We start from the raw sequence: 244,778 nt of genomic DNA, 5'->3' as shown, positions 1-244,778 counted from the left end.
CCAGAAAGCACAATTACTGGGAGCTGGCACAGGACCTCTGATCTTTATCAGGTTGTGCTGTAATCTTGAACTGCTCATGGAGCAACCAGTCACGGAATCAGATGACACAGTAGGATTGATAAGAAAAGGATGGAGACGGGGGATGGAGTCGGTTTGTTTTCAGCCGGAGCTGGCCTTAAGCAGCTGTCGCTGGTGCGAGTGTCACCAGTCTGGCCCCATTAGCGGAGCCTTCCGCAGCTGCTGTGGCAGCACAGCGCGATTCCTCCTCACGGTGGGGTGGCACAGCCGATGCCCCATTTCAGCCCAGAGTTGTCTCAGTGTCCAATGCCTCATCCACGGGTCCCAACTTTGTTCACAGACATTAAAGCCTCAGCCTGGTCTAGCAGTAGCAAAAGAGAGGGGAGACAGCCGCAGCCCCAGCAGCCATAGTCAGTGCTACGATGCAGTACAAACACTACTCTTCTGCCCCGCCCCAAACCCAGTTTGTGTGTTCACTGTGGGTAAGCTGTGACGGCTGTAGCACCATTCCAGCTCTGAGGCCAAGACAGAGGTGAGCTGCCTGGTTGGCAGTGAATCTCCTCTTTCCACCACCTTTACCTCTACCAGTCTTCCTGGCTCTTGGCACTTGCCCTCCCTGCCTCAGTGCAGAAACCATGCATTCCCAAACACAGGAGCAGCCTGAAAAATCTGCTTGGCCATTGCTGTGTTATGCTACTGTGAAACAGATAACGCTCAATACATTGATACTGACTTTTTTCCTCCCCGCTTTAGTGAATCTAAATCTCCAGTTCAGGAAGCCTTTGATAATGAGTTTTAACTTTATGTGTGCACTTAACTGAACTAAGCAGACAGAAAATCAAGTATATGCTGAAGGCCTCAGGTGAGTAGGGAGTAGACTGTTGATACCAACATGAATTCATGAAAGCTGTTTATAATAGGTAGGTGCTTTCACATCCACTCATTCAGCTCAGTGAACTGAATAATTTTTAAATTTCTCCTGTTGCAAGGCTCTTCCATCTTTCCCATCTCATTCCTGTGCAGCTGCAATCATCCACTGCTGGCCTTATGGCACATCTTTCCAGACCCTCTTCCCCTTCGTATAGCACCAGCAGCTCTACCACCTCTGCTTCCCAGGAAGCCTCCACACTCCCACTCCCCTGAGCCTCCTCATTCCATCCACCAGCTCTGGTCTTTCCAGTGGCAACCTAAGCTTGATTTCCTGGCCAAATGTCATAGGCTATGAAAGTCAGGATGAACAGGACTGCTAATGGAAAGTGTTCAGATAACAATCAAGTTAAGTATAATTAAGTAGAGAATTTTAGTTTTCAGCTCTTTCACTTTTTGTAATCCCCTTTGTTTTATATTTACATTTATAGTTGTTTGAATGTCTTCCTCTCCTTGCCATCTGTCTATTTAGTTTCTGAAATTATCTAGCAAAATACATAAGCATTACAATGTGAGCATGAAAATACTACTCTGTCATATGGGAATTCTTCTATTTGGCTAAATTATGCAGCTAAATCAGTGGTGATTACCTCCTTTAAGCACATTATGATTTAAATTTGTCATTATATAACTTACTTAGAACAACATTTTCTGATATAATTTTGAACAATTTAAATTTTTTAAAAATTGAAATAGCCTCCATTAATGGGAATTTGTTATGTCATCTTACTGTGGTTGTAACTGCTGATTAAATTAATTTAACCTATACCAGAGAAACAGTGTACTAATCTATAAATTTGAGGAAGAAGGCATGCATCCAGTAGTGGTAGAATATAGCTGGAATGAAGACCTACAGATTCATATACCAATCAATTTAAAAAAGAAATCCTTTAAATATTCAGAAAGACAGACACAAAATTTAAGCAAATACAAAGTTTTCAATTCTGAGGAATATATGGTAAGTACTGCAAGGAAACAGTTACATCTAGAAAATCTGGATATTTTTCTGTAAATTCTTGAAGCAAACTTAGCAGTTCTGAGACATGTAGATATGTCACTTTTTGAGAACTTACCTATAGTGTAACACCTGTTGACACTGGAATTAAATAATTGGCTGCATAACTCTGTGGTAATTACAAAACATACAGCAAGTGTATGAACACATTAGGCCTTTTGAAAGTTATTACACTGTAATTTCTTTCAGAATGACCAAAAAAGCTACTTTTTCAACCTGTTTGAAACTTAGCTCTGCATTTCTCAGTGCCTTTTTTCAAATGTTTCTTTTTCTTCATGAGCTGTTCATATCCCAGAATTTAGTGGGGAATAAAATAGATTAACTTATGGCTGCCCTGATTCCTTGAAGTTGCCTACATGAGCAGGTTCGAATATCCTTTGTAGACAGTGAAACATAATATCTAAATGTAATTTCACTCTTTCTCAGTACATCCTAGCTTTGAAGACGTTCTGCAGTCATAAAAGTCAGAGGCTATGCCATTTTCTCAGGGAAAAAGGGCTTGTGTTTCTATTTGCTTTAACTTGAGTTGTACCCTTTCCATTCTGATTGATTCTGGGCAATAATTATGGAGCAGTGTGGGATCAGACTATACTAGTCACTGTCATTTCTTCTAAAATATTTTACTCAATTCTGTTCAAGAAGTGTCATTATCTAACGTCTTTTGTTTCCTGACATAAGCACTGTTTTCAATTTTCAGATGACAGCAGTACTAATTAATCATGTATCTTCCGTCTCCCACTGCTAAGCATGTTGTTTTCTGATTGTTCAATGTTGTCCCAATTTAAAGTGCAATTTTTATTGACACCATCCTGTGCCTTCCAGGTCAAATATATTTATAGGTGATTTTCTTCAGTAATTGCTACTTATTTTCCAGTCTGTAAAATGTTCTGGTAGTTTTAATCTAAACTACAAAATGAACAGGAATTAGAAAAGTTAGATAATTCATATAAAGTGTAAAATTCCCTTGCAAGTAGAAGATACGATTTTACAAAATGCCTGATGCTGACTAACCTGAAGCTTTTATTGAATACTTTTGTCCAATGGCAAGTAAGGCACTGGTAATTAGGAAGGAACAGGTGGGTGATTTCACAGAAGAGTGGAAGAGTGACTGAGCTAAAGATAATATTCCCTAGAGAGGTTTGGGATATGTAAAACTCAGCTGGACAAAGGTCCTTTGCAACCTACTCAAACTAGACCTAGTTTGAGCAGGTGGTCCCTTCCCACCACATAATCCTGGGATTCAAAGTAGAACATCCTCTTCCAGAAGAGTCAGCAGACCATGAGCTTCCAGCTCTGCCCATTTTCAGATCATGAATTATTTTATGAAACTGAAGGGGGCTTTATCTGAAAAATGTAAATTTTGTAGGATCTGCCAAGCATATTGCTTCCTTAAATATAATACATTTTTTAAAATTATGACTACTTTTTTGCTTCTCCTTGTAGCCACTTTCCTACTAAGTAATGAGGGATTTCTACCTGCTAACCTAAAATATATATTTAGGCAAATATTACATGAATGTCAAGTTGATTCACTCAGAAATATATAATTTTGGATGTCATAGAAATGGTGGGAACAATAACCCAGTCTTCACTGTCCAGTAGATTTTCATGCAATTCACAGTGTTTGCTTGAAGCACTTCATACTTGGTCACAGTCAGGAACTAGTTAAGGTGCATGCTGTTCAAATTACAGCATTTCTGGCAAGCAGTTTAAGCTGTTTTGTTATGTTTGCATATGAAGTCTCTCATGAGTATTTTACACTTAGGTAGACAAAATGAAGTGTCTGTGTAAGGTACGACAGGATTCCCCTGGGATCAGCAGAACTCAATAGTGTGTGATTCACTTATTCTCATCTTTGCATAATTTTTTGGAAATAACATGTTTTTATGGCATTGTGTGTGGCTGGGAAGCAGGAAGCATCACCAGGGAAGCAATTCCACTGTCAGATTAATGCTAGGTCAGACCTTGTCAATGCAGATGAAAATTGGCAATTAGTATTCTGTACCTTGCTGCTAATGAACCATCTAATCAGGATGTTTCTGTCTGTACCAATAAGCTTTCTGAGAGTGTCAAGGTTATAGGAGTGCTTGAAAAAATGAGACAAATAGTGTTTTTAGAAAAGCACTGATATATTAAAATCTAAATGGGTTGTACACTTATTTTCCTCTATGCTTTTCACTTCAAAAGAGTAGACACGTTAACAGTCTTACAAATGCTCTTCTAATGCTCTTTTTAAAATTTCCTTCAGAGTGAGATGACTCATACCACAAACCAGAAAGACTTAAACATGAATTAAATTCAAACACCCATCTGTTGCAGAGAAGATAGTTGTATAGGTAAGCAATGGTTCCAAAGGTATTTGGAAAAGATTTACACTGGTATGTAGCATCATTTCACCTGATCAGTACTAAGTGGTTTCAGAAGGAATTCAGAAACATTCCAGCAGGCAACAGTGTAAAGGAGGAGAAAGAGCAGGAGTCAGGAAGGCAGGATTGGTAATCAAATATGCTTGAATTTAACACACACTTTATATGTAAATATTTTACTTCTGGTAAATTGTGTATTTGTCCTAGGGATAGGACAGGATGCTAATTACACTCATATGGAGAGGCTGGAAAGGAGGAGATACTTCTAAAACTGTTGTTTGAATTTAGGTCTTCACAAATAAAGAAAGCTGACAACCCACTCAGTTTCACAGGCCAAACACTGGGCTGAGGGTCAGGAAACCACTTATTTCCCTAGTTGTGCTTCACTGTGCTTGCCAATATTGATCAATCGTTTTGAGGTAGTGAAATTTGCATTGGAAATGCAAAACACAGTAATCCTCAAAAAGTAATAATCGTAACAGGCTAATATAGAAGCTTCTTAATTTTTCATGATCTTCAATATCCCTTATATTTTTTTCCTTTTCTGTATTCAGTCATTGTATATTGACTGTTTGTGACATGACAAGGTTTTGAAAAGCATCTGACAATGTGGAGCTCTTTGATTCGCAGGTTTTGTGTTGCAGGATGTGACTTCTAGAAAGTGCAAAGCAAAATTTCCATGTAGGCATCTCTGAAGTGTCTCAGTGTGGGTCCTGGCAAGCACTAAACTCCTCTTGGAAATCTTGGCCTCTGTATTAAAGTATTAGATGATACCATGGGAACAACAAGTAACAGTAAGTACCCCAAAGGGATTTCAAGTTTCTGCTAAGTATTAGTTAAGACAGCATTCATCTTAATGCCAATGCATTTCTCAAAGGCTGCAGTTTTGTACCAAACTAAATCCTGAAAGTTTGTCAGTTTGAATTATATTGTTCACAAGTTAAAATGAAATATTCTGGCTTCCACACTTGTGTTGATTCAGATTCTCTAACACCTATTTTAATTGCTGGTGGTGATACTGACCTCAGTGATGATGACGTATGTGATGTCCCCGTGTTCCCCTGGCAGTGAAAGGAAAACATCACCTGGATGGAGGTGGCAGGGTTTGATCTCTAAGCATCATGTTGGATGTGAGAGGGGGGAAAGAGCAGACTTTAATGCTGTAACTGACTTAGAATCTGCCACAATCCAGAGAGCCCCTTAAACCGCCAGGTGGTTTATCGCTGAACTGCATCTTAATTTTTGTGTGTGGTCAAGCTGAGATCTTTGCATATGCTGAATATCCCACAGTTCTTTCCGTTTACCTGGGTATCACGACTTTTTAACTTTTTTTAAATATATTTTAAATAAAATATGGCATTTTTATAGTAACTTTTTCCAATACAGTGAAAGCCTGGGTGAATATGATTTTTGTAAGAGGCAGCTGCTGAGAGGTCTTGTCTCAGCACCCAGATATGACTTCAGCACCAACATTCACCAAACATAGTTTTGTGGGACTGAGACTTCTAAATTTGAGACCCTGAGTTTCTGGAGTACAGGTATTTCTAAGCCACCACTTCTAATGTAATTACCATTATCAGAGAAATACCAATTTACTGTCAGAAACTACCTCTTCAGTACCTTGACTATAAGCAAGTTGTTTATAAGAGATGCGTTCACAGCAGCAAACAAGGAGTTCTCACAGCAGTGTGACCTGTACATGTTGCAGGCGCTCCTCATGCTGGCAGGGTAGGATTTCCTCTTAGCTTTCAACTGCTGCAGAACAGAGGATGTTACCCACTGGTGTGACAGAGGGAGGAGAAACTCCCCACCCCACAGGACTTTTGAAAAACTTCTAGTCCTCAGCTAAACCTACAGGGACATGCATGAGGAAGAGCAAATGCTGAGCTCTCTCAAAAATGTAGCCCTGCAAGTTGCCAAATGAACTGTAGTCTGAAGACACAGTTTATACAACTCACTCTTTTTAAATAAATAAGATTAATCGGAGTGAATTAAGTAGTCTCTGGCAGCATCTGACTACTGAAGAATGGAGAAATATGAGCCACATTAACCCTGACCCCCTCTACTCCTGCAGCATCAAAGTCAGACTTCAGTATTAATTGGATGAAGTAAATTAATATAAAATGTCCTTGTAAAATACTTTATTTAAATAAGATAGGAAACCAATAAAGCACAAAAATTATACCAAATTTCATTATGACATGGCAATCACAATTGGCTAATTGTTGAATTAATGAAAATTGTTGAATGAAATTAACTCTCCAAAGGCTGGGCATGCAGAACATACTGTATTTGCTCTTCCCTACATTAGAAGCTGTGGAAATAACTAGTCTCGTAGACTTCACTACATGTAGTCACTCATTGTGACTCTCTAAGAGTTTGGCATTTATTTAGGACCATATTCCTCTATGTGTCAGAAGCCACACTGATTCTGAAAATATGTATCATACTTTTAATTCAAGACAGGAAGAAAAAATTTCGTATGTGGCCAAACTGATGCACATTTGACATGTTCTCTATCACTAATATGAGACAAGTTTGTCCTTTGACATTTATCATGAGCAAAAGTAGGTACAATTGTTTTGTACTGTATGCCACTGTAAATGTGAGAGATCTTTTTGAAAAACTGAGCAGAAATTCAAGTTTAAAGAGTGGTCTCTCTTAACCATGTAGTCTTTGAAGTGGAAATGGCCAGAAATTTTTGGAGCTTTTCAAAAGGAAGAGGGTGGAGGTTTTGTAATTTGTGTGTGTGTGTGTGTGTGTGTGTCTTTTGTTGTAGGGGGTTTTTAAGTATCTTTTACTTGAAAATTGTTGAAGAAAAAGTTCTGACAATTTAAAAAAGTGTAACCTTCTTGCTATATTTTTTTCTATTGAACAGATAAAATAATTTTCAAGTGCTTTCAAAAATTTGAAACTTAAGTTAGGATTCCTCCAACCAAAGCTTTCAGCTAATCCAAGTCACTTCTGATATCACATATTTTCAAGGTAATAAACAAATATTAAAGATTCTGATCTGTGGTCTAGTTCAGGAAAAGAAAAATATTTTCAGAGGAGAGAAAAGCATTCTCACTCCGACTTACTTTGAAGTCTCTTCTGCATATCTTGATTCAAATAAAATGCACTAGTGTAAGCAGAATTTAAAAAACACTCAGAAGAGGAAAAACAATAGCAGATCTTTAGCATGTAAAGGCACCCAAGTTTCTGTCAGCCCTTTTGCCTCTGAACCAAACAGGTCTCAAAGAACCCGTGGTTGTTCTGGCTGAGGTCAGCAAAGCTGCTCCACTGTTAGCAAACAGATGGTGGCATAAAATTCAACTATACGAAAGGATATGAGCCATCATATCTCCTCCAGAAGGAAAGCAAATATCCTTTTGAAGGGTTACAGTGCTCTATCACTTTTGCCTGATAAAGGAAAATTACTTTAAGAACTAGTTTTCCCCCTCAGCTGTTTTTATTGGAAATGCATTCTTTCTAAATGAAATAACATTAATCTTGGAGTAACAACCAGGTACACCAAAGGAGACGTAGAACCAATCACAATGTACTGAAATTCACTGAAATGGGTTTAGCTCCAGTGACAGCCCAGACAGCAAGTTGGTTTGGTTCATTTTTCTATTTGGGAAGGTCATTGTTACCAGACGGTTGTTGCAGGGTTATTTCATGGTGTTATGCATAGCTTGGAATGACTACAAGAAGTTCTTATCCTGCTATTGCATTTATACAGATGTTTTACTAACTCAGTTGTCATTTAATTTGATTTTTTTTATCTTGGTCAGTATCATTTTTAAAAAATAACTTTTCTGGAGCAATTTCTTGTACAAGCTTCTTGTATGAGCTGGCTGTTTATGTGTATTGGATTGTTAGCAAAGCAGAATTAATTCTGTATTTCCTTTTTTTTTTTTTTAGTTAAAACATTTTTATTTGTGTTGTGCACTTGCACAGTGCATATTCTAACTCCTGCTTTTTTGACTGGAAGCAAGTTTGTCTTGCTCCAGGTTTTTAATAGTGGCCTCAAGGCCTAATTAATTTACTTATAGGCTGCTTCTTGATATCAGAATCTAATTATATTTTCTTGGGAAAATATTGCAATTAAGTAATTCAAATGTAATTAAGAAAATAGATAATGAATGTCACCTAGAATAGAGTCCTGAAATTCTCATTTACACTATAGTGATGCTTCAGAAACAGATATAATGCTTTCATTATGTAATGTTTCTTACAGTGAGCAGAGTTACACAAGACATAAGCTTTGTAATTGCAGCCTTTCATCCTGAACGTGAGTAAATAGACAATGCATCACAGAATATGTAAATTTAGCTCAGACAAATGAACAGTGACAGTTAAAATGAATCACCTAAGCCTAAAACATCCTTAAATTTCTCCAGTTGTGTGTCTTTGAGGAAAAAATGTATTGCACATTATACATACCTTTAACTTTATAATTCAAAAGAAATAGCATCTACAAATTACATGGAGAGTGATTCAGGGGAGTGCAGAATAGCATCTTAATATCCTCCTACACCTTGAAGCACCCTGTCTCTCTAGCAGGGAGATCGATTTTGATTGCCTGACAACTGTAACCATGTCCAGGTTCATCACAAAAGGAAGGAGAAGAGCTCTGGGAAGTCTTGAGAAGCTGATAGGCCTACACAACTGCTTCTAGCTGTCCTTATAATTACCTAGCAGATATTATCCAAAGACACAAAGGCTTAAAAGCTGCTGGTAATTTGTCAGGTCCATGCACTAGCCTTCCAAGAAATTACTTTATGAGCCTCTAATTTTTTACTCCATTCAGAAACTTCTATGGCTTATACTCTATTTCTGAGAAGTATTCAATAGCAAATGGGTTTTTTTCTCTTGAATAAAGATTACTGAGCACATTGTACATCCATGTTTCCACATGCATATAGTTGTATCTTAACCTATCTGCTTTCTACTGGGCAATGTAAGTGTTCTGCAAGTGCATGACCATATGGCTCAAATGCAACAGCGTCCACCACATCCAGAGCAGGCAGATGTAAGTTGGCTCTGGTAGCATGAACAGAGATGATGCAAGTGCAGCAGAGGTCTCTTCGGACTGGGCAAAGGAATTGCAGGTCAATAGGGTGGACAGGCATGTGACAGAACTGCATTGTGGAAAGACACAGGAGATGGCTCTTGTTGGGAACATAGTTCTGTTTCATATGGATTTCAAGAAGGTGTTTATGTCCAGGTGTAAATAATCTGGTTGCATTGTGCTGTACCCTAAATGAGCCAGGTTGGATAACAGATACAGGGCATTTAGCTCATCTGAAACTTGGTGTTAGCATAGTTACACTGCTTATAGTATGAAAGAAGCTTTTAAACTTTGTAATTTAAATAAACTTGTCAGGTCAGTACCTCTTCCTTATGCCATTGCAAGCAATGCATTTCTTAAGATTTTAGAGGGCCACAACTAAGGTGGTGCTAACCTGAACAAGAATGGACTTTGACATCTTAGAGCCTCATCTCTTCAGCTCCAAACAATCCATGCAGTGAACTAGGCAATCCCTCAGTACATTTGCCTAATACTATGTAAAACATGCTCTTAAGTTTCAAAGTAGAATGAGCTGAAAACTGCCTATATCCTTGCAAGAGTACTAGATAAAAAATATGGAATCTTAAATATAAATCAGTACTGAGCTGTCACCTGAGGCCTTCTCTGGCAGAATTCCCAACTTCATGTTCTCTATAAACTTGAACAGATAGAAGGACCTTCACATTCATACTATGACAGAGAATATATATTAAAAGATTAGCATTGTTTATGGAAAATGCTACTACTTTTCTTAGGGATTAAAAATACATTAATGCTTCTGAGAAGGATGGAGAGTGAGAGAGAGACAGACAGACCAGAATGGCTCTTTCATGTATTCTGTGGCCAACAAACAGCACTAGGTCTGACTGTAATAAAGCCCCAATTACCTAACTCTAGGAGAGGATAGCTGGCATTTCCCTCTACCCAATGATTTAATTGGGCCTGTCATGCAGGGATAATTGCTTTCTGGTTGACTGAAAAAAGTGACAGTGACATCAGCTCTCTGCTCCCCTCCATTACTGGAATTCTTGTTGTCTCCTAATAGGGCCCCAGCACACAGGATGATCCAGCAGCTTTTACAAGTCTCTCATCATGCAGTGCAATGGAAATGCAGTAATATAAGACACAGAGAAACCCTTTCAAGGTGTTTACCCTATACATTTTCATAATATATTTTTGCTAACCAGTATTATTTATGTACAGGAAAGTCTGGGTTTGCTTGCTTTACTGAAAGTTTGATAATATTGTTGCAGTCACAATGGTCTCAGGCTATAAACAAGACAGGATTTATTGGGAGAGGCAATAGAAAGTGCCATTTACTAACCAGCTGATGTAGCTAGAAAAATAAAGATGATTTTGAGCTCGTGAAGCCTTCTCAAGGTCATGTGCCCAAAACTGAGACACTTTTTGGTTCCCGTGGTGACATACACCATCTGACCTAATAAAAGATATTACATTTCTCCCTGGTTCTTGCCTTGCTTAAAGGAAAACACCTCTTTGATGCTAGTGGTATGTATGGCTCGGCTTTGCAAACAAAGATTTGGGAAGGGCTCTCCCCATGTGGGTGCGTCATTCAAGCCTGCACAGTGGATTTTTTAGGCGAGGCTCAGCGTGCGCAGAACTGGCCCCACCCTTTAACTCCTAAGGTTCATCTGCCACGGCCAAGCAAGCTTGGACTGTTGACAGTGAAGTTCTCAGGACTAGAACCTACAGCCCCCAGTATTCCCAGGAGGTCTACCATCCAAGTACTAACCCTGCTGAGCTTCCAAGATCTGACGGTTTTGGGATCAGGCAATGTGCTCTGTTGCTCTGTTGAAAGCATTGCCCAAAACAACAACGACAAAATGTGTTAAGTCCTTGTTTATTCTTTACACAGCTTCAGGAAGTGAGTACAGCTTTAATTTACAATAATTTTGTTATACTGCTTAAGACTTACATCAGTAGAGGGCAGAGAGAATTTCTTCCAATGTTCTCTTTGGTTCAGCTTTCCCCTTGATCTCCCTCCTTTCCCCTGGGCTGCCAAGCACTAGTGGTTTGGGTGGAACAGGCACGGATGGCAGGAAGTAGATGGGCAACTTCTCTGTACCCAAGCATTTCCCCTATGGCTTTAGTTTTTAAAGTGTTAAAGCAACACAGAGCACCCATGAATCTACATGCAGAGCTAGCCTAGTACTGGAGACACTTAACAGACTTGGCACCTCTGCAGTATTATGACAGCAGTGAATGTTTTGTTCCCGTCTCCTGCTAATTTCACCTCAGGACTGCCCGGGATTAGCATTCCAGGAGGAAATTTGCTCTGTGTATTCTCTGGCCATACAGCTCTCTACAACTTCCACACAGCATTAATCCCCCAGAAAATGACGGAAGTGGCCAATATCATTGTTATTCAACCCATGTGCGCCTACAGAATGCTCCAGAGAACAAAACCCAAGCAGAGGCAGAGTGTCCACCCTTCCCTGCACTAAACTTCCCAGATGGAGCGAGGCAGGCTGATACAGTCAGAGTGGATCTGACCTCCTTCTCTCCACATTACTCTTGCTGTACGTTAGAGAGGAGACAAGAGGAGAAGCCTGATCAACATGATTCACATGTCAAACATCCAAAATAATACAACAAGCCTCCAGCTGATTAGTGCCCCAGAGAGTCCTGAATTGAGAGACCGGGGTGGTCTTTTCATGGCCTATGTGAAAGAATTTCTTGGCAATGGTTCCCGCAATGGACTTTATTCAGCACTGTTGGCTAGAAAACTTGTTGGAATCTCTAGACAATCTTATAACTCTTTCAATTCACAGTGTAATTTAAAACATTTGTGTGCCTGTGGTGATTGGCAATAAAATACAGAAAAAACTCAGACTAGAGGAAGTATAGGCTTTGTGGGTTCCTCCCTAGGTCCCACCCATCACTGACACATCTGGGATACAAAAAGGAAGAGTGACAGCATGGGTCAGGTTTCAACAGTGTGAACTCATGGCAAATTAGCTGTAAAATTCCTAGAGAGACATTTACCTTAGCAAAAATGTCATGGCCAAAGTAAAGGTGGCTGGAATAGGATGTGATTGTTTGTGCTACTAGATTTACAGCTGGATACTTACAGTGATCAGCTGTTAAAGAATATTTTGGGAATAAACTGAAATTAGTCAGCCAAGTCTTAAAACTTGCATGCTATTTTTATGTAATTTTATTTCTGTTTAATTGGTAGCTAAGTGCTTAACTTCAAAGTTGATTCTTTATCTGTTGTTTGTTTAAATGGCATTTGATTCAAATATCTGCCTTTTCTAGTTTCACTGTATCTCAGAAGTGAAGATTTTGAGCTGGAGAACAAGTATTTTGAAATGAAACTGCCTCCTTCAACACCAAACCCTCTTGCACAAAGGTACTTCTTAATTTCCAACAATTCTAGACTGTTTCTTTGATAAATATGCTGTTTTCTTGGACAGATATAAGCAACTGCATTTGCAAATTTTGTACAGCCTCCCAGAGGTGAGCAAGTGCTTATTTTTTGATTTTGTCTCTAGTTAACAAAAAAGTCAGCTTTTAAATCTATGTGGGATATTCTGTTAACTGGAAAAGAAAATTTAGTAAGAAGCATCAGAACAAAAAGTATTAATATAATTACATTTTGCCTGTACCACTTTAAGTGTAAAAGACTTAATGCTGAAAGAACCATAATGACCTGAGAGTTCAAGGACATTTTGTTTCCAGGGCGTAATTATTGCGGCAATGCCAGGCATGGTAATGGATCACTTTGCACTGCACAACTTTTCTTTGAACTAAGTCCTTCATGTATTATAAAATAGAAAAAGAAAATAGTGTTACCTAGGCTTGTGCTAAGTCAAAATGCCTGCTGAATTTGTACAATTGGCAATTAGACATAGATGCTTGGTGGACTGCTAAAAAAACACATTGAACTTAATACAGAGTAAATAATATCAGCAACAAGAAAACAATCAGGTTGTTATCTAGATGAGGAAAAAACACCAAGCAAAACTCCTGCCCCAAGCCCCCCAACAACACAGAGTCTCAGGCCTGTTCCATGGAACACCTTCCTAGCTTGGTTACACTTGCTGGCAAAATGGTTCTCATCCAGGCTTCATTTTCCTTATCTATTTCACTCATGAAAACTGATGAAGCACATAGTTACATACCTTCCAAATGATGCTACTTGCTATGGAAACAGTAAGACCTAAGAAGCCAATATCCACTAACGATGTCTGTATGAACTGCTACTCAGATTAGTGTGAAATGTAAAGCTCAAGCTTAAAATTTACAGTGCCTTGCTCTCAGAACTTCCTTTTTCCAAGCAAAGTTGAAATAGAGAAACTTATCAAATCGAGAAACATATTTTTACAGTTCATGCACAGTTCAACTTGAGCTCAACAAAATTAAAGCTGGGCAAGCACAAGCAACATCCTAAAAGAGCAGATGCCTCAGAGATAAGTAGATTTTTGTCTTGAGTACAAGAAAGCCATAGTAATATTGATTGCTCTATTTATATTGATGACATTGTTTCACTTCAGAAGTAATAACTAAATGAAAGAACGGATGCCACTTAAAATATTTGAAATAGTTTATTTATATTAAAGTATAATTTGATTGTAATATTCTATTACAAATGAAAAAAGCAAGATAATTGTAGGCTTTAATGAAAATGCAGGGCTGAGAGTACAGGCAGTACAGCAACATTCGGGTCAATAACAAATGCTTTGAGAATTTTCTTTTTTTTTTTTTTAAATGCAACACCTGCGAGTCATGCTGTGTTTGTTGTGCTGGGTGAAAGCCAGTGTCAATTTACAGGTCATAAATACAGAATACATGCAGTGGAATAAAGTTTAATCCTTCTTCAAAGCTGTCAGGGAAATAACTCCATTTTCGGTGTCACCTTGTCACTAGCAATTGGTTATCCTGGGAAGGATGGGGATGGAATGCACCAGAGGCCGAGAGCCTTCCCTGTGCTGCTGAACTGCACACTGTGTGATCGGCCTGGGCACACAGTGGAAGTCCTTTTCTCTTTGCACTTTCCTAACACAGAATTCTAGTTCTGTGCTCCAAAATTACATGACAAACATGCATTAAAACAAGTGATAGAGTAGTTCTTTACAAGTGTGCATTAGACAATTGCCTTGTATGTTAAGTTCACGAGCTACAGGAAGCATGAGAACTGGGAACTTCACAAGTCCTTATGCAAAGTGCTGCGAAGTCCTCGAGCAAGAAGGCAAACAGGGCCGTACTGCGAGCAGCTAGGCCGGCCCGAGGCACTGGCATTGGCGCTGCCGCTGTTCCAGCGGGCGCTGCCGCTGTTCCAGCGGGCACTGCCGCCTTCTACACGCGAATTGCGCCCGCCGGGCCGCAGCCTGCCGTGTGCCGTGTGCCCCGAGCCGGCCCCGTCCGCCGCCCGACCCCGCTGCGGAGGCGGTGGCGGCGGTGGCGGGAATGGCGGTGGCGGGAATGGTGGTGCTGGTGGCGGGAATGGCGGTGGCGGTGGCTCGGCCCGCGCAGCCGCGCTGCGGTTCCCGCTCGGGGCTCGGAAGCGCCGCCGTGACCCGCTGACGCGCGCGGCGGGGCCCGGAAGCGGCGGGCGCGGAGCCGGGCTGGGGGCAGCGGCCTTGTGCGGCCGAGCGGGGCCGGGGAGCGGTCGGGGAGCGCCCGGCGGCGCAGGTGCGTGAGGCGACACCTCGGGAGCAGCGCGAGGGCAGCGAGCCGGGCCGGGCTGGGGCGGCGGGCGCGGCCATTTTAAGTGCGGCGGGTCCGGCGCGCACTCTGCGCCCCGCGCTCGGTCCCGCGGGTGCCCCTCGGCGCGGCCCGGCCCTGGGCGCCGGGACAAAGGCGGCGGCCCCGAGCCGGCAGCGCGGCCCCGGGCGCACACAAGGCGGGGACAGAGGGCCCCATCGCCTTGCAGGCGCCGGGCGGGTCCGGGCCGGCCCGAGGAGGAGCTGGGGCGGCTCTGCCCCGTCAGGGTTAAACAGAAGACGAACGCGGCCGCGGTGTAATAATAACAACAGTGCACGCCCGTCCCGTAGCGCCGCGCAGGCTAAATACGTCCGGGAGCCGAAGGCAGCCACCCCCGGCCGCCGCCTTAGAGCTAAGAATAGGTAGTGTCAACTCACTGGCTCCGAAGAGGTTATGCCATGGTCTGGAACGCAGAGAGAATAGAGCTTAGTGATGTAATAAAAAAACGAGTTATGCAGGATAGATCAGAGTGAAATACAGAAAGCATCACTAAAAAAAGGATGTAGTGCTCAAGCGCTAAGAGTAATTTTTATCATGGTTCTTTTGCAGAGTATGAAATTACTGTTGCATGTTTTGTTAAGGTTCAGAGCAGAACCAAGTCTTCACAGGAATTCTTTGCTGATCACCTATGAAACTCCTGATCTTGAAGTTCCGCTTTTGCAATGAGGAAAAGGAGGCGGCTCGCTGCAAGTCTAAATGAAAAGGTTCATTTTGGCCATGACAAAGATACTTCAGAGCAGATTCTTCTAGTGGATCGTGCGCAAGAAATTGCCTCAAAATCTGAAGAAATAGCTCCTGCAGATCGGTGTGAATCTTCCCAAGAGCTTTTACCGTCACCAGAACAAAGGAAGCTCCTAAGCTCATTGCAGTATAACAGAAATCTACTTAAATACTTGAATGACGATAGACAGAAACATCCATCATTTTGTGATCTACTCATAATCGTAGAAGGAAAAGAATTTTGTGCTCACAAAGTTGTTGTGGCTGTGGGGAGTAGTTATTTTCATGCCTGTTTGAGCAAAAATCCAAGCACTGATGTGGTCATATTAGATCATGTAACTCATTCTGTGTTTCAGCATTTGCTTGAGTTTCTCTACACCTCGGAGTTTTTTGTGTATAAAAATGAAATTCCATTAGTGCTGGAAGCAGCAAAGTTTTTAGATATCATAGATGCAGTGAAGTTACTAAATAATGAATGTGTTTCTAATGTACAGACTGATGTGGTAACTGATGCACCTACACCAGTAGAAACACTCAGTGAACTGAAAGGTAAACTATTAAATAGTCATCAGTGCACTTTTTGTGGTCGAAGTTTCTGTTACCAGAAGTCCTTAGCAAATCATTTGACTAAAGCCCACCCATCCTTTTCAGTGGAAAAAAAACATGGGTTAAAAATGCTTGAGAAGGCCAGCTTTTCCACTAGACACTCTACGAGAAGCCGTAAGTGTCCAGCCAAGTTTGATATCAGTGACAATGAAAGTGGTGATGCCTCTGACAGCCATTTGGAAAAAGTCAATTCTGGCAAGGAGACATTGGATAGAAGTGAATTTGAAGACAGTGAAAGTGAATGCAATGTGGATGAAGAGGGACAGAAAGAGGAAATGTCAGGTGAAGATTCAGAATTTGAAGAACAAAGCGAAAAAGAACAGAATGATACTGAAGAGGGTTCTGAGGCTGTTGATTCACTGGGGAATATTCCTGAAGGCTTAGCTCCAGTCATCATTCAAAGCGGTAGCAAAAAACTACTGCAGTGTCCCAAGTGTGACAAAAAATTTGATCGAATAGGTAAGAGTGAATTAGGTTGATTTTGTTTCTGTTTACCATGTGGTGGTGCTCTTTGTGTGGGAAACAAACCAAGCTTTTTCGGTCTTGGAGAGTGAATTTCTGAATTCATATTGATCCAGTGTGGTGCTAATTTTCTTACACGTATTCTGTTACTGTGTTTGTGGTGCTAAACAGTTTCAGTAAATTATCTGAGTGTATTATTTGAAAGATCTGCAATTCTAAATTTGTTTCTCTTTCACTGCTCTGGATTCTGATTGTTAGCAAGGTGCATAAAAGCAGAGCTACTGTGCAGAAATGAATAGCTTGTGAGTATTTAGGGTTGTAATGGTACACCTTGGTTTTGCACACAGTGGAAATTCGTTTCTCTTTGCATTTTCCTAACTTAGAATTCGAGTTCTGTTCTCAAAAATAGATGAAAAATGTGCATTAAAACAAGTGATACATATTTTTATAAGCTTGTATTATAATAGACAATTGACTTGTAGGTTAAATTTACGAGCTACAGAAGCTCATAAATTTATAGTAATACACATGCATATTCTACCAAGACCAAATAAAATCCAATACAAAGCAGAAAGCCTGCTATTGACTTGAAGTGGGTGGATCTGTAGTGTAGGATGGAATTCTCTCCTCAGGAAAAGACTGGCAAACAGAAGAGGGAATACAAGCAGTATGAAAGAAATGAGAGAGTAGTATTTTTTTATGGTAATATGTTGGGTCCCAAATACAGACAACACGCAAGGGGCTCTATCATTGATTCAGTGTTTGGTATTCTGCAAAGGTACTTGACAGTCAGTGTAATGAAGGAGTGGTAGTATAACTTGCGGTACTTCGGACTGTGCTGTGGGTTTGAACAAGCGTGACTCGTAACCCTGGCACAGATCTAACACTGAGATGGAAGTGTATGGAAGAACCTTGGATCAAACACACAGGTGAGCACTGTGCAGCTGTCAGTGGTGAAAACCTGTAGGAATCTTTAGATGCCTGTGGGGGTTACTTCAAGTTTGACTGCATTTCAGAGAGAGATTATTGAACCAGCTCCAAACCTGTGTATTGTAGGTGATACCTGTATCACTTCATGCTAACAGATTTTTTTTGTTATACAGGCAAGTATGAGAGCCATACACGTGTGCACACGGGTGAGAAGCCTTTTGAATGTGATATATGTCACCAGCGCTACTCAACAAAGTCCAACCTGACGGTGCACAGGAAGAAACACTCTAGTGACACTGACTTTCACAAAAAGGAACACAAATGTCCCTACTGCAATAAGCTGCATGCAAGCAAAAAAACTTTAGCAAAGCATGTGAGGAGGCAAGTATGAGCAAGTGTCTCTGACATTTCATTTTAAAAGTGGCATATTCTGCCTTATTTTTATAACTGTTTTTTCAAATAAGTATCTTTTCAGGGGGCATGGGCATTTAGCAGTATCACCTAACCTGCCCTAAGTTTCTGTGGGAGTTCTGCCATAGGTTTTCTTTAAAAGTTTTACAATCTTTTAGATTAGCTAGCACAGTCAGAACACATCAGTCTTAATAATTGCCTGTGCTGCTTTTTATTTGGAGGCAGAATAAAATACCTTCTCTGGTTTTAGATGTGAATGCTTTACTTTCAATGATAATAAGTAGCCAAAACATTTCCATGCACATTTTTTAGGTTTGTTTATGACATGCTTAATTTAAGGTATTTACATACTGCTTTTTTATTTCCTTTGTAAATATCCATAAGGCATTATAATTGCAACTGTCCTCTGTCTTATCAAGGGTCTTGCAAGCTTCTACAGGAGTCCATAGTCAACACTGCTTTTCAGTTAATTGTGCCATTAGAATTGTTTCAGTGTCAGTATTCTGTTCTGAGGGTGTGGTAATCAACTCTCATGACATAGAGAGTTTAGAAATAGATATTTAGTACTTGTATGATCTTCATCTTGGAAAGCTATGACTACTTTCAGCTTCTGTCTTTTTCCTAGGTTTCACCCAGAGAATGTACAAGAATTTCTTTCTATCAAGAAGATAAAGAGTGAAGGTTGGAAATGTGATGTAAGTAATCCTTCAGTACTTTTTGTTTATATATAGAGTCTGTGTTTTGTGAACTTGAGTGAAAATACGATAAATATGTTAAATCTCAGAAGGCTTTGTGAGTGATGGTATACATTTCTGCTGTGTGCTGATTTAAGGACTGAACGTTGTCTGCATGTACAGCCTCTGGTCAGGTAGATAATACCAATCTCAATTCCAAAATAGAGGCTGTATTTTTTAATGTGATCAGTTATAACTTACTCAAATACATCAGTTTGCAGATGATTAGACTTGAATGTTATGAATACTTTTAAAACAGTAGTTGCTGTCCTGTTAATTATGCACATCAAGCACTGATTATAAAGTATACTGTTCTAGGAAGGCTCTCTCAATAGTGAGGAAAAAATATGTTAAATATGAAACACTTTTACATTTAGCCACATATGCACGTCTACAGAGTTGTAAATTTGTACTAAATTTATCGCTAGTTGTAAAATCATAGAATACTTCCCTTGATTTTCCCCAGAATAGGTTTATATGTGTGAAACTACATCTACTCTAAGAAGGAGTGTGTAGAATTTCCCTTCTCTGTCTGTGTGCTGCTAAGTAATGTTTTAAAGTTTCAAATGTGGGCTTTTGTTGTTTATGTTTTTTTTAAGGGAATTGGTTTACTTTCTGTCTTTCAGGACAGCTGTTTTTTAATATAAGCTGCTGTATGCCCCTGTATGTCTGTAATATTAGGTGCCCTAACATAATTAATAACCTAGCTTTGTCTGGGAACTTTCACCTGTAAACATGTAGGAGGAGGCTGGGAGATAGCAACTGTAGGAATTTGTCATGTTCATTCCCTTGGTGGTGGGACCATGATTGGAGGTACTACATGGTTGACTAAGATGAAATTCGATTGTGTGAACATCACAGATTCTGTTTGTTACTAGATAAGAAACATTAACATTTGAGTAATCAATCATGCAACATTGTTTATGTTCAGTCTGGGGAAAATATGCTTACCAGATGAGTGATTTGATAAACTTCACTTTCTGTTTGTTTTTTTTTCCCTTGAAAACTGTAAGTAAAATTTTTTTAAAATGTGAGCTGCTGCTCTTTTACAGCTCCTGTGCATTGAAAATGTGCTTGAATTAAAAGGAGGGTTAGAATTTTAGCTTTTATAGCAGCCAGAGATTTAACAGAACCCTTGGGTGTGGTGCTCTTACTTTGTTTTCAGGTTGTGTGGTATGTTCTGAGAGCTGAGGTGCCACAGATAGAAACGGCAGGATTCACTCAGGTCTGTTGGTTTATGCTGTAGTTGGTGTGAACACCAGGATTTAGTGGCCATACTTTAATCCTTGAGGAATATGAGCAAATTAACAGAAGCAATAGAATATTAATAGTAAAGAAAAGCGAGAAAGCTATTATACTTTCTCCAGGTATAGGATTTTCTTACACCTATATTTAACATGACTGAGTTTTTAAACAAATAAAGCTGTTGCTTTTGCTTTCCTTGTTCAGGTGTCCTCTGAGAAACTGGTTGCAGGATTTAATGTATGGGAATTAGGTAGTACTAAATTCAGCCATTACAAACAATGGGAAGAGTTTCACAGTGAAATCAGTGAGCACTGTGTTGATTTATGTTGAAGCATAGGACCCTGATGGTAAATTGTAATACCTGGTTTGAACTGTGTCTTCAGTTCCATAATTGTTTTGCATACTTACTTTAATCACTGCGACTAATTCTTGTACATTTAAGCTTTGGTTAATCTGAAAACAGTACTGAAAAGCTCACATAATTGTAGCCTTGTGAAGGTTCTCTAGTCCTAAAATAATATTTGAGTTATATATTTTTGTTGGTATTGGCACTTTCTCTTTAATACTCACTGTCAGAGGAAATAAAGGAACAGGTTATACATGACTCTGGTTCTACAGTGACTTATACTACAGCATTTTTTACCATAGTCCTACTGAGCTATTTCAACATCCAAACCCAAGCCAAAGCTATTTGCTTATTTTTCCATTGGGTTATTTTCTGCTGAGTTAGTGTATTGGAACACCCTAGGAAAAGAGTCTGGTAAGTGCTGGAGTCAGTAGAAAGAAGAAGCGGGAAGGAACTTGTAACTCCATGCAGGAGTTGGAAGTGCTCTGATTTAGGCTGCCGTGGATCTGCATTCTAATTTATGTAGTACAATCCACGGTGGTTTATATAGAACACAGGTCAGTTTGGATGTTGACTGCAAGGCTTTACAGATAGGGATAGAGTAGGCTTTTGAAGAATATGTACTTAATCTTACAGTGGTGCAGAGAACAGATGAAATTAACTGTAAAGAGTTTATGAATAGGAAAAACGTCTGGTTATAATTGATGTATCTTTGACAAAGTGTGTTATCATTTTAGATTTGTAAGAAATCTTTCACTCGAAGACCTCATTTAGAAGAGCATATGATCCTTCACACTCAGGATAAACCCTTCAAGTGTACCTATTGTGAAGAGCATTTTAAATCACGGTTTGCGAGACTGAAACATCAAGAAAAATTCCATCTCGGTATAGAAACCTCCTTCTGACATGTAAACAATAGATTAAAAGTAAAACCTTACTCCACCACTGTATGTTCTGATCAGTCTAGTTTCCACCTCACCTCCTTTTCCAGTTCTCTCTTCCAGATTTACGGGAGAGTTGTTTGAGGTTCTTTTGTTGGTTGGGCTTTACTTTTCTGTTCAGCTGTCTTTTGAGGCATTCTGTTGTGCCTAATAAGGTAAAAAATTTTGAGGAGGAAGAAGAATTAAGGTTAGTTTGATTTTAAATCTGTTTTTGCATGAAAATAATTTTCAGCTATGGAGTGAGATCCTTCCTGAAGTTTTCAAAAGACCTTTTCCTTTCATCCTGAAGTATTCTGAAGACTTTTTTATTCCTACTAATTATTTCTGCCAGGTAGGAACTAGATTGCTGATCGTAATAGGAATTTGGTATTTCAAGCTGTTCAAGTGGGCTTAATTACTTTTGACTATCAATTCTAAATTTTTGCTTTACAGTAATGAAATCTGCCAAAATACCAAGTATTAGGAATAGCTTACCTGAGCAAAATGTGCACAAACTCTAGTTAAAGTATGCTGACTGTATTAAACATAATTAGTTAGACAAATTTTTTGTTTGTAAATGGATGAGAGTTTTCACAAGTAACCAGTCTGTGCATCTTGTTTAGTTTAACTGACAGTTAATACTGCTGTTTGTATCTGTCTGCTTGTAGGGCCTTTTCCTTGTGATATTTGTGGCCGTCAGTTTAATGATACAGGAAATCTGAAGCGCCATATAGAATGTACTCATGGGGGAAAGAGGAAATGGACATGTTTCGTCTGTGGAAAATCCGTCAGGGAACGGTGAGAAGTGGAGTGACTACTTGAACTTCGGCCGAACAAAGAAATATTTAGCATACTTTGATATTGAATATGTTTTGGCTTTGAGTTTTTCACATAAATGGGACCCTTTCAGAGGGGTAGTGTAGTAAAAGGTGGTGTCAGCGCCAAAGGTAACCTGTGACATTCTGATCACCTCTAAAATTAAGGGTGACAGCTGTAGGTGATTAGTTATAAGGTGCAACCATACTAAGCAAGTCTTCACTAAAGGTTCCTGTGTTTTGCAAAATCATCTTGCTTTGTTTGGGAAAGGTGCGAGCCGGACATTGCTTAAAATTAAATTTTACTGCCTTTGTTACACAGAACAACTTTGAAAGAACATCTGAGAATTCACAGTGGAGAGAAGCCTCATCTTTGCAGTATTTGTGGGCAGAGTTTTCGTCATGGAAGCTCTTACAGGTATAGATGTTTATTAAACAAGCTGCTAAGCTGTTTTGTTTATTTGGTGATATATACACATTAATGTTATCAATATAACTCTTTGTAATGAATGTGTTTTGATGCAACTCTGAGAGCATTAGTAAATGCTCTAACCATGATTAAATATTGAAAATACATTAATAATCTGTAAGAAATAATTTTTAACACGCTACTGGCCTAAACACAGTGTCCTCTACAAATCTTGTGTCAAACCTGACCTTGCACATCTTAAACTTTTGCATCTTTGTTATTCAGAGAGAAAATAATCAGAGGACTAAAATATTCTACTAAATTAATGACACATATGAGAGTTCAGCTCTGTTCTCTCTTGCTTTCAAGAGTTTTAAGTGTACCTCAACTGAAAGTTAATTCCTGATACTTATGTGAAGCACTAAAGACTGGGTTTTGTGATATTTTGCACTGAATTAGCAGTACAGATTATGTTAACAAAACTGCATTTTATGATTATGACTATAAATATGCAGACTTCATCTAAGAGTCCACCATGATGACAAGAGATATGAATGTGAAGAATGTGGCAAAACATTTATTCGTCATGACCATCTGACAAAACACAAAAAAATACATTCAGGTAAGTATTTTCTTTGAAAATTGTCTTCAAAATTATTATTTTGAAATAAAACCAAGTAAAAAATTAATTATGGATTTTGTTTTCAGTACATGCATTGGTTTAGGCCTTATAAAAGTTCCTCTCACTGTTCTTAAGGGCTGTTATATAGGGTTAATCATCCATGTTTTTAAGGTTTAAAAGTCAAGTGTCTCCTCCATGTTAACACAAAAAGCTGAGGGACAGTCAAAAACATGTAACACTGAATTGCTTTAAAATTAATAAATAAAAAAAGCAAAAGTGAAAAAAGGAGGATTTTTTAATGAGCTCAGATTTCTTTTTTTTAATAGCAATTGTGTGAAACATTATTACCACAACACAGAAGAAGCTGTCACAGTCTCTGTCACAAAGTTTGTACACTGATCACTTTAATGGAAGAATCAAAGAGGTGGTTCTAAAGGCTCTGTTGTGGGAAAGAGGGAAGGAAGGAAGATTAAGGAGGTCAGTCCTGAGAACAGCCAGATGGGGATGATCAGGAGAAAGGAAAAAATCTGTTGCACTGAGAGCAGAAAGGCTGTCAAATGTATAGGAAGAGCAAAGATTCAGCAGTGACTTTTTCAGAACTGGATCCATGGAGAATATGGCCTTCTAGGAGGCAAAATACTTTCTAAGTGGCATGGAAATATGAAAGTGATCAGAGTCTAAACTTCCTGAGCCTTTATTTTGAAGGACAGCTTCTTTTTTGGTGTTTGAAATCATTTCTGCTATCAAATAAAGAAATCTTTGAAAACTCAAAGTAAAAAAAAAAAATCCTCTTTTCTGCTCTATTTGCTTTTCCCCCTCTAGAAAGTTACATTCTTTGACTGTCAATACTCCTCCTACTTATATGAGAAGAAATATTCTGCCACTTTGTGGAAGAACTCAAGATGACTCAAAAGAATCAGGATACTTTTAAGCAGCAGCATGAAAGAAAAAGGTAACTATGTAAGTCAGGATAATTAAAAAGATAAGTACTGTGGTGTAATTTTAAGTTCTAAAAATTAGTAGCTGAGAATCATTTCTGTTTCAGTGAGCTTTTCTTTTAAAATAGCTGAATTATTGAAGATACCACATTTCAGGGCACAATAAAGGGAGTGCATTCCTAGTCATTCACTTCTACTTCTCATGTAGTGGCTGTCTGAGGAGCTGCCTCTTGACTTAGACATGAATTTCTTTGTAGGAATGGCAAATGGTCATATGTGATATGTGATGGTCATATATAACAAGTGGTAAAAATCCTGATAGAACCAACATACTTCCTGAATTTTGTTTTAGGATAACAGAGAATCTTTCTGCAAATAAGGCATGGAAGAGCTTGATTGACTGAACTTTGGAAACATAAGTCTACTGTATATGGTATAATTACAGCTCTTGGACATTTAATAAGTTCCAAAAAGATTTAACCAAAATTCATTGAATTTTTCCTTTGCAGGTGAAAAAGCACATCAGTGTGAGGAATGTGGAAAATGTTTTGGCCGTAGAGATCACCTTACTGTTCATCATAAAAGTGTACATCTAGGAGAAAAGGTCTGGCAGAAGTAAGTGTGGGTTTTCTACACCTGCATAAGTACTTCTCTACTGTAAGTGATTTTATTAGGATGTTTGAGCAGAATTCTAGTAGTCTGTGTGTTTATCATGCCTGTTACCATAGTCTTGATAGACATATTACAGTTTGAAATGCATGGTAAAAAACTGCCTTCACAATTTAAGCAAGATGTTGTCTTTGTAGCATAATTAAGTAAATAAAAGTATTAAAAGGATCAAGTTTTAATCTGTCAATTATCTGTCTCAATGTTGCTCTAAATTGATGGTTTGCTGTAATACTGTCATTGCAGACTAGTTAAGACTGAATTATTAGTCCTTATGTAAAGCACTCTGAGAATTATCCCACACTTAAGGTATTTTAGAAGCTGGCAGCAGATTAGTGACTGAAAGTAGGTGAAAAACTTGGAAACCAGAGTTATGACTGTAAATTGAAAATGCAATAGGGTTTTAAAATTCTTGAGCTCTAAATATAAGCCTTTCAGAGATTTGAAATAAACAGACCTAATTGTTTTTCAAATTATGTGTTTTAACTGTTAGTATTCATTAGTGTTGTGTAGAAGCTATTGTAGATGTGTCTGTGTTAAAAGGACAGCACATTGTCTACTTTTTCTCTTGTTTTGTTCTCCTTGGTAGGCAGAAGCCTTCTTAGAAATTCTGCCATTTTTAGAACCTTATTGGTGACCTAATTCTATGAAAGTGAAAGCTCCTTGTGGATGTTGGGCAAAAAATGTTACTCAAGGATATTTTGGGGGTCAGAAAAGAAATTTTAGTGGCTTGTGCTCTTTGAATACTCAAGTGCCATCCCAACAGAGAATAAGACTGAATATCAAAAAAAATCTATTTGACATTATTGGTATGTAGATGCTAAGAAATAGGAACATAAGTGAGGAAATTTCGAAACTTTGATATCTAGTTATTTTGCAGTTAAAGATTTCAAAAAGGGCTGTGCACAAGCTTTATTGTTAGTTGGTTACAAAAAAAAGCATCTAACATGAAATGTCTTTTCTTCTTTAAAGATATAAAGCAACATTTCACCAGTGTGAAGTCTGTAAGAAAGTTTTTAAAGGGAAATCGAGTTTGGAAATGCATTTTAGGACACATTCAGGTAAAAATAAAGTAAACTCCAACAAACCCACAAAACATGTAGGAATGTATTTTTATGCAGCAGTGTTGATACAGTTATTTAATTCATTGTGGTTGTTGAGCACTCAGGGCAAGAGTAGGAGAAAGCAGCAAGACTTTATTCATTCTCATATATTGGTCATTTCTGAATTCTGCTCTCTGAATGTATCAGCCAAAATACTGATAATCCTCAGCACAGGTTTGTGATACACTCTCTACTCTTTTAGTTTACTGCTGTGTGTTCTTGCACAATTTACCCAGATCCTCTAAATACTTCTGTGGTCCAGAGATTATTACATTTCAAGTGGTAATCTAAACAAGGATTTGAACTGCCTTTGGAAAGGGCTATGTCCTTTCTGTTTGACTTTGTCTTTCCTTCCTAATGTTTAGGAAAATCATTGTAATTTTGAAATACATAGAAGTACAAACTGAGCTCACTTAATACCAGTATCACAACAGTTTAAACACTGTTATTTTTTATTTCATTTATAGTCTTACATAAATCCAAAGTTTTGAGATAATTTTGTGTAAGGAGAAGATGCAATATAACTTCAGTATGTCAATATAACTTCTAAACAAACTTCTGATGGCTGTCTTGATTCCAAAATCGATGCTAAACATGCATTCCTTGTTTTCACTAAAATTGTTTTATTCTAGGTTTCTGTGCCATGAGCCATGTAGATATTTGCATATTTATGTGTGATTGGGTGTTACTCAGAATAATTAATTTTTACTTCTCTGTCTTTTCAGGTGAGAAACCCTACAAATGTCAAATCTGTAATCAGTCTTTTAGAATTAAGAAGACATTAACGAAACACATGGTCATTCATTCAGATGCTCGACCTTTTAATTGCCAACACTGCAATGCAACATTTAAACGAAAAGACAAGCTGAAATATCATATTGATCATGTTCATGGATCAAAGGCTGCAGAAGAGGCATTAGCATCTTGTCCAGAGGAAAAGCTGGTCTCCTTACCAGTGCAGTACACCTCTGATGACAAAGTGTACCAAGCTGAGGCTAAAGAGTATGTGGAACAGTCCAAAGCATATCAGTCAGAAGCCAAAACTTTGCTCCAGAATGTATCCACAGAAGTGTGTGTGCCTGTGACTCTGGTACCAGTTCCGATGTCTGAGCCGCAGGCAGAGCTGGTGCCGCATCCTGCTCAGTCCCACAGCATTCTTTCCCCACAGCCTGGGCAGGCAGAGTATCAGCGAGCCACAGATCTGACATTTCTAGAGAAATACACTCTTACTCCACAACCTGCAAATATTGTTCATCCTGTAAGGCCTGAGCAAATGTTGGATCCCAGAGACCAGTCGTATCTTGGAACTTTACTGGGGCTCGATTCAACTCCTGCCGTACAGAATATTGTAAAAAATGAACATTCATGATCAGACCATAACATTCCACCTAATTTACTAAGCCATTAGCCACCTGAAGGCCCATATGGCAAATAAGATTTATATTTTATATTTTATTTGGACTCATAAGTCTGCATAGTTTTGGAAAAACAATTTGTTTACATAGTATTTGAACATTAGGCACATTTTGATGCATACTGAAAGAAAGAGTGTTTCTTGTGAGTTTAAGAGTTTTTAAAAATCTTACAGATGTCTTTAAAATAAGATATCTTTTAAGGATAGTGGCTGAAAAATGTCATTACATATCTGGCTATTAATTTAAAAAAATTGCCTTTCTGCATCTCACTTTAAGTTGTTTTCAGTGTAATAGAAAGCATTCTGAAGGAATAAGGACTATATCAATTTCACTAGAATTTATAAGCGTGGGTAGGGCTATAAAACCCAAACATTGAATTATGTTTCACACAGAAATTAATATATGATTTTACTTGAACCCTCAGGCATTTTTGCAGGGTTTTAAAGTTGGCTGGACTCTGGAGCCTAGCCAGTGAATACAGGCACTAGGTTCTTCTGAAAAGGGATTCTGTGATACTTAAGACACTAAACAGGGTGTTCAATCATCCCCCTGACCATAGTTAAGCCTCTTAGTTCTTCATTGATCTCTAATATTGAATAATATGGGAAGACTAGACAATGATATTGTCTTTCTGCACTTAGTTCTATATGGTTTCAATATGCATTTTTTTCTTCCTTTTTCAATCTTGTTTGTCTTCTAAAGTGTACCCCACACTTTGACTTTGAAAGAAAAGGAAGTATTTGCAAGGTCATTTTAATCTATGAACTGTCACAAAGGATAGGCATCGTTCATCCTTATTAGAACATAAGTTATATCAGCGTCCCACATTAACCTGCTCATTTTCAGGTTATCTGATAGAGGAGAACTTTAAACACTGTTCCAGAACAGTGCTTGATTTCTATTTAAAAAAAGAAATAATCAGTAGTTATAAATCTCTTGTGAGTTGCTAATTAAATTGTTTCTTTCTCACTTTCTTGTACTGTGTTTATAAAACCAAAGTCAAACTCTTGCGAGTATTTTATATCTAATTATTTTTAGCTTTTTCTTTACTAAATATAAGAGTTTTTTTCCAAAAGAACTACAAGTCTGGCATCACTATGAAATCTAGTATAATTTAACCTCATCAAGTTTTCTGTTTTATGCCTACTTTAAAAATAATTGTGCTGTGTTTTTCTGGTGAATATGATGCCAAAGAATGTATCTGAATTTTATAATCTTCATAATTTCTCACAAGAATTACATAAAATGAGAACTAAGAGTCAAATTTTCTCTCAGTTTTCCCTATTCATAAATTATTAATTAATCTTTAAAGTGGGAAACTGGACTTGTATGTATAATTGTAACTGTTAAATTTATTCAATGACCTGAGCACAAATGAGCTGTGATGAAAGGCTCTCCTTATCATCACATTTCTACAAACTTATGACTGATGTGTATCATTTTAAACCGTATTCAGATACTTTGGTGTTAGATTCTGTTAATCCTCATCTACTTCATTGTTGAGCAGTTTGCAGGAGAGGGGCCAGAACTGCCTGAATGTTCTTATTTTGAAGCTTGTAACTAATGGATTCTTAACCTAAACACACCAAAGATTTCTGTTAGTTGTTAAATAGTGGCAGAGTTACAGTTTTAAGTGTTACCAATATTTAAATAGGATTGAGCCAAAGAAGCACAATAGAAGTCCTAAACTTTAAAAGTTCAGTTTCTAAAACAGGACTGCATATGTTTAACTGTTTGTATCTCTAAAGTAAAATTTAGAGCTGTGCTCTGGGAATGTTTAGACTGACATGCTGTAAATATATCTGTTAAGAAGCTGAAGAGTAGCAAATACACAGCAATAACAAGGCCATTGAATGCCACCATCTGAAAGGACACTATCAAGTACTACCCTTCCTGCTTTCGAACTCCACCTTCATCTACTTTCAAAATAAAACTGTTTCTGTCATCTTTACACTCCATGGCTTGAAAATGGCTAGTTTATGTGTAGTTTTCAAGTCGACATGTGTGTATCATATTCATATTATTGCGTGTGCATATGAAACATGATTTCTAATGTATTCGTAATTGTGCTGTTAAAGGTAACCCTCCCATCAATGCAGTCAGTGCAGTGCTCAGGCTCAAAAACCTAATTTTTTGTTATTTCTTGTCTTTTCTGTCCTATGTAGAAAAAGTTATTGTAGGATTCTGATGAAACAGTGGCTTAAAAGTAGTCGGTAACTAATTGTTTCTTTTAAAGTCCAGTCTGTTCAGAAGGCACTCTAGGAAAATACTAAAAGGGAATTTGGAGCATATTTACTTGATAATGTCCTTTTTAAAATTCTCACATATTTGTGCCTTTTATATATATTCTGAATAATGGCTTTTTCCCTAGTTCAGTTGTTTATTCATAAAACATTAAGGTCAATAACTTCCAAAGGGCTTCATGTTTTTGGGTGTCCAACAAGAACCGGACTATAAAAGGACTTGTTTTTCAGAAAAACAAGCACCCTATTTGCTGTTTGGGTGACCAGAATTACTAGTCATTCCTGGAAAAAATGACCTATTAGTTCTTTGGTGTTATTTTGTTTGCAGATAACCTTGCTAGTTGGTGTTTTTACCTGCTGGTCAGGCTGGATCATTGCCAGTTGACAGTGAAAGAAAATAGGAAAGCTTATGTGTTAGATACATAGTTTTTATTTTTATTTAATATCATGAGCTGTAATTCATATGGCTTTACATCTGTTTAAAATTCCTATATGAGCAAAGTAAAATTTTTGTGGACTGGTACTTTATCTGATCAGTGGAAGTACCTCCTTTCTGCTTGATGGAGGATAGTCCTTCCTAGGAGGACTGGAGTGGAAGGGCAGAGCTCTGCACCTTTGCAGCTGAATGGGTCGAAACTCCTTGGTGTCTGACACCTCCATTTTAATATGTATATGTACTCACCGGAGAGTCTGTCCTGTTGATCTGGAGGGTGCATTTAAAATAAAGGCTATGTTTTATCTGGCAGTCGTTGGCTCAGTTGAGCATTTATTGCCAAAGAAGGAAGAAGCAGGTGTCTCTTGAAAATATCTCTGGCACATCGCAAAAAATTGGTCTTTTCCACATGCTGCCCTTTGGAAAAAAGAATGGAGTTCGTGTTGGTACTCCAAACTGCGTGTGGTTCTGAGAACTTAACTGCACTTACTCGTTTCAAAATTGAATTCTGTAATTTTTACTATACAAATTTCTGGTTGTTAACTGGGTTACTGCCTTTAATTCTTTTAGTGGATTTTATGTTCAGTTTATTTATTTGTATTGGAATTTCCTCTTTGAGCACTGACACTTTTCTTACAAAGGTATGTCTCTGATGGGTTCTTTTCATGCTGAGTATCAGTCATTGTAATGGTGATATATCTTCTGTAAGGCTGTGGTTTCCTTAAATTTATAGTGCTACTTTAGTCTGGATTATAATTCAGGTTGTTATTTTTAAAGATGGGTCATGCCAGATCACGACAAAAGATTTATTTGCTCATCCAAGAGCAAAGCTCATTTCCCTAAAATGAATGTCAAAGAACATCCAGAACTGATGAACGCTTCGAAGCAATTGCCTCGCAATGTGCTTGATTGAACATGAAATGTGTTACAGACTGCTAAGGAATAAATGACCCTCAGGTTTTTCAGTTTAAAATATTTTGTCTGTAGTTCATGACTGTAGAATTACGAATTAATTCTGAGAAGTCTGTTTTAGATGAGTAGGTTTTTCCCCCTGAGAACAATAAGAAAGAAGTGAAATATTGAACATAACATGCCTACCTGGTCCAGAGCACCTGTTCCCATATGCCTGAGGCTTGAGGGGAGTGGAGTGCATTAATCTGTAGGTCCTTGTGACTCCTGTCACTGGCCCTTTCTCTGCAGTGCAGGCTCACAGTGGTTTGGGTGTGTCACCCTGTGCGTGTTGGGGAATGTCATTGACAGAATGTAATTAATGCAGGGCAGTCGCTTTGCTTAAGCCCGTATCTTGGTTTTAAAGGATTTGGTGGATTAAAGGTAAAAATACCAAAATTTTTTTTCAACCCCCATAACCATTTTGATCATGTTTAAATGTTGGTCCTTTTATATGAAAGAATAAAGTGAAAAGAACTCAGTATTTTGTCACTGGTAAATGAGATACTGTGTTTTAAATGTGATCTGTGCAGGTTGGTATTTTAGATGGAAGTCTTTTGAAGTTGTCTTTTTAGGGGAAATCCTTTCCTGTAAGGAGAAGTTAGGAAGCATACTGTAAACGTAGAAGTACTCAATCCTATGTGTAATTTTGTTTGCTATGGAAAGGTAAAGTTCTTTTGTCTTAACATTGTGTGCTTCACAGGATTTACTGCAAGGCTGCTTGTGTATGTTTTGATTTCTGCGCCCCCCCCCCCTTTTTTTTTTCCAAACAGCATAGAAACACAGTACTCTGTATGTCTTTCAATTTTAAAGCTCATGAAAGAGAAACAGACGGAGCGGATGTTTTCATCAAATTTGTGCGTGTCTCATTCTGCTCTTGATTTAAAAATATTTTGTAAATTAAATTTATTTAGGAAAAAAAAATCTTGGTTGTGCTTGATGTGTTATTTGGGGAGCTCTGGGGCACGGAGGTTTTACCGGGCGCCGTTATTTTTTTACTTAATGGCATGGCATGGCATGGCATGGCATGGCATGGCATGGCATGGCATGGCATGGCATGGCATGGCATGGCCCGGCCCTGACGGACCAGTCTAAGACCGCTCGTTCTGTCCCGCGAGGTCGGGCGTTTAAATGAAGCGCCGGGCGCTGATTGGCGGAGGGGCAGGGGGCGGGGCGCAGTGGGCGCGGCCCGCGCGGTGATTGGCGGAGGCGCGGGTTTGAAGCGGCGCGTGGCGGACGCGGCGGTTGGCGCGGCACTGCCTGTGCGGGAGGCGCTGCCCGGCCATGGCCGCGTCCTCTGTCCCCGCCGCGGTGCGCTGGGAGTGCAGCCCCGCCGCCAACTCCGGGCGCCGGCGATGGGCCGAGCGGGGCGCAGAGGAGGACGAGGGCGAGAGCCCCGCCGTGTTGGTCCTGAGCCACTTCTCCCGGCCGCCCTTCCTAAGCTTCGGCCGCCTGCGAGTGGGTGCCTCCCGCACGCTGCTGCTGGGCGTCGACAACCCCAACGAGGAGCACGCCGAGGTGGTGATCGACCGCTTCCCGGCCGCGGCCAGGGGCTTCAGCATCGAGCTCCGCCGCTTCGCTGTGCAGGTACCGGCAGGGAGCGGGGTCAGGGCCGTGCGGGGGCACCGCGAGCCGAGCGCGGCGGGGCGGGGGACGAGGGAGAAGCGGGGCAGGGACCGGTTGCGATGGAGTCCTGCCCGTGGACAGCCACTCGTGTTCTCCTGGGGTTTTAGGCGGCCGATACCCGAAAGCTGTGCCCTGCCCCCTGCAAAGGGGTCCGGCCCCTGGGCCCGGGGCGCTATCAAGCTGGGGGCGCGTCCCGGCTTATCAGGGGGAGTGCACAACAAGGGGCAAAGAACAAAGTGAAATTAATTGATCTCCGGGAACGTGGTTTTAAAGAGTGAAATGGAAGAGTAAGAGGCACTTACACAGCGACCTGTCAAAAAGCTGGAGGCTGTGTTTAGGAAAAAGGGAGCTTGTGAAGAGGATGCTAACTCACTGTTCTGCGCGTTAGTTAAATGACAAAACAGAGAGCGAAACAGGCTTAATGTAGGAATAAATATTTGCGATTCTCAAGGAAATATAAACGGTAGTTAGTCCAAAAGATGCCAGTTTTTAAAAGGGCTGTTTAGACATATATCTGGAGTCATCTAGACTGTCCAGAGTCTGTGAGAGAAGAAGAAACACTTTGGAGATGTTTTGCAGGAATGGGTTTATCAAACCAGACTGGAGTAGTCTTGGTGTGAAGTACTTGAGTACCAGGTTTCCGTAGTAATTCATGAATAGTAAGCTCCATCACTTCCTTGATCATTTGAAGTGCCTTTATTTATTTGTTTTTATTCAAAGAACTTGTATGTCAAATTTCATCTTTGCATGTCATTTGACTGAAAAATTTGATACTTGTATTTAGGGTCAGGTAAAGTCATGAAAGTTAACCTCTGATTATTAGTCCCACTATAACTCTCAAAATTACTCTGGAGGACTTATTTGGTTAATATGTGCAAAAAATTCTTCCCCTTACCTTTACTAAAATCTTGTCCTTTCTACTGTGTGTTATATTTGTACATACTGTAGTTTCATTAAGAGGCCCTTTTACTTACACAACATTTTTGATAGTGGTTGCTTAAGTTTACATGTCAGAGGGGAGAAATTGATATTTAAGCATATAACAATTGTGTACCATTTCATGTTGTTGGAATACGTGTTATTTCTGTATACTGCTCCTCGTTTAATTTGATTACTTGATCTTTAATGTACATAAGTGTACCTAAATGCTAGATATTAAACATTTCTTTTTCTCTAATAGTCAGGACAAAGAATCTTTGTTTCTGTGACATGGACGCCATTAGAAGAAGGAAAAGTCAGAGAACTGGTAACTTTTGTTGTTAATCGTGTTGTAAAGCATCAAGCTGTGCTCCTTGGTGCTGCTGAGCAGCCCCCGAAGAAAAAGGTGAGTGTGTGTTTATTGTGGCTTAACTCTGTTACTTTGGCATAGCTGACACAGATATTATTTTTATTACTAGAAAATTCAATGAAGGAGAATTCAAAATTGATAAATGATGCTGTCTGTGGAAATGCCCATTGTCCTCAGTTTTTTTCAGCTGATTTGGAAAGTAGGTGCTGATGCATTACAGCTTAGAGAATAAAACTAAAATGTGACCAAATAAACTGCTTTCAAAGCCTGGAAAAAACGTATTGTGAATTTTGTATTAGGTGTTCCTTTTATAGTATTGTTAAATTTAAATATACTATATTAAATATGCTATATATAAATATGCTAATACTGTTCACTTTTACACACAGAAGTATTTAGAAAATCAGCACACTAACTTTTATTTATGGTTCTTTTTCAGAGAAGTCTTTGGGATAAATTAAAAATGAAAAACTCTTCAGAAATCTCTGCTTCACAGAAGGTTAAAAAGAGCACTTCAGAAATTAAAACTATTAATAAAACATTTCAAGTTTCTCGAAAGGTGGATAGACCTAGAAGTCCACTTCGGGCATGTGAAAATCAGAACACAGTGCAAAGTAATATATCCCCAGGAAATAATACTCTTATTGGCTCAGAAAATCAGTTGCCTCTATCTCCTATTGCACCAGTGCCAGAGGAACAGCGTAACACTGTTTGCACACCACTTGCAATGAGAAGATCTACTACCTTTGCAGATATTGCTGCCTCTGTAAATGAGGAGTTATTGCCTCAGATAGACAGCCAGAATGTCAAGAAATATGCTAGTGAGCACAATGAATTGCAATCTGAAAGTGCCTACAGTTCTGCTGGATTAGCACAACTGCCGATTTCAAACAATGAAGGAGTTTTTAATTGGACAGTCTCACCAGTTTGTACTCCAGAACGCTCAGGATCTCTGCCTGCTTTAAGTACAAGGAGAATTTTAAGTCCAGATGCTTTTGTAAATGGCAACTATCAGGTGGATATAGACACAATAGAGCAGCCCTTTCAAATTCTGTCACCTGACCAATTTGTGAAAGACAATTTGTCAGATAAACAATCAAAGACTCCTAAACCTGAGGCAGCATTATTATCATCTACCACAGAGACTTATGTTATAAAGAGATACCTACCCCCAAAGCAGAGAAAGGATGGAGATGTAGAGACAGAAACACATCTTTGTGTAGAACACAGCCTAAATGAAGTCTTTGAGATGCATAATGTAACATCACAGGTACTTCATTATGATAAACCCTCAAAAAATCACTGCAGTTTTTGTTTTGCTGAAGAACCTCAGACTGATAATTCTTCTCAAAGAGAAAAAACAACAAAGCGTCCAATTCTTTCTGCCACTGTCATAAAAAGTAAGCCTGGTGCTACTGAGGAAAAAAGGGTGGAAACCTGCCAGCCAAAATCTAAAAAATGCCTTAATAAAGCAATAATAGAATGTGCTAATGTGCCTGTACATACAGAAGCAGAAATATCTGAACACCTGCCAATTGCAGGTTCCATTTCGGCTGAACATCAGTTTCACAATGACAAAGTAAATTCATCTCCTACTGGATCAACTTCTTTGTGTCGTAAGAGGAAAAGCGAAACATACGTAGAAAATAGTCGAGTTACAGCTCCAGTGTATATGGAAGAAGTGGAAAGAAAAAGAGCTCTTACATCTAACACAGGCAGTCAAACGCAGGTGACTGTGAGACCATCAGCCTTCAAACTCACACACCGAGAGAAAATAGGGCAGAGAAAGAAAGCTGGTGAGCAATGTTTCCTTAATTTACCATTTTTTGAAGGATGCCTTTGATTATGAAATGTGTATAGCAGACTAAACTGTCTGGCAACAGTCAGAAATGTATTTTATGTCTCTGAAATGGGGGTCCTTGCAGTTTGTTAGACTGCATTTTAAAAATCTGAAAACTAGGTTAGAGTTTTGGTTGTCATTGGCTTCAAATTTACTTTATTCCTGTATAAATTTGTTAATGACAATAACAGAAAAAGCATCTTGACAGTTTTTCAGCAGAGCCCTTGTTGTGTAATTCTAATTTGTTAGAAACTTACTGCACAAGATTTGTGTTATGTACATTTATTTTTGTGAATATTTGAGTCCATTGCTCTTGTTGCATGTTTTCAAATATATATATATATATATATATATATATATATATATATATATATATATAAGGTTGGAAAAGACCGCTAAGACTATCAAGTCCAACCATTAGCTTGGAACTGCCACGTTTACCCGTAAACCATAACCCAGGTGCCACATCCACATACCCTTTGAATGCTTTCAGGGATGGCAATTCCACTACTTGCGTGGGCATCCTGTCTCAATGCCTGAACACCCACCCTTTCAGTGAAGAAGTTTTGAAGTCTTGTTTGCTCTGCCTGCTTTTTACTGTCTGAAATTAGTTTGTTGTCAGCCTTGTGTAGATATTTCTAGATATGGTAATGAAATTCTAGCAGTACATTTCCTTAGTAAGTGGAAGAACGGGGACATAGAAGAGCACTTGTTTACTCATAACTGTTTTTCTCTTTTATTTGTAGCCAAACTGGTTTGTGTAACTTTCTATCAACAGGAAGTTACGAATATTTGGAATGGGTTCATAGGGAATTACTCGTTCTGTGCTTTAGAAGTGATACAAACTTTAATACTGTAATTTCCACTGACATTTGCTGTTGATATTTGTGCATTATTTCTTGTAGGTTCTTCACTTCAGAAAACATCTAAAACTATGAAGAGAATTAGTAAACCTGTACCTGGATTGGCCCAGTCTCACCTGACATTTGTGAAACCACTGAAAACAGGTAGGCAGACTCCTTGTATTTAATAAAACCATATATGCTGAACTTAATGTCACAGTTGTACTGCTAATGTCTGGTAAGACCTAACTGGTTAGGGTTGAGGTGAAATAGAAGATTGTACCTAAAATGAATCAATATCTAATAGAAAAATGTATGTAATGTTTTGTGATGTATTTTGACTACTCATAAGAAAATTGATTGCAGTATACAGCCAGCTGAAGATAAATGTTACTTTCTTCCAGTTTTGCCTGTAAGTATAAAAGCTACATTAAAGTTATGCACCCAGCTTATCTCATAACATTTTAAGACCACAACAGAATACCAAAGAAGCAAAAAACTATACCAGCAAGATAATTCCTTTGCAGAGTTAAGAATACTAAAGTGATCTGATCAGAAAAATGCTTCTATACAATGGTTTTTTCTGGATGTAATTCAGCTCCACTTGTATTTGCCCTATTGCAAATGGCCTGGGTTCTAGATACCTTGCTTAGTTCTAGTGCTGTAATAACTCAGTCTCATAGTGACTGACATGCAAGTCACTGAAGATTCTAACAATCCGCTTTCTTTCTGCTGTAGTGCTAAAAGGAGTGTCATATGTTAATCCTTTCCACAAGGAAATGTATATTGCTTATTAAACACTTCCAGAACTGCAAGGACTTACAGGTTTGTTTGTTTATTTTAAAGCAATCCCGAGGCACCCAATGCCTTTTGCTGCTAAAAACATGTTTTATGATGAGCGTTGGAAGGAGAAGCAGCAACGAGGTTTCACTTGGTGGTTAAATTTTGTACTTACTCCGGATGACTTCAGTGTAAAAACAAATACCTCACAAGGTAAGAGTAGCAAAATTTCTTTGTCTTTTAATGTTCTTAAATATTATGTAATATACTTTACTAATATTAATGAATAGTAGTAGTACATGCTTAGCACTAAACCTTTTCAGAGTCCTACTTTTCCCATTCTGATAAGTGTGGATGGCACAGTTGCTCATGGTAAACACAGCACACCACACACACTTGCATGGGCAGTGTGCTCTGCAACGAGAATGCACTGGCTGCAGCACTCCTCAGTGGGTGTTGGATGGGTAATCCCCACCTGCTGGAAAATATTATGGCTTGACTAAAATAATGGGAACTATCATTAGCTTCGGTTGAGAAAACTGAATATTGTACCATTGATCTTAAAATGAAATTCCTAGCACTGCTCACTTATGAAATAAGCATTGTTAGATTGAGTACTTGAGTGATGTACTTTACAATATATACCTAGTGCAAGAGCTGATAAGCTTCCTGAGAGATAAATCAGTAGTCAGAGGCAAAATAGCAAAACGTCAGCTTGGAAAGGGGCTAAGAATGAGGTGGGCAAAGCTACATAAACACCTACTCTTTGTGTGCATTTAAACAGTAAATGCAGCTGCTCTTATCTTGGGAGAGGAGAACCATCATAAAATGAGCCTTCCTAAAGCACCAACGAAAGACGAAGCATCTCTAAAGGCTTATACAGCTCACCGTAAGCTGAATAAGCTACGCCGTGAAGCTTGTCGTTTGTTTACCTCTGAAACAATGGTCAAAGCCATTAAGAAACTAGAGGTTGAGGTCGAAACCAGACGCTTGCTAGTTCGTAGAGACAGACACCCCTGGAAAGATATAGGTAAGAATACTAAGATTTGGCATTCTCTCTTTTCTTGTATGTAGAAAAAGGATTATTTGCACATTAATTTGATTAATCTAAAACTGATTAATATAAATTTTTGCATTAATATGAAACATTTGCTGGATCTAATATTACAAGATGCTCTCTTGCAGGAGAGAGGCAGAAAGTCCTCAACTGGCTTTTATCTTACAACCCTTTATGGCTGCGTATTGGTCTGGAGGTCAGTGCACTGTATATAGTCTATAAACTAAGTTTAAAGGACATCTAACAATTGGGGTTGGTTTGGGTTTATTTGTATTTTCTCTCTTACTAATTCAGGTAGGTTTAATTCAATTATAGCATGTTTACATATCTTTTAAATTGTTGCAACACGCTTTCTTCAATATAGTGCTTACCTTATTAAGAAGGAAAACATTTAATCGAGGAAATTAGAAGTTAATTCCCTGACCAATACCACAAAAGCATTTCCCTGTCAGTTTCACTCTACTAAACTGAAGAAGAATGTGGTTGTCTTAAAGAAGTTCCTAACTGATTCCTCGGATGTAAACGATCATACGTACTTTGAAATGATTTTAGATCTTCTGAGGTTTACTTCAGCTTTACCCCTCAGTGATTCATTTGAACAATTTGATTTTTAGAGGCATTAGACCATTTACTATTTCTGAATTTCAATAACGTATATTATTAAAAAAAATCAGTGTTTAAGATAATTTTCAACATTTCTGATTTTTTCCCCTCCTCTCATGTTAGACTGTTTATGGAGAACTGATACCTTTGGAGAATAATAGTGATGTTACGGGTTTAGCAATATTTATCCTTAATCGCCTGCTTTGGAACCCTGACATTGCAGCTGAGTACAGGCATCCCACTGTGCCTCACCTTTACCGAGAAGGTAACTACTCCTTTCAAAATAAGTTATTTATAGCATTTAATTTTTAAGCTATCACTTAACGGGTTCTATCTTTTTAGGTCATGAAGAAGCTTTGTCAAAATTCACCCTGAAAAAATTGCTGTTGTTAATTTGCTTTCTGGATTGTGCCAAACGGTCCAGGATGATTGCCCATGACCCTTGCCTCTTTTGTAAGGATGCAGAGTTCAAGGTAAGAGAGCTGAGATTTGGTGTCTCTCTCTAGTATTGTCCTAAGACTCAATGTAGAATTTTTATTTATTTTTTGATCTGACTGTGCACTTTAACAAGTCCTGACTGTTCAGCATTTGCATGAACATTCTCAACATACCATCTCATGGTCATGTACTGGAATTCCCAAGAAAATTTTGAGGTGTTGGTTCTGTAGGAGGGGCTCCATTGCCCTGCTTTATTTGACTTCCCTTCCATAAAGGTGAGTTTCTGCATTATTTTTAAACATTACTCTAGGATGCTGCCACTGACCTTAAAATACAGGTCAGTTTGATGGACTCTTTTCTGTTTTTATTTTTGTTTTGCTGTGATAAGAAAGGCTATGGAACATCTGACATACAAAGACTTTGATTAACAAATATGTTCAAATAAAATCACTTGCTTTGAGTTTGTACTATGTAGACAGATAAACAGGCTAAGAAAAAGGTATTCCTGATATGTCAGGCCAGGTATGACGAAAATTAAAGCTGTTTGAACTGGCTAAAATTAATGTTTTTTTAAAAATATCATTGTAAGTATTAGACAAGGAAACATAGAATGTAATTTGGGGGACAAGGGATAAAAATTGTATTCTGCTTGACAAATATATAGTGTTAAGTTTATCTTATTTTTTGCTTTTCTTTTCTTTTTTTTTTTTTAAGGCTAGCAAAGACCTTTTGCTTGCGTTTTCGCGGGACTTCCTGAGTGGTGAAGGTGACCTTTCTCGTCATCTCGGATTCCTGGGACTACCTGTCTCTCATATTCAAACTCCACTTGATGAATTTGATTTTGCTGTAACAAATCTGGCTGTGGACTTACAATGTGGCATTCGTCTTGTGTGAGTTCATACAGAAATATTTTGAAATGTTCTTCTATATAATACTTAATCTGAGCTCAGCAAAGGCATTTAACTGTGAAATTACCTTTGTTAGGAGAGCAGTGGAGCTTCTGACCAAAAACTGGAATCTTTCAAAACAACTGAGAGTTCCTGCAATAAGTCGTCTACAAAAGATGCATAATGTTGACATTGTTCTTAATGTCCTTAAAGAGCGAGGAATACACTTGAAAGATGAAAGTGGTAAGGCCTAGAAATCAGGGTTGTTCTAAGTGCATCAGATAACTAGTGCACACTTTAATTCCCTGCTTTGTTTGATAGGTGCTTCTCTTGAATCCAGGGATATTGTGGATAGACACAGAGAGCGAACATTAGCACTCCTGTGGAAAATTGTCTTTGCCTTCCAGGTACTATTCAATTACTTATTTTGTTTGTTTGTTACCATATTACAAGCAATAATGAAAACACCAGTTTTTCCAGGAGTATTGATTGTCTGTGAAAGACTTTACTAATAAAATTTTAGACTGATTTACTTTCCACTGTCAAAATTCCATGCAAACTTCACCTGAACTGCTAACTGCTCCCTTACAATACAGTTTGAATAACATTTTAACTGTGCTTTGTCTTATATACATTCATACAATTTTTGGAAAAAAATTGACTTCTGAGTTTATGCTGTATACTAGCAGAATTGATACTTGAAAGTAAAATAACATTGATCTCAAACTGCTGGTAAAACTCCTACTAACTGAAAAGGACATTTTGAGGTTACACTGATAGGCAATTATAGAGTAAGCTCTGAAGCTATAGCTTTTTCACCTTTTCTCCATTTTTCTGAAACAGTCAATTTGATGAAGCATTCTTGAAATAAGAACAAAGATGTCTTGGGCATTACTGCAATGGTATTCCAAAGCCACTGGAAAATAGTAAAGGAAGCAACAGTAGTTTTTTAAGACTTTTCTAAGAATTAACTGAAGTTGGATAGTAGTTACCTTCCTTGAGTTAGTTCTCCTGATGCTTGAGTTACAGTTGCATTGCTTTTGAATAAAGAAATATTTTCAGTGAGTAGTGGCTTTACCTAAGCCCTGTGGATATGCTGCTTGTTCTGCAAATCTTTTCGCACCATCACACCACCAGCTCAATTCCTCTCAGAATCCCTTAAATGAGGAGTGTTGCATGGACTCAGTAGAAATGCTGACAAGACTGAAATTGTTTCCTCTGGGAGTACATTGAAATTACACAGGCCTGTTTCTCCCTACGATTAATGAAGTAACTGTTATACACAGAACAGTGGGAGGGTAGAGTTAGGGGCTTCTGTATCTGCTATCTGTGCTGGCAAGTCTAGGTTATCCACTACTGATTCAGTGGTAGGTACTGCTAAGCAGTGAGTGTAGTTTCTCTAAAATGCCATGTTTGAAGCCTCTGCATCCAGTGGCTGCAATGCATGACATGTCAGATGACATGTCAATATTCTTTTTTCTTCCTAATAGGTGGATGTTTCTCTGAATGTGGAACAATTAAAAGAAGAAATTGAGTTTTTGAATAACTCATACAAGAGAAAAGCACAACTGGGTGCTCTCAAGAGTTTTCCAAATTGTTTTGGAGTACAAGACAAGGATAAGTCCTCACTTCAGAGTTACAGTGAAAATGTGAAACTGCTGATGGCATGGGTTAATGCTGTTTGTATGTTTTACAATATCAGAGTAAGTAGTTTTGTATATACTTGAACAAATACATCCTGTGCTGTCATAATTCTTTATAGAGCAGAGTTCTTCAAATTATCAAATACATAGTAGCAGCCAGTGATAATTGGTTTGCAGTATCCTTCTGGACTTTTTTTAATTTGATTTGAAAGAACCATCCTTCTGTGAATTTAGCTGCAGCTCTTTTTAAACAAATTTGAGCAAAAGTATTTCCCCTTCCAGCAGTTAGTCTTGTGCATAGAAATGCCTTTTAAAAATAGAACAGTTTTTGCTGGAATGCGAGTTATTTATGTATTTTTAATAAGCATTCATTGTGCAAATACTTGTGCATAGAATTTTCACTGTTTATAGGAACTATGAGAATTATACTAATGTTTGGGATATGGTCAATTCCTCTCTGCAGAGATGTTTGTTTAGAAAAAGGGCACATTTACCCACTCCAAGAAGGGAAGCCCCAGTCAGACACATATAGCCACAGCTGCTGATTTTTCTAAAGGGCGAAATAGCACTTAGGACTGATGCAAGTTCAGAACTTGTTTCTGCATTAAAAACCTAGTGTAAAGGTATCTATAGAAGTTTATTTAGAATCCTTCTGTAGAAAGACTGGTTTCTCTTTGGTTTCTTAAGTGTTTCCCTTGTAGATTCACTGCATAATGATTCACATCTCTTTTGTTTGTGGTTTCTCACTGCTATATGTCACTGTACAGCGATGTTCAAAGAAAGCACTAGTTACCAAATTTTTTTTTGTTCAAAAATAATTTACCCTTGGTCACATTCCAAGGTACAAAAAACAGTCTATATCCAGTTACTGGTAACAAAATTTCAAGGAATTTGTATTGTATTGTATTTTATTTAACAGGTGGAAAATTTCACAGTATGTTTCTCAGATGGTAGAGTATTATGTCACTTGATTCATCATTATCATCCATGTTACATGCCTTTGGAAGCTGTGTGCCAACGAACAACTCAAACAGTAGAATGCTCAAGAACTGTTACAGTGGGACTGAACTCTTCCTCCTCATCAGAGTCTGATACTTCTCTAAATGTTATGGAAGAAATGTTTGACCAAAGTGAGTTATTTGTTGCACAGAAGTTCGTGTTAAATTTGTTTTATGCACAGTTGGATTTAACTAATATTTTCTCTTTATAAAGCTGTAACTCCCTCAGTCCTATACAAGGAACTCTTGGACAATGAAAAGAAAAACTTCCAACTGATCAATGCTGCAGTTTCTAACCTAGGTGGAATACCAGCAATGATTCATCACTCAGACATGTCAAATACAATTCCTGATGAGAAGGTAAAATGCCTTTAGAGTTGTTAAAGGTGTTCATCCCTCCTGTGAATGTGTCCTACTCTTCTGTAGTTCTTAACTTGCCATGTTCTGTGTCTCTGTAGGTTGTTATTACCTACCTGTCATTCCTGTGTTCGCGGCTTCTTGATCTGCGGCACGAAACTCGAGCTGCACGATTAATTCAGTCTGCTTGGAGGAATTATAGGCTGAAAAGGGAACTGCAACTTTCTCAGGTACTCTTTGCTTATGCAATATTCATACCTTCCACTTTGAGAAATAATAAATAAAGAGTATAAATTCACAGGAGTACACAGGTTTATTGAAATAATATTAGCATTTAAATGAATGAGGTACCATTTTATCATCAAAATATGTGGCCTTCTTTGTGATGTAATATACTAAAAGCCACTTTTGTTTAAGACTGTTCTGAAGTTGTTTAAAGGCTACTGTTCTTTTTTTTATGTCCTCATTAAAGCATGTCACGCTTTAAGCCCTTTTCCTAATATTTCAAATATAAAACAGTTGCACTGCTTCCTTAAAACAAAACTGGAGTAGTTAATTTTTAATTCCTATTAATGTCTACAAAATGAGAAGAGTAATTAAATTTCTGCGTGGATTTATTTGTTTAGGAGCTAAACTTCACCAGTCTTTTGAGTTGAATTTCATGAGTTCTGGTATTTTGTTTCTTACTTTTCTGGTAGTTATAAAGAATTGTGAGGGTTTTAAAACTATGACAACATTAAGATTGATAAATGCCACTACTGTGTCTTACTGAGATATGTATTTTTTGATTTTGGGACAGTGTTCAAGTAAAATACTTTTAAGAATCTGTAGTGTAGAGGGGGACAGAAGTTATGTTTACGTAGGCTATTTCATCTCCAGTTTCTTTATTTTTTAAAGTCTACACAACCTTAATAACAATGACAAAACATTCCCTTTACAACTCTTTTGAAATAACTAATAGTAAAGATGCTGGTAGGGAGAGAAGGAATCAAAACCAAAACCACTTGGACATTGCAGGCATTATTTTTTTAATTAATCTTACAATGTGTGTAAGTGCTTTGCCCTGTGGTAGGATAGAATAGGGTAGTTAGTACCATGATCTAAATATTGATGTGTTACTTTTGTTAGTTACTTTTTCCTTTGATGTACACCCGTTTGTTATTACAATCTCTGGGTTACAGCAAAAACACTGGTTAGTATGTGGAAAACTCTGGGGTAGATGGACATGAGCTGGTATGACTACCTTTATACTCTTTTATGCTATTTACATATAGCTAGAGAGCATTCCAGTGTGCTCCATTAGTGAAAGTATCTTAATCTGTTAGGAATGACATCTAAAATCAAGGTTTAAAAGTGGGTTGCTTTGGAATGCTGAAAAATTGAGTTTTAAAGAAGGATTAGGAAGACAGGAAGATGCAAATTTAAGTGATGCCGTTTTACAAATAATTCAGTGCTGAAATAAAATGTTGTCTCTCAGAAAAGTTCTTTTATCATAGTAAAGAAAAGCTGTGATATCAACAAGCCTAATTTTTAAGATATTGCTCTAGATAGTTAGTCACATCAAAAATTTGAGTGAAAATTCCATTCCTAACTGTTCAGTGGAAATTACTCTTTGTAGGAAAAAGACAGAGCTGCTCGGATAATTCAAAAATCTGCAATGAACTTCTTGTCTCGTCGACGCATCCTGAGGAGAGTGAATGCAGCCATTTCCATCCAGAAGCACTGGAGAGGATACTTGGCCAGGATGACTCTTTTCAGACTGAAAAAGGCAAAACTAGAGGAAACCAGAAGTAAATCTGCCACAGTCATACAGGTAATACAATCAGAAGTAGGTTACACAGCAAGGAAACCCTTACAAATCTCTAAGAAATAGCCTTGCTGAGGACCATTTGTTCTTCTTACAGCAACTAATGCCTTCATGAAATGTAATCTTTTTATTTTTTACTTTTTCTTCTTGCTGTCTACTTCTGAGAAATGTTAATAAGTCTCTTCAGGGAGAGATAGTAATGTGCTATTAAATTAAAAATTGCTCCTTCTTAGTGAATATATTGGAGTACCATAAACATTAAAACACTGGGCCATAAACTTGTCATGGTAAGGGGACTAATCAGATTTTATTGGCTTTCCTCTTTGCAGCTGTTGAACATTACTTAAAGAGGCTTTTACAAAAAATTAAAAATGGCTGCCCTAGTGTTATGTCACCTGCAGTGGGCACATTTAGACTGGCAGAATTCATTTACCAATGGTTAGCTGGACAGTTAATTCAGTTTTTCAGGCTACTTTTGCCACTATTACCCAAAGTTAAATATTACACTCTTTAAACTTTTTAGAGTGGATGTTAAAGAACCACTGATTTATCAAATAGTTTAAAAGGGAATCTGTTGTTGCCAGGGCAAATTTAGCATTTTCCCATAATTTAAATTTTTAAAAAAGCAATGATTCAAGCATTTGGTTTTGCTTTTTTGTTCTGGAGTGGGTTTTTTGTGTTTTTTTTTTGTTTCTTTGTGTGTGCGTTTTTGTTTTGTTTTGGGGTCTTGTTTGTTTAATGTAGATTTCTGGGCTTACCTTCCTAGGGAATTACGTAGGAATAAAGAAATATTGAAAAGTCTGAAGATGACAGTTTTCACATTTGAGTTTAACTAAAGATACTATAAAGAAAACAATAAATTTTCTCTTTTTTTAACCTGCAGGCTTATTGGAGGAGATACTCTGCTAGGAAAAGTTATTTACAGCTAAGATACTATGCTATTTTTGTCCAAGCAAGGATAAGGATGGCAAAGTCTGTTGCTGCATATAAACGAATTGTTTGGGCTACTGTTACAATTCAGAGGCATCTGCGTGCATCTAAGTTGGCAAAAAAAGATCGGCAAAGATACAAAATCTTAAAGTCTTCTGCAGTTACTATTCAGTCTGCATTCAGAAGATGGAGAAATTACAAAATTCAACAGAAAATTAAAGCAACTTTAGTGCTTCAGGCTTATTTCCGAAAATGGCAATCTTCAAAACTGGCTAAGAGAAGGAGGTCTGCCCTTGTCATACAGTCTTGGTACAGGATGCACAGAGACCGGAAGCACTATCTACATATTAAGCAAAATATTATCAAGATTCAGGCTTGGTACAGGTGTCAGCTGGCCAGATGTGTTTACCAGGAATACAGGGCAAAGATAGTGACAATTCAGCAGTATTACAGAGCTTATAAACTAGGGAAAAGAGAGAGAGAGCACTATCTGCAAAAGCGTGCAGCAGTGATAGTTCTCCAAGCTGCTTTTAGAGGCATGAAGGCACACAAGCTGTACAGGCAAACAAAAGCAGTTTGTGTTGTTCAGTCACTCTGGAGAATGAAACAGGAGAAACAAAGATTTCTACAGTTAAAAAAATCTGTTATTACATTACAGTCACATGTGAGAAAATACCAACAAGTAAAGAGATACAAAGAGATTAAAAATGCAGCTTCTGTAATTCAAACTCGGTATAGGGCGCATGTCGCCTCTAAAAAAGCAGCTGCTTCTTTCCAGAGGATGCGCCTGGCTGCCATTGTTCTGCAGTCTGCCTACCGAGGGATGGAGGCAAGGAAAGAGGCTCGCAGGTTGAGAGCTGTGATCAAAATTCAGTCAAGTTACCGTGCTTACGTTGTCCAGAAGAGATTTAAAAACTTGAAAAATGCGGCAGTAAAGATTCAAGCTTTTGTAAAGATGTGGCAAGCACGTAAGCATTACTGTGCTTTAAGGGAGGCAACACTTTATGTCCAGCAAAGGTATCGGTCTGGCAGACATACTCTTCAACTTAAAGAAGATTATAGGAAATTAAGGGAAGCTTGCATAAGAATTCAGGCTGCAGTTCGGGGCTATCTTGTCAGGAAACAAATAAAAAGGTGGAGGGAGACTGCAGTATTTCTTCAGGCCTGCTACAGAATGAAAAGGGACAGACAACAGTACTTAAGCATCTACAGTGCTGCAATTGTCATTCAACAACATTATCGTGCCTACAAAAACCAACGGTGTCAGAGGCAGGAATTCCTGCAAGTTAAGAAAGCAGCTGTGAGCCTACAGGCAGCCTACAGGGGTTATAAAACACGCAAAAAGCTTAAACTTGAACATAGAGCTGCTGTTAAAATTCAAACTGCTTTTAGAGCTCATGCTGCACGAGTGAAACACAAGGCAGTGGTAGAGGCCTCCATTGTGATTCAGAGGTGGTACAGGAATTGTAAGACTGGTAGCAGGCAAAGACTGAACTTCTTAATGACAAGAGCAGCAGTGCTTTCTTTACAAGCAGCTTTTCATGGATGGAAGGTCCGAAAGCAGATTAGAAGACAGCATGTTGCTGCTACTGTGATACAGTCTGCCTTCAGGAAATTCACGGCTCTGAAAAGATTCAGGCTTATGAGCCATGCTGTGTTAACTATCCAAAGGCATTACAGGGCCAGTGTTATAGGCCAGAAACAACGTCGAGAATATGTTCAGCTGCGTAACTCTGTAGTGCGTCTTCAGGCAATATGGAGGGGGAAAGCTCTGAGAAAAACAATTCAGAAGAAACATAACCTTGCAACAATTATTCAGTCCTATTACAGAATGCATGTAAATCAACTAAAATACAAGAAACTAAGGGAAGCCACTCTAGTGATTCAGAAATACTTCAGAGCTTACTGTATGAAAAAAACCCAACGTGCAATTTATTTAAAAACAAAGGCAGCTGTGTTAGTCTTGCAGTCTGCTTACCGTGGGATGACTGTGAGGAAACAACTGAACATACTAAACAAAGCTGCTACAACTATACAAGCTGCCTTCAGGTCTTACCTGGTCAAAAAGGAATATGAAAGACTTAGATCTGCAGCTGTAGCTATTCAAAGGCGTTATCGTGCTATTATTCAGGCTAAATGTCAAAGGCAGAGATACTTGTCTTTAAGAAGAGCCATAGTCAAAATGCAGGCCATTTACAGAGGTGTGAGAGTGAGACGACAAGTTCACTGTATGCATAATGCAGCTATCTGCATCCAAGCCACGTTTAAGATGCATTGCATGAACATAAAATATCAGTCAATGAGAATGGCAGCAATTAGAATTCAAAGACAGTATAGAGCTTTTTGTTTAGGCAAAGTACAGCGCAAAAAGTACTTGGAACTAAAGAAGTCTATCATTATCCTTCAGGCTGCTTGCAGAGGCATGAAAGTCCGACAAGACTTAAAAACTATGCATCAGTCAGCAACAATAATACAGTCTTATTATCGAATGCACAGACTACAGAGGGATTTCAGAAAATTGTTGCTGGCAACTAGGGAGATTCAGCAGTGGTTCTGTGCTTGTAAGGAGCGAAATGCACAAGTTCACAACTATATGATGATGAAAAATGCTGTACTTCGCATCCATGGTATGCAAACAAGAAGGCTTATCAAAACTACGAGTGAATCAGCTGTGATTATTCAAAGAGCAATTAGAACTTTTCTTGAAAGTAAACACTCTCTTTTCATTGAGGCAGCTGCTGTTGTAATTCAGAGAAGATACAGAGCAACAAAACTAGCTAGAATTCAACGTCAAAAATACCTCTCTTTACTTAATGCCTCTGTCATCATTCAGTCTGCTTATAGAGGATTTGTGGTAAGGAAAAAATTGCAGCAAATGCATAAAGCTGCTACAGTTATTCAAGCAATGTTAAGAATGCATAAAATTTACACTTCTTATCAAGAAGTCAAACTTGCTGCAGCAATCATACAACAATGTTATCGAGCTTACAGGGAAGGGAAGCGCATGAGAGAAAGATACTTAAAACTGTACAATTCTGTTTTAGTTCTTCAAGCTGCCTATAGAGGAATGAGAACAAGACGCTTCTTGAAGAAAAGACATGAGGCAGCCCTTACAATACAGAAAAACTACCGAATGTATAGGCAGTACTGTCATTACAGACAACTTCAGTGGGCAACCCAGCTAATACAGAATAGGTATAGAGCCAATAAGCTGAGGAAAATTGCAGTACAGCATTACTCTTCATTAAAGAAAGCAGCAACTTGTATCCAGAAGGCGTTTCGAGACATGCAAGCGAAAAGACAACAGCAAAAAATGCATCGTGCTGCTACTGTTGTTCAGAAAAATTTTAAAGGTTTTAGGGAACGGCAGAGATACCTCTCTCTTAAAGCAGCTACTCTCGTCTTTCAGAAAAGATACAGAGCTTTGATTCTGTCAAGACAGCATACTTTGGAATATCGTTCTCTTCGCAGAGCAGCAATTCATATACAGGCTGTGTACAGAGGTGTCAGGGTGCGCAAGAGCATTGAGCACATGCATTCAGCTGCCAGTACAATACAGTCAGCCTACAGGATGCACAGGGATAGAAGGTCCTATCAAAATATGAGAACTGCAGCTATTGCTGTACAGAGCTCCTATCGATCTTATGTGAAAGGAAGGAACCAACGGGAGAAGTATCTGACAATGAAGAATTCTGTTCTTGTTATTCAAGCAGCATACAGAGGCATGAAGGCACGGCAGAAACTGAAAGTCATGCATGTTTCAGCAACCATAATACAGTCTAGTTATCGCATGTATGTACAGCATAGGTATTACAAACAGCTGTGCTGGGCTGTCAGAGTCATACAGCAGAGGTTCAGAGCCAAAATGGCAAAAGAATCTGACATGAAAAATTATGCGAAAATAAAAAAGGCTGTCATCTGCCTTCAAGCTGCTTTTCGTGCTAAAAAAGCCAGGCAGTTGTATAAAGCCAGTGTTGCTGCGCGGTGCATTCAATCATTCTTACGGATGCGCATAGAGAGGAGACGTTTTCTTGAAAAGAAAGCAGCAGCAATAATGATCCAGTCAATGTTCCGATGCCAAAGAACAAGGACTCACTACAAATTGATCCAGAGTTCAGCAATTGCCATTCAGAGGTGGTACAGATCATGTCACAGGGCTCATTTACAGAGAGTGGAGTACTTGGCTCAAAGACAAGCAGCAGTCATTATTCAGTCTGCCTTCCGTGGTATGAAAGCAAGAAAAATAGCAAGGCAAATACGAGCTGCAAGAAAGATTCAGTCTTTTCTTAGGATGGCTGTGCAACGCAGAAAATATGTTCAACTTAGAACAGCAGCTGTTACATTACAAGCTTATTACTTAATGCATAAAGCTCAATCACAGTATACAAGCTATAAAAAAGCAGCAGTTGTCCTACAGCGGTGTTACCGATCCCACTTGACTGTGAAACACCAAAGAATGACTTACTTACAGACCCGGAGGAACATTGTCATTGTGCAGGCTAGAGTCAGAGGATTCATTGAAAGGAAGAGGTTTCACAAAATTAAAGAAAGCACAATAAAAATTCAGGTACTTTTGAATGGTTGTGGGGTTTGGGTGTGGTTTTCTTAAATTGTAGGTGTTTTTAAGATGTACTGTTCTTGCAACCCACAGTTTAAAGCTAAAGGAGAATCAATTTCTGAAGTGTATTACATAGCAGATGTATAAAGCTTACTCCCACAGTGCACAGAAATAAGGTTCTTCTTTAAGACAGAACTGATTTTCGCTTGTATAAATATTGGTAGCTTAAGGAATGTTTTATTTGATTGAAATATGAATGAAATTAAATGTATTAAAATGAGAGGGTACTGGTAGTGAGCATAAAGTGAAGTAAATGGCAAAAACTTCTTTAAGATAGTCTTTGCGATTCATATTTAGGAAGATGTGAATCAATCATGTTAGGCCTTCTAGGTTTGTTAAATTTTCCTAGACTAATTTGAGTGCCAACGTAACACTCTGAAGAGGAATTTAAGAAGGGAAGTTGCCACAAATCAGGAAGAAAAAGAAAATAATGATGGTGATAACAGTAATAATTTGGATGCCTGAGCAGCTTGATCTAATGGCATGCCTGCCTGTGGTATGTGGGATGGAACTAGATGATCTTTAAAGGTCCCTTCCAACCCAAATCATTCTTTGATAATTTCTTAGATTGCTATTATTATCTTGTTGGAAAGCACTTAGCAGATAAGGAAACAGGTGTGCCTTGCCCACTTCCATGTTTTGGGAGGAACTGGCAGCTTGTTAGTTATTTTCTGAATGTTTAACTTGCATATCCTGAACAATGTAAGTATGATTACTTTGCTTAAAATGTAAAAAACCCAAAAAATTAATTGAGAAATCAGAAATACATTTATTAGTATTGTTGCTTTTCTAAGAAAGAAGCCAGTGAGTACAGTTACACTTGAAAATATGGAAACATTCCCAATCAGTACCATGCAAGTGGTTAAATATTCCAAAAGTTATGTCTTTGTTTTAAGGCATTTTTCCGTGGATTTATTGAGAGACAGAAATATCTTCAGTACAAGTTTTTTGCTGTATTAATACAGCAGCACTACAGAGCCCACCGGATGCGAAATATTGAGCGACACAGATACCGTCAAATGAAAAGAGCTGCCATTAGAATTCAGGTAATCATAAAAGTGAGGTTCGTTGTGGGTTTGTTTCTTTTGTTTGTTTGTTTTCTTTTTTTAATCTCTGGCATTTCTTTTTCTTCACAATAGAATCATTTTTGCAGACATTAAAGAGAGTGGCATTTGTGGTATTTCCCTGAATGCATTTCTCTTGCTTTTGAAGACATCTAGTTGAGAAATTAGATATTTGTAACGCTGTAGAGATAAGAATCCTAAACACCATTCATGTTAACCTGACCTTTTTCCTTCTACTTTTGCTTGTTCCCTTAAATAAACTGCTCAAGTTTTGAACTTTTTTTCTTTTTATATGTTTAATAGGCAGCATATAGAGGACATAAAGCCAGACAGTGGGTTAAGAAAATGAGAGCAGCACAAGTAATCCAAGCCTGGTTCCGAGGTTACAGAGCACGAAAGGAATATGCAGCTGTGGTAAAAGCTACACTTGTTATTCAGAGTCACTTCAGAATGAAGCAGCTGCGGACCTGGTAATACTGAATTTGATATAAATTTCTCTACTTTTCAAAGCTTTTATTAGATAATTATTTAATGTTGCTTTGCACTCCGGCAAATGCCTATAGATTCTCAGGCTCTGACCCTGCACTGTGCTTAAAATGTGCATGAATATAATCCTTTTGTTGCAGGCAGGGTTATTCTTTTGCCCAAAATTTTCATTATGTGTAATTATTTTTCTGGAATGGAAGCTCCCTCACAAACTTAAATTTTGTTTATTGCAGATCTAGAAAAGAGTAGGCCTTGATCTTTTTTTCCCTTCCCTCATTTTAACAAGGATGATCTGGATGTTCTTAAAATTCCAGCATAAAACTTAATAGGTTGAAAAGCTATTTCATTATAATCCATAATGGAATAGTTAAAATAATTTATGTTTATTATTTGGTGAGATGGTTTTATAACAAATGGTCTACTAGATCAGCCTGATAGCTCATGTCATTCTGAACTGTGTCCCATGCTAGTAGAAGTAGAGGATGCTGTTCAGGGATATGTTAACCTGACCATTTTCTAGTTTCCTAGGTCCTCCCTCAGCATCCCTGCTTGTTAAATAACCTTCCCTATTATCCTTTTATGGACATGTTGTACGTCAGTCTGCCCATTGCCTTTCAAAATGCTGTCTCTCCCCCCAAGCCTCCTTTAACAGCAAGTTACTGAAGTACCTACTGTGGTAAAACAGAAAGTATCTTCTATTTAAAATCAGTATTTCTCCCAACGTTGCTGTCTTTTTCTTGTGTTCCAAGATTTGATTGTTAATAGCTCTGGTTTCACAGTATCTATCTTGATAATTTTGTGAACCATCACTCTTTTCTTATTTAAAAATGCCTTTTCATGTTAGGTTTTTGGAAGTGAAGTTCTGTGCTCTTACAATCCAAAGAAGATGGAGAGCGACCCTTAGTGCACGAATGCTTCGACATCACTTTCTGGCAACTAAGAATGCTGCAGTTAAAATTCAGTTGGCATACAGACAGTACAGGGCTAGAAAACTTTTAAGAAAGGTATGTTTTCACTTGCACTCCAGTATGTCATGGTTGCTTTAAAAGTTTTCAATATATTTGAGTGATTTTTGTTAACAGTGTGCAGAAGCATAGAAAAGGTGGGATCAGAACAATCTTCAAAATATTAAATATTCTCTCTGCATTAAGTAACAGGGTAGATTCCTGTGTTTGAGCAGTTCCAGTTGTTAAATTGCCCCCATCTATACTGATAACTAAAATAAAATGCCAGACTTTCTGTTGGCTTTAGTGCCTAGAAAGGATTAAGTTCAATTGCTCGTGCTTTGACCCTGTTTAGGTAAAGACCTTCCAAACTTTGAAAGTGCATTTTTATATAAACCAGTACTTTGAGTTTGCTGATATTTTTTATTACATTTTTGTTCTTATGATAAAAAATAAAACCCAGAACTAAAAATAAATATTTATTGATCATGACAGGAATTAATAGAACTTTAATTATCAATGCATTCTTTGAAATCTTTTTCAGAAGGTTCAGGCTGCATGTTTGATCCAAAAAGCATATAGAGGTTTCAAGGCAAGAAGAAAATTTGATCAACAAAAAGCTGCTGCTGTAATTATCCAAAAACATCTGCGGGCTTGGCAGAAAGGCAGACTTCAATTTATGAAATACAGTAAGACTAGAAGAGCTATCGTTAAACTGCAAGCATTTATACGGGGTTATTTAGTCAGAAAAAAGGTTGGTATCCTTCAAATTAAAACTATGATTTTGGTGTAAAATATCGTGAGCTGTTTTAGCATTAATTCTGAATGGCAAGAAGAGGAAAACCTGATTTCTTGTTGAAGTCAAGTTCTTACTGGCTGCTTTGAGTATTGGGCAGATCAAAAGAGATCAAAACACAGCTTGACCTTTTTCTCACAATCCTAAACTAGGATGTTATGTCTGGATGTTATTTGAGCTTCTGAGGTCCTTGTGTCTCACCTATTACTGATATTTCTGTGCACGTACATAGTTGCAATGATATTTTCTCTGCTATGTATTAATGTTATTGCTTACAATCACTTCTGTGTTAGTACTGAAGAGAGGCAGCTTTAGCTCTGATATAATGACCTCCAAGGCGATTTTCCAGCACCCAACAGTATATTTCTGTGTACTGTGTTCTTTGCATAGGCAATCAGCTACCTTGGAGTATGAAAATCAGTTATGTTCCTTGTTTTGTTTTCCTTCTACAGATTTCAGAACAGAAACAAAAAAGGAAATTACTTCATTTTGCAGCAGCTGTGTATCATCATCTCTCTGCAATTAAAATTCAAAGGATGTACAGGATTCATCTCACCTTAAAACTTGCACAAAACCAGATCTTATCTGTTCTTATAATACAGGTTAGTCTAAGGCTAAATGATTTTATGTAATGTAGTCTAATTGCTTTTCTGTGGGCTAAGCTGTGGCACTAAGTCTCTAGTTCCTTCACATGTGAAAATAAAGCTAAATTATGGAGACTGTGATATATTAAATAATGCTGCTTATACTGAGCTAAACCTAATAGAGTGTATCTCAGCAAGCTTTGGAACAGTTTAAAGCTGAGAATGGATGGAGAAAATTTGGTTTCTTCAGACCCTCAAGGTTGCTAAAGGAATCTGAGTGTTGTCTTAGGCTATTTCTTTACATCCTACTGGAAGTAGGAAAGATCAGACACAACCACCTCTAATGTTTTTGAAATGTAGAGCATCTCCTTGCATAACCAATCCCCTAGGACGCAGTGATTTATTTGGTTGGATGTTTCTAATCTTCTAGGGGTGCCAAAGCCTATTGCAGCACTTCAATATAATCATGTTTTACTTATCTAAAAACAAGATCAAAAATCAGGCTTGTATTGCAGCTCTACCTAATTGTAAACATTGTCTTCAGGTCTCTAAACTGATCATTAGCTTAGTTCCACTAGTGGAAGGTTAGCGTTGATTAAATGGAGGTGCTGAAATGGGAACCCTGAAATAGTTGTTCTCTGGTCTAGGGTGTTATGGCAAACTGCCCCACCTCTCCTCCATAAATACAAATCTGTTACCTCTTCCTATAAGTTAGATTTTCCCTTTAAGGCAAGAGAGAATGGGTGGAAGAGGATTTTTTTTTTTGCTCTGATTTGGCACAGAATATCCTGTCTGTCTTTTTCATATAGAAGGTAAAAAACAGAGATGGAAAATTAGAAACGCGGAGTGGTGGTTCTTAAAAGGCAGCCAAGAGAAAGCAAACTCCTAGGACAGTCATGCTGGACAGAAGTATAAACTGGGAGAGGAGTGGCTGGAGAGCAGCTCTTCAGAGAGGGATCTGGGGGAGCTGGTTGTCAGCAGCTCAGTGTGGTGTGCCCTGGCAGCCCAGAGGACAAACCACATCAGGCACAGCATGACAGCCCTGAGAGGAGTTTACTGTCCTGCTGTGTGCAGTGATGCTGTGGCCTCACCTGGGGTATTCCATGCAGCTCTTCGGTAAAGAGGCATGTGAAGGTACTCAAATGCATCCAGAGGAGGGCAGTGAAATTGGGGAAAGGGCTGGAAGGTATCTTCTCTGAGGAGCAGCTCAGGACTTTGAGTTTATCTGGTCTGGATAAAAGGAGGCTGACCTTGCTCTCTTCAGCTTCCTGAGGAGGGGAAGTGGAGAGGCGAGCTCGTGCTTTCTCCTGCCTGTAATCCAGTGCTAGGACACATGGGAATGGTTCACTGCTGCACTAGGGGAAGCTTAGATTGCACATGAGGAAGTGTTTCTAAACTGAGAGGATGATCAAGCACTGAAACTGGAGCAAGCACTCCAGTCTTCCTTGCGAGGTGGCTGATGCCCCAGGTGTGTCAGTGTTTGAGGCATTTGGACAATGCCCTTAACATAATTTATCTTTTGGTCAGCCCTGTGGTGGTCAGGCAGTTGGACTAGATGATTATTGTAGGTCCCTTCCAGCTGAAAACGATTCTATCTATTCCCTTCTCTACCCTTGTTCTCTACCCTTCTGTCCTCAGAATGGCTCCCTAACAGCTCCTAGTTGAGATTTCATTCTGCAGTCTTGTATTTCAGCTACCCCACAGGCAGTAAGAATCATGGAGTGGGCTAATGATGTTTATAGTGCCTGCAATCTGTCAAAGTTCATGTTAAAACACTTCTTCAATTTTTATCAATGCTCATTTAGGATGGGAAAAGGGAATTTAGGGGAAAGGTAATAAATAAAATAAAAGGTACTTTAATTTTAAACAGAGATGGTTCCGAGCAAAAATGCAACGCAAGAGATTTCTAAAAGATTATCAGAGAGTCATTTGCTTACAACGTGCAATTCGAGGCTGGCTAAGGCACAGAAATGATGCAGCAACCATAATCCAGAGAAACGTGAAAAGATTCCTTGCCTGCAGACGTAAAAGAAAATTTGCAGTTGGAATAATTAAATTCCAGGTAAATACCTCTTGTAAGAAAATGAAACATTTAAAATTGTATTTTTATTTTCCAATTTTTCTCTCATGGGTTTTTGGGGAGGGGAAAAAAGTTTACTTTGGTTGACAAATTTATCAGTGAAATTACAAGCCAAGTCACCTTCAGTTTAGACATGAAAGCTAAAGGCAAGTGGATTATGAAGTAGTATTAAGCAGATACTGGTTGCTGTGACATAGGTGGGAGTGTGTGTGGAGTGTGTATACATGAGGTTTTTTGCCTTTTGTCTCGAAAGAATAGTGTTTGAAAGATTGAACACTGAGTGGTGATTTCTTAAATTTTAATACCCAGGGTTGTTCAATACTTTGTCAGACTTGTGTGTAACTCATTTGAAATGGTAATGGAAGTTCTATTGTATTGACTCTTGTTTACAACTTTTTTTTTTTTTGAAATTCCTTTTCTATAGGCGTTGTGGAGAGGATATTCGTGGAGAAAGATTAATGACACAGCAAAAACTAAAGCTTTAAGGCGCAGTTTAGAAAAGGCTAATGAAAAGAGCAGAGAAGAAAACAAATTGTGCAACAGAACTGCAACTGCAATTGAATACCTTCTAAAATACAAACATCTCTCTTACATTCTTGCAGCATTAAATCATCTTGGTCAGTATCTTGTTTTATTATAACTGATAGATTTACGGGATGATAGGCATTAGATCTTTTCAGCTGAGAACAGTTCATAATGATGTTTAGGCTTTCTCCATGATTGTAAAATGGGGACATGTTCAAGAGTATAATGGGCCTTTTTCCAGACTGAAATTAGATTATTGCTTTAAGAATAATATTTAAATGGCCATGTAGAAAAGGAAGTCCTGTATGCTTGCTCTAATTTCCTCTCAGTCCTAGTAATGCTATACCTTACATGAGTTTCTTACTATGTTTACTATCAGTAATGTGCTCTGTATATCATTTTGTCTGCTTAATTTTTAATCTAGAACATTAAAACTTGTTTAAATAAAAAATTGCAGGTTTTACTTCTTTACACTTCAACTTAAAAATGGAGAAAATCCTGGTTTGCAGTTAAATTGTTTGAACCTCAGAGTTTTTTTTTATTTTTTTAATTGTCTTAGAGGTGGCTACCAGGTTGTCCTCGCTGTGTTGTGAAAATATAGCCCAGAGCAGAGCAATCTTCAGTATTTTTGTTCTGATTCGAAGATGCAACCGGAGTGTTCCATGCATGGATGTGATCAGATATTCAGTTCAGGTTCTACTGAATGTTTCAAAGGTAACTTTAATATTTGCTTCTGCAGGTTTACAAGCAGTAGGCTACTTTTACTGTAGTTTTTTTATCCACAAATTTGTGAATAAATCTGAAATAAAAATAATAGTTTTGAATAAAAACAGTTTCTGATTTTTCACTCTGTTTCTTTGAAACCAATTATCTACCTCGCAATAGTATGTTTTGTATTTTTTACAAGAAAGGAATCATTTCATGGCCTTAAAGGATTGCAAGGTGTCTTGAATATTTTTAAATTTCTCTGAACTTATACTGATTTATTTCTCTATTTTAACTGTAATTCAAATCATATGGGTTTCTAAACAAGAGGGGAGATGGGAAAGGTACCCTTTTCTAACCTGTTAGAATTGGGTAACATATAGAAGTGATTTTTATTGCTTGAATGCCAGAGTAACTAAAAATTTATTCTAGGGGAGAATATGGACTTTGCTTTTATCTCTAACCATTAACTTTTGAAAAGATATTTTAGAGATCTGTCTAGTTAAGTACTCTTGTCTCTTTCTTATATAACAGTATGAAAGAACAACTCAAGCAGTTTATGAAGCAGAAAATTCTATAGATACTTTACTAGACCTGCTACAAATGTACAGAGGCAAAGCTGGGGACAAAGTTTCGGAGAAAGGAGGAAGCATTTTTACAAAGACCTGTTGTTTGCTGGCCATCCTTTCAAAGGACTCGAAAAGAGCTTCGGTAAGACTTAACTCCTTTGAGTTTAATGGTTTGATTTACATTCTTTTCCTGTGTGTTTTGATGGTGTTTGTAATTTTTTTCTTTTCCCCCTCTGCCACACCCATTATGTCTGTAGTATTAATGATGACTAAACTCTGGTTTAAAAAAAAAAAGACATTTCCAAGATGGTGAAAACACTTATATTTTCTTGATTTGTTAAGCTGTTTTTGAACTTGTAGTATTAACTATGTACTGTTTTCACCTTTTGTCAGGAAATCCGAGGCATGCCAAGAACTGTTCCTTTCATTCAAAGCCTGTATAAACTTACAGCTCGGAAGCACAGAATGGATGCAGAGAGAGCACTCGTGAAGCAGAAAACAAGCACTGTCTTAAGTGGAACTTCTGTTCCAGTGACTCCTCTAAGAATAAAAACAGTTTCAAAGTAAGTGCTTAAAAATTAATTTGCTGTTTCTGCTGTGGCAGTGTAGTATTTTAGTGACAAGCCACTAATGTTTCCACAGAATTAAACCGGACTGGGTCTTGAGGAAAGATAACATGCGAGAAGTTGTGGATCCTCTGCAAGCAATTCTGATGGTGATGGACACACTTGGCATTGCCTGCTACTGAAATGTAAATGATGTATAAAAATGTACCTGTACATTATGTATGTAGTGGATGACTAGAGTGATTTTGAAAGAAAGCAAATAAGTGTTAAGCTGTCCTTGAAAATGTTTTTTCAAATTGCAGTTAACATTTTGGTAGCTTTTGGTTTTGTCTACAGCTTTGAAAGCCTATTTTGTACTACTGTGGAAAGCGTACAATAAAATCATTTCACTGGATTTTGCTGGAAATTTCATTAATGCAGTAATAAATACATTGTTATCATACAGCTGTGGATATGACAAAGAGTTGTGATTCCTCACTCTGAATAAATATTGTAGAATTCTTTTAAAAACAGTTGTTTGTGTGGGATAGTAATATTTTATCTAGAGGGGTATATGTAAGAAGGGAGGCACAGGTTGTGGATTTCAAAACTGGCTGCTTTGGAGAAGCTTGAATACTTTCTAGTAAGGTGTTGAGGGATCATGTATGACATCAGAAAAAATCATAATTCCTCCTTTTTTTAAACATCACAACATTGTGATGGAACAGCAGAATGTTGTAAGGGGGAATTGAGAAATTCTGACTGATAGTTTAAGGGAGATGATTGTGAGTTCTTTCTTCCTATCAAGTGAGCAATACATACAAGCATACATCTCATCTGGCTGAAGAGATGGTCTTCATCACAGCATCTCTGGTCATTCTGTTCTCTTCTGCCTTGGCATTGTATTTTCTTAGAGAAAGGCTAAGAAAATGCAAACTCAAATTATACCCTCTCACTCCCAAGTTTAAGTGTTATATCTCTAGTGATGCCATTATTCTGTCAGGTGATAATGCATTGTAAATGAGGTTAGTTTTTTTGGGTTTTGTTTAAAAAACTACTAGAAAGAGTATAGCTGTGTACAACCAAATTCAACTGACAGATAGTGGCTATGTTCTTAATTAATAAGAATTAAATATAACTCATTACTAATATCTATAGAATTCAATTGACCGGTTTATCATGGGGGAAGGTTGGAGCATGGGGGATTCGTCTAATGCCTCTTATTTCAGCCAAAGTAAATAGTCTGATAAGGGAATGCCCTTTAAACTCAGAACTCAGGAGGTTGTGAGGGGATCTGTTCAATAAGTTTAAAATGTTCCATGAGTTTGTTGCCCGATTTTGCTGTGAAATGATAAATTCTGCCCTCTTTAGTGATGGTAAACTACATCAAATAAAAGAAAAATCCTTCCAGTCTAATGTTAATGTGTCTGAAGAACGAACTAAAATAAATGAAAATAGTTTTTTCAGTGAATTAACTTGTTGCAAAATACCAAAGACACTAAGGCATTTGGTAAATAACCTTTGTAAATTCAGTTAATTATTGACAAAATTAATACTTAGGGACTTTTTACAGGTGGTGGAAACTGTTGATGGAGACAGTAGTGAAGATGAGATTTAAAACCTGTTTTTTCTTCCTAGTTATGATATGTTCAGGCAAACTCTTTGCAGAAGGTAAATACACTGAATTCTATTGTTAATAAAAGTACATTGAATCTAGAATATGCAAATATTAGGTAACTTAAGTCTAATATAGTATCTTTCATCTCTTATAATTCTGTTGTGATGTGGCTGATCACAATTCAACTGTCATTGATTCCTACCTAAGCTTCAAAGCTGTAATATTGAAAGTTTTGGACTTTAGTTCAGAAGAAGTTTTTTTTGAAATGTCATTGAGCTGTTCTGAGGCACTTATACAAACTGAATTTTGTACTATTAAAACATTTTTTATATTGAAGTGTCTTTGTGATTGAAATGTTTTCACTTTGCCACAAAGCAAAAGGATAGAAATTAAACGGAACCTGCAGAAGCTAATCTGGGGTGGTTCTGCATTTCCTGTCTCTGTTTTCAGCATTGATTATAATTCCTGAGTTTATATAAGTTACATGCCACTTGAACTGCAAGCTCAAAAAGCAGTGGACTGTATAGGAGGGTACCTCTCCATCAATTCAAAAGGTGTCCCTGTTTTTGCATTTCATTTTCCATCTGCTAATGGATATTTGACTCCAACGTATTTGTTACAACTACTTGTCTTCATGAGTTTTGTCCTTATGCAAAGCAGTTGAAATTGCACTGATACTCTCTGGCAAGTCTAAAGGTATATAGTTAGCAACTGTGTCTGTCTCAATTACAGATCTTAATTACCCTCAGGTTAGGGTTTTGTTTTGTTCTTTTATTTAGATGTGATGCTGTGGCTGTGTGAGAAAAGTAATTATTAAAAAAATTATCTGGGCTGTTTCTATTTAGTAAAATCACTAAATTTGCAGAAAATTCTAGTAAATGCAGTAAATTCTAGTGACAATGAGTGAGGGAGCAATAGTTTGTTATTTTGGTTCTAATACATGTCAGGTGAATGCAGCAGTGGGGACTTGTGGGAAAATTCTGTTCAATTATGAGATTCATAGGTGGCAATTCAGTTTTTAAAATTGAATTTTTTAGACTAGATTGCCCTGGAGAGAATTTTTAAGACCCAGAGAATAAGAGTTTAAGAAATTCACAAGTTTTTTTCTTTTTAGTTTGTTAAGTTTATTTTCAGCTTGGTGTGAGATTTTATTTGTTTGTTTTAACTTTTGTTGTTTGTTTGGTTTGGTTTAGTTTACATTATTTTGGTTTTTTTTTTTAAAGTAACTTAATGTCATATTCAGCACTATTCTTGTCCTATTACTGGTTTGGGGTTTTTTAATTTGCATTCCACTTGCTCTTTGCTTACTCTCCATTTATTCTCTCTTTTCTCTAGGCTGTTCTTAACTTCCCTTTCCTTAAGCATGTTTAACTCCTATATTGCCCTCCTGGCAGTTTCTCCTACTTTTCTGACAGCATTTGCTGAACTGAGGAGCCACAGCACAGCTAATCTTGATGCTGCTGTTGCTGGATTTTACAGTAGGCATTGCTGTGTTTTGCAGCCAAGGGTTCTTGTGCTTCTGGATGAAATAAACAGTAAAATAAATGTATCCTGCATCAGTTTTGCCCAGTTCACATTAGGAAGTTTCATTCTACAGCAGATATTCCTAAAGAACAAAAGTTGATAAAATTGTGATATGCCTTAATTTCAGCAAGTCTTAAAAGACCCTTTGTGCTTGTAAGTATTCAGAATTTCATTCTTGCTTGAAAGCCTGAATCAGTCAAACTGATAATAATTTATTTAATAGCTGGGCTGAGATTTCTAGTGACAAATATATTTATCTTTTTGCAGGAAAACCTTGTGATTTGCCACATATAGAAAATGGCAAGATTGCCCAGTACTATTACAGTTTCAAAAGTTACTATTTTCCTATGCATAAAGACAAAAAGCTTTCCTATTCTTGTATGGTTGGTTATACAACTGAAACTGGGACTCAAGATGGAAGAATAACTTGTACAGCGAAAGGATGGTCTCCACTGCCACGATGCTACAGTGAGTTAACTTTATTAATCTCCTCCGGTTCCTACCAGGAAAATTTTCTGGCTGGTTTTCCTGGAACATACAGGAACAGAAACCACATAATAGAAGGAATAAAATGTGCAAGTTAGGAGAAGGTGATATCAAACCTTTATGTATACAAGCTACGTATGTTTACATATGAAATATTTTACTATAAAATGGTTAAAAGCCCTTAAAATACATATATGATTTTATAAGAACATCAAGAAAGTTGCCCAGTTTCCTTGGGTTTTGAAAATTAATAGTTTTCCCTTAGATGTATATCCACTCAAGACTTCCTACCTCTAGATCCCTTGGTCTTATTCCATGTTGTTAACGTTGGTTTGATGGTTGTAGCAGAGTTTCTTCAATAGGTCAAGAGAACAAGATCAGATGAGTATAACTAGAAACCCCTCCTTTTGCTTATCAGAGAGCAAAAATATTCCGTTCTTTCATTCTAATCAAACTGTTTTATTTCATTCAGGAAAATGTAACAAGCCTCTTTTGGAAAATGGCTTTTTTTATGGTACAGAAATGTACTTCAAAATCCATGAGGAACTGCAATACAAATGTAATCCAGGTTACCACACTCCAAGCGGTTTGACTGAAGACACAGTACGGTGTCAGCCAGAAGGATGGTCCTTCCAGCCAAGCTGTACTGAAAAATTTGGTAGGATTCTGCATTTTTCTCCTTTATAATGAGTTATAGATGTCAATAGTTCCACTGTCCTTGCTGCATCTCTAGAGTCAAACTGCCTATGTCAGGTTGTCATTTGAGTACTCCTAAAGTAGGTTCTCAGCTGTACCTGATGGAAAGAAGTTGTCAGATTTCACATGCTGCTAGTTTTGTGAGTTTGTTTAGATGCAGTTATATGTGGAGGGAATCAGTACAGACGAAATCACATTGTTTCAGATAAATCCATAGCCATACAAACATTCTTTCCAAATAATGACTGGAATATTTGTGTAAATGACTGCATTTGCAGTTATTATTTGCCAAGATTTTGCCCAGGATATGACCATTTTAAAAGTGTTTCTCAGAAAAATCGTAATTGTTAGAAATTAAAAGAACAATTAATATTATGCATATGCTTTATTTATTTAAGAGTCATGTCAAGTACCCAATTTACATCATGGCAGCTACTTCACAGTCCAACAAGAGCTTCAAGTGAACGAAACGCTGCTGTACAAGTGTGACGAGGGATATCGAACAGCAGGAGGGAACACTACAGAAGCAGCAGTGTGTCTGACACATGGCTGGTCCCTTACTCCAAACTGCACAAGTATGTAATGGCCTGCAAAATAATTCAGTTTGCAATGTGATTTATTCTATGAATTAATAGAAGTCTGCAAATAGGCTTGTTTTATCAGCTGTTGAAAGCAGCAGGCAGGAGAAAGCATTCCCCAACTGGTTTTCACTGCTGTGTTTTCTTCCTAGGAATAACTTGCTCCTCTTTGAGTGCAGTGCCTCATGGAGGTTTCTATCCTGTGAAGAAAATCTATGAAGAGGGAGATGTAGTTCACTTCTTCTGTGACAAACATTATTCTGTCACTGAATTTGACTTAATTCAATGTTACTCTTTTGGGTGGCATCCAGACCCTCCAGTGTGTGAAGGTACCTTACTTTTATAGTTTGACTATGTAAATTCTTAGTGAAAAACTATCACCTTCTTTCATGAGATGTATATGAATCCAAAATAAGTATATGGGCTTTGTACCAGTTCATAGCCTAAATATAAACAAAGTGTTGGCCAAAGGACAGGAAGCCAAGGTAGCAGGAAGGAAGGCAATGGTAACTGGAACTACTTTTCAGTGGACTCACTCTAACAACCAAGCAGATACTGTCTCTTACTGTTGTTTCCTTACATTATATGCTGGGGAAGCAGGAATCAAAAATCACAGGGAATTTGTTAACACTTGAAGCTCACTAAACTGTGTTCAGATTGCATGAAGGTTTAACCAAGCATGCTTAATCCTGCCTTGTGGACAGGGAAACTGCCTCTTAAGAGGCATTAAAAATAAAATTTATAACAAGTTCCTCCTTGGCTTGTTGTACTTTTCAGAGTTGTACAGTCTTACCAAACTTTACGTGCTTTCAACAGAATTCACTAAGTCATTCATCCTGAGGACAGGAACACACCTTTAGTAATTACAGTCACTTCCCCAGTCCCTGGGAAATAATGGAGAGTCTCAGAAAAGAAACTTTCAAAAGAGTGTAAGTTCTAGTGAACCAGATGAGATATAGAGCAGAAAGCAGTATAAATCAACGTTTAGTGCAGCTTAGATCCCAGCCCTATATTTATTCTGATGACACAGCAGGAACTTTTCATAAGTAAGTGCAGAGAAGGTGGGGATGCTCAGAAGGATGAAAACAAGGCCTAAATCTTGTTTTCAGGATACAGTAATTGCAAACTTAATTTGGAGATAGGAAATGGGTTATGACTATTGCTGCTTCTGTAGCATTAGAATTTATACATAATCTGCTTTAAATATTATATGAATGGAGTGTAAGGGCAATCTCTATTTCCTGAAGTCCTTTAAAGAACATTTTATTAAGTCTATGCAGAGAAATTACAAATTTGTTTATAGCAATACAATAGCTTAGTACCTCTGTTTTATATTTGTTGAATGTAAAATCACTTTTTTGGTTTGGTCTCCCATTTAATTAAGAAAAAGGGAGTAAGAAATTACTGTGGATTAAAAATGCTTTTTGAGGAATAGGCTTGCATGGTGTGTACATTGTTTCAGTGAGAAAACAATATGCGTTTCTGTATTTTCAGATGCAAAAACAAAATGTCCTCTGCCACCAGTTCCTCCTCATGGTCATATCACCACAGTGAGAAGGACATACCATAATGGAGACAAAGTCCATATACAGTGCCAAAGGACCTTTGAAATAAGAGGATCTGAGGAAATCCAGTGTGAAGAAGGAAAATGGACATCACCCCCTATTTGTATTGGTTAGTACTTTTGTGAAAGACTTACAACTGAACAGAAATGATTCTTCAAACAGTGCCTTAATTTTCTGGAGAGCCCTGGTTTCCACATCTGCAAAACTGTCTTTCTGTGTTAAAAGGCTTGAGAGGTAAAGTGCTGCACATTTTGCAGGCAGTTGTGGTTCCCAGATTACAGAGAAAGGATGAGCTAGGTGAATTGAACTGGCATCCATGACAATTTCCCTGGAAGACTGGGATTATTAAATTTTACAATGCATCAGTGTCTGTTTTAGTACTTGAAAGTGAGTTGTGTCTGAGAAAACTGGTTCTAAGTTTCTGCTGTGGTTACAGGAACTATGGATAAAGAGGAGTTTGAGACCCGACCATCACTCAAGTCAGAGGCAGCAATAAGAGCAAACAAAACATATGGCAATGAAGATATGAGTAGGTGAACATTGCTTTTCTATTTAAAAGGGACTCTCCAATGCTATTACAGGCATTTTATGACTACTCTTACTCCTCTTTTGTCATAGAGCAATCCTTCACTCTTGAAAATGCTTGCATGTGCTACAGATGTGTGTGTAGCTGTCTCAAGTAATGACAGGCCACTGTTGCTTGTTTCTAGTGATTATAAGCTACAATATGCCTGTTCTGTATTTGTAATTTTATTTCATATATTAGCATTTGCTTTCAGTCATTTTGTACCCATTAATATTATTTGAACATACAAATTCATGTGTTTTTTGGTGTTCCTTTGATTAATACTTCCAGTGAGGTTTCTTTTGTTTATTTTGAACCATACATGGGGGAAACATTTCACGTAATAAATAAGGTGATCTTATCACAGAAAAAGAACTAATCTGTATTGAGTGTAACCCAGCAAGAGTCAAAAGCAAACATAAATGAAGTGTGTAGAGGGAAATAAAATGCATGTCTGAAATTCAGTAAGGCCAAGTATAGAGTTTCTGAAAAGGAAATTTGGAAAAGAAATTATATTGGTTTACATTTTACTTGTATGCAATTGTTTTACGCAGTCAATTATTGGTCTTAATACTTTCATCAGTGTTAACACTGTTCTAAGCTGATTAAAATCTAATTGCCTGTCTCCCTACCTCATATCAGAAATACAGCAAGACTGTACCTCTCCACCTGTGATTAAAAATGGTGCTGTTCTTGGTCCGTTATTGGCAAGTTACAAAAATGGTTCCTCAGTAGAATATGGTTGTCAGCGTTACCACTTTTTGGATGGACCTAGGACTGTTTACTGTGATCAAGGAAACTGGACAGAACAACCAAATTGCTTAGGTAAGTCTTGTAAGAAAATGCAAGTTTTGTCATATGTAATATAGAAAGGGAAAACTGGAAAAAAACCTCTAAATAATTTTTTCATTACCACCTTTTTTATTTGTCATAATAAAGATTCCAGAAATATGGGGATGAACCAAAATCAAATATTTGAGGCGTCTCCTGCTAAATGTCCTCTGGCCTGTTCTTAAATGCCCCCATTAAAATAGATTCCTCTGCTTTCCTGAGTGAGCTTTTCTAGAACAGGCCTATCCTTGTTGCCCAGGAGGATTCTGCAATTTCTTCCTGTCTTTCAACAGATATTTAGAAGCAAGGTGCAGCCATTCCCAAAATGGCTTTTAGATACAAAGAGCAAGGAATTAACAATGACTTCTTGTTTTTAAACCTTCAGTGTTTTTTTTATTATGTATCTTTTAATCTATTGTTTCATCTTGGACTTTTTAATTTTTCCACCTTGCTTTCATGCATGCTGTTCAAAACCGTGTCTAGAACTCCCACTAGGAATTTACCCATGCTGTCAGGAATACTGCTTCTGGTGATATACAAGAGTTGTTTGTTTATTTTTCCTTCCTTCCTGTAATGAAACAATTCTATTTTACTAACATCCTTTGTTTAATTGGCTCACTTTTAATTTGAAAACTACTGTGAAAATGAAAATAAGCAACCAGTTCAGTTTTAATTACTTATATCTAAAGGAATAAAATTTACCTTGTCTGGATTGTAAGGTCCAGGGCAGCATTTTTGGATCTCAATACTCAAATTTAACAAATCCTCTGTAATAATGAAATCTCATTTCCTGTAAGCTTTATTTTTCCCCTAAACATCCAAACAACCATATCACCCTTTCCATGTTTTGAGATTTCTTTTCAACCCTCACCTACTCAGATCAGAAAGAGCAGAAACAGTTATCTTCAGGAAAATATCCATACCAATTTGTTGTTACAGTGCTGTCACCAGAATGCCCAGTAACTGAGTTCTCCTTGCTTTTTCCTGAGCAAAGAATTAGTAAGGACCTCTATCAGCCATTCTCATGGAACCTGTAGAAATTTATTTTTATAAGTGACCCTCTGTCAGGCATTATTGAGACTGGACAGTGGGTTCAGAAGTTAACAAGCTTAACCACCTAATGGCAGGCTAAACTCCCTGATGTGATCCTGGCACTAGGCTTTAAGAAAGCTGTCAGAAAGTATCCAAAACAATGTTGGCTTTGAATAACCTGAAAAAGCCCAAAGAAGACAAAACTTCCAAAATATTTTTGGAAGATCTCTAAATTCTTTTAATAGAGACAAAAGAAGTGAAAAAGCAAAGAAGGGGGAATTGTAAACTTACTGTGTGTTAACTATTACTACCTTCAAACGACTCACCAGACCTGTCAACCAAATCTGACAGGTTAATTTTGATAGTTGACTATTTTCATATACAAAGTTCTTTCAAGTTACAGTAAAAGAGCTCTTTTCTTCTTCAGTGGTAAGCCTACCCTGCCATATCTTTACCAATACACGTGAAAACCAAATTTTGTCAGAAGTGTGTTTTCTGTGACTTACTGTTACCAGTTTAGAATTCCTTTGCATGTTTTGGGGTTTTTTTGGATTTTTTGTTACTTCAGCCCATTTATTTAATTTACATTTTTTTATGTATCTATAGTTCTTTTTCTTGCAAGATTCAGAAACGTTTTAGAACTATTGACTTGGATTTCTTTCTTCACTCCTACAAAAGGTAGCTAAGAAATCCATTACAGTAACTTTGTATTAAAATACACTTTTATTTCCTAGAACCGTGCACTCTTAGTGTAACTGATATGGACAGCAACAACATACAGTTAAAATGGAGACAGGAAGAATTAATTTTCCTACATGGAGATCTCATAGAGTTTGAATGTAAAGAGGGATATAATTTTCTCCAGACTACAATTCCATCTCCTGGGAGGACACAGTGTGACCATGGCAGACTGAAATATCCAAAATGCATTCTGCAAGGTAAAACAATTTTTAGTTGCCTTTTTAATGAATCACTCTTAGACCTGTTTAGAAACAATTTGCTTTGGCAGTGCAAGCCTAGAGTCTGTTGTAACAATTTATGTTAGGCTTCAACAACACAGATACACACATATATCTTGCACAAGACAACTGTATTGTTTAATATATCCAAGCATGGAAAAATGATTCACATTCCCGTGATGGGCTAGGATGTAGAAAAGAGGGGGAAGCTCTTCTCCAAGTCCAGAGGACTGAAAGTTCTGTAGAAAGACAGCTGTAAAAAGAAATCCTTTGTGCGCCTCTCATTTATGGTAAAGCTGCTTATTTGTTAGTTTCTTATGCTGAATGTTTCTCCAATTTTTTCTATGTTATTCCAGCTCCTACAGAAAAATGTGACTCTCCACCATCTATTGCAAATGGAGCTCTTACTCTCCCACCACTGACCCAGTATGACAGTGGTTCTTCAGTTCAGTATAGTTGCTCTGACTATCATTTTTTGGAAGGCTCTGAGAGAATCTACTGTTCTGAAGGACAGTGGACTTCACCACCAGTTTGTATAGGTAGGTGTGATAAGATAAATAAGCATTTATTTCTCTATATAATTCATAGACTGACAGAACATTTTGGAATGGACCTCTAAGGCCATTAGTCCATCCCCTCCTGCAATGAGCAGGGAAATCTTCAGCGAGATCAGGTTGCTCAGAGTCCTGTTTAGTGTGACACTGAGTGTTTCCAGGGATGGGAACTACCTCTCTGGGAAAGCTGTTGCAGTGTTTTACCACCCTCATTGTAAAAATGTCTTCCTTATGTCTAGGCTGACTCTACCCTCTTTTAGTTTAAAACTGTTACCTCCTCTCTTACTGCTGCAGGCCCTGCTAAAAAGTCTGCCTTCATCTCTCTTCTTTAGAGCCATGTACTTTGTCAAAAAATGAAATGGAGAAAAATAATGTGCTGCTGCAAGGGTTCTATGCGAATCAAGTTTACTTTTACCATGGCGATTATGTTGGATTTTACTGTAAACAGAACCATTTTGAAGCAGAATCTGGTACAACTTTATTTCAAGTACAGTGTAAGAGAGGACAGCTGACATATCCAAGGTGTGTTGAAAGAGGAAAATAAGTATGGACTTCAGGAAAGCCTATAGGAAAGGTAGGTACACATTCTTTATCTACTGCTAACAGCTGAATTGAGGTGACCTCATATTTTCAAGATGACTACAGTCAGCTTAGAGAAATGAGTGTTCAGAGACATTGCTGGGTCTAGGCTGCAGGGGGAGGGAAGTGAAAGTGTTTGGTGGTGTGAGGATTAGCAGTGCAGCAGAAGGATGCAATATTGGCATGCACATGGAAGATTTGGGGTGAAGGAGTTTTTTAAGGTCTACAGTGATCAGCTTGGGGGTACATCACAATCTGTAGGTGCTGAGCCCCAGCAGGAAGACACTGAGCAAGTAGAGCCCTTTGTGAGGATGCTGATAGCATGAGCGATTTTGTGACTACCGAATATATCTAAATTGAGATTTAATTTCATGCCCTTCAAATGGATGCTTAGCTATAATTTTACAGTGAGAAAGGAGAGGCTTATTAGTTTGTACATATTGACAGCACCCATGTCTCCTTTCACAGGTAAGGAGCCTCTAAAGGACAAGGCTTGAGGAACAAGGTAAAACAGAAAGTATTAAAAAAAGTCTTAAGGGATCTATATGCAAATTTTACTGAGTAGTTAAAATATTGTTTTAAGAATAATAATTAAGACTGTTAAAATATCCAAGTACTTTATATGATTTCCTATGATGCTTAAATATTGGTACCCTTAAGTTTCTGCCTAGGAACATGTGTGATTGAAGATATGAAGGAAATTCAGGAATGTGGACAATGTTTGCCTTGTATCCATTTTAGTCTATTTTCATAAAAGAGCCACTATAAGGGTTTCCTCTGTATTTTATGTCTAAACTCCATCTGTCTGTGAAATAATGGCATGTATGGTGTTCTGTATGGGTTTCCAATGATATTGAAAGTGTTACATGAATAAATAAAACACAAAAAGAAATTAAAGCATTCAAGAAATAGACACATTCTGCTTATTTAATCAAAACCCTGTATAGATTGTAATTTCTGTTTTTCATTTAAGTTCTCATTTCTGTGGTACATCACTGAGGAATCTTTTATCTTGATATAAACTCATAGATCAGGGCACTTCCTATAGAAGTCCAAGTTTTGAGTGCTGTATGTGCTGCTTCAGACTGGCATGTTTTAACTGAGGTAAGCTTGTGTCCCAGTGAAGTTTCAGCAAATTATACTGGTTTTAAAATATATCATATGTAATGAAGTTGGTGGGGCTGCTGCCCAGACCTGTTTTCTTTGAGGAGTTCTGGATGAAGCATAAGAATATTTGCTAAATGTAAAAATACCCTTCTCTTTAAAGAGAACACTGGGGAGAAGGGAGGGAAAGGGATTAAAAGTCAGTTGCTGGAACATCTGTTGAAGGTAGAATTTGCTTACACCCCTGCCACTTCCCTTGACTGTACACATAACACTGGGCGTGTGCCTGGGAGCAGAGGGCAGGATGAAGTGGAATGCAGACATGAAGACAGCATATTGTAGTTGATGAAGTTTCAGACAAAGAATGCATTGAGTACTTCAGCTTCATGCGTGTCCACTGTCACTAGATTACCTACCCCTTTGTGCAACACACCACATTTTCTTATTTATTGTTTTAATGCTAGTGTAGCAATATAGTATCTTCTTCTCACCCTTGATGTCCCTTGCAAGTGTCACTCTAGGTGAGCTTCAGTTTTCTTAACATTCTACATGCCAAGTCACTGCCATGGAAAGCTCAGCTTGTAGCCTGGTTTTGCCTTAATTTCCTGTTCATTGATTTCTTTTCTACTTCAGAGATCCATGTGGAGTCCTTGATTCATCAAGCCAGTCTTGGTAGATGCGTTTTTCCTCCTGAAGACCAAAATGGAATATTCTTGTGCTTGTATAATTCTGTCCTTCAGGACCTATAAAATTTCTGGACTCCCCTGTGACTCCCAAGCAATCCCACCTACTAGTTTCCTAAAAAATTCAAAATCTGTTCTATGGTGCATGAGTTTTTGTACACTATGTTACTTGCTTTACTTTCTCCCCTCTGAATCATGAACTCCATCAGTCCATGGTTACCACAGCAAGGCTGCTGCTGCTGCTTTCCACAGGTACTTTGTCCCCATTTGTGAAGAGCCCATGAAGCTGTGGGCTCTGCAGCCTTGCCCATCCCCATTTCCACCCAGAAATCCCAATTACTTGCATCCTGACATCTTGTGTTTCCAGGAAGTGTCAGGCGCAGGTCCCCCACAAGAATTGGTTCTGTTAGCTAGAGTCTTCCTTGAGTTGCTGTTTCTGATCAGGTGCTCAGGACCCTCACCTCAGCCGCGACCCCAGGGTGGTTTCCAGGGAAGAGAAGGAGGGAGAAGGAGGTAGGAATACACAAGGCCAAACACAGTCTATGTGCTGATAATCCAGTTACTCATGAGCTTTAATTCTTGTCTCAGTATGCCACCAAAGCCAGCCTATTTCAGCACAATTGTTAATAAAAATAACAAGGAGATCAGTATAGAAGAGATAAAATGCAAGCACAGCTATTTGGATAGACAAAATGTAAATACATTTACAAAATGGATAAAATGTGGATAATATGGAAAGACAATCATCCAACAATAAAAATAATAACAAATTCCAAGAACATTACCTAAGCAGCAAACAAAGCACAGCAAAATGGGAAACTGGGAAAAACAGCTCAAATCACTGGGTTGGTGGAGGGCTCTTTCATTTCCACAGCTGGGCTCCTTTGTGCCATTTCCATTTATGCAGCCCACTCTGCAGTGTAAAGAGTAAAAAGAGAGAAAGTCATAAATACCAATCCTGACATACCACAGAGACTCCTCAGAGCACTGGACAGGCAATTTCAGCAAAACTGCCTCCTACAATTCCCACACTGTGTCCTCAGCACTGTGCACTTACATTGACATGTAGGATATGTAATCTCTCCATCCAGACACAGTGCTCTAAATTTCTCCTCGTTTGAAACCTTCCTGTGCCACAACCGCCTGCATTCAAAGAGAATGAAATCCCCAGAGCGATAGGTGGAAGCTCGTGGCTGGCGTGACTGTATTTGAATATTGTTGCTTTCCATATGCCTCGTACTCACTGTACAGTTCCCTGCAAAAAAGGACTTTTGTTATTTGCCTGTAGATCTCACACAGGGCAACTGATGCTCTGAAACTGTTGATAACCAGCTGAGCACTCCTGAGTGCCCTTTCCCCAGCAGTCTTTCCAGGCTCAGGTATGCTAGTCTATGGCTCCTTGGGTGCACTGCCCCTCACTGCCTGAAGCTTACACGAGGGTTCTGCACCCTGGCTCCCTCCCCAGGCACTCCTCCCAGGAAAAGGAAAGGTTTTATGCTCCCCTTCAGCAGTAAAAATGCAACAACACAGCAGCTAAGCTGTGGCTGAAGAGGAGACGACTTACGTCCCAGCTTGCATCGTGGGTATTCTAACACCCCCTCCATACACTGGACTCTGAAGGGGGAAGAGTCTGGTTCTTGCAAATATCCTGGTTTACAACGGAATTCAACAAAGTCACCGGATGTGGAATACAGCTTGGTTTTTGCAGACCATTTCAGCTCAATATTGTTTCTGTCCATATCTTCTTCTGAAGCTGTACAGGCCACTTGAAAAAGCCAAAAGAAGAGTGTCAGCACTTCATACACACACACCACAACTAACTCTTTTGCCCCTAGAACCTACAGAAGTACTTTGCATCAAAAAATCCTTCCAGCTATTTGCTCTAATCCTCTGTTACTTGCCACAAAAAAGACATTCACGTCCAATGTAAAAGGGAAAAAAGACCATGACTGAGATTCCACACAGAGCTGTGGGATAGGCACCAGGCAGCAATGACCTTCCCCATGGATTTTTTGAGATGCCTCCTTCCCTTCTGCTTATTACTTCTCTCTATTTGTTTTCTCATGACCATGTCCCAGATGCACCCCTGGCTGCCCCAGAACTGCCACACTCTCAGACCGCTCCTTGCTCACAGCCTGCTGACTGTAGCAGTGTCCTCAGCTTGGGAGCACTCAGTAGCGCTGCAGAGACAGAGATCCCCTCACAGAGGGGAGCTCAGCCAAACTCCTCTTCTTGTAGACCTCTTGGCAGCAGAAAGAACTACAGGAGCTAACACTTTCAGAAGAAACTCTTTCAGGAAAAAAGAACTTGCTGCTGTTCTGCCTTGCTGGAATCACAGCCCCAGCACAAGTCCTGCTGCACAAGTGCTGCCTTCAGCATGTGATGAAGAGAGAAGCAGTTCCACAGCCCTTGGCCACCGAGCACAGGCTTCAACATACCTAGGCAAACAGGGGGTCTTGTCCACTGCCCATTAGTACAGGTGATATGCTGAGATCCTTCCAAGATATAGAAACTTGGGCATTTGTATTCCAGAGTTGTACCTTGTGGATATTCTTCCAAGGGGAAGGTAAGAAGCTCTCCATTTTCAATAACTGGAGGTGGGCCACATCTCCCACCTTTTCCTGAAAGAAATTTCCCAATCACAGAGAAAAACCATGAGAGTTTAACTGCAGTGGAGGTCTGGTCACAAATACTACCCCACAGTATATTGGCACCACTCTTAAGCAGAGAAAAGCAGAGTGATCAAATACCTGGCAGGTGAAACAGAGCAAAAGTTTCTCATTTCTGCAGTGCTTGGGCTCACAACTACCAGTTCACCCCATCTGACCACAACTCAAGTGCTTGCAGCTGTCTGCAGGACTTCATCTTGTCCTGTATAAGGGTGTGGCATTTGGCCCTCTTGAGTGAAGCCATCTGTGTCACTCAGCTGGTAAACTCATCTGAATAGATACCTGGGAAAATGACTTTCTCCTGAGTGTGCCAGATACAGTGCAATTGTGCACGATAGGGGTACTGAAATTTGGAAAAGCAAATGCCTCTGAGTCAGCTTCATTACCAGTATCTCTAACAGGTGACTGTATGAAAAGAGAGAAAAAGAACTTACCTTTGCACTTAGGTAGCTCTGTCCATGTCCCATTCTGGCACACTACAGTGGAAGTCCCAGTCATTTTAAAACCTTGCCAGCAGTGATAGTTAGCACTCTCCCCAGGGAGATACCTTGACTTTTTAAAATTTTCAATTTTACCACCAGCAATTTCTGGAGGAGGTTCACATGTCACATCTGAAAAGAGAGACAGCTGCAGTCACCTTTGCAGTTGTCAAGATGCTCATCTATACAACCAAAAGTTAAAGGAATCAGCCTTCTTATAATTTCTGTACAGATTTTCTGTCTCAGGTGCATCACAGGAGTTCACCATGGAGAAAGCACTGAGGCATGACAGTGGTAGCAGAATATTATCTGGGACTGTCAGGAGATGGCAGGGTCAGTAAGAGTTTCTAGAAAAAAACAGTGTTTCTGTAGCTACACCTTATGTAACAGAAGACACACCAGCCTTCCTGCATGCCCATGTTGTTCCGCAGGGAGCCTGGCGTTCCTGGAAACCACAGGGAAAATAGCCAAATGGATGCTCTGCTGAACTGGAGAGCTCTGGAGGAGGTTGTCAGCGTGTGCTACTCAGGGATGGGTGAATGCAGCCAGTTCCATGCAGGTGTGTCAAAGCCAAGTAGCACTTTTCACCCTGCAGCCACAGATTTGGACAGCTGACAGGAGCACAGCTCCTCACAGTTCCTTGTCACAGGAGAAATCTTTCCACTTCCACAGCCCTAACAGACCTTACATGGTTTAGATCTGGGTCTCTTCTGGGATCTACATTGGTCAGAGGGGAGCCCTAGGGAAGAACAGCTGCTTCTCTCCCCTACTGCTGCTTCCATTCAGATGCTCCCTGAGAGCTTTGAACAGAAGAGAGAAGCCCCTACTTGTCTTTCCCCTGAAGGCTGTTGAAATGGACTGTGAAGCAATACCAATAACATACAGGAGAATGACAGAGCTGCACATTTGAGGCCCTGCTGCTTCAAGACATTTTTGGTGTTGATGGAAATATTCCCATTATTTCTAGATGCATCAAGCTAAATTAAAATGCTGTGCAAGGAAGCAATAGTCAGTACAAAGTCGGGGTACCCAAAAAATACAGAATTAGAAAAGGTGAAGTCTTGGGAGTATTTAGGTAGGGAAATAGTCCCATCTGTGCTAAAAGGCAGGGTGAAAGCACATATTCCTACCTCTGCAAACCGGTGCTTGTGACCATTCACCATTCATACAAGTGACGAAATTTCCACCCGTCATTTGAAAATTGCTTTCACATTGATAGTGCACTCTGGCACTGGGCAGATACCTCTCCTGTTGAGGGCTTGCAACATGACCATTGGGGATTTCAGGTGCAGGTCCACAGCTAACATCTGAAAAGAGAGGCGCATGTAGGGACTGTAGTGCAGCAATATAAGAATTGTAGAACATTGCATTTCTGAGCTCCTGATGAGCAAAAATGGTTTGTGTAATGCAGACCATTTTCTATGGGCAGAAAATTTTATGGTCTTTCTTATGCAATGCTTCACCATCTAGCATTATTTTTGCCTAAAGTGACTAAAAAGAGAAAAGTTACAGAGATCAGCCAGCTGTGCATACTGGTGTTGTACAGCATTGTGTACCATTGGGCTGGAGAGTGATGTGATTTATTTATTATTTGAAGGTAACTGTCAGCAACTGACATTTTTAGTGATGTGAAAATAAGATACATTACTCTACTAGTTTTCTCCTCCTTTGCAGCCAGCATGCATTCCTCCATAACCATCTCCCTGCTTGATTTCAACAGACAGCTAAATTTCAGCTACTAGCTTCAGTCCACAGGGAAATGATTGCTTTGCTGATCTACCCTGCTTGTTGTTTCTCAGGACCCAGAATAGTAGGTGTTGTAGCAGCCCATTCAAAGCAAGTCCCCTGTTGGCTCTATTGGCCTGACTGACCTGTATGCCTGAGTTGAAATTATATTAATTCATAATGTGAAATACTAAGAAGGATCATGGACTACTTAGAAGTAGAACCTATACCTTCACAGAAGGGTGGTGCTGTCCAATTTCCTTCTCTGCAAATGATTTCGGGGGAACCAACAATCAGGAACCCTGCAGCACACTGGTAGCGAATTGTTTCACCAGGCTCATAAACTTTCTTGTTTCTGCCTTCAAACTGAGCATTGGCAACTTTTGGAATACTTCCACATGGCATTTCTGAAAAGATAACAGAAATCTACTGTTTGTGATAATGTTATACACATCAAAGGAGTGTATTCTTTCCACAAAACATAGGCTTTAGAGAGCTATTTCTAACATCAGCATAGTCATCCACTGACAGTGGATTATATAATTATATAACTATATTTAATTAATAATTACATAAAAGATAGCTTATGGAAGATTAGGTAAGTCATTCCCCTAAAGGGACACAGACTTCAGTCACCGAAATATTTAGATCCTGTTTCTAAACATGCAGAAAATTTTACTAAAGGCTTCTGTCCTTTACTACACTGAAGTGATTTCCATCGCTGAGACACCCAAACAACTCTTAGTCACTACTGGACTCTGTAAAAAAGAGATCCTTGGATTATGAGAATATGTCTAGGACTCATCTGGCAGTGATGTGAACAGAACAAAGACTGCAAGGATATGAAGGAACGTTTAAAAACTAAGCTACATTCAGAAAGTTTTGCATCCAATCAGTATTGCTCTGAAGACATTCATGATGGAAGATAAGATTCTACAGCAAAATATGGAAGGTAAGATTCCAAAGCAAAATAAAGCTCCAGTTTGAAATTCTTTCCATTTCATTATTAAATGTATTTAAAAAAAAAAAAAAGGTATTTTAGATATTACCCAAACATGCAGGAGCAGAAGTCCATTTTCCCATAGAACAAGTTATCTCTGTTGATCCATTTAAAATGTATCCAGAATGAGAAACATAGTTAAATCTAGCACCGGCAAGATAAATTGATTTTCCTTCTTTTTCAATTTTTAAGTTTGGATTTTCCAGCCTGGGAGCATCAGCACATTCTACAGATTGTGGTGGCAAACATGGTTTTTCTAAAAAGACAGAAAACAGATAAATAATTCAAGACAATTAATATTGCAACTGCAACTAAATAATAAGTAATGCTGATTTAGAGAATACAGGATATTATTTAAGGCTTCCAGTTAAAACTGAGACTCCTTTATGTAATATACTACACAAACAAATAAGCATACAGTTCTTGAGAGACTACCTGAAAGTTTAATATGACATTGTAGATTAGCCTGCGTAAATAAAAAGACTGCAGTTGGTTAACTTCACTTTCTTTAGCAACTTATGTTCTATTGCTTTTCTGCAGTTACCTGGTCATGATAATCTTATGTAAATAAGAGCACCCTCCTGCTAATGATGACTGCAAATGCATAACACAGAAAGTCATAATAAAATAAATAGGAAAAAAATATCCCAGTACTGACCCACACATTGAGGTGGTGATTGCCATTTCCCATCCATACAGGTTATATTATTTGCACCAATGAGCTGGAAACCATTTGGACATGAAAAAGCTATTTTACTCCCAGTCTTGTAATTCCTTCCAACTGTTGTCTGTTGAGCACCAGACACCTGAGGTGGAGGTGGGCACATACTCTCCTCAGCTATGGACATATATCATGTTATAACAGAACATCAGATAAAGCACAGTAGTTCAGCATAGATTACAACATGAACGACTAAGAAAACACTGGTGTTGGATAACTCTCCAATAGCTATCTCAAGCTTTAATTAATACAATGATCATTTTAGTCTGCTTCAGAAACACCGTAGCTGCCTTCAGATGCTCATATGCTTTCAGAGTCACAGAAAAGACAGTCATGGTTGCCTACACCAAGCTAAGCTGGAGTTTCTTTTCCTTTCGCACAGCTGCACACTCTTGTGTGTTTTCCCTGTTCCTCTATGGTGAACTATTTTAGGAAAATTGAACCAACTTCTGGAGTTCTTGTTTTGTTTTGCTTTGTTTTTCTTCAGACTTAGTTGATAGAGGTAAATGAGAATCACAAAAGGAAACGAAGAAGTAGGCCTCAAGTTCCCCACTCAAGGAATGAAAGGTTCTCCCTGGCAAAGAAAAGAGGAAGGAAGGAGGTAGATCTAGGGTGGAGATATGAAGAGACTTCCAGAGCTTGGTTTGTTGCTTCTAGTGTTCCAGAGAGTTGAGAAGGTAGGGACAGTTGGTTTTAAAAGGGAATGCTCCCTAGAGTGATTTTGTGCTGTGTGCTTCTCCTATTTGATGCATTTTATAAATTTGGTGTAATCAAAGCAAGACACAAGGCAATGATTGTTTTACAATCATGCTTTCTATGGGCAATATCCTGCTCTGCCAGACAGCCCTGCAGGCATTTGAACTCTGTTGTGTGTTACATAAGGGCAGTCTCCTCTAGGTCTGTGCTTTTGAATTGGCCAACTCAGCACTTTCACTAGGAAGCAATTGGAAAAAATGGAAGAAAAAGGAAATCAGGAATTTGAGAGCTTTTAGTGTTTACAGGAAATAGAGGAACTCTGACTAGAGCATGAGCTACATGCTCTCTCATTTGTGTCAGGGTAAAGCCCTTCTGAAGAATGAAGCTTAAATTTATCATTTCACCATTTCTTATATCAGAAGTCACAGTGACGACTGTTGCAATTGTCAGAGTAGAGATCATTGTCTGCATTACTAAAGTAGTGCATCTCTAAACCGAGTTAACTGTTCAAATGATGGCCATGACTACCCTTAGCATGTACATAAGCATGTAAGCATTTCTACTTCAGACTAGTGATACAGCAATACTAAGAAACCTTAATAATGAGCATTTATCATTTCTACATAAAAAGAAGTGGCATGCAAATCTAAAAACATACCTGCACACTCAATCTCTGGTGTCCATTTTCCAGACACACAAGTTGCCTGTTTAATAATTTCATCAGCTGATGTACATCTGTAATGTATAACTTTATGAAATCCAGTCTTCCTTTGTGACCTGGGATATTGACCAGGGCTCACAAACTCAACATTCTCTGGAAGTGCACACTGAGGAGATGGATCTGAAAAAAAATGAACAAAAAGAGCTAATAAAATAGATTTGGTTCAAATAATATGTACATCATATGACATCACCTGTTTCTTAATGCATGTCCACATGAAAGGGAGTTTTTATTTACAGTAATTTGAAGTAGTGCCTAAGATTCCTACATTACAGAATCAAAGAGGTTTTTCCAGCTACCTAAAGAAGGGACTGTTCTCACTCAGCAATTTTTTGTTGACAGAACCCCTTTTGCTGAGTGCAGTAAATAATAATAAAAAACCCTAACCAATGTCTTCTTCCCTAAAAGTATAGAAAGGTTGTGAAATGAGCAAAAAGAGAAGGGGTCTGCATCTATTTCTACCAGTATCTGAAGGAAGGGTATCAAGAGGACAGAGCCAGGCTTTTCTCAGTGGTGTCAAACAATAGGCAATGGGCAGAAACTGATGCACAGAAACTTCCACATGAATATGAGGAAGAACTTTACTGTGTGAGTGTTTGAGCAGGGACACTGTGGTGCCTTCCAACTTGACTCATTCTGTGATTCTGTGAAAAGGACTAATCAACATAAAAATGGTGAGGATAGGATAAGCCTAACATGTTGTGGCTATTAACATTCATTTTAATTGCTTTTAATACTTGATTTTAACAACTGTGCAAGTGTCTTTTTCCTTCCCCAGACTTACTCATAGGCTTGAAATGTTGTAGGTGTAGAGTCTTTCCAGGATGAAGGACATGCTCCAATTTAAAAGAGGTGTAAATAAAAAACACTTAGTTTTGATGCATGAAACTATAGTATGTGTAGCTATATACTGATTGCTGAAGTCCTTGAAATTTTGAATAGAACTATGTTACACTCACATCTGAAATATTAGTGAAATAGTATGGAGAGAGATTACCAGCACAAATAGGTAAAGGCTTCCATTCTCCATTAAGACATCTTATTTTCATTGTCTTAGAATTGCCAGAGCCTGGTGTACATCCACAAATTACTTCATCACCATGCAAAAACTGGGTCTGGTCTGCCTGATGCAGAGCAACATTTGGAATAGAGGAAGGTGATCCACATGGCATTTTGTCTTCTGTTGAAAATAGTAGAAGTATTCCACAATAATATTGGAGTTACACACGTAAAGCTGAAAGAACTTAAATGAAAATAACTATATTTGCATTTGGTGAGCCAAAGCTACTCCCATCAATTGTAACAACCAAACTTCAACACAGCTGGAAATGTGTATATCTTTTAGTCAGTTTACTAAATCCCTCTCCTGTCTTTTCCCTTCCTTTTCCAACACTGTGGCACGATCCACAAGTAGTTTCAGCTAATGTTACTTTTTCCAAACTGTCAGTACATAAACCCTAAAGTTTAAGGAAACTTTCAATTAATGCCTCACCTGAATCCCTAATTCTGATCAAAATTATAATTGATTGTACACTTACAAATTTGTAATGTATGCTTTCAGTTAGAATTATTACAAGAACTGAAAACCATTGTAATGTCCCTTAGAGGACTGCAATGCTGTCACCTCTCTGTGAGAACAGCAGTTTCTGCTTTGGGTTGTCACTGTTGCAGTGGTAGTGACAGGGAAAGGTAATGGCCCGTCATGACTTTTCATTCACAACATGATTTTGAACATAACATATCATAGCTGCAAATATGTAATTTCAATTGTGAAAGTATCTGTGCTAATTAGGCACAGTGAATTACAGAATTCTCACAAGTAGAGTTACGTAGATTACCAATGCAAGAGGGAGGAGGTGACCATTCTCCATCAACACATTCTATTTCCTTCGATCCAACCAGTTTAAATTCGATGTTACACTCATATTGCTTTCTGTCCCCGTGTTGATACTGTTCCTCAGAGCCACCAGAAATACTTCCATGGGCAATTTCAGGAGGAGGTCCACAGCCACTGACCTTCCCTGAAATCAAGAGATCAAATCTATGCTCTGAACTCAGTAATTTTAGCACAGTTATTTGTAAAGCACAACATAAAATGAATTTGTTGTTTAAAGTTAAGAAAAAATCAGTGGAACAGGTTAAATGGATCATTGATTTATGCTTTTGAATATCTGGATTCATGTTGGGCTGGAGATCACAAACAGATCCTGGCTCACTCTGGTATCTTACTTCCATACACTGTCAATGGTAGCTATTATAAAAGAAGTGCTTGATAAAACCAACCCAGTTTTAAAATGAAAAAATATTACAGGGATGGCAACTTCTGTATTCTAAAAAAAAAAATAAATTAAAATTGACAATTCTGCAAGTAATAATAACCTATGTCCTAAAAATCACCCAGTAAGTGATGCAATACAGTATATTAAAGGAATTTACTTTTGATGGTGTGAATGAAGCTCCTGTTACAGAAATTGATTGAATGGGAAGAAAGGGAGGTCAGAAATATGAGGTCCCACATTCTCTCAAGCTTCATGAAAGCCCATGCACCTCATGAAAGGGTGTAGCACCAGTACAAGAAACTCCTTTCAGATGCCAGTAAGTTGTGCTCTGTCCTAAAAAGGGTAAGTACAGGGGCATGCATTTGTCCTTCTGCATGAATTTATTCATCCTACTAGATGAAGCTATAGAATTTCACAGGAAAATCCTTCACTGGGTTTCTTTTGCTTGGGTACAGTTCTGTGTCATCTCCAAACTAGCTTTTCTGTCCCCTTCAATATCATGTGATCAGAAAAAAGAACATAGAATACAATATCTGATGGGTATCAATGTTAGGCAATCACAAAACTTAGGCCATGTAGGATATATTAGGAGGACATTACTCAAATTAATCACTCCTGGCTGCCATATTGCACATTTATTTATGCATTTTCGAGTAACAATGTTTCAAACAATACAGTCAATAACCTGATTAATATTTTGTGCAAGCTATTTACCAACTCATTTTCAGTTATTGCAGAACTTCAACTTGCATAACTAAAGCTAATAGAAAGTCCAGCACTGAAAGTTCAACTGTTGAGAACCTTTCACATGAAATAGCAGAACACTGAAATGGAAGAGTGCGAGTTCTTGGCCTTTTCGAGATGAAGATGGGATAGCTGGTTTTGTGAGCAAGACTGGCTTATAGAAAGTGCAGAAGTGTTTAGGACCAGACATTCTCATCTATTTCCTACTAGGATAAAGTTAACAGAAGAATTACCTTTACAAACTGGTGGTGATGGAAACCATCCAAAGTAGTAGCACTGAATAGAGGCAGGTCCCACTCTTATGTAATTGTTTGCACAGGTAAATGTCACAACATCTCCACTGGAGTATTTACCTTTCTTGGGAGAAAAATCTCCTCTGAGCAATGTCGGCATTGCACATTCTATTACTACAAAGACAAAATATTTTAAAATATAGTGTAAAACCTACAGAAAGTACATGAAAACACAACTGATTAGAACAAAACCAAAGAAAGTCTTAAAGAAAAAAAGGTTCACAGAGTGGATACAGAGACTTACACTGATTAGCAAACACAAAAATATTTACCAAGACACTGGGGTGCTGGATTCCATTCACCATTTATGCCACATATTGTGGTATCAGTTGGCATATTATTTGCAGTTTTATATCCCTCCAAACATGAATACTCAATTGCATCTCCAGGCATAAACACAGTTTTATCTGTGTGGTAAATCAAAATGTCGTTTGTTGCTTTACATGATTCTGTAGAATAAAACAAAAGACATTTTATTATCCAGAAACAATGCCCTTTAGAAGCATCATCCCTGTAGGTGTATTTGAAACATTAATAATTCTGCATTGGCAGAATATTAATGTAGAATATGTAGCATATTCACATATTATCTAGTGCATTAATCTTCAGAAATATGTGTTTGGAAGTAATATTTAGCATAAATACTTCTTCCTTAGATTCAATTATTTCCTTCTGCTATGTATTTTTATTATTTTTCAGGTCATAGCACGTTATACTCCTGTTCCCATGGTCATTTGTGAGGGCATCAGAAAAGAAGCAACAAAATCCTAGGCAAAGACAGTCTGAAATAAAAGAACAAGATAAAGTAGCAGCTAAAGTTGGTCAATATTATGAATCTCAGTATTATAACAATGGAAAATTAAGTATTTTACTATACTTTACCCCTGTTCAGGAGAGGAAGGAACTTCCAGATAAAGAATCCTATTTTTCTCTAGTTTGGTCACATTTAAAGAAAGTTCTTGGCAGAATACCTCGGTTCACAGACATTTCTTCATAAATTGGGAATGAATTCGGGCAAGTGTACCTTTTATCAGGTAAGAATCACTGAAGAGGTCAGTGATTACCATTTACTTAATGCTAAAGAGATCCAAAAAAATAGCTCAACTAGACGACAGTAGGTTTTTTCCCACCTTGCTAAATAGCTTCGTGTCTTCTCTCTTTCTTTCTTGGAGCCTGAGAAAGGCTAATCTCTGAATGATCAGAGATCTGAGTCTCTGCCCAGTAAGAAAATTCCACCAATCTAGATGACAAAACTCTGAGTGCACAGGACACCTCTCTGTGTATGGCGACAATCGTAGGGAGCCCTGAAACTTATCTACTCACTGATGCACTTTGGAGGTGGAGTCCAGCCAGTTTCTTGGCACTGTGTCTTTCCCTTTTCTTGTCCTTCTGGAGTTACAAATCCACTATGACACCTATATGAGACCATGTCTTTTAAACGGAATGTTGTGCTTAGCAAGGTGAAATAACCATTCTCAAAATCGACACTCTGGCATTTTTCTGAAAGAGATAACATAACATTTCTTTCAAGCCCAACACTGCTAAACTGCATGTTTATAAATCACAGCAGAAGGAAGACGAAGCAGCAGTAGGATTTAGGACACTTTAGAAGTTTTGCTTCTGCACTGAGCTGTCTTCTTGGGGGACAATTGGAAAGGGAAAAATCAGAGTTCACAGTTACCAACTTGTGCAGCACAAACAGGGATGGACAGGGGTTTGACTTGCAGCAATTCTGCAAGCTTCCTGAACTGTATGTCCACGTCTGGTCTTCACTAGAAATGAAATTCATGTTGGGCCTGCAAAGCACTGCACATGCACAGACACTTTCTGTCCATACTGCAAGGCAGGGGCAGAGCACCACAGTGTGCAGGAGTCACCTCAGTCCTGCCAAGGAGAAGTCATTCAGAGTGCACATACTGCAGGCAGAACTGCAGCAAATCTATACCATAGGCCCCTCCTTGCACACTAGTGCAGGTAGACCCAATGTAACCAATTTCATGTCACTTGCAATACGTTGTTTAAGCCATTTAGTATTAAGTAAACACTAATGTTCAATATATTGTTTAATATATTTTAATACATTGCTTAATACATTGTTAATTGAATACATTGTTTATACATAAAGTTTAATACATTGTTAATATATAATGTTTAATAATTTTTTAAATGGATGGAAATCAGTTGTATTGGTTGGCAGTTTTGGTCTTGTATTCTGAAAGAAAACATTGGCAGAATATTAAAATCTTTACTACTAAATCATTCTGTGAAGGAGTGTCCTCATTTTAAGAAATTAACACTATAACAAATAGAAATATTTCCACATGAGAGAGCCAAGTAAACGAAGATATAAAAAACCCCAAAACACTTTGAAGAACACTAGAGGATGTAATTTATTGTTTTGGGCAGAGTTAGTGGTACTTTAGTGAAACAGCTTCAAAAGTTTAAATTTCATATCAGATTTTTTGGTGATTATACCAGTGATGCCCATAATTGCCTTACACTAGGAATCATAAAATTTTATTTTGCTTGCTCATTGCTATGTCAGAATCTCAGTGGGTGGCAATCCAAAGCATTTTATGGTAAGAGTCCCTATCAGTGTGGAATTGTTTCCTAAAAAATACCCTTGCAGTTCAAGGAAAGTTAAGCTGAATTATTTCTTTTGTCTATATGAATAATTATGTAAATACTTAAAGTTTCAGTGAGATATAATAGCAATTTCAGGCTTGGTGCAAGTCAGGAACAAAAAGCTGGAAATAAAGCTAGGAGAGGGAACCTTTTCATTACTCCCACTTTCCAGTATGAAGCCAAATGGAAAGGAAGTAAGAGGAATAAGGATTAGGTGGCATAGCTAGAGGCTGAAAAGAGACTGTGCAAGGGAAATGATTGCTATTTATGACTGCACAGCCATGCTACAACAAGGTTTCACTATGGAGGACAAAGGGACTATGACTCCCATCCCAGATCTCCCATTCTATGTCTGGAGGAGCCACATGTGGCTGTTTTACAGGGTGACACAGAGACGGACCTCAGCAGCACAGAGGGACATGAGAGCTATGTAAGGCAGGTGAGAGAATCACAGCACTGCCTTTCTGTTGTACAGCACCTTAACTTGGTCACTGGGGGTCATGTGATGATGGATTTACTGGGTTTAGATAGAAACCACAACAAAATACAAGCACACTCACTTTCACGGGTACATCTTGGAGGAGGTGACCAGCCATTCCTTGTGCATGTGACCTCTTCATGCTCAGCAATGTAATCATTGTGGCAGCCATATGTAGTTCTTTCACCTTCCTTGAAAAAGTTACTCCAGTGATTTGGGAAATAACCATTTTCCAGCTGGTTGACATAACATTTTTCTAAAGAAGAAAGGTAAGTACATTTAAAGACAGTAATTTCTACAGCAAGAACGGAAGTAAATTAATTCTTAGAAGTACAGTTACTAACAAACAGGCCTTCAAGCACATTTCTATAGCCTTCTATCCCCAAAAGACACTGGTGTGCAAACCTGAATGACAGTATGTTTTATTTCACTGCCCTGAGATTAACAGAAGTGAAAGTCACTAGTAAAGTGGTAGTAGGTGATCTAATAACCATGTGCACCAGCTCTGGTTTAGTTTACTATATCTCTAAACTGTTGATGTCTGCAAAGTGAATTTCAGCATTTGCCTCCCAGAGACTTTATCTCTGTGGAAGTGTATCAGTCTCTTGAACCAGCTCTAGACATTTTACCAAGGGCTTAGCACTCTGGCTCTATGGGCTCCTGCACCCCAAGAGCCCAGGCGTAAGGAAGATGGCTGAAGGAACACCATACTGGGTTATCTGAGTAACTGGTTCTTTCCTCCAGGCCGGGACTCCATTCATTTCCTGCAGTTCCAGGGGTCAGCTAAAGCAGTCCAGTTTTAAGAAACTTTTATCTTGTGTTCCATCAGAACAATTTCTGCTGCACAAACCTTTGATAATTATAACAGAACTGAGCATATATTGGAAATGTACTTACTCAGGCATTTTGGCTCTGGAGACCAGCCCGTTTCAGAACAAACAATTCGATCCCAGGTATATCCACTGGGTGTTGAATAACCATTGATGCAGCGGTAGTCAACACTCTGCCGAAATCTCATTGGAAAGTAATTGTGTTTGTAGTACTCATAAGAGTCACTTAACCTGCCATTTTCTATAACTGGGTAGTCACATGGTCTCACTTGAAACAGAATTTAACAGCAATGATATCAATACATGCATGAAGAAAAGCTCAGAACACAATTAATTCAGAGGCAGCTTCATCATATGAGTGTTTTCAGGAGCTGACAGAACCAGGACTGCACACCTTGGCACACCCCTAAGGAGTGCGGGAACAATTGCACTCTGCTTCTACTGTCTTTGTCAATGCTTATACTTATGTCATTTCTCCCAAGTCCCTTGCAACCAAGGAGAATCCAGGAAATATTCTCAGTGGACTCCAAATGCTTATTCATGAGAATAAATGTAAATATTTATTCCACAGTGAGATGACACTCACTGTGGGTCTTGACTAAACTTACTATGCTGACCATGACAGCAGCCAGGACATCTGGCTCAGATACAGAAACTGACCTCTGCACTCTTAAAATTAAGACAACCAACACCTGTTACCACTTCCATTTGTAACTTCTGGGATCCTAAAGGAAAGGCTCTTCCTAACTCATATAATTTTTATTTGAATATTGTAGCACTTTGTTCTCTTGGTTCTTGAAAAGAACTGACCCTTTTCAGGGAGAAGTCAAGGATAGAAGGAGGAGATTCCCAGAAGCTTTCATTCAAGTTTACCCAGATTCTTCCCAAAATGCTCTGACCCAGAGCCTACCTGCAGGGGCAGGGCAGATCACCCACTGGAAAGACCATTCAATAACGAGTGGTCTCAAAATGATAACTGAATTTTAGAACCCTAGTAATATAGAGAAAACATTAATACAGATATTAACAGAGCACTTTTCAGAAATAGCTCAAATTATCTTAAGATTCACTTACAAGATTGATGGAATCAATTTCATCAGGGTTTCTCTCACATTCTGTTTTCTAAATTTTTTCTTTTACTTTCAGTGACCAAAAATCAAAGAGTGCTAGATTATGGAACTAATTGCTAATATACGTATTTATTTTTCATACTGTGCCTACCCTACCGGGCAAAACTATTATTGTAGTTATGGGATGTTTAAGCCAATAAAGAACTCATTAACCATCAAGAATATCTTGTTTTGTTATCTGACAGGTTATAATAGACAGAAAGTAACCCATGACTGTTCATAGTGTGAACTTACAACTCCAAGTAAAAATCTAAAACTGTGATAGCTAAGAGGAAAGACATCTTCCAATCATTACCTATGGTTTGCCTACTTTAACATACACTATGCCCTTTTATCTTGTCTGGGATGCTATTCCTTCGGTGGAACACAAGTGAGCTGACTATAACATATTTTAACATATTCAAAAAATATAGTAATAGATAATACCTGTGCTAATAAAAACAATGTGAATATAGACTAAACCATTGTTTTTATAGATGATTTTTCTAAAGTGCCCAATTAAGCTTTATGTCACAAAGAAACAAAATTAGTAAATGACTCCCATATCTAATGCTCTATAAGTTTTGCTCTCAACCTCTTTTTCTCTCAGGTGCTTCTAACAACTCTACATTTTGTATCTTCATCCATGAGAGCTACTTACAGACACAAGCTGGATCAGGCACCCAACCATTCCGGGTGCATTGAGCTGTGTTTTGGCCAGTCAACGCTTTGAAATAATATCCATAATCACACTGTACTGTGATTTTATCACCCTCTCTGTAGCTGCCTCTCTGAGGCATAAATTTCCCACGGGGAACTCTTGGAGGAGAGCATACAATTTCTACATAAAAAGAGAAAAAAATGAAGAATATGTTTAAATTTATTGCATAAGTTCTTATTTTCAAAGTATATTGACCATAACTGCATGAAATTGTTAAAAATATGTTTCTTAAGGCAAAGAACAGGTGACATTCCTCTCCCACTCTTAAAAATGAATGGTTTTGTAAGAGAAGAGTGACAGCTGTTACTGATATCACATTAATTTAAAGATTAAAATTAAATTGCAAAGAGAATGGTTGGAGGAAGAACTAGAGGAAATCAAACTGAATCTGACTCATTTTTTCAGTAGGTATTCTGCAGCTGGGCTATGCTGGGTTCATTTATGGGCACTGTCCAGAAGTAGGGCAGTGTCAGTGGCAGGACCTATATGGAGAAATATCTACACTTAACTAGGAACTGATCATTCAAAGGCTGTGTGATTAAGATTAAGGTCTTGCACTGACACTGGAAGTATTTCAAGAACTGGAAAAGGTTGAGAATCAATTCTACAAAACTCACGATATCTTTATGCTCAGAGAAGCCAGAAAACAGAACCGGTCCTTTAGATTTTTTGTATTCTACTTTCAACTTAGAAAAAGAACATCAAAACCCTCAGGGCTGGGAGGGGAAGGCTATAGGGTGGCTATGGGTTGGTCCTGCTGTGAATGTGGGTGATCAGTTGTATGAATGTACTGCTGAATCATGTAGGTTCAGTGATGAGGCAAGTAGGATGCAGACCCACTATTTAAGTATGCCCCAAGAGCCCAGTATACTGGTGTCTAGATGAACGTTTTGTTTGGCACTTCTCACAATCAGTACGTTCCTAACCTGTAGGCAATGCATATTAATTAGCATCATTACCAATCTTGAAGCAGAAAGGTCAGAGATTGGGTGGGCCCCAAGACTGACAAGTCTTTATTTCTAAAGAAGTCTTACTGGAAGAGGACCCAGGAAGGTTGGTGGTATGTAACATCCTACAGTGTCACCCTGTTGCTAACATTCTTTTTCAGTTTCAAGAGTTTGGCAATTTCTTGAAGACAATTCAAGGCACTAATAATTTCCCCTAAATTTACATCAAACTGCTTCACTTGGGATGTAACACGTATATTTCTGTTTGCTGGATTTAGAGATTTAAATATAGATTATTTGAGTGCTGTAACTGAATCAAACTGAAGTAAAATACATGACCCAGAGGACTAATGTCAAACAGGACTAGTCTCAAAAAGTTACTTAATCCTTCCAGGTCTTCATGGATATTGGTTAGAGGATTGATTTTGTTATGAATAAATTTATTAATCTCTGAAATTACTTCGAAACCCAACAACTGCATAAAACTTTAGGCCAGGCTAACCAGTACAATAGGGAGGTGGATTCCATCCTGATTCAGTGCATAGTGCATCTGCTTTTTCACCATATCTGTATCCGTCATTACAGGCAAACCGCAGTATTTCCAATTCCTTGTAAGACTGCTTTGGGGAAGGTACATATCCATTCCGAATTTCTGGCACACCACAGGTAATATCTGAAATAGAGAAAGACAAAAATCCATGTATTTGCTAAGAAAAAATTCCTATTGTAATAAGATTTAGCCTTTTTTTTAATTGAAATTCTCAGAAACTTTTGCATTTGGAAACTGTTTGAAACTGATTTGAGAACTCTTCAGTGATCTGACTGTGGGTTTCAGGTAGAAAGTACCACAGCATCAACTGCAAAGTGCTTCATGAGACAGATTTCAGGGCTTTGCCTTGGATTTTAATGGATCTCAGGAGTAATGCATAAGGCAGAAGACATCAAAAAATCAGAAACTAGCTTAGCTGAATTTTTTCCATTTTTCACATAGGTTGATTTCTTTGTAGTTTCCAGCAAACCTAGTGTGCTCTCATAGCCAGTAAGTTATTAGTTAAATCATTACATCTAAAGGAAAAAATAATTAAGCATCTGGAAAACTGACACTAGAATGCTTAAGTATCTGTAAAACAATATCAGCATCTCAACTCCTTGCCAAACCCAACAAAACCACCAAGATCTTGCAGTTTCCTAAAACTGAGTTCAAAAATCAGAAAATATTCAAGGATTGCTTCGTAGGTCACAGAGCAGGACACTCAAGAGCTCTCTTAGATTCCTTTGCTGAATTTACTTTGTATTTAGGATGATATATAGCTTATTGGAACTGTCACTGTTCAATGAAAGTCACTATATTCTGCAAATATTACAAGCACATATGTTTAATTCCATTTCATACTGTGGGATTATGTTGTAAATTATAATAAAAGTGGATTTCAAAGCAGCAAACCACAGCACTGAAACTGTGAACAAACCATACATATATCTGCAACCCTGACATACATACTCTGCTCTTCTAAACACACATTTCCTGATTAGGTAACATAAATAATCTAAGAAACTTGATGGTCTGAGTATTTAAAAGTGTTTATTACCATAGCATTCCTGGGATTCATTCTTACATACAATTCATTTTTACATCCAATCCCATACAATCCCTGTTCTCAAATCAGGATGAATAAGACCATCCAGCAGTACAAGCTGCAGACAGCGGAGGTCTGAACTCCCCAACAGAGGAAACATGTGGATTGGAGCAGATCCAATGAAGGGACATGAAGATAATTAAGAAATTGGAAAAACTGACAGATTAAAAGAGGTTTAAGAGGGTCTAGAGAAAAGAAGGCTTGGTAGGGGGGCAGAGAGGATATTTTTTTACATGTGTAAATTCCTGACTCCTGTGGGGCAGGTGGAAGCACAGGTGATGGAGCCAGACCTTTCTCACTGGCAGCCACAATACCAGAATGGGCAATGAATTGAAACATGGGCATGAATTGAAATACAGGAAATACCACTTAAACATTTTTACTAAAAACTGTTCAAACGCTGTAATGGGTTACCCAGAGAGGCTGTGGAGTCTCCCTTGTTGGAGATACTCAAGAGCTGACTGAACATGGTCTCCAGCAACTTGCCCTAGATAACTGCTCTGAGGGACCTTCAGAGGCCCCTTCCAACTTCACCTCTTTATGGTTTAGTAAAAACTAAACAAGAACTTTTTAACTTGTCAAAATACATTAAGGTGAAGAAAGAAAAATCCATCATGATTTTTTGGTATTCTATATACCCTAAAAATGAAATCCTATGAGTTTATTAATTGGTTCACATAGATTCAAAATCGTTTCTAGTTATTTTGGTTAAATTAACACTGAAGTGTTGAATCTATGGCAGACATGTTGCAGTTATTTTCAAAAAATTTGACTGCAGTCTGGCAAAACATACAGCTTGTAGCAAAAACGGATGGTCTATTATGACTATATTAGCATCCAATATTATATTTCTCTTTCTCATCCTCCTTCTTCATCTAGGCAATGGAGATTGTTTACAGACCAACTATGCGTAACTGCTGTGAAATAAAGTGAAAGATTTGTGGTTTCCCATGTTGTAACTAGTCCTTAGGAGTCTGTGAGATTAAAGATTCTCAATTACACACTGTAAATAGTGTTCTTTTTACCTTTGCACTGAGGCACATCATTACTCCATTTTCCATTAGATGAGCAAACTATTTCTTTAGCTCCAACAAGCTTGTGTTTTGCATTACATTCAAAATTTACAACTTGGCCAAAGGCATATTCTTGGTCTAGCTCAAATGCACCAGTCATAATTATTCTTCCATTTTCTGGTGCCTGTACAGGTAAACACTTGACCACTGGAAAAAAAAAAAAAAGAAAAAAAAGGAAAGGGGTAAAAAGCATTTTTGAGGTCTATCCTGTCAAATGAATTGACATACAAAAAAGTGAAAATACAGAAAACTCACTGTAATTTGCTTACACATTTAGAAATATACTCTCTAGTTATGTATTCAGATAGCATTTGCAGCAGATATAATACAAACCCCTAAGGGAAAAGACAGATTGACATAGTAAGAAGCTTCTAAACCAGCTCTCATCATCCTCGTCTCTGCCCTTGAAGGCTGAAGACAGAGCATCCACTGAACTATGTGACCTCCTGAGGTCTCACACACAATCTAAATTATCCTATGAGCCTGTGCATTCCATGGATGGTCAGATGAGCCATATAAGGCCATTAAAATTTGTCAAAATTGGTAGACTTGTTTTAGAGCTGTGCCAAACTGAATTTGCTATGGACAGATACCCACCCGGAAATGTGCTGCATTACAGGCTGACTACAACAGTTCAGCTATCAACTAAAATCCTAGCTGTGGGTATGAGAAAATTATATCACTAAAGTCAAAGAACACAGTGTCAGCCATTTATTTAGACTTCTGGTATTTCCCAGTTTTGTACCTGCAGAAAAAGGAAGAATTTACATGTCATCAAATGTTTCTTATTAAGGGGGGAAATTGCTACAGAAGTTCATTCTTAAATGTTCACATAGATATCGCTGAGCAGGGAAAAATGTGGCTTCTGTTTTGTCTACCAAAGCTCCCACTTCTCTTTGACAGCATTCACCATCTTATAAGTCATCTGCCTTTTCTGTGAGCTCATATTCTGTCTTCTAGGTTCCTCACATTTAAGACATTATACAAATACTTTCTTTCATAGGCAATCATATTTCAGTGAAAACTCAATCATGAAAGAAATATCCATCTTATAGGAGGACTTTGAAATTGCAGTATCTTGGTGACACATGACAAAAAATGCTGGAAACCCTGGCTCTATACTGTATGCCTACATTTGGGGATGTATCTAAACCCAAGGAAATGTCAGAACACAGACAATCAACTCCAGACAAGAGAAAGATATCTACTTTCATTTGTGATTCATTACTTAGGGACCCTTTCCTGGTATCAGATGCTTAACCTAAAGAAAAATGTCACTTCTGCCCACATATAATTTTAACTGGTCTATTGTAATACATCATCAAAGATCAGGGAAGCATCATCTGAGCCAACCAGTCTTGATGTCTGAGTCTCTCTTGTTCTCAGTCTTACAGACTGAACATCTGTCACAGTATGCTAATAGGGAAAAGAACTTGTAACAAAATCTTAATTGTTAGGATATTCATGAGGGTGGAGGAGCAAACTAGCTGGAAACACACATGCCTCCTTCAAACTCCTTTGAAGTGCAGCATCCCAGCTATCTTTGAAACCAAGTTTTGCAAGCCACTACTCCATCTTCAGGTGAGGCAGAGCTATAAATCAGTCTGGAAGTGACAGGACTCCATTGCACGAATGGTTTTTAACATAAAACTGATTGCACTGAACTGGCTGAGCAGTCACTGGAAGAGCCTCACTGCTGCCTCACCTGAATTTAAACAAATGTGAATTAATACCAGTAAATGATCACAGACCAGTTCCAGATAGTATCAGACAGATGCTATCTAGAGGCAGTGTGATAGAGAATTAAATGCAATTTAATTACTCAATTTAAAATCATTAAATAAATTAATTAAGTAGAGAATAAAACTCCATTTACCTTCACAGTGAGGGATGTCATTGCTCCATCCATCTGCCTGACACTCACGGTAATTTCTTTGGCTGAGCATCTGGTATCTTACCCAATAAAAAGTAAAAATTGTTAAAATACATTTTCATTATGTGATAGAAATAACAGTGCTGCTGTTCTTGAAGCAAAGGAAGTAGGTTTGAGATGTTGCAGCACATAATAACCAAAATATGACAAATCTGAGGTTTTTGACCTGCAAGTTTCCTACTTATTTCCTTTTAACTGCATATTGGAAAATATAAGATAAAATCAGAAAGTAGGATGATGGAATTAGCAAGAAGAGAACAAACTTATAACTGAAACTATAATTAACAGCTTATGTTAATTCTCATACATTGAATTAAACAAGTATTACCCATCGTTACATCTGTACTCAACTCTGGCACCAAACACAAATTCACTTCCAGTGGTAAGTTCAAAGTAACCAAACTCAGTATCTCCAGGGTGCCCACAGGGCTTATCTGGTCAAAAAAAAAAAAAAAAAAGAAGAAGAAAATGAAGAAGAAAATAATCCATACTTACATTATATATAGGAATGTGAAAATGTGGAAGATGGTGATTTTCCAGGAATTACTAGTGAGTCAAGGCCCTTCAAAAATTCAAAAATGCTCAGCATCACTTTGATTAACATCCCACTTTTTCATTACTATTTTCCATAAGAACATATTGGAGTATGCATGTGTTCATTAAAAAAACAAAACAAAAAATCCAAAAAAATCCCAAAACCAAAAATCCCCACAAACCCCCAAATCAGCAGGTTTTATTCCTTTAAAAAGGTTGAGTTCCTCTTAAGTTATAGGACATATTTATGGAAACTTTTTATGCAATTTGTGACATAAACATGTCCAAAGCTTCTGCTAGAGAATCCATCCATGACTGGAAATGAAATCTGATGGGAATTGTGCTGTGTAAAGAGGGGTGATCTTAAGCCACAGGAGTATTTTGGTCGTTAGCGCTTTTTGCTCAAAATTCCCCATAGGACATTCCTAATTCTTTACCCTGGAGCCCAAAAGAATGGCAGAGATGAACATACCATCCCTCTCATTCATCCCCTTTTGATGTTATAATATGGACTGCAAAATAAACTGCACAGCTAAAACCTGTCAATCCCTCTCTGAAGTCTTTCCTGGTGCTGTTCATCAAGGCAATTTCATTTCTTAGGGCATATCACCATGCTTGATTTTTTTCCAACGAAGAGGTCTTTGAGTAGGATCTAAAGCCACTCTAGTGGGATTCAGAGGAAATGGAAAACTCCTGATCAATTTTACTCTTCGTGGCCTACCCTGGAAAGGGAACGTATTCCACCAGGCTGTGGCAGAGCATCTCTTCTTGCTTCCCACCTCCTCCCTGCCGGTGGCAGTAGCTGCTCACTGGGTGGCAGTATTTGCTAAAACATGGTACTAAAAACTATATCAAATTTTGTAAAAACTGAGACGGTGACTAAATAAAAAATGCAAAACCAGCTAGTAGCAGCTTTCTTAATTCTTACTCATGATTTGTATTAGTCTCTGTTTGAATGGCACTGGGCACTTAAATTTATATTATCAAACCAAACATTTATATTTTACTAGTAGAAATTTTGTATGCTAGATATGTAGGAAAAATCCCTCATGTTTCTAAAATTACTTTGTGTTTAAAACTCAGTTATTACAGAAAAAGAAGTATGGGCTGACTAACCTAATAAACCAACTTCTTCACTAATGAATTCTAAATGAGGTTGTGAGATACTTCTAAGTTCCTAGCACAGCACACTTGAGATAATAAATTGCAGCTCTCATCCTAATTGTGAATTACAGATTAAAAAAAAGTCAGGGAAAAATAATACCCCACTTCCAAGAAATTATATTGCTCATAGAAATAGCTGAGTAAACAGTCTCTTGACTGCATTCAGAAGCCAGGTTAGTGCTTTATTCTGCTTAGGCTGTAAACTTCATCTGCATTAGACATTTAATAAAATTTTGGAAACAATCTCTAAGAATTTAGTAACTAATCTTAATAACGTAAATTGGGTTAACAAGGCTGGCCTAGAGTAAAATATTCTATTAAAAAAAAACAACAAACAAAAACCAAACCCTTGATCTGGAAAAAAGGAACATAAAAAAAGTTTCCTTATGCATACATACTTTTTAGGATGGTATTTTAAAGATTGCAGAAATAAGTTACAGGTAAAGATACAATGACAATTTCACGTTGATGTCACTGACAAGGAATGTGAGCTGCAAGGTCAAATGTTTGCACATATTTTGTGTAAATACTCACTTCTGCATTCTACCCCTGGGGGCTTCTGCTGCCATGCTCCATCAACGCACTCAAACATAATCCGTCCAAGTTTCATATATCCAGGTCGACAACTGTACGTTACTTGAGTACCATGAGCATAGGGAGGTTTGTCCCATCTTTTAGTAGGCACTTCCTTAATCCTCCTAGGAGGAGGTTCTTCACAAGCTAAAAGTTTTAAATAAAAACATTGGTGACTGAAGAACATGCTAAAAACACCAAAATAAATTTTCTATAGTAAAATGTAGCAGGAAATCCTGTGGACATTTGTAATCAAACCAACATATATTTTCTACTTAATCAGTACAAAATAAGAAACTGCCAAGAATCCACATTTTGTGGCAATATGAGTAGACCTTTAGAAGGACATGAAAACAGCCAAGTGCCAAGAAACCATACAGGACAGTGATGATTCATGAAACAGATTTTAGTTACAAAGACTGAGATGAGATTAGTGCCCTGGTTCTAGCCACTGACACCTCCTACCATTCCATCTGCAGGAACCGTTCCATGCCTGTCCTTCCATTTCCACAGAGAACAACTCTGGAGAGTTTCCTTTCCAACTGTTTGCTTCTCCAACCACCATCTTCTTTACTGACATTAATTTCATGTGTCATTTGATCAAATTCTCTCAAATCTCCTCTCACCTTTAATTGTCTAAACTTTCTCTCCAAGCTCAAATCACCTGATATTCCAAAACTTTTTTCCTCTTGTCCATGGGATTATGAACTACAACAAATGAGCCTAAATTAATCTTATTAAGAAGTTCCTATGATTTTGTTAAGAAACAATTTTTTCATTGTTTACAATAATTGAACTAATTTCAGTGACTAATTTTCAGTGCCAGAGTGACTGAAAGGTACTCCTTTTAAAGGCTGAAGCTTTACCCAGAGTAACAGAGTCTGAACAGTCCAGGCAAACTAAACACAAAGAAGTTCTGTTTTACATCTGTGAAAGGTGAGAATTCATCAAGAAGAAACAAAACAACCCCTGAGAAATAAAGCCTTGGAAAAGAAATTAAATCTCTGTACTGAATATAAATGGGAAGAGAAATATCCACCAGGGAATGAAATTCCTTAGTGAGTACATTAATTACCCAGCAGAGACCTGGCACAGAAGTCCTCTCACAGGCCACGGCTTTGAGAAAGCAGCAGTACTCTCACTGAAGAAAATAGGACTACAGAAAAAGTATGTAGGATCTTCCCTCATGTAAGGGATGTGAAGTTCCAGCTTACTGAACTATACTGCAGAGATCACAACCACAGATTAGGTAGCCTGGATTTCTAATACAAAACCAGCAGGATGAACACTCATTCTTCCACATGAAAACGTGGAAAGTGAATTTTGCTTGAGTTGTACAAAGCACTCACTTTTTGTGTTTCAGTAAGGGAAGTACCTACCAAATTAGAGGCATAATTCTATAAAATTGTTTAAAAATGAGAAGAAAAGATTTGTTTCAAGAAAACAATGTAGCATTTTAAGGGTTCCGTGTGGCACTTTGACAATATAAAGAAAATAATGTTAGTTGTGAGATCCAATAGCCCTAGTTTGGCTATTTTAAGTAGCCAGAACACTTACACAAGCTTTGGCAACACTGCTGAGTGCGAAAGGATGAGTGTGCTCACACATTCATGTTTATTCCAACCACTTTAATAAGTATGCTCCTTCCTATGAATAATTACATCTGAATGAAAACTATTGCTTCTATGCACTAGAGGGTACTACCCTTCTATAAAAAAGGTAGTAGGAACTTACACTATTCTTAGCAAGATTAAGACACATTTACTTCCTAATATTTTTGCAAAATGAAGTAATTATCAAATTGAACAGAAATTCTCTAGTTAAGTTTCCCAACTTTGCAACAATGAGAAAAGGAAGTTTTCTAATTCCATATATTTTTCATCAGACCTCATTTGAATTAGCACTTCCAGTTAGCGAGCTGAGAAATCATACTGAAATCTAAGGTCTAAAAAAATAGGCTGAGTACAGGGATAGCTTCTCTACTCTGTTCCTCTTTTACTTCTGAGTTGTGTAATTTTTATTCTCGATTGTGCAGGATGGGGCCTCTTAACATCTCCTTGTTTACAATTTAAATAAAACCAACATGAAAGATAGTCATAGTTTCCTCATCATTAATAAGCAATGTTTCCTTCTGGGTTTTCTATCAACTCCCTCTGATTGTTCTTTCCCACTCCTTCCCTGATATTGGTAGTGCATGTCACCATCAAGTGTCAATATATATACACACACACACACACACACACATATTTCTACTACGATTAATTATTGTTTATTTTAAAATGCTTTTTCTTAGTAGCTTGAGATGAAGAAATCTACTGACAGGATGTACTTCAAAACTATATGATTTACATCATGCACTCACCATCTGTACTCACCAATACTGAAAAGGCTTTATTTTCCTTATTTGAAAGCATGCACTAAATGCATACCTTCAAATCCTCTAGTGAGAGACTAGGAGATCTGGAATAATTCATTCAGCATTTACATGGGACTTGATCTCAGCTAGAAATAGCTCAAGCTGCTTCCCTGCCATCATTGAGCTGGTAGCAACTTCCACAAAGTCAAGCACAAACTACAAACCCAAGTAGAAGTGTTTTTCAGTCCTTGTGCAAAACCCAAGCTCTTGGAACAATTCACACAGACTTTCAATATGAAGCCTGCACTAAGAATCCTACAGGACCCGTGGTAATAGTTGTCCTGGATAAATCAAATTTTGCTATATGCAGATTCCTTAGCAAACTCCGTGACCTGAAGAAAGCACTGTGAAAACATACTGCAAATTCAGGCAAAGTTTCAGTTCAAATTCCAGGACTTCTCTGGGCTTCTTTGCAACCAAATTAGACTATTAGTTGCTTTGAGGCAGTATTTATTATAAGGGTATTTCATTAAGATAAGACATTTCTTTAATTTCCTGATTTTTTCAATTTTTCAAAGTAACATCCATTGGATTGTTTTCATTAATAAGGTCTTCATAATCTTTGACCAAAATTAAAAACAGCCTGAACCACGGAAGGACACACAATATCCAAACCATACAGCACCCTTTCTTCATCAGTCTATGCAAAGGAACCCAAATAGGAAGTAAAAAAAGGAGAAATTACTAAGGATAGATTAAATAATATAAAAACAAATAAAGAAAAATAAATTGAATAGAGAAACAGAAAACACCACAGGCTTGTGAAAAGGTACACAGAATTCTAGCTACCTCTTTAAACATGTATGAAGTATACTTGTATACATTTATCTCATTTTGTTGACTAAAACCAGTTTCTCAGGCAAGACATACTTTTATAAGCTTATTCAGTCAATTTGTAATTATTTGTATTTCTCAGATCATCTCACAGATTATTCCAGACAGAAAGAAATACACACTCATGGAATGTTTTCTATTTTAGTCTACCAATTGTTTACCAGTTTTAGATGTTAGAATAATTAACAAACATAACTAATAAAAGTTATCTGGCTCTGGTTTATGGTAAGATTAACCATTAAAAAAGTAGGACATCAGATTAGAAACAGCAGTAGTTATCCAAATAAATATGTGAAATAAGCACCGCCAGAAAAAAAAATCTGTTACTGTTGTCAGAAGTTCCTTAAAAAGGTTTACAATGCCTTCACATACTGTTTTAATTACCATCTTCACATACCCTTTAAGAAAGGGGTTTGGTTATTTTTTCCCATTAAAGCTTACCTCTTTCTGCAGTACAATGCATCCAACATAAAAGCAGAGCTGCATAGCCCAGGAACAACATTCTAGAGATTCACAAACTCATCCAAACACATTCAGTATTGTTCCCTACCTTTTTTGATTACTGTCTGTTATTTCCACTCCTATTTTACTCACTGACTGGTGCAGGGACTGACCTTGCAAAGCATTTATACTCTGATTTCAGCAGTCACTTCCCCTAAACCTCTTGCAACACACAAGTGCTTCTTTTTTTTTTCCTCTTTTATTTATTTTTTTCCCTTCTCAAAACCTTGCTAAATGAATAAATAAATACAAGCCTGGCAATTTAGGTTGACACATTCCTTTCCTGTGATCTGCTTGTTTTTACATCATACTTCTCTTTTCTATCTCCTATATACTCTTTCTTTTGGTATCTAAAAGCAGTTGAACAAATAAATTATTTTTCGATCCTTTGAGTGTTTTATGTTTAGTTAGAAAACAAATTCACACTAAGTGTGTGCAAAATGAACTTTTCTACACATATAATTCAAGATCTATGTGGAAAACAATCAAAATAAAAAGCAGACAAAAATAAAGTGACTCAATGTTCACTCACTGGTTCTTATATAAGAAAATGACTGCCCAGAGCAAAGGAAATGTACTTGATCAAACTCTTGATTAAATAAGGCTAGGTGATGTTGAAGCACTTGTTTCAGTATCACAGGAGAAATTATAAGCCAGAGAAGATGTGAATAAATTGTAAGATAGATAATGAGATTTCCAAAGAGAAGTATAAAGATTATGCAAAAAGAACTATATGGCAAACTGCGCTAACAGAGGAACTTCTTGTGGATTCACATAAACAGTCTTATTATTAGTTGTATGAAATGTCTTGGCTTTATAAGTGCACTCCATTGGAAATGCAGATCATAATAAGAGAATTATTTGAGGCTGAGAATTAAGGAACCAAAAAACATAATACTATAAAGTGCTCACAGGAGATGGACATAAAACAGCTGCAGACCCTGTACCCCATAGTGGTGATACCCAACTGGCACAGAGCATACACAGATCGAACTTGTACGTGCTCCCAAAACCACTTAATTTATCCTTAAAACTACCAGCTTAGTAAGTGTACTGCTATAGGATGAAAGTAGTATGTCTACACTCAAATCATATCTGAATTCCAAAGCATTAAAAATTCTTCTCTTCTAAAAACGGAGCTGGAATTATTTTCTTTTTAACCTGGGCTGTGTCTTCAGTCACCAATTCTAAGACATGGTCTTGGTGAAAATTGGCATTCAGCTGTTTCAGCCACAAGAACTCTTCAAAGAGTACAATATCTCTTTCTTTCCCTCCCCCTTTCCTAGACAGATGACCCAGATGTGGAGAATGATCTCTCACCCTGCTCCATGACCCTGTGATGATTGATCTGCATCCATTTCGCAGCTACTGATATATACCTGACCACTGATATGATATTTTTTGCATGTGTGAAACTTGAACTACAAGAAACATCTTCTCATAGAACTTCAGCACCCAAATCTATAGATCCTTTTTTCCCTGTGGCACAGAATCCTGTGCTGCTGTAGACAGATGTGCTCTAACAGCACCAGGACAGCCCCACTAGTCCTGCTGCACCAATCTTACCATGCTACCATAGGTGCCTGTATTTGTATGCCTCTGTCCCTTGGGCTGCTGAGTGCAGCACCCTGAAGTGGGGAGGAAGTTAGGGTGGTTTAACCTTACCTGTCACAGCAGCACTACCAACTGCTTCTCAAAGGTATCAGCAACACTGCTGCTTTCCAATTCCTTAACTGGTATGGGAAGCTCAGAGAGCTGGCAAAACATTGAAACAAAGTGTAAAAAGGCTTGGATTCCAACCCAGAGACAGTGGCTCAAACCAATTAGCTGTAAAAATCCATGCTGCAGGCTTGGGTTCTATAATTTCTGAAATTTTATATGTTGTATCTTCTGATGTCATGAAACTATAACTCCTTTGGTCTTGTCAAACTGCTTTTGGGTTATTAAATCACTTGCCAAATAATTATGGGCTTGAAACACAGTCCAAGATAACTTCAGCTACAGCTGAAGCAAAACTGGAATTGAAATGGCACCATAAAATTTCTGGGCTGCTCTCTACAAATACAGGCAATGCTAAAGCTGAAAGCTGAAGATAGCATCAGCACACAAAAGCAGATAGATAAAACTCCTATGAATAAATTTAAGCTGAAAATTAGAAGACTCAGCCTAGTGAAGGTTTGAAGCAATATTTTTATAGACATAGCGCAGGTCTATGCAAAGAAACCATCTTCAAGCACAAAGCAAGGAACCAGACACAGTCTCTTCCAATCTTGTATCTGTGATCTTCTGACATCATTGATTAAACTTACCCTAACCAAACGGAAATAAAATCAGGAACTTAAACTTTCTTTCCTTCCCCACCTCTTCGATGGTGTTTTTAATTGTATCTGACTTTGTTTAGTCAGCTCCAGCCTCTAACAAAACAGGGCATATGCAAACAGTGCCTGAGGAGCTCTAAGGCAGGCACAAAAAAAAGCCATCTCTAGGGGTACCCTTATTTTCTATGCATAGGAAAGGCACAAACATCTAACTAGTTATGCTGCCAAAGATGGCTGGATTTTATCTAAGGAAGCAAAGCTATTGCTTTGAGAACCAGTGTGACCACATCCAAATATTGCTGTAGACACAGCCAAAGAGCCAAAATATCACCACATATTCCCTGTACGAGAAAAACTGCATGTCAACATATGTATGTATGGCTCAGCTTCGTGAACAAAGATTTGGGAAGGGCTCTCCCCACATGGGTGTGCCCTTCAAGCCTGCGCAGTGGATTTTTTAGGTGAGGCACAGCGTGTGCAGAACTGGCCCCACCCTTTAACTCCTAAGGTTCATCTGCCACAGCCAAGCGAGCTTGAACAGTGACAGTGAAGTCCTCAGGACATTTCAACATATAAGATCATGGGAAAGTACAGGTTGGAAGTGACCTCAGGAAGTTATCTTGTCCAAAACTTCTGCACAATGTAGACTCAGTACGAGGTCAGAATAAGTTGCTCAAGTTTTTATTCATTCCTTGCTCAATGTAGAGGCTTATCATGAAAATTCAGAGTGCTTATTTAAACCTGAATAACTTAGAGAACAGTGTTTGAAGCCATTTTGTGTTAGGAAGACAGATCAGAGGAAGTCAGTGTATTCCATAGGGAATTAATGATTACTAGGAATAGAAGCTTAATTAGCCACTGCTGAAGTAGCATCTCTGACCAGTATAATTTCAGCATGTCCTAACAGCATACTTCCTGTCCCACTTCAGTTTACTGATATCACTAGAGCCTGCAGAATTCTAGAACCAGTCACTGCTTTGCCCAACAATCTTCATGAAAATGTCCTATCCCGCTGTATTAATAGTGAGATTATCTTTTCATCATCAACATTTGTCTCTTCTCCCAGTGGCACACAAGTTCTGTAAATCATAATGACATTTCACATCTTGTGATATCTACAATCACAACGTAAAGTATGACAGGGAAAAACTGCACAGTTTACTTATTTTAAACCAAATCACAATCAGACTGGTTTATTGATTTATTAACAGGACGTAATTAACTGGCAATCAGATATATTCAGAATATATTCAGGTTCAGTATCAGCAATAAAACAGATAAGGCACTGTTAATAGACAAAATGCTAACAAACACAAAACAAATTTCTAAAGATCCTTTCTTCACTAACCCCTCAAAACTCTAATCATGCACGCAAATTTGGGTACCACTCATGTGTGGCTACACATACAATCTATCTCTCACCCACACCTCCAGTAGGAGATTTGGGTTCCCAGCTTGTACTTGTGCCACACCTTACAACCTGCCCAGGCACACGGTGGGGAGAAGGCACCGCACAAGGAATACACACACCCAGGTGTGAGTCCCTACCTCTTGCACCTGCACGGTCACTGCCCAAGCTGCATGAAGGCGGCTTGCAGGGTCAGACAAGGAGGATGCTCTGCCTGGCAGAGACAGACTTTTTGATGCCAGCAAATGAATATACAATGAACACTGTCAAACCCACCTCCTCTTGTTTTGACTGCTGGCCCTGTTCCCACTGTCCTTCCTCCTGTTACAAAGTTTCATTTGTCCCATACATTTATTTCCAAATTGGCACGTCCCTTATTTCAGAACTCACTGTGTAAACTCCCTGGTTACTGTTTAACTGAGATGATGGTTGCCATCCCCTTTATTAGGATCTGCTGTGGCATATGCACTCTGAGATAGTTTTGGAGGCTTGAACTTACATTCCTGTCTTAAGAGCTGTTACTGTTCAGGCCATTTTACCAAGGATGGGCCATGTGAGCACCTTTGCAAACAGAAAAAAAAAATTAGGAATTTGAATATTCCTTCTGCTTCTTCTGTAAATTAGGTAACAGTATGCATTCAGGTAGGGTTTTGCAACAATGACATACATCCAATTCTAAAAGTATTTCTAAACCCACTTCTGATTACCCGTGTTGAAGTACCATCTCATTCTCCTGCCTTGGTACACTGTACTCAAAAGTGAAGCGAAAATTACTTGAAAAGGTGTTCTCCTATATAAAAGCAGCTGTCAGTATCTCTGGTTTTAAATGAAGTCCTCCTACTCGCAGCCAAGTGGTGATTTACTGGAAGGCAATTCAGAGGTTATCACCATTTCCCACCACCTCACTCTCCCCTGACGCAGTGCTGCTATTCCTCTTGTTCCCACAGTTCCTTTCCAGGTCACCACAGATGTCAGAGGACTGTGCTGCACCAGTATCATAGGTGGCCCTGAAGTATATGTTGTTCCTTTTTGGATCTGTGCTGTGATGGCTCAGCATATAAGAATAAAAGGATCAGGTCATATTGTGAGCCCTGTGTCTGAATAAAGATTGTGCTTGCAGTACAGTCATGCTCACTGAGCTATGGAAAACATGCCCTCTACTTACCACCATGTCAGTTTAATTAGATACATGGTGAAAAAAACAAAACCACATCCCTGCCTTGTTTTTTTTTCTTTTTTTTTTTTTTTAATGCTTTCAGAGGAATTATCAAATTTGAAATCCCTCACATTTCTCCTTCTGCCCTACCTTTGCAGCTTTACAGTGACCTTAAAACTCAGTTCTCACTTTGGGCTATTTCAGTCTGTTACTGTTTCTGAATCACTATCAAACGTTTCATGCCAGCAGAACAGTCTGCTACTGCACAGCCATTTAAAAAGTAGGCATCAAATGGAAAGATAGGAAGAATCCAAGAACAATTTTCCCTCTGAAGTCTAAATAATTTCAAACATTACAGTAGTGTACTCTGAAAGGTATATCTGGCAGTAAATTATACAGATATGCAAAGTACACAACAGAAAGTAAATAGGATCAATAAAGATTTAAATGTATGCAAGAACAGCAAAAAGGTACATAAGAATAGTAAATTTGCTTAGAAATAAATAGTTCTTTTAGGAAAAAACCCAAACAACATGGAACAGTCTGAAGTTTGAGCTGCTGCTTGTAGAAAATTATGATTACCAAGTTTTTTAAAGTTTCATCATGTATTGGTAGTATTCCCCCAAAGGCTGTGCTGTCTTAAAGGACAGTTAAAGTTACAACAAGCTATTGCTGTTACTGGTCCAGCACACAACCCAGCCATGCAGCAAAGAGGTGATCTAAGCATTCCCTTCTGCAGAAATACTCCAAAAACTTATTGGAAAACATAGGTATGATTTATACTATGGTAATACTCAGATCCCACACCCAGACACTAGTATAAGATTCAGAATGAACCAAAAATGGCCCTTATCCCTAACAGTGAAGAATTCAGTAAGATGTACCAAATAAACATTTAAACTAACAAACAGAAATGCAAAACCCCCAATAAGCCCATGTTGACCTACCTCTCTAAGAGGTTCTTTTTGAGAAAAGGATGTGAAAGAGAAGAGTGAGATTGCAGTAACAATTTCTTTGCAACAAGAGAGAAGGAAGAAAATGATGATGCTTTCAAATTACAATGTGTGTGGACAGATGATATTAGGGAAAGATGCAAGACAAGTAATCATCTGAATAGGAAATGACACAAAAGAATAAGACAAAGTCCAGGGAGTTGTTTGAATTGAAATGGATATAAATAGTTCAATCTTTGATCTAACAGATTTGGTGTTATGGTCACAAACATGAAGAAGGTAAAAAAAGGTTGTCCTTATCCAACAGTAAAATGATGGATCTAAGAAATTGTACATTAGATCATATGAAGTAAATGTACAAGAACTAGATATTGTGGATGTAAGAATCTAAAAGTACAGTCTCAAAGTACTGGGGGCTCTATAAATGGGGTACTGCTCAGCAACATCCCTTTGCTTTCCATCAACCTCAAGAAACACAAATACTGGGTGAAGGTAAAACAGAAGGCTGTATGACTTAAAGGTAATTTTGCCCTCTTCCAACACAATACCCACTTAGGCATCACGGCCTAGGTCCATCACTAAGTATTATCAGTGCACAGTGGTGAAATATGTGCTTTGTAGACATATATTTTAAAAAGTTGAAATTGCAGTCAATGAGCTTAAAAGCATTGAGACATCCACTTTAGTCTTTAGTTCTATACTCCACACCACTAAATATCAATTTTGTACCATGGTAGGTAAAGAGTGAGAGTATTGAAAATACACCTCTTACCAGTTTTTGCTCTTGGTTTGGTTTAGCCTCACAGATCCAATCAGGTTGCAGGGTGCTGTGACTCACAGTCTAACACGCCTGATTTTTGTCCATTAAGGCATCTATATCCCGTCCTCGAGGTCTGAGATTGCTTCTGCAGTTGATAGTCTGAAAGCCAGAGGGAAAAAAGCTACTAACAAATTTCTTTTAAAAAATTTAAAAATGTTGTTTTCTAACTGAGGACTATACCTTTTTTAATACTGAAATTGTTTTCTGATATAAAGAATATTTACTAGTAAGAACATTTATTAGTAAGGACTCTTCAGAATTTCATCTAGGTACATTTTAACAGATACAGACATTATACTTTTTTTCTACTAGAAACTCCACCTTTGAAGATTCTTTTGGAAGTGAAATTGCAGCTAAAGTGAATCAAATATCGTTTAAGTGCAGTTTACTAATTTAATCCCCAAATCATTTAACTGTGAATTCTGAGTCCCTAAATATTCTATTCAGCTGTCAAGACTGCAGAACTGCCTCATGCACTTCCAGTGCTGTCAGTACTCTAGCCCCTAGATCTATAGTCCCAAACCCAAAGGCACACAGACACAGTCAAGTGAGAACTGATAAACTTGCAGCATTCCAAAATTTCCTAATGGTAACCTAATCATACATATACTTCCTAATTATTAAAAATAAATAATAATAATTTAAAAAAATTAAAAAAAGAGAAGCTGGGAAAAAGTCTTAAAATTAGCTTGAGTTGTATTTATCTTTTAGCCAATCAGTTTTTCAGTCTGCCTAACCCTTTACTAGCACCAACAGACAAATAAAAAATAAACATCTAGACTCTGCAAAGAAGGCATTTCCACTTACCATTTTTCTCTGCAGACTAGACTACTCCTTACAGTAAGTGTTGTTGTGTATGTCTGCTGAGTGAGTTAACTGAATGCCATTCAGACAGTATCAGACTTTCTTCCTTGAAAGGACAATGAGTTCAAGTTACTCATATTACCGAACTGTTTAAAAGGATTTAGTATGAATTTTCTTCATAAATGCCTCATTCTTCTTCACCTTTTGTTTAAAAATTTATATTTACCCATGTCCCTTGTTAATTCAACCATAACCTCTTAGTAAGGTTTAGGAGAATAAAAACAATGGTTGGGATGATAAGCTTAACAGCCAGGGATGACAAGTCTCTGAGTCATGGTATACAACTGAAAAACAAGGGAGGGAACAGGCATAAGAACTGTGTCTGGTAGGATTACTTCAGTCCCTCAGTGCTGAGGACCGTCAACACTTTCAGAAGGTAAAATGCACCAGTTTATCATGCACAAGATTCTTTTCCATCTCCTTGCTGTCAGTTTTGGCTTTGTTTTACTTGAATTTTAGGTATCAATACCATCAGTAAAGAATGTCCCTGTGAGTATCAATAACTAAACTGATTAATGACAAAACCTTAAAAGCTTTTTGAGGAATACACTAAAAACTAACCAGATAATCTGATTTGACTATTATAGTAGACTGCACAAGGTTTAAATAGAGGGCTAGAACACACTCAGTTAAGAACAGTATTAATAACCTACATATATCTCCATATACATTGAAACTGTCCAAAAAGTCCAGAAGCCATTTTTATTGCACCTGCTTTATGCATCATCAAAAGTATAAGTAATCTAAAAGAAAAACTAAATATTTTTTCACTCGTTTTGTACCTCCGTATGATCCAAGATTTATATCCAATCACCAGCAATAAGCTCAGTTACACAGTTCTTAAGTCCCTCTTGCTCCCAGACTTCAAGTCCAGTACTTGGACTTACCCACCTGTACATAGGCCAGTTTAAAAGACAGAAAAAAAAAGATTCCTTAAAGTCTATTTTCAGTTTCCCAGTCAGGGTCACAGATGCTTCTGACACTTCTCAGGGCCAGAATCATCCTGAAAGTACAAACCTATATTTGTTCCTTGAAAGAAGTGAGCTGTGGCTCACAGCTTTTCTTTAACACAAACATGTTGGAAAGAACACCTGGCCTGAGTGCAGTGACCCAGTATAATAGTTGATACACAGCACCTGTCTCCAGGCGGATGACTCAGTGTCTCCTCAGCTTGAAGACGTAAGTTTCCCAAGTGTTTTGAGTTACTAATCAAAATATTAGCTTTAGCTAACTAAAATCCCATTTCTGTCCACTTTTATATATGTGGAATTTTTCAGAGTGACCGGGCATCATGCTGTCAGACACATAAAAACACAGCTTATTTGATAGTGCAAAGAGTTTATATTACTTAGAAACACAAAATTAAGGTTCTGTATAAACTCCACGACTATAGTCTTAGTAATGAGTTTGTTTCCTATCAGCTCTGCTCAACCATTCACCAGGTTGCTCAATTACCAGCCAGCTATTACCTGTTTAAAGTGCATTTCCACAGTAGAAAAAAAATGAAAAAGCTTCTACTGCTACTTAGCTCCTCAAGTATGAAAACACATGTTAAATTAATCAGTTCAGGTGGAAAACTTAATGAGGCTGCTAGAAGATTCAGTAGGAAAACCATTAATTTCCCAACCAATCTATGATTTGTGGACTTTAGAAAAGGACTACAGCTAGCTGAACTACTTTGCTTTTATAACGAAGCATAATATACAAGCTTCACCCCACACCAAATTTTGACAAGGTGAAAAAATACCCAGGCAGAGAGAGGAAACAATATTTTCTTCCAAGAGACAACCTATTCAACTGGAGAAACTGCTGAGACAGAGAGAAAAATGGGCAGCACATTAGAAATATTCTAAAGAAGAAAGAGTCTGGACTTTTTTTTTTTTTAATTAGGCTTCTAGAGAGCTCTGACCTCAGAATACAGCATGGTAAAACTGGGAAGAATGTGGCAGCAGGATAATTCACTACTTTATTTATTTCCCATATCAGCCAAAGCAAAGAGCAAGTTACCTTTGAACTCTTGCTACATACGTGGATCTGTTTTGCTTCATCTAACAAGCCCTTCTGAGAAGCGCATTGGAAACGCTGAATGCAGCAAGCTGTGAAAAAGAGTAAGCATCATACTCCTGTGATCCCAGCGTTTTACAGGGCCTGGGATACTGCCTTGAAGCTCTCTAAAGAAACAGCAATCACAGAAACTATGCATAAGGCCTCTGTGCTAAAGAAGCAAGGGAAGATGCACTGACTGTAACAACAGCAGAGATAACCTGAGTCCTGAATTGGACTACCTGTTTGTTACCTGCAGAAATCTTTGCATAACAGCATGAAGCTCAGAGTTGGGTTCTCAGCAGGGCACATTATTATGTGATGCACTTCAGGCTGCTATACTTCAGTTGATGCTGTATGTGTCATAACAGCATTTAACTAGTTTACATTCTACACAAACATTCAACTAAATGGAAAATAGAAGGTTCTCTCTTCAATATCCCTAATGAATCCATGCATGCCCCTTATTAAATATGTGGTATTTAAAGCACATTTAAGAAATAAATTCTTTATCACTTAACCTTTAAATCTGAATCTAAAATTTGCACCAGTGTGAGGACTCTGCATGACTTCATTCTAGGAAAGGAATGCTACAACTGAATAGTTTAGGTGAAGACCTAATCTGGGAAAACAAACCAGGATGGGCTGCAAAAAACTGTAGTAATGTTTATGTTTACTAGAACTGGGGCATTAGATGATTAGTATGACAGTTAGTCTAGATTGCAGTGGACCTTTAAGGCCAAATCTAAAAACATTGTTCACTACTGGTGATAGTGAATTCAATCAAATCATATTGGTATTATGTGCTTCATCAGTTGTGCATGGAATTAGAATGCTTTCTAGAGTGTCTCCCATTTTCAGGAATTACCTAAAAATCTCAATCACAGGAATAATTCAACTTTTCCTGTGCTTTCGTACAGGGCCTGCCCCACCTGCTACGCACAACAACCCCCGAGTTGATTACATGCAGGAATTGGACGAATGCTCACCCCGCTGCACCTGGCCTTTCAGGAGGGTTGGCACTAACCAGGTGTGTCTGATTAATTAAGCCGTGGCAGCCCCAGCTGTGCTCAGGTGACCCTCCATCACTGACACGGGGGTCTGTGCAGAGCCCACCTGCGGCTCCGCAGCGTAAAACACCCTCTTTGTTCAAATTTCGTGGCCTACAGAAAAGTGCCTGTGAGGCAGCCCCAGGTAGCACCGGAGGAGGCAGCGGGCAGTTCGGGGCGCGCGGCGGCTCCCCCAGCCAAGTGCGGCTCCGCACGGTCCCGCTCGCCTGGCGGTAGCACAGCCCTTTGTTGTCGCGGCGGCGGCGCGCTCGCTGGGTGGGTGCTGGGTGGGCGGTCGCGCCGCCGCCGAGGCCGCCACCCGCGTCCCCCTCGGGGCGGGACTTCACTCCCGGGGGCCGTGAGGCTGCCCCCGTGCCGCCGGGGACAGCGGGGACAGCCCTCCCGTCGCCTTTGTGCGCGCTCGCCGCGGGGACCGCCCGCCCCGCGCCGCTCCCGCAGCGCCGGGCTCTGCCTGGGCGGGTGCCCGCCGCTCTCCGGGCACCGGGGGTTCCCCTCCATCCCGCCCTCCCTGCCCGGGCAGGATGGTGGACCTGGACAGCGAGGTGCCCCCGCTGCCCCCGCGGTACCGCTTTCGGGACTTGCTGCTGGGCGACCAGGGCTGGCAGAGCGACGACAGGTGAGCGCGGGGTGCGCGGGGCCGGGCAGCGCTGCGGGAGGGCACGCACCGCCCGCCGGAGCTCAGCCCCGCGGGGAAACTTTGCCGGGAGAGACGTGCGGTGGCCGCCGAGGGGCTGCGGTGCCGCGCGTCCCCCGTGGCTGGGGGGAGTCGGGCCGGCGCTCCGCAGCTGAGAGCGGGGCATCCCGCACCCTCCGGGCATCCTCGCGCTGCGGCGGGGCTGAGCCTTTCCCTGCCCTACGCTACGGGAGGAGGAGAAGGAGGAGGACAGGTACGATACCGTCTCCGCGTGTTCACATTCACTGAGGGGAAGTCCCAAACAAAACATGCTTTTCCCGTTTGTCGAGGGGATAATTGCAGGTGCCACTGGCTGTTTTTACCGTCCAGTATCCAGGCTTCTTGACATGCAGTTTCTTTTCGTGCTGCAACCCTAGGCTTGGATGCGACTACCATTATTTTATTTCTTTATGAATTATTTCAAGGACTGGAGGCATCTTTAATTGCAAGCAGCTTAAAAAAGGTATTTGTTTGTCTAAAGTCAAATAGTGTCTTAAAAGAAAAAAAGTAGGAAACCCTTATATTAAAACAAACAAGCAAACCAGGAATGTGTGTTGAAATTCAAAGTGCTAAATGAACAGCATTGGTGAACACCAACAGCATTATGCCACTCAGTTTGACCGCACAACCTCTTGTGTCAATACACTGTTACACGATCCCATCTTGCAAAATTGTGTGTCACATCCACGTTGTAGTAACAATTTATTGTGGTCAAGTGACAGAAGAGCAAAATATAACTGCATATTGGATCGATTTTAATTCAATATATTTACATTGTCAGAATGTGTCTTTAACACAACAGTCAGAAACTTTGTTTTTAATGCTGGTCTACATCATTTAGATTTTAGCTACTTTCCTAATGCAAGATTGATTCTCTTTGATAATCACAGGGTCATGCATATATGTAAGTAATTATTACCTTTGTTTGGGAGAATATGCTATACATTGAACCAATTAAATTATGTTTATTCAGACAATTATGAAATGGTGAATGACATTATATGTGATAATATAGTCACAAAAAATGAATGCTGTTGGTTAGAAATGACACCATTTTAATGAGGTAAAGAGTATGTTTATCAAAGCAAGGGCTTGCTCTTAAAAAAATTAAACAATGAGTATATTCTGTATTCATTACTTCTGATCACAGTATTCTTTGAGATTTTAGAAAATGTAAGTCTTAGCATCTTATACCTGCATTTTATTTTCTACTACAATAGGAAAAACTCACCACCTTTCTTATTTTAACAAGTTTACTAATTTATCTTGAGTTTTGATGGCTAAAATTAACAAAATAGTCTCTGTATATCTTTTTGGACCACTCTGCTCCAAACAGTTTTTCTAACTCTAGTTTAAACTTCTGTCAAGCACTTCCCTAATGCCAGGTATTTGACTTGAACTTTACAAAGTTACCTTCTACGGAAGAAGCATGAACTGGACTCAAGTAGGAAATTGTGTATAAGCAACTGCACAACCCTTAGCATCCATTTAACTATAGAATTGTCTATTTCAAGTCTATGTGCACTTAAAATGAAAATAAATAATCCTTAAAAAATAATGATAGCAGAATTACAGAGCATGGTTGCCATTTGAAAATTGCAGCAGAGGACTGGTGGAAAATTGGTAGTTACTTTTAATAATTTCATTAATATTCCAACAAGCATTACAGGAAAAATCTCCGGCACATCTGAAATATAAAAATATAAGTGGCTTTCTTTGTGCATTGTCCTATGCTGATGCTGGGCACAGCTGCACTGTAGTGGTTTCCCTACAGTGCAAGCAAGACTGTGCTTTACAAGAGGCTGTGGCAGTAGCACTCTCTCCTCTTGCTCTGCAAGTTACCATAGCAGTCTGTTTTGATACAAACTTTCCAGTAATTGAACAAGGTCCATATTTAAAAAAATCTTGAGTATTATACTTAGTTTGTCAGTTGCAATAGGGCCCTGTCCAGATTCTTAGTTTCCTGAACTGGAGGGTATCACGTGTAATACTGAAATATTCATCCATTCCTATGTTGCTGATGTATTGTGCTATCCATTCTAGAAAAAGCATAGATGTTCTGCATAGAAATATTGTCAAATGGAATATTTAGAATGTTAGATATACTTTCAGGAAATAGGGAATGAGAAAGACTGCAGACTTATGGGGACCCTGAGATCATCTGCTTATTAGTTTGTAATGATTACTATTACACAAGTGCAACTTATTTTTTGCTTTCTTTTCTTTTCTTTGCACCCTTATGTAATTGGTTCATGTTTGGTTTTGGTGTAGCACATCTTTATGTTGCACACTAATTAGAACAGAATACAAGATATTCCCAAAGGTGTTGCTTGTAGCCCCTTCAGTTGAATGGACATTAACTATGAATGAAATATCTGAATGAATACTGAAGTACAGTTGAAGTAGTTATAGTATAGCTGCAAAATGGCCAATGATCAAAATAGTTCGTTTTATAGACCCTTGGCTGAGAGGCTGAAATAATTTTCTGCCTATTTGCACTTCACTGCAGCTTCTTAATTCCACTTGCTTTCACCTTTTGATCTTTCCAGTCTGTTCTTCCTTAAGGTTTCTCTTTTCTGCTTCAATTCTGCCCTTTCTGGAAAGATGCTTGCTTTTTCCTGACTGGGAGGCATATGGTCCATATCCGTGTTTTCAGATGCTTGTTGGTTCTTCAGAGTGCAGAGGAGATGGAATTATGCCACTAACCGCCCAGGATTCTGTGTCACCAAATCACAGCATAGTTTGCCATTATATGTCATATGGTAGTATTTAATAAAAAATATGATTGATGCTATATGACCCCTCCTCTTTCCGCTGAAAAACATATTTCTGACATAATCATAGTTCAGTTTGGAAACCCTACTGGTTATGTTCCTTTAGGATGAGAGTTTGATCAGCTATTTCTTATAAATGTTCCTGTTCATTTAGAAAATGGACATGTTCTGAAATGCTTAGCTGAATGTAACAGGACTCTCATTCAGGAATTTTTTTCTTAGATCTGTGTCTGTTTGGAAATTTTCTAACCATCATTTTTCTTGAGGACTTGTCCTATAGAGAAGCTTCACTAAGGCTTCTGTTTTTTTTTTTTTTTGGTATCTAGATCATGGTCCAATTCTTACCTATATTTCTCCAATACAGTAACATCCAGCTCACTGGTTTTGCATTTCTTTTCCCACCCCCAAAAAGATTCTGCTTTCAGAGCTCAGATTCCTAACCAGCCTTGCAGTTGGCTTCAGAAACAGATGGGTTCTGGGCTGTCATATTCCACAAACTGCCAAATTGGATTGTGTATTATTTTTCATAAAAGAAGTTGCTGTGTGCAGAAGAACATGGTAAATCTTTGGCAAATGGTTTAGTTCAGTGAGAAAGCTACTTGGAATATTTCATTGGCATTCTTGAATTTGCTGAGTGATTTTTCCTGACAATAAAAGGATGTTAAAGCCAATTTTGATTTTTAAAAGGCTAGATTTTCAACAGACCCGATTCCCTTTGAAAACTGTGGAGATGAAGCTTGATGCTTCCACTGCTCATATTTTATGTGAAAAACACTTCTACAGGACAGCTTGTAAAAGCTCAACCCAGCCAGAGCATGTGTGTATGTCAAATTGGGTAAATTCTGTGGCAAGTAGGGGAGTGTACTGGGATTCTTCTGGATGTATAACTATCCCAGTCACTGAGCTGAGGGTAAAGAGAAAACTGAGTCATTGACTTTTTCACTGGTTTTGTAAATATTGCTAATATCCCTTTGTGAAGTTTACGTTTTTCTTCCATGACTGAAAGTATCTGAAAATGAAACAGACTGTTTTGACTTGCTGGATATTTTGAGATGTTTCTTGACCATCATAATGAAATTTGTCCTTCAATTTGGCTGCTGGGGAAGGAAGCGGAAAGAAAGGGGAGCTCAGTGATGAACACAAATTTTTCACCTGTTAATTCAGTCAGGTTTCATTAATTTGTGATTTTAACAATAAACTTTGTAATGAAACATTTCATAAACCTGCTGATCATCAATCCTTAGTCTTACCAGCTGTGTTGAAGAGCAACACAAAATTAGAAGAGATCCTTTCTGGTGAAGATGTGAAATGTTCAAAGCTGGTAAGTAATTTGCTTCAGAGGAGGGGAGAAAAGAGGATGTTTATCTAAGGTTCTCATTTAAGTTTTGGAAAGATACAAAGAAGAAGTTTTTACATACATATATATATAGTTAAGATGTGTCAAAATAGCCAAACCAGAGGGCACTGGAAGTTTAAAGAAACTATTCTAAGTTAAAAATAGAAAAACATTTGCATTCTGTCCATATCACTGCCTTTTTAGTAAGGTCTTTAGTATCTTGCAGAGTGCGTTTACCTGACATTTATTAAATCATTTATATACAGACGTTTAGTCCTGTCTTTAGAGGCTTCTGAAGATATAAAAACTGCATTTGTTGTAGTGAATTCTAGCAAGAATGTAATGTTTCCCACCATTGAAGCATGACTGCTTATTCTAGTGAACTATTCAATTTTCCTGTGCCAGCAGCCAAAAATGTCTTGAACTGTGCAGTGCCTGGGAATGGGTTGGCAGCTTGGGTGTCCAAGGTAACAATACAAGCAGAGAAGTTGGGGGTAGCCCAACCCCCAGCTTCAAAGCATCAGATTTCATAACTTTTCTGTCTGCTGTTGCAAGATATATTTACAATTTCAGTCATGGAACAAAAATTTACATTTTCTAATTCTGTAATATTTTTTCTATTCTGTATATATGTAACAAGAACATTAACTGATACTGAAATTACATTTCAAATACTCCTCCTGTACTGAGATGAAAAGTAATTTTGCTACAGTATATACTTTAATTATAAAACTATAGAACTAAATTTTACCTTTGTGCAAGAGCTGTTCCTACACTGAGCACTTATAGGATTAAATTAAAATCAGCTTTCCATTCTGGTGTACTTACTGCATAAATGAACATTCCCAGCTCTCTGGAAAGGAGAGAGATTCAGATAATACAGAACACCTCCACACATCACTTGGACAATTGTACACTGCTGGCTGTCATGTTGACTGGTGAGTCTCAAGGAACAGCTCCCCACTGTACTTCTCAGAAGGCACTTTAACAGTCATTTGTCACAGTGTGAATTAGTGAGTAAAGCCCTCCCTTTGCCCTTCCTTTTGGAAATCACCTGAGATTGTTAAACTAAAAGGGGATAAAAAGCCCACACATTTCTGATTCAAGTGATTTAAAATAACTGAGTATGGATTCAACATGTATAAAAATTCTATTATAATTTCCTCAAAAGAAAATTCTATTACGGTTTCTTCAAAATAATCCTCCTCTTTCCTTCAAAAAATACCTTAGTCAATTTGGCCTCTTCACTTTAGAAAACATGCTAACTTTCATGAATTCTTTCATTTGACAGAGGCCAGAAATAAATGGATTTGAGGAGATATTGTTAAATTTATCTTGATTTTTCCTTGTAAGTAAATTTTCAAAATACATGAAGTGATTTAGAAGCCTAAATTCTATTGTAAAAGCTTGACTTCTTTTTTTCTTTTGGAATTGCTCAAGATCTTAACAGTCTAATTCACTAAGAGAACAAATGTTTTCACGTCTGCAATGAGCCTCTGCACAGTGGTAGTTGAAAAATTTGAGTTACCCTAAACCATGAAAAGAATAACTGCATGTACAGGCCAAGCCCTTTCTCACTCCTAAAAAAATTATTAAAGAAAAATACTGACATTTGTAAAACTATTGCATCTACCACACCAAGAGGCCCAAATTCACACTCTTGTGGCAGATTTAGGTACCATCCCACATAAGAGTAGATCCCACATAAGAGTAAACTGTTAGTATATCTCCATCCTCACCTTCCTTCTAAGTTTATCTTAAGGCTGGATCTCTATTACAGATAAGAGAGGGAATTGATGCACTTGTGCTGAGGGAAGAGGAAGTGCTTTGTAGAGGGCAGTTCCATCAGTCTCATGCTAATTTCTGTTTTACCATCATTCTTGCATCAACAATGGAGGCAAAAATGCATTGTTTCTATATTCTGCTTAAACTAGCACACACTGGAATTGGGGAAGGACACCAGAAGAGGAACATTTCAGTGTTGGTATAACTGGATCTGTCCAAGGAAGACTTTGGTAGCATGCCCCAGCAAAATTTTATATGGAAACAAGAATTTAAGTGCCTCATCTTAAAACATCTCAGAGACCAAGTAGTCTTCCTCCTCTGGGACAACATGATGCACAGTTTGCAAACATGCTTGGTACTTCAGTCATTACTTAATTATACTCTTAATGCTAAAGCTCTTATTTTTCCATCTACAGCTTGACACATACTACTTTACATCTGGCAGACAGCATAATACCCCGTGGGGAACTGAAGCAGTTCTTTCCCAAATGGTTTATCTCTTAATATTTTTATTATTGTTTTATCACAGCCAGTGATTATTTATTTTATGCTAGTAAGCCCTGTGCTGCACTATGCATTACTCTCAGAATGGCTCTTCTATAACAAATAATAATATTGATTCATATTATCTGCCTTTTATCTTTTAAAAAAGAAATAGATCACTTGGAGCATCACAAATGTCTGCTCTCCTTTTGTAAAAAGAGTAAAGTTGTAAAATAAATCTGCCAACCATTCCAGCACTATACATTCCATTTCTAGGCTTCACAATTAAAGGTGATCTTTAATACTGAATTCTGATACTTACAGTATGCCCAAATGCTTACACTAATCCACTAAATTCTTCAAAAGTGGATTATTCATATTTTTTTTCAAGTAAACGAGCAAGTTCTGTCTATCCTAGAGGCCTCCATTCCATGGTCCCATAATCTGTCATTGGAGAGAATGCCATTCAAAAGATGTAAATGTTCTGCAGCACAGATTTGGTACAGAATGTCTTAAACCAGCTGTTAAAGATTTCAGCCTCCCCCATGCAATCATCTGCTAATTATGTTAGCAGTCAACTTCCTGGTGAGAAGTAGCAATAAAACAGAAACAGTCATTAGGAGACAAAAACCAGTGTTTATACTCACGGATTAAAAACAGTGATATTATTATTTACTCAGATGTATCTCAAGGAACAAATCCTGCCTCACTTACAGAGATATCTCTTGGGAGGGGCTGGACATCTGTGGTGGAAAGCAGGTTGCTAAGTCTGACATCCTTGTGCCTAACTTGCCAAGTATCGAGCTTGGATGATGAGGGAGGAAGACGATAGGCTGATCAGTGCAAGTTATCTACTGAGTTAGGAAAAAGGGGAAAGCTTTTCCTGCCTCTCTGTCTGGGTCTTACAAGTGTCCTGCTACCTTTAGCCATAAATAACTGTGTATCTAACAGGGAGCACAAGGATCATATGCCTGGCAGGGGTAATGAGACCATTCAAGCAACAGGGATTATCACTATGGATTAGCTCTGCCAGGAAAGACCAGCCCTGTCTCCCAGATTCTGTACTCTGAGTCAAACTCCTTTGGCTTTTTGAAAAAAAAAAAAAAAGGGAAAAAAAAAGAAAAAAGTGCTCTTTAGCTTTTTATGATGTTAAAGTTAATAGCATTTACTGTAATTGTAGGCTAAAGTTACAGAGTACCTTCACAGTATAATGATTGTTAAAATATTCAATAAGGAGTTAACATTATGAAATACCCCCACTCTTTTATTTTCTAAAAAACCAAACCCAGAGATTTTATGTTTTTCTAACTTTGTTTTTAATTCCTTCTGTGACTTGAGAAAACTGCAGCACAGACAAACCCAACATTACCCACCCAAATCTGAACCAAATACAGATGGAAAAAACCCCAACAAACTGTACTGCAAATGAAAAACTGTGGTTATATTTGTTTCTTATGAGTAACGCCTGTTAATAGATGACATTCCCTGACACTGGAAGGGCATTCAGTTTCTCATCTTCACACCAAATTCAAAAGAAGCTAAAGGCGCTGGTCACTTATCACTACTGCCCTGTAGTTCTCACCATTGAGCACAGACAGCTATAACAGAGGGACTAAAGGCTAAGCTCTATATTTAGCTGAATGTACTCTTGAAATGTGAAGAAGCTATATTTTCATTGTGCACAACAATCTAGCATTTGATCATTGTTCAAAGGGGTTTAATCGGTTAAACAAATACCTTTTGAAAAGGCATTTTTGTAGATATTGTCCAGTTTTTAATTACTGTTTCGGTCTCTCAGTAATAATTCAAAGGATAATACAAACACAACAGTGGAACAAACTATTCTGTAATGTGCAGATGTTTATTAAAGACTATCAGAATCTAAGCAGATTTTTAACTCACCTAAGAGTATCATAAAAATGAAGCTTATCTCACACGAGTAGTTCCAGATACCATCTATCTCATTGACACTGAAGAATTAATTTACAAGTGTATTCAGTGACCCACGTAATCTTTCTTTTTGTACTGAGACTGACCGCATATTGCATGAAAATTACAATTTAGCTAAAATGATACAAACATCATTCAAAATGCACTGAATTAATTTTAAAGTCTTGATTAGTTTTTGCTTCTCATTTTTACTATTTTTTGTCAGTTCACAGATCACAGTCTGAGTCCAGAAAAAAACCCAACAAATAAGTGAAATTTGTGCTGACATTATGAATCCATTTAATACAATTAATTGTGGCAGTTACTGTTTGTGACTCGCTGGTGATTCAGAATGTTGGGATTTTTATCTGATGTTGGCAGAGCTTTGCATGTGGTAGGAAGAACAAGGCTGGCTACTGGAAACGTTTCAGAGTCTAGAAGAGGTATAGCTGAGGGTATAGGAGAGGAAACTGCCTCTAGAAGGCAGGCTTATGGAATATACCTTGAGCTAGTCTGAGAGTGTTGTGGAAGACCTCAGGTTTTGCTCTTAATTTCAGATAAAAATGAGCTGTTAGAAGATCACCATTATCTAAATTAAGAGGTGAATATTTCTTCCAAGGCAGAGATGAAGGGGATGTAGAGTCTGTAGAAACCTGTTGCTACCTGACTTCAGACTCATGTGAACTGAGCATTTAGAAATTTCCTTCCTTTCTAGGATAACAAAGCCACTTTACAGTGATAGAAATGGTCATATGGAGAGAAGGAAGAGCTAGAAATACTACTGTGCTTCCTTCTATTGCCATAGACATTTGACAATTGGCTATCAGGTCTCTTGGCATCAACACGGCCAGTGCGGTCCATAAACACAGGTCTTTCCTCATTGTATTCATATTTTCCTTCTAAATCTGATAAGTGTCGAGGCAAGACTTGAAAAGGAGATAACAGAACAATACCTATCTTAACTCACTTCACCAGTACAATTAGGTGAAGAGATCTTAAGTAACTTGACTGTCACAAAAGCCAGCAAACTCTGAAATGTCTGCATTTATTTGTGAAGTCCTAGGGAAAAATAGTGCTTACATTCATTGACCAGGCCAGTTTCCTGCAGGTACCTGCTAAATTATTTTCTAAACACACGTCACATTTTGAAAGTTTGAAGTTATTATTCTGAAAAATTAATTACTGGGCAAACTACTCTACCAGCCATATATATAACTGATGAGCAGCATTTTCCTTCAGAGAGTACTAAGATAAGTGCTATTTAATATGAATAAAGATGACAGAATTAAACTTTCAAAATATTGTGAAACTTGATATTTTAAATTTTTCTTAATCTAATGAAGAGATCATTAAAACCATGCCTTATGATTAATCAGGAAGTGTAATAGCTCATTCTGAGTAAGGAGACCGAGATTTATATGAAGCCAGTAATTATATGTACCCTGTGAGCCGTGGAGAGAACTGTGTCAGACAGGTGACATTTTGGAGATAATAATGACTTTTAAAACACTTGTTCAATTATGTGTTTAAAGTTCTCGAATCATTGCCACTCCTCAATGAGACATTTACAATTTGTGTTAAAATGTTGTAATTCTTTTACATGTAAAACAATAATCATATACTGTGGTTGTACTGTGCATCAAGCTGCATTTGAAAGGAAGAAATCAATTCCACAGCACTGATAGATACATTACACTGTATACATATGTTAAACTGCAAGTATTACTTCAGAGGTCCTACATATTTTATCCTCCATCTGGATGTCAACATTGGAGCCAAAGCGGCTCTAAATAGTGGAGAATGAAGACAGATATGTATCAAGGTGCAATTCTTTTGGAGGGAGTCATCAGAGGGAAATGTCACCAGTGCTCGTCTCCTGTTGATTTGGTGGAGTAAATGGAGTCTCTGATAACCTTTCCTCTGGGGGAAGCAGCAGGCGAGACACCTCCTGTCAAGTACTGGGCTTTTGGTTTATGGCTTTTTCTGAGCCTCTGCCTGAATACTTCTCTTTGTATTTATCTGTGAAGTTCTTGCCATTTCTGTAACTGTTAAACACGTGACTGACTGCAGGAGACAAAGTGTATAGAGCTCCCATAATTTCAGGGAAGTTGTTACAATCTGATATTCAGCTCTCTAATACTTCTCAGAGTTGTTGGCATTCTAATGGCAGCTTTTGGGGTATTGTCTAAGTCTTTCCAGATTGCTTGTGGACTGTCTGAATAAGTAACTTTAAAAAGACTCTCCTTTTTATAAGGTTACCCTGATCCTGGGCATGTGTAAAAAGCATATGCAGTATAATTTTTTTCTTTTTCACTTTCTAACACTTCAGCTATATATGGAACCTCCGATAAGTTCTTTCTAAGCCTGTTAAGGTGTCTGTGGGAAGTTCCTGACAAATTTAATTTGACTTTTTGCTACTTTTTTCTTTCAGATGAGGCATGGTTTTTGTAATTTCTTGCCCTATAATACATCAATATTGTTAATTTTGGGAATTGAGCAAAGTACAGTTAAAAAAAAGAAAAATACTTAAACTTTTAAATCTACTTCATTTATCATTCTGGATGCCATATTCTTGCTTCCTGTCTAATGTAATATTACTTCTATCCGTAGAAGGAACAACGTAGCTTGCAGAAGAAATAAATGCACAAGAATTTAGTTTAAATTGTCTGATATAATGTTACTCCACACTTTAGCATGTTTTCTGATAATGGTCAGTACGTATTTTTGGAATACAATCCAAAAGATAATGGTGTAATATATTTAGTTACTAAAAATTCTAAAAATAGTAAATGTAGTATCATTACCTTTAAGAGTGCTATTATTAACTAGTGATATTTCTCTTTTGGGAATACTGCTGGCTATGACTAGAATGAAAAAAGATCAATAAAAACTAAACGTCATTGGGTATTGTTGAGGATGTTTTTCCTCAAAAATAGAGTGCACGTGAAGGTGAGGAACAGTGAAAATTAGAGAGGTATTTATTTTAGATAGAAAGGACTATGCTCATTTACTACACAATTTCATCAGTAAATTCCATAGTGACTCTCAGGAACTCTGAAAAGGCTGCTTTAATCCTTCCCTCAAAAGAAACTGAAGAAAGGCTAAATTATTATACTGAGTAATGGTTTGATGAGAATTAGCCCAAAGCTTGCTTTTAATTGGAAGTCTAATCTCTTCAAAGCTGAAAAGCTTTTTCAAGTACCTTTCTGCTTCTCTGATCAAGTAAAGATTCACATTCCAAGAAGTTCTATGTCAAGTTTCACTTTAGGTCACAGAACAAAAAAAAAATTCAGCATTAATCCCTTATTGCAAAACCTAATGTAGATATAACATGTAAAAGACATTGTTCCCTAGAAATAATGCACAAATGGAAAACACCAAAACTAATACCAGCTCTATTCTTTATTTGCCACATTCTTCTTTTCTCCAGTTGCTCCTTCACTTCCAACAGATTTATAGTTAAAACCATATTGTGGAAGCCAAACACCAATGATTTTTCTGCGAGATTGCCATACCATCTGAAGTGGATTTGTACAAATTCTGATTTGTGCAGCAAGACTGTAGAACACTGCATCAGTATTATTGGTTTGGCCAGAGTTGTATTCACTATTTGTCATTAAGTAGTCATCAGAATACTGTAAAATCATTAAATTTGCATGGAGAAAGTTAGCCAAAAAGTGTTCTGACAGTTGTGGAGGATTGAGACACATGCACAAGAGCCATAACTTCTTTTTAAGTAACTTGCAGAGAGATTTTCATCTTTAAACAATGAATATCAGCTCCTTCTAAAGAGCAGTCCTGTTTATTTTGATGGGAATATTTATGGGTCTTAGTCTGAGTAGAAGAGATTAGTTTGCTTTAAAGACAAAGCCTACCAGGCAACACAGTGTCAAAACTTATGAGCAACTTTATGAGCTCTTTGTTCCAGTGTAACTTAAGGCAGCAGATGTAACTGCAGAGATTTTCAGATGTATGGAAAACTCAAAGCTAGCTTCAATTCCCTTTACCTCTATAATAAATATAAGCATAATAGGTAAAATATAAGCATAATCTAAACAAATTTCCTGTAAATTCTTATGCTGATTTTTTCATTATCAAATGTGGAATAGTAGTTTATTATTCTATTTTAAGTCCCGGTTTAATGCATAATATGCATGTCTACATTTTCATGCCCTGCAGAATTGGGATATATGCAGTGTACAATAATGTCTGTGCCCCATTCTTTGCTACTCTGTATTGAGGTTCATGGGCCATTATGCCAGTGAACCCCTTATTTAATGTATATTAAATGGCAGTGCCACCAGTGCATACTGTTAGGTCTTAAAAAGAATATTTTAGGTGACATCATATTGAACAGTGTTTGACAATCTAAGAATATTCTAGAAGATAAAGTTCACTGATAAGTCATATGCATCAGTCAAAATACTGAAAAGAATATCTTAATTGTTGTTATTCATTATTTTAATGATGGACATGCTTTGGGTGCTTCTGTAGATAAAACTTCTCTACAAGTCCCTTGCTAAACAACAAGCAGAGGCAAAAATGATAACTGCATATTGTAGCACTTGGTCTACTTGAAAATCTTAGCACCAGCTCCCATTTCAAGCACTCTTGCCCTTTTTTAAGAGCTTGTAAACTGGCTAATATGGAGTATCAGGGGTCTGGGAAGTTTAGTTGTATTCTGAGGTAAAGTATGTCCAGTATTTCTTTTAATTTCATCCATTTTACTTTGGGAAGAGCCCCAGGCTGAAGTTTACAGTATCAAATAATGAACTGAAACAATTTTTTGTGTGTAAAGCTTTATATCAAAATGTAATTTATCATCAGAGATAAGCCAGCATTAAAGTAGGTGGCTAGCAGGGAGTTTTGATCTCATTAAACTTACAAGGAAAGCTCTCACAAATTACTGCATAGCTCTCTAGTCATATATAAATCTAAACTTTACTCTGAAGTCTGACTGAGATTTTGATAAGATGTTACAGAGATAAGCCCCAAAAATAAAATTATATGCCAAGTTGATATTCAGAATAAAAATTGTATTCATATGTGTTTAAAGTTAATTCAGTAAATTCATTGAAAGTTTGGTGACTTTTAAAGGCATGATAGAGAAAATCCAGAGCGGTACAGAAAATTTCCCACTGGTATTTGATCATCTCACCTATTATATGGTAGCATAAGTAGGATTGCTGACATAAACAAACTCCATAAATAGAGTAGGAATGCTATTTAACAGTATATTTGAATATATCTGAGATATACTTTTCCATTTTCAGTGAAGAAGTAGTTCAACACAGTCAACTGGAATAAAGTTATTCTATTGATAGACCATATTAATTTTCTTTTCAACTGTGCATAATTGCAAAGAAACAAACAAAAAGATTCTGAGAAAAACAAACCCAAAACCTCCAGGTAGACTAATATATTTAATCTCTGAGTCTAGACTGAATTGGCTAGAGCTTAGTCATCAAGTTTCCCCAAGCCGGTCATTATTCCATGGCTTCATTAATGGTAAGAATCCGGACTGTTTTGAAGACATTTTACACTCCATCATTTTAACTGAGACTGTTTCATTCACATTAGCGATTATAATGTATATTTCACAGCACTCTGAGGTATGAAAGCATGATTTTATAACTTGTATCTCTTTGTAGTTTTTTGTGGTAACATTTTAGAGCTGAAGAGTAGAATGCTGAAACAAGCAAGTGCCCACAGAGAATACAAAAATACAGCAGAGATCCGAGTCAGGATCTCAGACATGCAAGAGAAGGCCACGTTTACTCTTACTAATCGTTAGATGAGTAGATTAGATGTTGGCATGTTTAAAATGTAGAAAGCAAAATAACCATAGTCTTTCTGCTCTTCCAGTGAAGGTGGTACTCTCCATGTCCTAACCTTTGCATTGTCCTTTAGGTAATTTCTCAGACTTTCAACTGTAACAATTTTGGGACCCTTCAGTTCAGTCACCAAGGTGCCAGGAGGGAAAAGTAGATATATACAGTTAGAGCTGTTAGAAAGGGGGAAAAAAAAGGATTAAAGGCCTTGGAACTCTTTGATTTTCCAAATCACACAATCCTGGAAACTGTTCATACTTCTTTTTTCTTTCCTTCTTAAAAATATATACCCTCCAGTGCAAAATAAAATTGTAGAACAGAGTAGTAGAATATAGGGAAACCTGAGCTTAAAAAGTTAACTGAAACAGCCTACTTTCCTTCTAACAAAGGGATGATGATTGAAAAGTTAGCACAAATCAGAGTTCCTGGCTTTGTTCTTGCCTTACATGGTGTAAAGATGGATTTGTAGCCTGTGGTGAGACAAACTGCAAAAATCTCATTTAATGGAGAAGGATATATGTCCACATATGGGGGAAATGTATATGGGTCCTTATTATTTTCTCTGTCACCAGATATACTGAAGTCAGAGTCTGGTTAATAAATGTTGATGAATGCATTTTTACCTAACCAATTAATATATTCACACTGTAGAAAGAGAGTGGAGGTCTATGGATTTATAATTGCTTTAACTTGCAACTAAATAGATGTAGATAATTTGCAAAATATTTATTCATTGTTGTTAGCTATTATAGTGTTCTTTTTATGTGGTTTCAAGGCAAATAAAGATTAATTTTGCCTTTCTTAGTCTACTTGTGCTTTATAGGTGCAACCAGCTTCTGCTTTGCTATGTCAAAGAGAAGTTACCTGGCTTATTCTTTTAGAAGTCTCTCTACCTGTATGTTCCTTTATGAAAAAGGATTTTGTAATATATTGTTTTTGAAGTTGTTAACTTCCTATTCAATTGATTCTTTTCCTCTTTGACTTTGAAGTTGTTTTATTACATTAAAAATGTGAAAAATTGTATGTTTCTGTAGATGCAATAGTATTTTTCACTTTATATTCTTAAAAAAAAAAGCATTCTGTGAGGAGAGGTACTCCAGCTTATAACAGGTTTATTTCACTTTTTGAGTTGTCTATTTTTTTTTCTTTATATGAGCACTGGATTTTTTTACCTTTGGTATCAATCTCCAGAGAACCTTTTCAAATGCCTTATAAAAATTTTAGTACATGATGTTCACTTCAGACTTCCCCCTTATCTATCTCTTCCAATTATCTCATAATGGAGCAGAGTGCTACAGCTCATAGTCTATTTATATCTGTCATTCGCTTCATTCTTAGTTTGTTCCCAGGCTAAATCCAACTTGTAGATCTTGGCATGGGTGCCATTTCTTCTTTTTTCATCTCTTGTTGACATGCTAACTAGTACTTATATTTTTATAATTCTTAATGTAAATTATATGAATATTTTAGTTTGCCTTTTGCCACAATTTTGTTTATCTGCTATTTTTAACTTTTATCTGTAACACTGTGGTTACTAAATATATCAATTCACTCTCTGGTATTGTAGCCTAGACTGTGCCTGGAAACTCCCAAACATTTTAGCAGTGTTCAGAGCTAACTGGAATATATCAAACTGAGCAGAATTATGATATTCATTGAGTAACATTAACCATGTGTCTGAGACTGCTATACCTATGCATGATGTTCATGTCCAAATGGTGTGGACATGTGCTAAGAACATGGCTTGTGCAATTCCACAGAAACTGAAATTACACCACACTGAGCATTATCTCCCGTCTGTTTAAAATATTAAGGTGCTTTCCAATGTGAGTTGCTATAGAATTGTTTCCTTGAGACTTATATTTCAGTTTAAAACAAAGTTTTCTTAGGAGTTCATAAAGAGAAAAATGGGAGGAACAAAAGAGCATTGGAAGGAGGACATTGTGATATTAAAAAAAAAGCTAATTTTGAACTTCCTAAGTACTTGCTTCATATTTGTACTATTAATTGTATTTTCATACAATCCAGAGACCTTGATTCTAGGTCATGGCATTGTAGAAAAGCACTGTAGAGAAACAGAGTAGTGTGTGATGCCCCTTTAAAGAAGAATGTGGCAGAAGTCAAGCAATGTGCAGCAAGTCGATGGAGCACAGGGTCAGGATGTATAGATAAGATTGCAGTCAACCAATTAAGTATTCAGGACACCAAACTACCCTTAATTCTGAAGACATACAAAAAGTGATACTTGAGAGCTACTTTTAGAGTGTTTTGAGGTTTGTTTGATTTTTAGAGACATTTGAAGACAGCAAACATGAAAATGGAAGAATTAAAGAAAGAAAAATAGACAAGGTTACAGCAGTAAATGGAAGAGAGCCTTCCTCTAAACAGAACAGTGGCTCAATAGCCTTCATGTGTAGGTATTTGTTTGTGTGGTAGGGCAGGACAGGGGATTTAGCTGCTGACTGTGGGTAGCTGCTACTTCTCCAGAATCAGTTTACCACAAAAATATGACCTGTAAAATCCTCCTTTTGGGAATACTGAGTTTATGCATCTTCTTACTTGTGTGTCTGACTTGTAGTTCTGACTATGCCTGTAAAAGGTTCAATTTTGATTTTATAAACACTACAAATTGAAACAGGGAATTATATCATGCTTTATTTTAGTAGCTAGCAGTGCATAATGCTGTTTCAGTTGATGGTGTAAATTTATACAGTGAAATGTAAAGTTCTAAGTTTTCTGCTATTGTCAAAAGGATGAAAGCTCTTACAATATTCCAATTTAAAAAAAAAATTTTGCCAACCATATTTGTCTTTGCTCAATTAGGTTTCTTATAAAATTGAAGAGTGTCTGCACTGAGGCAGACTGTGCTGGTTTAAAGGCAAACCAGCAGGGGAAATGAACTCACCACGAGAGAGATTATAAGTCAGACCTAAAATTTAATAATAATATTACAATAAAAACACTGACACAAAAGGGAAATTGCTTTCAACTCACAAAAACCCAGCAGTATAACCCAGTGTCCTGGGGCACAAACCCAAGGGGGTTTGTTTGCCCTTCTGCTGAGACCCCTGTGGCTCCCCCAAGTCCAGAGTAAAAGGAAATGAAAAACCTGTTGGTGCAGGCGAGGGCTGTGGTCTGGGCGAGAGCAGTGATCTCCTGCTGTCGAGGTCCTGCTGCTCCTCTGGATCCGACGAGAAGTTACCAAAGTCTTCTTACCCACCATTTATGTACCCTCAGGGAGCACCCAGTCCCTCCCCCTGGGCGGGGACTCACACAATGGGTGATTAACTCTGGGAGCCAGGGGGTATTGAACTGTTGATGGCCCATTAGCAGCTCCGCCTCCTCAGGCTGAGTGTGAAGGTGATAATGACTCCCTGGACAGCTGCTGCTAATGGCCCATTGTCCTTGGGGAATGAATAGAAGGGGTAGAATACACAGCTTTGATCACCCCCACACAGTGTCAACTGGTCCCTCCTGCTCAACTAGGACACAGACTTAGTCTGTTACTTAGCAGATTGAACTGGTCTGTTTGGTCATTTATTTAGTAGACAGTGGCAAGTGATAAGAGGACATAATGTAAGAGCAGAGTAAGTAACACACTGTTGCTTATTTTAATAACCTCCTTCTCGTATAACCCTTTTTCAGACATTTCCCTCCATCAACATTCATCCCATTCCCATGGATATTTCCATATTATTTTAATTTTGTTCTTAGCATCAATATAGTTATTATTAAAACAGATCATTGTTTTCCCAATTATACCAAAGTGATCCTGGTGCTGTGTTCTGAAGTGCTAAAATGTACTCTGGAACTTTTGTATTAGTTAATATTTACAAAATGTTATTAGACAGACCAATACAGGCAGTGTCATTAAGGAAAGGTTTCAGAGAAACATCTGTAGCATCTTAGAAGTAACTTGTGTTTGTGAAATGGTCTTTCACTGGACGATTATTGGCATGATCAAGTAAACAAATGGTATCCTCTCCATAAACTATCAATTTGGAAGCTTTAACATCCGTATAGTGACAAACATAGCTTTGGATCGGGTAGGGGATGGCTCCCAGAATAATCCAGACACATGCAGGGTTGTGAATCACGCCAAAATCTTTTATTTTCGGTGGGGGACTGGATTTAAGGGTTCGGGTAGGGGTGGGGTTTGGAGGGGATTGGCATAGGGTAAGATTAGGCTTAGGTACTGGGAGGAACCATACTGGGACATCCTTGGGGGGAAGGCAGGTGAGACTCAGGGAAAAAACCTCAGGGGAAAAACACACAGAGAGGAGGAAGGAACATGGAGAGTGTGAGTTTTGGGTGTTGATGATGACAGAGATAGGATTTTTTTTTTTTTATAATCCACCTTTTTTTTTTTTTGTTTGTTTGTTTTTTTTATGACTCTGTGGCAACATAGACCCAGATACTTATATCCACATTTATGACTGCAATTCCATGAACACCACACTGTACCTACCATCCTGGACCAGAGCTTTTGGTTGTCATCTGCCCAGCCACCCTTTCTTACCAGTATTTTGTTTATCTAGGCATCTAATGAATTGGTACATTAACTTCGTGGCAGCAAGTGCATGTTGTCTTTCACAGCAATACAATGAGATAGTTTGTAATCACTGTAGGTTGGTCAAACACTGCAGCTGCATTAAGGTCCTGCCTTTGCCACCATCCCAGAGTGCTTACACCTGCTATGCATTTACATCAGGTATAATAATCACAAAGATAAGTCTGACCAACAAACTGATGTGATTGAAAACTCTCTCTCTAAAGGAAAGAATCTAAATAGTCTTCAATTAGGACAAAGTCCTAGTCAGACTAGTCTAGAAGTCACCCCCTTGTAAGGGTGATGTGAGCAGAGACACTCCACCCCCAGCTTGTACAGATGGCAGCTTCTTGCACTGGTCATAAAACAACATCCTAACTTGACAACGTATCTACTGCTGCCTGCCAACAGTCAGCGCAACCCTATTTTACATGACTGACAGATATGTGATTTAGTGTTTACACCTAATTCGTACAAAAATCTGTACCAGTGGTTTATCTGGTAATAAGCAAATCAAGTGTTGATTGGTCAGTACCGATAGACTTAATAATAGCTGGCAAGCAATTGCATTTTTGAGAGCAATGAACTATGTGTTCAAAAATAAACAACTATTCAGTTCCAAACATAAGCACCTACTGCATCTGTAAAATAAAAACTGCCTGACTGTCCTGAAAGCCAGTTATAAGCTGATAAATATCAAACGTGATTCAATGAAGCCATGCAGCTGACTATTCCTTAATGATTTTTCTGGTTTTGTAGAGATTCCAAATCTACTCTTACAAATGACTCCATGCTGAACACATGCGTGTATTTCCCACTTTGTGTGTACACTTGACTACAAGTTTATCAGTCAGAAACAACAACATTAGAGTTCCTCTAGTTCAAACTGAAACTGGTAGACCTGGAAGCACAGTCTAAGCTTGGCCTCATGTCCTAAATAACTCGGAACAGACAGGTCTGGCAGCAGCCCTTTCTCTGTAGTACAAGTGATTGTAATCTCAAACCACAGCCCAAGACTTGGGCCCCTCCTCGTTTCAGAGCTGCTCCTCTCTCCTCTGCAGGCTGCAAACAAAGGAAACTTGTCGTCCCTCTGTTCCACCAGTCTGAACCCAGTGACTGTGTGCCTGCTGCTCCTGACATTGGGGCAGCTGCTTTTATTTACTGCATTGTGAGGCTTTGCTACCCCCTACTCCAGACTGTGCTTAAGCTTCATTGTAGTTGTTGCCCTCTTGCAACAATTGTTTCTCATTCTTCTGGTTTTGTTTGTTTGGGGTTTTTTGTTTGGTTTTTCTTTTAGTTGTGGGGTTGGTTTGTTTGTTTGAAGACACAACTGGAAAAATACTAAGCCTTTGTGGATTACTACTACAGTAGTGATTTGGACTGTCAGACTTATTTACACTCTTAAGTAACCTGTCAAATACAATTTTCAGGCAATTTCTGTGAAAGTACAATAATTTTAATTTGTTAGTCCTACATAAATAAGCACACTTATGTTTACATTTCCACATAGATGTGTACAAGGATTTACCTTCCATGTAGCATAAAACTCAGGCAGCCTTTTCATCCTGTATAAACTGCTCTGAGTGAATCTGCTGCACAGGGCCCTGGAGAGCAGCTTTGGCACTTATTCCACACTCATCATATCCTTCTCCGGAGGGGATTAGAAGGTGACAAAGCAAACTGTGGTGACAGCTGGGGGTGGCAAGAGGAAGTTGTGAGGATTGGGGCTGGAAGGAAAAGGAGTAAGTGGCAAAGGCAGTAACAGAAAGGGAAATTTTCTTCCTTCACATCTCCCAAGCTGAAGAAACATTCTGCAATTTTGCTGAAGGAAACAGCCAAGAGGTCAAGTAAGCAAGGAATCAAAGATGTATCACAGGTATAGAGATGCACACAGAGACTGCAGATGATCTCATTGGAGACTAAAACTAGCAACAACTTCATTCTGGTGAAGTAAGGTCTAAATATTTGAAGGTTATAGTATCTCAAGAATTTCACTGCTTAGTTTCCTGTGACTAACTCCTGAAATTGTAGTTCCTACCTGGATTGCCTTTGCAGAATGGGCATGTGTGAATTTAGACTGAGTGCCACACTTCATTGACTGGAGATGAATTTTACCTGCAAGGTGTTTTCTGTAGTAGACAGAATATTTTTTGAGGGACTTATGTAATTCAAGTTTTGAGGCATCACGTTAATATCACATCACAGGAAATACAGAAGGCAAATTCTGTTTTAATTGGGTCAAAAAGTCCAAGTAGTACAGGAATTCACATGAAAACAAAACTATACTTCGGGTTAATGAACACACTTTCCTTGGAAAAATCAAATAGATTTTTCCTTATACAACAGTAAATCTAAAATATAATAAACCTTACTGAACAAAACAAATTTTAGAGGGAAAAAAGGACATGTGTTTTTGACATGACATGTTGACATTTCTGTCTTAGAACTGAGAACGCTGCATTTCTGAAACTTCTCTCCTTAGGAAATGTTAATCAGTGAGTAAGATTCCATACAGAGATCACGTAAATTCATCTGTTTACACTGACTGCTGTAGTTTAAGGCCACTTTTCAAAAACTTCTATTTCCTTTTGGGTAGCTAATACTTCCCTGTAGTTTATTATGACAATGGTAAAAATGTAGATTAACTTCCCCAATCCCAGTATTTCAGTTTGGAAAGAAACCCTCCCAAAAAAAAACAAGACATAAAATTTCTTTTTCTGACTTGATACAGTTATGCTGTACATTTTTTTCAGGAAACACTGAATAAATTGTTGGCTATAATTGAAGTTTACTAAGTATAGCTAGCATAATGCAGTAAAAAAAGAACAAAAGCAGAAAAGCCAGCAAACATAAGTAATAATAAAAAGAAGATGGTGACAATGAAAAGTTGTGGAATCATGTTAGAGAGGAGCCTATATATATATATATATCTATATATCTCTGTATATATCTATATATATGCTCTATTGAATCTCACATTGACCTCACGGTTTTATGTAAAATATATTGTATAATTGAAATAGAAAGAAAATTAATTTTGGGAGAAAAATACTAGTTAAATACTGCAAACAATAGAAAAATAACTAGTTTGGATATTTTTACTATTTGATTATTTACTCAGCTCTAAATGAATAGAGTATTTCCATTGATCTAAGTGGGCATTGGATCAAATCTAGTAGGAAGCTGGCTCTGTGTTCCAGGTAACATATTGATGAGTCATATTTAAAATTCTATTTTACACTTCATCATGTGACAATTAGAAAATGACAGATTAGGATTCACCCACAAAGTTTTTTTGTTCCTTTTTTTGATTTTTCTATCCATCTGCTCTTTTTTCCTCCTCCCTTCTGCTGCGTTTTAAGAACACTAAATCTTAATTTCTCATTTTTTAAGTAAAAATAAAACTTAGATTAGCCATCTAATCTGTAAGGGTACCATGTACAGACAGCTCTCAACTTTGTTCTACCTGCTGGTTTTGAAAAGATGAAATCTTGAAAAATGACAAGTAAAAGATAGCTTTTGGAAGAGCAGTAACAGAATAGTCCAATTCATTTATCTTACAGATGAGAAACAGAGTTTAAGTGAATAGGGATTAGAATTTCTCTGGTAATCTTGAGACTGGGTCACTTGCAAGGAACCAAACTGAAGAAAAGTGCTCAGCATTTCCTTGAAGTCAAGATGTGGGCTCATCCTTTCTCTCATTAAACATGAGTCCTATGTTCACAGTGTTTAAGCTTTAAGCACTGGACTACCTCACACAGAAACAACTGAAAAAAAAGATAACTCCAACTAAACCAAAACCAAAACCAAGAAAAGATGATGTGTTTCATTCCCAGGTGGTTTTTTTTTGTACGTAAGAAAGGTATGTGGAACTGTAAACTGCCATATCTAAAGTAAGCAATGAGTCTAAGATTTTTATTTATTTAATATTCTATTCTGTGACACAATCTACCAGAACAGTTTAGGGCTGCTATTTATCCAGACACCTGTTTCTATCTTTATCTGGTTAATCTCCATGACAATGTCTCTCATAGTGTTTACTGCTTGTTTTGTAAGAGAAAACTGTTAACTGAATTCAAACTTATTAAAATAAAATCTACAGAGAAATAACATCACAGTTTAAGTGCTAGAGCAGTGACACAACCCCATCACCACCATCCATTCTGAACACACAGTGGATATTTTCCTAAGTGGTCATCATTAAACTTCTGCTGGACTTGAGGAAGAAGTATCTTTTAAGGGCCACAGGCACATATGGTGTGTATGCAGTGCTCAGAGCGTATTTACTAAAGCTTTGGTGTGTGTGGGCTACCCTAATGTACAGTACTGGAGGTGGACAAAGTTGGTGAAATAACTTAAGGGGAGAGAAAAGGTAAATATCTCAAAAGACAGATTTGTCAAGGTCATGAGGTGATAATAGTAAAGTCCAGAGGTACCTGTTATGCAGGCCAAGATTTTGAACGCCAGACATTTAGAAGGATGACCTTTAGCTTTACTATTAAGCTAAAAGGTACAGTGACAGAAGGAGGTGGATAATGAGAAGGGACAAGCTGCCAGAGGTAACACTAAATTAGTGACACTTGTTACGATAACAAAGAACCAAGAAATTGTTAACAGTGACATGGAAGGAGACCTACAGGCTATACATTCTGTTTTGACTGTGGTTAGAGGTGGTGGTTCTAGGGGAGAGAATGAGTTCTTCCTGCAAAACAAAAAGCAGAAATAGAAACAGGAGAACGAGACTTTGGCCAGAATGAAAGGAAGTTAACAAGGAGAACAGAAAAGGACAGGAAAGGAAGAAAAACAGTCCCGAGATTCCAGATGGCAATAGTAAAGAAAACCATGTTGAAAGCAAAGGTTGATGCAGGAACTTGGAGCAAAGGGAAACAACCCACAGGTGGGACAGTGTGCTACTTCCTCAATGTTTTCAAGGAAAATAGTGAAATTTTGTAGTATCTAGATGATGAAAAAAGGGTGACTTCTACAAGGGACTAGAGAAAAGGAATTGCTGAAGAAGGGACTGGAAGAATCTTAAAAATTTTGATGGAAGAACAGGGAGAAGGAAGATTTGGAAGAGGACTGTGGGCAGTAAACTGTAGTGTAAGCATGGAGTAGCAGGAGAAAGGTCTCAGAGGACCAAAGAAAGAGGTTGGAGGCAAGAAGGTAAATAGATGGAGGGTTAAAAAAACTCCTAAAACTACCTCTGACCCTGCAGACTGTTTTCAGTATATGCACAAGAGTGCCTACTTGGGTAAATAACTAAAGTTTTTTGGTTTTTTTTGAAAGAACATGAGTCTTACTAAGGTAACAATTAAACGAGCCGCATTGCAAGAGACAGAAGCTTGGTAAACATTTATAATTATGTTCAAATTAAAGCTTTGCAATAATTAGCATTAAAATACTGTAGTAGAAATACTGTTAAATTTAAATCAACAACTTGAGCCACTTTGTTACTCTAAGAACAGTAATTTCTAATTCATTTGTGCAATGTGTGCAGGATAATCAGGTGAGACGTTTGTCCCTGTGTATGTCTCACCTATCAGAGAGGAGACAGATTTAATGAATAGACTGGATCTGCCATCTAACCTTTTGTTTTAGATCAACAAGTGTCAGGGACATGCAGTTGTGACACAGAGGACAGGGCATGTTAGACACATGAATTGTCTCCCTCCTAATGCAGTTCTGTTACTCATGAGTCACCAACTGTCCCATTGCCTTTCACAGCAAAGCAACATTTCCCTTAAAACCAAACTTAAATGTTTGTTGAATGGCAAAGAGAAAAGTTGGTGCAGAAAAATAATTTCAGGAAAACAATAGAGAAATTGTCCAGATGAACAGAATAAGATTTGAGCAGGGAAAAAAAGTACTTGCAATGGGTTATTACTTATTTTGTTACTAATGCTCTAATGTAGAGTTAAATGCAGACTGACAAAGACTGAAAGGTGTTAGCACAGTATGCTTGATATTCATCAGGTTTTACCACTGAGCAGTGTGTGGAATGAAACTCCTGAAGCACATCCCATTGCTCAGAGTTCTTTGATATTCAGACTTAAGCAGTAAAAAAGCCTTACATAATGCATTTCCATTGCAATAGCTCTGTGCTGGTGAAATATTTTTGCCCAGAAGTTAAAAAGAGCTATTTTCACATGCAATAAAATCACATTAAAATATCTATTTTCCCCACCTTGTATGCTTTTTTGAAAAAAAAAAAAAAAGGTTTTTAAAAAAAGTTTTACTAAATTTATCCAGTATCTTCCCTCAGTGACTGTCTTTCAAAATTTAGCTCAAAGTGCCTTATTTCTTAATGCATCATTCATGATTGATTTATTAACTTTCTTACCTCAGTCAATACTTTGCAACAGAAAAGTATATTTGCAGAAAAAAAGTCAAGTGTGTGAGAGAGACTACTCTGAGATTTCTTTTCCCCATGGTAAAACTTCATAGTATTTTCTCCTTCAGGGTTTCTAATGACAAATGCGGATTGGAAATTTATTACTGCACCATTACCAGAATGGTAAATTTACCACTGGTTTTCATGAGTGCAGGACTGAGATAATTTGAATATGCAAGACTTGAGTGGTGGATTTTAAAAAAGAGAAGTATTATTAATTTATTGAAAAGCATGCATACTACCAACTTCTCTTAAAAATCTTGCCCTCAGGAATGTTAAAAGAAAAATAATGCCATTTCCTATCCCTACTGCTGTAATATTAAATTACTGCCATGGACCTATATCGGTTTCACAAAGACAGTTTTATGTAACTGAGGCCAGCTGATTGTAAAATACATTTCCATTGATATATATATATATATGTACTGGTCAGTCTTAATTACTCTACTCTTGTTAGAGTCATCTTTAAGAAAGTGCATGACAAGTTAGATTTTGTCAGCACAGTGCATGGCAAACAGCTTGAGTAACTTTGTAGCTTTTAATACAAATCAGTGTTCTGAGAGTTTCAGAAATTGCAAAACCTCAAATAGAAATGTTATCCATGACAGTCATCACTAAAGTACACTAATCTTTTTGGTAAAAGTCATAAGAAAAAAACTCTTTTTCCTTTATTTTTTTGAACAGTAAAAGAAAATCTGATAATAGCTTTTCACTTCAGTGCTTCAGATGCTTCATTTTTAAGCACCTGTCTGCACCCTACATAATAAGATTTCAGGTTTGAAATCTAACAGGGTTTCACATATATATATATATGTATATATATATATATATACTCTTTCTATATTACAGGGCTTTCTTTGTAGGAAAAATATAAAATGTTTTCCTACCTAAAAAGATGTATTGAAAAAAAATTTATGTAAATCAGTTTTTCAGATTGGATCTATGTGTACAGTTAATACCTTTTCTTCATTCCAACATCAATAAATAGCACTTACAGCTCTTTGCATGCACTTAGTGAGAAATTCAACTCATAGTTTCATTTTGGAAGTGATTATTTCTGCCAAATCTACTTCTTTCTAGCACAAAAGAAAGATAATTTGTAGAGTTGAGGGTGCAAGGTAATACTGTTACTAAAGTGTGGCTATGGAGTTAGAATGACACTGCAAAGAGCAACTGAAAAATGCAGGCAAAATGAGTTAAGTAACAAGAGTGCAGACAGATTGGTCCCAGTGTTTTGCAGCCATCAGAAGTGCTCTGCATTAGTGTCCCTGGCATCAATTAGAATTTTCCTGCAATACTTTGTATTACATTAAAATGTTCTACTCAAATTACATCTTAATTGAATTATAAGAATGCAAAGTATACTTGGACTTTGGGTAGTTCAAGATGCCTCTTACAGTTTGAAAGATCCACTGACATCACTGTTCCTTGTGTTTAAACCAGTGAAGACCACTATCATTGCAAAGCTGAAGCAAGAGTCAGCAAAGCATCTCCAAAAGCAGCTTTTCATGGACTATTCAGTCTACTACTTGCACTGAAAAATTCAGATGTAATTAACTGACTGCATACACAAAATCCTTATGCTCAGCAAACATTTCTGTCCTTGTAACCATTGTCAAGGAACAGCATTTTAATCCTTGAACTTGATTTTCTTTGGTTAGGGTGGACTGAACTACAGCTGTCTTTTACAGGAAGAGAATAAACATGGAGCACAACTTGTTTAAACTACCCTTTTAAATACAGAGTAACCCCAAATCTATTCTCTACGCCGGATGATTGGCATATACATATTCTATCCCCCTGAACTGCAAGTGTGCCATTGCATCAAAACCATTTGCTTGGAATCAGATTCCAGTAGCACTTATCCTGCAACAGAGTAATCAGGTTTTATTTTATATAAGTATGTCACAATAAGTTTCCCACACTTCAAACATCCTTATAACTTGTACTAGTTAAGTCCAGAAAAAGCTTGTTCAAGCCCTTCACTACTATTGCTATGAAATGATCTTATTATTTCACTGGAGGATTTATTTGTGGTATGTTCCCAAAGTACTGCTCTTCTAGGTTGTGCTTCATAGTGGGAAAAATACAGAAAAGAGCAAATACTTGTAGTAAAATATTAACCATTAAAAGATTACAACAAGTGTGCAAGTGTAATGAATGTTCTCCCTAGAAATGAAAAGCAGAGAAGAAGCAGTACCTAGAGATTTCTGTCCTTATCCCTGCCAGTGGCTCCTTCAGCTGTTCAAACGTAGCTTTACTTAGTAAACAGTCACTTTCAAGAAATAAAGTGAAATATTCCCTGTCAGGTAGCCAGAGGATCATGAGAATACATTAATCACAGATGCATAGTAGTGTATTTTCTACAAATGTAGAAGGCCACTACAGTTTTAACTAAAGTTTAAGAAAGTCAGGGGAAGGAGAAGGAGCCACAGAAGTGGTATCAGCAGAATTCGTAATCCACTTTGCCATGGAAACTGCTGTTTTGTGGAATCCCAGTCTGCTGTGAGCAGAGGTTACTAAGAAAAGAAAAGTAGACAGCTGTTAGAAGGCTATCAGAACAATTCATAATGGTAGTGATAGGAGGGTGATTAGCTCCCACATCCTCTTTCCTCTTTATCATTAAATCATGGCATAATGTTAACGTGTTGCTTTTTCATAAGTGATTACTGCAATTTTCTTACAGAAAACTCTGAGAGTTTAGAATGTTTAAAAAAAAAAGAAAAAAGGAAAAGAACACCAATACTGTGCATCCTTTAATAACATCTCTTCAATAGCTTTTGCCACTTTGTTTACCTACTGAATTATATCCTTGAGGATTAAGTATATACACTTAGCATGTGGCATCTGCCAAATCATGGGAGATGTTTCCCACTGAAACTGTCACTGCATTAGTGACATTAAGTACCTTGGCAAAATATAGATTCTTAAAAATAAGGTTATGTTTTTGCTTCCTCTGAATAGGAAGCAGTGTAATTACCCATTCTACAAGGATCACTACAATAAAGCACACCAAAGGTAAATGACTAGTTAAAAATAACCAATCCCACTGAGTGAATCAGAGCCTTCCTTATGTGACCCTGTCCTACCAAGTGATATGCCTAAACTTCTAGGAATAAACAAGAATAAAAAGGTCACATTACCTGAGATGCCACCCATTCTAGGCCCAAATATCATAAATAAATCTCTGTTTCCATAAGTGTATGAAAATATATGGTATAGAAAAGTACTTGAGGTGAAGAGAGACACTATAGATAACATTAGATTACATGAAAATTGTTTTGGCAAAGGCTTCACATACAAGAAGAGAAAAAACTAAAGCCAGGATTCTGCTAGAAAAATATGACAATACAGATCAAACCAAGTAATTGAAGTATGCAAATATGAAGAAGGAAAAGATTGCTGAGAAGAAATGCTGAAATAAAGTTCAGGCATGCTTGTGAACAGAAAACGTATGCGCAATTGTGCAACACACGATGATGTAACAGGAAGTGAGATGTGAGGAAGTAACTCACTTGTATGTTGTCATTTTATTCTTTAGCAATAACAGAACAGTTCTCAAACTGAGGACTGACTTCTCAGGAAGGGACAGAAATTGTGCTGTGGGAGAGATTTGTTGCTGGACGAGAACTGGGTTGGTGAGGGTATTCAGTGAGCTGGGTGGAGCAGGGACTTCAGTGACAATGAGACTAATGCTGCACTCATCCTACAGCGAGCAGTACAGCCCCACAGTGCTGAACAGCCCAAGCTTCTGTACACCACCTTGGCTTGCCAGCCCCTGCAGCAGTTCTCTCTTCAGTCTGTACAACTATTTGCATGACTTGTACTCAGGCTAAATTGAGGGGCAGAAAGGTGACGTACATCCTGGCAGATCTGAGGGGAATGGACAAAAGAAAAGATGGCACTGATAGTTTACCATAATCAGACGGGGAGTTATTTTCTGTGCAACATTGAATGATTGCAACATAATTTTGCTTTTGGATCTCAGTAGGATGGTTTGTTTGGTTCATGAGCTTTTCATTAAAGGTGAATACAAACAAGTGAATGGAGGCATGAGTGCTTAATAGAGATGTGAACAAGATAGAAAAAAGAAGAATCACTAAAATCTCACTCTTACAGAAAGGGAGTTAAATTGAAATGGAAGGCTTAACCTGAACATCAAGGAAATCTGCCCTACTAAGATGCAAATGTGAAGATAGTCTTTCAATGAAAATACCAAAAGCATAGAGCTTCTTATTCAGCAGTGTAGACTGTCCAAGTAACATAAAAATAATTCTGCATGTAAAGGGTATAAACAAAACGGTATTTTGTTTGCTGGTGGTTTTTTTTTTTTGGTTGGTTGGAGGGTTTTTTAAAAACCCTTTTAATATTAATCATTCAAAGTCAAGTGACCTTTTGGTGGAACATTTTATGTTTCTTTAGTTTTACATAAAGAATAGCTGGTTAGAGAAACAAAGTATTTTGAAATAGTAATTTATTATCTTTCATATCCAATTCTAATACTTCCTTTTATATTTCAGGGTGCAAGTTGAATTTTATATGAATGAAAATACATTTAAAGAGAGACTAAAGCTCTTCTTCATCAAAAACCAAAGATCAAGTAAGCAGTTGAATTAATTTCTGTTAAGTATATTTGTGACACTGAGTAAAACTCAATTCAATTCAAGGCAACTATGAAGTTATCATTGATTTTCTTCTGAGTTCAAATTTTACCCTGTAGGGGAGTCGGTTTTACATAATATCCAAAACAAATCCAGAAAGTGTTATTTAAAGTCTAAACCAACATTTTTATTGTGAAGGATCAAACACTTAGTGACGTGATTTTATTTCTGTGCTGTGATCAAGTTGACTAATTCGCATGGATCTCACAGTGTAGTGTTCATTGACAAGTCATGACCTTGTGTCTAGGAAAGCAGAGATACACTTAGGAAAATGGGGAGGAAAGCTGCAGAAGTACCTAGCTTTTTGAAGTGTTCTATTTTATGAAATATTCCTAAAATTTTAATCTTGATCTGTATTGGAGAAAAAATAAAATTTGGAAAGGACAACCATGAGGAGGACATACCTCCTCCTGGTTGTGGTCCCTCAGGTATGTAGTCCTTGTCTTTAGCCTGTAGTCTAATTAAAATATATCGTCTTTGACATTTAAGCCTAAATTCATAGGCCATCATGGAAGAGAATAATGTGGAGGAATTAGGATAGTAATCAAGTTATAGAAACCAATGCAACTGGTCCAGTGGGAAGGAAACACGGAATATTATCAAATCATGGTTAGACCAGTGGAGTTCTTAGCAGAGAACAGCAATAACTGACCTCAATTTTCTTCTGTGTAGCAGGACTGAACTTACCTCTATTTGCATTGCATATGTAAAGAACTAAAATTACAATGGCTTTATACATAAAACTTCTACACTAGAAAGAATAAATGTTGACCTTTGTAATATGGTTAAAATTCCCTCCCCCTCTCCCTTTTTTGTGTTTGGGAAAAGACAGAAAGGAGAAAAGAAATAACTTTACTTTTTGTGTCCCAATATGAAAACCCCATCCAACCACAACTGGGGAGACTAGATCAAGTTTTCAAAAATAAGATATACCATAAGGTCTTATATCTGCAAGAGCCAGTATTGAATAAATACTAGTTTTACATCACAGAGCTTGATCTTTTTATTGGCTAAGCTTTTTACACTTTCCTAGTAAACAAAATGTTCCCCCACCCCTCCAAAAAAGGCACCATGCTGTGAATTACTGACATTTTCAATATGGCCTTTGGAATTAATTGCTGTTTTTTAGCTGGAGAATCAAGTTTAAGAAGGCTTCTGGAGTTTCATCCATAGGATATGCATTACTTATTACACTTACGTAGACACACATGGGAAATTCATCTTTATTCAAGTGCCTAAATAGCATAGAAAGCAGAGAACTACCTCTGCTAGTAAATGATGTGAATAGTCACGAGTACAAAATTAAAAATAAAAAAAAAATTCCCCCCTGCAGGATTATAAATTCAAACACTCCTTCTGCTTATACAGATCTTAGTTCCTGACCAAATACTCAGAACCAGAAACCCCAAAATAAAAGCTCTAAAAACGTACTGCTGACATAGTAACCTGCCACTCCTTCAAGTGTACTATTTCAATCCTTCATGGAAATTGGAGGAGTCTATTGCCCAGAGGTGTCAGGAGTTGGTAAACAAAGATACTAGATCTTGGTCTGTATTCAGTGAGAGCACTGAAGCCCTTCCTTCACAAATTAAAGATGTAATTGCTATCACTGAGAAAATTGTCACGAGTATCAGCAAATTTTCAGATAGTATAACTAAATTAAACTAAACGTGTTCATCAAACAGTTTTTGCATATTATCACGTGGCTTTGTCAACCACAGCAGTCAACTCTAGAATTTATATAAATTTTCTATAGAACACTATTCTGATCTAAATCACACACAGGCCAGTAGCTTGAAATACCAGCTGTTTTATTCATTATTATTCTGGTTTAAACTGATAAAAGAAGCCCATGTCCAATGCCAACCCAGCTTTCACTCAATCTTCTGCAAGCAAATGTCTAGCCAAGTTCAAGGTATGAGAGAAAGATGACATACTTGTATGACTTGCTTGTACTTGCCAAGATCACACACTGCATTATCACAGCCTAAAATAAGTCTCAAAGGGAAAAAATAAGTGAATTTTCAATTCAGTAAAGAGTAATAAAAGATAACTGTCATCAGGGTATAAATTATTAACAGTATATTTTGGTCCAACTCCTAAAGTCAGCTGCTACTGAGATGATTTTGCTAAAACTCAAAAATGTACCAGTGACTTATGAGAAAGGAATAATGGAAGGTGATTGTAAAATCCTCATCTGGTGTCTCTTCACTCTGTTTAGACAAGCTCTTTAAATGTGACAATTAATTGCAAAGAATGCTCCCAAGGAAAGCATGAAGAATTTATAATAAAAGTGAAAGTGGCAGTCAGAAGTAACGGACTATAATGTATCATTCTGTACTTAAAATGCCTGTAAAAATAGCAAGTACTTGTTCAAACTGAGAAGGAAACATTAAGATTTGTCATAGTTATATTTAGTTCACAAAACAAGTAGATTTTGAACTGTTATTAACAATTCTTTTTAAAGAACATGAGTATGAAGCAAGTTGGATACATAGACACAGTGAAATTACATTCCCATTAAACAACAAATAACTGAATAACAGTGTATGATTGATGTAGCTGCAGCCATGTTAAAATACAGAGATATTCTGTGTAAGTGACCCTGCTACTTGAAAAATCTGGCTGTGAATGAAGAAAAAGAAATTAAGTCAAGCAGACCATGTTGATCTACTGACAGCATGTGAAATAGAGAACAAAAATAGACAGTAAGTAAACAGAAATATGAAATGCTTCCTTTGTAATAGAATAATAATTGAAAACCTATTTTAAATTCTTTCTCTGGTGATTGTCCCCCTCCTTGCCACATTTGAAATCCTAGATCTCCATGATAGTGGAACACATGCTTTCCTTACAACTCACAGGTGACATCCCCAGATATGAGGCTCCAGAAAATTTCTACCAGCAAAAAATTGCTTTTGTTAGCCCTATATTAATATAACCAAAACTTTAACAAGGGTGACTGTATTTCCTCCCTTTGACTGCCTGCCTAGTGTGAGACCCTGCCTCATATTCTGGGAACAGCCATTCCCTATGGAAATATCCAAAGCCTGAGATCTCAATCTATCAGAACTAAGGTTTGAGAGTTAAGAATTTAAGGCAGCAGGCGGAAACATTCATCCCTTATATTGATGTTATTTTTAATCAGAAAAGCACCATTTCCTTTATGCCATTTAAACCAACATATAATTTCAAATTATGGTTAGAAACCAAGCCATTTTCAATGCAGAAAATAAGTGTTTCACACCAAGATTAACGTTTTACAGAGCTAAAAACCAGAAGAAAAATAACAGACTTCTATACTCATCTAAGAAAGTTGTTAAGGAAAAGTCTTCCTGATAGGCTGTTTTTGGTTGTTTAGGGTTAGGAGTGCTTTTATTTTTTTAAATGTTATCTGCTTTTCTAGTTGTAATAGCTTAGTTGTTATGGCAACCATTCATACTCCAGCAGACTTCCACAAACAGGTTAGGACAAACAAACAACTCATATTTTCTTCAGCAAAGGTTCAAAAAAAGCTGTGAATGAGGATCATAGCAGTCTCCAAGTCAAATGAATGCAGTCTCCGAGTCAAATAGGATGATAACTAACTTAATTACCTACTTTCTACTTCTTTTTTTCTTTTGTTCATTCATTTGTTCCTTCCCCCCTTTCTTTTTTCCTTCCTTCCACCTCTCAATCCACTTACTACTTCTCTTCCTTTTCTGTTGGGGAATAAATAGTCTGTGGGTAATTACTCTTGATAGGACAGCAGGAATCATTAGGTTAATGTTCTCAACCCAAATTGCCACTAACAGCTGTGGAACTTCTCATGGTCCACAAGATTTTAAGCCCTAGAATCAAGATGCTGTAAAAGTCCATCCAGTTCTTATGTGACGACTGCAAATTCACAGTTAAAAGTACTAAGGACTTTGTGTAATAAACCTTATGATTTCTTTCAGCAATTGCATGGTAGAATATTTAAAAATCTATTTTCTATTTTTCTGGTTGTAGCAGATTGAGTTTTAAGGGAAAGGAAACTACTAGACATAAAAAGTGATTTATCAGTTTTATCTGTAAGATGCTGATTTTGAAGTGAAGATGAGTAAAGTCAAAATGTATATAATTATGATTGTTTTCCTTTAAAAGGGAGTGTATGCACACAGAAGTAATTACATTGAGTTCAGTAATGCAACAGTAAAGTATATTGTCCTTACTGTGACTAGGTGCAAATGTATTCACATCTAGGTAAGAGTCAACAGGGACAGAAGGGTTCAGCTGTGCAAACTGGACTCTCAGTTCACAAGATTGAAAAAAAAAAAGAATGCTTAAAGAGAATTCCACCCACTTAACATTATCTAACTGGCAGTTTTGACTCAATTAGTGAATGAAAGCTGAAAACCAAGAGTCAGATACAAATATTTAAACTAGCAAAAAAGTCTATTTAGTTTAATAACAATGCTGAGATTTGAACTCTAATCCTCCAATGACTGCAAAATCACACAAAAATGCAGTGAATTTCCACTGTAGTAGAAGATGGCTCCAATTAGTGCTGAAATAAACTGCCCATGTGACAGGGGAGTGTCCATGTGGACCCCTGGGAAGGAATCCTGTCTTTGTGCATTAGACCTATGTTTGTGGGAAATCCTGTAATATGTTGTGATAGTATTTGTGATATATCGTTTCAGCTAGAACATTTCAATATTCACATGGGCTGTGGAACAAGTTGTTGGTTCAGTTGTGCATTCAGCATGACTTTCAGATATCCTGATTCTTAAGGCATAATGACTCAACTGCAACATTAAATAAATACAGTTAAATATTTTAGAAGTCGGAGTAGAATTAATATATTCTGTATGTGAAGCTACTGCATGAAGACTTTGAGATATTGATATTTTAGCACTTGTTACTGCATATTCTCTGCCTATGTTTGAAAGTATGTTTTCTTCATGTTGCTGTATTTTGCACCTCAAAAAGCATTACGTAGTTCTAGTTTCCCTTTCAAGAGAGTGGACTTTAAAAATTACCAAAGGCACAAAAAGCATGTTGTCAATAAAGATGAGTGACAAAGAATAGTTTTCAAATAAATGACTAAGTAGTTATTTACATAAAACTTTACAAAATTTACAAAACTGACAGAGATTTCTGAAAGATGGAAAAGTGTAATATATGTGTATCTGACAGGTTTATTCTCGCATTCCTCTGTGTGATATGCCAATTGCCCACATCAGAGACAGGTTACTGGGTAGATTGACCCTTGCTTTGTTACCACAATCCAGTTCCTTTTAGCTTTCCCTTCAAGGTGGGCGAAACAGTGAAAAGCCTGAATTGATTTCATTATTTTCTTTTCTCTTCAAAATAGGTCTGAGAATACGATTATTCAATTTCTCTCTCAAGCTACTAAGCTGTTTCTTATACATAGTTCGTGTGCTCCTGGATGATCCTACACAAGGACTTGGATGGTAATGTTTGCTTTTTTGTCATCTCTGCTTTTAAAGCATTAAGTCATAAGAAATTTAATAAATACATGTTTGATTCTCTGTCAACAAGTATTTGGTTTTACGTCTTTCAGATATTTTGAATAAATTATAAAGCTAGTCTTACACTGTGAATGGAAATAAGAACTAAAATAACAATACTACTTTTTCACTTTACTGCTAAAATAATCCTGGCTGTCTACTTAGATACCGCGCATCAGATGTCATTGTGCAAACATATATATTTTGGTTGTATTATTACATAACATTTCCATGTAAAATTGCATAAATCCAATTGCCAGTTTATATAACAATTCTTTTAGGATTTTACTTAAGTAATCTTACTTAAAACCTGAGATCCTGGAAATGAGCACACAAACACTTCCATGCAGATGACATTGATGATTATTTTCTAGCCTTCTGCTTTCTCCAAACACTTAGGAGAGAGGGAGTTCAAAAGTACATTCTATACTCACAGTGGTCTATGGCCATAATGAATGATTTTGCACACCTACAACTGTCAGTATGGTATTCTGTGTCAGGTTTTTTTTTTTTGTTTGTTTTCTTTTAATGTGTTATACAATTGATCACCAAATATATAACAAATTGAAATTTATATAATCCCGCAATTCTGCTGTATTGGTGGCCTGTATACAGTGAATTGTGTCAATTCTTAATGCTAATAAGCACCACATTCTATCAATCTAACTTGCTTCCTTTTGATTTGATTCTGTTGTCCTTAAATACTGAATGAAATAAAGCACATAGGAAAATACCAAGTTTGAGATGACAGAAGTAGCACACTCTACTTTATCAGAACAAAATCCAAAGCAGAGAGAGTTAAAGAATATTTGTTTTACTCAGCAGTGCGTGAGAGAAGTATTTGTGTATAGGAAGTACAGAAGATGCATTTGAGATTTTCTTATTTTTTTTGTAAAAATTTATTGTGAGGAATGGTAACATCTGAAAAAGGACCATGAAAAAAATCTCCCTGAAACAAGACCTGCAATAAACTATTTTGACCCCACATGTATCTTTGAATGTCTCTTCAATAAGAAGAAATGTGGGGTGCAAATAAGCAGTAATGTTTTCGCCAAATTTTTCACAATAAGAGTACAAAATCCATCCTTAGAAATTTAGGGATATTAGCACAGCAACTTAGGGACTTAAAATTTTACATCTAATTAGAGTTTCTGGCATGCTGCTATTCTTTTGTCATGTGACCTCTAGTGAGCCCAAATGAGCATATTATACTGCTCGTGATTTCTGGGGCTGCAGGACAGGTTTGAGCATCAGTACTTCTGCCACAGGTATACATTGATATTTTTGTATTCATATGCAAAGATGAATATTCATAGGCATCTGCAGACTGCTGAATTCCTCACACCTTTCAACATGTTTGTTGCTTCAATCCAAATGTTTAACAATTCACCAGCCAGAGACTGTACTTTATTTTCTGTATATGTTACTCCTTTATATTGTGTTGTGCTACATTTAGGAGAGCAGTTATTGCATTCTGTCTGCATGCTCATTAAGACCCTAGCCAAAATTTAACTCCATTAATGTCAATGGTTTTATCCACAGAGATCCTGAGGGCTTGATACCAAATTTATTGCCTGAATGCATTCTTAAAATGCAGTGCTATGAAAGAAAAAATAATTTCTAGGTACTCTGTCACAGCCCAATGAAAAACTACCCAGGATTCTGAAATCGTGGCCACAGAAAACAGTTTTGGCTGGTTCTTTTTAAAGGAACAAATACAGGAGGAATGTTGCTCATCAGATTTATTTCCTGTTTTTCAGAAGTGCCTACACAAGTTACTATCTTTCATTCACTCCTCCAGGTACAGCAGGTGTGCAGGAAAGACAGAAAGCAGCCTTATTAATAGGTGCAACTGAGCACCTGTCTCACTCAGGGTTGATAAAAATACAGTTGTTGCTAATCTGTGCTCTGCAAATCCCTTTCTTTTCTGCTGACCTTGCTAGCCAAGGGGAAGCAAGGATATTTTAGCTCATTTATAGACCTGTATACTCCCACATCCTTACATGACCATTTGAAAGGAGGATTTTTGCCAGCAATTCAAGGCAAGTTCACCTCACGTGTATAGCAGCCAATTGTTTTTCACTTAGGTATCACTAGTTTTGAACTTGAATTACTGCTGCATGAATCTCCAACCCTTCTCACATCCTCAAAAAGAGGATATCAGGTGCAGTCTTTCCTGCTGAGAGTGTGGCAGGTATATGTGCTCTTTCTATCACAGCCTATCCATGTGATAAGTTTTCTAGTGTGTCTTGATCTTTGCTATATATTGGTTCAGCTTTACAAAGTTTAATTTCAGTTGCTGTGTTTTTAAATTAGAACATATTTGAAAATAAATGTTTAAAAAATGGAACCTGAAATGCTCCATAGTCCTTTATCTACAAATATGGTACTTTCTAAATGTTGCTTCACTTTTAAACATGTCTTTATCCATTACCTAGAGTATCAAAGTATTGCATGTATTTTATAGAACATTTAATAATGTAATTAATATCCATGTTTTTATGACTGTCTTCCCATATACATTTGCTAATGGAAATGGACTTGCATGGATGGTATGACAACTATCAGTAAGGAATTAAACCGGGGCTGTTCCACCAATCAAAACTACACACCTGGAACAATCGATTGGTGAGTTCCTAATTTACAAAAGCAAAGCAAAAGTCTGCATCAGGGAGGGAAGGGGAGAAAAACAGGAAGACAAATCCATTTCCACCTGGAATGGTGACCTTTTTAACATATATTGGTGATGTTCACATAGCTCTCAAGCAATTAGTTGTGTTTCTGACTGTTCTGCCAATTTGAATTTTAATTGTTTCTCTGACTGCATAAGTGAACTGGTGGACTGGATGCTCCTGTGAGACCTGACGCTTATACCTTGCAGAAAAAAATGGATGCCTGTGTTTAAACCACAATTCTGACTAGCAGGGTGGGGGACAGTAAACCATTGTGCCACTGAGTGTGAAACATTCCAGTGGTACCAATCAAGGGCCTGGTAGCACTGAGGCCACGACATACTAAGGCTACGTGCAATTTTTCCAAGATACGACAAGCCCTGAGAGTTTGATACCATTTATACCATTACTTACAGCAACAAATTCACACAAAAAGATTGTCAGTTTCCAATGGGGAACCTATTGCTTGGCTCTGATTTAGAATACAAGCAATGCCAATACTCACTAGATAACTACTGATCGAAAATTTTTATTACTGATAATTGTTTTTAAATAAGGGCTGCTCTAATTTCCATTCACACATACAACTTTTTCTTTTCTTTTTGTTCAAAAGACCAGATTTTGATTAATTCCATGTTTATTTTCTTATTTTAATGAACAGGTCTCCCATTATTTGGGTGAATCGAAGCTTACCTTTATGGGGATTACAGGTAATTAATATGTTGTGGTAGTTTTGGCTTTAGGCCTTAGTTAGGCCTAAATTTAGCAGGCCCAAAGGATGTGACATAGATCAGAAGGGACAAGCATCACCTGACTTAAGCAACCAAAGAGGTATTTCATATTATCTGACATCACCAAGAAGTGTCAAGAGGTATAGAGAGAGTGGAGGAGCTTCTGTCTCTTTTGGGTTGTGCCCCAGAAGGGTGAGGACACCCTGCCCTGTCTTGTTGAGATGAGGCCTTGCCACCTTTTGCACTCATGTTAACTAAGAAGGTGAACATTTTCTTGTTAATTTTCTCTTCTTTTTCTGGGAGGTTTCTCTGGAAGAGTTTTTGGGACGTTTTCTGGTTGTGGTGGTTGAAATCTGTATTATTTGGTTGGGTGACTCGGTAGTTATTGTTGTTAGTCTGGTTTTCTTTCACTCACATTTGTATATGTATGTATTATATCATATTCTGCTTTTAATTGTTTTTCTTTTGTATAAGGAACTTGCTACTTCAGGTTTTGGTGGTTTTTTTCTCTCCTTCCTTTTCCCTTGGTTTGGGGGGGCCCCTTTTCTCTCTGTGTTGGGCACTTGACATTTTGCCAACTCGACCCAAGTCATATGTAAATATCAATTCAACGACTTCTGTTTAATGATCTTCCATTTAAATAGTATTGATTTACAGCACTGTAGCAACCTTAAAGCTGATGTTAGCAGGGAAATCTACTTGAACACCAAGTACAGCAAAAACATAAAAACAAGCTGATCTAACTGATCTGAGAGTATCTAGCCTTACAATGTATTTACAATTTGTTGAAGTATAATTAGATGCCCTTTTCTCTTAGAATTATCCAACTCTGTTGAGTCAAGTAGTCACTGTTTGCTCTAATGATGAGTTTAAATTTCATAGTTGCTTATGAGTAGGTTTTGACATGCCTCATGAACTTTCTTGTTTGATACTCTAAAGTTACTCCATAATGTAGAAGCTTACACTGTAGAGGGGGCTTTGTGTCAAAAGATGCACTACATCAATGCTTTGTGGGAGATATGAAATTTGTGGTTCAACCTCAGTGTCCTGAAGCCTGTTCATTTTAGGAACACTTTTTTTCCCACTCGAGGACAGTGCTGTGGGAATTCTTAGTGTTTTCTTAATAAGAATGACTTAACTTCCAGACTGGTTATACCATTATCTTCTTTCACCATGATTGGTGCAGTGCCATTATGAAAATGTGTACCTCTGTAATACACAATTTTTGTAAGGAAAGAATCCCTTGATGAAAATACCTTTCAATTCCTTGCTTAGCATATGCAGAGTTTGAATAATTTTTGACCTAGACATTCACATTACTGTAAAATTTAATTAAAACATACTGAGATACTTGTTTATGGATACAGTCTTATAATAGTAGGTAAATTTGATAAACATAGGAATGTATACCTATGTTTATATGTATGCATGTGTAAATACACATATATTTGTAACAACAGTTGCAAGCAATGATATATTTTTTGTTGGAAAATACAACCTGAGTTTATGTAAAACAGTAGTAATTACTTGGAAAAACTAATATATTTTGATTGTATATATTAATAATTTTCCAGTTCAAAGCATCTTTCTAAATTCTAGATAATGATCTTGTGAGTGCAAATAGTCCACTGTTCTGAGTTTTCAGTAGTTGTGAGCATTAATTTAAAATGAGAAATCCTGACGCTTGTTGGACTTTGGGCTCCAGCTGAATTTGTACATCTTGACAGAATATTCCCACAATACACATTAAAATACAAATGATTGCTATGCAAAGGATTTAAGTAAGTTTTGTAGTTATTTAATATCTATAAAGGTTTTTTTTACTATTTTAATATTTGACTATTTAAATATTTTAAAATTATATAATATATACACTAACAATATATAATTTAAGTGAAGGCTGGTAAATTGAGCTCAGGTGAATTTAAATATTAAAATCAATAATGATTCATCTGTATCATTTTTCAGCTTTCTGAATTAGAAGTGTTTGCTTTTTCACACATAACACCTTTACAGGATAGTAAACGGCTTCCATTATTTACAGCTTCCTTCTTTGTCTTGTGAAAAGGCCTTGGTACCTTTTAGGAACAGACAAATGAAACTTGAGAAACAATCTGACAGACTGTATGCAGCTTTCTAAACACCCTGGAAAGGCCACACTGTTGGATCTTTGGAGTTTTATACTTGGAAAAGAACAATGAGACTCAAGTCACAGCCTGTGCTTTACTCAGAAAAATAACTATATCTAAACTTCATGCTAAATGCTGTTAGCCAAGATGTTTTCACAGGATGCATAGAAAAGCTGTTTTATATTATTTTTTATTTCCATTGTAATGCTTATTGTCATATATTCTATAGAAGTCAGTATTAATATACACATTTTTTTCACTTAAGGTGTCTGTGGCTGTAATAAGTCTCTTTGAAACTCTACTGCTAAGTTATCTAAGCTACAAGGTAAGTACTTTTAATTTCTTTTAGGCATAATTCATTACAAAAAGTTAACTAAGTTAACTGTTTCAAGCTAAAATTCATGTGCCTGTGCCCACACTGATGTACAAAGGGGACCTTGAGAAAAACACACTTCGAGAGGATGGATATTGTCACAGGCAGCCCTGTTTCCAAATTTATGAGCAAACTAATATCCTAGACAGTGGAAGTGGAAGTCAGAAATTGAATATTCATTATTATCAGTTGTCCACTAGCACATTGTAATTTAAAACTACATTTTCAAAAGTGACTTTGATTCTTTGACACTGATTTCTCACTTGCACAGTTTTATGTCTATTCATAATGTATTGGGTATGATTCCCACTGATGTCAAAGCTGTAGTTACTCAATATATATAACTAAAGTTTTAGGCCTTTAAAACTGCACACCAAAAAACAAGAACAAGACAGTATAAAAAAAAAATTATGGATACCTACATACTTGTGTTATCCATCTCTCTGACGCTGTTTGCAAAATGCCAGGAAGTCATGTGTTGTGAATACAATATACTTTTGGATTTGCATTCTCCTTTAAAAGTTACATTTTTCTAACATTTTTATTGGTTTTCTTCATGACATTTTGTTATGCTCTATTCTAGTGGATTCTCTGAATTTTTAATATCTTCAGGAGAAAAATAAAAACCCCAATAATTTAAAATCATTTATCAAAGAAAATATGAAAAGATTTGGTTTCTAAAGCTGAAAAATCTGTGAAGCATAGTCTTTTTTAAAATTATTTTTCATATTACTGGCATTCAGGAACTATCAGAGCCACCACTGAATTAAAAAAGCTTGTACTTTATTGTGCTTATCCAGTGATAAGGCATAAATGTTTTCCTTAGTGTCCTATGATGCTAGGAGGCTTGCAATTGTCTGCTGTCTAAAAGTTATTCTTCTTAGTCCTTGGAGCATATATTATTTAGGTGTTGGGGGTTACAAATGCAAATCAATTATAGGCAGAAAAAATCCAAAATTTACATACCTTGGGGCCAAATAGGAAAGAGCAATCACAATTTGTACTTACCCTGAGTTTTTTGGGCAGCATTTTATCCCTATGCAATCTGCCTGTGATGTGCACCACGATGGATGTCAAACTCTGCTGTCCCGATTTGCTGCACACACCTGTCACAGAAGTTGAGGCACTTCTATGATGGCTGTATTTCCACTCCCCAGAAGAGGAAGAATTGCATCTGGAATGCAGTTTTGCAATCCTTCTGCTGCAAACACCCTCTTTCCTCTGGGCTTGTTTTCTTAGTTTTACACCAGTCTCATGAAGACAAGAAGGTTGTTATTTCCTCCACTGTAAGGCTTTTCTCAGCCAGTGGGACCAAAGGTGTCTTGGTTCATGTAAATCTGTGACAGATTACTTATTTTATGCCAACACTTTACAGTTTAGGTGTCAGTCAGAGAATTACCCAGGAAGAAAACAAGAAAAAGACAATTGTGTTTGCATTCATGTGCACATTAGTAGAATTTCACAAATAACTTGTAAAATAAATAAAGCATTCATTTAAGAGACTATCCCAAGGAATTTAACTTTTTGATACCTACTTGATGACATATGAGAAATGATTCAACATGAAGAATAGTGAGAAAATATCATGCTATTACTGTACAGTGAATTTGCTTTTATTTTTTTAATATGGGGAGGAACACAAAGAATGTAGCACTGTGCTACACTGCTGATACCTTGGAATCAGGAATGAATGATTTACAGTCTTCATTCTCACAGCTTAAACCATTGCATGAGGGTTTGCCCTTGGCCAGATCTCTGAAGGATGTCTACACTAGAAATCTCCATCCAAACTTGTCACAGACATCTGGCAATGCTGTGCTATCCCTGGTGCACAGGCAGCCTTAGCTGCTTTTAGCAGTACCACACATTCTCACTGTGGAAGGCAATTCTGCAGAAGACACGATGCATTTCTATGTGGAAGCCAGAATCCTACAGCTGCATGCATCCCTAATTACCTGGAGCCCATCCACACAGGCATTTTGCCTGCACAAGTGAATTATGTGACATTTCTTTCCCATAATGCAGAGAAGGAATCTTTTAACAGTAAAAATGAGGAAATTAGTGAAGTCACAAAAAGGGTCAGTTTGAAAATCAGATTTTGATTATTCTTACCAAAAAACCTCATCTTACAGCTTCATAATTTCACTGATATATCTGACTCCCACCAATTACAATTACATGGAAGATGTTAATCCCTGCCCTTTAGGTACAATGACTTCCAGGTTTGAAGAATAAGAATTTTGTGTGCTATGGAGTTTGTATTTAATTTTGAGTGGTTATGTCAGATAGTTATTTTAACAGGAGAGATAACTATGTCATTGTAACTGAAAATGTAATGCTCTGCTGCAAATTCTTGTAATATAGGGGGCATTGTTACTGCTTTACCTATGATGGAGTCTTGATACACAGCACTAGTAAAAATGTAATTCACTGAAGTTCAACTACTTTCCACAACCAATGCTCAGATGGGGAAAAAAAAGAAGATCCTATTGCTAGCAGTAAGCAACTTAAGAGATTAATACTACTTTCACTGAAATATGTGGGAACACCTCTAATTTCACGTAAGCAAGATCAAGTTCCAAAAAGCCCTGAAATATACTGAAGTGTTTGTGGCAGAAATACAGAACTTAATGTTGTAGTCCCAATTTGAATATTAAACACTAGATTTTTTTCCTTACTTCCCTCTCCAAAACATTTGGGGAAATAAAATTACAAAATAAAGACAGAAGATAAGGGCAAAGGAAGGAAGAAAGGACTCATTACAGAACATTGCTATCTTTCCCTAACCTATCTTCATTCCTCTTTTTAATACTTATTTCTTAATAAGTTAATATCTTAATAGCAGGATTAGGAGTAATAAAGAGGAAAGTCCAGACCTCTGTGACTAGCATGCAAATGCTAATGAAACAAGATTTAGAGGAAAGCTGGTATTTTTTCTTTGGAAGATATGAATATTTGCATATTTTTCCACAAACTTCTATCAGAAGGTTGTACATAACTCATAGCAAACATCAGTATGGACGGTAGGGCAGTGGCCTGTGCTTAGGGCTAATCCAGGCAGTTGAGATGATGGTAAAACCTTTTGAGCAGAGATTTCCTTTGCATCTATGTCTCTGCAACTCTTATTTTGTACTGGAGATTTGTCTCTAGTTTTTAGGTGTTCCAAGACAATTAGCATTATGATAAGAAAAAATTTGTCACAATCAAAAGCTAAAGCATTGCATTGTAGGATTTTAAAGCTTTGGAGGCTTCTAAGAAAAAGAATTGGAAATAGTTGTAGATAGATAAAAGAGTTTGCCAGAAAGGTAGTCAGTTGTATGATGTACAAAACCCCAAAAGTTATTAAAAAGATAAATTCCTTAGGACAGGAAACTCACCTCCTTATCTGAACACAAAAGCAGAGACAGGATGTTTGTGTGTGATTCCAAGGTACTTAAAAGAGCAATAGAAGACAACAAGAGCTTATTATTCTCTGAAAAAAACATGAAAAATTAATTTAATGAAGCTCTTCATTAGCTGAATGAATGAGTTGACTGGTTAACGCAATTAGAATTCATTTAAGTTACTAACTAGGTCATAGCAAGGAAATACATTGGCATATGGAATCAGAGAATTGCTCTAGTAAAAATATAAATTTAAAAGTATACATTTTTTACTTGTGAGGTACATTATGATAAACAGTATGAAAAAGAATCCAGAGTGGTCTATATTCTGTATTCACATTTGTCATATGTGTTTAAATCTGAGATGAATGATCTTCCTGAATTTCAGGTAGTGGGAGAGACTCCATATGTTTCATTGGAATATCACATATATTTCTCATCAGAACTATATGTAAGCCTAGTGTGACATTGTGGGTTTTCTTCCTTTTCTTTGAAGGGAAATATCTGGGAACAAATTCTGAGAATACCCTTTCTCCTGGAAATAATTAATGCTGTCCCTTTCATCATCACGGTAAAAATATTTGAATTAATACATTTGCACATTTCACTTTTATAGCTGCACAAGTACGCTTAATTTTTTTAAAGCAAATTTGAATCTTAGGTGGATGATGAGTTTGTGCCTATAGGAACACAAATTTGTCAACAACAAGACAGTTTGCAACTTTAGTGAATTAATAATACAGATCACTTTCCTTGTTCCTCTTCAATAGGACACAAACAAAACTAAAACCCTCTAACTCAAACTACAGCACAATCAACAAAATAAACCAGTTGGTTACAAAAATATAAGAATCTCATGTCTGCAGTGAAAACTGACTGTTCTTCTTTTATCAAATTATCTTGCATGCAGTTAATCACAAAGGAATAAAAAAGTCTTATTTAAAGCCATATCTCACACTAGAAACACATTAATAGTAAGTATTTTTCCCAAGTGTTTCATTGCTGTTTGAATAGAAAAGTCTATTCCTCAGAACATTCCTAGAAAAGCATCTAATTAATTTGTTAATTTTTTTTTTCAGATTTTCTGGCCAGTCCTAAGGAACCTGTTTATTCCTGTATTTTTAAATTGTTGGCTGGCAAAGCATGCTTTAGAGAATATGATTGTAAGTATGCAAAGGAAATAAATATTTTAGAATTTCTATTTTTTTAGTATATTATCTTTAGTGGGATTTTGGCAGTACAGTCCAACCTTAATAGGAAGCTAACCAGATCTGTATTTAGATTATACAAATGGTCAGGCATTACAAAACTGCTTTGCATCAAAATTAGAAAAAAATAAGGCATGAAATGAAATCTCAATTAGTATAAATTGTTACTGAGCCAATAAAGGAAATGGCAGTGGATGGTTCTTTTGCTACTCTGCCATTCATGCACAATTGTAGGGAACTCAACTGTTAGGCCTTAATTGGTCCTTGCAGCCTGTAATTTGTAAGCTAGACATGAGCAGACAGACCTCAAGGCAGCTTGCAATAGTATCAGAATGGTGCCAGGATGAACAAAGAACTAGTTCAATAATCACAGAATCACAGCTGGCTCTTTCGCACCCTTCTATATTATCAGCAGATTCTGAGTGCATTTGAATGACTGCATTTCTATATAATTCCTCTACAGAATCATCTCATGCCTTATTAATTCAAACCCAAAAATAACACCTATTTTCCATTAATACAGAATGATCTGCACCGAGCCATCCAACGCACACAGTCTGCAATGTTTAACCAAGTCCTTATTTTAATATCTACCTTGTTGTGTCTTATCTTCACTTGGTAAGTGGCCAAACCCCCTTTGTTTTTATTATATCTACTGGCTTTGGTTTTTTCACTATATGGGAATAAAAGCTTGTGGAAGCCATGGATTGAAATAAGAAGAGTGATCTGGTTCAGTGAAAGTGTTAACTAACACCTGGTCTGGCTGAGGTGCAGATACACTGGGTTTGGAAACAGTACGTGCATGCATGGGAAAGGGACTCCTTCTCACTCTGAAGGAAATAGAGAAGATGCAAAAACACAGGATAAAGGAGTAGGGGAAAATTTACATATATACCAAGAGTGCAATCTCAGCAGAAGAGTCACCCAGATTTGAAGAGTACCAACAGAATTGTATTGGCCCATACCAAGGTCACCTTCCTCAGTCTGGTGGGACATAGAAAAATATACAGTATCTCAGACTTGACACTTTGACCAAGTCAGGTTCCCATAAGGAGTACAGGGGATTTTAACAGCTATTAATAATCCAGATTAGAGAAAGTGTAGGATTTATTAATCTAGAATGCTGATGGTAGTGAATGGTAGGTTCAAACAGCCAAAATGTCTTACTCTGAAGAACATTTTGCTGAAAGACCTTAAAAACTTAAATTTATATGAGTTTGGGAAGCAAGGAGAAAATTTTATGATGAGGGCATTAAATAAAAATATACTTGGTTAGTGAAATTCATGGGATGCAAATTATTGGAGACTGGGAAACACCAGTTAATTGTCACATTTTTCTATTATGCCTTAGAGGAAGGCAGACTACATGAGTCTTTGGTCTGGTTATAAAGTAGCTCAATAGCTTGCTTACAAACAGAATTTTCTCATCAGTAGTGCCTGAGAAGTGAGTATCGTACACAGGGGGAATACAGGGTCGTGTACAGTGGGGTACAAAATGGGGTACAGTAAATAAAGGAGATGATTCTGTGTGGAAAGGCTAAATCACCTGTATTTATTTTGCCAGACAAGATGCCTTTAGGTCAGCACATTGATAAAGTCTGGTCTGTAATTTTGGAGACAGTGATTTGATTTTCTCTTACCTTATTTCTCTAGCTTGCTTTTCTGAAAGTCACTATTATGTGCCACCAAATGCTTTTGGTAATAACAGTGTGAAATAACACATGGCCTTTTCCAGCCTTGTCCCTCTCAGTCATTTATTCAAGAAGAGCAGTTTGCTCTAGCCAGCAGCTAAATGAATGGTCCAACTTTGCCCTTTGTCTTAGGGCCACACACCTATATAATGAAAATGCTGCTTGTTCTGGACAGTAATGAATTTTTGTAATATTTAATTTCCTATTGAATATTATGGCCCTTTAATACAAAATTTTATATGAATAAGGACTAGAATAGTTGAACAAGAATGCTTAAAATTCCATCACTGTAGAACTTGGATGTTTTCAATTGACTCCAATTTTGCTTTTTAATTTTTTATACAGTTGAAAATTATCAATATTATTACAGGACAAACAGTAATCCCACCAAAAATTATGCTCTGCTCAACTCTTGGATCATTGGTGATAATTTTTTATGGATGAGGGGATGGAACTCATTTGCAGATCAGTAAATTCATAAGACCAATTCCATGTATCTGTAGTTTACAGATTACATACAAGGATTTTTTTCTCTTCTTACTTCTGAGACAGATTAGGCTACCCAATGTTTTTTTCTTTCTTTAAATAACTCAGTGGCCTTATAACCAGAGCAATTATGCATCTACTAAAACGTGTACTTCTGTATGACAGATTGTTCAGCAGTTACTATTGATAGAGTTCTAGTGAAAGTTACAGACCTAGTCAAAATAGATGTTGTGTCATTTAGCTAATGGATGTTTGCACTTGTTTGTCAAATGGAATACTAATTATTTCTGTAAACTGTACAAGAAGACAAATAACAGTGAATGACTATTTCAGGCATCTTTCTGTGACACAGTGAATCATCTATTAAGACTTATTTTGAATTTTAAAGTGCTGTTAGTCATATACCACCAGTGTAGAAGGATTAGCTTGTGAAGGTGGCTGCAAACTGAGGTGGACATTTAACTTTTTTCATACCGAAGTCTGGACAACCTTTGTCTATACTTTCATTGAAAGGTTAATCAACATGTTTTACACTTCAGTGCTTTCAACATCCAAAAATAAGGATGCTTCCACACAATAATTTACAGAATAAACTGTAGCCTAAATGTCAATTACACAGTCACAATTCTCATCTAGAGGAAACAGTAAGTTGCTTGCCAGGATGAAAACAAATCCAATGATCTAGTCCAAACAAGACAAATCAAGACCTTATGATTTGGAACACTATGTTAAAAAGACAACAGCCAACCAAAAAAAAGATTAATCACACAAAATTAGACAAAAAAAGCCATCTCAGTGGTCCAGTTCCCCTCATGATCAATAAGTAGATACAAATGCCTCATAAGGGGACCTGAAGGGAGCTAAATCACCGCATGGAGGTCTGTACTTCTCTGCCCTTGTGTTGATTTTATCAGGAGCCTACAATGGCAGTTCTCCAAGAAAGATGCCTAGCCTTAAGTAGGATGAAGAGTGTTGGTGGATTATGTAATGTAGACTAAAATGTGGTTTTTTGGGTCTACAGTTCTGTCTGTGATGTTATGCTTTGTTTTACAGTAGTGTCAGTGCTCAGGACCAATCTCAATTTGATTTAGAGAGGTTTACTGCATTCAGGGACAGTACAAAATAGAACTGTGATTCTGTCTTTTAAAACCCAATGATTCTAAAGTGGTAAAGCACCTAAAGTCTCAGGACCTAACAGACTCCACAGGAGTTGCAGAATTTAAATTCCAGAATATTATACAACATTAACTGAAAGTTCTAAGTAACTGTAAACAGTACAAAATAAATTAATCAACTATTACAAGAATCCTACAAAGTACTGAAACAATAGTGGCTATACTTTTCTTTCTCTGAGATAAAGCAGATCTGCCAGGAGCTTGCTTTTTTCAAGCAAGGGATCTCTATTTTCTGTTTTAAATATTCCTATTCAGTGCTCTCTGAAGATAAGCAGAGATGTAGAAGTAGGCCAGGTAACAGATGCCGTACCTTCGACATCCATTGTCCCAGCTCCCACCCTGCCCTTGTCCTGCTTCTCAACTGCTGCAATCAGGGCAGCCTGTATGGTAGTTTTCCTGTGCGTGTGTGCAATTAGAGTTGAGGTCTATTCCAGACACTTCCTTATGTGACAGAACAATAAAAAGGCTGTGCAGCTTCTGGAAGGTCAACAGCAAAACATTTCTTAAAATACTCATTTGTTATTTGTGAGCAAATAACCTCCCAATTCAATTAGTGTTTATGTGAAATACTGCCTTCTGGGAAAACCTGTGCCTGAGCACAACATTTTCATCAGCTTTGGTAGGAAAAAACCATGTTGTCTACAGAGTTTATCTTCTCTGGGTATAGAAATTTGTAAGGGGGCTTTGCTAAAATCTGATGTGTAAGAAGCATGCGAAAACAATGTTGGCACAAATAGTTGCCAATCTAGATTATTTAAATAAAAAAAATTCAGATAAAACTCCTAATATTTCTTTTGGAATGTGAACTTTTGGGCTGGACCACACTTTTCCAACTTTCTAGCATGGGGGACCGTTTCCTTACATCCATATGATCAGTACTTAACAGCCAAAATCTTGCAGAAGGTGAGCAAGTATAACAAAAAATTACAGTGACAAAAATGTCATAAACCCCACAACTCATTTCTTTAATTAATTCCTTTTTCTGTGCAACTTTTGTATTGTGATAACACAGGAACATTACCATATACAGGTTTTTTCTTTGTTGAGATGTGGTATTTGGCATATTTAAAAAATACTCCAACATGTTTAAATTCAAGAGTTCAGATCTTAAAAACATATGTGTGATTAGTGCTGTTGAAGAGTGCTGCTTACAGAATACAGGATACGTATGCTACCAAAAAACTGGTTAGTTCTTTGTGAAAGGCAGATCAGAAATCACGTGTATTACAGGGAGAGCAGAAGTATTAAAGCCCAATCAGAAGTCTTTTTGGCTACCCATCAAACATAGTTTCTATGGAAACCTAGATAATTATACAGTGATTTTCATGCCATTTTAGTTATTAATTTGGTAGTGACATAATATTTCCTTTGTTAATCTTTTTAGATGTTTCTACATAGTTATTTCTAAAATAATTAGGTCAGCATCTTTCCCATGCTTCATGCAGGGAATTCTTTGTGCAACTGATGTAATGGAATATTTAAAACTAGACACAGACACCAGTGAAATTAATCACAATTTGAATAGCCTGTTTACTGTGGTCTGTGGAACAAAGTCTTAAAGGTTAGAAAGTTCAATCTAAATTACCTTAGTGAGAGAGATACATTTGTAGTCATCTTATTCTTAAAATAAAAAATACTCAGAGACTAAATGATAGATGAGAAAGCTGCCCTTCACAAAGCCTCTCTAAAATGGAGTATCAAGAACAGATTATTTACAAGCAAATCTGCCTATTTTTAATATATATAGAAGTACTAAATTAAGGCAGTAAACAATATGATTGAGAGATTTCTGTTTTATTTCACCCTATGAGTCAGGGCTTCATCTACTTCTGATCTATCCAGGTTACAGTCAAACTTTGCTGATTTTCTAGCACATTACCAATAATTTATTAATCCAAAAATCAACAGTTCCAAACATAATTTAGATAGAGGTGGGTAAAGTTAGATTTGAATAAATGTGAAAGACATAATAAACTTATTCACATTTTTAGTTCTCCATTGTTGTACCACACAGTATTTCAGTATTTTGTATGGTGCATACCACTACCTTACAGGTCAGGAAAATCATCTTTTGACAATTAAAGTGGTTGCAGTTTCACAGTCTAGTAGTATATTCTATAATGTTTTAAACTGACACTAGGAAGAATTTTCAGGCTGTTTTGCAAGACCTTTACTCTTTGTGGGAGATATTGAATTACTTTCCATTCTGAAAGTTCCAGCCTCTGTCCTGTGAATCAGCTTTGATCTTTCTCTTCTAATAATTTTTTTGCCACATGAAGGTACTAAAACTTTAGCAAGCAGAATATGCATATTTAAGTAAAGTGTAAAAGTAGATTCAAACCCAAACTCCTGCCCAAGAAGGAGATTCAAATATCTTTCTGGCTCTTTGCCAATGTTTTCCCCAATAAGTTTCAAGGGAAGTAAAAATGTCTCTCAAATAAGAAATGTTGCTAATAATTTACATCAATAATATTTTCATTAAAGTCATATTGAGAATATTAGAGAGACACAATATTTTGGAAAACATTATGCACTCTGAATATACCATTAGGAGAACAATTTTTCAGCTTTTATTATCATGACATCTTGTAATACAGTAATAATATTACCAGATACCATGACAAGCAGAGGTTGTTCTGGCAGCAAAGACCAATTACCATTACAAGTGGAGAAAAAAATAAGCAATATTGAGTCATATAACATTTGAACTGCTAGAAATGCAATTCTACAAGACTGCATCTCCATGGTATCCTTTCTTCAGCAATTGTATTTTGAATTTTGTGGGATATAATAAAACCAAGCTATTGTTAATATTAACTAATTAAGGCTTGTCAACACATGTAAAGCAACACATAAAATTCCTCAAAGTTAGTCTAAATGCACTCCTGTCCTGGCTCTTTTGCAGGAATTTAGCACAAGGTAGAGTGACTGTAAGGACTGTATGAAGTCTTAGTAGAATTAGAAATAAAGCTACCAAACTGTGATTTAATTTTTTGTGTCAAAAAGGGGAGTTTAGAGAAAATCTAAAAGTGATTATTGAAGGAGCAAGGACAAATAAGGAATAGCAAAGAAAAATATTCCATTAAAAATAATACTGCATTTTAGTATGTACCATATGAATTTCAGATATATCTGTCCTCAAAAGTATCAGCACTTGAAAAAGATCCATAAAAAATGCAGTCAGAGAAAAGAATTTGAGGATTAAGACACAGGTAAACTCAACAGGCATGCAAATCATTAGGATGTGAGTTTTCTACTAAGCTTTCCATTGGTTTGTAAACACACATGCACACATACAAACAGACTTGAAATAGGTAGAGACTAGGAGATATCCTGTGGGTAAATATGTTATATTTACAAAAGATGTATGTTACCTTTGTAAACAGGGGTGACAAGAATAACTTATGTAAAATAAAATGCTGGAATGAAAGTTGATGTGGAACATAACCAGAGTCTGCAGGATCTGAAATACTATATCATCATATTGGTAAAAAAAAAAAAAAATCTTAGATTCTGTTTTGGGAGGACTTAAATAAAAGCAGGTAAAGTTTCCCTTAAAGGGGCAAGTCAATATATAAAATAAGTATTTAAAATCTCTGCCTTCTACCCCTTTCATAACAGGAAGGCTTCACTTTATCTTTGCAGTAAAAAGAAAAACCTGATACTCACATGCTGTCCTTGAGGATAGTCTATCATTTCAGACAGCAGCAAATAGAATGTGACACGTAACAACAATGACTGTGCTGAGAATGTTACCTCAGCATTCAATGGCTGGCAGTAAACCACCACCACTCACAGCTCCTAGCTCAAAAATGAAGTTGTCATTAGCATGCAGATCTAAAAAACTAAATATATCTTTCATTGACTGATTCATTAGACTGACAAACAGTTTATTTTACAAAGATTTGGTATTTGTAGTGGTTTAAGCTAAAACGTAAAACTCTATTATTAGATGCCATTAGTTATTCTGGTTTGAGATCAGCAAAATTCTTTAGTGATTCGTTTACTTTTATTGTCTGTGTCACATTCCAACTGTATTTTAAGGGTGTGAAGTTTCTCAAATCAGAAAGTGAGGAGTTAAAAAAGATGTTGTTACAACTTTGGCCATACTAACAGAACTTGGCACCAGCCCCCAGGAACTATTCACTCATCCTCTGTTTGTATTAGACATAACTTTATGGAATGTTGAAAGGAGGCTTTGGCAGAGCTCAGGTTGTGATATGAAATCACCCGAAAGAAGAAAGATTTTAGTACACTCACAATGGATTATAAAAGAAAAAAATCACTTTGAAAATTAATTTTAAAACAAAAAATCATATTCTGTGTACTTAGTATTCCATTAGAAATTACTATAATGTTTAGACAGAAATTTCTCAAAGAAGTGAAGACAGTCAGCCATACAGTGTCACATCTGGGTGATAAATACGGATGAAAAATGTGTAAATGCCCATGGATTCCTGTAACTCACCTGTGTGTGATACTTTTTCCACTAGCCATGGGTCCCATACCACTGTAAAAAAGTAATGCTTCCAAAACCATGAAAAAAATGTAGCCGTTTTTGCAAAGAATAAGAGCATATATTCAACTTGAAGCTGGCAGTTGATTTCCTTGATGTTCTTATGTTGCCCACCTTCAGCAAACGCCACTGGCAAGCTGCAGGTGTCTGTATTACTGGGCAGACTTTTCTCCACTGTGGCTTAGAATGTAGTCATCCTGCCATTTAAAAATCAATCTGTGGCTTGTTACTATCTTTCACGATCTCTAGAGTTCTTCATAAAAATTAGGATGATGGTGACAGTATCCCGAGACTGGAATAAGCTGTTAAGAGTTGGGAGGAATCAAAGGAAAGAAGCAAAACTATTTCTAATGCTGACAAGGAAGCTACAGCTGTGACAGTAACTAGTAGTCTTTTCTCTTTTCTGTACACTGACAGAGGTACCAACAAGTTACACCACCTGTGCATATCGAAGAAGCTTAAATGATGGCAAATTTGTGCACATAAGAATCAAAATATTGAAGGCAAACACTCCTTTATGATAACAGAGATCACTGATGAGTCAGTGATTTCACAGTGCAGCTTGAAATGTAAGAAGTGCACACTACTGCCCTCCTGTGATCTGGCTACAGCCTTTCACCTTCCACACTCTACAACTAAGTTTTCCACAAGGGAGAACAATAGCAAGTTTCCCAACAGTAGTCTTCACTTGGGCTTCTCAAAATGTTCAAGTAATTCCATCATATTCCATCTGTCTCCAATGTATACCTTCAAACTTCTCCCCTTTGTTCTTGGAAAGATTATGTAAAGCAGAGCAAGCAGCTGCATGAGAAGGAGAGATTTCTCATCAGTTTCTCGCCTCCATGTCTGGGTCTTGCACATTCTGTTGTTTTTCTCAAGAAGTGCTTTTCTCCCTTTTGGATGCTTCATAAAAGAATCCTTAAGTTCAGTAAACATTTGAAAAATTGTTCCTAGTAAATGATATTCCATGACTAGTTTTTCTTGCTGTGGTTGTACATCACATACAAAAATAGTGCTATATGGAATAGTCACCCTACAAGATAGACTTGCCAGATGCAGAATTAGAAAGGTAGAATTTGTGAGGTAGGTAGCCCATGATTCAAGGGGGTCTCAGAGCTCAGGAAGAGTCAACTTTCTGATACCTGTTTTTAGTTCTCCACATCTTCTAATGATGAAAGTTACTATTATTATCATTATACTGTGGAGTCCTTTTAGGTAAGTGGAGATGAAAACAAATGTGAATGAAAATTTCTGGGAAAAAGATGAGTGTAGTGAAGACCATGAGGGTTGGCTGCAACAGTGTTTTGAAATATTGTGAGTGATAAGAATAAGATAAGCAGAAAACAATTTCTTCCGTGTTTACAAGTAAAATTCTCTTCTGACAGAGCTTGGGTACAACTTTGCAACAGAATATATATTCTATGGAAGTTTAAGCTGGGAAGGAAAATATCTCTTGTGAGCTTTCCAAAGGGCTGCACCTTTCATGGCTGTGGTTAAAGGGGATAAGACAAGTGATATTTGCTTTGAATATCTTGCAAGTTTTAGACCATCCAGGTTGTATTTGCTATTGGTTTGTGTCTCACAACAGGATGAGCAATGCAAGAAAGATCATTCTTCCTGAACGTTGCTTATCTGTTAGTTTCTAAGAAATGCTTTTTTGTTTATGGTGTTAGCAACCCAGAAAATGTGGCAATTGAAGTAAGGTAACTTGGCTTCTCTTGGAGCAGTTGTTTTCATAGCAGCAATGAGAGCAGCAAAAAGCAGGAGGACTCAAAGTGCAGAGAGATGAGAAGCTGTCAAGGAGATGTAAAAATGGATGGAAGTGTAAGGAAGATCCTTAAAAATCAAATGAAAAGGCAAAATCTGATCAGGAGAGAATTTTGACTTCATAAAATCAAATTCATTTGTCATTAAAATGTGCTATGACTTGAATGAGAAGGAAAATTAACAAAAGCTTTCTGTCAGTAGCTTACAGAATATTCTCCATGCTGGGTTAGTTTTTTCTTATGCACATTTAACAAATATTCAGATAATGGATCTTTCAATTGTTAGTTCAATTTGATTGAGGGAGTGTGGGTGGTTTGCATAACAACTGTTACACCCAAAGAATGTTTCAAAACTATTGCAAGAAATATTAAACATGATGTTCCAAAGGATAACATATCCATGTAATAAGTTAGAGGTTTGCATTCGAATTTTCCAGCACAACACATATAATTTTTGAATATTATAAATAGATTACTTAATTAATCTTCCCAAGAAAGTATAGGTATGTAATACCACCTAATTCTGTACCACCTTGAAGGTGAAAAGTATTTGGTCATTAAGTACTGTGTGTATGATTCTGTTTTCTCAATCGTTAGTGACTCCTTATGTGAGCAATCCAGAACCTCAGACTCCAGCAGGCTCTCAGCTGCCAACAGTATTAACACACTGAAGTTGAACTGCCAAAGTTTACTTTGTTTACCATCAAAGCCCTAGGGCAGACTGAAAGCATACAAAAATACAGGTAGTCCTCTGGACCTGCAGACTGAAGTGTGTACAGACCTTTTAATGGCAATATGGAGCTGAATTGCTGCCCACAGTGGGCTCTGTTTGTGCAGCCTCAATGACCAGAGTTGTTTAATTGCAGCTCCACTTCTCATTTCACAAAACACAGCAGCAGGAGCAGAAAGGTTCTCACTGAGATTCAACAAATATTTATATATAGTTGGTCATTTCATAATATCTTATTCTGCTTAACAAGATGTTCTTCAGTTTCTGGAAGTCACATGAGATCTTAGAGGAAGAGTTTATTTTTATAAGTCAAGTTTTTGCAACCATTAGCTGGTTTTGTGGGAAGGAAAATGCTTATAAAAGACCTCATGAGTAAGTAATAATGATATCACCGAACACCATCTTTGGGATAAAGGAATACAAACAAAGGTGACCTTTCCAGCTGAAGAGAAATTCAGAATTCATTTCTGATGTGGTGGCATTGATATGTAGTGAAAGTTCTGCATCCTCACTGAAACTTGTGTTCAAAGTCCCACAGAACTGAAAAGTTTGATTCCAATCCTGTTGAAGTCATCCGAGTCTTTGCCTTCACTATTGTGATTCTGAAAAAAAAGAGCAGGGAGTGTTGTATGAAAATATGTGCTGGTCTCTGTAAAGAACATATCTGGACAAACAGAAGGATTCACATTGGACTGTCTGATGAAGTGGCATTAGAGTTGCAAAAATAACTGGGACGTGTTACAACATCAACTTTGTCCTTGAATATTAAGAAGCCACAATGTCCAGCAATATATTTTTGTTCAGTCAGTGAACACGTTTCAGCATGAGCTACTGCATTCATAGGATCAGTTGTTGTCAACTAAGAATAGCAAATATATTTCTCTACTGACTTTAAAGGCAGCATAACAACCTTCATCTTCTTTCCAATCAGCATTTCTCCCTCATTTATTTCACTGTCTTGTATGCAATTAATAATTTCTATATCCTGGAATTCAGTTATTCCCACAGTTTTAAAGCCTTCTATGTGGAATGAAAGGTGAAAATAGGAAATTCTCATTGTAATAGTTAAAGTTGATATATTTTACATGATGCGTTGTAGCAGATTCTATAATTTTAACATTTTGAAAACTGTACATCTACTTAAATTAATCGTTTTTTCTGTTTTAATATTTTTTTATGAAAAATTTCTTCTTAGAAAATAAATTAGGAAAAACACAGGCTATAAAAAGACCTGAGAAAGCAGCACAAGGCTTGGAAAAAATTGAAGCATTTGGTTGTTTTTAGAAAGTTAAAACTTCAGCTTCAGGAAGTTTAGATGGGAGTGACATTTTATCATTGGTCACAGTATTTTCTGAGTGTCTCTTGACTCTTTTACTTGCTGCAGTTTCTGCTCATCCCTTGTTTATTTTCTTTGCCTCTTCATATTTACACAAGAATCAAGGGTTCTGTCAGAGAGCATTAGGTTTTTAGGTCACAGATAATGTGATCAGCAACACTTTCACCTTCTGTAAGGAGTAGATTACACAGCTCAGTTGTGTCTTGTAGGAAAAAGGTAATAAAAATTCAGAGGACCTGCGTTGTCATTCAGAAGTCAATAGTGTTTCCACACACATCTGACGGAGTGAATGAAAAAAATGTTACTCTAATGTCACTCCAGTTATATCAGTATTCAAGCCAGAGTTTGTGAAGTGTAAATTGAGTGTTTAATGTTTGTATGGATAGTTAATTCTACAATTGCTTTTCCAATAATGTCTAATTGTAAAATTTGGGACAGAACTGCATCTGGCTCTACGTGAACGTTCTAGAGAAGCCTGAATACCCCATAGAGACAATTTCTAATATGAAAAACTGTTTTCCTCTATAGAAAGCAGGGTATTCTCCAGGTACAGCATTAGTCCTGACAGCACTGGCAGTTCCAGGATTTAAAACTGGCACCAGCTTACTATTAACATCTATGGCAAATAGTGAGCACCTTTTGGATTTTAAGCAAAATCTCTCTGTATTTATCAGACTTCTGAGAGATGTTACATGCCTCCTAGAGTGAGATTGAAGTATGAACTGTTTGATTTTATCTTGGTGTAAAGATTGAGGAAGTTTCCTTAAGCAGACAGTTACAGCCACTGTAGTGGTAGAATACGTCTCAAATGCCTATATATTTCCTGGGAAGTTAATATGGTCCTTTTCTTCAGTATTTTGCTATATTTGAATTTTACCCATAGGTATTTGCTACAGTTGGCGTCTATCAACAATTTTGCTGACTGATAGTTTATTCCAATCTTTCTCATAAATAAAAAAAATATTATGGTAATAATGTCAGAAAATTTTATAATAATATAAACAACAACTGACAGTACAGAACAATCGAATCACTGAAATTTAATTTGTAATTTGTTCTGACATCACCAGGTAGGATATGAGGAAATTGTAGTTTGCGGTGTGAAAAACTGCTGGGGACACTTGCTTAAGCAGAATTGCTGTTTTTCTGGGTGATTTCAGGTGTAACTTCTGTAGCACACAGGCACTGAGCTCTTACCACAGAACCACACTGAATTTGATAAAATCAATCCACACTGATTTCAACGTATTCATTAGTTTGTCCCTGCAGTTAGCAACTTAAAACATGGCAAGTTGAAGCTCAGAGTCACAAATCCATAGAAAACAATGCTGTTGCCTGGCTTGTTACCTAATCCTGAGCACACAGAAGCAGCTCAGGCTTTTGGCTCAGCATCTGGTGCATTACTTTAGGTCTCAAGAGGTTGTACCTGTAAACAATAATTTTCTCTAAAAGTAAAAATAAAAATGTGGAAATCAAACAAATTTATCAACACTGAGAAATAAAAATATAAACTGATAGTGAATTGACTATAAATAAGGATGGCTAGTGTACAGTATTTGCAGGTTACTATCCAAATGATTCTTGTTACGTCCATTTTTAAGATATGCTTCTGCAGTGTGACAAAAATCTGATCATTTCAGGGGTTATTTTACTCTACGGTATTTATTTCTGTCCTGCATATGGAGAGAGGTTATTGACAAACAGTAGTTTGTTTTGGCACATAAATACTCAAGCAAACAAAGATTCCTGGAACTAAAAAAAAAAAAAACTTCCAGTAAAACAAAGATTGAACTCTCAAAAGTTCAAACAATACCCAAACTAAACATTACTAATCTTCAGAGATTACATGTTATTATCTTTGCTTTTTGTTTTTCAAGTGCAGTGGTGGCAGAGTATTTAGAATCATACTTCTGTTCTCTCTAATTTTGTAATACATTTTCTGATAGGGACTTTTTGTGTACTGATTATTACAGTGATTTTTTTTCTGCACAAAACCAAGTTGCTGGGAGCATTGCCTTTACCAAACATTCCTTTCCTGCTCAAAATCATTACTTTCATCCAGAGATGACCAAAGAAATTATTGTTTCTTCAGAGGATGAAAGAGGAAGAGGAAGCAAACAAGAACAAGGAGATAAAAATACCACTAAAAGTATGAAAACAAGCAAAAGATGAAGCCCAAATTGCTGCACATTTCATTATTTCAGTAAACATAAGAAAGCAGACAAGAACATACATATTTTTACATGCAGTATTTATGCTAAAAGTAATGCTTAACACTTAATTTTCAAGAAAAAAAGAAGCTGATATTACTATTTAGATGAAGAATTAGGTTATATTAAAAGATGTCAGTGAGTTCTGGGGAACCGAATAACTAAGCCATGTGGTCTTGACTTCATGGAGAGCCACCAACACTGCACCTCACTCTGTGCAATGTAACCTGTTAACCCAAACAAATGGGGACATGCTGTAAACAGTGACACATTTGTAAAGGCATTGATGGGGAAATGAAAGTATAATATTCTCGGGGAAGCAGCAACAGATTTTATTCGTTAATTAGGCTCATATAAAATTGTCTCTTGAAAGTCAGGTTTTCCTGCAGTTTTGTGATCTCTGACTGTAGTAAGGACAAATGGCAGAGCACCAAAACACAGAGTAAAAGACTTGGTAACCTGGTAACCTTATCATCCCCTTGGTTTCAGGGTTAGGGCTTCAGGTAAAGTTTGGTAGAACTGCAAATGAGGTGGAAATAATTTTGAGGAAAGCAATTAATTTGATCAACAAGTTGTTAGAAGAGCTGAATTTCTTCTTCATCAAAGAAGAAATAGCTCCCATGTCATACTGACGTTAATACTACATGTGAGAAGCCCTGGCTCATGCCCACTGAGTTCAATGAGAAACATCTTGAATCCACAACATTTTGGCACATTATTTTGATGGCTTCAAGGAATAAGAATATATATGACTATGAGGGAGTTGAGCTGATAAAAGAAATTTTTATTTCACTATATTCAATGAGAATCCTACTGTTCATTTAGAAAAGGCTGAAATGGTTCATGATATATACCTTATTGCAGTTAAGCTAAAGTATGGTAAGGTGTGCTGGGTATGGAAAACTCATGAATAATAATAATAAAAAAAAAGAAAATAACTGATTCATCAAGACCCAAGTTTTCCTACCAGCAAACTATTAAAAAATTTGTTAAGCTTTCACAAAAAGAACAAAGAATGAAGAAACAATCCTATTTTCTTAAAAATGTAAAAATTAAAACCAAAAAACAAAAAAATCTAAAAACCAGCCTAAGGTTTTGTTTGTTTTTTTTTTAACATTTTAATCCATCGTGTCAGATACAAAGAATAAAAGTCACCCTTTTGTATATACAAGCACCAAGCAATTTCAGAGGCATCAGCATCAGAAAAAAATGCATTTCAACCAGGATCACGCATTGTGCTTCAATACAACCTCAGCTGCAAATCCTTAATACACTGAGTGGAATGATGCAATAGTCCTGTTACCTGGGGACCGTATCACTGGCTCAGTGTAATTGCTGCTTTCTGGACCTCATGACCTTAATTCCTGAAGTCAAGGTTGCATGTTTGAGGGATATACCCACTAAAGACAACTAAAGAGAAAAAATTGCACCAAAGCGATCAGGAATAATAACAATAAAGAATAAGTTTATCATCATTATGCTGTTAAGACTACATGTAACTCATGTGAATATTGTTATTAAAATAGCTTCTTCCGTGCTTTGATGCCTCTACAGTATAGTTCATTATTTCAAATTAATACTGGAAAATGCTTTAGCTGAAAAACTTTCTTGGTCTGAGACCAAAAGAAAACTTCATTAGCATAATTTCTTTCAGGCCTTCTGTTAGTATTTTCAGGGACAAAAATATAATTATCTTTTCTGTTAAAAAAAAATACAAAAAAAACCCCAAAAAACACTCAAGCAAAAACCCAGAAAAACTGTGAACATAGTGAAATTATGGAAGATCTAGATTACAACTCCAGTGAAAAATGTGGGATGAATTGGATGGAATATAAATACCAGTTCTGACTGAAGCATGAAACTCAGGCAAACAACAGGGAAAAAACCCCACCCATTTTAGTACATTTTGAGATGTGTGAAAACTACAAATGCTAGAACTGTGAAAAGGAAACTGGGAATTTGATCCATATGTTCTGGAAATGCCACTGCCCACAGCTAAACTATTTTTGGAGAACAGAACAGAGAACAGAAGAACAACTGCTAACACTGTTATAAACACAGGGTCTCCCTGGTGGTGCAAAGACCTTACCATGGCAGAAATTAATGAGTGAACTGTTACCCTCTGGACACCATATATAAAGAAATAATATTTAGTATGTTCAAGAATAATTACTAAAGCATATAATTTATCAAATATTTATCTAAATCTCTGAAGAGAAATCTTTCTGCTAACTCCAAGGGGAAAACCCGCTATTCATGGTGGTTTACACATTGATTCCTGAACTGATCTAAGAAATTCTACTCTATCAGAGAACACAACATTTTAAGTTTTGGAAGCTCCTTATCGTGATGTATTTTTAGAAAGTGATATATTTTTAAATTCTGCACCGTATGAAATAGCATTATGACCTGTGGACAGATTCTCCTCCTACTTCTCAAAACAAAAAGCACATCATGCCGATTACAAGAGAAATAATTACAAGTTAACTTGGGCTACCATTTACTTGTTGTCAGGAATGTGTGACTGGAAGGGAAGAAGTTCACTCAGATCCTGTATTTCTGTTGTGTAATTTTACAAGCAGACTCTTCTTGCCAATTGTCATCTTCCACTTTCTGCCTGAAGTCTGACCCTGGATACTTTTTGCTCTGCCAGTTCAGTGGCCTGCAATTCTCACATCCTAGTTTCTTCTAGAGAGTCAGCACCCATTTGTACCAACAGTATTCTTCTGGTATGCAACACAAGTAGTTCCCACTAGTAACTCTTGCCACAGAAAGGGACAGATATCAACAAAAAGTGGGTTACATTTAAAGAAAGCAGTATGTACATTTTTCTTGGCCATACCAGCAAACTCTCCCTGAAAAAGTTGAAAGATATCTATAAAAAAAATTTGAATGATGGCAGCTATATACCATCTGTTTTGTTCTGGTTTAGAAAGGAATTGCATCAATCCATGATGTTCTATATACCACCTCTCACTCACAACAGCCACTAAGCAAAGCCTAGCAACAGTTGTGCCTATCATATTGGAATAATCAAAAAAGGAGTTTCTTTTATTACAAATGACACTGGAAAATTATATCAACACTGCAGTTCTGGTCTGATACTGATTTTTACTCTTCTTTGAAAAATGTCTTTGCTAAGCAATTTATGAACTATGAAAATAAATAATTATCTGCACATATAATCATCAAGTTTGAACAGTTTTTATTTTTCATGTCTTTATTCATTCTTTTCTACATAGTATTTGTGGAATTCAGCATCTGGAACGAGCAGGAAACAGGTTGACTCTCTTTGACTCCCTTTATTTCTGCATAGTGACATTTTCCACTGTGGGCTTTGGGGATGTTACACCCAAGATATGGCCTTCAAAGCTGCTTGTTGTCATTATGATCTGTGTTGCTCTTGTGGTGTTGCCCATACAGGTAAATGTGCATTTTTCTTCTCTTTAGAATTGCTTTTCAAACAAAAGAATAATAACTGAAATAATTTATTTTTACTATTGTTATATTATATATATTATATTAATTCATATTAAATGTCAGAAAAAAGAACCATTTTCTCTATCTGTTGTTTTGTTTTTCCTTTTTCCTGTATGTTCTCCTATGCTCTAGATTTATGCTAAAAACCAGAGCACTAATAACAGCTTTCAAGTGCTGATGAAAGCTTTCTGCTCCTGTCATGTACCACAGAGCCCTTCCTTTATCCCGAGATAAGGGTTTGTTTTTAATGGAGCCATTTAAAAAAAAAAAGCACAACAGTAGCCAGCACTTTCTTTATGAGTGTAGCATTTCCTCAGCAGGCTATCCCTGTTTCTAATCTTGGTTCTCTCCACTTCCTCTCTTACTCTTACAGCTCAGTGCTAACTTGAAAAAAATCTCATTAAATCTGCAACTCCAGCAAATTGGGTTCACAGCTGTGTATGGTACACACAAACACACAGAGCCAACAGCACACTTGGGATTTTTTCATGCCTACCTAAAAAAAGTTTATGACTTTTTAACAGTTTTAACAGGAAAAAACTGATTTGTGAAAATCCAAATATTTCAAGGACTCAATGGGCTTTACTAAATTTGCACCAAGCACTTTCCAGCTCATTAGGTGAGGCTGCATGACAGAAACTCTGAGGTTACAAGGGAAGCCCTGCCAAGGTATTCATTGTTCCACTGATCACCCAGACCTTATGCCAGAAAAAGAGGGTGTGGGGAGACACTGCATTTTTATCAAAGCTTATGGTAGACCTGCTAGACTATGAAGCTCCAAAGTTGTTTCCAGACTCTGCTTCTTTGACAAGGAACTAAAGCTCACTGTGAGCAGGCAACACAGAAACTCTGGGAGGTTGGAAGCTCAAGCTTTTAGTATTAATTTTATTGAAGTTATTTGAATTATACCTAAATATTTAATGTCTGTAATCACAGACATACACACTAACACAAATATATTCTAACTCAGTGAAAAATTTGTAGAATATACATTATTGAAAACTAAATTGTGCTCTGCTTAAGAAACTTGCATTTTCCTGGGATACAGAAATTTCATCTTTCAGGTATTGTTGATTTGCACTTTAGAAATAAGAGGTCTACATTAGCAGTAAATAATCTAGAATCTACAAGGGTTTCACTTAAATTTACCTATTATTAGCTACTTTCTTTTATACATTTGTAGTGATAATGGGGCTTCCTTCAGTTTTTCATACACAGAATGTGGGAGGCATTCTTTCCTGAGCTTTTGTCCTGCTATGATATGCAATTAGTTATTATTCATGATTCAACTTCTCCATTGGTTGAATGTGGATGAGAAAAAGCAGCTATCACAGAGACATATAGTTAAATTGAGCTCAGTATTAAATATGTATTACTTACGAGAAACTTTGAAATGGCATTTTTTTATTTCAGACTGTTTCCGTATTTCCTTTAGTCTAAGGGATCCAGACTAATAGTGTTTACTGTTAACCTGCATATTGTTCAGTTGGCAAAAGCAAATTTGCATATTAAAAGCTGCTGGTTTTTAGTTATATGTAAATTTATAAGACAGGTAAGAGAGTATACAGCAGGTCATAAAATGGGGCTTCTATCCAAGTAATGTGTGATAATTTAACCTTTCATATGAGGAAACCGTTTATGTCACATGGCACTAGAAAAAGAGAGCTCACGGGTATGAAATCCTTAAAGGAACTAAGTATCAGCCTTCATTTTTTTTTCTAAAATCTCCAAATCTAATGTAATCTCATGATATTTTAATGAATTTTCACTGCTATTTGTGTGTGTTAGATTCTGGCACTTCTGCCATGTTTTGCAATCACTCTATTAATTCATCTCATACATTTGATCATTTTATAAAGAAAAAGACATTGGGGTCTAAAGGCAGCTTTTCACAGAGGCATGAGATGAATGATGCAACACTGACAAGTCATTATACAGTTGTACTGCACACCTACTTGTCTATATTGCACTGACAGTGACATCTCTTGCAGTTTGAACAGCTGGCATATTTATGGATGGAGAGACAAAAGTCTGGTGGAAACTACAGTCGATACAGAGCTCAGACAGAAAAACATGTGGTGCTGTGTGTAAGCTCTTTGAAGATTGACTTACTTATGGATTTCTTAAATGAATTCTATGCTCACCCCAGATTGCAGGTACTGAGAGTAGAAAAAAAAATTAAAAAAAAAACAATGAAACCCCCCACAAAACACTGATTTATTTTTTTCAGAAAGGCTTCTGAAATGGTTTTTAATTTGTAAAGCTGAATTTGGGGATAGCTAGCTGAATTGGGCATCTATAACTGCAATAAGAAGCTGAGATACAACATTTTAAATTGAGGTTAATAGACTGAATAGATAGAATTACTGTCCTGTTGAATTATGCCAGTCCTTTTAGAAACAGGTATTTCCATGCAAATTCCTTAGATTCTAGCCCAAAATAGAAAATAAATGAAATCTACTCAAATTATTTTTTTCCATTGTTTTGGGACTGGATCCAAAATCCTCAGAAGTCAGAGCATCTTTTGGTTTTCACATTTTCCTTTGCTTTTTGCCAGTGTTTGAAATCACAGAATGGGTAAGATTGGAAGGGATCACAGTGAGTCATCTGGTCCAGCTTCCCTGCTCAAGCAGAGTCATTCTTGAGCTCATTGCACAGGATTTTAAAGATTAAATCCTTTTGGAATTGTGAAAATTTAGAAATAAATATTTGCTCTTTAAAGGACAAAGACCTCAAGAAATTACACAGAAGAGATTTTCTTAGTGTACATATATCCCCTGGCTAATTCAAACCTGTCATATTACTTGTTTGGAACATCTAAAAGCCTATTTATGTGAGATAGCAATTTGGATTTATTATCATTACTTTTGCTACAGGCTATTTCTTTTACTAAGCCTTCTCTATGCATTTTACTAAGTTACCTGTGTACCATGCTTCATTAATGAGTGCAAAAATCACACAAATACAATACTCAATTGCCTAAGCGGCAATTTGTCAAATCCCAAATCCAAAATACTCCCCAAAATAATTAGCTAGCAAGAGGCACAAACAAATGCACAAAGAAATCAAGTTCTTTATAGTTGGAAACAAACTGAAATCCAAAATTTAGTTAACTAACCTGAAGAATGAGTCAGGTTCTGTGATAGACTGAAGTCAAAGAAGAAAAGTTACAATACTACTAAAAGAGCTTATATACAGTCCCTTCCCAGCTGAAATCAAGTCTGGCTCAGTGATCTTAGAGGTCTTTTTCAACCTTAATGATTCTGTGAACTGGGAAGCCGAAGGATGCAGATGGTGCACTGCATCCAGTGTACCAAGCTTTCCCCAAGAGCCTGCGTGTCCCAAGGAAGGCTTCTATGACAAGCCTATCCTAAGCATTCAGTCTCTCCTCTCATGTTCTATTTACCTCTCCTTTTAACTGTGCACAGACCAACTCCAGTTCTCCTAACAAGGACTACCTATAATACAGGGAGCAGAGTTTGGATTTGCCCATTAATGTAAAGGGAAAAAAATGGGAGCAAATCATCTCTTGACTATCAGCAACTATTTTGACATCCAAAGTTACTGTTGACTTTATTCGCCAATACCAAGAATGGTAACATAAGAAAGTGACTGTTATCTCCCCGGCTTTTTTTTTTTTTTTGACAGGACTATTATGTCGTTATTTTGTGTCCTACCGAGATGGATGCTCAGGTCCGAAGGGTGTTACAAATCCCAATGTGGTCCCAAAGAGTTATCTACCTGCAAGGCTCAGCACTAAAAGATCAAGACCTGTTAAGAGCTAAGTAGGCAAATACTGACCATGGTTTTTTACTTTTGTTTCACTCATATTGCTTGATAAATAAGTTTAACAAAGAACAAAAGCTGTGCTAGAAGGAAATCGTGTATTTAGAAAGTAAAGCAAAACTTTTTTCTATAATTAGTTTTTCTTAATATTTGAAGTTTTTCAAGAAGCAAATATTAGTAAGCTTTTTCATTTGACCAGATTGTTTTTTACTGTGTTGATTTTTAAAGGTATTCAAAGAGAATGCCTGTGATTGCCTCTGAAAAAGCAGAACAGAATATTTCAAAATGACACTAAAGACAGAATTTACTTCTACTTCTTGAGAAAATAATAGTTCTCCTGACCCACTGAAGGGGCAAAAAGGAAACAGAAATAATTACCATCTTTTGAACCCACTGTAGTTTTTTTTTCTTAAGTTCAGCCCTGTAATTTTAAGCAACTGTTCTACTATAACTCTATATATTCTTCTTCCAGGGCCCTCCTCTTACCACACACTTCCACTACTTCAAAGAAACGCTCTGTGCTTGTTAATAGTGAATGACATTTATCAAAACACATCAGTCAAACACAGTTTCTCGCACCTCCCCTTTGCTCAATCAATTGAGCCTGTGAAGGAATTCACAGTGAATTCATGGAGTAGGATTGTCTCTTTAAACTCTCCAGAGAGAGCAAAGTGATTCTTAGCAAATAACTGAGTTAACCTATCTGCATTGTTCTATAATGGAGACATCAAAAAATTAAGCCAATACCTGACTCTTTGTGTCATTCTGCCTTCTTTGCCCAACGGGAGTTCTCTCCAAGAATCTCATCTGCGAGAAGCATCATCAGCAGTGTTATCTTCTCAGACTTCTGTCTCTGAAAAAAACCCAGCTACTTCTACATCTGTTTAAAATTTGACAAGAAAGCTTTTTTCAGGATTAGAAATTTTCTTTTTGATTTTTTTCTTTCTTGCTGATTTCAAGAAGAAATTCATGTGTGGATTTAGCTGACATTTGTTCTGCACATTAGGAGAAGAAAAATTAGGCTGTTCCCTAAATATAATCTTGATATTCGTTTATAATAACCTGGAGGTAGTCATCTGTGGAACTGTGCTTTTTCCTGCAGAACATGTAATTGAATGTACCTGTCACAGAATAATTTTCAGCCTCTCCTGAGAGAAGCAGCATAGTAGGAATCTAATAGAACATTTAATATGAAATATAACCCAGTGCCCAAGATGTTTGCTGTATTTCTTTTTAATGAGAACATAATGTGCTGAGAAGATAACAAGGCACATACTAAACTTCTTCTAATAAATAAAGTAATGGTTATGAACAACAACAAAATTATTAAGAAATGTCTCATTATCAAAATTTATACACGTATTATTTGTGAAATCTAATGTCTAAATAACGTGATAGAGGTCACACCAAAAAGTAAAGGAATACCCGAAGCTGGCTGACTGCGGAAGGAGGGAATAGTCACTTAACAAAATTCTTTAGTTTTCTCTGTATGCCCTAGTACACAATTTGACTTCACAAAAACGATACTCCTTCTTTCTTCCTGCCTTTGAGGGCAAGACTTTGCAAATTCTTGGTGTTCTTTCAACAGTATTTATGTGCACAGCTTTAACAAACAAATTGAATAAATTCTCTCATGAGGTGCAACACTGTTCATCATTGTGACTGGAAACTTTACAGCTACTTTAGCCCCTGAAACAACACAATAACTGATTAAAACAACTTTTTCTCCATGCACTAGGCAGTGAATAACACTAGTATGTTTGATTTTTTCCACTTCAGCTTTCTCCCATATTGTCATATTTTTCTCTCCTTCCACTTTCTTTAATGAACCATGACCATTCCTTTTCTTTAGCTGATACTTTAGCTGATACTTTTCCCATTCACAAATTTCTCTTCTATATATAAAGTCCCTTTAATTTCTGCCATCCCTAAGCAACAGAACCGGTGGGTTTTCTTGTCTCAGATTCAGTTTTCTGGCACATAAAAATGGTATAATTGACAAAGATTTTCTAGTTGTTAGAACATTAATAACACTTCTCTCATACTCTGGGTTCTAATAAATGATTTTAACACAGATGCCATTAGTGCTTCTGTTGTCTAAATTAATGACATTCATAGATGTTAGTGTCAGGTTATTATCCTTGTCATATGTGACTGAAGTGATTCAAGAATTTACAAAAAACTTTGAGGAAAAAAGGTGAATATGTTCACATGAGGTTTCATTTCCTTATGAAATCATCTATATATACTCTTATGCCAGTTACCTCATTAGCTCTCATCAAAATTTCATCTAATTTGCTACAACTTTGGTGAAGACACTGTCTTCCCAATACTGCTCCCATATTTAGCTGAAATTACTCATACAGCTCTCATGATTTCTTCCTAATCGAAGACACCATGAACTGAAAATAGTTCATTTAATTCATACATTCACAGAAATGTTTGTTATTTATCCCAAACACAATATTCTTGTACATCTACCCAACTTGCTGCTATCACTAGGCAAGATAAGTCTATATTAAGCTACTTCCCCCTCCTTGTTCATTCTTATCATGTAACTTGTACATATCAGACCCTTACACACTGGGCAGACTGATGCTATTTATTCACCTTTTATACTCATGGCAGATAATGCAAATTAAGTGTATTTGAGGCCAATTTGCTTTTATTACTTTGGCACAGCTTCTACTGGCACCAGGGAAAGAAATGAGAACAGAGAGACTGAACCTTCTCTGTGTTCTGTTTTTCTGTGCAAGACTATGAAGTGTGAAACACAAGTCCAAGTAAGTACCTTGTTGGACTGTAACAGGCTTGTCTCCTCTTTTGTAGGATGGACGATGCTGAGGCTTGTTTCATTCTGAGCAGCCGCTGTGAGGTGGACAGGACAGCAGCTGTAAGTCTGGAGAAACAACAGGGCTGAATGTGCCCGTTGCACTGTCACTGCCCCAATCCCTCTCAGGGATGTGAACAGAAGATTAGCTGATTTACACACAGATTTTGTACATGGGATGAACTTCTTGCCTCAGATAAGATAATGAAAATATTTCTACTGGATTCTATAAGGCCAGGATTTCACAAATTTAGGAAACATGATTTTAGTGGCTCATTTCACATAACGTATCTACTTCTGCTCTTTTAGATACTAAATTACATGACCTGCCTACTAAAGAAGTTATGCTTTTACAGTGTATTTTAGTTATATACTTATTAAAAAAAACCCACACAGTAAAAATTCATGCATTCTTACAGAATTTCAAAAAACAACTTTCATGCTGCATAAAGTGAATTTTTATCAGTTGATTTTTTATGGAACAATAGCAGAACAGCATATAAGCACTATCATGGTACCTGGTACTGAGAATTTGTCGGTATTGAAATTTCATCACAAACAAAGTAATGATTGAATTCAACTTATGGATTCATTTGTGACTAATGCCCAATAACCAGTATGTCTGAGAGTACTTGACCATTTTTCATATGGGTCAATTTTAAAAATGCAAATGGCAAGACTCTTTAAATCAGTTTCTACGTTTTACCCATGCTTGTAGTTATTTGCAGTTAAGTAAGTTACTGTCTGAAAAGCAAGACTGCTAATACAAACTTCTATTCAGTGTATCTGTGACAAAAGATTAAAACTATTTTAATATGAACTAGATCCCTTCCAGCTAATGAAATTAATTACTGATCACAAATACCAAAGGAAAAAGTCCACTGAGGAAAGATTTATGAAAATAACCTCAAATTCTTCACCACGAGCTACACACTAAATTATTGCATGCTTGTCTCTATTTGGTTCAATCTCAAACTCCAAAGGAAGATCAGAATAAGTCTGAATATTCCCAAAGATGCTTAAAAAATTGCCCAACAAGACTGAATTACGTTTTAAGCAATCTCAATTAAAAATACTGTTTTGCTGCTACATTATAAGAAGTAGCAATTATTTTTCTAACACATGGGAAAGGAGGGCTTTTCATTATATGTCAAGTATTTCTTAATAGTCTAGTAATATGTGTAGTATTTCTTAATATATGTCTATCACTTGTTACAATTACTTGATCTGCTATCAAAAGTTAGTTTTTTCATACCTACACATACAGTGTATCAAGTAAGGGAGAACAACAAAATCAACATAAACTGCAGCTAGCAAGAAGAAAGGGTATTTCCTTGTTAGACAAATGAGCCCCCAGGAACAAATGTCATCAAACATAATTTATTTTATGTAGACTATCAGCATACTGCAAAAGAATGTTTTCCTCAAAGCTAAAGATCCTATTCTGATCCCATCACTTGCAGAAAGCCACTGAGAAATAAATCTGTGCTCCTACTGTAACATTAAAACTTACTGAGCTAAGAGCTTTGCATTTGATTCATCAGCAATAGGCTTCTGAAAATGCAGTAGTGAAAGCCAGTGTATTGGCAGCAGGGTATCCTGGAGTAGTCAAGCAAGGCAGACATACTGTTTGCAAGGAACAGTGGAGTCTAAGGATAGAACAAGCAAGAGTTCTTACAAATATCTGGGAAAATACTGGTAACTTCTGAGAGACTGAAAAATATCAAAAAAGCCAAATTCTCTTGCCTAAATTAGCCGTGAGTTCTGAATAAATCAGCTACAACATCTCATTTCACAACACATACTTGACAGTTGCACAATGATTAAAAATGAGAAGTCCCATAAAGGCAGAGCATGTGATTTACACTGCACTTGGTAGGTTTATGCAGCATTAAGGACAGCTACACCAGCAGGTAAGCTGTTCATCTCCACTCATAACTGCTCCAGAATTTACATAAAGCAAAGACAGTTTTCAGCTCTGCTGAAGTGTCCCATAGGGCAGACAGGGGACTCACCATGGAGCTTCCATCCATTCTGGCTAGCACTGTCTAGTTTTGGCTTTGGAGTCATGGCCAGCTCCATCTCTCTCCACATCCTTCCTAACCCTCAGGGACTGTCTCCTGGGAAACATCTGGCACATTTCAGCTGCCAGTATAGACTAGTATCAAATCTCATTTTTCTTTGCATCTGGAGCATACAAACAGGTATATCTTAACAAAGGCATGATCCTGTTACATTCCTCTGGGAGAGACTGCCATGTTTGAGGGCTGACTGGCTCATCATAATGGTGCAGTATCTCAGCTCTAGCAGGGCTATTCTGAGGGTGTGATCTGAAGCTTTTAAACAAGGTGTCACTTCTGTCTTGTTTTCTTTTTTGTTGTCAGATTACCTTTTCCCAGGGCATGCAATTATTTAAACTGCAAGTAGAAAACAGGACAATTTTTTATTTAGTCAGTTTTATTTTACTGCCCCCTAGAGCTTTGAAATGAAGTGGATTTGATTTCCTACATTGTTCCAGCTCCAGTCATTACTAACAACTTCAGTCCTCTTACACCCACTTTAAATCTTACAGCTTTTCATATATAAACTTAAATACCACCTCTATATTAATCACCATTTTTATCAGTGGTATCACCAATACTATATGAAGAGACTCAATCTAAGAAATCACTTGAAGTACGTTACCTGTATTTTTATCTCTCTCCCCTAGAGTGCTTCTTCAGAGTGGATTTTGGGAGCCTAACTGGGCAAAAAACCCTTGGAAACCCAAATAACCAGTTTTTGTACACAAACACTTGAATATACCAAGTGAAAAGAGAGGAAAAGAAGAAATAATGCAAAGTTATTAGCTTAACAGCACATAACTGAGCTGATCTTATGAAGTCGTATAGGACATTTAAGTATCCGTTTTATATATATCACGTTTATAGACTGCTGCTTCAAAGAAGAGTTAACAAATGGAAAACAAGGCATATTTTGGAGTGTTAAAACTGCAAATGTGCCAAATAATCATCAAGAGATTTTAATTTCAAAGAGTCTTTCCCTTTTCTATACAATTATATACAAAAAAAATGATGTTGAGATTCATATTTTTAGTTTTATGCTACTCACTTCTATGGGTCTATGTTTGTTTGGGCTTATAATAAAATTTGAATAATTTTATAAAGCAATCTTCATTCTTATATTTAACAATTATTGCACATTCTGATAAAACTAGGCTTTTTAGACAAAATAATGATTAAAAAAATCCAAGAAAAGCTCTAACATAGAAATAATTATATTTCTAGGCCTGTGGCATACAGAAAACAGCCTTCGCTTACCACATTTATAAGCCAGTGTGGTCTGAATGATTACTGTGGAAAGGAAGGGAGGAAACTGGTAATGGCAAACCCTGTGCAATTAAGCCACACCATCACTACCAATGACTGTTTTTCTTTTGCATAAAAAGATTAAGTAACATCTTCACCAACATGTGATTTTCAAATCTATACCCTAATTCAGCCTCATACTACTCCTTAATATATCTGTCTGCCTGACTGCTGTCTATCACCTTACCCAGCCATTTGCTACTTCTGAGGTTTGTAGGCATTCATCACCTTAAGACAAACCAGCAAAAGATCCTAATTACAAACAATATAAAACAAACAATAAAAAACCCCTAAGGAAAATAAGAAAAAGTGACTTCATACAAGAAAAACCTGTAGCAGGTTACATTCAAGTTCTGGACTCTCCCGAATGGGCACAGCAATCCTACATCTATGAAACTGTTAATAAGAAAAATGTGAAATAATGTATTTTGCTGTTCTCAAAAGGTCTTCCTCTTATGACTCCATTCTAGTATTTCTAGTGGAAAAGGTACTTGCTAACATCTCAACTGACATTAAAATATTATGGTTTGAAAATGTCAGTTACGCCCTGTTCCAGGCAGAGATTTTCCCTTGTGTTCATGAGTCTGAAAGCTTTTCTTATTGCTGATACTGCAAACATAATGAATCATTCTTTGTATTTTAATACCACCAATTTCATGACTTGGCAAGGCGTTTCAATCCAAGTATTTCTTCCTAGATGCAGGTCTCAAATATTCCTTTTCACCTTTCAAATAAATAAAAACTGCTGGCTGATACACTGAAATTAGTCTTCTTGCAGCAAATTCAAAATATGAATGTATTATCACATAGATCACTTTCTGGGATAGCAGTATTCATTCTTGTCATGTGGTAATAAAAACAAAAAATACCAGACTGAGAAATCTCTTGGAATATTTGGTCAGTAGCTGGTAAAGTTTTGATGAATGTTGAGCAAATGTTTTAGTTGCACAAAAATGTAGATCTGCTTTTAATTAAGCTGACATTTTTTAGAGTCATCCACAATTTCAAACTCTTACGTCCTCATGTATCTTTTTTTCACTTTTGAGTCTCTTTGAACAGACATCTTTGCTACATTATTCTTGATTAATTAGACATGACTCATCACTGCCATCTAAGTTTTCACATAATTCTTCCCCATCCAAATGCTGCCCCATTCCGAATGACACAATCCTTAACACTTGGAGAAAGATAGGAGAGGGTCAAAGTACCTTATTTGTGCAAGCTGCCCCATTCCAAATGACACAATCCTTAACACTTGGAAAAAGATAGGAGAGGGTCAAAGTACCTTATTTGTGCAAGACTTCTAGAAAAAGCTCTTTATTCTGCATTCTAACAAATAGAATATATTATACTAGGATCATAGGATAACAAAGGTTAGAAGGAAGATGAGGAGGTCTCCAGTCTGTCAGTCCCTTATGAATGCAGACCATTTTGGTCAGGGCTTTATTTAGGTTCATGTGGAAGTCTCCAAGGGAGCAGATAGCATAGGAACTGCATTGTCTGTATTCATAGGAAATAGGATTTTCCTTATATCCACTCTGAATCTTTCTTTTCAGCTTACAGCCATTGTGTCTTGTCTTCCAGTTGTTGTCTTTCCATTGTTGCTTGTCTTCCAGCCACGCATCATTGTGCAGAGCCTGGCTACATGTGCCCAGTAACAATCCCACAGATAACAGAGGTTGCTGTTTGGTCCCCTGAAGCCATGACTTCTGCAGGCTGAACAGGCTCCCTTCCCTCACAGGGCCTCTGCTCCTATCCCTACCTTGGTGGTTATCTGTTGAACTCAATCCAGCTTATAGTGCTGTATCAAGGGTCTGCAAACTGGATGAAATGTGTTGAATCAGTCTAACTTGTGCTGAGTAGAGAGGTTTAATCACTGCTTTCTACCTATTCTCTGTGCTTCTGTTCAAACAGCCCAGGATGCTGTCAGCCCACGCTCAGCTCACTCTCTGCAGGGACCCACAGGTCCTTGCTAGCAGAGCTGCTGCTGCCAGTCAGCCCCAGTCTGTGCGAGCGCAGGTGGTTACTCAGTCCGCAACAGGACTGTGCTTGTGCTCGTGTGGAATTCCATGAGGTTCCTGTCCCCCCATTCCTCCACCCTGTCTTGGTCTATCGGAATGACAGTTCCGCTCTCAAGGGCTTTGACTGTTCCTTCCAGTTTGGTACTGTTTGCAAACCTGCTGAGCATGCACTCTTTCCCCTCCTGCAGGTCATGGACAAAGATGTTTAGCAGAACAGATTCCAGTACAGATCCCTAGGGCACTCCATTTGCCCATGTCTTTGGGTGGAGTTCATGCTCTAAGATTCCAGTCATCCAACATGCATTTTATCCTTACAGTTTTACACTCTTCCAGACTGTAATGTCTGCACATAGAGGAGAGAACACAGATTTTTCTGCTGGTGTTGGAGAACTTCCCTAGTCTTCACAACCTTTCAAAGATAAGAAACTGTACGAGAACATTGCGCTGTTCTTTCTGTACCGTCTGACCCTGTGGCCTCACATGGGTTGAGTTCTCTGAAGCAAATCCCTGTCAAGATCATCCACTGCTGGTGATTCTCCTCTTGCTTGATCATGCCTGAAAGCAGAGGTCTGAGAGAACACAGAGTGCCTCAGCCTTTTCCATGTCTCAATAATTACTGTATAGTTTATGTAGGTGCATATGTATTTATGTAATACACATAATATATAATATTACTTATAGAATATGTACATAAACATCCACAACAGCTGGTATTATATAGTGTTAAAATGAGTTTTCTTCTGTGGAGTCAATCTGATAATAGATTCTTTTTCTGATTTGGCAAGATTATTTGTCGTTCATTGTCATCACCTCATCATACTCTTTATTCTAGGATCATCAAACTATTTTAAGAGCATGGGCAGTTAAAGACTTTGCTCCAAATTGTCCTTTGTATGTGCAGATACTGAAACCTGAGAATAAATTCCACATCAAGTTTGCAGGTAAGTATAAGATTAAGGTAATTTGAAGCACTTGTTAGTAATTGGCAGTTTGTTTCATGAACACACAAGCAAAGTGAGAATTCCTGGGCATATTTACTGGTTAGAGGCTGATTAAAAGTGCACTGTTGTAAAATAACTGTTTATATCCTAGCAATGGTAAAATGCAATGTTTTACATTAAACATTTAGTTCTAAGAACTTTTAAAGATTATTAGTCTTATGTTGCATAATATAGAGAGTATAACTACTTGATGTATAACACATTGCTACTCCTTAATTATAGATCCAGGTAGGTCTCCAGTTTACTATATCCATGCCTATAAATAACTTCTGTCTAAGAATACATACTGTTACTAAAGGATGTATCAGAAGATCTACTCAGAAAAGGCCAGATTTAGTTCAACAAAAACTGGGGGAAAAATTTTATTCATTGTACTATTTTCTTCTAAGTGCTATGGAAAACATTATTTTAATTACTTGCAAATATTTTGGAAAGAGACATGTAATTTGATTCTATATCCAAGTAAAACATATACCTTAGATACTATGGCATAAAATGCAAAATGATGCTAAGAAACTGAAAAAAATCACTCATATTAAAAGAGATTACCAGCTTTAATTTGACAAACTTTCTCTGCAGTACATGAGTAGGTCTCTCTTTCTCTGTCTATATTAGAACAGTGTCCATATACAGACACTTTTGTACATACAGACATAAATACACTTATGTGCAAAACCACAAATATTTTACAGTGAACTGATTTGGGAAAAACATCTCTCTGAAGCAGAAGAAAAGTTTTGCTCTTCAACTTTAATTTTGAAAATTTGATTTTCTTGAAAGATATTCTAAGGAAGAAAAGATTGCTGATTCATGCAAAAAACAAAACAACTCTGTGGAAAAGTATTAGTCTCCTCCATCATACCAGAATGTGATGAAAAAGTAAATTCCAGTGCAGAACAGTTCCAGAGCAACAGTTAAAGCTGTAATTTTAAAAGCTACTGAATTTACCACTAGGTTAGAAAGAAGAAAAAACTCCCATCAATAGCAGTTCTGAAGTTATAAAAGTGTAATCTCAAACTATGAGATGGCACAGCAGGGAATAAGGCTCATGATGTGCCAAGAATGATGGTGCTTTTTTATCTCTCCTTTAAAACCTCACAACACAAACATAATCTCTTCTCCCTACCCATGGCCACTTTTCTTTATCAGTAACTGTGTTAATTTGTTCCAAATTGTGTTTTTAAGACAGTTTCATTATTTGTAATGGCTTGTCTCTGTAGGAGCTTACATATGACCAGACTTGCAAAACAGAGGTAATTCTTTGTATCTGTTCTAAATTTCAATTAGAGAATTTGAACCATATTTAAAAAAAGAAAGAAAGAAAGAAACAAAAACATCACACACCCCCAAACCTCTCTTCGTAATATTTCCTTCAACTGAACTGCAACAGCAGCACTAGATGCTTACCTGCTGCAAGTGGTTAGGCCACTTACAGAGCCATGAGAATAACATTTATTTGCATACATTTTCCTAAGAGGACTCTCCTTTGCTTATTAATCTGGTCCAACTGCTCTTCATTCTGAAATATGTATCCAGTGGGGCTGCAGATGATAGACCTGTCCAGAGTGTTTACAAATAAAATTTGTCATAACCGTTCGGATCATTTTTCTAAGTGCTTTTCCTCTTAGAATTCAAGACTGCTTTTTTACTACCTTAATGCGAAAGCTTCTTTTAAATTTAATATTCCTTTAAAAAAATGACTTTTTTCTTCTGGAGATTTCCCAAAATAATATTGTGCATTTTTATGGACCTGAAATATTCAGTAATAGGATTTCTTTTTTTTTTTCTTCCTTACACACAGTTTTAGAGGCTGTAACTGTCAAAAATAAAGTCTCTGAATTTAGAGAAAATACAACCAAATAGTTCCAGAAAGTCCTCCTAACTAAAGTCTGACTTTTAACTGCATTGAAAAAACACTGGAAGACCAGTTTCTCAGCAGCTTATATTAAGTTGACCAGTCCTAGCTTGCATGAGACAGTCCTGACATTTAAATCCTGACTGCAGTTTCCCAAAGAATAGCATCCTGGAGATTTTCTGCCCTTGGCATCAGAAACAGCAAATAATTGTTATAATTTATTCACACCCAGTAGACAAGCAGACTTACACATTCATCCTGTCTTTTATGAGAACACAAGGACTCATCCTTGTCATCAAAGCAAGAGAATGGGGTTACTCTGGCCAGGGTCACCTGGCCTCTCAGAATGACAGGTTTCCCAGCTTCTCACCTGATGCTGAACACATATCCTTGCATTCTGTGCCTTCTGTTATTTTTTACAGTGGATTTTAACTACTTTGTTTAAAATGATAACTTATGCTTCTATTAATACAGTGGTATCAATATTTGTCCCTGCAAACCTCTTTGCGAGTCTAAGGTATGAACAATCCAAATACCAGTCACTCTAAAGTGACAATTATCAGGTGGGCAAGGAAAACACTGTCTTATCTCTTAAGCTGAAATTCTTTGATTTCTCCTTAGTAATTTCCAATATACAAATACCTTGACACGCCCATTTTATTTCAGTAATAGTCCTTTTTCCTTTGCTGCCAGTAACATATGGTTTTCTTAATCTTCCTACTTTTCCTTCAAACACATGGGGCTGTAAAAGGCCATGTGTTCTTCTTGCAGTCTGGCCTTGCATTTCAGCACAAGTAGGAAATGAAGATTGTCCTCTACAGAGCAATATATGCAATTCAGAGACTGGACTAACTTGCATATTTTCTGAGTTGAACATAAATCTTTTATATATATATATATATATATATATATATATATATATATATATATATATGCTAGAAAATAAATTAATTACCTTTAACTTTGATATTTGGAAATTATGTGTAATTACAATTCCAGGAAATGGGGATACATTTTGACATTCTCTATTTATTCAAAATGCACCAATGAATTAGCACAGATTGTTGAAGTCTGACGTTAAACCTTCAGTAGTTTATTTGAAAGGAACATAGTCCAGATTCACCGAAATGGATATTGAATTCATCTGATGATTAATCTATCCAATTACAGATAAAAATAGTCTCCAGGTAATGGATGGACATTTTTCTCTAACTGGTCTGGTAGTGGTCATGTAAACTTATCAAATTGACAAATGTAAGGTTTCTCAGAATAATTGTGCCAGGTCTAGGACATGCTTACCACATGGCTGCTGCTGCAGTCATAAATCAGTATTTTGAGTCTGTTTTATGGTCAATAACATTTCAGAACCATAACTCATCATACTGCATTACTACATTTATTTGAGACAGACTTAGCAACAAAATTTCTGTCAAAATATATTTTCAACAGAAACTACAGCTTCTGGAAATTCTAAAAGGAATATTTCATTAGTAAAAATGTAATCAAAACATTTCTTTTTGGTAAACTGATCTGACATATTTAATACTCACTCCAAGATAAACAGCAGTTTTCCTCGGCTGCTTCACTTGTCACAATAAATGAGCAATTTGCTGATTCCAGCACGTGCTGTGAGAGGACCTGACTGATGTCCCAGACCTGAGGAGTGGGAGAGCAGCAGATAAAGTTCTGAATAATCCTCACCACAGTTCCACAGTAAGAGTCCTGAAGCTACATATAAAACAGGGTAACACCATAGGCAATCTATAAGCTGTCAGCTAATTGGGGAAGTGAGCAAGGTATTTTTTACCTGACTGGTGACTTATACAAGAGCTTCAGTGCAGCCAAAAGGAGAAACCCACAGTACCTCTCTTCAAGTTTCAAATGGCTGCAGTATCTCTAGTAGTGCTGATTCAGTCACAGGAGCAGCTTTCACCTGGTGTTGTCAAAGTACGTCTAGTAACTCAAAAGTGTCAAAACACTCCTGAAATCAATAGGGTGTTATTTTCATATACATATTTTACAGGTGCACAACAAGTCATGAAGGGCACAATTAGCTAAGTCAAGGTTAAAGTCTACACCAGGTGCAGAAATAGCCCTATGAGTCCCAGCTCCATGGAAAACCCCTTGGCAGCACAATGTGGATCTCCTACTCGTCTGAGTTTAGGGTGGCTGTTGTAGGACAGCAGTCTCTGTTTGCTGTGTGCTCTATTCTTAACATAAAACATTACATGAACTCTGTCCCAAAAGACCACCACATATGTTAGAGAGTATAGAACATATAGAGGATTTAAGTCCAAGTTATACTTTTCATTCACATTGTACATCCATTATTTATTAATTTTTAGTTATATAAATTAAGTCAGCATGTACAATTTGGTTCAAGTAAAAGATCTAAAATAATAGATAATGAAATAACTTTCTTGTGCATTTTCTTGCTTGTATTTTCAAAATTATTAGCTATAATATAAAAAAATATTCCAAACAAAAATAAGGGGAAATTATTTAGCAAAAAATCCTATACAAATTAAAAAACATTTAGAATTCTCACTCCTTCAATATGAGGAAGTTGGTATTCACTTTCATAAACATTTGCCATCTGACTAATGGTAATGGAATGCAGATATTCCATCCAACCACTAGATTATGCTCTACTCTCTCAAAATCGTTGGTTTGAAATTCAAATAGATTTATTAATGGCATATGGTCAACCATATTTCTATCTGAAATATTTTCTGCAGGAAATATTTAATTGCTATGACTGAAATCTATTTACAGGAGGAAAAATCTTATTTTGTTCTATATTTGACAGTGCCTTTATATAACTAAATTCATCCTTTCCCTATGACATTTAAATAGGCCTCGATCTTCAGAAAATGAATTAATTTCTCCTTTCAGAAGTCAATGATTCTGTTACTGAAAACCCTCTTGATATTCAAAAAGAGAGGGAGCAAAGAAGGCACACAAAGTATGCCTTCACTTTTATTTTCAGTAAGTGGCATGCTTATAGCTGTACCATATATTCTGTCTAGAAAATAGATTAGAAAGGCAAGGTGGTTGCAAGAATTTCAGTGACACATTAGTGAAACTGGAAGCAGCCATATTGTAGACAGTTCAGATCTAGGTGGGGAGGGTATTTGCCTACTTTTACTCAGCAATTTTCATATGGCTTATGTTTTGATCGTCAGCTGTACTACTTGTAATATTCTTTCTAATCAGAAACAAATTCTGCTCCCACTGAAAGAACACAGACTGAATCAAACACTAAATTCAGAGGAAAAACTGACTTAGCATGCAATAAATGCCTTCACAACTTTACAAAACCTTAGACTTTACATTTCTAACTGACAAGAATTTTACATTACAGTTTTGTGCTTGTCCCTTCTTACAGTCATTTCAGTACTGTCACAGGTACATATGAATGACATGGAAGAAAAATTTCTATTTCCTTTTCATTCCATCACCAAGCACTTGAAAGGATTTAACTGTGACCTGAATTTAAAACACTGTCCATTCAAGTTGAATAGTAATTTAAATGACACTGAAAGCACGTGCAGAAGACAGTTTAAGTGAAGAAGATGCAAAAGATACAAACCAGACTATGGTTTTTGGCTTGCTCCTACAAGTAGTGCAACAGGAGAGTTGAAATTGGATTCATAGAGCTACTGCATCCCCTCTGTGTGTCAGTCCAGGACAGACAGCATGACCTGGATGCAAACCTAAGTCCACGCAGGCAATGTGAGAGCATAAATAGGGCAAATCATACACAGCTCATTTCCAAGGTTCAAGTGGAAGAAGAAGGTCTTGAAGCAAATTTTAATGGATCAATCTTCACTGTTTTCCTAGACAAGGAAGTGATAGATCTGTTCAATTTAAAGTATTTTTGTGAAACAACTTACATTTTCTTTTTTCCTACAGATCATGTTGTGTGTGAAGAGGAATTTAAATATGCTATGCTAGCTCTAAATTGTATATGCCCAGCTACTTCTACATTAATCACACTGCTGGTCCATACATCTAGGGGACAGTAAGTATATACTCCTACCATAAAATCCCAAATACCTTGTAAAAGTCATAGCTGACATTCTTTGGAAAACAGCTTACCCTAAATTCCCAGACAACTGCAATTTTAAAAAAGAAAAAGGAACTTTCTGCACAATAAGAGCACCGAGAGGTTTTCCTCAACACATTATAACAGCAAAGAGAACACCCCCCAATATTTAAGTTTGTTGCATGCTATTCTGCAACTTCTACAATATAACACATGGAAAAATTGTATTTCCAGTTTAGTAGACTGAATTGTGGATGTATCACAAAGTTCTACTTAAAAATACTAGCAAGACCCAAGAATACCTATTTCATATGTTAATTTGAAGGTCTGTTTCACTGAGTTCAAAGTGACAACATATACTATTATTCAGTGCCTGTACATTAAGAAGCAAACAAATACACATGGTTTTTAAGATAACCACATTGCTAGAAGGTGTGGTACAGAATTATGGTGTCTCTACAGACTGCATAGTCCCAGGAGTACTTCTCTGTATTTATTAAAATAACGTTACCACGTCTGATATATTTCTGATATCCTATACTCTTGGAATGCTAAGATACTTGTAATTAATGGAAAAGCTGCATATACACTACACGAGTCTAGTAAAAATACTGATTTTTTTTTTTCCAAATAACCATGGACCCACTAGCGGAATTCTTTAACCTTCTATATGGCATTTATAGTATTCCCCTGTGCCCTGAAGGGGGAAAACAGAAATTATTGCTAGAACTTTTACTACCAAGAACAACAACTATCAGTATTTTAATGGCACTGTCTGTACTAAGGTCTCTTAATAAGAAGACAACAAAATACTGTTTCCATACCTCCTGAGCACCATAGTGAAATAAATTCTTCTTCTTCCTACCTTTCATTATCTGACAGTCACAGAATACAGAACCTTTTTTAGTTATTTCATATTACATGCACATAAAAGAGCAGTATTTCTAACAGCCATCAGAGAAGTTTCCATCAGCACAAAACCAGACATATGAAAGGGACAGATTGTCAACTATGACGCAAAGTAACTATCATAGAATTTAAAAGTGCTATTTATTTTGCAATCAGAATTAATTGGTGTAATCAGCATTATGAAAGTAACTGATTTCTATCTGGTCATTATGAACGAGAAGCAAAAAAAAGTTTTTGCACAAAAAGTTGTAGCATTACTTTGAATCCTTCTATAAGAATATAGAAACATACAAGTTTATCTTTATTTATATGGAAATACTGAAAAAGTGGAAATGTATAGTTATAATTGTTCTTTAGTCAGCACTGTTCAGAGCATTTATTCTCAGACAGGCTCCAAAATAACGGCAGGTTGTCATTGTACTGCAGACATAAAACTGCTTTGGATTTGACTAATGTATAATTTGGGAGAGGGAGGGAGCTGTGGGCTTTTCTAGATGTCTTTTGTTCTTGAACAATAGTTAACTGCTAATTGTTAAAACAGGTTAAATTACCTTTATTTATGTGTATGAAAGATGAAGTCAGATGATCATTTGTATTTGGCTAAGTACAAGCAAAAAGATTAAGTGAAAATGGGTTATTTAGACTAAAAATAACTACAAAAAGCTACTATAGATGTAATTATAGCCAAACTAAACACTAAATTAGATCTAAAAGATCTAAAGAACATTTGTTAAATAGACTTCTGGTGTTAACAGTGAACTTCTTTCCTTTACAATGGTTACTGTTTAATCATTCTTTTATTATCCTCGTTACTACTAGCACCTGAATTAAACTTTGTGTAGGGCTTCAGTTTTAAACCCTGTCAGTATTGATTTCCTTATATAAAAGGAACAGACTTGGATTATGAGTAGACTTCAATGAATCAACTGCTTCCAACCTTGAGTAATCTTTCTAAAGTCTATTTAAAGTCCTTGGGAGGATTTTCTTAATAATTAGCTCAGTTTTCCATTCACAGAAACCCCGTACCCGTTGACTCACAAATTCAGTCACTTCAGTAGATTGATTGGAATGTTTGTTCAAGTTGTATCACAGAAAACCAAATAACTACCTCTGCCTTCCCATTCTACAAGGAATGGCTCTTCTTTTTGCACAGTGTTTTAGGTCTATGTAACCAGAGGAGATTACCAAGGAAGTGACAAAGAACATTTTTTGCTTTTTATCATTTCCCTGGTGAAAAGTCATTCATTAAGGGAAAATATGAGCACTCTCAAACTTTATGTTCTTAACATTTGTTACTTACTTTAGTATTGTTATGATCTTAACCAAGTGACTTACATTTTCATGGAATTAAACACTTAAATGACAGGCAATTGAGAAAACATTGTCTCAACTGTCTCATGTATTCTTAAAAATGAAGTTCTACCTATTCCATGGGAAATTTATTTCCTACAGTTAATAAGAAATACAAGCTCATTTCTAATAACCATGAAGATAAGTACACTGGGAAGTTACTGGAAGTTGAAGGGACTACATAGCAGCAGAACTATGAAAAAACTGTTATATAATTATAATGGCAATACAATAAACAGTAAACACACACATGTACATAAATTAAAACACCTTATCTTCTGATATTAATATGTGAGAAGTCTCCGAAAAGCATTTATTTTCTAAGCAACTTTGTTCAGATCAGGTTGGTATTAACACTAGGGGGAAGTTTGCTGCTGTTTATGTGAACAGGATTTGGACTTGAATGATACTTTTCAGATTAAATCAACTAGATGTAAATAATCCCATAGTATTCTCAGCTGTTTATGGAATTCAAAACCCCAGTCTGTCAGACACCAAAATTCTATCCTGAATCTTATTTATAATGTTATTTTTGATCTCAATTTATAATCTTCACCTTTATCTTTACATGTAATATAATTATCTAATCTAGAGTAATAGGACTTCATTAGGGTTTATATTGTGATAGAAAATATAGACTGACTTGAACTTCATGTGATCTTTACAGAACAGCTCCATGGGAAGCTTTTCGACAAATAACTGGAACCAAGCAGACTTTAAACAGGTGAACATTTTATTTTAGGGGGAAAAGTAAAATATGAAAAAAATTTCTATAATGACATTTCTAGTTCTGTTATTCTGCACCTAGTGCACTGTTTGTTAATACTATAGCAATAAAAATGGTTTACTTACTTCCATCTTGAAACACAATGTTTTCATGCTGAGGTTGGAAAAACATGGTAAATTGAAGAGAAATAGAAATTGTGATAAGATATTGAAAACATATAAATAAGCATGTCCCAGTATCTTGAGATCTACACTCCAACTGGCAAAACACACTTGTCAGTTTTATGACCTCTTTGCACTTATGTATGTCTCTATATGTATCCATTAGATCCAGTAAAAGTCATGCAGGCAGAACCTTTTTTTCCACTTGAAACTTAAAAAGTTCTCAGAAGCCCCAGGGCTACAAGTTTTGTTGTTAGGTGAGGTTTGGAACATTTCCTCTGAATGGTCCATTTGGATAAAGAACATTAGCTGTATAGAGTAAAGAATGATTATTTTCTTGCACTAGAGAATAAAAGATGTATACTTGTAATAGTATAGAAGACACGGTAACTAAAAATGCCTATAAGATAAAGATAACTGAGAAGCAAATGCAGAAAAAATTCTTTTTTACAGATAAAGTGAACAAAGACAAATTACTCTTTCCTGTGTAAGTTATTATTAACGATTCTTTACCTACTTCAAACAGGAACCAGACAGTCTGCCACAAAGCATCTGAAGAAACTGTCTTTATGAATAGAATGAGCATGCTTGTGGTTTTACCTTTATCTTTAAATTGCAATGAATCTACTTATTATGGTGTGAAGTTAAAGTAATTCAGTCATCTCTCTCCTGATATTAAAGTACATAATTTTATCTGCCTACTACTTAGCAGCAAATGCTCTTTAATTCATTAAAATAATCTCTGTACTTAGACTATTACCAAGCTTTGATCTCAAATATTTCTTTCAAATCAGCCTATGGGACCTTTCCAGTAGACATTTGCAGTTTCTATTACCATAAAATACTGTTCTGATTAATAAGAATTTTACATTAAGTTTTAAATTTATTCTGTTTATCTCCACATGTTTCAGGGAGTGTCAGCAATCACCAGAACAATGGCAGAAAATGTATGGCAGATGCTCTGGTAATGAAGTGTATCATATTAACCTGGAAGAAAGTACATTTTTTGCCGAGTATGAGGGGAAGAGCTTCACATATGCTTCCTTCCATGCACATAAAAAGTATGTTTATTTTTCTATAAACAGTTAAAAGCTCAAACAAACAATTACTTGTTGTGTCTTCAACATAGCTCTACACTCAAAGGCCCATTACTCTGTTTCTGAGTTCAAATATCTGGCCACTAATAGGAATATATTTCTGTAACTTACAGCTGGTCAGGTAAAAGCTCATGCTCATTCTGTGCAGGTCTTCTCAGTCTGAGAGAGTAGAATAGAAAGGATATATAGGATAAGCTGGACAGCTAGAAAAAAATGTACCCTAGAGAGGCTTTGCAAGAACATCAATCCTTTTCCATGTCCAAAACAATCTAGAAAAAATGGGTGGGAGGGTGTGGGATTTTTATTATATTAGGACTCAGCTGGAAATCTGGCTTCCTTTGTGGCATAATCATTTTATGCAAAATGTTCAGTTTAAAGGTACATTATGGTGATTGTTCAAAAGTAAACCCGTATTTTGTTCCATTAGTTCCAGGTGATGCATCAGTTATTTGATGCTGCTCTATGAGGTGAATATATGAAATAAACACAAAGTGTGCATGTTTGTATATATTTAACAAAATGAACATTTATCAAACCCTGAATTCTGAGTTTATTCTTGTACTTAATGAATGAGAGAAGGATTAGGGTTTTTTGCTGTTATTCCTTATTTTCTATCACTAATAAAATACATTTCTAGGAGTGAATTGCAAGAATGAATTATGAAAATGGTTTCCGCTACTTATGAATAATGGAACAATTTAACATGATTAATACTTTTACATATTACATATCCATTTTTCTACTAATATTTTCCCAGAAGGGAATATTCATCTGATAGAAAAAAACCCAACTAGAACAACATTAGAAGAATATTATGAGGATTAAGAAAACCACTCTATTCAACTGCACAGGAATTCATGAGCTCATAAAAACTGCTTGATCAGAAGTGGCCTGTTTAGCAGACAACATTTTTCAAACATACCTGTCCATCCAAAAATCTTCAAATGTTCATAATGTGCAAAATATAAAAATATACCCAAGGTTCATTTTTGACAATGGAAATTCTGGTATATGCAGGACTGTGCAAAATGAACCATGCCTTTCCTTTTCTAATTAAGGTTTGGAGTCTGTCTGATTGGTGTTAGAAAGGAAGATAACAAAAACATTTTGCTGAATCCAGGTCCTCGATATATCATGAGTTCTACAGATATATGTTTTTATATAAATATCACCAAAGAAGAGAATTCTGCTTTTAAGAAGCAAGAAAAGCATAGAAAGAACCATGAATCCAAATTAACTTACCATGGAGCTTCTAGGTTACCAGTACACAGTATAATAGCCAGCATGGGTAAGTAAAACCAAAAAACCCTCGCAACATAATCAATGAATAGAACTTTGGTACCTTTTAAAGTGTAGTCCTAAAATTTTAAGAAACTATAATGTAAAGAAATAAAAAAAATATAAACATATTAAACACTCGCCTTTGTATTTAAAAAACTCCATGATGACACAAAACAACAAATGGAATTTGGGTATCTTTTACTTGACAGTATGGCATTAAACTGCTTAAGGCTGTTGTATAAAAAAGTAATAATAAAGTGTATGCAAAGCAAAACAATTGGTAAAGGTACATGAGTGGCATTCATAACTAGTCATTTGTAATAACTTTTCATAAGCTCCTTTAATTAAAAAAATACCTTTAGTAAAATCTACAGGTTTTTGATGGATATAGTATGGATTATTATATAAGGTATGATTTTTAAAAGGTAGTTAACAAGAAGATAAATATTAATGCTCAGAAAAAGTGCTACTTTCCTCGAGTATAGTTTGAATATTTGTTATACTTCAGTATAATAACCACAATCACTATGGTATTGCTTTCAGTCTTTGGCAGTGTAGTCAGGTAATCCCCTCCAAATGTGGGAATCTCATTGTAGTGTTTTGACACCACACTGAGCCCCTGTTCTCCTGCTGCCCCAGGGACAGTGGCCATCGATCTGCAGGACACAGGCTGCCGCTCTGCCAGCGGTGCCACGCTGGCTCTGCCACCCGACACGGGCAGGGACAGGCGGCCCAGCATTGCCCCCGTGCTGGAGGTGGCAGACTCAGCCTCCCTTCACACCTGCGACCTGCTCAGTGACCAGTCAGAAGATGAAACCACCCCGTCAGATGATGAAGTCTCTGCAGGCTTAGAGTATGTATATTAAATGTCATTTGAAAAGCCAATATTATGTGAAAATCATCTCTAATTTTTTTTTGACATGCAGGTCAATCTGAGAAGTTGCAGGAAGCAAGACTCATAAAGCCCAATTATGAAATTAATCCCTTTTATGAAATGCTGTTTTCTGTTAGCACAATGCCACATCCCTGTTTTGACATAAAGAAAACCTCAACAAGGTTAACACTTCCATTTGCTGGAGATTTTCTCTCTGCAGTTATAAAAGCTCTAGTTATGTATTGCAATTTTTTTCCTTATGTTCTTACGTTTTATAGTTACTAAGTCAGCACTCAACTAAATTGTAAACAGAGAAGTACTCCTGTCATGAGAATGCACTGATAATGAGATCATCCAACAGGCTTGTTGAACACTAGCTAGGGTGAGGTGTTGGGCTTCAAAAAGTAGAAATGACAAAAAAAACCAGTATGAGACAAAATTATCACATCTAATTTAAAATACTCATTAACGTGGTACTGAAAGTAATGATGCATTACTCAGATAAACCCAGAAGATTGAATTCTGTAACTGCCATGCAGATAAGCAATTATGTTTATTGGGATTGCTGTCAGGGATGTTAAAACTGAAACACACAATTAAGCCAGTGGCTCACCTAGCAGAGTTTCCCATCTCCAGCAGTAGCAAACATGAGCAGCCCCAGGGAAGATTATAAAGCTCCAATGAAAAAGGAATAGAAAAAGTCATCTTAAATCGGCTGACTGAAACACAGGATTTAAAAGGCCTCTTGCAAAAAACTGAAGGAAAGTAGAAATTTCATCTTATCAGCAAGAGGATTTACCATTTACAATTTATTTCAGCCATTTTGAAAGAATGTTAATAAAGCAAAAAGGTAATGACTTCACTCATTCTTGGTAAGTGTTTGAAAGTAATATTGCAGAAGGGAGAGCAGAAGTAGTTATTTCTACTTTTTTTCCCTTTTCAACTTCCTTTGAAGTTTCCAGTTCAGAACACAAGGAGAGCACACAATGATACATCAGTGGTTTTTCAAAAACCCCAACAAAATTCCTTTGGTCCACAAAAGCATGACAGCTTTCATTAATTTGTATTGTTCATACATAGTTCATTTCAGGTACTTGACTCTGCAAAACTTAGAGATATATATAAACATCCCATAAAATAGTTACAGAGTCAGCTGTGCTTTGGTAATTTGCTCTACTAAAAAATGTGTGTTCTATTCCAGGTATGCCAAAGGCTATCCTCCTTACTCTCCATATATTGGAAGTTCTCCCACATTTTGTCATCTTCTGCATGAAAAAGTACCCTTCTGTTGTCTAAGACTGGATAAGGTAAATGGAGTTTCTGTTACTGGTTCTAACACTGCATTCTCATTTGTCTCTTGCATCTGAACAGAGATACATTCTTATTTCTGCTTAGAGATGAGGTTTGTTCAGCACCTGCTGAGCTGAAATATGGTTTCTCCACCTTTTCATCACCAAGTGTTTGTCTAACCATGTCTATATCAGGTCATCTGACACAATATTCATATCCACTGAACCTGTTTCTTATTTTGGTTTTAGGGATGCCAACATAACTACTATGAAGATGCCAAAGCCTATGGATTCAAGAATAAATTGATTATAGTTGCAGCAGAAACTGCTGGAAATGGCCTATATAACTTTATTGTTCCACTCAGAGCTTATTATAGACCAAAGAAAGAATTAAACCCCATTGTATTACTCCTGGATAACCCGTAAGTAGATTGTTTTTTCTGTGTTAATTTTTAAACTCATTTTACCATTACTTCAATAGATGATCACTTTGCACATGGCCAACTTAAAATCAAGAACATTATGGAACATTTATCTTTGAGGAAAGCTGGTGACAAAAATAATACTCTCTGTTCACTGTCGTATACAAAATCGACCTTTTAATGACTGTAAATGGCCATAGTAAATTTAAATGTTGTTACTCTACATGGCTAATGTTTCAACTAAGTTTTTCTTAAAAATGTCCCAAATAGTGTGAATATGACTTTTAAAAATAAAATAACTTCATAAACACTGTAAAAAGAAAGCTGTGTAACAGTTTCACAGCTACATAACAGCACTAACCTACTTAACACAACGCACTTACTGGCCTGGACCAGTTCGGTATGTTTTTAATAATTCTAGACTCAAAGATAAACAGTTCTTTAAGCCAAGAGGACACCCACAGACACACTTTTTCTACAATTATATAAAGTCACAGAAGAAAAATAAAACCTGCAATATTGTTGTCACTACTGCATCTCTCTGGTGATTACTGGAATTTTTAGCCATTTTTGCATTAGCTGTTTAAAATTTTAGACAAATTCCATTCTGTCAAGACTGGTACATTTATACTCTGATAGTGAGTTGTTAGGGGTTATTTTGCAACACTTTGCTACTGCTCAAGTACTTAGAAACACAATTTGAAAGGCACAAAAATGAAGGTTACCTGTATATAGAAAACTAGAACAAGCTATGACTCTAAGAAAGGACAGCAGCAAAAAAGCCTTGTGGGTTGTGATTCCAGGGTTGACACATCCCTTTACATAGATATGTTCCAGGTTAAGTGATTTTTTTTTTCTCCGAAGGCCTGCTGTGAAGTGTCCCACTTTCCCTCAGGCAGCTCTTCAGTGACCTGTGTTTGCAGGACTCAAGGTTCATGTACAAACCAAGCCATACAGTGAATTACACAAATCGGTAGAAGCCTAAACGAGGCTAAAACACTTTGTGCAATGTCAGACTGAAGCTGTGAGCACACGGTGCCCTCTAGTGCTTGCTCTTTTTGCCTGCAAGGTGTCTGAGTTTACACATTTTAATGCTGTTGTTACATTTTGTGGCTAAACCCACTTTTGATTAGCATAAGTAAAAGCTATGCTTGCTAATTAAGCCAATAGCCTGAGTGTTGTGTCTCTCTAGGCAGCGTTTGCAGTGGCTCCCCTGAAAGGAAGCATGTTTTTCATACCTGCATGATGGAGAACTCAGGCTGCCTTTCAAGGCAATTGGAATTTTGTAATTTACTTTGCTGGAGTTAGGATTTCAACCACCTTTGCTGAACATATCTATGCTTTGTTTATCAAGGCAATTTATACACTATGCTTATTCTGATATCTATACATCATAAGTGTTCTAGGATTTCCAGTGTTCCTTGGCATGTAAGAGGAAACACTGTTGAAGTTACGATTAAAGGAATGATGCAGTAAAATACAGTATCTTAGTTTTCACATTTCATTTAAATAAAAAGTTTTGTCCAAGATTGTCTCATTGGCTTGAATGGAGTAGTGTCACAAACCCCAAATGATGATTTGATTTTGATTTTCCATATTCATTAGGAATTGTTGCTGCTTGTTTTAAGTACTCTTAAGACATGCATTGGACCATAACATTGTAGTGTGTCCTTGACATCATTGATTCTTATAGTTGTAATTGTCCTGTGCCATAAAAGTTCTGCTTTTACAGGTGCATTCATTAATGTAAAAGTGTTAATTCTGATCATTCTTTATGATCATAGCAAACTGCTGATTCACAGCTTTAAGTAATATTATAATGTCAAAGTTTATTTGTTTTTTTTTAAGCTACCAGTTTATTGAAATATTTTAGAAGAGATGCTGGTGTTGTGATACTGTGTTTCATTTTGTAATCCCATCTGCTGCTTAGGCCAGATATGCATTTTCTGGATGCAATCTGTTGGTTTCCAATGGTTTACTACATGGTGGGCTCTATCGACAAGTAGGTGAAATAACTGTTAGAAAACTTAACGTTGTAGTGCTCAGTGGTTTGTTGTGTGTATTGTGATTGCATGATTCAGTCTGTGTTGTAGCTGAAGATGATCTTTTCGCATGCCTAGTTTGTGTCTGTGTGCTAAAATTTGGGATTTCAAATTTCTGATCTATAAAGGATATCATTAGTGGGAAGTGTGACAGGGTCCACAAGTTAACATCTCTAAAAACAAAAGATTAACACTTGTTTAGGTGCATTTATGTATCACTTTAAATGAACTGATTACAGCTCTGACTCCAGCATCATTCTGTACCAAGTTACAATTTGAATTTATCGACTTGGGTTTTGTAGATACAGCTACAGAATGTAAACAGTCTTGAATGTGTCCAACAGTCTTCATCTCCCACTACTTAAACTATCACTTAGTCCTACATTTCTGTCTTCACCTCTACTAATATGTTTGCATATATAGGTTTAGCAACATGGGCTTAATGTAAAAATCAGGCAGAAACAAGAGAATAGGAAAGGCTCAAGAGTATTTTTGTAAACTCCTGTATGTAGAGTGTAAATTCAAAGAAAACTGTTTGCTTCACTACATAGATAATACTGAATTGGGGCTACAAGCCCATAAATATTAATTTCCCATGGAAAAATCAAAGATTTATTTCTTGCCCTGAATTAACAGAGTCCAGTTTTTCTGTAAATTTTGCATTTCTCCATCTCACCCTGCGTAACAAAGGTTTTAAATAGCGATACAGTTACAGATTTACCTTGGGGACACCATTGTCCTTGGGAGACTTACAGAGTCTACAGAAATGTTTTCCGCTTTCTACGTTTCTCCCTCTAAAGCAAGAAAGGGTCATAGGTTGTTAATATCTACTACTTTCTTAACTCTTTAATTCCAGAGAAATTATAAGAAGAATTCATACTGGCAGAATACTTAAATGTATACTCATGAATGAATACTCAAATTATGCAGAGTAATTAATAACTCAGATTTAACCTATTTTTATTAATGCAGAAAATTAAACTTCAATTAAATTTACTGAGGTTATTTTAAAAAGGGAATCACCAAATCCCAAATGGTGTTTTGTTGCTTTAGAACTTGGTGTGTTGAAAAAAATGAAGCATGTAGTCTTTGGAATAAGTGATTATACAGAATTCTAAAGTTTACAGTAATATCAGCATGAACTTCTGTGTCTCTTCTGACACAAAAATCACTGTAATTCCTGGTGCAATAACCAATCATGTTTTTTAGAGGGATTTTTTTGTTGCGTGTTTTCATCAATAACAATATCTGTGAAAATATAGTTCATACTCCCCGTTTTCCGCAACTTGTTTTTAAATCATGTACAATCAACAGAAGTTTGTAATTTTTAGCTAAGAAATACATTGTAAAATATGTAATTTTTCCTTTCTTACTTAATGGATATAGAATACGTTCCCAAAATACCACCTTTAAGTGTCCAACATATTTGGTCACCAGGAATGAAATGTCATCATCTTAGAAAGAAAACCAGCAAAGGAATTACACTCACCCTTCTTGTTGAAAGTAAATGGCTTGCAGAAAAATAGCTTTCCCAAAATTCATAGCAGAGATGCACTTCATCAGTATGTCAAGTAGCAGGTATCTGTCTCCCAGTCTTCAGGTATAAATGATTTGAGATCTGTAAATGAACAGATTTCAGAGTTGTGTAGAAGTCTACTCAGTATTAAGAAACCTATAGCTGGAGGTACCTGAGAACTAGAATTATTATACTTCTAAATTAATATTTAATCAATTCCCAACAAATTAGCTGAATGTATCTGCTAAAACAAGAATAGCTGTTGAGCTTGTGCAACACTGAAATTTCAGAACATGCTGCTATTTTCAGCGATCCACTGGGAAGTCTGAAAAAGCAGAAATATAACTACTCAGAAAAAGTTTTTGGAGTTCTACTTGTCCACTGAAGCTGTTAGTATGGATCATATAAAAACAGCCTTCCTTCTGTTGTAGTCAACCATCAGTGATGTTGCAGTTTCAAAAAGAGTTATCTATATTCTTCCAAAACAAGACATTAAAAAGCACTATACATTTGTATTTTTCCTTACTCAAAATTTCAAAAAGAATTTAAGAGTTGTTGTTACATAAATTTGAGAACCTAAGAAGATCATTACTGAAAAGAAAAACTGTATCAGGACAATTAAGACTTAGTTAATATTATAAGATTATTTCATGAGAATTAATTATAATGTCAAAACAGCTCTTCACCTTGCAAAAATTTAGTTTTTCATTTTCCCTTTCAAACTATGAAATTTAACCTTTCTTATTTCACTTAAATTTTGCTGTGTTCCTGGAGTCTTTATTATTATAGAAAAGGCTTTTCTAAATTTCTCAGAAAGTGCTTGGGGTCTCTGGAAAATATTATTGTTAAACCAGCCGAAACATGCTTCATTTTGGAAACAAAGCTACAAGGCATGATGAGAACCATAACTCAGTTGTGTCTGTTTGTTCTCTGGTCTGGCTTCACAGACACATCGTCCAGCAGCAAGGGAAAGTTCTACTGATCCACAACTGCTCCCAAAGGCAGCATGAGAACACTCCAAATCATAGCTTAACCTAAAAGATGAATGTATTAGATGCCCTGGTAGATCACTTATTAACATTTTGAAACTGAAATAAAATTGTGGGAAAGAGCAATCCAGAGAATTTATTTGGGTCTTTTAATTGTCCAAAGTAATTGCAATGGAGCAAGCTGTTGCAGCATATAAGGACATACTGTCTTCCCAAGTAACCATTAAAGGTTTATTTAAAAAAAGTGAAATAAATTTATCATTTAGCAAAAAGAGAGGCACTGTAACAATTTACTGAAGTAAATTCAATATTCTATCAATTATTTGAGATGTTATACTTGACACAAATTATATTAAAAGTTATGATATGTACACGGAGATGAAGGGAACCGAGCTGACCTGCAAATGCCAACCATCGCTAATCTTCTAAGTGTTCCATATTCAAGTTACTTGTTTCTTTTTCCCCTCTTTCTCCTCACAAAAGCCTAGATGACTTATTAAGATGTGGGGTCACCTTTGCAGCTAATATGGTGGTGGTGGACAAAGAAAGTACAATGAGTGCTGAGGAAGACTACATGGCAGATGCCAAGACTATTGTAAACGTCCAAACACTCTTCAGGTAAGGCATTTTTGCAATCTATCTATAATCCTCATTAACTGTTAAATACTTGATGCCTTTTGTGCCAAGATAAGAAATTATTTTCTTTTTTAATTCTATTTCTGTTTTCCCTTAAATGAATTTGTGTCTTAGACGGGCAAACTTTTCCCCACCCTGCTTAGAAAATACTCTTAAGAATCCTTAGGTATTCTCCTGAAAATCTCAAATGAAATTCTTTGCATCCCAAAACTGGATGATCATTTTAAAAGTCAACTGTCAGGTTTACAGGAATGAAAAGAAAGCTACTCTTGAAGACTTAGGGCAAAAGATAGTTGAGAAAAGAAATTTTTCTGCAGTACACCAGTCTCTCACAATAATGCTAAAGCCAGTATGAAAAGCAGATCCCTCTGATGCTACAAGGTAAGCAAAGCATCACTATGAAATTAGTAGTGAGTGTTAATGTTTTGAGTGTTTAGTTTTGAGCAAAAATTAGGTTTTTAGGCACATATATGCAACAATACATATGACAACAACATGCGAAGAGTCATGAAGGAATAGAATGATCAGTCTAGTAACGAGGCTGGGGAGGCTGTGATGAAAAGCTAACACAAATATCCTGTTCCTTTGAGAACTTCTCATTAAAGCCTTTGTGTTAAATATCTTGGTTCAACAAGTGAGAAAAAAAGGCATGTCTCTTTGAACTGTGAAAAGTATTATTTGCTTAACAAAAACACAAAAAAATTCCCCATAAAACAGAACAAACTACCCAGTCAGGTATGAAATGCCTCTCTGATTTGGGGCTTAGCACTTCTAGTGTTCATTCTAATAACTGGAAAAAAATTAAGTCTTTTCCTAGGGGGTTCAGTATTGTTCAGTATTGCTTTTATTGCAATTACCTCTTTTCTGTGTCAAGCCTTCCTCATAAAACCAGAGAGGTACAAAGTAAAAGTCTTTTGAATCTGTCAGTGTTTTAGGAAAACACAAATATTTTAATGGGGGCTTCATCCTGTAAATGCAGCTCTGTGAGCATGAAGTTAAATGTTGTTAACATTTCTTTATGTGCTCAAAGGAAGCAAAATCTGTGTTGCACAAGAAACTTTGTTCTGTCTTTTTCTAACTTTGAGTTTTGAATGGGTACTGGATACCAGCACAGGTGTGTGTGTGTGTGTTTAATAATCACACCCACTAAATTTGATTTTGAAACTATAAGCAGACTTAATCTGTGTGTCATCCAGGTCTACTTTTAACCCATTGTGTGAGGGTATCTCACTGAGGTTTTTTACTGACATCACTTAAATTTTACAGAAATGCACTTTAGCCCCAAATATAAAACAGGAAAGTGAATTGAGTCAAAATTAAAACTTGCGAAGTACCAATTGATTTCTCCTGTAACTGTGTTAAACTTTGGGAAAAGATCATAATAGTAAACTACATACCACAGGTATCCAACTAGATCTTACTATATACTCCTTCAGTTGTCTTGCACAATGCTTGCAACTAGATGGCAGCTTTAACTCATGTACAAGCCATAGATCTGATTCAGTATCAGACTGTATCCAAACAAACCATAACGAATAGCTTGGTTTAAGACATCAATACTTTTTCATAAAACTCTGCAAACTTTCACAAACAGTGTATTGTATAAATTTTTTCTATTTTTTTCTCTAGAACACGTACAATAATTTCACTGATTTTTTACATTATGTAAAAGTTGTAGAAATGAGTAAGTTTTGGGAAGATATATAAGGTAGTGGCATTTACCTGTTCTACAGAAAAAGCTACATTCATTGCATCAAGGTAAATAGTTTTGTAAATGACCTTTAAAATATATTTAAAGCTGTTTCATTACTTAATAATACCTAATACTAGAAACTAATGAAGTAAGGACTGGGCATGGTGGAGAGCAACAGCACTTAAACTATGATGTTAAAGAAGGATTTTAAACCACTGGATTTAATATATGATGTTCTCAACGATACCACATCAGTGAAGGAGTTTCCACATAAGTCTCACCAGGTGAAATCACTCAGTGGATACAGGCTAATGTAACCCTCACTGACCTAATTTTCTGAAGAGTGAAGGGAGTGTGCTGCAGTACTCTGGCTCAGGCTGGCACTTCTATACCTGTTCTGACATTATTGTCTGATTTGCATAATTTATAACCCCACTTTGCCAGAAGAGTGTGCCCCTTCTCTGTGCCTTAGAAGACAGATTAATTGTTTGTAAGGACAGGGTTATGAGCACCTTTAAGGCCAGAAGCTGTTCCATACCCAGTAAAACTGACAATGATAGCTTTCCTGACTTAATTATAGTTAAAAGCAGTAAGGAAGTGTGACTCAAATGAGCACACTGACTAAGAAAGAAAAACTTTAATCCTTTGGGTTGGAAAGAACAAGTAACCATGATTTAAACATTAAAGGAGAAATTAATAGTCTTAGACTATATCTTAAGATGCTTTTTAAAATGAAAAACCAGCCAGGGAGGCCCTACAGACGGTTAAAAGTCCACCTCAATAAAACTGTGTTTCCTCAGGCAGTAGGTCTGTACTAGATGGAGTGTTTAAATTTACTCTTAATTTCTACTAATTAAAAGCTTTAAATGGTGGTGATTGGGAAGACCTGTTTTCAAGTTCTAATAGCTAACATGTTGAAGGCTCTGTTTGAAATCCTGCAAGTCTATTGACTACAGTACAGCTAACCAGTCAATAGTCTGGCTGGTCTCTAGCTGTCAGCTCCAATTTAGAGATAAACTCAGTGAGGTGTTAGGATGGCATTACATTGTTTTCTTGGTTTATCATTTTGGTTCAGGAAAGAACTAAATGTATCTCTTGCTTGTCTGATTTCCAAATACCAGTTCAACAGCAACCCATGCCATCCATCAGGTTGATGAGGGCTTTCTCTGCCCCATCCAGTCCTTTCTTACTAGAATGGGATAGAAGAGAGGGATCTTTGCACAGAAGTAGCCTGCTCCAGTGCTGAAAGCTTGCAGGCAGTGTGCCTTGCACCCAGGGCAAGAGGCAATCTGTCCCAGACTTCCTGGAGAGTAATTTCCCCTAATTCTGCTAGAAGGCACTCGTAAGTAAAATATGAATTCTACCAATACCAGTTTTGAAACTGATTTCCTAACATAAATCAGTTTTCATATCTTGGTGATAAACTAAACCCATCTTTAAGAGAAACATAGCAACCTGCATTTTCTTCCTGTAAGTTGTGTATATTTTATCATTAGATCAGCTTTTAATTTCCTGTTACTCTTAGTTCTGAATGTTTTATTGTTAGTTTTCAAACATGAATGCCTGACCTTTAATACAGCAATACAAGAAAACATCCAGCCAGCAGAAGCTTAAGTAATTCAACACTACATGATAGAGAATCAATGCAGAGGAAAATTCTCCTCCTTCCTCAGAACTTGAATGCATTTGTTAAGCTACCTAATAAGTCCAGGTTCATGCCTATGATACTTTTATAGGTCCTGGCAGGTTTTTATAACACACAGCATACAAGTGAAGATGTACCATAGCTGCATTGCAAGAGTGTGGTTATCATGTCTTTAATCTATGCATGAACACTCCATTCCCTAAGTTCTTAATCTTTAGTAGGACATAGGTAGACTGTATAACAGTACAAAGGTACAGAAATGCCTGAAATGCTTTTCCAAATACAGTGCACACAAATAGTCACTGTTAAGTGATCCACATTCTCACCCAGTTTTCCAAGTCCATTTTGCCTTATACGATCGCATTTAACATTTGGTTGTTTCCAGGGGCACGGTAACTGCTAATGTAGGAATGGTGAGTGGCTCTGCCATCATATGGTCGTGTGTTCAGAACGTGTTTGGGATCACGTGGTCACTACCAGGCTACCAACAGCCCCAGGAAACTGCACTGCAGAAGTGTGGCATTGACACATACTGGCAGACAGTCTTGATATACGTTTCCTCGCATTTAGGCTCTGCTTGAACTGCCATTCCACAGAAGTTTCTCCCGACAAAAGTCAGGGAAACAGACTACAGACTTGCAAAAAGTGCCTTGAATCCCATTGGACACTAAGTTACTAAATTCAGCTTTCAAGAAAACCTAAACAGAAGTCATATTAAAGATGTAATTAGTACTACAACTATCTATTGTCACATGTAGACAGGTACTCTCAGGATCAGCAGAAGAGATTACAAATGCACATCTCATTTTCTGACACTTTAGAGGAAATAATCAAATAATATCTGAGTTCTATCCCAAATTATTATTTACATAGCATAAACTATGATTTTTTTTTTCTAGTTCTTAAATCCCTGAGTGCTGAGGAGGAGCTCTTTAGTCTGCTTCCTGAGAAACTGTGTAATTCAGCCAGATCACAGTTGAACTTTCTTCACTCCTTTTTGTTACTAGAAACCTGAATTAGTGTTGACTTATAAATACTTTGAATATGTAAACATTTCAAAGTGAAAAAACATAAGTATACATAAACATATGTTTTCTGAGCCACTCCCACAAGTGTCAGTTTTCATCTCTATTGCTCAGTCTGTAGTCACAGCACACCAAGAGGACTCAAGGCAAAAAAACCCCCAACAAATTGAAAGAGTACATAAACCAGTAGCAGTTTACATGCAACCAGGTATTAAGTGCACGCTATATAATCTTGCATTTGTTTCATAAAGATTTGTCTCATTTTAGAAATCATCACATAAAACCTCTGGTAATGAAATTAAGTGGTTTCTTTCTAGCATTTAAGTATGTTGTAAGCTCAGTCTTTGAATGTATTTGTGCTTCTTTGTGAATTCTACAGAGAATGTTTTGTAGTTTCCTCTGCTGTAGTACCAGCATTTCATTGTGCCAAAACCCACCAGAGCTTTCAGAGACTTCATTAAAACAACTTGATCACAAGCTGTAGTTTTATGTAGAGCCTTACATTTGTGAGTTGTTATAATTAGAGGTATAACTGTGACATTCCTTTAAAATACAGGTTGTTCTCAAGCCTCAGCATTATCACAGAATTAACTCACCCAGCCAACATGAGATTCATGCAGTTCAGAGCCAAAGATTGCTATTCTCTTGCTCTATCCAAATTAGAAAAGGTAAGGAGATTTGCCTCCCCCCACTCCCACCCTCAATTTAAATGTTATAATTTTACAACTTTTTTGATTTTGTAACAATGATTTCAAAACAAGTGGAAAGAGTGAAATGATTTTATGGTTGTAGAGCTACTGTGAAAGATCAGTTTTTTCAAAACGCTACCCTTATTTAAGAACAAATTTTGATTGGATTTCCATCACTTTACAATATAATATGAATCAACCAACTCTGTTGCAATTTGCTTAAGGAAAACTGAGTATTTTTGGATTGAATATTCAGAGCTAATACAGTTTTCAAAGAGGCTGATACAGGAAGTTAATGTAGAACATCTTTTAATTGACATACAGCTTTTATTATAACATATTTTTTCATACCACTTCAATTTAAAGGCAGTAAAACTTTATCTTCTGTGTGCCTTTCCATGTATCTCTATGAGATATTGGCTTTCCTGGGACAGTTTGAGAACAGCAATTGTTCTCTGTCAAAGGGCAGTCCTAGTGATGATCAGGATAGTGACACCACTCATTTTCTATAGAAAACATTAATATTCTATACATTGACATGCATACTTTGGCATTCTTGAACTGTGGACAGGGAGACTATATGGAGATAAGTTAAATTTATTTGCTTGTTCAGAACACTATTGCTAAAACATTAGATGGATCATATGAAGTAATGCTGTGTTTGAGTCGGTAAACTCAAGGACAATGCACTTTTTCACAGATCTTCATTGGTGACCTGACCTACCCATCCCTGCACAAAACTTACAGTATCACCTTCAATGATCTTTCAGGTCATTTTCTGAGTTTAAGAGAGTAAGACAAATAATATCATGTGACAGTCTTCAAGGATGGAAATCTTTCACTCCAGTCATCTCTTTTCCCCTTTGCTATAAATCTACCTATCAATATTATTGCTATGCTTTTTCAGGTAGCCTCCCAATCTCTGCAGCTCAGATATCTTCCATATCTTAACAAATTTGAATTCATGCTAAAATCATTACCATTATAGAGAATTAAAACATAATTTCAATTTCCTAGCTGTACAATAAATTTCCTAGGTTTTGGGGGTTTCATAGAATTCACTATTTACTGTATAATACTTATGTAAGTTAATTTTAATTTATATTTAATGGAAAAGAGTCTTTTCTAAAAACTTGCCTTCACAGTCCAGTTTCTTAGAGAGGAAACAAATTCTGCAAAAATTCAATCTGTGTATTTGAGAGAGGATAAGTATGAGAAGTAAATCTTTGCTCAGTTGACTGCCCTGCATACACATCAGCCATAAGATGTAAACATCAGGGTGATCTCTTGTGATTTGTTGACCTTTGCCTGTAACAGCATGAAGGCTTAATCTTATTTAAGTGATATTCTGACAAACACATAACAGGGAGAACTGTGAGGAAGCCACACAAAAGTTGTTAAAAAGAGAGAGCTGTATGCAGCAGGAGGATCAGCTTTATTTGGATTGTGCCATTCCCACTATCCATTAAGGTTTGCACCTGTGGCTCCTCCATTTTAGCACTGCCTCCCTCAATGGTAAATTCAGGAAGGATAAACTGAAACTGGCTGGAATTGCCAGTTTATTCAGGGCAACAAGTACCAACACCTGGATGGTGCCTTCAAGACTGTTCAACCTAACTCAGTTCCTTGGTGTACTATGACTGACATTTTAAAATTATTTTTAACATATTCCCTTAATCCAATTCCAGTTGCTTCCGGAATACTCTGTGGGCTGTAGCCTGAATACTTCAATGCAGGGAAACCAGGATTTTTATGTCAGTTTTTTCTTGCTTTAGGCTCCTCTATTTTCCTAGCAAAGGTTCTGGAAATAATTAAAAATATTTTAATTTCTTCCCTATATTTATTAATTTATTGTGCAAGTGTAAAGTTGTGGATGTAGGTTGGAAGCTGAACAGTTAATGCACTTCTTATCCACATGATGCTCTGCTGAAATAGAGGTATATAAATCATCTTAAAGAAAGAACATTTTCTTCATTGCTGTTGCAGTTGCCTGCTGTTGATATTTCCCAGTCATTTCATCTTAACATTTGCAGGAAGAACTTCACAGGTGGTGCTGTAGTTCATTTGATTTTTCAGAACTCCCTCATGCAAAATGAAAGGCAATTAAAAACTCCAGTAAAAATTATCTAAGCAGTGAAACGTATTGCTGCTTGTTATTTCTGCATTAAGCACCTCATTTTCAGAAAGACTGAAAACGTCAGGCAAGTTGCCTTGAGGTAGCACTGAAACACACTTGCAAAATTGGCTTTTCAACCCAATGGACTGCAGAAGAAAGATACACAAATCAGATGTCCATCTGTTGTTGCAGCTGCAACTTTTCTTATTTTAGACATAAAATAAATCTGACAGTAAACTCAGCACTGACAAAAGGAGAAAGCAACAACAGAGAAAAGGAAAAACAACAGAGAACAGAGAAAAGGCAAAACAACACACCCATATTCTAAATTTAAAATCTATGTTCTCCATTTGTCTTAGATAAGAAAAAAATGATGTAACCTCTCCCTTCTTCTTGAAAGAAAGGGTTGATGTCTTGGTTAAGATTCACCCTTTAGTTTACTCAGATTTTTTTTCCTAGTAAATACTGTGGGTGTTAACTGAAGGATAAAAATTCCAAACCTTCAAGTGATGAGTTTGAAATAAGTACAAGCTCCTATATCTTCTAATCAAACCAGTACTGTCATTTTGTATTTTCCACAGGGATAAGCATATAGGTATTAAGTGAATAGAAACTTATCTGGGACGGCCCAGTGTATTTGCAGTGATATGCACAAAGCCAGGATGCTTTTTTTAACCTTCAGTGAAGGACAGGGCTTGCTCTCTCCAGTTTTGTTTTTAATATTATTCAGGTATTAAGCACATTTGAATTAACACTAAGCAATACCAAGCAATAATGACGGAGGGGTTATAAAAACAGATTGGTACCTCTTAGTAGGTGTCTTATTTTACGTGTATCTCTAATGATTTACATCAGCTGCAATTCTAAAGTTGCACAAACAATCAGCATACACATTTGGCAGAGGTTTAGATAATTGCTCCAGAAAAGCAACAGTCAATGAACCTGTTCTTGCAAAAAAGGTAGGATAGAACCAAAACTAACAGTACATTGACTGTTCCCTGTAAGAAGCCACTACCTCTGTCACCTTTACATATTCTTGCATGACCAGCACTGCCCACCCCTCCCTGTATGTTTATTGCAGCAACTTTGCATTGTTGGTACACAACAGTTACAGCCTATCTTGGCCACTCCCCCTATTACTGCCTGTGTCCAAGGTGGGCCCTCCACCTCTTTCCTCCAGTGACAGAGAGGCTAAAACAGGAGTTCAGATGAGTTTGGAGCTGGTAATTTGTTATTGACGTGACAGAATTTACTGTTATGACAGAAGGAAGGGTTATTTATGTAGAAGTAGCAAAAATAGTAAAGCGTGACAAAGAAACCTAAAAAAGATTTGGCACAAATATAAATGGAGGTAGAAAATGGAAATAAATTGAAAAGCATATGAACGTGACCTTCTCTGTAGATATTACCTGTTACTCTGAGAATATGCAAACCCTGAAGGAAATAATTAAGTAACTTTAAATTAAATGGAGGAAGCACATACTGAAAACTTCTTAAAAGCGCAAGTTTACATCTGTTATCACTTAGTAAGTAGTAAAAATTCTAAATGTCATCACTTGAGCAAAATCACAAACATAGGAAAACTGAGGATGAAGATCTCTTCTACTAATAGCTGTATCTTAAAATGTCTCATATATATGAAGTTCTACAGAATGAGTTCATGCCATGATTTTTTATTTATGTTCCTAGAAATGATCTATGATTTTCTTTAATTCCAAAAAGTCTCAGGAAAGGAGATGCTGAGCATCACACTTATTGTGGAATAAAACTGATAGGACATTCTGGCACATTCTTGGCCTCTACATCCATAGTATTCTATCTTTCAATCCTTTTTAAATTGATCTGATAGAATATGCCCATGCAATTTGAGATGTGATGACTGAAAAAACATATACAATAATAAAAATCTTTCAACCTGAAAAACTGTGCACACTGAACAATGGTGCTGCATACTTTTAGAAAGCAACTACATTGAGACTAAAAGGATTTTATACTTTTGACCTCTTTCAAGGTAATATAAATTTCATGCTTTTATTATATTTCTTCCAAAAACAGTATTAAAAGTGTTCTCTGTTTTCTAATTCCTTAACAGAAAGAGCGGGAGAAGGGATCTAATCTGGCATTTATGTTTCGACTGCCCTTTGCTGCTGGCAGGGTTTTCAGCATCAGTATGTTGGATACGCTGCTTTATCAGGTACTATGAACAATAATGTGACTTAAAAAAATCTTACCACCTATTTTATTGTTCTTAATTGTTAGATGACCCTATATTCCTATGTATGATCCATTAAAATGTTTCTATACCAGAAATAACCAAAGGCAAAAGATAATAGAGCATGTTCCACACAATGGTATTAGTTCAGTTATCAAGCCCAAAATTACCACGTTCCTGCAAAAAATCTGTTGTCAAATATTATGATACTGTTTAAGAAGCTCTCCATGGTCAAACAGTTTTGATAAGGCCTACATAAATTACAGATTATACAGACTCATAGCTCTTGTACTCTGCAAAAAAAGGAAGTGCCCATTCCCACAAAGTAGTGTTTCTAACAAAAAGAAAAATTAAAAATCAAGACTTACCTTTACCTGTAATTTATCATTCATCTGCATTTGCTTATGAAGGTCTCAATTACATCATTGTGTCCTGTCCTCTTAACTTGTGTTCACTTGACCTTCAGAGGACCAATTGTTTCAAAGTTAGCTATTCACACCCTAACAAGGAATACAGTGAGTGGTTACAAAGAGGCAGTGGGGGCAGCAAAGGCAGCACTCAGCATGTTGCTCAGAATCCAGGATGGAGCTCCTCATGCAGAAGGTGTGATGACAGTCAGTGGGGATAAGGAAAGGGCAACAGCCTCAGGGAGTTGAAGAAAAAATATCAGAAAATACAGAGTCAGGGCAAGTGAATGTAGGAGTTGCTAGTTTCAGGTGGAAAAACAGGACAATATTGCTTGCTCTTCAGCAATGACCACGTTTCTGTACGCTGATACATCAGGATGTCAAGGCAGCAGCCCCCAGCACTTGCTTTCAGGGATCAAGGTGCACAGAATAAGCAGCAACACCCCCATGGCCCACAGTCTGCTCACCTAAAGCAGTTGTCTACTCTGTCTGTACCAGAGATAGCCTGTGATACTTTTGTATGTGGCTGCAAAACAGTGGCACAGGGAAATTAGTTTACTCAGTAATTTGGTGCATGAAAGGTGCTCTTTCATTGCAATTCTACTTCCAAATAAATTCCCTGAAGGCAAATTCAATGTGAATAGAAAAATTACTGGAGCTAAACTTTTGACAAAAAGTCGTTAATATAGAAACTAGTGATGTATATCGACATATATGTTCTAGAAGTTCTAGAAATGTGTATTTGCATACAAACATGCTAATAATCATAACCCAGAATATCAACATCACATACTGCAAAATTAAAAAAAATAATATCAAGACACCTATATAGAAAGAGATGTCATTATCAACAACTCCTGCCAGCAAATAAATAAGTTCAATATTTTATATTTCCTCCCAAACGAGAACAGCTATGCTATGACTTGACAGAGTAACACCATTCACCAGAGAGTGTTTAAAACAAAAGGCCCCACCCACTCATTCACCCTCAAATTCCACCTGTCCTTTCTTTGAGCTCCTACTGTTCATGGGTGAACTGTCATTTTTCTAGAATTATCTTTCTTATTCCAAGCAAGAAATTCTATGAAAGCAACTCTGTTCTTTTCCATGGTTCCATCCTTTTCTGTACATCATCTTTATCTTCTGCATACAAAGAACAGAGTACATACATGAAGAACAGCAGGATTCATCTGGTGCTTCCCATTATAGGACTTTGAATGATCTTTAAGGCACTGACTGAAAAATGAAAACTTGGTCTGGTGAATAAACTTGGTAATCTAATGAAAATTCCATAGCATAAATGATGCAGCCAAGATAACAAATAAGTGATTGTAACAAAATAAATTTCCTCAAGATGCTCAGTACCATTTAGTTCATCAAAACTGGAAGATTACAAGCACAAAAATTAAAATAATTGACTCACTCTGTATCAAATTAAATCTGTCTAGTTTCTGAGTTCAAACAAATTTAGATTCTATAACTCTAAAGGATTTATGTAAGACCTTTATAAAGTGTTTCTTTATTCAAACCTATTTGCTAGTTCTGTGTTTGCATGAAGACAAAAGAGCTGTCTGTATATTGTATTCCAACAAGGACTGACAGCCAGCCTTGGATCCTGCCCTGCTACACCTAAGAAAAGGTGGCAAAGCACAGTTTAACCCCAGCTAGAAGAGCACTCACAGGGCCCTCTGATTCCAGCATCCCAACTCATGACAAGAAATATTTGTGATTTGGGCTGATCTGATGTCTGTCCCCCACCTTAGCCTACACTACACTGAGCTTAAGTCCTACTTTTTAACCAATAACAACACACTTCTGTTAGCAGGGCAACAAACCCGGTGTAAGACAAGGCAGAACAACCCTTAAAAAACCCATCAGAGTACACATTAAACTAACAGCAGTTTCATCTCAGTATTACCCAGTCCTCAGCATTGCAGACCTATCTAACATATGACAGCAGCTCTTTTGCACAGAAGAGTTTGTTATAATTTCACACCTAGAAAGGCTAATATCCTACTCCACTGGATTTATGTCTACATTCATCTTTGCTTTTATGGTGCCTTAGTATGTCTCAGTCTCCTGAGTCCTGTATGTGCATTGCATGCACATGCAGAGCCAAACTAGAGAACTTACTTTATGAAAGGAAATTCAGCAAAAAGAAAGGAATAGCTATTTCAACTGTGACTAAGATACTTAAAGAGATTGACTGTAAACACAGATGTACAATTTCTTTGAAATTCATACTTGGTGCTAATGGTTACCTGCTCATCTGTTCATTAAAGCTTTTTTCTTTCTTTTCCATTTCTCCTGTTAAAAATCTTGCAGTCATTTGTGAAAGATTATATGATTTCTATTACAAGACTTCTGCTGGGACTTGATACCACACCAGGATCTGGGTTTCTTTGTTCTGTAAGTTATTAAAAAAATAAAAAATTAGTATGGAGTACCAGAGAAGATTCTGTACTGTCTGCAAAATCCTTCTTTGTATTGCATTTCCTTTTGTGAGAGTCCAAGAAAGGCCATCTGTTTCCTTTTTCACCAGGGGAGAAGACGAGAAAATTAGATAGAAAACACCCATTTTTAGTTCCATAGCAGAAAACAGCTCCCAAGAAAACACAGTACATTTTATAAAGCAGAAAGGAAAACAGGAAAGTCAGGAAAATACAGGAAAAGTACATTTTATATGAAATAGCAATGGCAGTTCAGCAATCAATTAAAAAAAATTAAGCATATAAACACCAAGAAGCACCATCTATATTGTACAACATGGCTTTATATGTCAGTATTCCCCAATGCAGTCTTTATGTTTATCTACACACACATTAAAATAAAATTTTATTAAAATAAACCCCACCTTTCTGTTTTCTCCCACACCCACCATACCCCAGCTGGTAAACAGATCAACTGAAGTTGCTTTCTGGGGATCTATGAAGAGTTGCAGGATGTTGTACTCAAAAAGGAAGTTATCAATTATGGTTTACAAAAACTGTTTAAATAAAAACCAATTATGTATTTCTTGGTCAATCAATAAACTTTGTTACAGTGAATGTAAGACAGTCAAATCTCTAAAAAGGAGGTCATATATCTGGAACCAAAGCCAGTGTCATGGTAATGAAATAACTGAACTTCATTTAAGACTGCCTTATGCCATTTATGCTTAGTGTATTGCTTCCTCCCCACTTTCTTCTGCCCAGATACTCAGCCTGCACAGCAAACAGAGAATCTGGCTGCATTCAAAACCCTTATGCACTCTTCAGCCTGTCCATCACTTGTTTCTTACTGCTGCCAATATTTAGTTCATTCTTTTATATTTTAGTCAAATATGAACACTGGATGAAAGATGCCATGTATTTAAGTGATTCAAAAACAAGGCCAGAAGTTCATAAGACTGAAGTGCTTGCACTGCAATGTCTCCTAAACACGGAAAAACAAAAGAAACAGTATTACAAACTCAATGGAAGTTTCAAATTTGTCGTGGAGCAAAGGTGCCATACTACAATATGATAATTGCCAACTAGTGTTTAGTTTTAAATTTTTTTTTCATGAGTAGCATAGTGAGCAAGTGATAAGCCCTCAAGAGTTAAAAGTCCTCCTTCCTATTATTATTTGTTCAGATGAAAATCACAGAAGAGGATCTATGGATTAGGACTTATGCCAGACTGTATCAGAAACTTTGTTCTTCTACAGGAGACATTCCAATTGGAGTCTATAGGACAGAATCCCAAAAGCTTACAACATCCGAGGTATGTCAGTTTACTCTACTTTTCTCTGGATTTGATTACAAGAGTACTCAAGGCCTCCCCCTGCTGACACACAGATGGTCACTAACTGGGGGCACAGCCAGGACAGGCAGTGTATAACAATGTCAAAACTGCATCAAAACAGGTAGCATTTCACTATTCACATGATGTTCTATTTTAGTCTCTTGTTGCTCATTTCTAGTTGGTGTTATTAAATGTATTGTGGGATATCTCTAAATTTAGCTGCCAAACAGTGGTAGTCTTTGAAATATGTATTCGTGTGTTTGCTGAATAAATGTATACATTTCTCCATCTCTCTTCTCTAAAGAATGACAAAAGAACTTTTTCCTGACTATTTGAGGAACTTTGTTTTTCTGTTTGGGCAGCTCTTATTTATGTCATGTCGTAGCCATTTGTTTACATGATCATTAGTACTTCCATCTCATTAAACTGTGGCTCCAATACAGCTCTAAAATGCAATAGTGAGCAACAACTTTCTCCTTTCTTCTGAAATACTCAGATGTAGTTTACACTGTTTTCTGAGGCAACATGTATTTTTCTTCCATATTTCAGAAAAATAATTCAAAACATTAAGCCATATAATGCTTAACTGCAGGACTTGCCCTGAAGGAAGGTACAAACAGCTGAAGTTAATTTCAAAGAAAGAGCAACAAAAATCTATACAAGATTCTACCAGTTCCCTAGTGTCTCATTGTGGACCATCACTGCCTCTACAGGTGGCTTTTACTGCTTAGCCAGTGGACTGTGTCACTGCTATAATGTCAAATGATTTTTTAAATATAGCAGCATTAACCTAACCCATCAAAATCATTCCTTGGAGAAGAATGTAGTTAGCCTTACCGCTAACATAAAAAAAGTTTCTTAGAATTTTCAGCAATACAGAGGACATACCAGATTTTAACAGTTCATTAAGTAAGGATAAGATACAATTCACGGCAATGCTTTATTCTCATGTTCAGGGCTGCCTGTTTAACTTCAGGTCCAAAAAAGAGAACACTCTGCTCTGCATCTGCACGATTTATGGATAGACACGTGTAAATGCAGAGATGCTGAAAGCCCTAATCTTTCTGCAAAGTGTTTATTTTGAAGCCAAAGAATTTTTTTACTAATTTCACTAATCGTGGGCTATCATTTTAGCTTTTTAAGCCAAAAATAGCATTGTTGGATGAGATCTTTAAAACAGAAATTATGGAAAAGTAAATGGCTCTGTTACTGAGGAACTATGGACTTTAACCACAAACTTGAAAGTTTATAACTCAGAGAACCTGCAACGTGAATAAAAATTTGAGTTTAAACAGACATATGAAACTTTACATTACTGTGCAGTACAAGTTGTAAGCATTAACTTACAGGTAATGGTTGAGCCACAAGATCAAAATATGCCAATATTAGCATTTTTATATGTACAATTTATCCTTTGGCACTCCCTTTTTGTACTATGTGAATGAGAAGCCCTCACCTCACTGACAGATAAGTACAATTTCCTTTAAAAATAATGCAAGGTTTCAGAGATTTAGCAACTACATAACAAGTGAATCTTGCTTGCCTCTCAGTGACCATCACACCTAACACTCAAACCATTTCCATTTCATTAAAAAAAAAAGAGATGAAATCTCTTTTTTACTACATGTGTAGCTGGTTTTCTGTGGTTCCTGTTAAATGGTCCATGTTTGTTTCTTTAGATTCACTTCTGTTTAAATTGTCTTTTGTTTTCTTTTTTCCCTTCTTTTGTCAGTCACGAGAAATGGCCTCACAAGTAAGTATTTACCTATGTCTGCCTGTTTCTGGGTGTCCTGGTGTAAGCCCGGGAGTCTTAAACATCCCCAGCCACATCCCCCATGGTGCGATGGGGGAGAAAACGCCCAGGGGAAGAGTGAGAAAACTTGTGGGCTAAGATAAAGGCAGTTCAATAAGTTAAGCAAAGGCTGAGTGTGAAAGCAAAGCAAAATAAAGAATTCACTCATCACTTCCCATAGGCAGAATGGTCTTCAGCCTTCTCCAGGAAAATGGGGATCCGCTGTGCACACTTGGGAAGACAAATGTCATAATTCTGCAAGTCCTCCCATTCCTTCATCTTCCTGCAGCTGTTATTGTTGATACAGCACCATATGATAAGGGACATCACTTTGGTCAGATAGGATCAGGTGTCCTGGCTGTGCCACCTCCATCCTTCTTGTCTCCCGCTCCCACCCTACTCACTGGGCGAGAAGCAGAAAAGGCCTTGCCTCTATGGAAGTACCACTCAGCAGTAAGGAAAACATCCCCATTATCGACACTGGTTCCATCACAAATCCAAAACACAGTCCCGTACGGGCTACTACAAAGGAATTGAACTCATTCCTAGCCAGGATCAGTATGCAAAGTTAAACCGTGGGAGTAAAATCATTACAGAAAATGGAACTGTGCTATGGATTGTCCTTGCGTAAACAGATCTTAAAGCAACATTGTACTAGACACTACTATCCTACTAAAAATATGAAACCTGACAGACTGAGGCTTTCAAAAAGCCCAGTGGAATTTTGGTCCCTTTTGAACTTGTTCCTGTTGAATTCTGAAGTTAACAGATTGTCTTTACAGTCTGGTGAAAACCTTGATCTTAAACACCTTAAATGCTAATGGAAAAAAAATCCTGAAGTTCATGATAAAAGGACCATGTGGCTGGACTTAATGTTTTAGGCAGCTTTTGGAGGAGAAAAGCATTCCTAGAATCCTAGATGCAATTAACGGTTCTTGGTATGCAAACCAGTAAAGTTAACATAAAACTTACAGTTAGGTAAAAATAAGGCATTGCTTCAGAATGGAATGAATGAAACTGCATGTTGACATTGTTTATGTTTTACATACTTGGCTCCCAGGGAGCAGAAAGGCAGGAAAGCAAAGATCTAAATGAATTGGTGTTTGGTGTTGTAGTACTGTTATCAACACAGACATGCTGATCATCTCAAATGTGAACACTGGTGTGTCTGTGACTATTCATGACTATTTCCATTCCTGCCATGTGTTGGCCAGCCTGAGCTAATGTTTAAATTTTAGTGCATGAAACATCCTATTAGAGCACCTTGCCTACGTGGGGAAGCCCCTGTGTACACACATCTAGCAGTACAAGTGAACAACCACACCCTTAAAGGCACACAGTCTGATACTAAGATGGGAACCTGCCTTTGGAAAACAAAACAGAAAAGCAAACAAGAATGGTTTAAAGGGAATTGCTTCTTCACTGTGTGGCACAGTAGTGACACTATGTCATCAGTTATGCTTCTTAGCAGATTTACAAGTGATAGAAAAAAGAAATTAGATTCAATGAAAGCAATCAAACCTAAAATAATGATAGTCACAAAAGTATTTTTAAATGCAGTTTGATATTGATTGAAACAGAAGGGGACACACAGAAGTACTCTGCACTGAACTTTTATCTTCTGTGTATTCAACAGCTGCTGCTGGCAGACACACTTTCATGCTGCCTTTGAAAGAGGGTTTGAGGTTCTTTGCTTCGTTGTTAAAAGAGTTGAACCTTTTCCTCTTGGATAGAGCAAAGGGCCATTCTGCAAAGGCACCATAAAAACTTCATGGTAATTACTAAATATTTAACTGTAATGATGATGATTGGTCTCTACATTTCCATTACTACTGCCAATAAGTCCAGATCACTGTTTTATTAAGAGCTGGACAAGGAGAGCTACCAATGCAGGCAGGAAGAAAGGCGAAACAAGATCATCCTTTACTGTCAGTTCGTGTCTGGTTTGTTCACATCAAATAGCTCCTTCCTATCCATAAGTAGCACCTTATCATATGGAATATACTCTGCCTACCTTAATCTTTACTATGAAATATGCACAAAACCAAAAGGATAATTTAGCAACAACAAAATCAAATAGCATTCTTGTTCAAAGAGATCTAGGGTTCTCCCTTATGTTCTACGCAAATAACATCAGCTGAGTCAGTAACAAAACTTTTAAGATCTTGTAGTCTTTAAAAAAATAAAATCCCTTTTCTATTGCAGACTAATCTGAAAAGCCTCAATAAATTAGACAGTCTTAGAATGAGGCTTATTGCAACATCCTAGTCTAGAATAAAGAAGCAGTTAAATGCCTCCCTGACATCCAATCCCGTCAGATCTCGGAAGCTCAGCAGGGTCAGCCCCGGATTAGTACTTGGATGGGAGACCTCCTGGGAAATGCCGGGTGCTGTAGGTTCTAGTTCTGAGGACTTCACTGGCACTGTCCAAGCTCGCTCGGCCGTGGCAGATGAACCTCAGGACTGAAACGGTGGGGCCAGTTCTGCGCACGCTGAGCCTCACCTAAAAATCCACTGCGCAGGCTGAAAGGGCACAACCAGGTGGGGACAGCCCTTCCCAAATCTTCGTTCGCGAAGCCGAGCCACACACACAGTCTAGAATACTAAAAACGTGGTTTTCTTGAAGTGCTTCAACAGAAGCATCTGTAGCGTTCTTTCCAATTATTGGTTTTGATTGTTTTGCTGCCTGTTTGGGTTTGTTTGTTGCCTTTTTTTTTTTGTTTTGTTACAGAGATAAAAGCTGGTTTGTGCAAAAGTGAAAAACAGTAGTATCTTTCACACTTTATCTAACTGACTCATATCAAATACTATTTTATGGACTCCAGGGACCTTACAGATTCTGTGTGGGACAGGCTGGTGAGCCTCTTAAAGCTTGTGTTCAACACTGATGAGGACAACAGAATCTTTCTTTCAGATTTCAGATTTCATATTAATAGAAAAAGGCCATTCGCTATCTCTTTAGTTAAATTTGCTTTATTCAATGATTACTTTCAGCGTACTGCCAATTCCTTCTGTTCTAGGGGACTCATGTGAACTCAGCCAACACATTTGCATCACCTTTGTTTTATACTTCATTTATTTATTTTAAACACCCACCACACTGAAATCAGTGACCAGTATTCCCTATGAACTTCTGTGTGCTGGAAGTGCATATGTAGCCCATCCATCCGAGTTATTTCAGTACTTCTACATGCACATGCTATTGGTCTTGGGTGGCATGAGGAAAACACAGCAGGAGACAGATTTTGGCTCTTAAGTATACTGCCTTTTTTGTTACTATTTCAGTGAAAAAGCAACATCACCATGCTTTCAGGTAGGAATTCATTACCTCTTTCACAAGCCGTGCCCTGAATCACACTGAAGGCCACTACACATGTTGCTGATTTCATATGTACTGGAAGGTCAAGGATGCATGGGAATTTAAGACACAGTTAACAGGCACATTCTATCTGTGGTCTTAAAAGAGTACTGAAAACACTGCAGCTAAAGTTGAACTATTGCTTAATGAATCCACAATATACATCTAAAAAGAAGTAACAGAACTGAATTTCTGAAAATATGCAGACTGAGAAGAAAGTGCCGAAATCATTCAGAAAATACGCTTAGATCCAGGAAGGCCAGTATCAGGCTAGAGTTGCTCTTCCCAGAATCAAAATGGAATTAAGATGAAGTAACACAACTTTTATAAATGTATTTCTATCATACATGAGATTTTACATGAAAAAGTCTAATAAAGAGTGCCTAACTCAGGAACACTTACTAACTATGAACAGCTGAATCACCTCAGTTTTGCTGCAACCAAAACACATGTTCAACTGCACTGTTGAAAAGAGAACATCTTAATCTGCTTCCATTTTGTAAAGCCCTTAATCTCTCTTGTCGTTTTCCTTTCAAGTCTCAAATCTCTATCAGTGTGGAAGAGTGGGAAGACACTAAAGAGACCAAAGAACAGTTTAGTTGTCGTAGCAATCATCGCAACTCCACCTCTAGCGATCAGTCTGACCACCCGCTGCTGCGGCGGAAGAGCATGCAGTGGGCACGGCGGCTGAGCCGGAGGGCACCGCGCCATGCGGGCAAAACTGCAGAGAAGATCAGCCAACAGCGAATGAACCTCTACAGGAGGTCAGAACGGCAGGAGCTTGCTGAACTTGTGAAAAACAGAATGAAGCATCTGGGCCTTTCTCCAGCAGGATACGGTATCATTATATAATACTTCAATAACAATATTAGCATTGTGCACGATGAGCTTATTTTTAAGAACTGGGAGTGCAATAAACAAAATATTAAGTTTATGATAATGGTTTTTGTTTTGTTGGTTTAGCTTTGGGTTTGTTTTTTTATTCTTGGTTTACCAAGATTAACAGTATTTTTAGTCTGTTCTATTGTCACACGTTCCCTATGTTGAGATGGAAGGCTCAGAAGGCAGCATGGCAGCCACATTTATGTTTAGCATATGGTATGTGTATGCTAAATGTATAGGCATTAGCCTGTCATTGAACAGCTGCACCGTATTTCCACAGATGTGTTCAAATAGATGAAGGCAGAACTGTTGTGCAGTTCACTCATATGTCAGGGCAGGGAGTTGTTCGTATGTGAAGGATATTGCACACCACTTAATCTTGTTCAATACTTGAACTCAATGCCAGCTGAGGAAGTCCCTACTTCCCACATACCTACCTAAACCACAAGGCAGGTTAGTAAATCACACTAAGATTGGGTTATATTCAGAATTGTTATACCGAAAAAAGCAAAAGGAGATTTTTAAAACATGCTGAAAGAAAATAGGATATTTTTAGAGCTGGTAACTCAAAAGATAATGTGTCAGTTTCAATTTAAGTAGAGTTGAAAAGAAGGTGCTAAACTTATTTGAAATCACTCTGAAAATCAGACGCTTCCTGACAGCTTTATGAACCAAAGAAAATCGTTTATTTAGTTAGTTCATTAGAAATAATACTTTTCAAAATTCATTTGTAAATATAATTGATTTAGCACATTTTTTCCTGTCCTCTAGATGAAATGAATGATCATCAGAACACCCTTTCTTACATCCTGATCAATCCTTCTCCAGATACAAGATTAGAGCTGAATGATATAGTGTAAGTTAAAGCACGTACATAAGAAATAAAGTCACAAGACCTGAAAAATGTCTGATTTGCACTTCCTACTTGAATTTCTTTTATCATTTTTCTGCTGGAAAAGAGCTCCAAACTTTCCCAAGCACCTGCAAAAAAATTAAAATATGGAGACTTCTATTTAAATAGCCATCTAATTATACTCTATATATTTAAAATACACACACATAATATACATATGTTTGTAATGCTCTAAACCTCTCATTTTCCTCTTATTCTGTATTTAAAATAAACAAAAAAAAATAATCTAAGCAAGACTTCCAGGTAACTTTCCAGAATTAATATTCTCCTTCAATTATTGCTCATAATTTAGCTACCCAGTCTTAATACAAAGATCAACTTCTTAAAATCAGTATTTGCAAATGGAATTTTATTACATATATTCAAAGATCATTAAAGAAAATAGAGGTCTTCCCCCGAATATCATGTTTTATTCATGCTTAAGATAATTCAAATACAAATGGCAGGAACTTAACACAGAAAATGTTTTCACATGTTACCAGGAATTTTTGCAATCTACATGAGAAAAAAAGCAAACACAAATTTGATCTGCCAAAAAAGTTTTGAAAGCTAAGAATTTTAGTTATCTAAGCATTGTTTTTTCCTGAAGAACATGTGATGGCTGTGTTAAGATCCTGAGCCATTCCTGTCTAGGCTTTGCTATACTAACATACCCCATCTGCTCCCGGGTAAGAACCACAGAGCGCAGCTGTGAGGGGTCTCCCCATCCGTGCTGACTCATCCCATTGCTTGCTCACAGGGGGAAAAGGTGTTAAGAGGAAGACTCCAGCTCCAGAATGTCAGCCTACACCAACATTATAAATGTCTGGCTTTTAATTAACTCAGGAAAATGACAGAAATTATCCATTGTTTTCTTTTAGAAACAGCTCTGGAGACTGCTTGTCCCTTCTTTAAGGCAAAATCAATAAATGCAAGGCATTAAGAAATATAGTTAGTAGCAAAGGAGCTGTCAGCTATAAGTAAGTTTTCATTGTGCCTGGTACATCACATGATGTCTAGGCAGACAAAATGTGAAAAGCTTTGTTATTAGAAAGTGATGCTACCAAGTCTCCAAGTCACCCAACAGTAATTAGACTAAGCACTTTAAAAGTAAGTCTCTAAGTCTTCCCGAGATCTTTTCAACATTGCAACTCTATGCACTTATTCTTGCTTGTACCACACTGTTTCAATGACAGTTATAATTTCTCTTTGTAGATACTTGATCCGGCCTGATCCATTGACTTATGTTCCAAACACTGCACCGAGCCAAAAGGACAGCTTCTGCAATACAGTGGGACAAGACACCAGGGAGGAAACACAACTTTGATATGTAACTCATCACAAAATTAAGAGACAATTTTATACACATGCTGTTTCCACTAACCATTTTGAAAACTGAGCGGTATATTTTATTCAGATTTTGGAAACAAAACGACAGTGGGTAAGTGACCAAATGTAGAAAAGTGGTGCCTAGAAACTCTTAATTTCAGGGATTGTCAGGCCTGTGGCCTATTCAGTACGGTAGTTGAACTTTGTCAGCCTAACAGAATTATGACACCTCTTGCTATTTAACCAATATGAACAATTGTCAGATTCCATCACACGTTCTGTTTAAATGCTTCTAAGCAGATTTATCAAGGTGACAGCACGTCAGTGACTAAACTTCTGACCTACATCACATTATTTGATGCCCACAGAGACACAATGCATAATTTATACTAGAAAATAAATTGATACCTAAAGCTGCTAACAAGACCTTGCATGTCAAGAATTCGGCCTTTGAAATAATTTTCAATCTCAGCCTGTCATCCATTTGTATTAGAACAGGCTAGTTTCAGTTCCATTTTAGCCTCCAGGACTTGAGTATTAGTTATTTGGGTTTACACAGAGCAGGTGTAAGTCACTCTCCAGTGGCTGAGGTCTGAGACACATCCACTGGAAGAGGAGCCCAGCTGGAGGAAAATCCCTATCATCTCACACAGGCAACCTGTCCCAGACTTGCAAATAACTGGGAAGGTACTATCTGTGTGAAGCTGCATACAGTGGTAGCTCAGGTGAAATGTAACCCTTTGAACCTTAGTGAGTTTGTCTACAGAAGCCTGAATAGATTATAATACAGAAGCAGAGTGCCCCTCTAGGGAACAATCCCTACCACAAGTGCTTTCCACTTTCATGAATATGTCAGAACTGAAACTGTCCAAAGCCTATACACGGGCAGTCACCCAGATTATCCAAATATGATACATTTTCATATAAAATTATATATCCCATTGACAATCAAAGAAATTTTTATCCCATTCCATAAAACAAATGTAGTTCTGCCTTATATGAAAAAGCATTATAGATTTAAAAACTCCATTTTGGAATGAAGAATCCAAGAAAGCATCTGCTTGTGTATGAAACATCTGAAGCTGCAATAGAATCTCCAGTCTGTATGTCAGAACTGGTCAAGCTTTCTACAGAATTAAGTATGTCTGTCCATGATTGTCCAAAATCAATTGTTCCTCTGCCATCTATAACAAACACGGAAGAACATATTTAAGGTTTAAAAAAATCCTACTGTTACAATTATCAACATAGAATCAGTACAAGAAGTTTGGCAAGTAGTCTACTATGGAAAAACTGAGTATTCTTTGACCTCCTTGATGTCCTACTTGGACAAAAAAGTCAGAATTGTTTATATTCTATTCTATATTAATTTATAGAACTATATTCTATTTCTGAAAAAAAAAAACAACCAAGAAACAAAACACAACCAAGCTGCTGAGTGAGCAACTTATGGATTTGAGTATAATTATCAGCATTGTAAGGATGTTGAAATCAAGTCATATTCATATTAGAAATGACATCAAATCTGCTATTGTTTCCTCTCCTCTTTGTTCTTCCAAAATTTAACATATCTGTTTCATCTTAATTCAGAAATCCTAAAACCACAAAGGTCTCAGGATGAACTGAAGCTATCAGAAGACCAAGAGTACCAGTTTCAACAGGGAAAAGGATAGCTGGAAAGTAGGGTTTCCCAGCAGGTTTTTTTTCATTGGTATACTAAAGTAGAATCATGGCCCAGAAGGGTTTCAGTGGTTCTGCTTAGAATCCATGTTTTCCACACACTATAGTCATTTACCAGATTATTCACAGGTAAAGATGAAATATTGCAAATAGGCACTGGAGGGGAAAAGAAACAAATGAAACATCTGCACAGAATGAAGTCTACACTTTTTTTGAAAAACAGTATATAGTTCAGGATCTTGTCAAAGACCTGTCATTGAAGTTATCTCAGAAGAGTCTGCATGTGCAGTGTGAATAACTTTCTATTTTCAATGCCTTTAGGAAGACAGCGTATTCTAGATGAATATTAACAAAGGCCAAAACCCCCAAGTTTCTTAAAAATGTTCACTTCAAAATTTTAGTAAGATCCTTTGTTTCATACCAAAGCTTTTCCAATGGGGTCTCAAGGAGGCAGGTAGAATTCCAGAAATATGGCTACCCTGCAGCAGGCAGGTTGGAGAGCCTGCTGTTTGTGGGATTTACATGCTGTTCTCAGGCATTCCCTGCACCCTGCCTGGAGCATATGTACCACAGATTGAAGGACTCTCTGCCCAAAGGATCTGTAACTAGGACTTGAGTCCTCATATTTAACAGTCTAAAAAGCAGTAGAAATAAGCAGTCAGGTGTGTCCACTTTCCCACTCAACTCAGCAGAATTGCTGCTCAGCTAGATGTGAAAAGTTGCAACTAATGTGATCTGATATTTCTCCAGGCTTAATGGATTTCTAATTGCTCATTAGCCTCAGAAGATTTGCTAAAGCAAACACAAAGACAGCTGGAGACACTTGCAGTCTCTAAAATGAATACAAGGCAATCTTTCTGAACAAAATACTTAGTTCTCTTCAAAATCTGCTGAAAGACAAGCAAGGTAATAAAAATTAACAGCAGCATTTTATGAAGCAGAATTTCTAACCTATGAATAATACACCACAGAGTTCAGTTATCCAGAATAATTCTGCCCTTTATGTTGAAAGTAGTACAGCTTTGCTTCCTCCGGAATATCTTCACAGACTCCATTCTAGTGGGATTTAGATCTTTCAAAAAACATCCTAAACACCATATTAACACTGAGTGAGACAGTATGCACATTCCTTCAGTGACCAGGGAGACAATTCTTTAATGGTCATCCTACAGGCAATCTTATGTTCACATGCTTTCCTTTCATCATGACTATCAGAAACATAATACAAGCCTAACTGGACTGGATACCAGACTGAGGAACAGCACTCTCTATGCTCAGTGCTGGAGAAGGGGTGATGGAGCTCTAGAATGGGCAGGGTCAAATGACTGTTGAACAGGAGAGTCTGATCTGGCAACAGATCATGCAGCAAACAGAGAAACTGAGAGCTATGAAAGACTGTTTCTGTCTGTGCTTAACTGTATGCATTTTTCTTCTATCAACAACTCAAAGATGCCCATGACCTTAACACAGACCAAGCAGTTTGTACCCAGAGTCACAGTCCCAGTGAGGGAAGTTCTAGCAGATAATAGTTGCTTCATTCTCACAAAGGAATGTTCAAGCAAAGCCAGACCTACCTATGGAAATGTGTTGCCTAGTCTGCAATAAAAAGTCATAAGAGCTATTTCAATGAAATGCAGTGTGTTTCCTTAATTATTTCACTCCAATTCCACCACACACATTAACTCACAAAAAAAAAAAAGTGAAAAGAATAAAGAATGAGTTTTTAAAACTCAGTAGAATGAGTTAGTGAACTTGTCATGAAATTGTCTTGGGAATCAGAAGAACAGTTATTTTCCAGCATACATATTTCCTGCCTCACAATTTCCTACTACAACTACTCTTTAACATATTTGAAGTATATTTCTTACACATATTTATTTACCAAAGCAACAAAAAAATGCTAACAAACAAATAAATTTCAGACTTCAGTAGTGGAGAAAAACTGAAATTACATAAATTGCAGCAAAAGTAACACACAACTGTGTAGTTTCTAGACAGCTAGGGCTGACAGCAACTGTTCTGTAGTTTTGGAAAACAAATGCAGGAGATTTTACTTCATTGCATTTGATATTCAGTGGACACCAGTCTCTAGAATCTGGAAATCAAATAGCAACAAGCATATTTGTGCAGGTACATCAGATTGTGCAAGATTATCCAAGTATTTTTTCAAGGCAGTACTACAAATGCAGAATTTATAGAATAAAGAAATCTGCTTAAAATATAGTTGCATATTGATACTATGTTAGAAACATCCCACCACACATTGAATAAATGTCTAAAGAACAGCACTTCAAATTTTCAGCCACTGTTCTTTGTCCTCCATACAGACTGCATTGCAGGGTTACAGGAAAAGAGTTAACTAATTTATATTCAGTTATAAGAGGTGACCAAGACTTTGCTTTTTGTCATCTTTTGAAACTAATCCAAAATATGCTGATTTTTTAATATACTTCATTATTGCCTATACTAATAACACAAGAATGTCAGTAATAGTAATTCAACACAAGTATAAACTGCCATGACCTCTCAAGAAGTTTAAAATGGCAAAAATTTCCTCTTTGTTAAGTTAGAAACAAGCATTTGAAGTTTCTGTAAACTGAAGTCTCCTATATGTTCTGTGAAATCTAGACTTTATATTGTTGTGGTTTGCAAAAGGCCCATTCCAACCAAGGAGACTGGGAGGCAAAAATACAGAAATAAGAGTAAACGCTTCTTTGTGTGCATGAGGTAATTCAGACAAATGGGGCCCCACAAATGTGGTTCAACATAGGGCTCTTGTACCTTTAAAGCATACAGGTACAACATGATTTGACTAATCACCAACACACACAGTACCAATTACTAATAATAGTAAAACTTCTCTAGACCATTTCCTGTTTCTTTTGTCCTTTCACCAGTATGGGGTGGCTGATGAACTAGCTAATTGGTAACTCTATATCTTTGGACAGTTTGGTACATACTCCTGCTAGGAGTTATAAACCCTCACTCCTTCCAAAACTGCACAATGGTATGTCCACATTTCTAGTGCTAATTCACCAGCATAGGATACCATGTATGCTTTCTTCTTCAGTCACACTGAAATGCCACACAAATGAATTTAACAGTACCTAGACAAATTATCTCTGGCAATATAAAATTAACATTAAGTTATTATTACTTTTTAATGAAAAATTAGGTTTAATTGTATCATCATTACTTTTTTTCAGTAGAGTTGGTATGATCTCTTGTCGTATTTTAAAACAATATAGGATTAATTGAGGCTTCATCCAAAACAAAACAAGGTACCAATCAGTTTTCACTCTATAGAGAAAACCTGCTTAATGGAAGAAACATGCTTTGAATGTAGCCCAATACAAAACTTACACACCTAACTCATCCCTGAACCTGATTACTACACAGATGTTCTGTTGCTAAGTAAAGATCTGCTGTTTTGTACATTGTCAAAGAAGGATCCTATGATGCTCCACTATGGACCTTTCTTTTCTAACAAATGTGTTTCTTCTTTTGCAGTTTCCCAATGGAATACGTACTCATATGACCAAATGTAATGAGATGAAATAATGTTACTGTACAGACAAGGAGAAAATGTGATCTTGTTTATGTTGAACACTGGTTGTCTAGGTGGAGGTACTATTTCTATTCCCTTTGCATTAAAACAAAACCTTAAGTAAACATCTCAAAGATGTATATATTTAACTGCTAAAGAAGCACTCACAATTTTTGCAGCCAGATCTCCAGAAAAGGTAGCCTGTTCCTGAACAAAAAGGGTGGTAAAAAAAAAGCCTGTAAAATAATTTTAAGGAGGAGGTGAAAGAGAAGCTTTTCTATTAACAGAATCATCAGTGTGTGTCTTCAGGCAAACAGAGTTGCCTGTATTTGGGCTATAAATACTCTTATATATCTAAGCAAAAGGCAAAACAGGTAAAACTTTTCTACACACCGTCTGGGTTTTTTGATAGGAAGGATTTTGTAATGATGCCATCTTGTGATCATGGCCAAAAAAGACACTGTCTCCAACTACAGCAACCTTTCCTTTTATCTAGTTCAGGCTCAGGAAGCTGGTGAACAGACAATGTCAGCATCAAACTGATGGCAGTAGGTACTGGTCTTTTCCCATTTCTTTGTTTGACCTAGAACTGTTTTCCTGGTATTATTTTCATCTTCAACAGACAGTCCAAACAGAAAGTGCCAAACACAACTCACATAGCCTATTAAAAAAAAATCTAGAAACTTATTTGCCTACATGGAACTGCCTCTAGAATTTTCTTGATAAACTATACCTCATACAGAGCCTTTTATCCAGATTTATTTATGAATTTAAAGATACCATTTTAACAGGGAAACTGGGTCTCTGCAAGGATACTACTTCACACAACCACCTCAAGTATCTGAGTTTTACTATAATTAACTAGACATGTAGATAGGGAAGTAAAAGAAACTTAATATCTGGAATCAGCACAGAGAGAAAGCTTATCTTTTAAAACAAATAAAGAATAGCTTAGACACAGGCTGGAAACAGCACATGAGGTTCAATATTTGCTTGTTTGCTGCAGTTGTGTCTGGATTTTTAACTAGATTTATCTTGGGGCACACAACCCAGAACCACATCAGTTTTCTTTATTAACTTTAGCTCTTAACTGGGTGTTCATAGCAATTAGAATAAATTAGAATAGCAATTTATTATTAGAGATATTTGTCTTATTTATATTTTATAATAAAAAGTTCTGACAATAAGGAGTTACTTAGATCAGTTACAATAAAAATTAACATAAATTGAATTATGGGTGTTTATATGTGGGTAGTTCATGAACAATTAGTCTGCAAGATTAATGCCTCAATTCTTTATGTGGAGTCCTGTAAAAGCTGCAGAGTGTTGAATTCTTCCATCATCTCTTGGTTAATCATGAACTTGTATAATTTAATTCAGCTTAAAATGACATTTAGAAAGCTTTATTATTTTCTAGAACACGAGATCCTTGTTCTGTCTCCACAGGGGTATGGGCAGACGGAAAGTCTTCAGCATTTCTGTCAGCAGTCACTGGCTGTAATTCAAGGGGCTTGTTCACTGCAGGGACCAGGAATGCTTTTTCACCAATGTAACTGTGTGGGCCTCATGTTATTTCCTACATGGGTATCAAAACACAGGAAAAGTAACCCAGAACTCCCCACCTGGGAAAGGCACAGAATCAGCTCTTTCCTCTCCTGGAGAAAGTGCTACCCTTCATCTCCTATGGTTGCTGCCACAGTGTTTTAGTGCCACTGTTATATATCAGGCACGAACAATGAATGCTCATGAGCCTTCAAAGAATGAAATCAAAATGTCACCTCATTTCATTATTGTGCCTTAGAGGTGAGTTTAGGGGTGAGATGGGTGGCAGCTGCCAGCTTTTCACAGACAGTTGCTGCTGTGAGTATACCCAGAGGCACCACAGAGACCTTGAGAAATCTACCTAGTGAAAATACAGGCACCAGTGGATTTTCAGGCACTGTGGGCATAGACTGGAGTTTAGTCAAGATCTCCAGTTCTAACTCTACACATCTGCATTTCACATTAATTTCCTTTGTGCAGTCCATGTTCTTCTGTTGCATTTGGTAAATACTTTCACTACCTGAAGCCACATTGTATTTCAAGGATACCAAGATAATGCTGACCACTGGGGCACAGGGCTCACAGGATTGTTGAGGTTTTATGATCATTAGATTTACAGTTCTTTTCTAAACCTTACAGGGTTTAAGGCAGACAAGCCCTCTTAAATGAGGAGGAAAATCACCTTCATTCAGGCCTTGTTAAGAATAAAGAATTATATTGTGCCCAGGAAGCTTTGCCATGAATACCACACAGATTAAATCCTCATTTTCAGACAATTTCAAAGAAATACCAGCATAGTCATCTACTTACTGCTAATCATCTAACTTGGCCAAAGACATCTGTAATCCAGGTATTTGCTCCTCCACCACTATTTCAAAACCGCATCATCATGTTTCAGTTCTAAAATAACAAAATGCAAACAGCAGTGTTAAACAAAATTTAAAAGCAACTTTATTTTCCTGAGTGAGAATATCTAAACTATACCATTTCTGCAAAATGCTTCACCTTTCTGCTAGATCCCCAGGAACTTACTCTCAAGTCCTGACAGTCAAGAAGGATTTCTTTAGAAGATATTTAGCAAGTTGTCCAAGATTTGTCTCTGCCAGGCAGTTGCACTGTCACACTTCGACAACTTTCAGGAAAATGGGCCTTAAAAGGGTAAAATTTTGGTATGCAAAAGGTCCTTCTAACAGCAACTTCTTACAATTACTCTTTAAAACTAAATGCCTTCTGAGCTGAATTAAGAAATTACAAGAAGGAAGGGTTTTTCTTGTTTTGACTTTACATTTTAAGGGCAAACAAGATTTTGCACTGTATCTTAAATCCTCCATTAGGCTAAAACCAAACATGCACTGAAATGATCATATTAATCATAATGGATTGAATGATAAGTATAAACAGGTGACAACAGTATAGACAACAGTTTTCACTGGTATGGAAAAGCTTTGCTGATACACTTTAGAAGTTGTGCTGTGGTGATACATAACTAGTTCAAACGAGTTATATGTGTGAATTCAAAGGAGAACTAATAACTATTCTGAGGTGTGACAGGTATTCCTTTATCAACGCTCAATCTCAGCTGGACCTCTAGATGGTGGTGTAACACCACTAATACTATCAGGTGTAGTGCAATAGAGCATATTCACTTTTATCACTGGCCAATACTCTGCTCATGTCCCATAGTAGTAATAAAATCCATGTGTTACCAGTCTCCATAAAACTAGTGAGTAGTACCAGTTCAGGTTTTATTGGAAAATTGTCTGGTTTACAGCACCTAAGTTTGCATTCTTATTCCCCACAATGACCAAATCATTATTCCTTAGAACAGATCAAAACAAAAACACTCCACTATAATAAAATAAGGATTTTTTATGTTCCTGTAGAAGAAAATATTAAAACTCTGCTTTAGTCTGGCACCTAAACAAATATTAATTTTATGACAGCAGTCTTTAAAAAAGTAGCGTTGTGGGAAAACAAATTCCGAGAGATTTAGAACATATCATACAGTCTTTTCAGTAAATATTTTTGTAGTACTTTAAACAAGAGCAGAAAAACAAAGCAATTTTGGAGTATTTACCAATAAAGTTAACAATAATAAATTTATGCATAAATTGTGCCAAGAAATATTTATGTGTCTTCTATATTAAACAATGGGCTATGATGACTGAGCTGATTGCATTGAAATGATGCAGTGATTATTTTTGATTTATAAGATTTACTTCCTGTGGACAGAGTTGCTGAGTTAGGAAACTCAATTTTCAAAATCAGTTCAACAAATCTTAAAGAAAGTGTCATTTTCTAGTCATTAAGGATACCACAGTAGATAGACTGAACCTTTATCAAATAGACACTATACAGTACTTGTACCTAATATAATGAGGTGTTTTTCAACTCTTTGATCACCTTTCAGTCTGGATTTTGCAATGAAGAATAAGATACTCTTCCTTTATGTCACAGTATTTGCAATGAAGAAGGTTCCTATCACACTGTTTCATGGGATCCTCTTGACTGGACTGGAATTCATAGCATAGGAATTGTGAGTTATAAAAGTGTAGTTAGTTCACATCATTTATGAAAAAATAAAGTGCCTTTAATTAACAGTTTTCTCAAACACAAGACACAAAACTGAAAAAAACTCTCTGTATCAAGAAGACAGATCCAATGCCTTTGGAATGATACATATGTGCCACATAACACAGGTTGGTCTATCATATATAAATAGAACCAAAGTTCTGAACTGTAACAGTTATTTGCCATAACATGAAAATACTATCTATGTTGCAGCAAAGGGGAAGCCACACTCAGCAGCAAAGCAGTGGGAAGCAAAATAAGTCATCCTGCACACAGAGTTTACCAGATTCCAGAATAGTATTTTGTTACACATTTCCCCTGTAATCAAAGGTTTTCAAAGGAATAAAGCGCCACCATTCTCTGCTGTCCTCAGAGGATTGAGGCAGGTAAAAAGCAAAGGCTCCAGCACTAGAACTCTGTGACTGCTTGCAAATGTCTTCTTTAGTTTGTAAGCAGTGAGATACTTTCAGACTTTGCATTCCCATCTGATATACAACACACTGTGTAGCAGGATAGGGGGACAGAGAATTGAGATCTGAAACAACAGTAGTGTGTGTTAAGATGAAAGATAAGCAGGTCTTTCTAAACAAAGGACCAAGACCTTTGGAAAACCTGACATTTTAATATAATACATATTTATTCTTTATGGTTAGGGTTGAGGTCCATAAAATGTTATGGAAGTAATAAAGTACTACATTGCCTATATACGGTAAAAATAAGAATCGATTGGAAGCTTCTGACTCTAAATTTTGATAATAAAACTTATGCTTTTTACAAGCTGTCTGTTCACTTTGCCTGTGCATGTAGGAGAGTCCCTTAATAAGTCTATTTTGGTGTGATCTCTATAGTTTTAAAAAAGAACTTTTCCCTCCAAAACAAAGTGACCATCCCAGGGTATTGCACATCCCATCACACATCCCAGGGTATCGCTTCAGTTGCTGAACCAACACACACACACATTTACACTTTTTTCCTCCTTTTTATCTTCTATTTTAGGGCTGCAGAGGGGAAAAATAATTTTGAAATAAATTTAAAAGGCTCTGATTGCTTATTGGTGCAACTGAAACATTCTGAAAGTAGGTGAAGTTTCCAGGCGATTGTCAGCACTAGTAAAAAGAGTTGAAGCCTATTCATAAATCCTGTTAAGTCAAATTGCCTCTAAGAGCATAGTATGAAGGAATGCAGTTTTGTCCCTCATTTTCTTCATATCTTGTTCCTGAAGTGTGAGAAATAATCAAATTTCTAACATGAAAAAAACAATTTCTTATGCACATCTATGCAAATTCCACAAATTTAAAATAGTGTTTATATTTTCCTTTGTTATAGAAGTTGCCATAGTCACTTTTTCTCCTTATAGAAATAGTTACAGCCAAAGTTATTTAATCCCTTTTATCGTAAACAATAGCAAGTGGTTCTTGTGATAGGAAATTAAGATTCTTGTTCACAACGACCATCAAGTTATGGACACATGAAAGTGCAGTAGGAATGAAATATCTATCACCTTTGATGTGTCCAAAAATCTTGGAAATTTTAATAGGCTGTGAAATATTTTGCCTCTGCAAGTCACTTTAACAGCATGCTGTGCAACAAATGATTCAATTATTGCCAATCTATTCTTGGGTATCAAAGGCATTAATTAAAATGCAATTACATGCACTTTCTTGATGTTTGCAGTGCTTTCCTTCCATCCTCTCATAAGTAGAAATGTATGATGAAGAAATCCCTCTTCAGTGTGAACTTCAGCAAGCAGAGTGAGAACTAGTTTGACAAGCTCTTCAAATAGCCCCCAAAAATGTCGCCCAAGCATTACTTAAGCATTAAGATGATGTGTGTATGTCTGTCTGAAGATGTTCCATACACTGTGGAACTAGTGAAACCCTTACTGAAGTCAACAACCGTTTTATTTTCCTCATGCTTCTGCTTAGAACTTTCCTTTTCTTCATCCACTTTTAATTTAGCCTTTATGATTTGTGTAAGAATGTTTATTTGAAATTGAAATCCTACTCTCTGTTAAGAGGATACAGCCTCCTCCAAAACCCACATTCTTTCTAGTTTTTAAATCTGATATGGAAAAAAAAAACACCAAAAGATCTCTTTTGTGCACATACAATAAAATGTGCAAACTACTCTATAACCTCATGCATTAGCTTTATTTCCTACCTGTCTAACTACATTGTGACCTGATATACTTTACATTAGCTCTTATTTCTGCAAATTCTCATTTTCTCTGTCAAATGATGCATGAAAGCCAGAATCACTACAGCAATAAGCTATATATCAGAGGCATCTCTCTCTGAACACCTAAGGACAGAGGGATCACAAGCTCTAAAACAATTTCAGTTGAATTCACAAGAGGTCACTGGCTTTGAAGTTTTGCTGCAGCTATTTGCTGTTCCCTTGGTGTGGGGACAACTGTCAGTTGTGCTGTTATTTGCTCCTTACAGGCTTAAGGATGCTGGAGGTCAGCATGGGGTTACAGGTAAGAAATGATGTCAAGAGGGACATCCTTGTCTCAAAGAAGCACTCCATTTGTCTCTGTTACAGAAGTTTGGAAAGGAAAAAAGTTATGCAGGCTTGAGATAATTTATATAATAATATCAACAGTTGATACAACAACATCAACAATAATATGAATAATATAATAATGAATTATTTCTATAAAAGCAAAACCAGGTTGAAAACAGTTTTTTAAATCCAAGGCAGTGGTCACAGAGGATATGTCCCAAAAACAGAAGCACAGGTTTGGGGTAAATTACAAGGATTGGTGAGGCAGAAGGGGAGAGAAAGAAAATTTAAGCCCATGACTACCTCAATCTGAACTGTCTCTGCATCTCTTCTGAGTTTGTGGTAACAGTAATTTGTAGATGCAAGGCTGACAGGATGATTCAAGCACCATCTGAAACACAAGAGGCAAACAGGTATATGAATGGATATGTCCTTAATTAATGGAAATCAAATAAATATTCCCAAGTTACCTTTGGGGAGGGCAGGGGGAAGTCCAGGACTATGTAAAAGCTTCCAAAAAGCACAGTAAGAATCTATTTAGAAAACTTTTCATACATGTCCTCTTTTTTCACATTGTGTAAAGCCAAATTTCAGTTTTCATTTTCTTATATTGTGCTTATGATGTTATGGGAGAAAGTGAGTCTAACAAAGTATTCAGGTGGCTGCCAACTTATTACTGCCTTTTCTAAAGTCTCATTCTCATTATGAAGCTGCATCTTATCTAGATCTTCTAAGTGTATGGAGATTTAGCTCATACAAAACTCTGTGCTTCATCTTCTTAGCTGCATCCTCTTCTGCATTCAGCCAGGAGGTATTTGGTTTCTTTTTCATGAGAAGATGAATTTATTATTATATTGGCTTTCACATTCTTCATACTTTGTAGGGTGTGTTCCTTGTCTTGAAAAAATGGCTCTGCCCATAACACAGATTATACTACAGAACAGTTCATTCTTATTACCTCAATCTAACTTTTTGTTGTTGTTGTTATTTCCTGGTTTTTCTGTGACATGTTTATATGGGATATTTTCACTGTGTTAGTAGATTTCAGCAGCTTTGAGATGAATAAAAAGAAAGAGTGAAGTATTTCAGTGAAATACTATTAATAATACCTGTAAAGAATATTCTCTGTTGTGATTACATTCATAACTCTGAACCACCACTGATGGAATTGCTAAAGTAAACAGTTTGCGTTTTTTTAACTCTTACTCAATGTTCCTATGGCCCTGATTTCTTCAGATGCTGACATTTTATAAATGTCATAGTTTATGAGGAAATAATAAAACTCCAGATAACACCACACAACACTGTGACCTTTAGCTGAGGGATTGCTCAAAGTTCTTTGGTAAGCTCAGTAAAGAAATTTGGAGGTGAAAATTCAGGTTCTAGGAAGTAATTGAAGATTTCAAAGGTCACAGATTTTCTGTCTGAGTCAGATCCAGCAATATATTTTTCAATATGATGCTTATGATTTGATTTTGCAAATTATGTGCTTTACCAAGAAATCATAAACAGCTTCAACTGAAAATTGGGAAATTTTCATTATTATTAGGAACTGAATTTTTTAAGTGATCAGTCTAATCAAACCTAAAGGCATTCCAAGGATTCATTTTTTTGCTTAGGAAATAGATTTTGTGTGTCTGATTCCATGACAGTATTTCTGGTAAATCATCTTAACAGGTATACATTGGCATTTAATGAGCCACTCCCAAAACATAATTACAGAATTAAAGAAGGTTATCAGAACTGTTCTGAAGACATCTGAGTGCTCTCACAGCTTCAATAGGTGTTTTGACATTTAAGGATGTTATCACAGCTTAGAGAGGTGTTGGGAAAGGCAAAGAGTATCTATGCCCACATACCCCAGCAGAATCACACATGTTTATTCTGCAGACTTCAAGAATTTTAGAGAGTGTTCCAGTTCAGTTTATGCTGCCTAGAAAATGGAATTGGTCATAGACTGGACAAAGAATGGCAAGCAAGCTATTTATATTTTCTAATGGGACAGACATTAATCCATATCTCATTGGTCAAAGAGTTCACCTGAAACTGCATGAAATGTGGAGATACAATAATCAGAAGCAGCAGAACAAAAAACCAGCTAAACAATTAATACTTACCTAAGCAAACAATATGTGCAGAAAAACAAGAAATTATCATATTCAAGTATGTGGGTACTTGATAAAGTGTATTTATCAAGTCAAGGAAGTGCAGACTTACTGTAAGTTCAGTGTTAGTACTATAAAGGCAAAAATAGCCACTGTCTTTGTGTGTGCTATATTTGAAATAAAAGCAGGAGAAACCAGACATCCTCTGGGAAGTTGTGGGAACAGAAACTTTGTTATAGGTAGCACAAGAGACATGTTCCAAAATTAAGGATTACTAATCTCAGAAAAGGCAGAGAAGATATCCAGTGTAATGGGATATATTTTTTGCAACAGCATAAAATGTCATAGAGACTGGTGACATTGGAAAACACGAATAACAGGTCAGTATTACAGGACAGTTTTAATGGTTCAGATGGTCTTAAACCCACAACTTGTGGTTTAGTACTCCTGGGAAGTGAAAGAGAAATTGTACCCATGGGTGGAACAGCAAGTTTGAAATACACTCAGAAGTTACCCTGGACAATCGCTTCAGCCTGAGCTCCTATGAGAGTTGTATATTTGTAAAGCAATTGAATTTCTGAATACATATATAAAAATACATACATAAAAAGTGATGTTTTCCTGTCTCCAACCCCTCCAGTCATGTATTCCAATTTTTCCAATTCATTTTGCATTTTCAGAAAAAAAAAGGCAATACAGTCTACAGTACAACAAAATAATTCACATTTGCCTCAGTTTAATGTTTAAATGACTCAACTCATCTCCTAGAACATCTTGATCACAATTGCAGAAATTCAAAAACATCCCCCCAACAGACAAGTTGTGAAAAGAAATTATTTGATTGAAGACTGGAGTTAAGCATTTTGTTGCAAAGCCTGCCATCTGTTAAATAACAGTCATGCAAGAAGCACACAAAGCTTCCTGCAGACATGGTATGAATAGTGATACTCTTGACACAGACACTTAAGAATACTATTAAAATATTAACAATTTTTTAATAGAAAAGGAAGCATTTGAGTAGTTTGACATTCACACTCCAATAAGCTATAAATGATACTGTTGATGTGAGCACAGTGGATGTCTGAACTCCAAAGTAATGCTGCATGTGGGTAAGAACTGGGAAGTCAGTTCTAAAATAAATACATAAATAAATTCTAGCACATACTGAAACATCTCAGTAGTAGGTCACTTGCAGCTCCATGTAGAAATTTTTGTGTTTTGGTGAATTATGCATCCCATAAATATTGCAAAAAAAAATGTGCAGCTACAGCTGCTCCACAGTAGCTGCCTCTGTATTACAGTAGGACCATTTTGGAGCACAATTATTTAAGAAATAGCACAAAAGCATCAAACTTCCCAGCTTCTTGAGGCACGTACAGTAATCTCCTAATGCCTGAAACTGTAGGATGAAGTTTCTGTAAAGTTTCTAACTATGCTAAAAATTCTTCTAAGTCCTTCTCCATTCCCATTTTATGAGAGTCAATTTGTTGCTGCTCACACCTTCAAATTTCTTAAGTCTTGTTAGGTTTGGGGTTTTTTGTTTGTTTGTTTTGTTTTGTTTTTTTGCCAAAAGCCCCATATCACACTTAGAGAGAGAGCTTTTGAATGTTACTGCTGACTGAACCGCAGGAAAATGATATATCACTGCATTTCAGTTCTCAGCTACCTACATATATAATGTATTTTAGAATGAAAGATTCATCAGAAACAGCTAAAACTCAGAGCAGATGAAATCATACATTTTCTTGTTAATAATATGAACTCTTGCACTCACATAGAATAATTTTAGGGAAAAGCCTCTTTTATATCCAGCTATGACTATCTCTCCTTAATCT

At 37.0% G+C, this 244,778-nt stretch overlaps 5 protein-coding genes across 13 annotated transcripts; 4 read left to right on the top strand and 1 right to left on the bottom strand.

Annotated features, from left to right (window-relative positions):
* The first annotated feature begins 14,947 nt into the window (after positions 1 to 14,947).
* ZBTB41 (zinc finger and BTB domain containing 41) lies at positions 14,948 to 31,991 on the top strand. Of its 2 annotated transcripts, none has more exons than XM_071564875.1 (11): positions 14,948 to 15,037; positions 15,659 to 16,894; positions 18,001 to 18,208; positions 18,864 to 18,933; positions 21,301 to 21,448; positions 22,152 to 22,281; positions 22,621 to 22,716; positions 23,223 to 23,329; positions 24,777 to 24,882; positions 25,906 to 25,994; positions 26,762 to 31,991. In XM_071564875.1, exons 2-11 carry the CDS (start codon positions 15,772 to 15,774, stop codon positions 27,403 to 27,405), a joined length of 2,721 nt encoding a protein of 906 aa, XP_071420976.1. In that variant the 5' UTR covers positions 14,948 to 15,037; positions 15,659 to 15,771; the 3' UTR covers positions 27,406 to 31,991. The 2 variants fall into 2 exon arrangements, with proteins under 2 accessions (XP_071420976.1, XP_071420977.1); XM_071564876.1 differs by having other exon boundaries at positions 14,954 to 15,037; positions 15,691 to 16,894.
* A 333-nt stretch (positions 31,992 to 32,324) lies between these two features.
* Positions 32,325 to 59,291, top strand: ASPM (assembly factor for spindle microtubules). Of its 2 annotated transcripts, none has more exons than XM_071565412.1 (29): positions 32,325 to 32,662; positions 33,882 to 34,025; positions 34,429 to 35,785; positions 36,735 to 36,836; positions 37,518 to 37,664; positions 38,236 to 38,481; positions 38,637 to 38,704; positions 39,235 to 39,376; positions 39,454 to 39,584; positions 40,264 to 40,439; positions 40,534 to 40,679; positions 40,758 to 40,843; positions 41,927 to 42,139; positions 42,999 to 43,209; positions 43,292 to 43,437; positions 43,536 to 43,664; positions 45,053 to 45,247; positions 46,125 to 50,738; positions 51,755 to 51,835; positions 52,157 to 52,323; positions 53,184 to 53,343; positions 53,828 to 54,037; positions 54,532 to 54,681; positions 56,534 to 56,725; positions 57,168 to 57,360; positions 57,828 to 57,982; positions 58,508 to 58,684; positions 58,936 to 59,105; positions 59,185 to 59,291. In XM_071565412.1, the coding sequence occupies exons 1-29, from the start codon at positions 32,360 to 32,362 to the stop codon at positions 59,288 to 59,290; spliced, it is 10,317 nt and encodes a 3,438-aa protein (XP_071421513.1). In that variant the 5' UTR covers positions 32,325 to 32,359; the 3' UTR covers position 59,291. The 2 variants fall into 2 exon arrangements, with proteins under 2 accessions (XP_071421513.1, XP_071421512.1); XM_071565411.1 differs by having other exon boundaries at positions 51,686 to 51,835.
* A 1,283-nt stretch (positions 59,292 to 60,574) lies between these two features.
* Positions 60,575 to 71,163, top strand: LOC139676437 (coagulation factor XIII B chain-like). The gene is made up of 12 exons (XM_071565416.1): positions 60,575 to 60,758; positions 62,497 to 62,697; positions 63,188 to 63,373; positions 63,810 to 63,986; positions 64,142 to 64,318; positions 65,484 to 65,663; positions 65,991 to 66,083; positions 66,762 to 66,944; positions 68,717 to 68,920; positions 69,298 to 69,480; positions 69,828 to 70,069; positions 70,543 to 71,163. The coding sequence occupies exons 1-11, from the start codon at positions 60,677 to 60,679 to the stop codon at positions 70,037 to 70,039; spliced, it is 1,878 nt and encodes a 625-aa protein (XP_071421517.1). The 5' UTR covers positions 60,575 to 60,676; the 3' UTR covers positions 70,040 to 70,069; positions 70,543 to 71,163.
* A 1,243-nt stretch (positions 71,164 to 72,406) lies between these two features.
* On the bottom strand, positions 72,407 to 100,674 carry CFH (complement factor H). Of its 2 annotated transcripts, XM_071565414.1 has the most exons (24): positions 100,504 to 100,674; positions 96,774 to 96,959; positions 94,870 to 94,975; positions 94,485 to 94,561; positions 92,561 to 92,755; positions 90,401 to 90,571; positions 88,892 to 89,071; positions 87,189 to 87,389; positions 86,374 to 86,547; positions 84,512 to 84,688; positions 83,461 to 83,637; positions 83,129 to 83,302; positions 81,711 to 81,893; positions 80,870 to 81,052; positions 79,810 to 79,992; positions 78,393 to 78,572; positions 77,784 to 77,990; positions 76,965 to 77,141; positions 76,140 to 76,316; positions 74,965 to 75,141; positions 74,300 to 74,482; positions 73,426 to 73,626; positions 72,919 to 73,116; positions 72,407 to 72,774 (listed from the first exon to the last, which is right to left on the bottom strand). In XM_071565414.1, coding segments are annotated over exons 1-24 (3,930 nt in total). In that variant the 5' UTR covers positions 100,565 to 100,674; the 3' UTR covers positions 72,407 to 72,772. The 2 variants fall into 2 exon arrangements, with proteins under 2 accessions (XP_071421515.1, XP_071421516.1); XM_071565415.1 differs by lacking the exon at positions 80,870 to 81,052.
* A 10,823-nt stretch (positions 100,675 to 111,497) lies between these two features.
* KCNT2 (potassium sodium-activated channel subfamily T member 2) lies at positions 111,498 to 235,631 on the top strand. Of its 6 annotated transcripts, XR_011698608.1 has the most exons (32): positions 111,498 to 111,811; positions 141,467 to 141,546; positions 146,946 to 147,045; positions 149,671 to 149,730; positions 150,436 to 150,484; positions 152,900 to 152,959; positions 156,887 to 156,961; positions 157,470 to 157,553; positions 158,122 to 158,216; positions 174,751 to 174,931; positions 176,980 to 177,144; positions 178,637 to 178,773; positions 181,604 to 181,667; positions 187,826 to 187,934; positions 193,765 to 193,873; positions 196,824 to 196,880; positions 197,956 to 198,105; positions 199,200 to 199,429; positions 200,062 to 200,275; positions 201,498 to 201,603; positions 201,835 to 202,007; positions 203,938 to 204,009; positions 207,038 to 207,172; positions 212,110 to 212,221; positions 216,451 to 216,552; positions 219,303 to 219,386; positions 220,592 to 220,720; positions 222,474 to 222,494; positions 226,428 to 226,728; positions 227,544 to 227,628; positions 228,880 to 229,105; positions 234,184 to 235,631. XR_011698608.1 is itself a non-coding variant. In XM_071564775.1 (31 exons), exons 1-31 carry the CDS (start codon positions 111,717 to 111,719, stop codon positions 228,989 to 228,991), a joined length of 3,546 nt encoding a protein of 1,181 aa, XP_071420876.1. In that variant the 5' UTR covers positions 111,498 to 111,716; the 3' UTR covers positions 228,992 to 232,305. The 6 variants fall into 6 exon arrangements, 5 of the variants coding, with proteins under 5 accessions (XP_071420876.1, XP_071420880.1, XP_071420878.1 ...); XM_071564775.1 differs by lacking the exon at positions 234,184 to 235,631 and having other exon boundaries at positions 228,880 to 232,305; XM_071564779.1 differs by lacking the exons at positions 156,887 to 156,961; positions 234,184 to 235,631 and having other exon boundaries at positions 228,880 to 232,305.
* Positions 235,632 to 244,778: the final 9,147 nt, after the last annotated feature.

Source organism: Pithys albifrons, chromosome 10 (genome assembly GCF_047495875.1).
Source record: "Pithys albifrons albifrons isolate INPA30051 chromosome 10, PitAlb_v1, whole genome shotgun sequence".
NCBI lineage: Eukaryota > Metazoa > Chordata > Aves > Passeriformes > Thamnophilidae > Pithys > Pithys albifrons.
Note: the sequence above shows the minus strand (reverse complement) of the source record. Positions and strands in the feature narration are given on the sequence as shown.

What these genes read in the sequence shown, in the direction of transcription:
- KCNT2 (XM_071564775.1), top strand. Translation starts at nt 111,717, where the DNA reads ATGGTGGACCTGGACAGCGAGGTGCCCCCGCTGCCCCCGCGGTACCGC. An exon ending in CCTACACAAGGACTTGGATG is followed by an intron (nt 147,046 to 149,670) that starts GTAATGTTTGCT and finishes GACAACTATCAG; the next exon opens with TAAGGAATTAAACCGGGGCT. An exon ending in ATTCCACATCAAGTTTGCAG is followed by an intron (nt 187,935 to 193,764) that starts GTAAGTATAAGA and finishes TTTTTCCTACAG; the next exon opens with ATCATGTTGTGTGTGAAGAG.
- LOC139676437 (XM_071565416.1), top strand. Translation starts at nt 60,677, where the DNA reads ATGGAGACAGTAGTGAAGATGAGATTTAAAACCTGTTTTTTCTTCCTA. An exon ending in CCTTACTCCAAACTGCACAA is followed by an intron (nt 63,987 to 64,141) that starts GTATGTAATGGC and finishes TTTTCTTCCTAG; the next exon opens with GAATAACTTGCTCCTCTTTG. An exon ending in AGACCCTCCAGTGTGTGAAG is followed by an intron (nt 64,319 to 65,483) that starts GTACCTTACTTT and finishes CTGTATTTTCAG; the next exon opens with ATGCAAAAACAAAATGTCCT.
- ZBTB41 (XM_071564875.1), top strand. Translation starts at nt 15,772, where the DNA reads ATGAGGAAAAGGAGGCGGCTCGCTGCAAGTCTAAATGAAAAGGTTCAT. An exon ending in ACACAAAAAAATACATTCAG is followed by an intron (nt 23,330 to 24,776) that starts GTAAGTATTTTC and finishes TTTCCTTTGCAG; the next exon opens with GTGAAAAAGCACATCAGTGT. An exon ending in GGAGAAAAGGTCTGGCAGAA is followed by an intron (nt 24,883 to 25,905) that starts GTAAGTGTGGGT and finishes TCTTCTTTAAAG; the next exon opens with ATATAAAGCAACATTTCACC.
- CFH (XM_071565414.1), bottom strand. Translation starts at nt 100,564, where the DNA reads ATGTTGTTCCTGGGCTATGCAGCTCTGCTTTTATGTTGGATGCATTGT. An exon ending in TGATGTGCCTCAGTGCAAAG is followed by an intron (nt 90,572 to 92,560) that starts GTAAAAAGAACA and finishes TCTCTATTTCAG; the next exon opens with ATATTACCTGTGGTGTGCCA. An exon ending in ATCACCACCAGTTTGTAAAG is followed by an intron (nt 81,894 to 83,128) that starts GTAATTCTTCTG and finishes TCTTGATTTCAG; the next exon opens with GGAAGGTCAGTGGCTGTGGA.
- ASPM (XM_071565411.1), top strand. Translation starts at nt 32,360, where the DNA reads ATGGCCGCGTCCTCTGTCCCCGCCGCGGTGCGCTGGGAGTGCAGCCCC. An exon ending in GGCTGCGTATTGGTCTGGAG is followed by an intron (nt 38,705 to 39,234) that starts GTCAGTGCACTG and finishes CTCTCATGTTAG; the next exon opens with ACTGTTTATGGAGAACTGAT. An exon ending in GAGCTGCCATTAGAATTCAG is followed by an intron (nt 51,836 to 52,156) that starts GTAATCATAAAA and finishes TATGTTTAATAG; the next exon opens with GCAGCATATAGAGGACATAA.